Below are 288358 nucleotides of genomic sequence, written 5' to 3' on the forward strand. Positions count from 1 at the left end.
TTCAATCCCCGGCATCTCCAACTAAAAAGGGTCCAGGCAAATAGGTGTGAAAAACCTCCGCTGGAGACCCTGGAGAGCTGCTGCCAGTCTGAGTAGACAATACTGGCTTTGCTGGACCGAGGGTCTGATTCAGTATAAGGCAGCTTCATATGTCCATATGTGCTAAGTGACCATTCCTGCCATGTGTGAAGCAGGGAAAAAATGGTAGATTTGCTTTCCCAATGCTGTTTGCACTCTTATTGCTGATGTCACATGAATTCTCCACCAAAGATAAAACAGTTATGAGAAGTTATTCAAAATGAGTGCACTTTTATTATTTCCTGAAAAGATTTTTTTTTAACTACACAGCACAAGGTTTCATGTTCCCAGCTGCCTCAACAATTTTATCAAGCATTTTTGGTAACACTAATAAAACGTAGTCATGCACATTTTGACATCAATGTCATATGCACAAAATCAGAAGGCTATTATGATTTTAGTAGTGTCTCAGATTTAACAAACAAGCATGCTCTTAATGAACTTTTTCTTTTTCAAAAAAAAAAAAATCACATCTAAAAGCACATTAATGTGTCAGTAAATCTCTCAATGTCACAGATTTCAACAAGAGCAACTGAAGCAGCCCCACTGAATGGAATAGGACTTTGAAAGCAATTAATTCTTGCTGGAGTTCTGTCCACAGATTTTAAGTAGCACATCTTCCAAGCGAGTTTAAGGTCATGATCTTCGTGCTTGCTAGAAAAGAAAGGCCTTATTTTCAATCTGAAAAGAAGAAAAAACTACAAGGCAAAGTAAGTGCCTCAGACAAAGGTCTTGGCAAGGAGCTCTTCCTGCTGTCTTTGGTGCAGGATCCCGATCCCCACCGCAGGGGTTGGTAAGGGTGGTCTGCTTACAAGATGAAGCTGTAATTAAGTCAGAAGAGAAGAAAGGAATTAGTGTTAGAAACCGGCATGATATGATGAGGATTAAGGCTGCAGTCCTATGGACCCTTATGCAGATGAGTAAGCTTCCTTGCACATCACATCATTTACTTTGGAGCAAGCATACACAGGACCAAACTATAAATTGATTGGATTAATCATTTAGAGTACAATCCTACTAACAGACTGCTTAAATCCTACTGGACCCCATGGGATTAAACATTCAAATGTGAACATGCTTGCAATTTTTAATCTGTAATCTTCAGTGTTGTAGAAAACCTCAAGTGAAACCACATCCCACAAATCTCATGGTGCATAATTAGTGTGTTGTGTGTACCTGTTCCCTCGCTGTCTAATAGTTCCATTCTGGGTTTTCCACATGACGAAGGGGGCAAAGTATTATAGGCTCCCTCCAATTTGCAAATCTGTCTCTTGTGGCCAGTAGCAGCTGACAGACCACTAGGCACATTTCAGAATTAATTAGGACTCCAAGGCAGACAAAAATTGCATCTAGACTTCTCTCTGTTTAGAGACAGCAGCTTGGAAGCATTTAGTTCCCTCAACAGCCAAGTTCTGGCACTGCCCATAATATGCTGAGAGCCAGTATGGTGTTGTGGTTAGGAGTGCAGACTTTAATCTGGGAGGACTGGGTTTGATTCCCCACTCAACCACATGCACCTGCTGATGTGACCTTGAGTCAGTCACAAGTCCTTTCAGAGTTGTTCTCTCAAGACAAGTTTGTCAGAGCTCTCTCAGCTCCACCTACCTCACAGGGTGCATGTTGTGGGGAGGTGAAAGGAAAGGAGATTGTAAACCACTCTGAGACTCCAAGTGAAGGGCAGGGTATAAATCCAATCTCCTCCTCTTCTCTACTAACCCATCAAAGGAACAAGAATGGGAAAAACGGATTTCATGCATATTGCTTCAGCTAAATCAGGGGTAGGGAACCTTTTTTCTGCCAAGGGCCATTTGGATATTTACAGGGCTTTTTCTGAGCCGGAATGCACTGGGACGCCATTCCAGTTGGCCTGGGTCAGCGTTCTGGCTCAGCCCTGGCAGCTTCCCCAGCTGGCTGGCAGGGTTCAGGGAGACCAGCCGCACTTGCACGGGGCCCTCCCTGCTGTCCCACTGGGTTTGGGGAGGCCAGCCACACTTGCGCAGGGCCTCCCGACTTCCCACGAGGCTCCAGGCCAAGCTGCAGAGCGTGGGCTTCCGAAGAGTCAGCAGTTTTACAGGTGAGTTGCTCCCATCCCTTTTTTTCTTCCCATTTCTTTATTTCTTTTCCATTTCCATTCTTTTCTCTTCCTTCCTTCCTTTTTTTCACTCCTTCCCTTCCTTTTCCTTCCTTCCTTCCTTCCCAACTGTCTTCCCCCTCTCCCTTTCATTCATTCATTATTTCTTTCTTCCTGTCAGTCTTTTTTTTGCTTTCTATTTCCTTTTACTCCCTCCTCCTCTGTCAGACGGTATTTATTTCTCTCTCTCTTTCTCTCTCCCTTTCCCTTACCCCATTAAAATAAAGCTAATCCTCTGGTTAACAGATTTCAAATGAACCTATCCAAAGCCTACAGAATTCTATCAACATTAAGAATTATGTTTCCTCCTGCAGTCTCAAAGCTCTAGCATCTCATCTCTTGGAGGAGGGAACTGATGGGCTCCAGTAAAGATGCAGGTCAGGACTGGCAGTCTTTTGCTATGCTGGGGAGTTGCCTTGCCTCCCCTGGTTTTGTTCTCTCTTGCTCTTCTTAAGTCAACAAAGCTGACTGAATTGGAATTGAATGCTCTCTTCATATCATGGCGTAGCTGGTGTTAAGTACAAATGTCTGTTAATTATACTTAATACCATTTGGTGGTTTTTATATTTTATTGTGTCTATTTGCTGTTATTTTATTGTGTCTATTTGCTGTATCCTTGGAGAATTCTGAAAAGAATTGGTCAGTTGAGCAGGTGCTTGTTTATTTTGCCAAACTGTGGTCAACTTTGTATAGGACACCTATGACTAGATAGTTAGTTGCTCAGTGGCTGAATGGTGAAATTCATTCTGGATTTTGTAGAAGAAATAACACTTTGCATAAGCTAAGCAATTTGCCTTCTTGCCACAAGTTTACTGTGTGGCTTATTGAATAACACAGAACAGATTTATTTGTTCTGGGCCTGGCGTGACTTTGTCCATGGGGTCGCGGAGAGTCAGACTCGACTGTGCGACTGAACAACAACAGCTCACAAAGTAGAATTTTTGCTCACAAAACTCCACAGCTTATAGGGAGTATTGGTTACAGGGGGTGATGAATAGACTTTGAGATTGTGTTTGTCTGTTACTGTGCAAATGGCATTACAGGAACTGAATGTTTGTGCTTAGGACAGTGAGTGCAAACCAGAAGATAAGTGTGTTTATTTATCTCCATTTATATCTCACTTTTCTCCCCATTGGGGCCTCAAAGGAGCTTACATTTTCCCCTTCCATTTTATCCTCACAACAACCTGTCAAGTAGCGTGTGTCATTGTGTCATCCAGCAGGCCTCCATTGGACATTAAACCTGGGTCCTCAAATACTAATCTGACACACTTAACCACGATACTTTCTGTCTAGTACCCCTGTGAGGCAGAGAGAAGAATCTGGTTCATCCAGCAGGCCTCCATTGGACATCCAGCAGGCCTCCATTGGACATTAAACCTGGGTCCTCAAATACACTTAACCACTCTACTTTCTGTCTAGTACCCCTGTGAGGCAGAGAGAAGAATCTGGTACATCCAGCAGGCCTCCATTGGGCATTAAACCTGGGTCCTCAAATACTAATCTGACACACTTAACCACGATACTTTCTGTCTCGTACCCCTGTGAGGCAGAGAGAAGAATCTGGTTCTTGGGCAGCCTATTTGTGAATGGCTGGTTTGCACATGAGCATGCTGCTTGGTGACGGATGAGCACGTCCCCAAGGTGTAGGACAAGAGTTTGCCACCATTCATTAGTGCATCTGATTTGCCAGCAATAACACCTGAGCACTGAACAAAATGTCAGAATCTGTCCAGAGCGCAGAGGAACCAAGGGTTGGCACCAGCCTGATGAACCTGTTGCACATGTGCTATTCTTTACATGCTTCAAAGCTGGGATTGCTTAGTATGCAAATGATGGTGATGTCAGAGGTGTGCTCCGATTCAGAGAACGATTCAGGCTGGCAAAATTAATGCAACTAATTCTTTTCTATTTGAAGTATGGGAATAATGGGAAATAAAGAAATGGGGGAGAAATGGAAAGAAAGGGAAATAAAGAAAGGGTAATTAAGGGAAACAAAGAAATGGGGGGAAGAAATAGAAAGAAAAGGAAATAAAGAAATGAACACTTACCTGAATCATGACAGTGACTTTTCCAGGCCTAGCCAGCCAGGCCCCAGGAAGACAGCTGCACAGTGCAGCTGGGTCCTGCGATCCCTGCAAGCCAGCCAGGCCCTGGGGAGGCCTCAATGTGGCTTGGCCCAGCAATCCCTGAGGGCCAGACCAAGTGATCTTGAGGGCCGTAAATAGCCCTCGGGCCAAACGTTCCCCACCCCTGAACTAAATGGTCATGATCCTAGGCCCAGTGAGGCCTACAAGCTCCAGAGAAGCCTGTGTAGGAGTGGCTAGTGGGCCTACATCTCCAAGGATCCCTTCTGTCCCTCTGACTGGGTGAAAGCAGCTTTGGAGGGAAAACTGGCCCAGAGGGAGGTGGGACCTCAGAGGACAGCATAAAAGGCCAAGCGACAGACCAGGTGGGTTCTCTCTGGAAGAGGCTGCAGGGAGAAAGGTTCTCTCTGAAGAGAAGGCAGCTGGGGGGTTCCTTCAACCAAGGAGGTGAGTCTGTTCGGTATTAGGAAGGGCACACCTAGTTACATGCATCAGGGTTTTTATTTTTTTGTACCAACCTTTATTGTTTCTTATTTCACCGTTACATTAAATGTTTTACTACCCACTTGTTCTAGAGAACGTAGGTATATTAAACTTCTTGTTGTTAAACTGCCCGGCTCCTTGCATCTCTTTCGTCACAGTTAAAAGGTACTTGCTAATAGGAAAGATACAGGGGTTGGGTGGGTGCTCTGGGCCCTCTCATACAGACCCTTCCCAGAGTGCTGGCAACCCGTAGAAGGTCCGTCTTGGTCCCCTGCTACGTGACGCGCCCCACTGACAACTTCACGGAATACAGAAGTGTTACCTTACAAGCCAGCTGTTTCTCAAATCTCGGCGACACAAATGTCCAGGGCCCCATGTTCTGTGGCTCTTCCTGACTCCAGATAAACACTGCAGAAGAAATGGAAGGTATTGCTCTAACTTCAGCATCTATACCGTTTCTTGAATACATGTTCAGTTCTCAGCAGTCTGGACCAAACACGGAGATATACTGGCAGCTTTCAATCAGATTTCAAGATTCCATCAGCCAGTCATTTATATATTCAATTGAACCTCACTATCCGTAAGAGTAGCCTATCCAAAGCAGATATTGCAGTCACTGTTAAGAAAATGGCAGCATTAGAGGAAGGGGTTGGACTAAATGTCTTCCGTGCAGCCTTCTACAACTACTGTTTTGCCGGGGGGGGGGGGGAGGTGTCCTTGATGCCAGAGACAAACCTGCAACTTGAACAGCTGAAGAGCCAACACCCCCCCCCCAAACTGTACCATGCACAGATCTGTGCCATGCGCTAGAACAGTCATGCAAGATATATTTATGACGTGTTGTGATACCTCATGGGTGACGTTTCCTAACAAAGGGCTTGCAACAACCAATGTTTGGGCTGCAAAACCTCTATAGATTATTAATCCCCCGTAAAAGTCCCATGCCGACTTTTGGGGCATCACTTCTGTGACATCCCTCCAACAGCCAGACTCAAGAGTTGCCGCAGAGAGACGATCTGCAAGCCCCTCTGAAGCCAAGATGATGGATCCTGGAAGCCCCCAACTTTTCTTTGCAAACAGAGGGGGTGAGGAGGAAGATCAGCTCTCATGCAGCCTGGTTGCCAACAGACCTGGGGTTGGGGACCCCAGTCATAGCAGGGCATCCTAACATGACCTAACATGGCTCCAGTTGGAAGAATGGGTGTGAAATGGGACTCTCTAGTCCAACTTCAGCTCGGCAAATTCTAACAAGGTTCTTTCTGCCATCTTACAATCAATGTATTCAGAGATTTTATGAAGCTCTAAGGAAGACTTCTCTTCTGGCTGCTGCAATTGCCAGATGTCATCTTCTGATTTTTAAGAAGTCTCTCAAGACAAGTCAGGTCAAGAAAAAGTACGACCAGCCCTGAGATGGGGCTCTCTTTTTTTGATGGACGTACTTGATTGCGTTTGTGCAAAACCTCTCTCACTTCCCAACCCCGGAGTGAGACTTTCCTTTAGAGGGCCAAATAAAATCAACCCATCTGTCTCCTTTAGAGAATAGGTTGCTGTTTCAATTTGCAGAAGAAACTTTTAAAAAGAAAAAAGCTTCCCTGTCATCACCATTGTTTTCATACTGGTTTCAGGAACCATAAGAATGTTCAACAGGACCATAGATGGAAATCCAAGAGCCAATTACCTGAAAAGACTGGTATCTGCTCCACATTTGAGACCCTGGATACCACATGTGGCAGAGCATGCCCACCCTGACCTGCAAGTCCCATTCTGCCCTGCCTTCCTAAGGGGTTCCCCACTCCCAACTGGAAGGGCTTTTCCACTCTAGAGTAGTCCACCACCTACCCTTTTTGCAAGAAAATGCCAACTGGGAGGGACAGGATTCCCAGCTTAAGAACATAAGAGAAGCCATGTTAGATCAGGCCAATGGCCCATCCAGTCCAACACTCTGTGTCACACAGTGGCAAAAAATTTTTTGTGGCTAATAGCCACTGATGGACCTTTGCTCCATATTTTTATCTAAACCCCTCTTGAAGGTGGCTATGCTTGTGGCCGCCACCACCTCCTGTGGCAGTGAATTCCACATGTTAATCACCCTTTGGGTGAAGAAGTACTTCCTTTTATCCGTTTTAACCTGTCTGCTCAGCAATTTCAGACAGGTTAAAATGGATAAAAGGAAGTACTTCTTCACCCAAAGGGTGATTAACATGTGGAATTCACTGCCACAGGAGGTGGCGGCGGCCACAAGCATGGCCACCTTCAAGAGGGGTTTAGATAAAAATATGGAGCAGAGGTCCATCAATGGCTATTAGCCACAGTTTGTGTGTGTGTGTGTGTGTATATATATATATATATATATAATTTTTTGCCACTGTGTGATACAGAGTGTTGGACTGGATGGGCCATTGGCCTGATCCAACATGGCTTCTCTTATGTTCTTAAGCTGGGAATCCTGTCCCTTCCCAGTTGGAAGCTTCCCTTCCAAGATCCAGAGGCCTTGCCTCTATGTCTCCACTAACCCAGTGCCTGGCTACCATGGGGATAGATTAATGCCTTGTGTGCCCCATAAGGAACAGCCAGTTGCCAACTGCTTCCCCTTCCCCCTCCTGGAGCTCCCTTTTAAAAACAACATGTCCAAAACAGTGGGGGTCTATGTGGTACAGAGAGCCACTTCCAGAATCAAGCGTTTAAAGTATTTATTGAAAAGAAAATGTTCGCAAGTATATTTTTAGCACCACACCATACCTGAAGCAAGACAGAACACAAGAAATTGGTAAAATGCAAATCCTCTGTCCCCCTGCTATACATTTCCTAACTGAGGGAAAAATAGGACAGGCTCTTTCATTTCACTTTTCTAATTCTCTAAAGGTTTTCCATTACATTGAGGGTTGGTCCAGCTCTCTGGGCCAGCTGCAAGGTCCAAAATGGAGGCCTGCTCCCAACCTCAGACAAGCACAATCTGTTCAGTTCAGAATCCCAAGGAAAAGAGAGACCACCTTCCCCTTACAACGCAGTTTTAACAAACCTGTGTCTCCTCCCTCATGACACCGGTCAGCCCAGGTCAAGGCTTCTTTTCCTGTTGTCTCCAGGAAGTTCCATCTAAATTTGACATCCTGCCCCCCCCCCCCACTCTCTGCTCCCTGCCAGAAGAAGGGGGAGAAGTGGGGGAATCTGAGCATCCCATTATCTCTAGTGAGACCTATTAGGATTTCTTAAGAGATGCATGTGGAAGGTCATAGGCTAATGTCCTTCTCCCTCCTGTTTGTTCTTCGTTGCCCACCTAACAGGAGACAAGGCATTTCTCCACACCACGGTATTAGTATTTGCATATTAGCCAAACAAGCCCAAACTTGATTAACAGGGTCTGGTCAAGTCTTGTATGGAACATTAGCCTTCTGACCTTTGGCATTTGTAAATTTGTTCATCTCCTGCTGAAGAGCTTCCAGTGGGAAAGGGCACAGCTCCTCTACTCTGATGATCGCAGTATCCTGTTTATTTTCTTCCAGCTTCTCCCTCTGTTTTGCCAGAGCATAATAATGTTTGCCGGAACAAAGAACCACTTTGCTGACGCTATGGGACAGAGAAATTGAAGAAATATCAAGTATGTTGGGGTAAACAGAACAGTATTAAAACCTTGGAAAGATTTAATGTATATAGTTTTTTTACATTTTACGATGCATTTCCCCCCTCTAAAGCATGCTGTGTAACCGTCTGATCAGGAAACTTCGATTCCAAAAGACAGCCAGTATGGAGTACTGGCCAGCCCACAACCAAGGTAGCCTAAATGGGACCAGGGCCAGCGCTTGTGTAGCACGCTCCTTGTGAGGAGCATGCTATGCAAGCGTTGCAGCACCCCCTGACCTCACTCAGGTTCCTGCGACATGGGAAACCTGAGCAGGGCTGGGGCCAGCATTCGCATAGCGTGCTCCTTGCGAGAAGTACACCATGCAAGCGTCGTAGTGCCCCACCCCGACCCAGCTCAGGCTTCCTGGGAAGCTTGAGTGGGGTCTGCAGGGTGCTGTGGTGGCGGGTGAGTTTGGAGCCAGGCTCTGAGTGCACCCACTGCCGCATCACCGTCTGACTGGAAGTTGAGGGCAGGGCCTTGCCTGGGGAGGCAAAAGCCCCAGTGCTGGCCCTGCATAATAATGAGGTGTTCAGGCATACCACAGAGTACCTTGTGAGGAGGGCAGAATGTCAATGTTACAAATAGTAAGGAAGTGATTCTGTCTGTAAACTGAGCTTACTGGTGCAGACTAGGGATTCATTGGTTAAGAACATAAGAGAAGCCCTGTTGGATCAGGCCAACGGTCCATCCAGTCCAACACTCTGTGTCACACAGTGGCCAAAAAAATTATATATATACACACACACTGTGGCTAATAGCCACTGATGGACCTCTGCTCCATATTTTTATCGAAACCCCTCTTAAAGGTGGCTATGCTTGTGGCCGCCACCACCTCCTGTGGCAGTGAATTCCACATGTTAATCACCCTTTGGGTGAAGAAGTACCTCCTTTTATCTGTTCTAACCCAACTGCTCAGCAATTCCATTGAATGCCTTCAAGTTCTTGTATTGTGAGAAAGGGAGAAAAGTACTTCTTTCTCTACTTTCTCCATCCCATGCATTATCTTGTAAACCTCTATCATGTCACCCCGCAGTCGACGTTTCTCCAAGCTAAAGAGTCCCAAGCATTTCAACCTTTCTTCATAGGGAAAGTTTTCCAGCCCTTTAATCATTGTAGTTGCCCTTTTCTGGACTTTCTCCAATGCTATAATAATCTTTTTGAGGTGCGGCGACCAGAACTGCACACAGTATCCAAATGAGACCACACAATCGATTTATACAGGGGCATTATGATACTGGCTGATTTGTTTTCAATTCCCTTCCTAATAATTCCCAGCATGGCGTTGGCCTTTTTTATTGCAAACGCACACTGTCTTGACATTTTCAGTGAGTTATCTACCACGACCCCAAGATCTCTCTCTTGGTCAGTCTCTGCCAGTTCACACCCCATCAACTTGTATTTGTAGCTGGGATTCTTGGCCTCAATGTGCATTACTTTGCACTTGGCCACATTGAACTGCATCTGCCATGTTGACGCCCACTCACCCAGCCTCAACAGATCCCTTTGGAGTTCCTCACAATCCTCTCTGGTTCTCACCACCCTGAACAATTTAGTGTCATCCGCAAACTTGGCCACTTCACTGCTCACTCCCAACTCTAAATCATTTATGGTTCATCGCAATTCATACCTAAAATAGCCAATTCATGGTTTCTTCTGAGTTGGTTCAGGTATTCATGCTATACACAACTTGCAAAATGAAGCAGCTTGTTTTTTAAGAGATTAATCTGTGTCGTTACCAGCAGGGGATCCTCACACGTCATGACATGCCCAGTGTGATGACATCACCCGGAAGTGTCGCTACGGCACCAGGAACATCCCCCTGGCAAAGGTGCCTGGTGTGACAGTGTCACTTCTGGGTGTCATCGTGCCAGCCACATTCATGGGGTGCCAGCACTTTCTAACACTCCTGAACCAAATGAACCAACGAACCGCAATTTGTTCAGAAAATTAAAAAAAACCACAAACCAAACTGAACCACCAAATCGGGCAAACCAATGAACCGTGAAGAGAAATGAACCACCATTTTCATAATTTGAGCCCATCCCTGGTGCAGACAACTCAAGCAAGTCCCTTTTTACAGCTGCAAAACACTTTAAGAGGTGATTCACAGCCTGCAGGGCACAGAGGCCTCCATTCTCAAAGAGATCTCCTAAGGGGAACACACAAGAACTGCCACCTGAATCCTACTTCTGGGGACAATATGTATGTATCCTGCCCCTTCCAGTGACTACACCAGGTGCATACTTTTATAACAGACTTATAATATGGTAATGTCAGGTCCATCTGTGGCTTCCAGCTAGGAATTCAGCCACATCCAACACTACACTGCCTATAAGAAGAAGATGATGATGATATTGGATTTATATCCCACCCTCCACTCCGAAGAGTCTCAGAGCGGCTCACAATCTCCTTTATCTTCCTCCCCCACAACAGACACCCTGTGAGGTGGGTGGGGCTGAGAGGGCTCTCACAGCAACTGCCCTTTCAAGGACAACCTCTGCCAGACCTATGGCTGACCCAAGGCCATTCCAGCAGGTGCAAGTGGAGGAGAGGGGAATCAAACCCCGTTCTCCCAGATAAGGGAGCTCTGGCTGACCCAAGGCCATTCCAGCAGGTGCAAGTGGAGGAGTGGGGAATCAAACCCGGTTCTCCCAGATAAGAGTCCGCACACTTCACCACTACACCAAACTGGCTCTCCTGTCCCTTCAGGTATGTCTTTCTTCTTCACTTTTACTGACATCAGGGCAGTTTTCTATGTCAATGAAGAATATCTTTGACATTAGGCAACTGAATTCTTACTGTAAATCTAATAACTACTGCTCGAGCTTAAATTTTTCTCTTCCTTATAACTCAGGATTTGCCTTTTAAAAATGACACACTACTTGGAATGCTGAATATTAAAATTGAAAATGGACTTTCAAGTTACTTTTTAGGATCCACTGATGAATCACCAATGATTGGTTTAAAAGTTGTTCCTGGGGCCATTTCCAGAAGACTTGACACAGCAGCCTACATAATGGGAAAGAAAGTCAACATAGTATACATAAGAACGTATGAAGAGCCCTGCTGGATTAGACCAGTGGTCCATCTAATCCAGCATCCTGTCTCACACCGTGGCCAGCCAGTTCCTGAAAACTGGCCAGCCAGTTATCTGAAAACCTTGACCAATATCCAATAACAGTAAAAAAATGCAACAAAACTGATCTCACGAAAAATACTTTCATGTTAAAACTTCAGAAGGAATTTTGACTTTGAAATAGCATATTACTGTGGAGGAAAGGAGACTGAGGAGAGAATCATGTGATCTTTTTCATTCTTCTGGTGGTGAAACTGTTGGCAAGGTAACAAGCGGGAGCCAGGAGGTGAAGCTGCAAATGGAGTTGATGTCCATTGCCAAAATCCTAAGCATACTTGTGTGCAGGTAAACCCTACCAATGTCCACTTATTTATCAACATTATAATGAAAATTAAAACAAGAAAGCCTATGTATAAAATATTAGATTATGAACTGGGGGGGGGGGCACAAGGATTTGTCCTAGGGTACAATTCACCTGACTTTTACGTCTTACTGTTTTTACAACCTAAGTTATAAACAGCAAAAGGGGTTCAACTTGAAAATGCCCAAAAATCTTCCCCTCCAGGTCTTAAGTTCGCAGAAGCAAGTCAATTTCCTCTCCTCTTTTTTCCCCCTTTGACTTTCAGTCGTTTTCTATGTCCTGCACTTCCCATCTCAAGTTCAGCATTCCTCAAACAATTTCATTGGTATGGGGAATTTTCTTATCAGTAATCTGCAAACACAGAGTCTCCCAAGTATGTAGAAACCCCTAGACTGTATATGGATAGTCTAGCACCATAATGTTAATTTTAATATAATTTGTAAACTGTTTTAATGATGATTTTATAAGTATAACTGTTGATGTATATTGTATTTTTATGTTGTAAGCCGCCCTGAGCCTGCCCTGGCGGGGAGGGCGGGATATAAATAAAAAGTATTATTATTATTATTAGTTTTACTACGTTTGTGATCATTAAATACGACCAGCCTAATTGTTACGTTAACAATTAAAAAGATGGATTTTTCATAAAGCAGAGGGCAAAAGATATATACATATGAAAATAAATAATGCTTTTAAATAACATGCGTTACGCATTTCCTATATCACAGGCCTCCATAAAAGGAGTTCTAGGTGAATGCCCTGTCCTTTGGCTTTCTTGTGAGGCTTCTCCCATATAATATGGGTACAGACATCATGCGAACCCATCCAGTAACAAAGGAACATTGCCCTCTCAGAACAGGAAGTAGGATTTGTTGAGGAATGAACCATATTACTAGCTTTACCCGTAAGATCCCTTCACTCATAGGAAAATGATTTATCTGTTGCGGTAAGGAATAATTAAAATACCTTAGAACAAAAACTACAGAAGGAAGTAGGCAACAACCAAAACAGGAAGTCTTTCTACATACAGGTAACCTGAGCAGAATCTTTGGAGAGGCCACAATTAGTGGCTTCCGGAAATTTCGGACCATCTGTCTACGGAGTAAGTGGAAATACTGTGCTGGGGTTGTAGGATGTACAACAGACATGTTGACATTGTCGCCATCAACTCCCTCCTCAGAGCTGCTACACATCTATGAAGGAATAGTAAACATTATTAAGCAAACTGTAAGCCAAGCCAGAATGACACCACCATATCACAAGCAGACAAATGCAGAAACATTGTCTTTTTTCTTTTTTTAACTCAGAAACATTGTCAGGGTGCTGGCAGAATAGAAGAATTTTTCCAAAATGCAGGTTATAACTTGGAAGCATGTAAACATGAATTATGAATGAGAACTGTATAGATGTTAGGCAAGCTTAGCATCTCGGCTTTGCTTGGTACTTGCAGGCTTATCCACTTTTACAAGATTTACGGGGGTAAATGAGGCCGACTCTCTGGTGGAACGACATCAGCTGCTTTAATATGAATAGCCAAACCAGAGCATAGTGACCACAGGCGACAGTGAGGCTAGGAGCAGGAAGGCTCCTGGGCATGGCGCTATCATACAATCAGCCCTGCAGGCTTGCCCGTCTTCTCATTGTGCTGCTACTTGCTCCCTGGCTCAGCCAACTAAAGGCAAAGCCACACAGGGCACTGGGAGGGGGCTGCAAATGGAGTGCAGTGTTGCACTCCACTTAGCTTCCTTCTGGCTTCCCTGCAGAACATCTTGCCATTGAGAATATAGTCACAAATCTATTGTCTGGAAGTCATTACAAATTACCCACACTTTAAACAACTGAGATTAGTTGACTGCTAAGGTAGGGGGGGAAAGTTACAGTGAACTTCATTCAAAATGTGTACAGCCTGTATATCTACGGCCCACATTAGAAGACGCAGAACAATTTTTTTTAAAAAAATACCTTTATATTGCCACTGATAATTAGAATAAATGATGTCGTTGTTGTTTTGAAATATATTCATGGTGATTTATGCCCTGGTCTAAGTAACACTATACTTGGGACAGAACTGCGGTTTCTATCATTCCATTAGATACCAGCATATGTTGTTTCCTTCCTTCATCAAATTAGTTTGGTTGCATAGTATGAACAAGACAATCGTGGTCTGCAACTTCTCTAGCGAGTATCAAATTCCAACAAACCTAATCTATGAAGCTACTACTAGATTCCTTTCCCTTCCAATAAACATGAATTGTAGCATGGAACAAGACATAATCCTTGAAATGGACATTCCCAATAAGTTCTTGTAGAGCATGCTGACGCTTCCAGCTACCTGCAAGAAACGCTCTATTCGACAAGAGGAGTGCTCCGGTCCTGCACCATCATAACCATGTGGAAGAAGAATAACTATTCCACACTGTAACAGCCACTTCGCTTCCCCTGGTGGGATTGGGGAAAGGAAGAGAGAAAAAGGTACATTTTAGATCCTGCAGTTTATTGACCTTTCTGCCATTCCTTCTGGGCCACTACACGTTTTATAATTTCACCCAGCTGATGTTGCTAGCCCCCCACATCTATTTGCACACCCCTCCCAGCCAGAATGTGTCAAGCACCGATATTTCCCAATAACAGAGTCCTTTTGTTTTGAATCAAAAGATAGGCTTATTGCAAGAAACTCAGGAGCTTTACCAAGGACATAAGCCTTGGGAGTAATGGAGTATCAACAGTTACACAGTTGCTATATAGGATATCATCAAAGGTCCATTACAGATGCATACTTGAGTCATGGGTTCAAAGGTTTACTAAGCAACCATCTATTTTATTACTAAGAGAGAAGGAAGGAAGGAAGGAAGGAAGGAAGGAAGGAAGGAAGGAAGGAAGGAAGGAAGGAAGGAAGGAAGGAAGGAAGGAAGGAAGGAAGGAAGATAGATGGGAGGAGGGAGAGAGAGATGGAAAGAAAGCACACATGTAGCTACCAAGTCACAGTTTGGGCATTCCTGGCACACATGTAGCTACCAAGTCACAGTTTGGGCATTCCTGGCATTAGATCCATCACTTGATAACAATACCAAGTGATTACCTGAATGTCTGAAAGATCCACACAGAACTCACATGCCACAGACTTCTTAGCACTTCAGCCCACTTCAAAGGATTTACATTCAACTGTGAATCACTAAATGATTTTTATTCAATTACTATGATTTAAATTCCAATTTTCAGACATATATTCAAAAGAGGCTTGCAGAGATTGAACACATTAAATGAAAAACTAACCAAACACGACAACAGCATTTTTTAAAAAGCCTGACATGATGAGACATTAAGGGAGCAAGTCTAAGCAGGTATACTCAGAAGCAAATCTCATTTCATTCATTGTGGCTTACTCCTAAGAAAGTGTTCTTAAGAGAAAGCCACAATGAATGAAATGAGACTTACTTCTGAATACTGTATAACTGCTTAGGATTGCTCCCTTAATGTCAGTCTAAGTGCTATGGATTCATGCCTAAGTAAGTAAAAAACAAACCAATGTATTTCTTTTTTAAAAATTTACACACACACACTCTTAGCTCCATACCTCCAGAGATAAATGTATCAAATATTATCTGTGCTCCATTGAAGAAATCGCCAAACTGAGCTTCCCAAATAGGTAACAATTTGGGGCTTTCAATACTCATTCCATACTCAAAGCCAAGCACAGCCTCTTCAGAAAGGGGGCTGTTGCTCACCTAACGAAGGAAGAGAGAGCAATGGAAAACGCTAGTCATGGTATTTGTCAGAAAGAATGAAAAAATATATTCAGTGATTTTGCACTGCTGCAGTTTCTTTTCACGTATTCAAAAAAGCTATTGTTTCAGATCCAAGTTAACATTTATTAAAATTTTTGTATCCCGTCTCTTTGATCAAAAGTACTCTCCGGGGCAGTCCAGGCTCACAATCATAAGCAACACCCTACATTAAAAATATAATGCACTATAACACACACACACAAATAGAAATGAGTATCAATATCATAATTAAACTAGAAGTAAACCCTCCCACTCAGAAAAAGCCCCAGAAGTACATTTAAAATGTCAAGCATAATCCCAAACAATACTCCATTTGCTTGGCATCTCAAGCTTAACATGGAAGGGTGTTATAATTTTGGTGCCCATAGCTACACAGCCACCTGTTGTATCTCAAACATACAGCAGGGCCTCCAAGGAAAATCTTAAACAATGATAGATTTGGCTGGGAAAAAGCAGTCCTTGAATATCCTAAGACCATTTAGTGCTTTAAAAAGTATTTAGCTATTTAGAAGAAGAAGAAGAAGAAGAAGAAGAAGATATTGGATTTATATCCCGCCCTCCACTCCGAAGAGTCTCAGAGCGGCTCACAATCTCCTTTACCTTCCTCCCCCACAACAGACACCCTGTGAGGTGGGTGGGGCTGGAGAGGGCTCTCACAGCAGCTGCCCTTTCAAGGGCAACCTCTGCCAGAGCTATGGCTGACCCAAGGCCATGCTAGCAGGTGCAAGTGGAGAAGTGGGGAATCAAACCCGGTTCTCCCAGGTAAGAGTCCGCACACTTAACCACTACACCAAACCGGCTCTCCGGACCCAGAAAATTGCTGGAAGCTAGTGAAATGGCTGCAAAAATGGCACAATGAGTTCACTGCAGCTCCCTCCAGTCAATAATCTGGTGGGCACATTTTGAACCTAGTGGAGTGTAAGGAAAGGAGGGAACTGGAAGCATCCAAGCAGCAGAGTAAGCCCTGGGTTGAACATTTCATAGAATCATAGAGTTGGAAGGGGCCATTCAGCAGCAGAGTAAGCCCTGGGTTGAGCATTTCATAGAATCATAGAGTTGGAAGGGGCCATTCAGCAGCAGAGTAAGCCCTGGGTTGAGCATTTCATAGAATCATAGAGTTGGAAGGGGCCATTCAGGCCATCTAGTCCAGCTCCCTACTCAATATAGGATCAGCCTAAGTATCCCTGACAAGTGTTCATCCAGCCGCTGCTTGGAGATTGCCAGTGAGGGGGAGCTCACCACCTTCTTAAGCAACTGATTCCACTACTGAATTACTCTTACTGTAAAAAAGAATCTTAATATCCATCTGGTACCTTTCCACCCATAATTTAACTGTTTTTAAGCTAAACCTATGTAAGTTTTATATGTTGTAAGCCGCCCTGAGCCACCTCGGTGGGAAGGGCGGGATATAAATTTAAAAATAAATAAATAAATAAATTAAATCCATCATTATGAGTCCTATCCTCTGCTGCCAATAGGAACAGCTCCCTGTCCTCCTCTATGACAGCTTTTTCAAATACTTGATTATTATTATTACTAGGAATAAGTCCCATTGTGAAGAAAAATACAACAGACTCTAGAAAGAGGCTCTGGTTGAGTGCCCCACCCGCCCTTGTCTTCCCACCCACCCAAGTGAAGGCATTCACTCCCCACCCCCAACCTCAAGGGGAGCTGCACCATCTGAAGAGCAGTTGTAATTCTGAGTGATCTCCAGCTCTCACCTGGAAATTGGCAAGTGTTCCCCAGGAGGAAGTGGCTGGTTTGGAGAGTAGAATGTATGGCGTTGTACCTGTCTGAGGTACCACCCCTCCTCAAACCCCACCCTCTCCAGGCTCCACTCCTTAAATCTCCAGGAATTTCCTAACCTGGAGTTGCCAACCCTATCTCCTTCCCTTTATCTGGCCCTCTGACTTCAACTTCCCATTGTCTTCCCCCTCCTTGCAGCCTCTACCTAGGAAAAGGACAGTCTTTTTCCACAGTGGGGGGCCCAAAGCAACTTACATCATTCTCTTCCCCCCGCCCTGTGATTTGCACAACAACCCTGAGAGGCAGGATAGGCTGAAAGTATGTGACTGGTCTGAAACCCCAGTCAGCTTCCACAGCAAGAAGCTGGGTATGGCAGATTGAGAGACAGGCAGCTCAGCCAGTGGCTGGAGGGTCAGGGTTGCTCTCCATTGAGATTGAGTGACAGCCAGCTCAAGCACTGGGAGATTAGGTCCGCCTGGAGAATTATATTATAGGGGAGATTATCATTTATTGGACTTGCTTCATCGCCCATCCCGGCCAAGGCCAGGCTCTGGGCGATGTACAACAGATAAAACTATATACAATCAAAATTCCAGGTAAAACATTTCGAAAAAGTTAAATTAAGCCAATAAAACTCTAAAACCCATGATGGCGTCCCACTAATTTAGTTCTCCTTCTGAACTATCAGAGCATATGGGGGGCAGGGAGGAAGACTGCTGAAGGGGGGTAAACAAAAAGGAAAGAAAGGTGCCAGCCACCGCTGTTCTAAATCGAAAGTCTGACGGAACATCTCTGCCTTACAGGCCATGCGGAATTGCATGAAGTCCCGCCGAGCTTGGGTATAATCTGGCAGCTCCACCAGGTGCCCTGGTTGGCCTTTAGGCCAGGGATTACCAGCAGATTACTACCAGACGAGCATAACGCTCTACCAGGGACATAATGGAAGAGACAGTCCCACAGATACGTTAGTCCCAGGCTGCTCAAGGCCTTGACTCTGACTTGGCGCTCAGCTGGAAGCCAGTGCAACTGGTGCAGCACAGGTTGTATATGCGTTGTCTGTGGCATTTCTGACAGGACTTGCGGCACTGCATTCTGGGCCCATTGGAGTTCTGGGTCAGTTTCAAGAGTAAGTCAGTGTAGAGTGAGTTACAGTAGTCTAGTCTGGAGGTGATGGTCACATGGATTACAGTGGCCAGGTTTGAACAGGACAGGAGGGGATCTAATTGCCAAACTTGGCATAGAGAGCCAGTTTGGTGTAGTGATTGTGTGGGGACTCTTATCTGGGAGAACCAGGTTTGATTCTCCACTCCTCCACTTGCAACTGCTGGAATGGCCTTGGGTCAGCCATAGCTCTCGTAAGAGTTGTCCTTGAAATGGCAGCTTCTGGGACAACTCTCTCAGCCCCACCCACCTCATAGGGTGGGGGGGGAGGAGATAAAGGAGGAAGGAGATAAAGGAGATTGTGAGCTGCTCTGAGACTCTGATTCAGAGAGAAGGGTGGGGTATAAATCTGCGGTCTTCTTAGATTAAAAAATGCCATCTTAGCAATATGCATAACTTGGGCCTCCATTGAGAGAGAGGCATTCAGTGTCTTGTGAGGCTTGGTCTCCTGGCCCCTGACCATCTTCGTTGTTTTCTTCTGCACCCACTCCATTCTGTCCACATCGTTTTTGAAGTCAGGCCTCCAGAACAGCACACAGGTGTGACCTGACAATGCAGTGTACAACAGGACTATGTCATCTTGCGATTTGGGTGTTATGCCTCTGTTGACCCCAAGACTGCATTAACCTTTTTTTGGCTATAGCATCACATTGACATCATATTTTGCTTATGGTCCTCCAAGATCTTGTTCGCACACATTCCTACTCAGAAGTATATCCCCCATATAGTATACATGCTTCTCATTTTTGTTACCCAGGTACAGAACTCCATATTCATCCTTGTTGAATTGCGTCTTGTTCACATTCACCCACTTTTCCATTGTGCTCAGATCTTGTTCAATTCTCTATCTTCTGGGATGTTCTCTATTCCTCTCCATTTGGTGTCATCTGCAAATTTAATAAGTAGTCCCTCCAGCCCCTCATCCAGATCGTTATAAAAATATTGAAAACTACCAAGCCCTGTGGCACCCCACTGGACACCTCTTTCCAATTAGATGACATGTCACTGACAACTACATCTCCAACCAGTTCCCTATTTACCCAACTATCCGAGAGTCCAGTCTGAAGTTTTCCAGTTTACCCACCAGAACATCATGGAGAACTCTGTCAAATGATTTACTGAAAGTTGTCCTTCCCCCTCATTCTGCAGGCTATTTAAAGCCTAGGCATGGCCAAAGACATCAAGCCAATGGCTCTTAGCCTTTGGTTCACAGCCATGAACCTGTGAGAGCTGTGGTGGTAGATTTAGCATCAATACAATATGTCCTTGTAGCCTGCTGTCTGCTTCAAGGTGATGTTGGGAGGGGGGGGGGCTGCTGGGCTGTGTTTTTGTTTAAATTGCATTTCATTTTGTAAGCCACTTTGAGTCCCCAGAGGGGGAGGGGAAATACGGAATAAAAATATTTAATTGAATAGATAAGGGCAATTTTTTTCAGTCTTGGACAGTACCAATTCTTCTCAAAACAAGATTACATTAACACCATGCACAATAACGCAGCAATCCTAAACACACTTAGCAAATGAGTCAGTTGAACTCTGCTCTTCAGAATTTACTTCTGAGTAAACATGCTTAGGATAGTGCTACACTGTACCTCAAGGAAGCCTTTCTGATCCGGTGTCATGTGATTCAAAGGGATGTTGGTTTCACCGGTCTCTTGGCAAACCAGCATGGCGTGCCTCTGGCTGAATGTCCCTCTGCCGACATCTTGCCCACTCAGACGAACATTAAAACCTTTATATGCAGCAAAAATACAAAGTAACTTGATAAAACAACAGATCAGGAAGCATCAAGATTTTCTTGTTCTTCACCCACTCCTTGAAATGACTTTAATGCTGAAACAATGGAGCAGACGAGGGATTTTTATTGCTGAACAAATATGTAAGCTGTGACCAAGCCCTAAGCAAGTCAGAAACTTCCTATCAGTTCAGCAATGGAAACTGGTTGAGGAGACTGTCCCTTCGAGAGCCAGTTTGGTGTAGTGGTTAAGTGTGCAGACTCTTATCTGGGAGAACCGGATTTGATTCCCCACTCCTCCACTTGCATCTGCTGGAATGACCTTGGGTCAGCCATAGCTCTAATAGAGAGCCAATTTGGTGTAGTGGTTAAGTGTGTGGACTCTTATCTGGGAGAACCGGATTTGATTCCCCACTCCTCCAATTGCAGCTGCTGGAATGGCCTTCGGTCAGCCATAGTTCTCGCAGAGTTGTCCTTGAAAGGGCAGCTTCTGGAAGAGCTCTCTCAGCCCTGCCTACCTCACAGGGTGTTCGTTGGGGGGAGGAAGGTAAAGGAGATTGTGAGCCGCTCTGAGATTTGGAGTGGAGGGCGGGATATAAATCCAATATCTTCTTCCCTGAGGATTTAAAATTAAATGGGACTCTTCTCATAACATGATGATAATCAGCCCTGTATGCCCAAATTAATGGCACACCAAACACTTCCCCAATAATTCAGGAACTATGTAGTCAGTCCAAGTTGCATGTGGCCAGAACCAATACATTTGCTCATGCAGTGGAACACAATGTATTTTTAGTGGCACCCAGAGGGTTAACGCCTACCTTGACTGAGTAAAGAACCAAAAGCCAACGCTTCAGCGGTTGCCCAATCTAATTTCATTCCTTCCTCCAACCTCAGTATTCTGGCCTGGATGTTCAGAACCCAAAACAATCAATGTTGTTATTTCAACAACCCAGCATTTATCAGCATCAAAGGTCATATTTTTGGACTGCAATCACAGTGGATAGAAATAGGTGCGTTTCAAAAAAGAGAATGTGGATTCTGCATGACTAGTGATCATGTATTTATTACTAATTTTAAACTGTAGTAAGTTAACCTGGAAAGCTCAGATCGGCTTGTGCGGAATGGCCAAGCAGCTATCAACTTGTTCCAAAGAAATCAAATACAAAATGGAGAATCAGAATAGATAATGGATGCGGCCACAGACTACAGGTGCAAACCTTCACTTTGATTAACCTGACAAGGAGAGCCATTGGAAACACCACGGTCAAGAGGCATCTAAACTATTTTACACAAATTTCCAAGTGAATTCAGACAAATAAATCACATAAAAAATCACATTAAAAAGTAAGCTGTGTGAACTGACTCAGCATAAGGTGGTTACAGGCTTCAAACTCTTTATGTGATTTACTCATGGGTATCAATTTTACTTTGCAAGAACAAGATTTCAGGTGCTGGCACTGCCCGCTAAGCACATGCCCTTTTTAAAAAGAGGATTTTACAAGCAGTGTGTTACTATCATAAAGAAGACAAAATATTCTTTTACAAGTTAGTTTAATAAAGTGTAAGTTATCACAAAAATGCATCTGAATGGAAATTTTGAGCTATTCACATGCAAGTAATCCTGTTTTAAAATGCGGCAGGCTTGATTAAGATTTGCATTGGGGAGTTATTTTCTTTCTCAGGTACGTGCAGCAGCAAAGCAAAGCAGGAATTAAGATCACAGCACCTGATTTGCTCATTTCTATTTTCTAAATTGTTTTTATTGTTTTATGTTCATCATGCGTCTAAACTCCTGTATAGTCATGAGCATGTGAGCTGCCCTGAGCCTGCCTCGGCAGGGAGGGCGGGATATAAATTGAATTAAATAAATAAAATAATAAATAAATAAATAAGGAAGGAAGGAAGGTATAAAGGGCAGGTACACTTTAGTTGGGCCTGCCTGCACCACAAACCCAATACTATATGGTCTAACGTAATCTTTAAAATAAAGACTTTTTCCATGATGCAGAGGGTTCCAATATGAGGTAACATATTTGGGGAGGGACGGTGGCTCAGTGGTAGAGCATCTGCTTGAGAAGCAGAAGGTCCCAGGTTCAATCCCTGGCATCTCCAACTAAAAGGGTCCAGGCAAACAGGCGTGAAAAACCTCAGCTTGAGACCCTGGAGAGCCGCTGCCAGTCTGAGAAGACAATACTAACTTTGATGGACCAAGGGTCTGATTCAGTATAAGGCAGCTTCATATGTTTGGGGAGGGATGGTGGCTCAGTGGCAGAGCATCTGCTTGGGAAGCAGAAGGTCCCAGGTTCAATCCCTGGCATCTCCAAAAAAGGGTCCAGGCAAATAGGTGTGAAAAACCTCAGCTGGAGACCCTGGAGAGCCGCTGCCAGTCTGAGAAGACAATACTAACTTTGCTGGACCCAGGGTCTGATTCAGTATAAGGCAGCTTCATATGTTTGGGGAGGGACGGTGGCTCAGTGGTAGAGCATCTGCTTGGGAAGCAGAAGGTCCCAGGTTCAATCCCCGGCATCTCCAACTAAAAAGGGTCCAGGCAAATAGGTGTGAAAAACCTCAGCTGGAGACCCTGGAGAGCCGCTGCCAGTCTGAGAAGACAATACTGACTTTGATGGACCCAGGGTCTGATTCAGTAGAAGGCAGCTTCATATGCAGGAGGGATGGTGGCTCAGTGGTAGAGCATCTGCTTGGGAAGCAGAAGGTCCCAGGTTCAATCCCTGGCATCTCCAAAAAAGAGTCCAGGCAAATAGGTGTGAAAAACCTCAGCTTGAGACCCTGGCGAGCCGCTGCCAGTCTGAGAAGAGAATACTGACTTTGATGGACCAAAGGTCTGATTCAGTATAAGGCAGCTTCATATGCAGGAGGGATGGTGGCTCAGTGGTAGAGCATCTACTTGGGAAGCAGAAGGTCCCAGGTTCAATCCCCGGCACCCCCAACTCAAAAGGGTCCAGGCAGTGGGTGATGGAGATGGAGGGACGGTGGCTCAGTGGTAGAGCATCTGCTTGGTAAGCAGAAGGTCTCAGGTTCAATCCCCGGCATCTCCAACCAAAAAGGGTCCAGGCAATTAGGTGTGAAAAACCTCAGCTTGAGACCCTGGAGAGCCGCTGCCAGTCTGAGAAGACAATACTGACTTTGATGGACCAAAGGTCTCATTCAATATAAGGCAGCTTCATATGTTCATATGTTCAACAAGAGGTGGAGGTGTCAAATTTGTAATGAGCTCTGAGAAATTATGTTGAGGAATTAGGCCTTGACATATACGCTTTCAGCTATCACAAAATTACATTTTTTGGAAAATGAGGTATATGTCTAACGATTTGAATGTCAGACTAAGATCTGGGAGAGTCAGGCTAAACTCCCTACTCTGCCATGGAAACTTGGCTGGGTGACCTTGAGGCAATCACACGCTCTCAAACTAACCTTACCTCGCAGGGTCGTCGTTGTTGTAAGGATAAAATGGGAGAGAAAAGAACTGCTTTGGGTTCTTACTAGGGAGAAAGGTGGGACATAAATAAAGCAAGTAAATAGCTAAAGCACCTGGGCATGTGTCTTCAGGATGTGGCTATGCAGCTGGAGTTCCCCTAGCACCTCCACAGACCGGACCCCAATAAACTGAAGGAGTGGAATAGGCATGCCTGTGTCCCACATGGTGATCCTTTCCGATGGCTCCACTATGTTACTCCAGTGAGCCTGAAGATTGGTGGATGGAGGTGTATACGAAGTCACGTTGGCAAGGTGCTCATTCATTTTAAAATAATAGGACTTCTTCATCTCAGACACTTCATCCTCGGTCACGAGTCTCTGGCTGACCAGACTGTCTGTGTAAGTGTCTGGAATACTTTTACGGGACCTTGGAGGGAAAGCAAAGGCACTGAAATGCATGAAGTTCTCTTCAGATCACTATCTTTAGATTGAATTTAAATTAGCTCAATACATTAGAGCAGGGGTCCTCAAACTACGGCCCGCGGGCCAGATGCGGCCCGCTGAGGACGTTTATGCGGCCCGCCGGGTTATGGCAAAATCAGACCGGAAGTGACGTTCGACCTAAACTCGCGTTAGCAACGCACACTTCCGGCACTGGGCTGAGGCGGCGGAGACAGAGTGTGAGGTGATACCGAGGTGAGGTGAGTTCCCAGGCCGGGCTGTGTGGTGTGGGGAAGGGAGAGAGATGCGGAAGACGGAGAACTGACGGCCCGCGGCCTTGTACAGTAACGGCAGTCCGGCCCTCCAACAGTCTGAGGGACAGTGAACTGGCCCCCTATTTAAAAAGTTTGAGGACCCCTGCATTAGAGTGTCCTAAGAAAATAGTTTGGAAGCTTCAGTTAAGAACACAGATGTCTTATTATCAAAAGCAAGTCAGTGGGGAAGAACAGATTTCTCCAGTCCTAATGGCTTGAACAAACACAGCCAAGTAGAAAGCTTTTTTTAAAAAAAAATGTGCTGCTGAAGAGGAGCATGAAACCCCAACAAGGTTGTGTCCTCTCACCTGTCACACTAAGCCATACCTGATTATTTTATACATGGTGGGGTTAGTGAAGAATGGCTCATCGAGTTCATTGTGGCCCCACTGGCGGTAGCACAGCAAATCCACTATTACATCCTTACGAAAATGACGCTGGTATTCAACAGCCAATCGTGCCGCTCGGATGACTTCTTCAGGGTCGTCTCCATTCACATGGATAATTGCACAGCCAACCATCTTCCCTAAAAAATTTGAGAGAACATCACAGGCCACACACAGTTTGAGAATTACCCATGAAATATGCCATTCAATACATCCTGCCCTACCCTGGATAGCCCAGACAAGCCCAATCTCACCAGATCTCAGAAGTTAAGCGGGGCTCGCCCTGGCAAGTATTTGGATGGGAGACCTCCAAGGAATACCACGGCTGGGACACAGAGGCAGGCAATGGCAATATATTGTATAATGGGACACGAAGGCAGGCAATGGCAATATATTGTATAATTTTATTGAATTTGTTGTTAGCCGCCCTGAGCCTGCCTAGGTGGGGAGGGCGGGATATAAATAAAATTTATTATTATATATTATTATAGCTCTGAACATCCCTCTGCCCTCAAGCCCCACTAGGGGTTGCCAGAAGTCAGCTTGACCTGATGGCAAAAAGACAAATAATAAAAAAAAAAAACACCATGCTCTGGTTTTGATGACTATCTTGAACTACAAAATGAGAATGATTGCCAAACACCAGGGATGGGAGCCAATGAGATACTGGACTATTTTTCAACTCCACACACTCTCTGGTAATTAGTTTCAAAACTATTAATTAAATATTCACATATTCTTATGCATACCTGGAACATTCCAGATCTTTTAAAATGTACAGTGTAAACCATTTTCTCGGGACGTACCAATATCACTACAGTACAAAGAAGACCTTCCTCGCTCAGCTGGAGTGGTATAACCCAGCTGGTTGTTCACAATGAGATGGATGCTGCCACCTACTCTAAAATGCGGCACGTTGGAAAGTGTAAATGTTTCAGGAACAATTCCCTGACCGGAAAAAGAAGCATCACCATGAACCTATATCACAGAAAGAAACAGAGAGGATAATGTCAGCGATCACTGTCAATGGTTTTTTAAGGAGATGCACAGCGAGAGAGAGAGCACGAGAGAGCAACAGTGCACAAGAGAAAACGCAAGAGCCCCACCACCAAAAATTTTATCCCTTGGCCCCCCCTCCCAATTTTTTTTCTGGCTACGGGCCCAGAGATGCAGGTCACATTATTGAGATCTGTGTTCAGTATCAACCTGTTATATCACAGTATTTATTCTAAAAGCCAATAGTTCAATATTCAGTGAAATCTGAATATTTATTTACTTCATTTATACTTGACATTTCTCCTCCATGGGTACACAAAACAGGTTACACCATTCTCATCTCCTCCATTTTACCCTTACGACAATCCTGTGAAGTAGATCTGGCTGACAGAAAGTGTGACTGGCCCTAGAGTTACCCAGCAAGCTTGCATGGCAGAGTGATATTTGAACCATGGTCTCCCATAGCCTAGACCAGTGTTTCCCAACCTTTTCAAGGTAGCAGTATCCTTGACCTCACTCTTCATATCTCACAATACCTTGAGGAAAACACCTATTTTGAAAAAATTGATTTACTTGGTAGTTATGTGAGAGACATAATAGTTTATTGCTGTTAAGTTTCTGTTTATTCATTAATTAATGATGTGAAAATGAACATAATTTAAACAAATTAAGACAGAATAGTGTGATATTTTAAATTCTTCGAAGCACACAACAGATGCAAGTCCCAACAGTAATGTTATGAATGCACTTTATAAACGTCCACCAAACTGCAACACAAAAATTTTCAGTGTCAAAACTGATGTTAGCCTGGAATGTGCAACTTGTGAATGAAGTCCAAATCCAAAGTGAGACTATATATGTGCAATTTATATTTCACAGAGAAAATTTATCTTTGTCTGTCTGTTTTGACCATCAGTCATGGAATTCCCTCCCTACGGAGAATCACCTCACATCAAATCTGTATTCTCAGTTACCAGGAAAAGAAATTTTTATTCTCTCAAGCTACGTTAACTCTCGGTTTTAGCTATCCACCCATTATTGGTTTGGAATGATGTTTTCTATTTAATGATGTTTTAAAAGGTTCTTTTAATGCTATTTTCCACATATCTTAGCCTATTTAATATGTGTTGCTTTTGTTGATAGCCTTATACTTGAGGTTTTATTATTTATATATCGTAAGCTGCCACAAACATAGATAAGTGAGATTTAGATAAACCTTTTCATTACAGTCTTCAGACCAACACAGCAGCCCACCTGGAACTACAGTCTTCTGTTTGCCACTTTTTAAGTTTTTCCCCACCATTAGTGGCCTGCTTGGCATTTTCTAGAGCCCATTTTTTTCCTACAATGTGCAACAGATGTAAGCTGGGAACCCACTTTAGACATTTTTAGGAAGCACTATAAGGCGATTTTAATAATGAGGGTGTTTAATGGGATTTATTTTATTTTTCAGATTCCTATCCCACCCTTCCCACAAGTGGGCTCAGGGCAGGTAACAATAATCAAGCAATTTAAGCAACAGGTGTTTTTTGGGGGGAGAGGGATAAATGGGGTTTCATTGTACTTTGTATGTCTTCAATTTCTACAATTGTAAGCCACCATGAACAACATATACATCAAATTTTAGAACACCCCATCTTAAAATAATGGGTGTTGTGTGCAGGTTTCCTAATCTTCTAAACATAGAGTCTGCAAGAAAAAGCACCAGCTGAGTATAGTTGTTTATTGTTACTTAGATTGTTTGAGTGGCACTGTTTCTTACTCATCAAATTCATTTTATTCAGGTTTTAAAAGCAGCCGTTTTATGGGGGAGGAAAACCACCAAAATTATTGCAACCACTAGAGATAGTCAACACCCCTGGTCTATTATCATGATGGATTTCATTACGGATTTACCGAATAAGTAAGGTAAAGACAGTCATTTTGGTGGTAGTGGAAACTTTCTCTAAACAAGCACATATCATCCCTTGCCCTTAATTTAAAAAGGTAGTCCCCTGTGCAAGCACCGGTCGTTTCCGACTCTGGGGTGACGTTGCTTTCACAACGTTTTCACAGCAGACTTTTTATGGGGTGGTTTGGCATTGCCTTTCCAGTCATGTACACTTTCCCCCCAGTAAGCTGGGGACTCATGTTACCGGCCTTGGAAGGATGGAAGGCTGAGTCAACCTTGAGCCGGCTACCTGAACCCAGCTTCTACCGGGATCGAACTCAGGTCGTGAGCAGAGCTTAGGACTGCAGTACTGCATCTTTACCACTCTGCGCCACGGGGCTCTCAGGTTTAGAACATACAACAACAAAAGCATTTAATTAAATACAATAGCAAAGAATAATTTTTCCACACCAATCATACAGGTTTTATAAACAATGAACAACTCAGAAATAATATCAATTTAATATTAATTTATGGCTATCAGAAGCAGTGGAATATTTTAACCATTTTGCATGAATTTTTTCCCTGGCAACAGTATGTTTGGAACAATATACAAAAATATTGAATAATGAATCAACCATTTACAAAATCTAATCTTAGAGGTTTTAAAAGACAGTACAGAAATAAAAACAGTAGACCAGAAGATCAGGAGAAGGACAGAACCAGAAAAGTGGCCTATTCCAGGGTTTTCTTCCAAGAAGCCTTCCTCAACCTGACTTTTCCCAGCTTAATAACTATTCAGAATTCATACCAAGCAAAGCTTTTGGTTCCCACACTGCTAAGATTTTCTTTTTCTGTCCATCTGTGATGTTGAATATTTGAACTACCTCTGGCTGAGAACATACATATTTATATATGCAGAACTGTTTTTATGTTAGGAGGAGGTGTTACTTCCCCACCAAGACCAAATGCTACTCCATCCCAGCGTACACTTTGAAAAGAATGGGAACTAGGAGAAAAATCTGAAATATGTAGTTTTTATCCTTTTCCTACCCAAAGAGGTAGCAGTGTCCTTGGAAACACAAACATCTATTCATACTGGAAGAAAATATTTCATTTTGCAGCTTTCTGGCAGCCTCTGTCTCATCGTTTTCAACTAGGCTTTGAACAAAAAGTGTATATATTTCTTAGAATCATAGAGTTGGAAGGGACCTACAGGGTCATCTGGTCCAACCCCCTGCACAATGCAGGAAATTCACAAATACCTCCCCCTAAATTCATAGGATCTGCATTGCTGTCAGATGGCTATTTAGCCTCTGTTTAGGATTGTGGAGAAACACCATCTTAGAGTGTTGGTGCTTCATTGGCAGGGATCAGTAAATTCCCCAGCAGGCTTTGTAGCCTCCCTCCAACCCCCCCCTCCCTTCCAGAGCCAAACCAACAACGCTAGGGGGAAAGTCTCCTAGAGAGGCAGGAAGTTCTTTTGTTCTTGGCATGTGCTAGGAGGAGGAGTTGGGCAGTTCTCAGCTGGAGCTCGAAGGGAGAGGTTGCCAGTGGGAGAGCTCCTGCCTGTGCATGCGGCCTATTCAAAAGAGAATGAGGCCTCCAGGCAGTAAGACAAAGTAAGTCATCCAAAAGGGCAGGGCATGTTTAGACCAGGGCCAGCAGGATGCGTTTATAATCAACTTTTCTTTGTTATACTGGTTGCTGTACGGGTGCTGTGCTGTGCTAATTTTGTAAATGCAACTGTTTTTGTTTTGTTTTTCTTTTCCTATCTTTTTCTCTTGTAAATAAATAGCTTTTCTGTTTTAAATGCTGGCAGTCAATCTCTGTACCACATAGATCCCCAAACTGCTTTAGACCACGCTGTGTTGAGAAGGGGGCCCCGGGGAAGGGGGAAGGCATGCAGTTGGATAAGGTGCCAATCCTCCAGGGGTGCCCCAAAGAAGCGCTGAGGTCTCTGTGAAACCCAAGTGCAGGGTGGCAGAGGACCTGGAGGCCTAGCCTCATAGCGTAAGGAGGGGGATTGGGAGTCCTGTTCCTCTCAATCTGAACCCCGGGACTGAGCAGGTGGTGGCAGCGCGCCCAAGGGGCAGGAGGAGAAATAGCTCCCTCCAGCAGTTGGCGACCCCATAGGGAGCTGACGGGACCGGGTCTGAAGGCAGAATCGGGCCGGTTCCGCCACAAGGATCATCATGTCTTCACAGAACATTGGGCTAGAATGATTTTAATAATGTTATGTTTTGATGGGTCTTTTGGGGGGGATGTATTTATAGCTCCACGTGCATGTGTGTGTATATGTGCACCTGGAAGTCATGGTGACCTCTGACCCCTACTGGAGGCCTGGAGGATATTCCGGGAGGTGGCTGAATAAAGCCTGCCCCACCTCCTGACTCCTGGTATTCCAAGGAGGTCTCCCATCCAAGTACTTGCCAGAGTTGACCCTGTTTTTAACCTCTGTTGTAAATCACCCAAAGCCCTGTACACTCAGGGATTGGGTGATTCATCAATTTAAAGTATAAATAAATATAATAAACAGCAATCAATCAAAAATATGTTCTGAAGGTATCTCAGCAAACTGCCCCTTCATCTGTGCTGTAGGTAGTGCATTTCACCATGCAAGCATATATGGGTATCATCAGCATATAAAGATAGGATGAGAATTCAAATTCGGCTAAATATCTGATTCCCAAATAAGAGTGGGGAACATTTCCATTTGACACCTTGAATTAATTAATAGGTTCCAGTCTTGTTTTAATAGCTTAATAATTAAAACTCTTTCTTTTCCACCAAAGAGGTTAAAGAAGCCAGTTGTATGATTTTAAAATCCACAATTTTATTCCACTAGGACCAGTAGTGTTCTTGAGCTGCTAATCAAGTAAACACTGGAAGGTTCTCTGTATTAAGTATCCTATATTTAAAATGGATGATGGCTTTATTTTTAAATGGGTTTTATTAAGGTTTTTTTAATGAAAAGATAAAACAAACAAAAAACTATTACAGAGTACACAAGCAACAAAGCAACAATAAGTAACAGGAAAAAAAGAAAGATGAAAGAAAAGAAATAGAATACTCCATAGTTATATATGGGGGGGAGAGCGAGAAATTTCTCCCCCCCCCCCATTATCTGTTATTTCTCCTTAATAATCAAATCCACAAATTATCAAATCATTATTTTTCATGCCATGCAAAAGGGTTTCCGGTTATCAATAAAAGCAGAAATTGTCTTTTCTCTAATAAAAATGATGGCTTTCCAAATCAAAATAAAATTTTTGGGAGACCCTGTTCCATGAGCGTAACTAAAGGTGCTATACATGGATGTAAGGCAAGAATTTTACAGGAGCAAAAAGAAACCTGAAGCTTGTGCAAATAATTCAACTGGACCTCAGAACTAGAGTTCAGCATCATATTGGTCTAATTATATTTGTTTAGCCCTCATAGCAGCTTACACAGACTCCTCAAACAGTCCAGAAACTGATCAGGATGTGACCTGGTTAAGTTTAACATTCTAATGCTCTCCTATGCCTGGAGATCAGAGAATATCGCCCAGCCATGTCATTATGCCACATCTAGTGTCCACCCCATCGGAGAATTACCCTTTAAAATACCTGTAGGCAGATGACTTTGTCTCCAGGCTGAGCAGAAGAGTCTAGGGAATAATCTCCGTCCAAGAGTGACTGCTGCCTCCCTCGGGTCTTGCCGACAGCCACAGGGTTAACGGCTTCCAGATGGGAAGGATTTGGTAACAAGATGACATGAATAGGCTGATGAGACCCAAAGTCTAGATAGACTGAAGCAGTCAAGTGTGAGAGAACATCTCCAATTGCTGTTGAATTCTCTGGAAATTCGCTCAGGCCTCGCATTTTACGGAAGATCAGCTTTGCGGGTGGATAATATAATATGTTCAAATACTTTTGCACATTATGTTAAATGCAGATGAATAAAACTTGTATGTTTCAAAGGTCCCTAGACTTCCCTTTGCCAAATCCCAGCCTCCTTTTTAACACATTGTCCACAGAACCTGGAGCCTTCTAAACTACAAATTTCAGCCAGAAATCCTTCTGTGCAAGCCACTGGACTCAACATTATCAGCAGCTGTCCATGTAGCGTGGGCTGGAAATGCTTCAGTATGGCAGTGTTTTCCCTAAGAGAGTAACACACTGAAAGCTAGTTACCAGACAAATCAACTGAACATTTTGCAGATTTAATACACCTGTGTCACTCTCATTCTTCAGGGAGCTCAAAGCTATTCCACTTGGCAGGAGGCAACAACCCTGCCAGGTGGACTTATTAAGGGTAGCTACAATGGCCTAAAGCAAAATTTTATTGAGCTTATTTATAGCCCTTTTTTCTTGCTAAGACTCAAGGGGCGTTTTCGCACTGACCTTAATCGGCAGCGACGCCCCTCTTCACCGCACAGGATCTGCGCGGATTTCGCACTAATTGCTGCAGAGCACCCGGAAGAGCCGGAAAGTCCCATGGCTTTTGCGGCGCAAACGGAAACCGCCAAAACCCAGTTTCCATTTGCGCCACAAAAGCCGCGGGACTTTCCGGCTCTTCCGGGTGCTCCGCGGCAATTAGTGCGAAATCCGCGCAGATCCTGCGCGGTGAAAAGGGGCGTTGCTGTCGATTAAGGTCAGTGCGAAAACGCCCAAGGCGAATTGCAGAGTAGAAAAGGGGGAAATGCAATCATTTTGTTTGCTATTGCCTTCTTCTGCATAGCAGCCCGAGTCTTCCTTGGTGGTCTCCCATACAAGTACCGACTTTGCTTAACATCTGAGCTCTGATGAGATCCAGCTAGCCTGAATTATTGTGGCTACAAGAAAGAGTGACTGGCCCAAGCCTGGCCCAAGTAAGTATTACAATTTAAGGCAGAGGTTTAGAACTCATTTGTTATGAAGGCTAGATCTGGCATAAATGTCACTTTGTTGAGTCAAGCCATGTGAGCCATAAAAGGTAATGCCAGGTACTGGAGATTTAATTGTTATAAAGGATAGCAGCTGCTAAGCTCCAAGTAGGTGTGTCCTAACAGTGAGGCCCCATGGGCTGGTGGGGGGAGGGGAGAACCTGCATGGGTGGACTGGAGAGCCAGCCAGGCAGTGCGGGCAAATGCTCTCATGCTGCTTGGAGGGGAGGGATCACTTCTCCAGTCCACTCCTGCTGTCAATGCTGTGAGCCTAGGTTCCAGAGGAAAAACATGAAGCAGCTGAGCACTGCTTGCAGTTCCAGATAAGAGCCCTGGGATGGGCCAGTGCTGGCCCCCAGGTTGTATATTTGACACCCCTGGTTTAAGCATTTTAATCCAGGGCTATAACTCTACCCGCCAGGAATTAGCAGTGCTGGAATAGCTGTGTCAAGTCATGTAAATGGCTCTCAGACATTACGATTGCTGACACACAGAAGCATTTCCAGTGGTCCTCATATGCCAGCAATATAGTAGATCTTATGTATCTACATTACTTTAACTACTTTGAACATTATGCTACTTTTTCTATTTAACACTTATTCAAAAAAAGTTCACAGTGTACTGTAGTAGGTGATTGACTAGAACCAAAAAGCAGCAGAACCTGGGGAGGGATGGTGGCTCAGTGGTAGAGCATCTGCTTGGTAAGCAGAAGGTCCCAAGTTCAATCCCCGGCATCTCCAACTAAAAATGGTTCAGGCAAGTAGGTGTGAAAAACCTCAGCTTGAGACCCTGGAGAGCCGCTGACAATTTGAGTAGACAATACTGACTTTGATAGACTGAGGGTCTGATTCAGTAGAAGGCAGCTTTATATGTTCATATATTCATCCAGTTGCATAGAAAAAGAGAATTTTAATTCCTGCACACTGGGTCTGCTATGTAGTCTTCTATCATGTATATTCCTAAGACTCTTACCAAGGTAATACAAAAACATCAAAAATATTGTGCAAGACACACACTCTTGAATAGTTTATACAAAATTAACTATATTGTATTGTGTCATATAATGAACAGCATACAAAAGTAGGCATACATTCATACAATCAGAAAATAAAGCCAAACAAGAGTCTCAAATACAGTATTTCAGGGAGGACCCCTCACAGTCTCTTAATTTTCCAAATAGAGTACTAAGACTCAATAATAAAGTTCCACAGGAGTCCCTCCGTTGCTTTTTGGCTTCTGAAGGAAAAATTCTTGCCTTCACGCAAACTCCGGCTTTGATTGCGTTCCGCTGCTCCTGCAGCTTCCTCATAAGCCAACTGTAAACAACAGACGTGACCGATAAAAACCGCCTTTACGAAAAGCAATATTGACAAAAACATACAAAAACAGTTGATACAACAACCTGAAAATTCCAGCCAAGTTCTCTCTCAAACGCCCATTTCGGTATCTTAATTAGCGGCTTAATCCAACTGAGCACACGGACTTTTTTAAAAAGATGGTCACAGCTGTTGTTAATCAACCATTTAAAAGAGACATAACCCAAACAGACATAACCCAAACAGACATATGAAGACATATTGTTTTTGTTAGGTTTGTAGATGACATCTTTGTGGTGATGAAACATGCAGAAAGAATGGAAAAATTAGTGGAATGGATGGACTCCTGTCACCCTAGCATCAAGTTTTCGTTTAATAAAGATCCTGATACTATCGTGTTGAACATATGAACATATGAAGCTGCCTTATACTGAATCAGACCTTTGGTCCATCAAAGTCAATATTGTCTTCTCAGACTGGCAGCGGCTCTCCAGGGTCTCAAGCTGAGGTTTTTCACACCTATTTGCCTGGACCCTTTTTTGGAGATGCCAGGGATTGAACCTGGGACCTTCTGCTTCCCAAGCAGATGCTCTACCACTGAGCCACCGTCCCTCCCGTGTTTTTGGACACGGTGGTGTATCGCACCGCTAGTAATACTTTAGCTATTAAGAATCATAGAAAGGCGGTGGCTAAGAATGGGTATCTACATTATGCTTCATTCCATCCTCCTTTTTTGCGTAATAATATACCTTATGGGCAATTCTTACGCATGAAACGAAACAGCACCTCAGTTACCGAGTATAGAAAATCTTGTAATCAACTGACAGTGCAATTTAAGGAACGGGGTTATCCAGAAACAGTCATTAAAGGGGCGGAAATTAGGGCTGCGAAACAAGAACGTTCCCTTATGTTACAGCGTAGGAGTAAATATAACGGAGAGGCTAGGAAACTCAAAGATTATTTTGTTCACTACAATATACTCCTAAGTCATTAGCGATTAAAAACATCATTTTGCGCCATTGGGGTCTTGTTTCCAGCATTGCAGGATGTGCCTCTCCACCTATAGTTGGTTTCCGTAGATCTCGGAATTTAAGGGACTATTTGGTGCATACTGATTTGAAGACTGCACAAACGTCTTCTCGATTGCCCCCTGGCCATTTTTGTTGCAAGGGTTGCAAAGCGTATAAGTACTCACTACAAACAAAAGAGTATGTGGATCCTAGATCCCAAATGACTATTAAATTAACAGGGTTCACTAACTGTGACTCTAAGGGTGTCATTTACGCCCTGGTTTGTGGAGATTGTTCAAAAATGTACATAGGATGTTCCCGCAGGGCAATTAAGACACGTATCTTGGAACATATTTCAAGGGTTCGCCATCAAGTTCCTGGTGTTCCTCCCCTTCAACATTTTATTGAGACTGATCATGACTTAGAATCCTTAAAATTCTTTGTGATACAAAAAATTGGTGAAATTGGTGAAAGTCGAGGGGGTGATTTTCAAAGGACTATGTTACAAAAAGAGGCAAGGTGGATACATTGTTTAAACACTATTGAACCCTTTGGTCTTAATCAATACAATGATCTTTCCTGTTATATATAGTGTGTGTTGTTTCTGGGGTATGTCGTTATATTTTGGGTTATGTCTCTTCTAAATGGTTGATTAACAACAGCTGTGACCGTCTTTTTAAAAAAATCCGTGTGCTCAGTTGGATTAAGCCGCTAATTAAGATACCGAAATGGGCGTTTGAGAGAGAACTTGGCTGGAATTTTCAGGTTGTTGTATCAACTGTTTTTGTATGTTTTTGTCAATATTGCTTTTTGTAAAGGTGGTTTTTATCGGTCACGTCTGTTGTTTACAGTTGGCTTATGAGGAAGCTGCAGGAGCAGCGGAACGCAATCAAAGCCGGAGTTTGCGTGAAGGCAAGAATTTTTCCTTCAGAAGCCAACAAGCAACGGAGGGACTCCTGTGGAACTTTATTATTGAGTCTTAGTACTCTATTTGGAAAATTAAGAGACTGTGAGGGGTCCTCCCTGAAATACTGTATTTGAGACTCTTGTTTGGCTTTATTTTCTGATTGTATGAATGTATACCTACTTTTGTATGCTGTTCATTATATGACACAATACAATATACTTAATTTTGTATAAACTATTCAAGAGTGTGTGTCTTGCACAATATTTTTGTATTCCATATATTGTGCTGCCATTGTTCTTTTGCATTGTCTTACCAAGGTAAGGCAGTATAACTTCTCAAAGAGACTACAGAGCTTGTAGACTGATTAAAATAGGGCGCCATATACTGATGGGTTTTCTTATCTATTTGAGCTGATTTAATCCATAAAAAGAATCACTGGGATGGAATGGATGAAATGAATAATCAGAAAATTCCCTCCCCAGGTCCAGTCTCTCCCTGTATAAATTCTCAGGGATTTCAGCAGGCAAATTTACAAATTTCCTTTATCCCCTTTGACTCTCAACAGTCCAAGAGTAATGAACATGATTAGTTCTCACCAGCCTCTTTTGTGATGAAGGGGTCTTCTTTTCTAAAAATTAATAAAGCAGCATTTTTCTACACACTTGCAAATCAACCAAGAACACACAAACTCCCGTCTTGCTTGTGGGAGGCCCTATTTCATGGCCTTACTACTGTTAGACACAACCATTAAGTTTGCTATTATTGTTATACACAAATGATAGAAAATATACTCATGACGGGATGAGACAATCTGTTGTCTTACTTAGCCATAGCACCATTGCTCTTGAGACAGGTTGGTAATCAAGATGTGCTGTGGATTCAGGATAATTTTTTTTTAAACAAATAACTAATTCAGTATTTTTCTTGTATTTTCCACAGCAATCAGATCCTTTGTGTTCCTTCTGATACTATTTTACATCCAGTGCTTTGAATTCATAGTATATGAAAAGAAGCACAGATATCGTCACGCAACTTCCACTACAAAATTAGCTAAAGCATGTAATGAATGGTGCTGAAATATTTGGAAAAAAGTTCTAAGCATGTCTAAGAGAGCAACACTAGACCAAACAGAGACACGGCAGTGCACTCACAAACCATGCTTGAGAGGAAAATTAATCCCTTACCTCAGGGGGAAGATGAAGAAGCCCTGTGAGGAGATTCAGTCTGCCCCGATGAGGCATTCCAAGAACAATGTCTGTCACCCCACTGTAAGAGGACATCTTTAACAACTCATGAAAGAATCCAATCATGCTCTCTGCTCCTTCACCGCCATATCTTTTCACTGTGGCAAACTTTGTAGCCAAGAAATTATCAAACTCCTGTGAAATATAGCAGAAGATATTACAGATAAGGTGTATCCTTCCAAGGAACATCAACCGTCTTCTAAATGGAAGCACAGCAGTGTGTTGGCACTGCTCTTCCCCACTCCAACTCATTCTCCCTACCAAGGTATTTATTATATCCCAATTCTTAGCTACCCTGGCTCCCCAAACAGCTTACAATTCAAATCAATAGCACAAAATTTTAAAAAGGACTATAGCAGACTAGAGGCTCAGGTTCTCTCCTGCCTCAATCTCTTTGTCTTCCTGAGAGTCACAAAGAGGTTTTGGGAAGACAAGAAATGATCCAGCAGCTATGATTACCATACCAGGCCTTTCTATTTCACTTCTGATGTTGACAGTTTCAACAGATTTCCCCAAGCTATGATGTGGCATTCATTCTTTGGCTTTCTAGGCTGCCCTCAGGGCTCAGGGCACTGCCCTCAGGGCTCAAGGCAGCTTACATCAAGATAAAACAATCTGGATCAATTATGTAACATTAAAATACAGTTTAAAATGCAATTAATACTGAATCTTGTTTTAAAACAATACAGATGGTACATAAAGGAAGTGTTACTGCTCCCCAACTTCTGAAGGAAACTAAGGGATAGAGGAACCTGGGGCTGCCTCTTCCCACCCCCCGACTGTCATCTGCCACGGCATCTGGCCAATCCGGGGGGCCTGGGCTGGCCCTCCCATCCTGTGTCCACCTCGCTTGCACGCTCCAGCGGGGTTGCCATTTCGACCGTCCGACCTGCAGCCGCCTTACTCCTCTTGTCTCCCCCCCCCCCGCCCCTACGCCTGAGCGTGCCAATCCCCTTAGGAACTCCACAAGTGGCACCAGACTTACGCCATGGCCAGCCACCATGTATGTTAGGATTCGGCTGCCCGTTTCTCTAATTTCAGGCCCATATCCCATTCATTTACTTAACAGTTTCTTATTTCTACTTTCTTGTAACATAGTTTATTCCACTTTTCTACTGCTATTTGTTGTTATTTCCCATTCAACAGGGCTGTCAATATATCCAACTCTGCAACATTCAAAAGCTTGTCTAAGAGTTCATCCATACTTGGAGTTTTCTTTTGTCTCCAACTCTTAGCATACTTTTCCTCATGTATCCAAGGAAATTATATGACGACGATCTTTAGTCCAATGTTTAGTATATGTAGGCGAAATATCAGATATCTTATAAAGCAAGGAGATGAATTTACAATACGATGAATGTGGTTTTTTAATAAATATTTCACACGCTATTCGTTTATCTGTTAAACAAGTTTTAACAACCAGATCTTGTATTAGGTGCCCCAACTGCAAATATTGAAATCATTGGACCTTAAAATTACCTTCTGTTTGTAATATTAGCTTACTCTTTAGTTTACCATTTTGGGCGACATCTATGAGTCTGTTAACATTGTGCATCCTTTTGCAGTGATATGAAGTGTCCTTGTAAGCTGGTAATAACCAGGTTTGGCCTGTAAACAGAGCTATCAGTGAGATATCTGGTGCTAACTTTCTTCCCTGGGGGTCCCTTCCAATGCTATGATTCTATTACTGTCCCAAACTTTCAATTTACAAATTTAAAAAGGGTTAGTTATGGATTTTGGTCTGTGTATTGGTGTGTTCTATATTATTTCATGTAAAGGTCTACGATTTGAGAAAGACTGCTCAATGAGAGCCCAATCTGGCATAGTGTCTGTGTGCATCATTTTAACAAGATTTTGAGAGTTGAGCTGCATCATAGTAAAGACATAGATCAGGGAAGGCCAGACCACCACTATTAACAGGTTTACAAAGAGTTCTAAATGTGAATCTAGGTTTCTTGGCTTCCCAAAGGAATTTTAGCAGAGCATTTTGCAAAGTTTAAAGAGTTTTCCTAGGTATCACAATAGGTAAGAATTGAAACAAAAATACGTATTGTGGTAACAGAAAAGCTCGAACCAGATCTATCTGTTCCATCCATGTCCATTTTAACTTTTGCCATTTCTTTTCCACAATAGTTTTTTTGGGTAGGTTCAAAGTTATAATAGTAAAGCTTTTCAAGACATATGGGTACTTTAATCCCAAAATGACACCAGGAATCTGTAACCCATTTGTAATCGTACTTGGTTCTGATTTCTGAGGATAACTGCAGATTTAGGAATATTGGGTATTGTCAGACTTGGAACTTCAAAGTAAACGGACCATCATTTGTAGCAAAGTTAATCCATTTATTTGAGAACTAGTGATCTGGGTTAGAAGCAAGTTGAGATTGATACAATTCAAAGCAAAGCATACTATTTTAACCTCTAACATCAAAGCTAAACAATAAAACTATTCTCACACTTTTGGGCGGCAATTGCCGGTTCCCATACCTTCTTATCTCTTCCCCAAGGAAGGAACCCTGCTGGTTACCTTGAGGCTTGCTATCTTCAAAGTCCTGCTACATTTGTTAGTACTATGCAAGGAATTTCTATGAGACTTAGTAACTGTTACAAAAGTGTTTGAAATGCAAACCTTTATTCACAAGGTTAGTGGAGTCATTCAAAATGGAATTAGTTAGGGCAAGGGGACATGAGTGGTTTAAAGCACATTTAAACAGTCGAGTTACAATGTCTGACAGGTATAGCTTGGTTTTTGTTTCATTAAGGTGTAGTTCCGATATATTACTGAAGTTATAGATTTCCTCATTAATTGCTAACATAGAGTCAAGTGGATTAGTGAGATACAAGACAGCATCATCAGTAAAAAGTTAAAGTTTAAAAATGTTAGCTTGAACCCTTACACTGATATGTACAAATTGGACTGAATTGCTTCAGTTAAGGGTTCTAGTGCTATAACAAACAGAAGATGGGACAGGAGACAACATAGTCTAGTACCTCTAGTTGGGGGGAAATAGTCTGAAAAAAGTCCGTTGAGTTTAATTCTAGTTCTTGGTGCTTTGTAAATAGCATTTATAGCCGTTAAAAATTTACTTGGCCACCAGACAAATAGGACAAGAGGCCACATTTTCTGAAATGTCTTTTTTCATGTGTGGCCACCAGAATCTCCATTGAACTAAATACAATGTCTTAATGTAGCCAAAGTGACCTTACATTTTATTGTCATGGCAATGTTGTAAAATGTCCCTCCATAATGCTTCTGGAACACAGTGCTTGTCATAACTTTTCTCCCCACTGTGCCTGCTCTTGCGAGCAGGCTTTCTGACTGCTTACTGGGAGGGAGTAAACATAGAGTCCAATACCTCCTCCCTTTTGCTTTCATGTTGGGGTAGGTGGGACAGGATGTTTGCCAGGAAATTATGTTTACCCGGGAGGTGTTGTAACACAAAGTTGAACTTGGAAAAGAACTGTGCTCAGCAGGTCTTTGCTCAATGGCAAGTGGGAGGCATTTGTCATCAATATGGCATCAATACCCCTATAGTCAGTGCACAGCCTCAGCCCCCCAACTTTCTTTTCCTGAACAGCATCGGGACCGTGTGCGGGGAAGTAGCCAGTTTGATGAAACCCCTGGCCAATTTTTTCTCTAATTTTTTTTCTTCAATTCTTCTAGTTTATCCCTTCTTATGGAATACACTTTAGCTTTGGGGACTGGTTACCCTAAGATTAGTTCAATGACACAGTCAGTGCTCCTGTAGGGGGGGTGTAATTCGTCCACTTCCTTCTCCTCAAAAACTGCTTTTAAGTCTCTGTATTCTGGTGGTATGCTATACACCTCTTCTACTGTTAAAACCAAATTTTCATTAACGGGGGGAGGGTTAGGCCCCCACTCAGGGTTCCATACATGGGCATCACATCGTTTGTCAATAAAACGTATGGCTTGTCCACTCCATCGGACATAGGCTTCATGTTTGGCTAACTATGACACCCCCAGCACCACCTCAAACAAGGCAGAGGGGGCAATTACGAAAGTTCCCTAGACTCACCAGTGTGGACTCAGTCTCATGGATGCATGGGTTCTCCTGCATCAGGGTTAAGTCCATTTGTTCAAATTGGATGGGGTTGGGTAGAGGCATGGAGGACAAGCCTAGTGCCTCCAATACAAGATAATGCATGGGATGGAGAAAGTAGAGAAAGAAATACTTTTCTCCCTTTCTCACAATACAAGAACTCGTGGGCATTCCATGAAATTGCTGAGCAGAAAGGTTAAAACGGATAAAAGGAAGTACTTCTTCACCCAAAGGGTGATTAACATGTGGCATTCACTGCCACAGGAGGTGGTGGCGGCCACAAGCATAGCCACCTTCAAGAGGAGGTTAGATAAAAATATGGAGCAGAGGTCCATCAGTGGCTATTAGCCACAGTGTGTGTGTGTGTGTGTATATATATATATTTGGCCGCTGTGTGACACAGAATGTTGGACTGGATGGGCCATTGGCCTGATCTAACATGGCTTCTCTTATGTTCTTAATACTGTGGGAGTCATTAAGTCTTTCATGCAGCCAGAGTCTACGAAGGCCCGCGTGTGCATAAAATGTTTCAATTTGGGATTTAATAGAGTCAGTGATACAAAAAACAGGTCCCCATAATTCTCACCCTCAGTGGCACGGACGTCTCCTTGACCTGCTGGATTGTGCCACTCACAGCAGGTCGCTGTTGTTTCCTGCCACCTGGTTGCTCTCGGTGACCACCGCTATCTCAGGTGAAATAGATCTCGATTCCATCAGGAGGGTCATGTTGGGGCAATGAGCACCAGCCACTGTGGCTCCATTTCCTTTCCAGTGGCTGCTCTTCTTCTCAGCTGTGTGACCCTTCTTAGGTTTGGGCCCTCCAGTGGTCTTTGGAGTAAGGGGGGGCTCGAGGTCTGTCAGGGCATTCATTAGCTAGATGGCCCAGGGAATCACACTGATAGCAGCACCTCTGGGGGCCCAACAAACTGTCGTCATCACTGCGGGTAATTTTCTTGGCCCCGGACTTGGCCCCTGACCAAGACTCACATCCTCCCTGGCCCAATGTTGTTGGCTTTGGAACGCAACTCTCTGCAATCAGGTTTCCACCTCAAAGGTTAGCTGGATCCATCCTTCCAGGTTCAGCTTACATCAGCGCATGATCCAGGAGGGTGGTGTTTAAGCCCTTTTAGAACTGGGTGACTTTCATGGGCTCATCCTATCCTCTCAACTTCACTACATTAGTCTGGAACTCAGCAGCATATTCCTTCACCGACCTGGATCCCTGTTGTAGGTTTTGCAGAGTGGTAGTCGCCTCATTTCTTGCAGAGGGTCCTCAAATTGCACCATCAGGGCATGCAGGAAGTCTCGAACTGAGTTCAGGTGCTCTGGTCTCAGGGAGGGTAACATACCAGCTGGCGACTGGCCCCTCCAATTTGGAGCCCGAGTAGTTAACCTGGTTAGCTTCCATGGGGAAGGTGTTCCCTCATTGTTACAGGTAGCTGTTACTTTGAATCACGAAGTATTCCAGCTTCTCAGGGTCACCATTAAACTTGGCTGAGAACTCATTGTGAGTAGGGACATTGTGTTGGCATTGTAGGTTCCTTGGGATCACAGCTCCATCTGCCACTGCTGCTGCGATGTTGTTGAATCTCTTGGAACATGTAATCGGTAATGGTGGATAGCTCTTGCCAGAGATTGTCTGCTAGGACTCCCATCTTGAACCTGAGAGCCCTACTGGGTCTCCCTGGTCGGGAGGGCCTTCGGCGATTCCTGTGGCTCCCTCTTCTTCCTATTGTCCACCTCCTGTTCCTCGTTGTCTTCGTCTGGTATTGCAGCTCCAGCACAAATGGTGGCAGTGGTTTCTCCCAGTAGAGCCAGTCTCTGGACCTGTCTGGCTTCCATGACCTCCGTGGATTTTTGGAGATTCCAGGCCCGAGAAGTGATGAACAGTCACTCCTCCCTCACTGGTGTTCCCCTCCCGTAGCTTCGGCATTTGTCCAGAATGTGCCACGGTGCTCTAGGCATGGCTCCCAAATCGTGTGGTCATTTGGGAGTCTCCTTTTCAGGGGACTTTGGAACATTGTCAGGTGCCAATTCAGCCATGTGGAGGTCGGTCCAAATTCAGGTATGTTAAAGAAGAAGAAGAAGATAGAAGATATTGGATTTATATCCCGCCCTCCACTCCGAAGAGTCTCAGAGCGGCTCACAATTGCCTTTCCCTTCCTCCCCCACGACAGACACCCTGTGAGGTAGATGAAGATATTGGATTTATATCCCGCCCTCCTCTCCGAAGAGTCTCAGAGCGGCTCACAATCTCCTTTCCCTTCCTCCCCCACAGCAGACACCCTGTGAGGTAGATGAAGATATTGGATTTATATCCCGCCCTCCACTCCGAAGAGTCTCAGAGCAGCTCACAATCTCCTTTCCCTTCCTCCCCCACAACAGACACCCTGTGAGGTAGATGAAGATACTGGATTTATATCTCGCCCTCCACTCCGAAGAGTCTCAGAGCGGCTCACAATTGCCTTTCCCTTCCTCCCCCACAACAGACACCCTGTGAGGTAGATGAAGATATTGGATTTATATCCCGCCCTCCACTCCGAAGAGTCTCAGAGCGGCTCACAATTGCCTTTCCCTTCCTCCCCACAACAGACACCCTGTGAGGTAGATGAAGATATTGGATTTATATCCATCCCGCCCTCCACTCCGAAGAGTCTCAGAGCGGGTCACAATCTCCTTCGCCTTCCTCCCCCACAACAGACACCCTGTGAGGTGGGTGGGGCTGAGAGGACTCTCACAGCAGCTGCTCTTTCAAGGACAACCTCTGCCAGAGCTCTGGCTGACCCAAGGCCATTCCAGCAGGTGCAAGTGGAGGAGTGGGGAATCAAACCCGGTTCTCCCAGATAAGAGTCCGCGCACTTAACCACTACACCAAACTGGCTCTTGACAGTTCCATTGTGGGCTAAGGCCCTGCCTTGTCCCTGAGAACCAGAGCTCCTTGATGCTGAGCCTGACAGACTTTCGCTTACAACTGGTAGCTTTGAACTTTGCTTACTGTTAGTTAAGCTGGACATGCCTAGACTTTGTTGTTTTATCTCCTTCACAGTCTCGTCCTTTTAAAATATGTTTGCACTTTAATAAATCAATTATATTTTTAAACTGTTGTGGATTCTTGTCTCTAATAACCTAAGAAACCTAAGTCCAGAAGCCTTGGACCAGACTATCTACTAGATAACACTTTAGTTTTTGGAAAGTCAGACAGCAATCCCACCTTGCAGGGCTGACTTTCTTGTTAATTCCCTGAGAGGCCAGGAGGCTTGTCTTTTCACTCCTGTGTCATTGGGAATAGAAAAGACTGGTGGCAGATACCTCCGCGGACTTTTGGAGGCTAGAGTGACAATTAGCCTCTCTGGTATTTTGCAACTTCATTTGCCTCGCCTTTCTAACCAAGTGGTTCTCATCCCAGGCCTGGGGTGAGCAAATCCTTGACACTGTCCCCTTCTTTCCAATCAACTTGGAGCACAGTCTTTTATGGCCTAACAGAGGTTATCCAAATAGCCATCCATCTTGCTCTTTCCTGACAGGTGGGTAAATTTAAGCAGTTAAAAGGCCCATTCCCAGGAGAGAACTCTTATTTCCTTGAGACTGGAGTTCTCCTGAGTATAAATCAGAGCAACTCCACTGTCACAACACTTCAAAGACGCCCTGGCCAGTGAGGTAACTGAAGCTGGCTCCACATACTTTTTACCCCAAGATTTTCGCATTCTTTGGAAATAGCTGCAGAGCTTGGAGACTCCATCTTCTACTAATCAGAGAGTATACCAGTATACAAGTAAGTATATTCCTCTCCTCCAATGGATTCCTCTCCTCCAAACTAAGAAAAAAGAAGCTTGTATGTTTTTATTTAATTCATGTTCCAAGCCCTGTAACTGAGATCACAATCTACCCCATAGTGCATGTTTTCTGCTTATGGTTCTCTAGAAGCCTCCTGTTCTTTGCACATACGACATGCTTCTCTTCTTTGGATCTTTACTGAGACTGCCACCTGGATTGCTGTCTCGGGACCTAACAATGCGCATGGGGTTAGATCCAAGAGGGCAGCCGTGTTGGTCTGAAGCAGTAGAACAAAGTAGAAGTCAAGTGCACCTTTAAGACCAACAAAGTTTTATTCAGAACGTAAGCTTTCGTGTGCTCCAAGCACACTTCATCAGATGAAGAATCAGGTACGGTGAGCAGGGCTATATATAGCTGGTAGGCAGTGGTTTAGAATGCAAAATGGTACAAATTTAAGATCCAAAGAGAGAGAACAGTAAAATTAACAAACTGAGCAAACCTTTGATCTGGGTAGCATGCGCAAGCAATAAAACAGTAATATGTCAAAATGTGAGAATGTCTATCAATCACTCTAATATATAAGCCTGGGGCAAAAAGAAGGTATTACTTTCTTAGTAGTTTTTCCCCATCCAACTAATTTACCTTTTAACGTGTAACACACATACAATTTGCCATTAGAAGAAAAATACATTAAAATATAGTGGAAGATGGGTTTAGTACATACCATTCTGTGCTATAGTGGAAGATGGGTTTAGTATATTACTATTGTGTCACTGGATCTTAAATTTGTACCATTTTGCATTCTAAGCAACTGCCTACCAGATATATATAGACCCGCTCACCGTACCTGATTCCTCGTCTGATGAAGTGTGCTTGGGGCACACGAAAGCTTACGTTCTGAATAAAACTTTGTTGGTCTTAAAGGAGCACGTGACTCCGACTTTGTTCAATGTGCGAAGGGCTTTCTTTCTTTCTGTTTTTGTATTTATATGTGAATGTGTGTGGAAGTCATGGCAACTTTTGGTGACTGACCCCTGGTGGCTTGGAGGCTATTCAGAGAGGTGGCTGAATATCAGGGTGGCTGCCCTGATATATTGGAAGCTGCAAGAAAAAACAGCTACACAACCCAGTCATCTCTCATGCTCCCGCTCTCTTTCTACTTTTCTCCTCCTCCTCTCCTTGAGTGGTATACATTGCACAGTGAGTCCAGGCGTTTGCCCATGTTAAGATGTAAATATTCCATTACAGATGTCAGTATAACTGTATGTTAGATATTATCAGGATTTCTTCAATGCCAATAATTCCTTTAAATAAAACTACCTCTGATTTCACGTCATCCTAGCTTTCAATGCTTCTTTCACGCTTACTTAGGAGTCTTGTTACTTAATCATCCTCTCTAGTCAGGGTAAAACAAATAGCTCTTTTTAGCACAGAAATGATAGACAGAGAAAGACCCAGCGGTTGGATTCAGGCAGAACTGGGAAAACTGCCTCTTTGTCATCAACATGAATTTCTTCTCAACCACATAAAATAACAATACCACTCATCAGAATGTGCTACATACTATTCTACCGACAAAAAAAAAAATCTCATTTATGCCATTCAAGCAGTACAAGTTTCCCTTGCAATTAAGATTTCCAAACCAGGGCAACTATTAATCCTTTAATCTACTAACAGTCTTTTTGAACCATTAGGGATTTTCTGTCTCTTTTTGTAAAGCACTTCAGGGGAAAGGGCCTGGACTGGACTAGGCTCAATGCACTGGAAGAAGACAGTTTTTAACAAAACTTTTCCCCATGCATCATCTTCCTGATCTCTATCCCCTCCCCCCTCAGTTGCTATTTGCCCAGTAAGGAAACAGACAGGTAAAACACCAATTAGCATTTTTGTCCTTTAAACAAGTCCATGCTATCCTAACCAGTGATCTCCTGGGACACATTTAATTTTGCCCCTCAGATGTGCAAGTATACAACATACCTGAGATTCCAGCATGAGCCGGGACAAGTGTTTTTTCTCCTCAGTAGTGACTGCCTCTTGCTTCAGCTCTTCAAATCTTTTCACAATCCATTCTCTTTCTTGCATGCTCGACAGCTGGCTAGTCTCTATAGATATATGCCCACAATATATATCATCCAAGAAAGATAGTACATCCTCGAGAGATGCTTCCTCCTTCCCTATATCCAAAAGTCCTGGGGGGGGGGGGGGGGGAGATGTGCAATAGATTAGATTCATTCTAGGCAAATGGCAACACAGTGCTGGATTCTCAATTACATACTCCATTCTGTTCCTCAATGAAGTGGAACATTTTCCTTGCTGAAAATAAAAGTGGGCATCTTAAAATTTCTGAAGTGTTCTACATTCGAAAGTCACAGTAAGGAAACCAATATATAACAATTGAACACATATACATGAAGCTGCCTTTTTCTGATCGGACCATCAGTCCATCAAGATCAGGACTCTCTATTCAGTCTCGCAGCAGTTCTCCAGGGTCTCAGGAAGAGGTCCTTCGCATAACCTGCCTGATCCTTTTCAATGGAGATGCTGGGAATTGAACCTGGGATCTTCTGCCTGCCAAGCAGATGCTCTACACCTGAGCCACAGCTTCACATCTTCACTTTACATACCACTTGCCAGGTCCAACAACTAACCAGCCCTCCACAATAATACCTTATTTGCTGCCATATAAGACTACTTTTTTGCCCTGAAAAACATGCCTCCAAGTGGGGGGGTCGCCTTATACGCCGGGTGCACTTCAGTTGGGATAGACATAGCTGCCCATAGTGGCCTCCCGATGCCCGCCCACCTCATTCTACATACCCATCCAGTATCGCGTGGTATCCAGCGCGGCCACGGCGGGTCATCAGCGTGGCTGCGGCGAGCATCAGCAGCGAGACGGGTGTCAGCCTTTTCGGAGTGACCGGCCCGTTCTGCTCGGCGGGAAGCAGCGGCGCTCCGGCCCGCCCCTTGTCTACGCAGAGCTCGCACATGCGCACTAGTGCCGGTCACAAGGAGATGCAGGGGCGGGCCGGATGTTCTTTTACCTTTTATTTGGTGTGTGGAAGGTGTGCGGAAGAGGGGGTAGTCTTATACGGCGAGTATATAACAAACTCTATATTTTGAGTGGAAATGTTGGGGGGGGTCGTCTTATATGCCCAGTGGTCTTATAAGCTGGCCAAATATATATTTCACTGCTGTGGCACAGAAGATACTTCCAGGTAATCAGGTAAAAAGTGAATTGATATTTAGCTGCCATATCAGTTCTTGCCCTTCTTTGCTGACCAGAGATTGGTTTGTAAGGGAGCTGTCAGTTACCCAAGCGTACTTGGTTCCCCTCTTATACAGGTTACTGGGGTAAAGTGTTCCATACACTGCAGAACTGATTTCCACATTGCAATGGTTGCATATTAACTGGGCCATAGATTCTTGCATTGCCTCACCCCCCCCCCTACTAAGGGCATGCTGGTTAACTTAACTGTAAAGCACTTCTGATCTCCTCCATGGATGCCTAAGCCCCCAGTTCAGAACCACTGTACCACTTAAGTGCCTACAAATGTCTTTGCATCCAAATGGATCATTGTAACGATGACAGAAGATAACAAGGAACCATGTACAAACTATGAGGTTTGCATAGCAATAAAAACAATGAAGAGGGCAGAGGGAGCTAGACATTATGAGTTTTCATTTTGAATGCTTTAGGCTGCAGCCCTATGTGTGTTCATCTGGGTGTGTCCCAGCACACAATAATATCACGTTTTAGTAAAACACATATAGGTCAGGCTGCATACTAGTGAACTCTCCTGCTGCAATAATTGGACGCAATTCCTTACTGTGTTCTCCGGGGTCATCCAGAACAATACTGAGGCCTGGGTCCAACTGAGTCTGTCGATTGATGGAAGGATTTCCATCCAGGGAGTGTGACTTTCCTCACCTCCACCCTCCTACTATAGCCAAAATGTAAGGGATGCTACCAGTTGTAAAACTCCGCGAGAACTTTCCGGTTGAAATAATTGTACTGGTGTCCCCGTTAATGAGAAATATGATGATTTAGGAGGAGCCATGAAGCATTAGCAGTGTGGCAGGCACCCTTTGTTCCCTACCACCACCCGCACACTACTAGGGACTTTATTTTAAAAATGTAAAAACCATTTTTATCTGATTTCTGTTTGTTGTACCCAATATCCTTTGGATATCAGTTGGATTGTTTGAGGGAAGGGAGGGAGGGAACTGCAGACTTCAGTAAAGGAGAGTGATTTGCCCCTGCAAGAAGCCAGAAGGCGCTGAAAGTGAGGAGTTCCTTTGTGGTTATTCATGACTGGTGCCTATTTCCTGTTCTGCACACTAGATATTCAGTCCACAGAGTACTTGACATCACTTAGTTGGGGAACGTGGGTTTAGATTAGTCACTCACTCAAATATGTCCCCCTTTCCTAGGGTGTGACTAGGGGCAATTATTCTGAAATTTTAGTTGGTCTTCGTTCTGTCTGAGGCTTTTCTCCGGTGACTGACGCTCTGTGAGGACTACCTTGCAAGATTACGTTTGGAACTTTAGAGACTTATGTTCAAGGACTTGAGTAGTAACATTTGTTATCAGTGAATCTTTGTCTGGTTGATATGTATTGTATCTTTAATGGTCGCTGATAAATTGTTCTGATACCTCTAATACAAATGATTTGTTACTGTGTTACACAGTGATTCTTACTTGTGCTGTTTTTTTACTGCGTATCCTCTAGTTTATATCTAATATTGTAGTAGCCCAAAATGTAACAGAAAAAGAAACAACTCACCTCACTGTATCTATAGGTATCAATAAGAAAAATATTTTTATAGAAGAAGAAGATATTGGATTTATATCCCGCCCTCCACTCCGAAGAGTCTCAGAGCGGCTCACAATCTCCTTTCCCTTCCTCCCCCACAAGAGACACCCTGTGAGGTGGGTGGGGCTGGAGAGGGCTCTCACAGCAGCTGCCCTTTCAAGGACAACCTCTGCCAGAGCTATGGCTGACCCAAGGCCATGCTAGCAGGTGCAAGTGGAGGAGTGGGGAATCAAACCCGGCTCTCCCAGGTAAGAGTCCGCACACTTAACCACTACACCAAACTGGCTCTCAGGGGAACCTTGATTAATAATATTAAGAAAACTCTGGGAACTCATTAATATGAAACATATATATATGAAGCATATGAACATATGAAGCTGCCTTATACTGAATCAGACCTTTGGTCCATCAAAGTCAGTATTGTCTTCTCAGACTGGCAGCGGCTCTCCAGGGTCTCAAGCTGAGGTTTTTCACACCTATTTGCCTAGGCCCTTTTTAGTTGGAGATGCCGGGGATTGAACCTGGGACCTTCTGTTTCCCAAGCAGATGCTCTACCACTGAGCCACCGTCCTCCCCAAATAATAATAATAATAATAGCAGCAACCTACCGTAACCCAATGGATAATCAGTCACTATATATACTGTAAAAAAAATATTTATACTGTAAAGAAATATATTTAATTACTATTAAACTCCGTTTTTTGTGTGTCTCAATAAATATCAAATCACAATCCCACCTTGTTAAGACAACAATGTGTAACATAAGCACATAAGAAGCACATAAGCTCCAAATTCGTACTGTCTCCACTTCAGTCACACAAGCGATAAATGATGATATTGGGTTTAGACCCCACCCTATACTCTGAATCTCAGAGTGGCTTACAATCTCCTTTACCCCCCGCCCCACACACACACACAACAGACACCTTGTGAGGTAGGTAGGGCTGAGAGAGCTCTCACAGAAGCTGCCCTTCCAAGAACAGATCTGTGATAGCTATGGCTGACCCAAAGCCATTCCAGCAGCTGCAAGTGGAGGAGTGGGGAATCAAACCCGGTTGTCCCAGATAAGAGTCCATACACTTAACCACTACACCAAACTGGCTCTCAGGGGAACCTTGATTAATAATAATAAGAAAACTCTGAGAACCCATCAATAATAATAATAATAATAATAATAATAATAATAATAATAATAATAATAATAATAGCAACCTACCGTAACCCAATGGATAATCAGTCACTATATAGTCCATTCTTCCCCCAAACCCATAACAATAAATTCCAACCTCCCAGCAGGAGGGGGGCAAAAAAAAAGCCAAACAAAAAAGTCTTAGTAGCAGCGTTTCATGATGTAAATGCATGGGTAAAAATGATAGAAACCATGGTGAAAATGGTATGTTTTGAACTCTATGTAATTTCTTCATACTGAAGAAACTCCATACAATTGGAGCAGGAAAAATATTCAAGAATCAGCACAGGCAGTATAGCGGCAAGTTGGGGAGGGACGGTGGCTCAGTGGTAGAGCCTCTGCTTGGTAAGCAGAAGGTCCCAGGTTCAATCCCCGGCATCTCCAACTAAAAAGGGTCCAGGCATATAGGTGTGAAAATCCTCCGCTTGAGACCCTGGAGAGCCGCTGCCAGTCTGAGTAGACAATACTGACTTTGATGGACCGAGGGTCTGATTCAGTATAAGGCAGCTTCATATGTACACTGTTCAATATGGTTACAAAGCAGACCCTCGATAAAAGACTTTTGCTGGAAATGGACTATATAGTGACTGAATATCCATTGGGTAGTACACTATTATCATTATACACGATGGGTCATGATTTATTGCTTGTGCGACGGCAGTGGAGACAGTGCAAATATGGAGTTTTAATGCTTATGTGCTTGCGTGTTACACATTGTTGTCTTAAGGAGATGGGATTGTGATTTGACATTTATTGAGGCACACAAAAATTAGTTTAATATTTATTTACAGTATTATAAAATATTTTTTTCCTATTGAAACATATAGATACAGTGAGGTGAGGTTATTTCTGTTTGATTTTTTCCTCCACAGTCCCATTTTTGGGTAGCCCAAAATGTCCCTTGAATTGCTGCTTATGGGGATAACAGCAACAGCAAGGGGTGCATCTGGGGCTGCAGCACAGGAGGAAAAGGTGAGACATTCGCAGTCCCTGAAATTCACTGCCTTAGACAAAAAATGCTCCACTGGGCCCAAGCCTAGGCTAGAAAGAAATACGTGTAGCCTGGAAGTGCAGGATTTCAATAACACTGTGCATTTTGATGCCCAGCAAAAGAAATGCCTGTAGATTTGTTTAATCACAAATGGGATGGGGTCATGGCTCTATGGCAGAGCGTCTGCTTAGCATGCAGAAGTTCCCAGCATCTGCAGAAAAAAAAGATCTGGTAGTAGGTGATATAAAAGACCGCTTCCTGATATCTTGAAGAGCAGCTGCCAGTCAGAGTTGGCAGTCAATAGACCTCAATGGACCAACAGTCTAATTTGGTATATGTTTGAATAGCAGATGTAATACTTTCTGTACTGAGATCCACAGAAGTCCTTGCCAAGTTACTGGGAAAGAGAACCAGCAATTTCTATTAGTTTGATCCTGGCCTTCTTCCAAGGGGGTCAGTGCAGCATACGTGGAATCAGCCCATTTGAGAGCGCCCTGCCTAAAACCAACCAGTGAGCAAGAATTTCGATCCAGAGCATATTCAACAACTCCACACTGGCTCTTGTGAAACTAATGAGGTATTATCAAAGATTTCAGGTTTTCACGGCTGGCAACATCATTAGGGTTTGCAGAATCTTTCGGGCTCAAGTGCCGTGTTCTACTGGAGAAAGTTTTTCTTCCAGACGTTTCGTTCTCAGCTGCGGAGAACATCCTCAGTGGCGCTGCAGCCGGAGCAGGCGCTCTGACCTTCTTTGCTGCTGTGCATTGAGTGAGGCCAGGGCTGCTGGACAGCTGCTATTTCTAGGCTGGAGGCGGTGTGTTGAGAGGGCAATTGGTTTGTGGAAGTGCCCATTGTTTGGTGGGGCTTCCTGGAAGGGAAGTGATAAGGAAACTGGCTGTTGAATGTGACCATTGTTCTGTGTTAATTGCTCGGAGGGTTGGAAGGGGTGTGAGAACTGAGAGAACGAAACGTCTGAAGAATGCAACGTCTGGAAGAAAAATTTTCTCCAGTAGAACACGGCACTTGAGCCCGAAAGATTCTACAAACCCTAATAATGAGGCATTCCTTAGAAAGTCATTGCAGGAAGCACTGAGGCTTCTTCAGAGAACCACTAAGCTGTCCACTCATAGCCAGGTACTTTGAAAACATGCTGCTCAGCTTCACTCACCCTACCTGTGGTATCAAAGGGTCCTGGTAGTGCCTCTGTCAGAGCTTGAATTTCAGGTACCACATCCAAAACAGCTCGGCCAGCACACAAAGGGTTGATTTTGGCTGCTTTGTGGCCATGCTGACGGTAGGCTGACAACAAGCTAGCCAGGCCATGGTCCACTAAAGGAAAGGGGGAAACGGGGATTTTAAAACCAGTGTGCAAAACAAGGAATTGATTAACGAAGAGCCCATGTCTTCCCTGTGCCCCAGTGTTCTCGTTGTACTGATTTGACATGGTTAAAAACACTCCCCCATTTCCCCTTCTATGACCCAGCTTGGGATCAAAACTCTCCATTCACCCAAGGGGAGGGACGGTGGCTCAGTGGTAGAGCATCTGCTTGGGAAGCAGAAGGTCCCAGCTTCAATCTCTGGCATCTCCAAAAAAGGGTCCAGGCAAATAGGTGTGAAAAGCCGCAGCTTGAGACCCTGGAGAGCCGCTGCCAGTCTGAGAAGACAAGACTGACTTTGATGGACCGAGGGTCTGATTCAGTATAAGGCAGCTTCATATGTTCATATGTTTGGGGAGGGACGGTGGCTCAGTGGTAGAGCCTCTGCTTGGGAAGCAGAAGGTCCCAGGTTCAATCCCCGGCATCTCCAAAAAAGGGTCCAGGCAAATAGGTGTGAAAAACCTCAGCTTGAGACCCTGGAGAGCAGGGGAGGGATGGTGCCTCAGTGGTAGAGCATCTGCTTGGGAAGCAGAAGGTCCCAGGTTCAATCTCTGGCATCTCCAAAAAGGGTCCAGGCAAACAGGTGTGAAAAACCTCAGCTTGAGACCCTGGAGAGCAGGGGAGGGACGGTGGCTCAGTGGTAGAGCATCTGCTTGGGAAGCAGAAGGTCCCAGGTTCAATCCCTGGCATCTCCACAAAAGGGTCCAGGCAAACAGGTGTGAAAAACCTCAGCTTGAGACCCTGGAGAGCCGCTGCCAGTCTGAGAAGACAATACTGACTTTGATGGACCAAAGGTCTGATTCAGTATAAGGCAGCTTCATATGTTCAAGGTGGAGCTCCAGCAACACCCACTGGGCTTGTTCCTTTCAAAAAGGGGGGGGGGGAGATGAGCAGCCCCCAGAGGTGCTGCATGCAACTGCCAGGGAGGTCCCATTGCAGGCAGAAGTCGCCCAGGACGCCCAAAGGTGGGGGAAGAAGCCAGAGGGCAGCCGGCGCTGTGCCAGTGGCCAGGTTCAGTTGCCCGACGGGCAGCGCACGTGCGCCCTGCACGCTGAGTAGGCCGGCTCCCTTTCCTCTCCTAGCGCCCCCTCTCCGCTCTTCCCCGGGGAGCCCCGCAGGAACCATCCCCGAGCGCGCCTCCACCGCCCGCCCGCCCGCCCACCTGCTCTGGGGCCGGACTCCCGCAGCGCCGCTTCCCCGCTCTCGGCCCGGCGGCTCGGCCTGTAGCCATAGACGGCCTGCTCCGTGCGATAGCCCCGCTGCTGCAAGGCCCAAGCGCCCGGCGCCAGCAGGCGTGCAAGAGCCCGGGAAGCCATCGCTCGCAAGCGCCGCTGGCCACGGGGCCGGGGAAGCCGTCGGGGGGGCGGGTTGCAGCGACCTCCTCCTCCGGCCCGGGTTGGCTGAAGCGGGGGAGGCGTTGGAGCGGGGCCCGCCTACCCTGGCAAGAGGGCTTCTTTCGCCTTCCCGCAGAAGGGAAGGGAAGGGAAGGTGCCTTGTGCAAGCTGGCCTTGGTCTCGCCGCGCTTGCAGGCAGACTTTTGACGGGCGCGTTGCCATTGCCTCCCCCAGAACTGCAGAACTGGTCTGCAGCCTGCAGGGGCTCAAGAGAAGAGTCCAAGAGCGCCCTCGAGACCAACGAAGTTTGATTCGGGCTGGGAGCTTTCACGTGCACGCGCACTTTCCCAAACGGGACTTGCCTGTCCGCATATATGTAACGCGGAGGTTGAGCAGCGAATGGGCATACGAGCATACAATGAATGTGCTTAAATGTTTTAATAGATGCTAAAGGAAACAAGAAGATCAGTTCATTAGCCCTGCCCCTAAACTGACATTCTGCACTAAAATCATAGAATCACAAAGTCACTGAGTTGGTTATTCCGATTCTCTGATTCTAGTGCAGAATGTCAGCTTGGGGACGCGGCTAAACCAGGATTAAAGGTCTAGTGCGAAATGGGTCACTGTCATTATAGTTTAGATTCAGTTCTGGGAGAAAACAGGCAAACAGATGTATCAGTGTTAAGAGTGATTATATGACCCGGTTGTCACTTCCCTCTCAAATGTGGAGGCTGAGCCGGTGGGTCCATTAGGCAACATTCAGCAGCTGCCTAGTGCGCCGGCTCTTCGGGGGCGCGTTGTTTCTGCTTCCTGAGGGGTTGGAGAAATCTTCCAGCCCCTCAGCAAGCAGAAACAACGTGGCGCTTAACTTTCAGTCCCGGGTGCTCTCGAGCGCTCAGGACTGAACGTGCCGCCTCGTTTCTCCTTGCTGGGGGTTGGAGAAATCTTCCAGCCCCTCAGCAAGCAGAAACATGCGCCGGGCGCTCAAGAGCGCGGTGTTTTAAATGCTGCAAGAGCCTAAGCAGAGGCACACTTACAAATATTAATGGGGCTTATTCAGTTTTTTTTTAAAAATGAAATTGCACATTAATATTTGAGTGTAGATACATTACTACTGGCAGGGCTTTTTTTGTAGCAGGAACTCCTTTGCATATTAGGCCACACACCCGTGATGTAGCCAGTCCTCCTAGAGCATTACATTGCTCTTACTACAGGGCCTATTTGCAAGCCCCAGGAGGATTGGATACATCAGGGTGTATGGCCTGATATGCAAAGGAGTTCCCGCTACAAAAAAAACCCCCTGACTACTGGGAATACCATCGCATTGACTATACAGACTTGTTGGCAAGGGGATGTCTCTGCTTTTTATTATACCGCCTAGGTTTGCCATAGCTGTCCTCTCAAGGGCAAACGTCTTTTAACTTCATGGCTACAGTCACTATCTGCAGTGATCTTGGATCCCAGAAATGTGAAGTCTGTCACTACTTCCATGTCTTCCCCTTCTATTTGCCAAGGAGTGATGGGGCTGGATGAATGCACATCACTATCCTAATTAAAGCATGTTGCCAGCTTCACATGACTTGTCAGCAAAGGGGTCTGCAAATTCAGAAACAGGCGATTTCTAACTTGGAATATTGTTGAAAGCTCTGTGCAGAGTAGGCTTGCCAATTCCCAGGTCCCAGCGGGGGTTCTTCCACTTTCCCAGGCTCTTTCCCGCCCCCAGTCAGCTGGCCGGCGGGGGGAAGCCCCGCCCCCAGAGGGCCATGTGCCTTTCCACCTCCGGAGGCTTTAGTCTCTGATTGAAAGGCTTCCTCTTGGAATGGTGTGTCTGTGTTACGTTGAAGAAGTTGGCAGCAACTCGTGAGTAGAGAGGCCAATCTCTCACTTCAGAGTCGCCAGAAACGTGGTGCGGGGGGAGGGAAACATCTGCTGAGCACTTCATTATTCCCTATGTGGAGATCGATTCTCATAGGGTATAACAGGGAATTGATCTGGAGGTTTTGGGGGCTCTGGGGGAGCTGTTTTTTGACGTAGAGGCTCCAAATTTTCAGTATACTATCTAGTGCCTTTCTCCAAAGTACCCCCCCAAGTTTCAAAACGATTGGACCAGGGGGTCCAATTCTATGAGCCCCAAAAGAAGGTGCCCCTAACCTTCATTATTTCCTATGGAAGGAAGACATTTAAAAAGGTATGCTGTCTCTTTAAATGTGATGGCCAGAACTCCCTTGGAGTTCAATTATGCTTGTCACACCTTGTTCCTGGCTCCGCCCCCAATGTCTCCTGGCTCCACCCCCAAAGTCCCCAGATATTTCTTGAATTGGACGTGGCAACCCTAGTGCAGAGTAAAACTGGAGTCTGCTGCAGCAGGAGTGGTGGTGTGGGAAACGGTTATGCTTGTGGAAGTCTTGGGTTCTAGAGTCACTTGGATGGGTCAACCCACTGTGAACTGTTTGAAAGGGAATGCATTTCCTCAGGGCTCCGGAGTTCCGGTGTTCTGCGGGGTCTGGGGAGGCCAACCGCACATGCGCGGGGGCCTCCGGAGTTGTGGGTGTCCGGTGGGCTGTGCGGAGGCCAGCTGCGCATGTGCGGGGGCCTCTGGAGTTCTAGGTGTCCAGTGGGGTTCAGAGAGGCCGGTCGTGCTTGCTGAGAGACTGCAGTTTTACAGGTGAGTTGCTCCCATCCCCTTTCTTTCTTTCTTTCTTTCTTTCTTTCTTTCTTTCTTTCTTTCTTTCTTTCTTTCTTTCTTTCTTTCTTTCTTTCTTTCTTTCTTTCTTTCTTTCTTCCTTCCTTCCTTCCTTCCTTCCTTCCTTCCTTCTGCTTTTATTTCCCCCTGTCAATCAGACAGTATTTTTTTTCTTTCTCTCTGTCAGACTTTTTTTCTTTCCTTCCAACTGTCTCCCCTCTCTTCCTTTCATTCATTCATTCATTATTTTCTTTCTTCCTGTCAGTCTTTCTATTTCCTTTCCCCCTACTCTCTCTGTCAATCAGACAGTATTTTCTCTTTCTCTCTCTCATCAGTGGTTTTCTCTCTCTCTCTCTCTGTCAGTCAGTCTTTTTCCCTGTCTATTTGCTTTATTTCTCTTTCTTCCTTTTTTCAAGCATTACACCACGCTGGCTCTTGTGATCGAGTAGTGTGTTGGAATTTGATTTTTTTTGCTGGGATGGCTATATATTTTTGGACTTTTTTCAATGCTAGAATATTTTTTTTGAGGTGTGGTGACCACCTCAAAAAAGATATAAAAGCACCTTTGGGGATGTCAGAGGTGTGGCCTGGTATGCAAATGATGGTGCTGTCAGAGGTGTGGCCTAATGTGCAAATGATGGTGCTGTCAGAGGTGTGGCCTAATATGCAAACAATGGTACTGTCATAGGTGTGGCCTAATATGCAAATGATGGTACCGTCAGAGGTGTGGTCTAATATGCAAATGATGGTAGTCAGTGTGGCCTAATATGCAAATGATGGTGCTGTCAGAGGTGTGGCCTAATGTGCAAATGATGGTACTGTCAGAGGTGTGGCCTAATGTGCAAATGATGGCGCTGTCAGAGGTGTGGCCTAATATGCAAATGATGGTACTGTCAGAGGTGTGGCCTGATGTGCAAATGATGGCGCTGTCAGAGGTGTGGCCTAATGTGCAAATGATGGTGCTGTCAGAGGTGTGGCCTAATATGCAAATGATGGTACTGTCAGAGGTGTGGCCTAATATGCAAATGATGGTAGTCAGAGGTGTGGCCTAATGTGCAAATGATGGTGCTGTCAGAGGTGTGGCCTAATATGCAAATGATGGTAGTCAGAGGTGTGGCCTCATATGCAAATGATGGTACTGTCAGAGGTGTGGCCTAATGTGCAAATGATGGTGCTGTCAGAGGTGTGGCCTAATAGGCAAATGATGGTGCTGTCAGAGGTGTGGCCTAATAGGCAAATGATGGTGCTGCCAGAGGTGTGGCCTAATAGGCAAATGATGGTACTGTCAGAGGTGTGGCCTAATATGCAAATGAAGGTGCTGTCAGAGGTGTGGCCTAATAGGCAAATGATGGTGCTGTCAGAGGTACTAATATAATAAGAGGTGCTAACCTCACATACCAATAAGTTCCTGCTGGGCTTTTTCTATTAAAAAAGCCCTCCATTTCCTCCCACCCCGGAAGCGCTCATCCTAGTATTCTAAATTGCACATTAAAAAGCCCCCAAACCTCTGGTTACTTGGCATATATTTGGGACTGGGACTTTATGCGCGCTTCTCCCTGAAGTAAACCCCGCTAAGATTAACGGAAGTAGCGTGTATGGGGCATTACGGGTAGCCGTTTAACAGGTTAGTGCCCGCAGCAAAAGCAATTCCAACGCGGCGGATTTAAAGGCCCGGGCGGAAAGGCCCTCCTCGCACCCCGTAGAGGCCCCGCCCTGCGGCCCCTTCCGCCTCCCTTGGCAACCGCAGCATTGGGTCGCCCCTCGTTAGGACCCCGCGCGCCACGTGGGGCTGTCCCCGGCAACGCCTGACGACAGTGCTTCCCGTACGCCTCAGAACGCGGCCCAAGCGGGCGGTCAAACCGTCGCCCGCTGAACCCGAACCTTTGCGGCCTCTCCGCGCCTTCGTCCCCAGCAGAGCGGCGAGGCCCCGCGGGGGGGCTGCGGGCGCTTCCGAGCAGGCGTCGTCGAGGGCAGCTTGGGGGGCGGGGTCCTCGTCCTGAGGGGCGGGGCGGGGGGGAGGAGAGGAGAGGCTGGCTGAGCCGGGACCGTTGTGGATGGCAGGCCGAGGTAACCCTCCTCTCCCGCGGCCGGGGCTGGGGCTGGGGCGGGCCTAGTCGGGGCGGAGGCCTCGGGGCGCCTCCGAGGGGACCGGGGGAGGGAGGGAGGGAGGCGCCACCTGTTGCCCCCCCCCCGCGAGGCCTACCTGGGAGGAGCAGCTGGGAGGGGCCGGGGGCTCCTCCGTGGGGACTCCCGAGTGTGGCTCTGCAGGGGCGCTGGTGTGGCTGCTGTTTGGGGGCAGCGTTGCTTCTCTGTACGTGGGCCTCCACTCAAAAGCGGGCTGTGTGACCTGTGGAAGGCAATCCCAGGCGCTTCTGTTGTGTTGCTTCGTGTATGTTGCTCTCTTTTTTAAGGGTCCCCCCCTCATGTAAAGTAAACTTGGACTTGGGGAGGGAGGGTGCCTCAGTGGCAGAGCATCTGCTTGGGAAGCAGAAGGTCCCAGGTTCAATCCCCAGCATCTCCAAAAAAGGGTCCGGGCAAAGAGGCGTGAAAAACCTCAGCTGGAGAGCCATGAATGGGGCTGTGGCTCAGTGGTAGAGCATCTGCTTGGGAAGCAGAAGGTCCCAGGTTCAATCCCTGGCATCTCCAAAAAAGGGTCCAGGCAAAGAGGTGTGAAACACCTCAGCTGGAGACCCTGGAGAGCAGGGGAGGGACAGTGGCTCCAGTGGTAGAGCATCTGCTTGGGAAGCTGAAGGTCCCAGGTTCAATCCCTGGCATCTCCCACTAAAAAGGGTCCAGGCAAAGAGGTGTGAAAAACCTCAGCTTGAGACCCTGGAGAGCCATGAAGGGGGCTGTGGCTCAATGGTAAAGCATGTGCTTGGGAAGCAGAAGGTCCCAGGTTCAATCCCTGGCATCTCCAACTAAAAAGGGTCCAGGCAAATAGGTGTGAAAAACCTCAGCTTGAGACTCTGAAGAGCTGCTGCCAGTCTGAGAAGACAATCCTGACTTTGATGGACCAAGTGTTTGATTCAGTATAAGGCAGCTTCATATGTTCATATGTTTGGGGAGGGATGGTAGAGCAGTGGCTCAGTGGTAGAGCATTTACTTGGGAAGCAGAAGGTCCCAGGTTCAATCCCCGGCATCGCCAACCAAAAAGGGTCCAGGCAAATAGGTGTGAAAAACCTCTGCTTGAGACCCTGGAGAGCGGTTGCCAGTCTGAGAAGACAATACTGACTTTGATGGAGCAAGGGTCTGATTCAGTATAAGGCAGCTTCATATGTTCATATGTTTGGGGAGGGATGGTGGCTCAGTGGTAGAGCATCTGCTTGGTAAGCAGAAGGTCCCAGGTTCAAACCCCGGCATCTCCCACTAAAAAGGGTCCAGGCAAGTAGGTGTGAAAAACCTCAGCTTGAGACCCTGGAGAGCCATGAATGGGGCTGTGGCTGAGCAGCAGAGCATCTGCTTGGGAAGCTGAAGGTCCCAGGTTCAATCCCCGGCATCTCCCACTAAAAAGGGTCCAGGCAAGTAGGCGTGAAAAACCTCAGCTTGAGACCCTGGAGAGCCATGAATGGGGCTGTGGCTCAGTGGTAGAGCATCTGCTTGGTAAGCAGGAGGTCCCAGGTTCAATCCCCGGTATCCAACTAAAAAGTGTCCAGGCAAGCAGGCGTGAAAAACCTCAGCTGGAGACCCTGGAGAGCCGCTGCCAGTCTGAGTAGACAAGGCTGACTTTGATGGACCCAGGAGGGTCTGATTCAGTAGAAGGCAGCTTCATATGTTTGGGGAGGGACGGTGGCTCAGTGGTAGAGCATCTGCTTGGGAAGCAGAAGGTCCCAGGTTCAATCCCCGGCATCTCCAACTCAAAAGGATCCAGGCAAATAGGTGTGAAAAACCTCAGCTGGAGACCCTGGAGAGCCGCTGCCAGTCTGAGTAGACAATACTGACTTTGATGGACCCAGGAGGGTCTGATTCAGTAGAAGGCAGCTTCATATGTCCATATGAACTTGCGGGTCTTGATAACAAAAATGATGGGTGTCGCCACATTGGCTCCGTAACTGCATGGTTTTTCTTTTTTAGATTTTTCTTATCTCAGAGAAGGTGACCTTTCTGTAGCTGTGGAGGAACGTACTTTTTTTTATTTTGGTTTTCCCTGTAGTTCTTGACGATGCTGATCCTTCTGTGTGTTCTCTGTCTGTGCTGCTGTGCTCATTAAGGCTCTCGAGCTTCCTGATTCTTGCTTTCTTCAAGCTTGGTGAGTTGTCAGTGGCCTCCTCTTTTAGGAATGACTGGAGTGCTTTATTTTACAGCGACGGCTTGCTTGAGAGTAATTTTCATTCAGCATTACAGGGTCGATGGTTTTCAGTGAAGCAGCATCAGTAGTATTGAGTTACAAAAGGTTTTGGGTGTTTTTTTGTGTGTTAGGCTTGCATAGAACAATTGTGTCAGTTTTCTTATGCCAGTAGCAGCCAACTTTTTGTCAAATGCCACACAGGAATTCAGATGACTTGATAATGGCCTTCTAGTATTCGTTATACTTTATGAAGTTGCATTGCTTGGGATGATTTTGCCTTTAGTTCGCTGAGCTATGGAGCAGTGTGTGAAAAGCAGACAGGCTTGGACTGATCTTGCAGTTAGGCTTACAGACTTTCTGCTCCAGACCAGAGGTGGCACAGATTCTGTTGTCTTTAGCCATTTATTTATTTAAATACTTCATTTATACCCCACCTTTTCTCCCCAATAGAGCTCCGAAGTGACTTACATCATTCTTCCTCTTAGCTTATGCAGTAAAAACACACACTATGTCAGGGGTGTCAAACATGCAACTCAGGGGGCAAATCAGGCCCCCAGAGGGCTCCTGTCAGCCCCCCCCCGAGTAACTGGCTGTCATCTGCTTCCTTCTCCTTATCTCTTGCTTCCTTCTGTATAACAGCCTGCTTTGCAAGGCTTGCTCAATTGCACAGGAGCTACAGAACAAAACCTCTGTTTTCTCCATTGACTGAGGTTCTTCCCTTGGGGAGGAAGGGGGGGGGAGGCAGAGCTTATTTTTCCAGGCTCTCTCAATCACACAGCAGAGCTACTGAGCCAAGCCTCTCTTCCTTCTATTAGCTGAGGCTCCTCCCCCACCAGTCCCCTGGGGAAGGAAGGAAAAAGCTAGAGCTTCCTTTGCCAAGTTCCCTCGATCCCATAGGAAAAATACAAAGAAAGAACCTTTAAAACCAACGAGTGCTAATGTTTCAAGCATGTTTTAAATTTTTTTTTTTTTAAAAAAACCCATTTAATTGTGTTTTTCTGTGTCCTTTATAAAGTTTATATCTCTGCTACCTAATCTAAAATAGGAACACACATGGCCCAGCACAACCCGATATGGTCCGGCCCAACGAGGTCTCATTTATGTCAGATCCAGCCCTCATAACAAATGAGTTCGACACCCCTGCACTACATATTTAGAGTGCTTCAGATTAAATTTTCAAATGGCAGGGTACTGAAAATCGTGTTAGGTTACTGCAATGTGAATTGTTAAGAGTTCCGCACTGCAGTGGTAGCACCTAAATGTGTGATGTTATGATGTGAAAGAAGGATCTTCGTGGGACTCGGGCTTTGGCACGTTTTCTTCAGTTTTATGAGCTGCCCCAAAAATTCAGGAGCTTGACTTATTTTTAGCCTTTAGAGTTTTATATTTCAATGACTACACTTCCTTATTATCGCTACAAACCCCAATCTTAAACTCTTTACAGTTTTTTGTCTTTTTAAAAAGTTACATTGAAAGTATTGTTGCATATGAATTATTACAGGGAAATCTGATAGTCGTGACAAAAAGCTAACCTTTTTACTTAAGAACTTAAGAGAAGCCATGTTGGATGAAGCCAGTGGCCTATCCAGTCCAAGACTCTGTGTCACACAGTGGCCAAAAAAAAAAAATTATACACACACACACACATGCATACACATACTATGGCTAATAGCCAGTGATGGACCTCTGCTCCATATTTTTATCCAATCCCCTCTTGTTCCAAACCTTTAATCATTCTAGTTGCCCTTTTCTGCACTTTTTCCAGTGCTATAATATCCTTTTTGAGGTGGGGTGACCAGAACTGCACACAGTATTCCAAATGAGACCACACCATCGATTTATACAGGGGCATTATGATACTGGCTGATTTGTTGTCAGTTCCCTTCCTAATAATTCCCAGCATGGCGTTGACCTTTTTTATTGCAATCGCACACTGGGTGTTTTCGCACAGGGCTTACCCCGGAGCGACGTCCCTCTTCACCGCGCAGCGTCTGCGCGGATTTCGCACCAACTGCTCCGCAGAACCCGGAAGAGCCGCAAAGTCCCGCAGCTTTTGCGTCGCAAATGTAAACTGGTTTTTGGCGGTTTACATTTGCGACGCAAAAGCCGCGGGACTTTGCGGCTCTTCCGGGTTCTGCGGAGCAGTTGGTGCGAAATCCGCGCAGACGCTGCGCGGTGAAGAGGGACGTCGCTCCGGGGTAAGCCCTGTGCGAAAACGCCCATTGTCTTGACATTTTCAGTGAGTTATCTACCACGACCCCAAGATCTCTCTCTCGGTCAGTCTCTGCCAGTTCACAGTTTGGAACACTTTCCCTATGAAGAAAGATTAAAACGCTTGGGGCTCTTTAGCTTGGAGAAATGTCGACTGCGGGGTGACATGATATAGGTTTACAAGATTATGCACAGGATGGAGAAAGTAGAGAAAGAAGTACTTTTCTCCCTTTCTCACAATACAAGAACTTGTGGGCATTCGATGAAATTGCTGAGCAGTCGGGTTAAAATGGATAAAAGGAAGTACTTCTTCACCCAAAGGGTGATTTACATGTGGAATTCACTGCCACAGGAGGTGGTGGCAGCTACAAGCATAGCCAGCTTCAAGAGGGGGTTAGATAAAAATATGGAGCAGAGGTCCATCAGTGGCTATTAGCCACAGTGTGTATATATATGTATATGTGTATATACATGTATATGTGTGTGTGTGTGTGTGTGTATATAATTTTTTTGGCCACTGTGTGACACAGAGTGTTGGACTGGATGGGCCATTGGCCTGATCCAACAGGGCTTCTCTTATGTTCTTATGTGACACAGAGTGTTGGACTGGAGGGACCATTGGCCTGATCCAACAGGGCTTCTCTTATGTTCTTATGTGACACAGAGTGTTGGACTGGAGGGGCCATTGGCCTGATCCAACAGGGCTTCTCTCATGTTCTTATGTGACACAGAGTGTTGGACTGGATGGGCCACTGGCCTGATCCAACAGGGTTTCTCTGATGTTCTTATGTGACACAGAGTGTTGGACTGGATGGGCCATTGGCCTGATCCAACAGGGCTTCTCTTATGTTCTTATGTGACACAGAGTGTTGGACTGGAGGGGCCATTGGCCTGATCCAACAGGGCTTCTCTCATGTTCTTATGTGACACAGAGTGTTGGACTGGATGGGCCACTGGCCTGATCCAACAGGGTTTCTCTGATGTTCTTATGTGACACAGAGTGTTGGACTGGATGGGCCATTGGCCTGATGCAACATGGCTTCTCTTAAGTTCTTATGTTTTTTTGTAAGAGCAGACATGGTTTTAAATGGTTTTTCCTCAGCTGTTCCTCAGGTAGCTTCTGTACGGTTGAACCTGATTTTACACCATTAATGCTAGGTAATTTCTGTTTTAAAATTCAGAACTCATTACAAGCATATATATTTTATCGGCATAGGATGAAGTCATAATGTCTATACATAACTTGTTCATAATGTGAAAAGGAATTTATATTGACATCTGTGAAATTGAACAAGAGTATTGAAATACGGTAGGCAAAAGTAGTTTTTACCCTAAAAGGGAGATTATACAAAGAGATTTACTGACATTTCCTTAAATGTTTGTGTGTTTTCTTCAGTTATATCAATACTTGAGTATCCTTGAAGATAATGATTATATAAATATATATACGTGTGCGTGTGTGTGTGTGTATTTGATAGTTATATATGTAATTCTCATGAATATTATGGATAAAAGGCTGTAAGTATTCAGCATTACTGTAAGGTTTTGTCCAGGTTCAATCCCAAGGCTCCTTAGGATGGTTCAAAAGCAGCTTTAATGATGAGGCTCAAAGTAAATATTAACGGCATGCAGGTCTTGCCAGACTCAAGTGAATTGGCAGATGCTTAACACTTATAGGCTGCAACATAACAGCTCTACTTTTCTCACACTTGCTAAAAGCCTTTTAAATTCATATAATGTCTTTCCCCATGCCTCTGTTTTGTTTCTTGTCAAGGTCACAGTCCACATACCTTTCCCCATTTCAGTTGGTTCTTACCCAGGGAGACAAGATTAGCATTGTCTTCCCGTGCTCTTCTTCCACCTGCAGGCCTGGAACATCCCACAGCACCCAAAATACTAAATAGCTAGAAAGATCAATGGGGTTAGTATTCATGGATACAGTCATAGTATGGAGTTCGTAAATCATATAAATGCATGATAATAATGGATCATCAGCGAGCAAGGATAATAATGCCAGCAAAGCAGTGGTGTCATCTCAAGCTATCACTGTTCCTGACAATTACTCTTGTTTACAAATTATTTTCAACACTATGTTTGTCATTCTTTAAATGTCTCTGTAACAATATTTAAGCAAGATGTCAGCAACTATTAATTCATGTTACTCTTTGCCCCCACAGATGGAAGAAAGAGACAGACACAAAAGGTTGGGTAAACTATAAGAGCCCCGTGGCGCGGAGTGTTAAAGCTGCAGTACTGCAGTCCTAAGCTCTGCTCACGACCTGAGTTCGATCCCCGGCGGAAGCTGGGTTTTCAGGTAGCCTGCTCGAGGTTGGCTCAGCCTTCCATCCTTCCGAGATCAGTAAAATGAGTACCCAGCTTACTGGGGGGAAAGTGTAGATGACTGGGGAAGGCAATGGCAAACCACCCCGTAAAAAGTCTGCCGTGAAAACGTTGTGAAAGCAAGTCACCCCAGAGTCGGAAACGACTGGTGCTTGCACAGGGGACCTTTCCTTTTCAAACTAAGGGCCACTTTATTTAGTTAACTAATTAAACAGCAAGGGCAATAACCAGGGCCAGCCCTTGGGTGCATGGCACCCTAGGCAGACTGACTGCCCGCCACTCCCCTCCATGGCACTGTGAAGAAGAAGAAGAAGATGATGATATTGGATTTATATCCCGCCCTCCACTCCGAAGAGTCTCAGAGCGGCTCACAATCTCCTTTACCTTCCTCCCCCACAACAGACACCCTGTGAGGTGGGTGGGGCTGGAGAGGGCTCTCACAGCACCTGCCCTGTCAAGGACAACCTCTGCCAGAGCTATGGCTGACCCAAGGCCATGCTAGCAGGTGCAAGTGGAGTGGGGAATCAAACCCAGTTCTCCCAGATAAGAGTCCGCACACTTAACCACTACACCAAACTGGCTCTCCAAACTGTGCCCTGCCACCCCCCTCCACGAAGCCTCCTCTTCCTCCCTCCGTTCCCAGGAAGGGGCAGTGGAGTGCCACGCTTCCCAGGCTCTTTAAAGGCCCCCCTGCTGATCAGCTGATTGGCGGGTAAAATGCTGCCCCATTTTCTCCCTCCCTTCCCTTCTGTGGTACCGTGCCACACACTGCTAGGATTTGCCCTACCTGCTAAGACGTGGCCCGGGCATCTCAGCGTCTTCTTTGAAGATAGCACTGGATGACACTTCTCTCCCTCTCCTTTCCAGAACCGGAAGTGAGGGGGGAGCGAAGCCTCGTCCAGCGCTCTCTTAAAACGTTGATATGCCCAGGCTGCGTCTAAGTGGGTAGGGCAGATTCTAGCGGCACTCCTCTGAGTGTGCAGGGTGGGCGGCGGAGCGGGCCCACAGAACAGGAGGGGGGAGGTGACGGTGAAGCGAGGCAATGACCATGGTATCGTCGGCGTGGGGGGAGGTAAACTAGGCATTTGTCTTGGGTGCAGGGAGCGGGGAGAGCACAATTCAGCACCCCCCTCCCACCACCCTAGGTAAGTGCCTAGTTTGTCTAGTGGGCGAGCCAGCCCTGGCAATAACATAACAAGGGCCAGGGTCAAAACATGCTCTCCCCTGCTCCATGATGGATGAGCCACCTCTGCCCTTAGGTGGAGCCATCCGTAAATGGTTCATACCCACCAGGCACAGCAAAGTGGGAATGCCCTGGAGTTCCAACCCCCGGCTGCATGGCTGAAGGGGAGGGTCGATCCAGTCAATCCCCAGGCAGTCTGCCACCTGACTCAACCAGTAATTCATGTTACTCTTTCTGTCCTTAACTATTTTTGCTCAGTATTTTGATGTTTATGCTGGTAATCAGAAAGATTGTGACAAAATCCTTTTTTTTTTGTCTGTCCTTTAAAAAAAAAAGCCATTAAGATTTTTCTAGCCTAAGACGAAACCTTTACTTCCTATATTTCTGATAAGATTTTGTTCCCCTTCCATTAAACATAGATGAGTAGGCAAGGGAGAGTAGGCAAGGTCATGGAGGATAGGTCTATTAGCAGTTACTAGACACGATGACGAAAGCAGCTTTCACATTCAGAGGCATTAAACTTCTCAATACCATTGCCAGAAGGTAACTTCAGAGAAATGCCTTTACCTCTACAGCCTTTTGCTGGCCATCCAGAGATCAGGGGTGGCCAAACTGTGGCTCTCAAAGCCCCAACTACCCTGTCAGTCAGCTTGGAGAATGTATTTAAGGTTGCTTTCTTTCCACCTCTCCCTCCTTCCTCCATCTATTTTCCTTCCTTCCTTCTTTCAGACATCTGCCGTTTATTCTATGTGGCTCTTACGTTAAGCAAGCTTGGCCACCCCTGGGCTAGATAGAACACCGGTCCTGCTGCAGCAGGGCTCCTTTTATGTTCTCTTGTACTTGGAAACCTTTTCTGTCTAAAACAGGGTATGAGGGCCAGATCTGACATGAGACCTTGTCGGGCCAGGCCATATGTGTCATAAAATGTAATGCCATTTAGTGGAGATGTAAGCTTTATCAAGGACACAGACAAACACAATAAAAGATTTAAAAGCGCTTTAAATAAAACACGCTTAAAAGATTAGCACTCTTGCAGTATTTTACTTAGTCTCTAACTGACATCTCTTGGTCTGAATTATTGCATCAAAATCTGGAGACAATGTCTGTGCCATAGCAATCTTGAGTATGCTGTTCAGGTGTGTATCTGTTAGTTGCAAGCCTACTTTTGATTTGTTGACATTCAGTGCAGAAATCTGATGGTCAATGCTTTGAGCCTAAGACCCAGAGGTAAACATGAAATGGCTGGGCATTGTGAGCCTTTGTACATAAGTTGGTTCATGTGCTGGTCAAGAATATGTGAAGGCACCATGACACAGACTGAGGGCTATGTTTTTGTCTACAAAACGATGGTCTTCCCTAGATAAATAACTACAATTCCTATGAGGCAGTGCAAGAATACAGACATCAATGTATAGTGGTCAGTATCAACCCACTTGAATGGGAAGCCTAGGTTAAAAATCCCCAGTCTGCAAAGGAAATGTGCCGGGTGAACTTAGTCTGGACATGCACTCAGCCTAATCTATATCACTGGCTTGTTATTCCTCATCTAAATAGTTCATAATGCTTTCCTACTAAAAAAAGACTGGCTCACAAAGGCATGAATACAGTGAAAAGGGGGAGGCAAACCCAAGTGCACTGAGGACAGCCCTGGCATAAGTAGCTCTATCTGTAACAAGGCAAAAAGCTCATATCTTGAATAAAACTTTGTTGGCCTTAGAGGTGCTTTGTATTTCTCCTGTGTGATCAAGGAAACTGGGCAAAGGAAGCTCTGATTCTTTCCCTCCCTTCCCAGGGGACAAGGAGAAGGAGGAGCCTCAGCCAACAGATGGAAGAGTGGCTTGGCTCAGTAGCTCTGCTGGGTGACCAGCTAAGCAAGCTTTGCCTCCCCACCTTCCTCCCCAAGGGAGGAGGCTCATCCAATGGAGGAGATAGAGGCTTTGCTCTGTAGCTGCTGTGTGATTGAGCAAGCCTGGCAAAGCAAGCTGTGATGCAGAAGGACAGGTAGAGAAAAACAACTGCGCCCAAAGAAAAAGAAAACAATACTCATAAATACGTAGAAAATATCAAAAATTTCTTAGTGGTGTCTAACCAATCACAGTAACAACCATTAAAGTAAATACATCCAAATAAGCACAGTGTTACTTAAAGCAACAATCAGTTCTTCTGTGTGACTCCTCAGTTTTCCTTCTGCTTTCAGAAAGTCATGGAAGATCCAATCTTATAAGCTTTATCAAGGACACAGGCAAACACAATACGAACTATTTAGATGAGGAACAACAAGTATTTATGAGTATTGTTTTCTTTTTCTTTGGGTGCAGTTGCTTTTCTCCCCCTGTTCTTCACTGTGCCGCCACTGTTTCTCTGTGATGCAGAAGGAGGCAGAAGTCTCGAGAACCGCAGGAGGAACTGATGGCCAGAAATACAAGAACCTCTCCATGTATAAAATGTAATGGTCAACCACCATTACATTTCAATAATTGCATGGCTAAACAATTAACTCCACGATTGACTCTTGTGTATATTATCATAATATCTCCCATACAAAATTCTAATCACCAGTACAAACACCATACATTACAATAATGTCCATCCATTACAATAATGTCCACAACTATTATAATGGTCCAATGTACACAATTTGCCTTGTCATACTGCTTCAAAAGTCATAATTTACAGAGTCACTTGTAAGCACAGCTAAGTTGTATATTAAGGATGCAAAGGACTTAACATATAAATTGGAAGGTTTGACAGTTCCACCAGAAGCTACTTTTGTAACTTGACATAGAGGCTCTGTATAGTAACACATCACACGAAGAAGCAAAGGAAGTAATAGAAGAGGCTCTTACCAGCAGGGAGGATCATAATATACCAACATACTTTTTAATGGAATGGAGTGATTTGATTTTGGAGAACAATTTCTTTAGATATAAAGAAAAATTTTATTTCCAAACAAAAGGCATTGCCATAGCGAAAATGTTTATGAAAAAACTAGAGGAGAGTACTACCTTGAATGCAGGTGCTGATCCATATTTTCACAATCTAATATGCTTCAGGCATTTTATTGATGATATTTTATTGATTTATGCAGATAAGGAACAATTACCAGCGTTTCTAGAACGGATGAAGACTTTACACCCTCATATCGGGTTCACAGTGAATATACAAACTGAGTCTATTCCATATTTGGATACTTATATATATAGAAACAGAGAGAATAAATTGGCATTTAAGGTTTTTAGAAAACAAACAGATAAGAACTCATATTTAAATGTTGCATCTTTTCATTGATGGGCATTAAGATGAAATTTGCCCTATTGGCAATTCCTCCGATTGAGGAGAAATTCAACTGTACCTAAGAATTTTGTTGAGGAAGCAGATTTTTTAGAGAGACGGTTCCACCAAAGAAGATACCCAAGAGATGTTGTTACAAAAAAATCCATTGGGAAGAATATCAATTTGAGATACAAACTATGTGGTGCACTGACTCTGTAATGCACTGACTCTGTAAATTATGAATTTTGAAGCTGTATGTCAAGGTAAATTGGGTACACTGTACCGTTATAATAGTTGCTGAATGGATGGACATTATTGTAATTTATGGTTTTTGTACAAGTGATTAGAATTTTGTACAGGATATAATAATATGCACAAGAGTCAATAGTGGAGTTAATTGTTTATTCATACAATTACTGAAATAGTAGTTGACCATTACATTTTATACATGGAGAGGTTGTTCTTGTATTTCTGGTGATGCAGAAGGAAGCAGCAAAGAGGGAAAAGGATGCAGATTTGCTCACGGGCCTGATAGGAGCCCTCCGGGGGCCTTATTTGGTCCCTAGGCCACACCTTTGACACCCATGGTCTAAAATAATGCCTTTTTGTTTTGTTGCATGTAAGCTTGTCTATAATTATACATTTTAGAAAATTTGCTTCGCTGTCAGTATTTCAGTTATGATTCAATGACTTCAGATCTGAACGGCCTAAGTAGTAGCCAGAATGGCAATCTGTAGTGTCCATAGTTGAAGGTGGAATTAAGTATTACAGGAGATACATGGCTTCCACTGAAAATAGCATCAGCATGTCAAGATCTCCTACTTTCCAGTTTGTAGTAACATCTTGGGCCATGGTATCGTGTGTTTGCTCTCCAGCAGTGCCCAGTGGTGTGTAGGTATATCACGTCATGGTATTGCATACTGGTGAAGGGAGAGATGAGGATACTTCCTAGTATCACCCTGTGTCCCCCATAATACTGGTCATTGTTTTGGTCTTATAATCAGAAGCTGTCTAGCCCTAAGGTAAGGCGAGATCGCACCCCTGTGCAATGAATGTTGTGGTGTTAAAAGCAGTAGTGTGGGAGGTGGATGCAAACTAACTAGGATTCACTTACATAGGTCCTTTTTCTAAAGTGTGGGGCTTGTGCAGATACTTCCAACTGATTATATTGCACGTTAATCAGCAAAAGCAGCGCTGTCATTTGGATTTTTTGCTTCAGTTTACCAAATGATGTAGTCTGATAGCAATTGTCTTATATTTGGAACAATCCTATGCAAAAAAAAAATGCCCATTGATTGGACATGCATTACAAAAAGAGTCTTGAGCTCTTGATTAATATCTGTGGAATGTAATAACGATGTGATGCTAATCTTTCAGATTCGCCTGTGTAACATAATGCCAGCTGAGCGCAAGAAGTCAGCAAGCATGGAAGAAAAAGAAACATCGTTAGGTAATAAAGATAAGGAATTCGGTGACAGGCGGGTGGTGAATAGCAGAGATAAGCCCAAAGAGGATGTTAGGCTTGGCATGAAGAGAGAGACGTTAAAGCCACCTGAAGACAAAAAGAAAAAGCTGGAAGAGGAGAAGCGGAAAAAAGAAGATAAGGAACGGAAGAAAAAAGATGAGGAAAAAGTAAAATCTGAAGAAGAGCAGAAGAGAAAAGAGGAGGAGGAAAAGCAGAAACTTGAAGAGGAAGAGAGAAAAAAACAAGAAGAGGAAGTAAAGAGGCAACAAGAAGAGGCAGCTGCTCAACTGAAGTAAGGTTTATTGTTGCTGTTTTGCCAATCCCCTAATTCTTGGTGGGCAGGGGAGTATGAGAGGAACTTTGATGGTAGAGCATGGTTCCAGGAAGGGAGAAGGTGCTGAGGCAGGTAGTCGTTCTTCCTTCTTACCTGCACAGGAGTTGTAAGGCAAACAAACTATTTCGGGGAGAGAACTTGAGAAGAGTTATTTTTTGTTGTAGTGAAGCTTTGCTCTCCACTACTATGCTCCCCCCACTTTTTTTTTTAATAGCCAGTGTTGGATTACTTCAACAATCAACAGGTTCTGCAAAAATGCTATGACCTTAGCGTATTTGTCTAATGGTTGCTGCTGCAGTGGGAGGCCAAGACGGTGGAGTGAGTTGAGGAGGCAGTACTGAATTTGAAAAGACTGAGATACAAAGGGCAGCATACAGATAGCCCCATGTAACTAGATCAGTGTTTATTTATTCAACTTATGAACTGCCTGTTCCCTACGATGTAAAGATCTGGGCAGTGTACAACAAGGGAAAACAAAAAAGTGCGGCTACATTATTACAGATGGCGTCAGATATTTCTTTGCTACCGCGCTCAGGACTGTTCCATATACTCACAGGCTTGTGAGGAGAGGGATGAAGCAAAGATGGAAGAGAAAAGAAAGAAAGGAGGAGGGGGGTGCTGGCTATGATGGAACTGTTGCTGTCCTCCGCCAAAGGCCCTTACGGGCCCTGTGGAATTGCATAAAGTCCCTCAGGGCCATGGTGGTGTTTGGCAGAGAGTTTCAGCATGTCAGAGCCAAGACCAAAAAAGCTCTGGCTTTAGTTGAGGACAGCTAGATATCTTAAGGGCCAGGGACTAGCAGTAGATGGTTCTCAGCAGAGTGTAACACTCTTCCATGGGCATACTGGAGGAGGCAGAGATGCATTGCTCCCAGACCACTAAACGCCTTAAAGGCCAGAACCAAAATCTTTAACCTGACTCGTATTCATCTGGGAGCCAGTGTAGCTGGCACAGCACAAGTTGTATAATGTGCTGTCTGTGGCATTCCTCTCAGGACTTGTGCTGCTGCATTCTGGACCAGCTGGAGCTTCTAGGTCAGTCTCAAGGGCAGGCCTGCGTAGAGCGAGTTACAGTAATCTAGCCTGGAGGTGTCCATTGCATGGGTTACAGTGGCTAGATCAGGGTGCAACAGGAAAGGGGCCGGTTGCCGAGCTTGCCATAGATGGAAAAATGCCAGCCTGGCAATATTTGTGACCTGGACCTCCATACTCAAGTCAGAGTCATGCTCAAACTCCTGACAAATGGCACTGGTAGCAGTGTTCCTAGGAAAGTGGTTCTTGAATAGAACTTGACATTCCTGTAGCAAACTACTCTTGAAGCTGAAGGGACTTTCAAAAGCAGTCAGGTTGTGACTTTGTTTGTATATGCATGCTATGAGAAAATTAAAAATCCCACTGGAATACCAAAGACCTTGGGTATGCCTAAAGGAATGTTTTGGATTTTGATCAGTTAGTAGAAAGTACTTGTGCAGTATTTTCCATCACTAAATTTCAGTGATACAGGGTTTCCAGAAACATTTGAGCTAGAAAAAAAATTCCACTGCCCTAAACAGACTGTGATCTGATACAGCGTGTTTATTTTGGCTTATTTAGTAAATAAATTCTGAAAGTGCACAGTAGCAGCAAAAACATGTACTGAAACGTTTGATTAAGTAAGTGAGTCACGCGTGGCTTAAATGTTATATTCAAGTGAATTCAAATCCTTATGTGAAAATTATTTCAATTAAAATAATACTTACAAAAATGTAAAGACAATAAAGGAGGCCCTGACAAATTTTCTTTGGGTCTAGGAGCTAATCCAGAAGTTTAGGAACCATACTGAGTTGTCACCATCTAGAGTTTTGTATTTTAATAGCAATAATTAGGAAATACGGTAATTGCAAAACAGAATTTAACGTTCTTCATAGTTCTCCGTAATTTTTTAAAAGCTTTAACAACAGTGTTTTACAATCTAAGAAAATGTCGGGTAACCTTGGCTGTAGAACTTCATGTACATGCATAAGAACATAAGAGAAGCCATGTTGGATCAGGCAATTGGCAGTGGCAATTGTTCCTTTCTCTGAATGTATAAAGCAATGAAGTTTTTCTGTTCTAAAGAAGCCCATGTAAAAATGAAGCACCTCTCTGCAACAGTTTCAAAGCACAATTTTGGCCAGGCCTGTGGCTTTATAATGAAGATCCTGTAGTTTTTTAATGAAAGAATGTGGGCAATATAAATGGCGGGGAAAACCCAAACATGATGACTGCAGAAATTAGGGTTTGTAGAATCTTTCGGGCTCAAGTGCCGTGTTCTACTGGAGAAAGTTTTTCTTCCAGACGTTTCGTTCTCAGCTGCGGAGAACATCCTCAGTGGCATTGCAGCCGGAGCAGGCGCTCTGACCTTCTTGAGACTCAATGCACAGCAGCCAAGAAGGTCAGAGCGCCTGCTCCGGCTGCAACGCCACTGAGGATGTTCTCCGCAGCTGAGAACGAAACGTCTGGAAGAAAAACTTTCTCCAGTAGAACATGGCACTTGAGCCCGAAAGATTCTACAAACCCTAATGTTGATGCCAGCCGTGAAAACCTGAAATCTTTGATAACTGCAGAAATTGTTTGTTCATGAATGATTCACTTACTTGGTAGTTCCACAAGTGGTGTCAGCCTTGTTCAAAAGAAATAAAAAACAACTCCTGACTGTTTGTGTTCTCTTTAGAGAGAAAGAGGAGGCACATCAGCTTCACCAAGAAGCATGGGAGCGCCACCAAGCAAGAAAGGAGCTCAGAAGCAAAAACCAGAATGCATTAGACAACCGGCCTGAAGAAAACTTCTTTAGCAGGCTAGATTCAAGTCTCAAGAAAAACACTGCTTTTGTTAAGAAGTTAAAAACTATTACAGAGCAGCAGAGAGACTCCTTATCCCATGATTTTAATGGTCTCAATTTAAGCAAGTACATTGCAGAAGCTGTCGCTTCTATAGTGGAAGCAAAATTGAAAATCTCAGATGTAAACTGTGCTGTGCATCTTTGTTCACTGTTTCATCAGCGCTATGCTGACTTTGCTCCTTCACTTCTTCAAGTCTGGAAAAAGCATTTTGAAGCAAGGAAAGAAGAGAAAACACCCAACATTACTAAACTAAGAACAGACTTGCGGTTCATTGCAGAACTGACAATAGTTGGGATTTTCACCGACAAAGAAGGCTTATCGTTAATCTACGAACAACTCAAAAATATTATTAATGCTGATAGGGAATCCCATACTCACGTTTCTGTGGTCATTAGCTTTTGCCGACACTGCGGAGATGACATTGCTGGTTTGATACCAAGGAAAGTAAAAAGTGCAGCGGATAGATTTAACTTGAGTTTTCCTCCTAGTGAAATTATTAGCCCAGAAAAACAGCAGCCTTTCCAAAATCTGCTGAAAGAGTACTTCACATCTTTGACCAAACATCTGAAAAGGGACCACAGGGAACTGCAAAATATTGAAAGACAGAACAGGTGAAATTTTAAAAGCTCTTAATGCGTTGCAATATTGTTAATAACGTCGTACCAAAATATATTAAATAAGAATGTCTAAATATCCATGCTGCTGTTACGCTCATTGTTTTTGATAGGAAATGAGTTATTTCTTATGCTTATTTGCCGGTCTGTCATCTGGCTTTGGTATGGGATTGTTGATATAGTAAACTGAAGAAGGTTTAGCTTTAATTCCGCCCCCCCCCCCCCCGGCCCCATTCCTCAAGTGCTGTATATGTGCACAGGAGCAAGAACAATGTAGTAAACCATGTTTACCTCTGTTTTCCCATAGTGAATTTCTGCTCTTCTTTGAAAGTACAGTTGATTAGTGAGTTGTGAATGGCACAGTTTATGGTTGGATCCAAGTGCGCAGCCGTGTTGGTTTGAAGTAGTAGAACAAAATAGGAGTCAAGTTGTACCTTTAAGACCAACTTAGTTTTATTCAGAACGTAAGCTTTCGTGTGCTTCTAAGCACACTTCATCAGACGAGGAATCCGGCACAGGGAGCAGAGCCACACGTAGCTGGTAGGCGGTGGCTCAGAATGCAAAATGGTACAAATTTATGCTCCAATGACAGAATAGTAAAATTATCTGGTAGATAGTGGTTTGGAATGCAAAATGGTACAAATTTAAGATCCAATGACAGAATAGTAAATTAGCAAATTGAGCAAACCTTTGATCTGAGCAGCATGATCATGCAAAAGCAATAAAACACTAATATGTCAAAATGTGAGAATGTCTGTTAATTAGTCTATTGTTATAAGCCTGGGCCAAAAGAAAGACATTTCTATCTCAGAAGTTTTCCCATCCAACTAATTTACCTTTTAACATGTAATATACATATAGTTTGCCATGAGGAGAAAAATACATTAAAATATAGTGGGAGATGGGTTCAGTATATGTAATGGGATAAACAACCAGTATCCCTATTTGAGCATGTCTATACAGCTAAAAGAGAAATACATTGGATAGTGATGTTCTTGTCCACCTAATTTACTTTTTAGCATGTAAACATCATTCTAGTTTGCCATAAAAAGGGGGGGGGGGAGAAAATATAGTGAAAATGGGTAAAATATATGTAATGAGATAAACAGCCAATATCCCTATTTTGAGTATGTCAGTATGGTTAAGTAAGCTAGTGTGAGTCAAATGGAGAAAAGAATCACGGTGCACTGCATTTGATTCTTAAGGGGTTTATACAGAAGAATGGTGTGTGGAATGGGATTGGAACGGGGGAAGTCATGTGACCCAAGAGGTTAGGAAATGGGGGTGGAGGAAAGAAAGGATGAATATGCTATGGATGGACAATGAAATTGGAAGACAGAAAGTATACCTAATTAAAGCAAAAACTTTCAAAAGAAACAATGATCAGGGCTCTGAATCTGGAATGTCTTACTCTGCATTTGCATAAATGCTCAGTAGGTAAGATGGCTCCTAAGAGCAGCCCAAAGTGTGGGCTACTGGTGATGTTTGTTTGGGTCTCCACTTGTCAGTGAAGCGTTTGGTGATCATCAGAGCCAAAATAGGTGTCTTTCTTCCCTGGTAGTGATCTTGATAATGAAACATGAGTGTAATTCTTCGCATAGCTGGGCTCCACTGTGTCTCTGTCAAAGTCCTACATGTTTTGTCTCATTTCTCTTGCATATATTGTGCCTTGTTGATAGTACACACATGCTTTGCTTGCAGCGGATGGACTGTTCTGTGCTTTTTGAGGTACACTTACGTAGTTTTCTTTAAAATTATGCGTGGGCAGGCATGTACCTAACGTAAAAGAACAACAGTCACCACAATGTAATCACAGCTACATCCAGTAATCAGAGTCAGTTCATAAGGGATCCAGCAACCTGACAATGTAACCGCAAATGTCCTCCCCTTACAATACCTTCTTTTCAAGAATTGCTGTAATCTTTCAAAACTAATTTTTTTAAAAAAAAGCTTCACAGGAAACTATTGAAAAGCCTCTTTCTGACAAGAACAAACCTTTCTTCTCTCTGTAGATTCTTAGGTTTGGTTTATCATTCTTACTAATGTTTTACCAGAAGCTTCACAAGAAACGGTTAAGGAGTCTCTGTCTCATCGGAACAAACCCTTCTCCTTTCTGTTGATTTTGAAATAGGGTTTGATGCTCTCTTTGTCAGTGAAATTTTAAAAATCAACAGAAAAGAAAAGGGTTTGTTCTGATGAGAAAGAAGCTCCTTAACAGTTCCTTGTGAAGCTAATTATTGACTATAGCTGTGGTACATAGAAGTTTTTCAGATAATTCCTTGCTATTGAGAATTCATTCTCAAGAAGATTGTGTACAATTTAATAGAGAATAATCACTGTGTACAAGGTCATAAGAACATCTTATGTGTGTGTAAGACAAATGTAAGAGCCTTTAAAATATATTAGATTTTATTTATTATGGTTACTGTTGTTCTTTTGCAGTTTATTCCACTGCCAATCTAACCTTGTTAATTTCAATGTACCTACATGAGACAAGTGAGAAAACATGCTTTCAGATATGCAGTTAAACTGTGTTGAGTAAAAATGTGCACAGACCACACTTGTTCTAGGCTCATGTTGGAGCCTTCCTCCCACGACATAATAATATTAGTTTGCTGCACAACTAAAATTCCATCCCCCGAAATGTTCCATTTCCGCCTTGCAAATGAGGATACTTTAACAGGTTTAATTTTAGTTTAGGATCTCAATTTATGGAAGAAACTGTAATTCTGGTGAAGCTGTATGTCATAGAAAACTGGGGTTAGTCTCACACTGCCCTTCCTGCCCTTCTGTACAAGAAGGGGAGGGGAGTCAGGTCATGTTTTGTGGCCCACTCTTACAGTACAGTGCTATCCACCATTACTACAGTATAAACCCCATTGATTTCAGTGGACAGACTAAAATAACAGTGCATCTGATTGCACTGCCAGTGTCTTAACTGTGATGCGGTTTAGATGTGGTTAGAAATTTTGTGTCCCCTGCCCCCTAGGATACAGAACAGCAACTGGAAATATGCATCATAGTGGCACAGTAGTATTGTTGATGCTAGTCAATTCCTGTGTAGAGGGAATCTAGGAAATTATATGCCTATTGACCTAACTGTTCTAGGTAAACTAGTAGATACTGACTTTGATGGACAGATGGCCTGATGCATTGTAGTTTGCCGCTACTGTATTTTGCAGTTCATAAAAATACAGATGATCCTTTCATCTCACACAGATAACAGAAAAATCTCACAACTAATAAAAATTAGAAAAGTCCCATCCTTGTGACAGTATAGGACAGCTTTGGTAGTAAATTAACAGGCATCTAGTTGTAAGCCCATTTCGTAGTAGATCTTCCTCAGACAGTATTCACAGTAGATCTTCAGAAATTCTCTCCCTCTTATTTACAACTCAGCTTTTACATAAGAAGTAAGCCAATCCATTAACATTTCTGTAATCAGGCACAAAGCCTTCTGCTCTAATACTTGCCGGCAAAACACTCTCTAAACATGCTGGCAACGTGTTTTGCTGGCACGTATTAGAGCGGAAGGTTTTGTGCCCTATTACGGAAACATGAATGGGCTGGCTTGCTTCTTGGTAAAAGCTGAGTTGTAAATCAGAGGGAGAGAATTCTGGGGAGCTAAAAACTTGCAGACTGTTTGGGTTGGTCTTAGTAAAAATGTAATATAATGTTGTGTTGAGCATTTTTCTGTGTCGCTCACACATATTGAACAAAGTCACCATTCACCCGGTTGACTGTGCCATATATTTCGAATTTCTTCAGTACCCCTACTTTGTTCCCATTTACTCTGTCACAAAGTCCTGTTGCTTCTCCTTAACACTGCAAGAACAGTCTGTTCCTGTGCTCACTTTTCTTAGCTAAAATACTTAGCTAAAATACTTGTTCGTACTGTGGCCATTTCTTGCATTTACTGTAACTTTGAGTCTTTGCTTTCCACTGTACTATCCCATTAATCTTTACTCCATTACAGGGCTCTGCTGCCAGCATCCTTTCTCTCTTGATCAGATCATGCCATGTTCTATCTTAAATCTCTGAACTGGCTGCAACCCCTTGCCGTATTCAGTATGGATTCCTTGTCCTTGCTTTCAGAGCTATCCATGAGTTTGTACTACCTTGTCTTTCTGCCCTTTCATACTCAGATGTTCTTCCCACTTTCCTCCTTCAACTCCACCATCCTTAGCAATGTCTTGAACCTGTGGTCTTCTGCCCACTAGTCAGGATCTTCATGTGGGTCGTGAGCCACTATAAAACTGCCTTTTGGGGGGGGGGTTTGCACACAAGCAGCAAGTGTGTTGCACCTCCTGTGACTTTGCACATGTGCTCAGAGTAGCCGCAGGATGGTGGGGTAGGTCATTTGGTGGTTTTGACCCTAGGGTTGTCCATTATATGGTACATCCCCTGGCACTTGGCTTATTTTTCTTGCTCCTGACTTTCTTGCTGTGCTGACCTTTGACCCAATGAGGTTATAACTCTATCTCATATTCCAGCTCAGTGGGTCCCTTTCTCAGCAGGTCCTGGAATGTGGAAAGACTGAAGTCTTAAACACTCGGTTCATTCTTTCTTGCTTTCCCTTAGGCAGAAAACTTCCCGATGCTGTCTTTTTCCATGGAAAATTTTCCACACCACATGTGTAAATATAGTATGTCTGCCTATAGGTTTCCGAACTGTTCTGCTGTAAATCAGTAGTGCTAGGTGATATCGGATATGAAATATGAATAAACCCCGCTGCTTGTACGTGGTCTGGACTTACACATGGTGTATTTGCCTTTTGCTAATGGTATTTAAATTTTGTTAATATTATTTAAATATTTAAGTTAGAATTGGAGAAAAAAAAAATTCTGGAAAACCTTCTGAATCAGATTTTTCCGGAGAACCAATAGCATAGCATATGTCTGGAAAGCTTTATTTAGAACATGTCTATAATGTTCATTTCTCCTTTTCTGTGAAGCCTTAGCTTTATCTCTTAATTTGTGTTCCCAACTAAAACCCATGTACAATCAGCAGCAGCAATACTCTTTGCTATTCTTGCCTCTCCTATTCTTCCAGTCCCTCAGTTGTCGACAGGTAGACTGTCCGCTCTTCAGAGCAGAGTCTTTGTATATTATAGAAACAACGTGGTTTTCTAGGCAGGAAGAACAGTGTACATTCTTTAAAAGTCACCATATACATAAGTAGTACTGGAACTAGAATTGAGTCCAGTACAACCTTAGAGACCAATAAGATTTTCAGAGTGTAAGCTTTCCTGAGTCAAAACTCCCTTCATCAAATATGAAGTAGTACTAATTATTAGAGAAGCAAATGTTCTTGGTTTGAAAAAAAGATTAACTTTGTTCTAAATGTTTTGTAGACAAATATTTATTGATGTGTAAAATTCTCCATTCCTTTTAGCTTGAAATCATGTGATTCTTAGAGATGTTTAAAAAAACCCCTAGAGCTTTAATAGCTGACTTAATTAGAAAAGTTATTAGATTGGATTAAATAGAAAATGTTTTTGTATTTCCCACCCTCTTTCCCTTGGTTCCCTGCACTTTTCCCAGACGTATTCTGCACTCTAAAGGGGAGCTGAGTGAAGACCGGCACAAGCAGTATGAAGAATTTGCCCTGTCGTATCAGAAGTTGCTGGCAAACTCTCAGTCTTTAGCTGATCTCCTGGATGAAAATATGCCTGATCTTCCCCAGGACAAACCTGTACCAGAAGGTATGGAATCGTCTAAGACTGGCAAGCAGAGGCAGGGTTTTCGGTTTGAAAGCCATTGGCGAATTTTATTTGTTTAGAGGACTTACGCGTGACCTTTTGCATTTACTTCTAGATCAGAACAAAGTAAGAACAAATAAAGGCAATCAAGTCAGTAATAAAACCATTCTAGCAGCCAAAACCCAACAGCACAGCTGAACAGTCCAAACCAGAATAATCACAAAATACAACAGAATATTTGCCATGATATCTATACTGAGCTAAGCAACTAAAAAGTATAGAATTCTCATTTGAAAGCCTGGGCAAATGAGTCTTTTGACCTGGCTTCTGGCAGCAACAATGTAGGCTCCATGCAGGGTGCCACCACCAAAAAAGTCTTTAGTAACTGCCTGCTTTGTCCTTATGGGTGAGAGCTCCCAGGGCAGGGCTTGAGCTAAATATCTTAATTAATGAGCAGGACTGTTTGAGAAGAACTGTTCTTTCTGATGCCTTGGTCCGAGGTCCACTAGCGCTTTAAAGATCAGCACCAGCACTTTCCCAGTCTGCTTCTAGGTATAGTTCAGCTGGTGCCAATCTTTCGGGCAGGGGTAATAGGGGTTCTGTTGCCAACCACCAGCTTTGTTTGACCTAATCCAAGTTTCTGGTCATGTCTCAGAACACACTGAAGATTCATGTTCATTTAGGATTTCAAATGCCCTGCAGAAAAAATATCCTGTCCCTTTATATTAAGCCATATTTCTCCAAGCCATTTGGCAACGTTGTATTCACTAGATGTTAAGACAAGGTAAGCAACTCTTTCTTTGGATGGAGTTTTATTTCTCCCTATCTCTCAATTCCTGCTGACGAATACATTCTCCCTTCATCCGGCAAGCCATCTTGAAGTTGGTCCGTGTTCTACTTAGTAGCAACTGGGGGCTTAGGCTTGAGAGAAAGTTGTGGATGATGAAAAACATGCTAACAACTTATTAAGTTGATGATCTATTTTTTTTTATATCTTATGATTCCAGAACACGGGCCTGGTATTGACATTTTTACTCCCGGCAAGCCTGGTGAATATGACTTAGAGGGGGGCATCTGGGAGGATGAAGATGCTCGAAACTTCTATGAGAACCTTATTGATTTAAAGGCGTTTGTACCAGCTATCTTGTTCAAAGATAATGAAAGATGTTCACAGAATAAGGATACCAGTAAAGATGACTCTAGAGGTAAGATATTGTGGCATTTCTTCTCTTAAAACTTGGGGTAGAGAGAGCAGAGGGTTTACTTGTATGCAAGCTCTGTATCATGAATACATTTTTAAAACAGTGGCACGAGCCCTATGTAGAATAAACAGGCTGTGTTTGATGTAAATGTGCTGTTCTCATCGAGTTTATTAAAGCTGGCTAAGTGAGAAGTCTTTAAACATGTAAAAATCCATTTTCCCCATTTTAAATCCAGCTTACTTTGACTTGAAATTTACAGTGCAGTCCCTCAGGGAGATAAATTAGATTGCGAAGTGGAGGCACTTGCTGAAGGTAAACGCTGTCCTGGTTGTGGTTCAAAATGAGCATTTGGTTAAGTATGAAGATCTGATCATGTGTGATACTACCAGTTGTCACCCTTGCCTTAAAAATCCATTGCCTAGTATAGGTTCACTAGTAGTTTAACATTGTAGTCCTATGTACACTTACTCGTAGGAAATCTCCATTATATAATGGGACTTACTGCTGAGTAAACATTATTTGTGCTGTTTACCAAAACTGTATTTCCACATTTGGAGAGCTACATGTCCTCTAATGCACCCCCACTAAAAAATTCTGTATGTAGAAATCTGTATAGGAGGAAATAAATGGTTTCAGATGGTTTTGGTGGATGCTGAATCATTCTGTAAGAAAATAAATGGAGACTCAAAGCTTTTAGTGCAGCTGGTTGTCCGTGCACAATATTATTGTCCTTTCTGCTGTCGTCTCAGATTACCGTTCAGTTATTATTAGGGATGGGCACGAACTGGGAAAATGGAGGTTTGTGGGGTCTCAGGAACCTTTCGGTTTAATAAACTATTTAACAAACTAAACTGTGGCATGGCATGGCTGGCAAAAGCCATTTAAAGGGTTCCCTTTAAATGGCTTTCATAAGCCATTCTGCTGCCGGCGGTGTAATTCACTAGTGAATTCAGAAGGCGTTAAATGCCTTCTGAGTTCACTTGTGAGTTGCAGCGGGGGTGGCTTGCAAAAAACCATTTAAAGGGATCCTTTTAAATGGTTTTTGCAAGCCGTCACCACTGCGGTGCTACTGACTACAGCGCTGAGTCATGCTGCCACTGCAGCATGGCTTGGAGAAGATTTAAAGGGATTGCAGTCTCCTTAAATGTCTTCTCCGAGTCCCACTGCCAGCGCCAGCATGTTTGCTCACACAAACCTCCCAAAGCCACCAGGGAGGTTCATGGAGGCAGGATGGCATGAACTGAGGTTTGCGAACCATAAATGGGGCCCAGTTTGTGATGGGTTTTGGTTTGTGCCTGTCCTTGGTTCTTACTTCCCCCCTTCCTGTTGTCTCTGCCTTCCTCAGTTTTCTCTGCTCACTGAGCCTCAAACCTCTTGTTTCCTTCCTCATACCTTCACCTGCTTTTGTATCTGCTTCAGTTACTCTGTGAGGAAGTGGCTGCTCTTTGCAGCACATTGGGCAGCTTTCTCTTAAGTAAATCTCCCAGTGAGTGAGGAAGCCAGCCTGCTATAGGATAGATATATTGGAAAATAATCCAGAAACTCAAGAGTGTTTCTTCTCTACATTCTCTTTGAAAACATCATGCTTCAAGTTGTTCCCAGTTCCTGGAAAATATAATAATAATAATAATAATTAATAAATAATAATAATATTTTATTTATATCCCGCCCTCCCCGCCAAAGCAGGCTTAGGGTGGCTAACAACATAATCAGTTTGTACAATGAGTTATACAACAAATTTTAAAATCAACATTCAACTTAAAACATTCCAATTTAAAATTAACATTTCTGGTGCTATTCTATTAGATGCAAGTATGTATGATGGCGGAATCACTTAGGACGAGTCCATCAGTCATTCAGTCAGGTAAAGGCCATCCTAAAGAGGAAGGTCTTGCAGGCCCTGCGGAACTGTTCAAGGCTTCGCAGGGCCCGCACTTCTTCCGGGAGCGGGTTCCATAGGTGTGGAGCTGCAATGGAGAACTGGGAGATGGGGTTATGTTGAACAAGTTCAGTCATAGATTCAGGTGGGTTAGTCATGCAGGTCTGAAGCATAGAACGAAGTTTGAAACCATTGGCACCTTTAAGACCAACTTTAAGACCAGCCGGGACTCTGACAGCCTCCCCCCCCCGCCCCCCCGGACCTCCCTGTGTCCTGGAGCCACCCCACAGCACAAACTCAGGCTGGCTCACCAGACGTTCCCAGGAGGCCCGGCGGAAGATGCCAGATGTGGCAGCGACATTGATTAGACCCCACTAACCGTGGGGCAGCCCACCAACGCAGGAGATGTCCGGAAGGAGGGGCGGGCCTGGCCAAGCACCTGGGGAACATGTCCAAGCACCACTGCGGGGGGAGTTGGCAGGAGTCTGGGCCTGAGTGAAGCGATACCATCACTTCACATGACCTGGACACTAAACTTCTGTTGATACGGCCCAGAATTGCATTTGCTGTTCTAGCTACTGCATTACACTGCTGACTCATGTTCAGTGTATGGCTCACTAAGACTCCTAGATCCTTTTTGCACATACTACTGCCAAGTCTCCCACATCCTATAATGATGCAATGGATTTTCCTACCTAAATGCAAAACTTTATGTTTATTGCCATTAAAATTCATTTTAGTTGTTTTAGCCCAGTTTTCCAGCCAGTCAGGATCATCTTGTATCCTGACTCTGTCTTCTACTGTATTTGCTACCCCTCCCAATTTAGTATCATCTGCAAATTTAATAAGCATTCCCTCTATTCCTTCATCTGAATAATTTATAAAGATATTGAAAAAAACAGGTCCCAGGATAGATCCTCGAGGCATGCCTAAAGCGAGGGGGAAGGCACTCCACCCACCCAGTTTCTTCTTTACTGCCGTTCGGGATATACCTAACTCATTGCGTCTGCTCAACTTTATTGCGATCTTCTCCGTTTTTCGACTTTTCCTCGACTTTTCGTCTCCTTCTCTTCGCCGACTGGTATTGTTACAAAAAAAAAGACTTTATTTTCTCTACTATTTCCCTCCCCCACCCCCCCTCCCCAGGCGTATGGAAGGGAAAGACTCCAAAACAACATTCAAAAAGTGTACCCGGTGTGGGACCAAAATTCCCTCGACCGACGGGCATTCTTTGTGTCTATTTTGTCTGGGGGAGGCCCACAGAATCTATACCTGTGTCCATTGCAGCTAGTTTGGGAAACAGGCCAGAAAAAATTGTGCAGCCAGACTGAAAAGCCACCTATTAGAGTCTTCGCTGCGGCCTGTAATGTCCCACGCTTCTGGATGCCAGAATTCTGCACCTTCCTTAACTCTGCAAAGGGACGTGGCTCAACCGGCAGCTTTCATGGCATCAGCTCCCAGTAAGCATAAGTCCAGAAAACACTCTAAGAAATCCGACGATTCCAAGAAGAAACATCGACTTGAATTGTCCTCCAAAAAGACCTCGGATTCAACATCTTCGACATCGAAACAGAAAACAGATCGTCAATCCCCGGACTCCAGGCCCTCCAACCATACCATGACTTCGACCTCGCATCTGGCATCCACCTTGACTTCGATGTCGAAGGCACCTACTGCTCCGGCGGAGCCCTCGACTCCCATCGAAGTCATAAATGGGGAGGGATGGTGGCTCAGTGGTAGAGCATCTGTTTGGTAAGCAGAAGTTCCCAGGTTCAATCCCTGGCATCTCCAACTAAAAGGGTCCAGGCAAATAGGCGTGAAAAACCTCAGCTTGAGACCCCGGGGAGCCACTGCCAGTCTGAGTAGACAATACTGACTTTGATGGACCGAGGGTCTGATTCAGTATAAGGCAGCTTCATATGTTCATATATATGTTCACATGACGAGGTCGTCCACATCCGATCCAGATCTCCTTCGGTCCATGAATCCCTACCAGAAAACATTCTGGACACTGAATCCTTGCACCTTCAAAGTCAGCGAGCTAATCTACTTGGAGCACACTCGTTCTGGGAGGTCTCAATGCTTCGCATTTTCCAGGACCTGACTGTCTCTCCACTGCACAGAGAGCCTTCCACACCCAAGGATCCGGCCACTCAAATTTATGTTGAATGGTCCCCACGCCAACGTAGGGATCGTTATTACTACTATAGTCCAACACACTCCAGGTCACCGTCTCCACGTAGACACCACCAATACTATAGATCACCATCTTGTGAAACCCATTGACCCCGGACCGTGAAGAACCATACCATCCTTGGTACCGTGATGTCATTTATCAACCCGGATACCGTGAGTCTTGATACCATGAGGAATCCTATTGACCTCTGTACCATGAGGACGTTTCATACTCTCGATTTCACGAAAGTATACCTCCTCACCGGCATTACAGTCAGGAGACAAAACCATTATCACCGGCCCGGTCTACATCGGCCTTTTCGGCCACTTCGAAGCAACAGATAACTCAACCTGACCAACCTACCATTCCGAGTAAGCCTATATCGATACCCACCAAGCCCACATACATGACTCCCATGGGTGCGCCAGAAGATTCCGAGGCTGAGCATTCAGACTCTTCTCAATCACCGGCGTCTGCACCAGCATCACCTGTCTCTGACATTACCAAACCAGCCGATCTCTCACCATCTGAAGGATCCAAAGCTTATTTAGACCTACTTACCAATATGGCTAATACGCTTAACATAAAACTCACTACTGACCTGCCAAGAGTATCAGACGTAGTCCATGATTTAGTCCATGCGGATCTACCTGCAGGCTCCTTCCTTCCAGTGCTCCCTCTTCACCTAGAAGGTTTAAAAGATGCTTGGGATAAGCCCACATCAGTTCCACCTACGTCAAAAAGGATCGAGTCCTTATATAAAATTCATGCTCCAGATTCTAAATTTCTATTTAATCATCCCGCACCTAACTCCATGATTGTGCATTCTTCATCCAAGTCCAAGCAAACATGTCACCCTGTTCCACCTGAGGAGGAAAAGAAGTTAGACACCTTAGGGAGAAAAATTTACTCCCTTTCTACTGCTACCTCCAAAAGTCATAATTATTTAGCATATTTTTCTGCTTACACCTTTAATCTGACATCCCAGCTTACTACAATGGTCCCTTCTCTACCTGACTGCACAGAAACAAGCATCACATATTATACAAGAGCTTTCCCGAGTCAGCAAGCAGTAAATTAATTCTGTTCATCATGCTGTTGCTTGCTCATCCAGAACCATGACCACATCCATCGCCTTACGACGTCATGCCTGGCTCCGTTCCTCCTCATTGCAGCCAGACATCAAATTTGAAATTGAAGGTTTGCCCTTCGACGGTCAGGGTCTGTTCAATACCACAACTGACGACATCTTGACCACTGTTGACGACAGTAGAAAAAGGGCTAGGAGGTTGGGAGTCAATCAACAACAGTCTCAGTCTGGAAGCCATCTTATTACAAACGTCCTTGCTTTCCTCGACAAGCTGATTTCTGGAAACGCAAGGCTCCACCAGCTAAACAACCCTTCCATCAAAGGCCGCATGCACAAACCACAAAAAAGACAACTCCGGCTTCAAAACAGTCTCTTTGACTCCCTAATATCACCTATCCGCCTACCACAACACCCACCGACACCACCAGATTGCGTCCATTCTACCCCATGTGGGAGGCAATAACATCGGACTCCTGGGTCCTGGCGATCATTTAGAGGTTACACCATAGAGTTCGATTCGCCCCCAAGGCTCCATCGATTCATACGTACTCCCCCTTCCCTTCCTCTTCAGAAGAGATCTCCACCTTGCTGGACAAGGCAGCCATAGAACCAGTTCCACCGAAATTCCATCACACAGGGTTCTACTCTCGATACTTCCTGGTTCTAAAGAGAGACGAGGGACAACACCCAATCCTGGATCTTCGCAAGCTCAATCGCCATATTCTATACAAGAAATTCCACATGATCACCCCACAGTTTATTCTACCACTGATTCCGAAAGATGCTTGGATGGCGTTGATAGACCTTCAAGACGCCTATTTCTACCTTACCATCAACCATCACCACAGAAGATTCTTGAGGTTTGCCGTCGGGGACCAACACTACCAGTTCTGCTCCTTCCCCTTCGGCTTGTCGACTGCACCAAGCATCTTCACAAAATGCATGGCAGTGGTAGCAGTGACATTCCGTCAACAAAAAATTTCCGTATACCCTTACATAGATGACTGGCTCGTTGTGGCTCAATCCAGAGAGCAACTCCAAAAAGCCATCTCTACCACTCTGGATCTCCTATCTTCGCCGGGTCTTCAGGTCAACCTGACAAAGTCCAATCTGACCTCTACACAGGACATTCAGGTTCATAGGGGCACACTTATCAACACTATCGCATAAGACCTACCTCCCTGCAGACAGGGTTCACCACATTCAGTCTCTGGCAGCTGCCATCGTAATGCACCCTACCCAAACAGCCTTCATCTTCCAATGCATGTTGGGTCTCATGGCGGCCACAACTTCTGTCCTGTGCTTTGCAAGACTCTGCATGCGTCCTCTGCAACTATGGTTCGTCTGGACATTCCACCTGCATCGACAACACCAAATGACCCTACTCACTGTTCCAAACCACATTCTTCTAACTCTAAAATGGTGGAAGATGGAATGTCATCTTCTAACTGGAATGCCGTTCATATGGTCACCCCCGTCAGCCATCGTCACAACCGATGCCTCGAGGTGGGTTTGGGGAGCTCACCTTTGGACACTAACGGTACAAGGGCAGTGGACAGCCTATGAGAAATCCCTTCACATCAACTGTCTGGAACTCTTGGTGGTTCACAGAGCTCTCAAGTCATTCCTGACATCCCTTCAGGGTCAGAATATCCAGGTCACTTCAGACAATGTAGCGACCGTATTTTATATCAATCGTCAGGGAGGCACCGCTTCTGTCTGCCTTTTCAGGAGAGCCTTGTCCCTATAGCATTGGAGCATTGCTCACAACATATTCCTTACAGCCGTACATCTGCCGGTAATCCAAAATGTTCAAGCAGAGGCACTAAGCCGCCACCTTGTGAACGACCACAAGTGGTCCCTCAACCGTCGTTATCTTGGGACAGTCTTTGGGATGTTCCGACCATAGATGTCTTTGCCTCTCCGGAAAATGCTCAATGCCCTCGTTTTTACACTTGGGGCCCTCCATCCATGCTATCCGCGGGAGATGCTTTTCTCCACTCATGGTCGGGCCCACTACACTACCTGTTCCCTCCTATTCCACTGATAATGAGAACACTACAGAAAATCCAACTGGATCAGACCAACTGTATCCTTATAACTCCCTGGTGGCCCTGTCAACCATGGTTCACTACCCTCCTCCTTCTTTCAAACAGTGTATTCCATCGTTTTCCTCAAGTTTGAGACCTAATCTCTCAACAGGACGGCAAAGTCCTGCATCATGACCCGGGACTTCTGCGACTGACTGCCTAGAGAATCAGTTTCTGAATTTCCCTTCAGAGGTCAGACATGTTCTGCTTAATGTCAGAAAACCTTCCACTAGAAGATCCTACTCTCGAAAGTGGAAACGTTTCTCAGCGTACGCTGCCCTGCACAATTTTCTCCCTGAACCATCATCTATAGCTCAGATTCTGACTTACACTTTATCTCTTTCTAACTCAGGCCTAACCTATTCTTCTTTAAAAGTTCATTTGGTTGCCATCTCAGCCTTCCATTCACACATTGAATGATGCACCGTCTTCTCTCACTCCACAACAAAAGCCTTTCTAAAAGGCATTTTACATCTTCAACCTCCAGTTCGTCAACTACATCCCACATGGAGCTTGTCTCTGGTGCTGAGCCAGTTAATGAAACCTCCCTTTGAACCGATGGCGTCCATTTCACTGCATCTCTTGTCACGGAAGATGGCATTGTTGGTCACACTCACATCTGGCAAAAGAGTCAGTGACATTTGTGCTTTTCGGACAGATCCTCCATACACTATTTTCCACCATGATAGAGTAATCTTACGCCCTGACCCTGCTTTTCTGCCAAAAGTTGTCTCGCCGTATCACCTGGGGAAGTCAACCACTCTCCCTTCCTTCTTTCAAAAACCTAGTGACGCCGGTCAACGGGCCCTACACAACCTTGACGTACGTAGAGCCCTCGCTTTCTGCATTGAAAGGACACATCCCTTCCGTAACGGCCCTAGACTTTTTGTGGCATACGGAACTCATAAGCAGGGACATAAAATCTCAACACAGAGGCTTTCAAAATGGATTGTGGCTGCCATTACCTTATGCTACCAATTAGCTAAACAGCCCGTACCTGAACGATTACGAGCTCACTCCACTTGAGCCGTCTCCACGTTATCAGCCTTCTGTAGAGGTGTACCGATAGAGAACATCTGTGTCGCTGCGTTCTGGTCTTCTCCATCTACATTTGCCACACACTATGCATTAGACGTTCATGCTCGGCATGATGTATCCTTTGGGCAGGCCGTACTTCGTTCCATTTTTGACTGATGCCTCTAGTCTTCTGCCCTGTAAGTACAATACTTCTCTTTCTTATATGCATGTTTAACATATATTCTATTACAGAACCAGCACCCGCCTCCGTGCACGTCAGCTTACCAGTCACTCATGTGTGGGACTGCACAGAGACCACGATGAAGATAAACAAGTTGCTTACCTGTAACTGATGATCTTCGAGTGGTCATCTGTGCAGTCACACACGCCCACCCAGTCTTCCCCACTGCTGGTTTATGCTCTACTTTATTTATCTTTCTCTATACAGCGGCTAGAAGAAACTGGGTGGGTGGAGCACCTTCCCCCTCGCTCTAGTCATGCACAGTGGATGCCTGCTCCGTGGGCGAAGAGGGAATGTGCGCCAAAATAAACGCCTAAGCTAGCTTTGAATTCTCTGAGGTCGGGTTCGTTCCAGGCGGAAAACCCATGTGTGTGACTGCACAGATGACCACTCAAAGATCATCAGTTACAGGTAAGCAACCTGTTTTTGTCACTTCTCTCCAAGAGGTTGAGGAACCTCTGCTTTCAGTGCGATACACCTAACAGTAACAGGATCCAACCCACATTTTACCAATTTGTTAACAAGTGTATTATGTGGAAACTTATCAAAAGCCTTTGTGAAATCAAGATAAATTACGTCTACATTGCTGCTTTTCTATTCCTTCTGTGAAAAACAAAGAATACCCACACTTTATTTTTCTTATAGAAGTGGGGAGTGCATGAGACATCCTGGAATATGAGGAAGTTTAAAAGCTGCAAAGAGCAATCAAATTAAATACCAGATACAGTGAACTGCTTTTGAATAAGTAAAATCTATAGAGGCTGAAGGGCAAGCAATAGAAGAAATTATGAATTCTGTTGTTTTGAAACAGAGTTGAAAGAAATTAAAGATAACAAAGATGTGTCTGCTAGTGAAGATTTGGAGTTGGACCTTGAAAATCTGGATATTAATGATGATCCCCTTGAGTTGGAGTGTGGAGATGAAGCAGAAGATCTTGCAAAGAAGCTTCTCGACGAGCAAGGTAAAAATAGAAATATATATATATATATAGTCTGTTTTGAGTTTATTGCTAATCTGAATCTTGACGGCATGCATAATCTTTCACAATGCGTACTGCACTGTTGCATGTGCTGCTGGTAACACTAACTCATTTGGGGAGTGCACATACAGTAGTTGTTCTAGCTGCTCTGTTGCACAGTCTCTGCAGTTAGCGTCTCCCTATGCCATATGCCACTGGTAGGAAAGGAGTGGTGTTCACTACTGTTGCCATATGCTTTCAGGGATACTTTTTTCTGTAACTTGATTGCACCCCTCCCCCCCTGAAAGCAGAAACACTGCTGCCAAGGGTTCACTGATAATAATAACATGAAGGTAATGTGCGCTTACTCCTTCCTCTGCTACTATTTGGTTGTGCATGTGAGACTGGAAGACAGTGGCATAACTTATTTTCTCAATTCTGTTAAATTGATATAAGGTTTTCCATTGAGAAGATAAAAGCGTTCTTATTGCCAAATGTATGGTGATATATTGGGGTGTTTGCAGTAATACCTATTTTTGATATTAAAAAAGCTTTGGGTGTCTTTGAACTGACCCCACGTTTTGCTGTTGAGGTAACCATCTGGTGGTAACAACGGAGTTTCAAAGTTCAGCAGTCTGTACGTGTGATCCAGGTGGGCAGCTGTGTTGGTCTGAAGCAGTAGAACAGATGTTGAGTTCAGTTGCACCTTTAAGACCAACATAAGTTTATTCGAGGTATGCAAAACATGTATCTGAGGAAGTATGGCTGCACACGAAAGCTCAAACTTTTGTGGATCTTAAAGGTGCCACTGGAGTCAAAATTTAGTCTCCTTGTGTGTGAGAGCAGGACCCTTCATACCCCAACCCATGATGTAATGTTTGCCTTGAATGAAGTCGGGCATTTCAGTCACTGCCGATTATTCTCAAACCCACTGTTAAGGTTTCTGGTGTTCATACATAGTTGGAGGATAGCGTCCAAATGACAGTCAAGCTAGATGAGTCCATGGGAGACGCCTGATTTTGAAAAATTTGCCAGATTACCTTGACTGCACATTTTCTTTCGCTCTGACTTACCTCACAAGGTTATACGTGTGGGAATAAAATGGAGGAAGGGAGAACAGCGTTGTAAGCTTCTCTGGGACCCTTGCTGGGGAGGAAAATGGGGTATAAATGAAACAAAACAATACAAAAAATTTCTGATTTTTAAATGCCTCTGCTTGAGATGAGTCTATTCACCACTTTGGTTCCTCCCGGGGTTGCTTCCTGTTTGAACGGTCTCATTTCAGTTATCTGGCCACTGTGTGGACTCACTCATTTGCAGTGGCATTTCTAATGTTACAAAATGTCGCCTTTGTGAGGCATGAGGAGAACCCTGTACTACTGGCCTTTTGCAAGAAATGCAAAGCTGTCCGTTTTAGGTGGGTATTTGGAAGCTATTGGTTTGATTTACTGGTGGATGAGGGCTTTTTGTAAACTGCTGTGATTGATGAGAAAGGTAGCATATAAATATTTTCATAAAAGATGGGGCGAGCACTACAGGGGAGAAACATCTAGGTACACTGTTGTATCTATCCAAAATTGCAAACAGATACCAAAAATGTTGTGGAACGTGTATATTTAGGCTGTTCTTTAAAAAGTGTACATTATGAGAAATGACTTAGATGTTCATTTCTCTGCTTCTCTCTCCAGTGTGAGAGTAAACTAAACTAAATGTTGTACAGGATTTCCCTGAGGCATATGTTGTTTTTTTACACAGCCTATTGATAATAGTTAGCATCAGGGCTCTTTTTCTAGCAGGAGCTCCTTTGCATATTAGGCCACGCCCCCTGATGTAGCCAATCCTCCTGGAGCTTACAGTATTAAGAGCTCTCTAAACTCTTGGAGGATTGGCCACATCAGGGAGGCGTGGCTTAATATGCAGAGGAGCTCCTGCTAGAAAAAGAGCCCTGGTTATCATAGAATATTATAAATATGTTTAATGCCAAATTTGTAGTATGAGAGGGAGAGTGATTGGTCTCAGGGAAGAAATTGAATATAAAGGGAAAAAGCAATTTTTACCAGGTTTTTTCATTTAAAAAAGGGTTTGTTTCTGTGCCATGTTTTCTTATGGGTATATTTAAATCTTTTCATTTTATTTTTAATGTGATCAGGCAAGAAACAGGGAGCAGATAGCACCGGAGCTGACAATAGTGACGGAAAGCAAGCTGCAAGAAGTGAGTTTTGAGGTGATGTCTTGAAGGAATTCAGGATGTATGACATAGATAAGCTCTCAAGTGGTAGAGAGTAGTTAGTTCCAGGAAGAACTAGTGTCAAATGATCAAAAAGTGGAGGGAAATATTTGTTTTCTATACAATTTAACATAGGATCAAAATACTTAAGATTAGGGATGGGCATAAATTGGCTGACGAACCAAAGTTCATCACGAATTTTGGCCTGTTTAGGGTTTGCAAACCAGAGTTCGTGAACTGAAGAACTGGAATGAACTACTGTGAATTTTGGTGCAATTCATGGTGCTTCATGACGGTTCATTCACAAGAAAAAATGTGATTTAGCAGTGACCTTAATCAATTCACAAAAAACAGCTGAGCATTTGGGAGCTCCCTGCCATCCAGCTGTTTGGCTTAAATGATACATAGCCATTTAAATTAAGCTGCTCACAGCAGCTTTCTGGGAGCAGAAAAGGGGTTTATAAGCCACAGGGAGCAGAAAGTGTGTAAATGGGTGAAATGCCTTCCTGGGGGGACTTCATCACCATCGCTGACAGCCAGCAGAAAGGTGGAAGGGAAATCCCTTCCCGTGAGATCCCCCGTCCCTTTCTGCTGCCCATGGCCAGGAGAAAATTGGAAGGAGAAGCCATTTTGGGGAGATTCCCTCCCTTTCGACTGGCAGCGGCTCACCACAACCAGGAGAAAAGCATAAGGGAAAAGCATAAGGCTGTGGTTCATAATAACAGGAAAGGTGGAATGGAAGTCCAGGGGATTCCCCGGTTTCTGATGGCCTTGGCTTGCTGCATCCTGAAGAAAGGTGGAAGAGATTCCCCCCTCCCAGGATTTGCAGGGCCACAAACTGAACAAACTGGTTCGATTCGTAAATAAGCTTTTCGTTTTGGGATTCGGTAAGCAGTTCAGCCATGAACTGAATCACATTTTCCCAGTTTGTGCCCATCCATACTTATGACCATGTGTTTTCACACTTAGTTTTCCTCTTGAAGTGGACGATTAAAGAAAATTACTTGGGTGCTGTAATTAATGAAAAGTGTGATTTAGCTGTGACCTCAATCAGTTCTGTAGGTGACATTGCAGAATTTGAGAGTGCCAGATGTATATTTGAATTAATACTTCTTGAGTTGCATTTAGAAACCAGTACAGTCGCTAAGTAAAACAAGGCATGTGAAAGTTTTAGTACTTCTGGGGGGAGGAGACCTATTGTCTGCACAGTGCTTTCAGTTTCACCTATTGGACCACAAAACTCTGCATGCTTTTAAACCTCCCAAAGCTCATCTGACAGAAACCCGGGTGGTGGTGACTGCCTTAAAATTCTGGTAGCTTATTATTGGGTTACAAACCGTCCAGGAATTCAAAGATGGTAAAGGCTTTCTGTTGACACTGTGATATTGTTGCTAATGTCTCAGCCAGTGAGGAATTTGAAAATAATTTGATCACAATGTTCGTTGGATTCTTTTTCTTGCATTATATTTAACACATTAAGTGATTCTGAATTGTGACTGCAAAATGTTGCTGGAGTCGAGCACAATACCAGGAACAAGACTGTGCTCTTTGGTGGAGACGGACGCTGTTGGTGATGATAATAAATTTTGGCTGGCTGTAGAACTTATGTCCTATCCCAAAACTTGTGTTTTAAATAGGTGAATTCCGCATTTAGATTTTCATCTATTTAGTAATTATTTGAAGAATTTCTGTCGTGTTCTTAGTCTGAATAGACTGTGTTGATTTTCACAATAAGATAACTTTGTGAATAAGAGAGTTAGTTCTTTCTGAGGATACGATAACACTGTTGTTTGTTTTTTTGATTTGTATATCCTGCCCTCCCAACAAGTAGGTTCAGGGCGGGTCACAACACTACAAAACCTTTAGAACAGTTATAATAATAAATGATTAACACAATAATTAACACTAACACATGCAATAAAACTAGCCGCCCTTCCCTTTTTCTTGTACAGTAGGAAACCTGGCTGATATGAACATTTCTGTAGATGAAAGGATTGGCTGTTGCACAAACTTGTCATAAGGGCAGATTGCCGTACCTGAGTGATTTCTGCATTCTCTTCCTTCCTCACCATTGGGCAGCACGAGACTAAATTTGGAAGCCTTTACTCTGACTGGACAGTACTGCTTCTGTTAGTGTAGAAGTAAACAGATGCTTATAAAACTTTACTTGGACTGAACTGTTCACAATGTGTTCCAGAATATACACTATGCACAGTTGAGGAATGCTTAATTGAGTTTCCCTGGCGGCAAGGAGAACCTAACGTGGTATCTGTGGGGAGGCCAACCTAAAAGGACACCAGCTGTTTCGTTATCTGACAAAGAGAGCTTTGGCTCTTGAAAACGTTTGCCCCAAATGTCTTGTTGGTCTCTAAGGTGCTACTGGACATGAATCTAGCACTTCTCTCCTTTTCAGCCAGCTTTAATTTGTACTCTGCCCTTTCCCATGAGTAGGCTCAGGGTGGTTTACAGTATATAAACCCATCTAACAATAAATGCAATAAAATGAATAAAGGTAAAGGTAGTCCCCTGTGCAAGCACCAGTCGTTTCCTATTCTGGGGTGACGTTGCTTTCACAACGTTTTCACTGCAGACTTTTTAGGGGGTGGTCTGCAGTGCCAAAACGAATAGACAATAAAAAAATAACAGAGAAAAATAAGTACCCTTGGAAAATCCCATGTTCATAGGGTTGCCAATCCCCAGGTGGGGGCAGGGGATTCCCCGGTTTGGAGGCCCTCCCCCTGCTTCAGGGTCGTCAGAAAGCGGGGGGAGGGGAGGGAAATGTCTGCTGGGAACTCTATTATTCCCTATGGAGATTTATTGCCATAGAAAATCATGGAGAATTGATCTGCGGGTATCTGGGGCTCCGGGGGGGGGCGCTGTTTTGGGGGGTAGAGGCACCAAATTTTCAGTATAGCATCTAGTGCCTCTCCCCAAAATACCCCCCAAGTTTCAAAAAGATTGGACCAGGGGGTCCAATTCTATGAGCCCCAAAAGAAGGTGCCCCTATCCTTCATTATTTCCTATGGAAGGAACGCATTGAAAAGGTGTGCCGCCACTTTAAATGTGATGGCCAGAACTCCCTTTGGAGTTCAGTTATGCTTGTCACAGCCTTGATCTTGGCTCCACCCCTAATATCTCCTGGCTCCATCCCCCAAAGTCCCCAGATATTTCTTGAATTGGACTTGGCAACCCTTCATGTTCAGATAGTTTCTTAAACAGCAGGGCACGGGAAAAGGGCCATGAGCAGGTGAAGCCAGAATATTTGGATATTTGAATGTCCACCACCTCAGCCAAAAGCCTGGCAGAATAGCTCTGTTTTACAGGTCCCACAGAACTGTGGAAAGGTTCTGCAGGGCCCTGACCTTGAATGGGAGCATGTTCTGCCAGGCTGGGGCAAGAGCTGAAAAGGCCGTTGCCCTGGTTGAGGCTGCGCGGACATCCCTCGGCCAGAGATCACCAGGAGATGTTGATTAGAAGAGCAGAAAGCTCTCCAGAGTTCATGCGGGGAGAGGTAGCCCCTCAGGTATGATGGTCCCAGGCTGCATAGGGCTTTGAAGGTCAAAACCATAACCTTGAACCAGATCTGGGATTCAGTTAGCAGCCAATTCAGCTGGCACAGCAGTGGCTGAATGCACGCCTGTGTCCTCATCAGAAGACGTGCTGCTGCATTCTGCAGATATAATAATATAATAATAATAAATTTTATTTCTATCCCGCCCTCCCTGCCTAGGCGGCTCAGGGCGGCTAACAACATTTAAAACAATTAACATAGATAGATAAAACATTAAATTTAACAATTAAAATTTTTAAACATAAAAACCAGTCAATTAAATTAAATACATAATTCAAATTGCATGGCAGCAATAAAATTATTTTGGCGCTGGTTCTGCCAGTTTAAATGGTTCCATAATCGTATTATGGATGGCGGCTCTTTATTCAGGCTGAAGGGTAGCCCCACGTAGAGCGAGTTACAGTAATCCAGCCTGGAAGTGACCATTGCATGTAGCCAAGTCCCAAGAGGTGAAATAAGGAACCAATCGCAGGACAAGCTGAAGATGATAAAAGACTGATTGGGCAATCAAAGTGACATGGGCCTCCATAAAAAGAGAGGAGTCCAGCATCACCCTGAGACTCTTTGGTGTAGGTATGAGTGGTGCCCCACTGAACAACAACAACAACAACAACAAAATTTTATTTATATCCCGCCCTCCCCGCCGGGGCAGGCTCAGGGCGGCTAACAACACAATTCAAGTTTAGCTATACAGATAGATAAAATTACAGTTAAACAACATGAACATTTAATTAAAAATCTGCTTAAGTTTTAAAATTAAATTAAATTAAATTAATAAAAGTGCTAATGCTATGTTTACTTTATGTTTGCTTTTATGATGGCGGTTTCCTTAGCAATTTCCATTTTCATCAGCGAAAGCCAGTCGGAAGAGGAAGGTCTTGCAGGCCCTGCGGAACTGTTCAAGGTCCCGCAGGGCTCGCATTTCCTCTGGAAGTTGGTTCCATAGGCTCGGAGCTATAGAGGAGAAGGCCCGATTGCGGGTACATTGCAACTTCGCCTCTCTCGGTCCGGGAATAGTCAACAGGTTTTTCCCGGCTGACCTCAGTGCTCTCTGGGGTTCATATGGGGAGAGACGGTCCCTAAGGTAGACAGGTCCTCGACCATATAGGGCTTTAAAGGTAATGACCAGCACTTTGTAACGGACCCGGTATATAACTGGCAGCCTGAAGACTAGAAGCCTGATTCCTGTTCCCAGTCCCCCATGACTCAGGTACAGGACCTCCATCTTCATTGGATTCAATGTCAGCTGACTCTGCTGTATCCAGCCGTGGCCCCCAATTCCTGTCCAAAATACTCGAAGCAGAGTCTGTCTGTCCATCAACAGATAGAGTTGGGTGTCATCTGCATATTGATAGCAATCCAACCCAAACCAACCCAGACCAGCTGGGTGAGGCGATGCATGTAGATGTAAATAACGTCGGAGAGAGGATTGCCCCCTGTGGCACTTCTGTGTAGTTCTTCTGTGTAAAAGTCATTATAAAGCTTACTGCTAATAGGGAGTGATCATAGGTGATGAGTTACATTTTATTCAGTGAAGCTTACTCTCAGGAGAGTGTCCTTAGGACTGCAGTCATAATCACCTTATGCAAGGTGAGTAATGGGCTTCACGGTGTGACCTTTATTGTGGTGTTCAAGGGGCTGTCTCGAAGAGCAGCCTGAACAGGTGATAAGCGATGATACTGAGGCCACTAACATTGGAACAGAAAGATCCACAAGCATCATATCCTGCCCAGGTGCCTGTAGTACCGTCATTCCCTAAAACATATATGCTAACACCTTGACTTCCTCTGGAAGTAAATGACAAAATCCAGGTTCTTTTTTACTTCTTCATGGTTCACCTCTTTATTTCTCTTGTCTGTGTGCCTGTGGGTCTGTTTTTTGTTATTAAACAGAGTAGCCTTGGATTTCGCTAGCTTTTCAGTCTGCTTCTCTGTGCCTATACCGCCCCCCCTCTCCCCGCCCCCCCTCTCCCCGCCCCCCCCCTGTCTGTTAAAGACTGGGATTGGGACATTAAAGCAGTCTTGGAGCAAGGAGGCCTCTGTGGAGCCACTGCTGCACGATCCACTTTGACCTGGGCCACAGCGATGATGACAGCGAGATCTAGTTAACCCCTTCTCTCCAGTAGTTATCATCACCTTCACTGTGGCCCAGGTCAGAGCTCTGTAAACCCTGTGGCGCTTTCAGCACTGCAGTGGCCCATTGACTTAACTTGCTCCTGGCTACCAGTGGCCCTCCAGGAACTTTCCCAGTAAAGTAAAGGGCCAGTCCGCTTCTGTAGTAGCAGTTTAGAGCAGGGGTGTCAAACGCATTCGCTAGGAGGGCCGGGTCTGACATAAATAGGATGGAGAGCCCACCACCTCCAGAGGAAACCTGTTCAACTGAGGAACTGCTCTGTCAGGAAGTTCTTCCTAATGTTTAGCTGGAAATTCTTGATTTGATTTGTTTCCTCTTTGAATAAATGTGATTCGACTCTCTAAGGTGAGTGTTTATTCGGGATTTGGGAACAGACTTGGAAAACTCAATATATTTAACAGACTGTATGTTTCTGTTTGTTTGTTTTTTCCATTTTTAAACACTTGAACAGAGCAAGAAGATGAAGAGGCCAGTACCGGGTCACACCTGAAGCTTATTGTAGATGCCTTTCTTCAGCAGCTCCCAAACTGTGTAAATAGAGACCTAATAGACAAGGTGCAGTAAGTTCTTCTTTTTTTATCATGTCAAAGATTCACATGAAGTGCAGTGGTATGCTGATTTTTAGGCTATTAATAATGTAGTGAGATGCATACATATTCTGGAGTTTGGTTAATGCCAGTATGAATTTTGATAGTCTCAGATAAATGCTGTGAATGCCCAGAATCTCAGATAATGCCAGTAAATGCTGATTATCACTTCCATGAGATTCTCTGTTGGTATTTACTGCTGTAATAAGAGAACACTTCTCAACGCTTTAAAAGCTGCCCTGAGCCACTTGTGGGAAGGGCGGGATATAAATCACGAATAAATAAATAAATAAAAATAAAAGAATAAGACTACAACAAAGAGTATGCAGTATATTTGTTGCTAAAACCTATTTACCTTGCTTTTAATATTCTCTCTGAAAACGACGTCATTCCACAGAATCGATATTATAGGAAGTTAATTTATTTTTGACAGTCCTGTTGCTTACGTATATTATGCAACCAATTGTTAGACGTCGGTTAGTTTTATGTAACATGCGATGAAGGTCAGACTTTGAAGGATTAGCTATAGCAAGGTATCTATTTATGTTCCCATTGGTCTTCTGTTTGATTTTTAAATGTAATAGTTAGATTAAAAATTATTAAATTAAAAAAAAAAGATTTAAAAGGAAGTTTTTCTCTTGCTCAGGCAGCAATGGACTTCTGCATGAATATGAACACTAAAGCCAACAGGAGAAAGTTGGTTCGGGCTCTCTTCATCGTTCCACGACAAAGGTAAAAAGGAATTTACATGTCTTATTAAAGGTGATGGTGTGATCCAAATGGTGTGATCCAAATAGTGCTTGGCTATGGCATGTATTGTGTGTCCTTCTTTGTTATTCACTCCGAAAGACACACCTACTCATCCCCCTCAGTTTCAAAAGCAGTTGAAGTGGCATCGGCTATGGGAAAGACAAGTTTCAGAGCCTTCTCTCCTCTGCAGGTCTAAGTGGTTTCTTTGGATTCTGGCCCGCACCTTTAAGCTCATGTTAATTTTTTAAAATAAAAAAAGTTTTACATTAACTCTTCCTGCAGATTTTAGGGAAGTATTTAATAACGGCTTATTAAAGGTGAGTACTGGCCGCTGTTCTTAAGCTCTTTCGTTTTCAATCCATTCAAGCATAGGCTGGTAAGACTATGGATGAAATGAAAACAGCAAATCAATAAAGCAATAAAAATGAAGATCATTTTTAAATGTATGCAAGAAATCTAGTAGCAGCTTCTAGCCAGCGCACACAATTTGAAAACAGCAGTTTCAGAATACTATAATTACTAGAGTACTGAACATCAGAGTTCATAGGATATCCCAATTAGGGATGGACATGAACTGGCTGATTGAACTAAAGTTCATCATGACTGTTGGCAACGATTTGTGGTGGCTTGCGACAGTTCTTCCCCAGAAAGAGCTGAGTAGCTGGGAGCCATTTAAACAGCTGAGTAGCTGTTAAATGGAGCCATTTAAACTGTCTTCAGTTCCCCACAGCTTTTCATGGGGAGCAGAAAGGGTTTAAATTGCTCAGAACCGTTTAAACCACTCCTGCTTTCTCCTCCCTGTGGCTTTCCAGGGGAGCAGAATACAGAGGTTTAAATTGCCTTGCTTTCTGCTTCCTGCAAAAAGCTGCAGGAAGCTAAAAGGGTTTAAAGGGAAGAGATGTAGTATCTTTTAGGTTAGTACTTCACCCCCACTTTGGGCTCTTTGGCACAGCCCTTTTATAAACAAGTTGCATGAGGGAGCCTGAGACAGCTGGGCTGTCATGGAGAAGGCTGTCCCCGCCAGTGGGGAGATCCTTTTTTGTCCAGGAGATTACCCACACTGGGTGAAGTGAGTGGAGAGGAGTGCTTTCCAGGGAGATCCCTCCCACTTTCTCCTGGCTATGGCTTGTTTGGCCAGGAGAAAGATTGAAGGGAATTCCATCTAGGGAGGTTTCCTCCCCCCCACTTTCTTCAGGCTATGGCCTTCCCAGTGGCACTTTACTCCCATCTCAGTGCAACTGTAGAGAAGTGTAGAGAAGTCTCTCCCCTCCAGCTCAGCTGCTTTGGGGTGTCTGGTGCTATGTGGATGAGTCCGAGACAGTTGGCCGGGAGTGAAATCTCTCCCTGCTGGCTCAGCTGCTTCAGGTGCCTGGCACAGCCCCTTTTAAAGGGTTGCACAAGGGGGCCAAGAAAGGAAGGGATGTGCCTTCCTGAGGGCACTTCACCCCCCACTTTTTTGATGGCCATGGCTTGTCACAAACACCAGATAAGAAGGGGTAAAGTGCCTTCCTCCTTTTTTCTTTTTCTTTTTTTTGCTGGGGAAAGCTGCAGCTAGCTGGAAGAAGGGGTGAAATGCCCCAAGGAGGTACTTCACCCCAGATTTAATCCTTGGGTTTAACACCCCCACACACACACACGCACACTTGGAAGTAGCAGGATTGCCGCTCACCTGTTTTGTATACAGCACCAGCTTTTTAGCAGTCTTGGGGATCGCTGGGAGTGGGGGGAGATAAGGATGTGCACTGGCATGTGCCTCGTTGTATCTAACCTTTACTTTGTGATGTAATGTATGTGATCTTCTTACTTGCAGGCTGGATTTGCTACCCTTTTATGCAAGGCTGGTAGCCACGCTGCATCCCTGCATGTCTGACGTAGCAGAGGATCTCTGCTCCATGCTGAAAGGCGACTTCAGGTTTCACGTATGTCCATGCTGACTGTATTGCTTATAGGCTGGCAGTTTAAAAAAAAAAACACTACAGTTAAAGTATAAAGCTTTTCCCTAATAGTGACAGAGAAAACGGCTACCCTTGTTCTTACTTAAGATATTGGATTTCTGGAAGTGTTGGAAATATGGCCTGGATCATGGAAAGTGTTCATGGTGAATATAAATATAACAGAAATAGGAAAATTGCTGAATCTAAACAGAGTTTATACGAGGATTTCAGGTTTTCACGGCTGGCAACATCATTAGGGTTTGTAGAATCTTTCGGGCTCAAGTGCCGTGTTCTACTGGAGAAAGTTTTTCTTCCAGACGTTTCGTTCTCAGCTGCGGAGAACATCCTCAGTGGCGTTGCAGCCGGAGCAGCGTTCTGTCCTTCTTGGCTGCTGTACATACTTTCTCCAGTAGAACACGGCACTTGAGCCCGAAAGATTCTACAAACCCTAAAGAGTTTATACAGAAACAATAAAATTAGAGATAGTAATGCACTTTTGTGTATTTTTCCTTGTTTAGTAAACACAAGTTAAAATTTGCTCACATGTTCTTAACCTTAATCTATTCTTGTGTATAGTTCTCATTTATGTTTGTTAATCCACCATACTATTCCTTCTTAAGGCATACTTGGTAGTCTCTTCAGGTTAAAGAAAGAGAAACCTCAAGTGGCTTCAGTAGTCTTGCAGATACTGTCCTGTGACACGAATCTGTCTGGAGGTGCTGCCAATCCTTTGTCCCTCTGATGAAAGAGAGGGTGGGGGACGTTGCCTTTCCTTTCTTGGAAATTCCCTGAGACGAAGGGTTCCTTGGAAATAACCTGGTAATGATTGCCACCACTCATGGTATCCCCTAAGAACATGTAGACTGACCTTCTAGTGCAGTATGAAATCAATATAGAAATAATGGGGACGGTGGCTCAGTGGTAGAGCATCTGCTTGGGAAGCAGGAGGTTCCAGGTTCTTTCCCTGGCATCTCCAACTAAAACGGGTCCAGGCAAGTAGGCATGAAGAACCTCAGCTTGAGACCCTGGAGAGCCGCTGCCAATCAGGGGAGGGACAGTGGCTCAGTGGTAGAGCATCTGCTTGGGAAGCAGAAGGTCCCAGGTTCAATCCCTGGCATCTCCAAAAAAGGGTCCAGGCAAGTAGGCGTGAAAAACCTCAGCTTGAGACCCTGGAGAGCTGCTGCCAGTCTGAGTAGACGATACTGACTTTGATGGACCCAGGGTCTGATTCAGTAGAAGGCAGCTTCATATGTTCATATGTTCAACCCTGGAGAATTCCTTATGTGAAACTTTGTTGTGTCCATGCAGTCTAGTTTGTGGGGAAGAAGTTAAATGAAACATCCCAAAGAAAATATATTGTACTGAAAGAAAGCTGAAAAATCTTCACAAAAAAGAGTTTATTATGAAAAGGAAAAAAGGGAAATGGTGGTTGAATTCATAAAGGAATAGAACAAAACATACAGGGAAATACACAATATAGCATACAGATTTTCAAATGAAAGCCATAAAATTGGCCTGTCTCAGCTATGTACACATTACCTAGGTTTCTCAGAGCATGTACTTTGCAGCACCAACTTGATGGAGGAATCTTTAACCCCTGCAATACAAATGGAAACAAAGATCCAGAACTTCTGTATTTTATGGGCAATAGAATCTGACCTAAGACTGCCTGATCTGTAAGACTGACCAATTGGCTGAGCCAATCTGATGTAAATCTCCATCTCTGATGTCAGAAGCTAACCTTTCCAATTAGAAAGTTACTAAAATGGTAATCCCACCCCCAGCATCTCTTAATGGCTCTGAACTTCCGCAATGAACAGGTGGTCTGGCCTAAACCTGTTTGTCCAGAGAGGTTTGGCAGGCTGGCCCAATGTGGCATGGAAACAAATGGATTGTTCTAACGTAACACCCAGGGAGCTGAGATCCAAGATGCTCTAGGTAACACTCAGGTCCCAATACGCTTTTAGGGTTTCTCTAACAACCCCAAAGGGTGCTTTTAAGTTTATTATGGGAAATATTAATGTAGCATAGATAACTAATTCAGGTTATGGGTTTATTAAGACTTTAAATAACAGGACAAATTTCAACTTAAAAATGGTTCTTGGGGTAATGGTTCTTAAACTTTGGTCCAGGGGCTACTGGTGATTTGTGATTATTCTGGAGGACAATACTGAAGAAATTGTTTTCTGTGGCCCCAGATGGTAGGACCAGAACCAACAGGTTGAAATTAAATCTCAGAGCTCAGCATTACGAAGAACTTCCTGACAGAGCGGTTCCTCAGTGGAACAGGCTTCCTTAGGAGGTGGTGGGCTCTCCTTCCTTGGAGGTTTTTAAACAGAGGCTGGATGGCCATCTGGCAGCAATGCGGAGCCTGTGAATTTGTGGTGGGCGGGGGCAGCAGTATTTGTGAATTTCCTACGTTTTGCAGGAGGTTAGACTAGATGACCCTGGAGGTCCCTTCCAACTTTATGATTCTGTGATCCAGAGCATTCTTTTCTTCATTGGTTTTTCTGAGAAAATCTCTGCCTTGGAAAGACCTAGTAGGAATGGCATTATTTACAACATTTGGGGAGTCTGGGTCTAAAATGGCCCAGAACAGTGAGCACTCCTTGTACTTACTGTGTCTCAGGGAAGGCTACAGCACCACCATGCTGCTGTTTAACTCTCAAAGCCCACAAGGGAAGAGTAACTAGAGAAGGGAAGAGGACTTGGGGTGCCTCCCCACACTAAAAAAAATGGGCTTGTTTTGAAAAAAAAAATATCAAGGCCCCTTCCATGGCCTTGTTTCCAAACACCATTGGTGTCCGAAGCTGTGGAAAAATTGCCCGTGAGACAAAGATCAGTGTCAGAAGAAGGTGGAAAAGGAAGGCTAAACGAGCACATCAAACCCCCTCCTGCCACCAGTTGACGCCCATGGCACTGACAATCTCCCATTGCCTTGACCCCGAGATACTGCGTCCCCTTGAAGTCAGAGATCACCATTTCTTCGGTATCAACTGGAGTCTCCTTGGAGTAGACTTCTGACATCAGCGCATCGGTTATCAGTATTCCCGCCCTTACATCAATCATCTGGAGATATTGCAGCTGAATTGCTCCCATGTCCTTGGACATCATCCCATTCAGGTCATACACAGTGTTCTCTCAGGTCCTTGAAAGGCTGATTTATTTTTGAGGTTCCAGCACCTCTACCTGGTTCTGAACAACCTCAGCACCAACAGATGGCATCATCTGAGGCATCAAAAAGGCTCATGGTTTCCTTTTCTCATTATGTGCTCCCCCCCATGGGTTCCTGGGATCCCAACAAACTTTTTCCACCTTATGGGTCTCAGATAATTTCAGAACATCGAAAATACAGCCCACCTCACGAGAGGCAGCACCACTTAGTAGAATCAGAAGGACCATAGTCATCTGAGTCTAATAGAGGCCTAGAAGGACCACAGGTGTGAGTCTGATGAAAGCTTAGATCAATGGTCAGAGGCTGATTCAGATAGTACATCTGTACTTCCCTGCATGAAGCAGTAGGGGAGCCATCAACAGCCTCCTTAACAGAAGACCTCAAGCTCTATTCAGAGCAACTAATCCAAAGGCACTGGACTTAGATTACCTTTCCTTTGCACCACAGCCTGGCCTAATGTCCTTACGTATGCTGCAGGGGATCCTGGATATCGCTTCTAGCATATGGACCAAGCCTGCTTCAGTATCAGCTTGTGAGAGGAAATTAGAAAATTCATACAGACTCGAGGAGGAAGACTGTACTTACCTGTTCCAGCACCCTTAGGCCAACTCAGTGGTCTCAGAAGTGCTGCCATCTCGACACAGGGCAGGATCTCATTCTTCCCCCATGGAGAAGGAGGGCTGGAAGTTAGATTCCTTACATATCTGGAGGAATATGTAGGGGAGGGACGATGGCTCAGTGGTAGAGCATCCGTTTGGAAAGCAGAAGGTCCCAGGTTCAATCCCCAGCATCTCCAACTAAAAAGGGTCCAGGCAAGTAGGCGTGAAAAACCTCAGCTTGAGACCCTGGAGAGCCATGAATGGGGCTGTGGCTCAGTGGCAGAGCATCTGCTTGGGAAGCAGAAGGTCCCAGGTTCAATCCCCGGCATCTCCAGCTAAAAAGGGTCCAGGCAAATAGGTGTGAAAAACCTCAGCTGGATACCTTGGAGAGCCGCTGCCAGTCTGAGAAGACAATACTGACTTTGATGGACCAAAGGTCTGATTCAGTATAAGGCAGCTTCATATATATGTTCATATGAATGAGACTGAAAGCCTTGAATTTCACAGCTATTGGGGCATTATGAAATGCTGTTGTGCGACCACATGTCCCAGTATGTGGAGTTGCTACTGGATGATAAGAAAGCCCTCGTGAGTCCTACGTGCTCAAACTAGGGAAGCAGCCGCTGTATGCTCCAAGACATGTGGCCAATTTTAGTACTAGGGCCATGGCCTCCCGTATAGTGCTAGGACGGCACTCCTGGCTCAGATCTTCAGTACATCCCCTAGAAACCAGGGTGAGAATTGAGGACCTATCTTTTGAGGGAAAAGAACTGTTCAGTGTAAAAAAATAAGATTACTACAAAGTTGTTAGTAATTACCCTTATACCAGTACTGTCATACAAGCAGAGATACTTCGCTAGGCATTCCTGTAGATTCAGCAAAAGTCCCCAGCCTTTGCAGCAGCAGCATAAGCCTTGTTAGGGTCAGCAATCCCAAAATAAGAGACAAGGGAAACAAAGAGGAAAGCAACCTCCACAACCTCCCCTGGAAACAGCACCCCAAGGGCAGCCTCATTGCCTGACTAGTGCAGGATAGGGTGGTCTTAAACAGGTTGGCCAGTTTTCCCTTTGGGTAGTCATTTATTACTCAGGACACCTGGGTTTTCTTGATAATAGAGAGGTTATTTCTGAAATTTGATTCAGTCTTCTGTTTCAGCCTCCCATCGCACCCAAACCTGTCCCCTCCATGTTTCTCTCACAAGTGGTATCCATCCTTTTAGAGAAAGGCGCTGTACAAGAATGTCTTCCCTCACAGACTTATACTGGTTTCTTCAGTAGGTATTTTGTCATAGGGAAAAAAGGAGGCGGGAAAAGACCCATTCTGGTCTTTAGGTCTCTGTGAGTATGCAGTCCTACATTTTGTGCTGGCTGCTGCCCCACGGATGTTTAGGAAATGCATCTCAGTGGTAGTGACACGCTTGAGACTGCGTGGCTGTACAGTTTATCCATAATTTGTTGAGTGGTTATTCATTCCAGATGGGTAGCCATGCTAGTCTGTCTGTAGCAGTAGAAAAGAGTAAGACCTCTAATATCACCTTAAAGACTAATAAAATTTGTGGCAGGATATGCGCTTTCATGAGTCACTAACTGTTCACTTCATTAGGTTCAGCTAGAACTCGAGTCCATCTGTCCTATATATTGGAAGGTGGAGTGATTTCAGGTGCCTAATGACATTAGCAGGCAAATGGCAATAGCAGGTATGACTGGGTTAGGTGTAATATGCCGAGAGATAGTAGGTGTGGACAAATCAGCATTGGTAATGAGACAGGAAACCTAGGTCTCATTTCAATCCAGTGACTCTTTCTCTGAGCAGTTACAGGAACACTCCACAACCTAAGTGTATTGGGTTTACTTATCAACTGGGAGATAACCCACCTTTCTCCCTCCCAGCACATTGAATATATAGGAGTGCAAACTGACTCTTCCACAGAAAAAGAATATTTTCTAATCCAGAGAGCTATCAGAACCTTGGTTAAGTATAACAGATTCTGGACAGCTCTGTGAATCCAAAAACATTTTGGGTTTCTAGCATTTAAACACCTGGGGTTTCTGGCATCTAAACACTAGTTTATACATGAGTCCTTTACAGAATTGGATTATTCATGCATTTAACACCCTAAAAGATCCACAACGGAAGAAAGTATCCACACCTCATCCAAGCTGGCGACCAGTTCAGAGCACTAAAGTGAAGCTCCTGGCTGTGGATTAAATAATGCAGTTATTTTGTCCCGGAAATCAGCAGAGAGTCTCACCTTTGGAGAACTACAAAACTGGTTTTGCAGCTTGTCAGTCAACAAGTCAGTTGAAGAGACCAAATGTGGGGTCAAGAAGAGGGAGGCCTTACAGACCAGCCTGAGCCTTGGCTTTTATGTGGCAGTGTTTTCCAGCCCAGCTGCAGTGTCTGCCATAGCATCTGTTACTCTCACCATGGTGCATGCACATTATTCTCGCGGGACCTGCCTTTGCTGTCTCTGCCACTGTTGGCGATGGTCTTGAGTGACTGAGGGAGGAGAATTCGACAGGTCAGTCTGACCATTGGAGCTGTCACTGTGGCGTTTCCCAGTTCAACCTGCGAGGTCGAGAGAGGAAAGTTCGGCAGGTTGCTTTGACCATCAATGCCGTCACTGTGGTGTCTTCCAGCTCAGCCACGACGCCTGTTATCCCCACCATGGTGTTTTTCAATGTCACCGCATCCACTTTTGCAGTAGGCAAGTAGGCCAGGACATTCTTCAAGACAGTCATGTAGTCATCTGCTCTCATTGCGGCGGTCATCGTCTGCACTGTAATGCCCTCCATCCACGCTTTGGCTCTACTGACCCTGGAAGAACTGCTAGGGCTTCCAGAAAGGCTTGTCTAGTAGATCAGGGGATTCAGGGGGGACAACAGGAAAGCTGGACTGGAACCAGGAGAACCTGGATTACTACAGGCCCTTCCAGCTAGTTTTTGAAGAGCAGAGGAAGAACAAACTGTTTGTAACGCTCCCAGTTTTCCAGACTATTCGATCCACCATAGATGGCTTGGTTGGTCCCTCGATGAGTTGCTACCCCAGGAGTATCTCTTGCTACTATCTTTTAGATTTTCTTTGTTTTAGGTCTACTTAGGTAGAGTTGCAGGGTATTTGTCCCACCCATAATAATGTTCAGTTAGACTTAAATCAATTTTTCTTACTCATTGGTAAAGGGAATGGAAGTAAGATGGGAGGTTTGGGCGATGGATTTCCTCTTTAGCCTTTTAGAGCTATTCCTGCTTCAATAGCTTTAAACAGTATCTCTTTCCCTTGCTGTATTCCTAACCTGGGACAAAAATTCAAATTAATACTGTGAAATCTTTTTTGTTGTTGTAGTCACTTCTTAGATTCTGGCAGTTAACTGTTTCTGCATTTCCTGTTAATAGGTGAGAAAGAAGGACCAGATCAACATTGAAACAAAGAACAAGACGGTGCGATTCATTGGCGAGCTTACAAAGTTCAAAATGTTTTCCAAAAGTGACACTCTGCATTGCTTAAAGGTTAGTGCTCAGGTTCCACTGAGGATGGGTTCACATCCATTTTCTTTTTCTTGTATATTCAGAGGTACATTATATGTAGTTTAATTATTTAAAGAGTTTGTATGCTGCCTTTCCATCCAGATAGGCCCTTCAAGTGGTAAACAATTAAAAAGACATTAAAAATCCATGTTTAAAAGTAAGTGTGTGCGTGTGTGTGTGAATCAAAAACAAGGAGGTTCAGTGAGGGGGTGCCTGCTGACCAAAGATCATGTTCATGGTTGTGCCTGGATGCATTACTTAAATAATTAATTGATAATTACTTGGATGGGAGACCAGCTCAGTCGCTGCTCCGCTCACCAACTGTTTTATTGTTTTTAAACCCTTACTTTTTAAAGCTTAGTTGTTATTTTAAGATTAACTACTTAGGAGTTCTGGCTGAGAAGAGTAAAGGTGGAATCTGAATTTTCTTTCACGACCGACAACTTGAAGCAGAGACAAGGTTCCCTCCTGCGCCACCTTTGCTAACGAGTAGGAATTTGCTGCTGTTACAGCTAAGTGTTTGATTGCTGACCTTGCTCACTTTTTTCTGGAGGAAAAAAAAAAGCCTCTCACTGCTGGTTACATTTTGCAGCTGGTCTTTGAGCTCCCTAAAGTTTGGGGGCTCATTAACTTTTAACAATGAAAACATCTAAACGCCGGAGAGAGGAAGAGGACCGTGCCGCACCCTCTTCCAAACAACTGAAGATTAACGATTTCTATTCATGTCAGATTCCTACCTGCAACCAATTTGCAGTGTTGGAAAATTTAGCAGACCTCATGGAAATTGCTGCTGAATTAAATGTATCACTCCCTGAGCTGGAAGCTGAAGCTGGGAACTCTGCTGTGGGTGAGAGCCCGCCAGACCATCTTAAAGGTACCGAGAATGTGGGTGTTGGGGCTGGGCTCTCTGAGATTTTACAAATGACTGCTAGAACTATTGACCACCTTTGTAAAATGATCCACTTGCTGCACCATAAAATGGATTCTAGGAGCAGCATCCTAACAAATATGTCTGATAGGAAGACTGAAGTTTTTAAGGATGGAGTGACAAAGGTGCTTATACAGCGGTCTCCTCTTCTTCCGGAGAACATTTCTACCAGAGATAAGGAGCTAATAGCTACAACTGATTCACAACGGCTAGTGCTGTTACAAGGTTAATTTGACTCTCTGTAAATTAATTTGACTCTCTGCAACAGTGATCCATGCAACGGTCACCTCAAGACTAGACTACTGTAATGCCCTCTACTTGGGGCTACCTCTGTGCCGGACCCGGAGATTGCAGCTAGTGCAGAACGCGGTGGCCAGGCTGTTGTTGGGACTCCCGAAACAGGAACATATACGGCCGGGGCTACGTGAACTGCACTGGCTGCCGATTATATACCGGGTCCAGTACAAAGTGTTGGTCGTTACCTTTAAAGCCTTATATGGCCGAGGACCTGCCTACCTGAGGGACCGTCTTTCCCCATATGAACCCCAGAGAGCACTGAGGTCAACGGGGAAAAACCTAATGATTATCCCTGGGCCGAAGGAAATTAAATATCAGAGTACCAGAGCACGGGCCTTTTCGATCGCGGCCCCTACCCTTTGGAACCGACTCCCCGAGGAGGTGCGGGCCCTGCGGAACCTTGAACAGTTCCGCAGGGCCTGCAAGACCACCCTTTTTAAATTAGCATATTCGGACTGCTAAGAAAAACGGTAATCAAAGGTCCGCCAATGCGGTCTAAAGATCTATACCGCACCATAACTGTATTTATTGGATTGGTTTTAATTTAATGTTTTAATGTCTTATTGTTCTATATTGTAAATTTAAGGTTTTATTTATTACTGTATGTTTTATGGAATGTTGTTAGCCGCCCTGAGCCTGCCAAGGTGGGGGAGGGCGGGATATAAATGAAATAAATAAATAAATAAAATGGAAGCATCCCCCCTTGGAACTCAAAAATGCTGGTTAAAAAGCGCTTAAAGGCCTTAATTGGGCAACCAGTTAAAGACATTTGACTTAAAAGAGCTAGAACTGCTGCCCAGAGTGCATCAGACACAGAGAGTTATACTATCCTTCTGTACTTCGGGAGTCCCCTCAGTCCTTCTTAGAAACAAAGGACACTTGATGTCCAAAGGGATTTTTCCAAAGGGATTTTTCCAACCCGTGTTTACATGAACACTGTATTGGCTCCTCTCTACCCAGAAGTGAGATATGAAGAAGTCACCGGCTCAGATCACGCATGAGCCCTAAGAAGAACATAAGGGCAGCAGTGAGCGTTGTCAGCCAGAAAGACTCTGCTGTTCGCCAAGTCCTTGCAAACAATAAATCTGCAACGCCACTGAGGATGTTCTCCGCAGCTGAGAACGAAACGTCTGGAAGGAAAACTTTCTCCAGTAGAACATGGCACTTGAGCCCGAAAGATTCTACAAACCCTAATGAAGTTACCAGCCGTGAAAACCTGAAAACTTTGATAATAAATCTGTGCCTTACTTATCAGATCTGCTATCAGATGTGACTCCAATGGAAGCGGGTATCCAAGATGCGTTTGTGGAACTCCCCAAGAGAGAACAGCAATGGATCATAGACAGAGCTATTGAAAACCCAGTTGCTCAAGTGCAGATCAGAGCAGCACCGACGTGCTAGTTTTGCAGATGTTACGCTGCATGAGAGCCTGGAGGCAGACCGTGCTATCCCTACTGCAGTCCTTTCTAACCAGGAGCCAGGTGGAGGGCTGCTTAAGGGGTTTGCAACGCAAGCAAGTCTGCACCAGAACTGCGACCCGGCCCTGCAGGACAGTTCTCGGATTGCAGTGAATGGCAATTGTACACTGACTTCCGAGCCCAGCTCAACTTTGATCTCACTGGACCCCCGTATGGAAGCACAAGTTAAATCCCCATGTCGTGACGTTGGAAACTACCCATCCTCCCACGATACTGATTACACTTCACAATCCTCAATAGAGCCCCAAATCATCTCCAATTCTGATGATTTATTACATCTACCCACAGAGGCTCCTCTCCCAATAATGACATTCAAAAACTCCACCAAAAATGGCAGTGTATTTCTTGACCAGGGGAGAGTTCTGGATAAGATATTGGAGTTCAACTGACTATTCAAAAGTGCCTGAGAACCAGCCCTAAAGATTTTATCCTGGAATATTGCAGGTTGGAAGAAAAAGGTGGCTAGCACAGATTTTCGGACTTTCCTCAAAACAATTTGAAGGTTATAAATCCTATTCCACGCCAGCAATTAAGCTTAAGCAAATGGGCCGCTGTGGAGCAGGCCTGTGTTGTTTAATTAAAGCGGAAACCACCTTTCTGCCCCCTTGCTCTTCACTGGCCCAGGCACTTTTGCTTAAGCTATCAGCCCTAACATTAATAATGGTTAATGTATATTTACCCCCTTGTCTAAAGAGAGGAGACCTTTCAGCACAATGGAACAGTTTTTGCGTGTATATTGAGAACCTGGAGCAGGAGTACCCCTCTGCTGAATTTATAATTGTGGGTGATTTTAACGCTAGAATAGGTAAAGATAATTATGCATTATGTAAATCTTGGGAGACCCCCGTCCTCCTGAGTGAAGGCCTGTCATCTGGATCACCCAGAGATGGTTGCTCATCTTGGATCACTTCACAAGATTGTGGAGAGAGAGAAGAAACAAAGCGAGAGACAGATGGTAGCTGTGCTCGGCTGCTGAGGCTGGTTTTTGGGGGGTGGGGTGGGGTGGGGGGGGTTGCTGAAAAATTCTTTATCTACTTGCAAGGAAGATGACTCTTCTCCTAAAGTTGTTATATATACAAAAAGTGACTAAGTTGTATGGAAATGTAAGATAATCTCCCCATTTATGTTATCCCTTGGGGAAAAAACCTAGTCTTGCATATGCTTAAATACATTTATTGGGCCTTTTGTGGATTCCTCAGTAAATCAGTTGCTTTTGCTCCTAGGAATAAATTGCTTTTGTTTGTACTTTGAGTAAAAAAAATAATACTGCTTATTGGGTTTGCCAGTGTCGTTTAGAGTTTGTATCTCTGGTACCTGGCTTTATGTTTTATGACACGCATGGCCTGACAAAATAACATTTATGTCAGATCCGGCCCTCATAACAAACGAGTTTGACACCTCTGCCCTACGGATCGCTATAAGTTAGCTACGTCTTGGAGGCACTTTCCATATACGTGCAAGCTGGGATGGCTTCATGTTTCTGCTGAATTTTACTTGTGGTCCAAAGTTTACTTGATTTGGATCCTGTCAAAGATTTTAAGTTTGAAATACAAAGTTTGAACTGATAAAAATGAGTTTTCTAACAAGAAGAAGGCTGAGAATGTGATGCGCTTCTCCACAGATGCTGCTGTCTGATTTCTCTCACCACCATATTGAAATGGCATGCACTCTCTTGGAAACCTGTGGGAGATTCCTCTTTAGATCACCAGAATCCCATTTAAGAACCAGTGTCCTTTTGGTAAGAACTGTGTGTATTTTTTTTTTATATATATATAGAGAGAGAGCTGTTTCCAAAACATAGTTACACGAAAGTGCACAAAGGGTCTGGTTCAAACACTCTCATCAAGCAGTGAGTTAGTTCTTGTGGTGGAGGAACAAGTGTTTTATTTCTTTATTTATAGTTCACCTTTCTCACTTGGACTCAAGGCAGATTACACAGAGTGAGTCACTAGAATTAACAAGATGGAACATTCAGTAAACAATTAAATAGAATCTGGGTTGAAGATCCAACCAGAAACAAACAAACAAAACCCCTAAAAAAACAAAGTGAAGCAAAGCCTAAGTGTTAACATGACACATTAAAACTATACAAAGTCGTACAGTCCACAGTCCCCAGTAATTTATCCAAGTAACTTTGTGAAGCCATTTGTAACAGTGCTATCCTGTTGCCTGCTTAGAAAAGCCCGCTTAAATAATTCAGTTTTGCATAGTTGTGCCACAAGATGAGGGCCACAGTGGAGAAGGCATGTGTACCAGCAGTTGGCAACTTTACCCAATTGCAGGTTAATACCTGCAGAAGGTATTTGCTCAGATGAGCAAAGCTGTTGCGGTAGAGCATAGAAGGGGAGAGATGGTCTTGCAGATATGAGGGTCCCAAGCCATAAAGGGTAGCCAGTACTTTAAAATGAGCCTTGTAACTGATGGGCAGCCAATGGAGTGGCTGTAGGATGGGAATAATGTGCATGCTCCATCTAGCTCCTGATAATAGCTGAGCTGTGGCATTCTGCACCAACTGGAGTTTCTGTGTTGATTTTGAGGAGGGGCAAGTGTACGGCACATTACAGTAGTCTAGTCTCATTGATCACGTTTTCCATTCAGAGGGAATCCCATTGGTTGGGTCATACAAGCCTCCTGATGGAATGTCCAGATCAGGGGCAGCCAAACTTGCTTAATGTAAAGAGCCATGTAGAATAAGCATCAGATGTTTGAGAGCTGCAAGACATGAACATCAGATGAGGAAGGAAGGAAGGAAGGAAGGAAGGAAGGAAGGAAGGAAGGAAGGAAGGAAGGAAGGAAGGAAAAAAATAGATGGGGGGAGGGAGAGATGGAATGAAAACAACTATAATTTTAAATGCATTCTCCAAGCCGCTGGCTGGCTTCGCTTGGAGAAGTGATTTAAAGAGAGAAGTGCCTTCTCCAAGCCAGCTGATGGGGTGGTGGGAGCTTTGAGAGCTACACAATCTGTGTGAAAGAGCCACATGTGGCTTCCGAACTGCAGTTTGGCCACCGCTGGTCCAGACCATGTATTACATTGCATAGAGGTTTGTTTGTTGCAGGAAGGCTTGTTTTCTGATAAGCCATACCATACCAAACCTTTAATGGCGTAACAGTTGTAAATGAGAATACACAGAATATAAAAAAAATTAAACATTGGAGATAAAATCAGAAAGAAACCGAGATTACAAATGCATTCATACATGGTCAGGTTTAAATTTAAGGATGCCAGCCAAGAATTTTGCCACAGCCTCGCTAACCTCCCCCTCAGTATCGTTCAATAAATAATGACAGGGTGGCAGAATAGACAGATCTGGGGAGAAGGAAAGCTTGCAAAATAGATCTTTACGGAGGTTATGATATATGGAACCATCAAGCAATGTATGCTGAATTGAGTTGAGAATATTCACTCCACAGGAACAGAGTCTATCACATAAAGGGACTTGATGATATCTCCCTTGTAAAACTTTGGAGGGAGATGCATGTAGTCTAGCCAACATAAATGCCCTGCAATGACTTGGAATGCTTCTGACTGATAAATAATGGGTCATTTTACCACAAAAAACATTGAGACCTAAGGATGCTGGGGAGCAGGTGTAAGGGTCTGTTGGGCATAGTTTCATTTCCTCCAGCTCCAACAATCTCAGTTTAATACATCTGAGGATATATGACTCATCAGATGTAAGAACTGTCAACTGCTATCCCCAACTGGTTAAGTTTGGACATAAGAGCTGCTGACCAGGATGAGCTATATGGGTCACTTTTCAGACAATCAAGAAGGCTGTCAGGATCCGTTCTAAAATGAATTTTGAGTCAGAATTGAAACGTTGCAATCCAGGCTTTTGTCTCCGCCAAAGACTGACCCACCTCAGATCAGAGAGCCAAGTAGGACACACATTTTGGCATACCAAGAATTTGTCTAAAGAATGAGGCTTGAATGCTCTCCACTTCCCTAGTAAATGCTGAGATTCATATAGGGATACCATCGAGAATTTGGGCTAGCCTTTCAGCTTTGAACGCTTTAATTGGTGCCAGGATTCTGATAAGCATGTTGATTGGGCTCAGTTGAAAGCGAAGAAATAGTCAGCTGGGGAGAGGGGAGCTCCAGTAGGGATATGTCAGAGGGAAATGGTAGGAGTTCTACTTTCCTATAGTACCAGAATATAGTTGAAAACATACTGTGATGCATTCAGTGGTAGTAGAGAGGTGAAGTAGAACCCTGAATAGATCCTAGCTTGGAGTGCAGAATGTAGCATGAGGCACATATTTACGTTTTCTTGTCACAGCTAAATGAGGAATTGTCAAAATACTGTCTCGCATTCTTTGTCTACTTGGAAGTTGGTATGTCAGCAGAGGTGCTTTTCACAATGTTTCCAGGAGCAAATGATGAGAAAGAAGCAAGCAATGCATCTTGATGCACGCTACGTCACTATGGTGGAAAACGCCTATTACTACTGTAACCCTCCTCCGGCTGAGAAGGCAGTGAAAAAGAAACGGCCTCCTCTCCAAGAGTACATTCGGAAGCTGCTTTACAAGGATCTTTCCAAAGTCACTACTGAGAAGGTAATGCTCCTTTCTCCTTCCATCTACTCTCCTTGCATCTCTCTTGCCCAGACTATTGAAGAGAAGGGGTTTGCCTCATAATATTTACTTGTATAGGTTCTCTCCATCCTCTTGTATTTTATATTTCTCATATATTTTTCATAAGTCATGATCTTTTACCTTGGTAAATAAAATTGGTAAAAAAAATTTGCCAGCTGGCTAGGTCCTTCGATGTGAGATACGGGGAATGTTTGAAAGAAATAATTTAATTTTGGGAGCACCATCATTTTTGTGGTGCTAATTCTACTCATGGTCGTCAAGTATATCTGGGACCATCTTTTAATATATTTTATTATATTTTCTTATTTATAGGTTAGCCAGATGAAATTTAGTTGCTGTAATTTATTTAGATTCTTTGGGATAACTCCCAGAAATTTAAATGATTTATGAAATATGGAGAACTCTTAACTCAGGGGTGGCCAATGGTAGCTCTCCAGATGTTTTTTGCCTACAACTCCCATCAGCCCAAGCCAGCATGGCCAATGGCTGGGGTTGGTGGGAGTTGCAGGCAGAAAACATCCGGAGAGCTGCCGTTGGCCACCCCTGCTCTGACTCCTTTCAAATTTCATATTGCGTTCTTGTGTTGATATTGAAATATAATATTCTAGATTTTTTTTTATAATTAATACATCATCCTGCAATCACTCCACAGTGGCAAATCTCACTCATTAGTTCAGGTGGCGCTTCTTTGGGATTCACTGTTAGCACTGCTATATCATCTGCAAGCATATTGATTGTATGCACTGATCCATTTATTACAAAGCCTTTAATATGTTTATTGCAGACGCCAGAAGTTCTAACAAAAGAATAAAAAGCAGGGGTGACAAGGGGCAGCCCTGTTTGGTTCCTCCCGTCAGGTGGAAGCTAGCAAAATCAAAGCCATTTATTTACACTCTAGCTTTGGACTTTTGATATGCTGAGTATATTGTGTTCATGAAGTATTGCCCAATATTTAATTTTTGTAAAAGTAAAAGTCCAATAATAAAATTCCACTCCAAGGGATCAAAGGCCTTCTGTGCATCAAGAGATGCAATGGCAAATAGACTTCCTGTTTTAGCGAGACGAGTTGGTTGCATCTCGAAGCGTCGGCTCAGGGATGGGCCGAACTGAACGGTTTTGGGGGGGCCCTTTGGACCCAGCAGAGCTCTTGTTGGGAAATACTGCAAGCAAAAGCTGCTTTGGGGGGGAGGCATTGGGGAACTTACAGCTTTCCCAGCTTCTCAGCCCTTGCCCCATCCGTGTCAGGCGCCATTTCGGTGAGAAAGTCACAGCTACTGGAGACCGGAGGAGAGAAGATGGAATGCGTCTTGGAAAAAAAAAACTTTAAAGGAACCTGAAACTGAGAGAAACAAAGGAATTGTGATACTGATATTATATACCTGAAACTCACCTTAATTTTAAATTACATTTTTTGATATTTGATTAAACAAGCTGGAAGCGATCTGGGATATATTAGAATAAGTAGAATAAGAAGAAGGAAATTTGGATGGACTTTTTGTCTGGAATTTGGCCTAGTCTCCCGGAGCTTTGATTGTGGGGGAACCCTGGAACTTTATAATCACAACCCCTTTATTATAGGGGCAGGTTTGGCGGTTATTGAGTTGTGCTGGACTGTACTGCTAATTGTTATAGAAAGCCAAAAAGACTGAGGAGGGGGGGAAAACGCATTGCTGATTGGAGGACTTTGTCCCTATGATCTCGGTGGATTACAATTTATTTATTTAATTTATATCCCACCCTCCCCACCAAAGGCAGGCTCAGGGCGGCTCACAAACTGAGGGTTGACACAAACACATTAGTGTGACAGATATAATAAAACAACAATAAAAACAAAACATAAAAACAATTTAAAGCAATTGCATGTGCTACAATCATAATTTCATGCAGCGATTAAATTCTGGTGGTTAGCTATACTCAGAGGTCTCAGGATCGCCATAGCGCAGTGAAGTAGGCCATTGAAAGAGGCTTTGGTCCGACCCCTCTTGAAAAAAAGTACAGCAGACCCGGCCGAATTGGCAAACTACCGACCGGTCTCTAATTTACCGTTTTTAGGTAAAATGATAGAGAGGGCAGTGGCGTCGCAGTTGCAGAGCTTTCTGGATGACGCTTCCATCCTAGACCCTTGCCAGTCCGGCTTTCGCCCGGGTCATGGGACGGAGACAGTACTGGTCGCCCTGGTAGATGATCTCCAACGGCATCTGGATCGGGGCGGTGTGGCAGTGCTGATGCTGTTAGATCTGTCGGCCGCGTTCGACACGGTCGACCATCGGCTACTGACCCGCCGCCTCGCCGATATAGGGGTGAGGGGGTCTGCCTTACAATGGCTCTCCTCCTTCCTCGAGGATCGGGGACAAAGGGTGGCAATTGGTGGCGAGCGGTCCCGGAGGCGCACACTGGATTGTGGAGTGCCTCAAGGGGCAGTCCTCTCACCAATGTTATTCAATATCTATATGCGCCCTCTTGCCCAGATTGCCAGGAGATATGGACTTGGGTGCCACCAATATGCAGATGACACCCAACTCTATCTGCTGATGGACGGCCGGCCTGGCTGCGTCCCTGAAAATTTAGACCGGGCCTTGCAGGATATGGCAATGTGGTTGAGGGGGAGCGGGCTGAAATTGAATCCAGCGAAGACAGAAGTCCTTTGTCTGGGTCGGGGCGCTCGGGAAGGGGAAATACCTCTTCCGGTCTTCGACGGGGCGCCGCTGAAAGCGGCGCACCGGGTTAGGAGTCTGGGAGTCTTACTGGAGCCTTCTTTATCAATGGAGGCCCAGATTGCAGCCACTTCCAAGTCAGCCTTTTTTCACCTGTTGCCAAGTCGTCACGTTCAAGAAAGGGGATCAATTGCCTTGCCATCCGCAGATGGTAAAAGGCCGACCTGGCGGTGGCAGCTACTTGGGCCTCCATTGTTAAAGAAGGATCCAAGAGCACCCCTAGGCTTTTAACTTTGGGTGCCAGCATGACCTCTGGTCCCAAACTGCGGCGACTCAGATACTGGACATCCATCTTCATCGGATTTAATTTCAGTCCACTCAGCCTGAGCCACCCTGCCACAGCTTGCAATGCTGCAGATAGATCTTCTAGGGTGGAGTCAGACTGGCTGCCCATCAGCAGATAGAGCTGGGTGTCATCTGCATACTGGTGACAACCCAGACCTTACCTCTGGGCAAGGGGGCGCATGTAGATGTTGAATAACATCTGCAAAAGAACCGCTCCCTGCAGCACACCACAAATAAGTTGGTGTTGTTGAGATAGTTCGTCTCCTAGCACCACCCTCTGTCCCCAACCCTGGAGAAAGGAGGAGAGCCATTTCAAGGCCAACCCCTGGATCTCAGTGCCGGCGAGGCAACAGGTCAGTAGCTTATGGTCGATCGTGTCGAGCACCGCCGACAGGTCTAACAACATCAGCACTGCTGAGCCACCTCTATCCAGATGCCTCTGGAGGTCATCTATGAGAGCAACCAGAACTGTCTCTGTCCCATGACAGAGAGAGCAACTGTCTCCTCATCTCATGCCCAGGTCTCAGTCACGCAAGCCAGGTCCATATTCTATTCTACAAGAAATCTCACAATTTGGTGGGAGAACTGAACTAAGAATTCGAAAAAGGTATCAAAGGACTATAATCAACTAATATAAGTAATTTTGAAGAAGGAACTTAAAGAGAAAAGGAAGAAAGAAGAGAGAAGAAGGAAGTGGGAGAGGCCTTTTACATTTCTAACACAAGGTTACTTGCATATCCTGAAGTGGGGAGATATATTATGCATCTAGTAAAAGAAAGGGAGGATGAAGAGAGGGGGGGAAGGAATGGAGAATGATAAAGTAGGAGTAAAGCGACACTTAGAAATAGCATGCTTGACATACTGCCCCCCCTAAGATCTTCTTCTGGGCTTTGAGGGATGAGCATTATAAAACTTTTTTATTAGGTCCCTTGCTTGGACATGTGAACACTCAACCCATTCATCGTGAGCTGCTGAGAAATCCTTCCATCGAATTAAAAAATACAGCACCCCCCTTTTTACTTTAGCATCTAGTAATTCCTTGACTTCATGGTGACTCTGACCCCCAATCTGGATAGATTGTGGAGCTTGGGGTCGAGGGTGCCAAGGCATAGCTCCTGGATCTCGACGGAGTAGACTGCAATGAAAAACGGTGTATTTTACTAAACATTTTAGGTAAATCGAATTCTACTGTCACTTTGTTGATCACCCTTTTCATCCGAAACAGTCCCAGGAATTTGTAAGCCAATTTTTTAGAAGGTTGAGGCAGAGGCAAATTCTTGGTAAATAAGAAGACAGTCTCTCCTACTTCAAAGTACCACACAGGGGTATGACTTTTATTGTGTTTTTTGTAGGTGTCTTTCGTTAGTTCCAAGTTTTCTTAAATAGTTTTTCAAACCTTCCCCAGGCTACCCCACCATTGTTCGTATGAAGAAGGCACTTCCAGGATTGATCCACCCGGTAATAAGGGGAAAGGCTTCCCTTCATAACAATTCACTATCAGAAATGGTGAAGTCTTTGTGGAGCTATGCATGCTGTTATTATATCCATATTCAGCGAAAGGCAGAAGTTCTACCCAGTTAGATTGTTGGTAGTTCACAAAGCACCTCAAATATTGCTCAGGCAACACGTTCACCCTCTCCATCTGTCCATCGTTCTGTGGGTGATACGCTGAACTTAAATCCTTGTTCAATCCATGTCAGTTTACAAAACTCCCGCCAGAAGTTGGCAACGAACTGCGGGCCCCGGTCACTACCTTATCCAGGAAATTAGTGTAGTTTCACCACGTGTTGGAAAAATAAGTGGGCTAGCTTTTTAGCAGTTGGCAGTTGAGTACAAGGGATGAAGTGGGCTTGTTTGGAAGAAGTGTCCACTATTACTAGAATTACGGTTTTCCCTTGTGACATAGGCAATTCCGTAATAAAGACCATGGAGACTACCGACTATGGTCGGTGAGCTGTTTCTAAGGGCTGCAATAGTCCTGGGGGTTTCCCTCCCCGTTTCTTGGCCATTATACATATTGGGCATGAAGATACATAATTGGAAATGTCTTTTTTAATAAATGGCCACCAAAATTGTTGATTCACCGAGTGCAGTGTTTTCACATATCCAAAGTGTCCTGAAAGTTGGCTCTATGGCAAAATTGCAGTACTTCTTTTCTAAGGCTTTCTGGTACATAAAGTTTACCATCTCTGTACCAGAATCCCCCTTCTCCATTAGTGACTCCCTCTGGCTTGCGGTCTTCTTTCTCTACCTCTGCAATTAATCTCTCACCCCCCCCCCCCCACTTTTCTTCGAGTGGCGCCTTAGTGCACCATAGGACAAGTGGCATGGAGAAAGAAGGTAAACCATTGCAGGGCAGTCCCGCTAACTCCTATGTCGGTGAGGTGATGGGTTAATAGATCATAATCAACCATGTCAATCACTGGCACCAGATCCAAAACCAACAGCAGTGCCAACCTGCCCCAGTCCAACTGTCTCTGGAGGTCATCTATGAAGATGAACATCGCCATCTCCATCACATGACCAGGGCGGAAACTGTACCAGAATGGGTCCAGGATAGATGCTTCATCCAGGAAAACCTGGAGTTACTCAACGGTTTTCCCTTGTGACATAGGCAATTCCACAATAAAGACCATGGAGACTACCGACCATGGTCGGTGAGCTGTTTCTAAGGGCTGCAATAGCCCTCTCAACTACCTTATCCAGGGGCAGCAGGTTCGACACTAGGCAGTATTTGTCTAGGACCACAGGGTCCAATGATGGCTTCTTTAAGAGCGTATGTACCACAGCCTCCTTCATCCCCACTGGAAAAGTCCCTGTGAAAAGAGACAAGTTGATAATCTCCAGGGGCCCCCATACACCATCCCTGCAGGCCTTGATCAACCAGGACAGGCATGGGTCAAGGAGGCAAGTGGTGGGCCTCACCAGAATCGACATCTTCCAGGGAGAGTTGGCTGAAGTGTCCAGAAAAGGACCAGAAGATGGGAAAGGGGCTTCCAGTTTCCTTACAGTTTTTAATTGTGGTTGAGAGGTCCTGGTGGAGTGACATGACTTTATCTGTGAGACAGCTTGCAAATGCCTCACAGCCAATAGCTAATTGCCTAGTTGTTTTGTTTGCCTTTTGACAGTGTCATTAATGATTGAATGTCCTAAGCAGTTGGACTGGGCAAGAGCTCGCAGATGTAACGGAGGCCATGTACAAAGCTTTCTTCACAGTCTTCACTGCCATCTCAAAAGCTTTTATAAACATCCTGTAAGTCAGATGTTCTTGCTGTTTCGACACAAGTATGCCACCACCTTCGCTCTCGCTGTCTCAGCTCTCATTTCATCCTCTAGCTCCAGGGTATACCATGGGGCAAGTTTGGCTCAAAGGCACCAGGGTGTGATCTTATTGATGGCTTTGAGAACCAGCAATGCCAGTCCATCCACCAGGACATCTAAACAAGCCACTAGGGAGCATTGGATCCCACAGAGCATAATGAAACTGCTTCGGGTACTTTAGACTGCACACAGATGCCTAATGTAGAAGCCTAAAATTCTAATTATTTATTCTTATTTTCACATATTTATTGCCTTTGAATACAGTCATTTTTTTTTCATAGAAATCGATGTTGGCATTGATTCTTGACATCATGATTTTCTTCTTTATTTTGTTCAAGGCAACCAGCTTCAGCGTTCCGCATTTAAGATAAATTTCTTTTAAAATCTTGTTCAGGTCCTGCGACAGATGCGCAAATTGCCCTGGCATGATGCTGAAATGAAAGACTATGTTATATGTTGTATGATCAACATCTGGAATGTGAAATATAATAGCATTCACTGTGTAGCCAACCTTTTAGCGGGACTGGTTCTTTACCAAGAAGATGTTGGTATTCATGTCGTGGATGGTGTCCTGGAGGATATTCGACTAGGAATGGAGGTAAAGAGGAATATTTTAAAACTTTAAAATGCTTAACTACTTGAAGTAAGAAAGCTAAAGCAAACCTTTCAAAATGGTGACCCTCTGTTTTGATAGTAAATTATTAGCTATAGCTTTTTTGGAAAGGAGACCATTATCTTACGTAAGTCTGTTACTGATGTAAAACAATGAATAAAAAGGTACAAAATATCACTCTGTGATAGTTACCACGATTGTAGTGTAGTGCTGTTTACACCAAACATGAATTACTAGCTGTTATTATTGGCTTTCAGAACAGATTTTTATTGATTAGCTGATAGTTGCTACAGAGAGAGATATCTGAACACAGGCTAAGCATTGGAGGTTATGCCGTCTGAGGCAGAACGCCCCCCCCCCCAACTTGCAGCGGGAGGGTGGGGGAGGGAGTCATGGCATCAGGCTGCTCGGAGCTTGACTCCGAGTGTGCTTGCTGCCACACCTCCCCCTAACATCACCCACGCTTCCCAAGGCTCAGGGAGCCTTGGCAGTGTCGGGAGAGGGTAGCAGGTGTGCTCAGAGCCGGGCTCAGAGCATGCTCGCTGCCACGTCTCCCCGCAACGTCACTCAGGCTTCCTTCAGGGGAGGGCAGCGGGTGTGCTCAGAGGCGACTCTGACTGCACTCACTGCAACGGCTCCCCCCAACATTGCCTAGGCTTCCCGAGCCTTGGGAAGCCTGGGCGACATCGGGGGATGGCAGCAGGTGTGATCAGAGCCAGGCTTTGAGTGCACTGCCTGCCGTGCCTCCCCGAGAAGCCTGGGCAACGTTGGGGGGACATCAGGCATGCTCAGAGCCAGGCTGTAAGCATGCTCACTGCCATGACTCCCCTTGACATCGCCCAGGCTTCTTGAGGTTCAGGAAGCTTGGATGACGTCAGGGGAGGGGGGGCAGCGGTAGTGCACCGTAGGACAAGTGGCGCCTTAGGCTGCCACCTACTGAGCCTACTCCCAACCGCCAGCCACGTCTGAACCGTCCTACCAGTTCTGATGTTCTGTGTACACTCTACTGTACTGTGGCTGTTGATGAACAGTCCCACCACAGTCTACACTTCTGCTGGTTGTTACCTCATGAGGCCTTCATATAGTATGTTTATTTTTACCTAATGTGTATGAAGGATAACATGGAGGAGGGGAGAATGATTGTAGTGGCTTTGGGTCCTAACTGGGGAAAAAGACAGGGCATAAATGTAGTAATAAAGATGAAGAAATATATTCTGTCTTCACTAATAGCATTTTTGTTTGCTGAAGGTTAATCAGCCGAAATTTAACCAGCGGAGAATCAGCAGTGCAAAGTTCCTGGGTGAGCTGTACAATTACAGAATGGTGGAGTCTGCAGTAATATTTCGAACTCTATATTCATTCACATCATTTGGTGTGAACTCTGATGGAACTCCAAGCCCACTTGATCCTCCAGAACATCTTTTCCGAATTAGACTGGTCTGCACCATCCTTGACACTTGTGGGCAATACTTTGACAGAGGATCTAGCAAACGGAAACTGGACTGCTTTTTGGTCTATTTTCAGGTAGGAACAAGTTTTCATTGTTGGAAATGTTATCCATGTGCTTAATCATGATGCATTTTTATTTATCATGCTCAAAATAAGTTATTTTTATTGAGTACCTGAATTGTTATACAAAAATAGTTTATCTTTTAAACAATTGAGGGATAGGAAAGGAAAAGAAAAGATGGAGAGAAGGTCAATAATGTAGTGTGGCATTTCCCAAAGGCAGGATCACGACCCCTCACCAGGCCGCGGAGCCTCCAGTCCCATGGCCGCCCCTCCCCCTGCATTGCGCCTCTCTCCCCCGGGTTTCGTGCCTCCTTCTCCCACTATTCCCCACCGCAGACAAGTCAGTCTAATCCTGTGCAAAGCCCTCCCCCCACACACACACCGATCACCCGATCGGTGGGAAATGGATGCTGAGCTCATTCCGTGCTGGGCCAAGCCGGCCGCAGGTTTAACAGACATGGCTGAAAAGGGCACATGGCTCCTCCCTCCCCAGCACTTCCTTCCCATCCAGGAAGTGCCGGGGAGGGAGGAGCCATGCGCCCTTTTCGGCCACGGTCTGTTCAACCTGCGGCCGGCTTGGCCCAGCATGGAATGAGCTCAGCGTCCATTTCCCACTGATTGAGTGATCAGTCGCCTCCCCCACCACAGCGTCGCGCCCCCTTCTCCTCCTCCCTCTCTCCCTTCCCCATAGGGAACATAAAGTGAAAGTACAATATAAAGGTAAAGGGAGACAGAGCAGGGTGTGAAAAATGTGGTCCAACCAAGCTGGCTGACAATGGCTGCTCAGCTCCACCCTCTCTTGTCCTTGAAGCCCAAAAACATGCTTATGCCTCTCAGCTGAAGTGACATCAGATGTTGTTTTTCAAATTAAAAGCAGCTTGCGTAAAGAGCCAAATGTGACCAGTTTCCTTATATCAGTAAGTAACCGACAAGAGATGTTTTAAACAAGAACATACGGGCTTTCATGTTTTAATCCATAACCAAAAGCAAATCTGTTGACATTCAGATCTTCTTCAAAATGGATGCATATTCACTTCAGGATTCTTTTTTTTTTCTCCTTGCAGAGGTATGTTTGGTGGAAGAAAAGCCTAGATGTTTGGACAAAAGATCATCCATTTCCTATTGACATTGACTATATGATTAGTGATACTCTAGAACTGCTGAGACCAAAGATGAAACTCTGCAATTCACTGGAAGAATCTGTTAGGCAGGTACAAGACCTGGAAAGGGAATTCCTGATCAAACTAGGTAAGATTACTACCATAGGAATTGTGGGAGCTTCAGTTGTTGCCCATTCCCTGGGCATTTTCTGACTTTATGTACCTTAAGTCATCTTTGCTGTAATTCAGGAATCACAAAAAACAGTTACGTGACATGAGAACAGCCCTCCTGTATCAGACTAATGATCTGTCTAGTTCAGCCAGTTCCTCTGTTGTTAACTATGCTGGTGGTGATGATGATGATGGAGGGAAAGGAAACAAACATCTAACAAAGAAATATGCCATACAGATAATTAGTGATGGGCATGAACTGGAATAATGGAGGTTTGTGCTTCAGAGTTTTTCAGGAATCCTGAAGCATGAACTTCCACAAACTTCTCCATGCACAAACCTGTTAATGCTTTGGGAAGTTCGTGGAGGCCACATGGAAGTGAGTCCTGAAGGCATTTAAATGCCATTGGAGCCCACCGCCCTTTGGAGTCCACTTCTGGGTTAGACCACCCAACTGGAAATGAGCCCCAAAGGCATTTAAATGCCTTTGGAGCTCACCTCTGTATCAGGCCAGCCTGAGCTCTAAAAGTGAGTTCTGAAGGCCTTTAAAGGCTATTCAGAGCTCACTCAAGTCAGGCACCCCAACTCAACTGGACTCTCAGAGTGAGCTCTGAATGCTTTTATAGGTCTGCAGAGCCCACTTCCAGGTGGGACCCGCCCATATAAGTTCCAAAGACAAAATATGCATGATTAATCAGCCACCTGCTACTACAAGCACAACAGCCTTAGAGAATCTGAACCAACATGGAAGGGCTCATGGCAACGGAAACCCTTGACATATAAGCTTAATTACATAATTTCCTCTTACTCTGTACATATAGTGAAAAGTTCTATTTTTCTGTCTATGTTTCTTATTCCTGAAAACTGCAAATAATCAAATCTTTATGACCTCTTTCTTGCAAAAAGTCAATAAGGGGTTTCCAGTCAGTAATAAACAAATTCTCTTCCCTCTAATCAATGCAGTAAGTTTAGCCATTGCAAGGGGAGGGACGGTAGCTCAGTGGTAGAGCATCTGCTTGGTAAGCAGAAGGTCTCAGGTTCAATCCCTGGCATCTCCAAAAAAAGGGTCCAGGCAAATTGGTGTGAAAAACCTCAGCTTGAGACCCTGGAGAGCCGCTGCCAGTCTGAGTAGACAATACTGACTTTGATGGACCGAGGGTCTGATTCAGTATAAGGCAGCTTCATATGTTCATATGTTCATATAAGTTCCAGCATCTTCTCCAACCATTCTTCTACTGTAGGCACTGTAGGCCTCTTCCATTTTGTGTGTATAGTGGTCTCACTGCCATAGTCATATATAGAAACAAAGATCCATGTTTTTCCCCCAGCTTTTTGTTGTTATTCAGTCGCACAGTCGAGTCCGACTCTTTGCGACCCCATGGACCAAGTCACGCCAGGCCCTCCTGTCCTCCACCATCCTCTGAAGTCTGCTCAAATTTGTGTTGGTTACATCAGTAATGCTGTCCAGCCATCTCATCTTTTGCCGTCCCCTTCTTTTGCCTTTTTTCCCCCCACAATAATAAAGTTTATTTATCCTTTACATAAAATAATTACAAAGTGTCAACAATTTAGCATACCTCAAATCTGACATATGAAAATCACAGTAAACAAGGACAAAACAAAAATTAAATACAGATCAATAATAGATCAGTTTTTTGTAGAATGAATTGTTAGGTACAATGTCACATTCAGTTACTTTACCAGAGGAAACCAGACAGCTACCACACGATGGTCATATTGCTCAATGGAAAAATAAAAAAAATTGCATATAGTTTTATTCAGAACAAACAATTCCCACAGCCTATGAGACCATTGATCTAATAAAGGTGGAGAAGAGTTTACCCAGTTTGCAGCTATCGTCATTCTAGCTGCTGCAATCAAAATATTAATTAATTCAGCAGTACCTTTGTTAAGCGCATGATCTTTCCAATTGTGTAAAAGACATGCATCAAGTTTTAGAGGGAGAAAGTAGCCTGTAATAAGTTTGATCAGAAATTGGATTTGTTTTCAAAATTTTGAAATATGCTTACATGTCCACCATCCATGTATAAATGAAGCAACCTCACCACAATTTTTAATGCAACTAGGTGCAATAGAAGGGACAAATTTATGTAACCTAGCTGCAGATCAATACCACCTCATAAGAATTTTTACAGATTGTAATTTAATATTACAAATATTAGATTTGTTACCATATGAGGACCAAATTCTGTTCCACTGAAAGCTATCGATATGTTTATTAATGTCTTTGACCCAACTAGCCTGATAGTTTAGAGGTTTAGTTTCAGATGTATTAAGCAGAACTTTGTATAATTTGGATAACATACCTTTAGAATGACCCTTCAAGTCCTTGAGCAAAGCCTCAAAAGCTGTTAAGGGGCGAGTACGCATTACTTGAATTTGAGGGGAGAAAAACATGTGCTTAATTTGCAGGTATTGAAACCAGTGAATTTCCAAACCTATCTTCTTCTGCAAAAAAATTGCTTGTCTAAAATCTCATTTTTGTGCAGCAAATTGATAAGACGGTTACAACCTGTCGCTCTCCAATGTTTGATAAAATTATGGTCCTCGTCTAATGAGAACCAATCCTAGTTTAAGAATGAAGTATATACTGATATATCCGACACCAGCCTATCTTTATATCTTTGCCAGATCGTGAAAAAGGAATTCAGGAACAGATTTTTCAGTCCACTTAGTCTGTGCTTTAAGTTTTGCATTCCATAACAAATCTTCTTTATCATACAGGGTTAAATATGAGGATTCTGTTTGTTCCCAATTGAAGTTATCCCTATGAAGTAATATAGCAGTAGTTTGTGTAAGGATTGTAGCAACATAGTAATTTTGTAAATCCTGAAAATCCATACCACCTCAAGCCAACTGTTGGATCAATGTTCTATGAGATATTCTAGCCTTTTTGTTGGACTATAAAAATTTGTTAAGCGTCTTTTCCATTTCCTAATAGAAGAATTAGGAATAAGAATAGGGAGAGCTTGAAAGAGGAACAAAAATTTGGGAGAATGAAGTTTTTAATTAAGAAATACCTATCAGGCAATGAAAAATTCTGTTTATCCCATCTTTTTAGTTGAGTAATTTGCATCAAGTAATTTATCAAAATTATAATGAATCAAATTAGAAAGATTCAGAGGAATCTGGATTCCTAGGAGTCTCCAAGAAGTGGTCGTCCATTTATTATATCCCAAAGACTTTAGAATGTGTTGGTGAATTCGAATTGGGTATAGTTCAGATTTATCTCTATTGAAACGGATACCAGATATAGAGGAAAAGGTGGAAGACAAATCTTGCAAAGCAGAGATAGATTGTATTGGGTTGGCTAAAAAAAACTGTTAGGTCATCAGCATAAATAGCAGTTTGTATTGTTTGTCACCTATCAAGATTCCAGCAATTTCAGGGTCTTGACGAATAGCTTCCGCTAGCGGTTCCAGTGCCAATATAAAGAGAAGAGGGGATAAGGGACAGTCCTGCCTAGTTCCTTTCTGAATATGTAGAGGTTGAGAAGAAAGACCGTTAATTTTTAGTGTGGCTGTGGGATTCTTGTACAAAGCTTCTATTGCATTTCTTAAATTAGGGCCAAAGTTCATAAGGTCTATGACTTGGAGGAGGTAAGGGATTTCCACACTGTCAAAAGCTTTTTCTGTGTCTAGTGACAAAACTAGTGATTCTTCTTTTTGTAATTTACCATATTGAATAATATCAGTAGTCTTATGAATAGTATCAGTGAAATTTCGATTAGGGAGAAAACCAGTTTGATCCACATTAATATACGAAGGAAGAATTGTTTTTAACCTATTCGCAAGAACTTTACTGATGATTTTATTGTCTGAGTTCAGAAGAGAAATTGGGCAATATGAAGATGGATATAATGGATCCATTACATTTCCCCCCATACCTCTAATTACCAAAACCACTACAAAGGTTGTTCACGACCAGACCAACTGCATTCTGATAACACCATGGTGGCCTCGCCAACTGTGGTTCACCAAACTGATGCTCCTGTTGGACAACATTCATTTCCAGTTTCCCCTATGGAAAGACTTGCTCTCCCAACAGATTGGGAAAATACTTCGTGACCCAGCCATGCTCAGGCTGACAGCATGGAGGATCCACTTATAGCACTTCCTTCACCAGTTAGAGATGTTATTACCAGTGCTAGAAACCTGTCTACCCACCGTTCATACCATTGTAAATGGAAACATTTTTCTATTTACGCGACTTAGCATCATTTCCTGCCCATCTCTGCTTCCATTTCAGATATCCTAACATATATTTTAACTCTCTGTGACTCTGGCCTCAGTTTCTCTTCACTGAAAGTCTATCTGTCGGCCATAACAGCTTCTCATTTGCCAATTGATGGACGGTGTTTTCGCATTCCATCACCAAGTCCTTCCTAAAAGGATTATTACACATGAATTCAACTGTAATAAATCTCCTACCATCTTGGAATTTGTCTTTGGTCCTTTCACAACTCATGCAACCTCCATTTGAACCAATGGCCTCGATTCCCCTTCAACTACTGACATGGAAAACAACACTTCTAGTAGCCCTGACATCTGGAAAGCGGGCTAGTGATATTTGCACTTTCCGAGCAGATCCATCTTTTACTGTTTTTCATTGGGACAAAGTCGTTTTGCGTCCTGATCCCTCTTTCCTCCCGAAAGTTGTTTCAGCATTTCATGTGTCATGTTCCACAGTTCTTACTTCTTTTTTCCAAAATCCCAAAGACGATGGCCAGAAGGCCCTCCACAACTTGGATGTTGTGAACATGTTCTTTCTGTAAGGACCAGCCTCTTTGTTGTCTACAGAAAGCCTAAACAAGGCTTGAAAATATCAACACAAAGACTTTCAAAAGGGGTTTCACCTGCAATTTCATTATGTTACGAACTGACCAAGCAACCCTTAGCTGCACCACCAAGAGCTCACTCCACGAGGGCTGTGGCCACGTCGTCAGCTCTTTTCCAGGATGCATCCTTAGAGGATGTCTGTGCAGCTGCTGTGTGGTCCTCTCCTTCCACGTTCATCTTGCACTACACACTGGATGTCCGTGCAAGACAAGATGCTTCCTTTGGCCAGGCAGTTCTCCGCTCAATCTTCCATTGAGAATTCCTCCAGTTAGGTCCCTGCAGGTACAGTATACTTAATGTTGCTCATACCAGCACCCTCCATCCTACTACAGTACACTGCTTGCTAGTCACCCATGTGTGGGACTGCACAGAGACCGCGATGAAGATAAACAAGTTGCTTACCTGTAACTTATGATCTTCAAGTGGTCATCTGTGCAGTCACACACACACACCCAACCTTCCCCGCTGCTGGCAGTTTTTCCTTATTACCTATGCTGCAATTCCATAAGTATTTTGTCAGTTGCAGCTGGAAGAAACTGAGTGGGTGGGTTGCTCCTCCCCCGCTTTGGGCATGTGCACAGGGTGTCCGTTTCCTGGGGCAGGAAGAGGAGTGTGCCTAAACGCCTTAGGCGAGCTTTTGAATTCTCTGAGGAAGGAGTCGTGGCTCGGCACACAACCCATGTGTGTGACTGCACAGATGACCACTCGAAGATCATAAGTTACAGGTAAGCAACCTGTTTTTTTGTTGCTCTTAATTGCTTTTAAGGACGATTTTTAATGCTTTGTTGGCAACTTTTGTGCCCGTTAGGGCAGTAAGGCAGGGATCTTTATTGTAAATTTAAAATAAATAAAAGAAATAATAGATTGCTATGTTATAGTGGCTTGTATAATGTGAGGCTTCTTGTGCTTGTATTTGCCCAGGAGCAGGTCTGCTTGATTTCAGTGGAACTTATTCCCAAATAAGCATGCGTTGGAATTGATGCTTTTGAATACTCTTAACATATTAATTAATAATTCTTTTGTTTCCTTGTTTAGGCCTTGTGAATGACAAGGACTCTAAAGGTTCAATGGCAGAAGGGGAGAACCTAGAGGAGGATGAGGAAGAGGAAGAAGGTGGAGTAGAGATAGAAGAACAATCTGGAAATGAAAGTGAAATAAATGACCCAGAGGAGGAGGTGATTCTTTCTTTCATTTGTTTCTTTGGCTATGGAGGTGGTTGTCCAGAGATCATAACGAGCAGTTAACTTGCTGGGCCGTTAAATTTCAGAGATGTCATAGGCCTAGTAGCTGCCATACTCAAGGTTCTAGTCTCAGGTATGTATTCTTATTCTGGAAATAATCAGTCTGTGGCTGTTGTTTTACTTTAAAATGTTTTCTTCATTTATTTTTAGCAGAACAAGTCACTTTTAAAGTTCCATAGGAATAAATCGGTCAGGTTTGTTCTGGCTTGGTGAAATATGAGTTTCCTTGCTACAGTACCAAGAACTCAGAGATGACTCTGAGCAAACTCCTTTATGGCTTTAGTCATTTGTTAGATTTGGCATTCACTTGCTGCCTCTGTGATTGGCATAGAACAAGCATCCCCTCACAGTTCTGACCGTATGCTGAAGAATGACCTAAGAAGACACAGTTGATGTCCTCTTTTCCTGTTCTCGTCTCCCATGACTGTTGAGAGAAGGAGAATTTATCTCTGATGAAGAGAAAGAGGATGTCAGTGGACTTGAGCCCTCTGTGCATTTTTTCAACTCAGAGGACTACCATTCTTTTCTAACCAAGGCAATAGCAGCATTGGACCTATATTACACTTCGATGAGTAGGAAGTATCTAGCTCTCTCACTGATCCTAAGTATAAGCCTAAGGGAAACATAGAATTTTGCATGTTACCATACCTCAGATAAGCTTTTTTTCTTTCCTGAGTTTTCTGAGTGCCTGTTAAAGACTCACTCATTACATAATTGTAACCGTCAGTTTCCTAATTTTGTTTAAAAAAACTTTATGCCTTAGCATCTTTTGCTACTGAGATGTTACAAATGCCGCTGGTTGGTGCTCTGATAGCTGTTCTCCAATTCTCCAGTGGTCCCAGGAGTGGGTCAGTCCTTACTCCTGGGGTCTAGCTCCTCCTTTCCTTAGGGAGGGCCAGCAAACTTTTAGTCAGGGGGGCGGGGCTTGCTCCCTTGATCCTCAGTTTTGCTCGGCCCTGCCTCCAGAGCAGGATGTGCCAGCTGAGCTCTTGAGCTCACCACAAAAAAAAGACATGAGGATAAAGAGGAGGAAGACAAGTCCTCTTGGTCTCCAAAGAAGAAAAGAAGGCAGATGGAGACATCAAACTAACAAGGGCAGAGACGGAGGTTTGACTTCCTCCCCCCGCCCTCCCTTTCTGACAAACTGTGCAGATGCAAGGCCTGCAGCTTCAAGCCTGTTGGAGTGAGGTTGGTGCTTCGCCTGATTCCTGCACCTTCCTTCAGATGTTCCTGTCACCAAGCCCGAGTTCCATTGGCTTGCCCGCGGCCATGTCTGGCCATGGCTGTGTTCTCCATTCTCCTGGAAGCCTTGGGGTAAGAGGGGAGATTCAGAAAACCGCCACGCCTTTTTCCAAACCAACTTGAACTATCGTGGGTGTTTTTTAAGCATTGGTAGAGTTGGTGACATCTGTCAGCACTGCTAGCCCTCTGTTACGAACCCAGTGTTGTGCTCAGGGCAAACTATTCCCTCAACAGTACAGGCAGGGATGACGACGGGTCCCTTGGGAATAGGCTTGAGGGCTGTTTGCATGGTAGCCTTTACTTCAGATGGTACTGACAGCTGCTGATGCCTGAAGAGGGGCTTTTTAAAAAAAGAGAGATTGATTTTTTTTTAAAATCTACTGTTCTCTCAGCCCCCCTGCTGTCTTTCTGAGCTTAGCCCTTACTGGTGGGGTTATATGCTGACAGAAAACAGTTGGGCAGTGGTCACAGGACCAAGGAGTTGGGCTCCCTAATGGATCTTGTGGTCCTAGCCTGAGAGGAGTGGAACTAGACGGGCCAAAACCTAGCGACAGAAGACAAGGCAGGGAAAGCAGGAGGTTTCAGATCTAATGCCCATTCTCCAGTCTTTGAACGATTCAGGCATAAGCAGGAAGGGATCCTCTTGGCCTGAGAGCCTGGAGAACTGCTGATCACTTGAACAGTCAGCTGTATAGGGGGCTGTTGGCTGGAATAGACATTGACCTTCTGATAAAGTCCTTCTCAAGGGAGAAATCTTTAAGAGATATCCAACATACCATCAGCTGTCTCAGATAACACTTTTTAAAATCAACCTAGCCAAAAGCCACCTCCAGCCGACTCAGAGGTTGGAACACCTGGATGTGATTATTGATATCAGTCTGAATGCTCGTTTCCTGCCTGAGGACAAGATGCAGAAGACTAAGCAGTTGACCCAGATGGTCATTCAGGGAAAATTGTCATCTCTCAACCCTGGCAAATCTGATGGAAGTTCTAATCTTGAACCTTGATGTGATCCAATGGAGCCATCTACACACCAGAGCTCTTCAGTTCTTCCTGTGACCTTACCAGCTACAGATCATGGAAAAGCACAGCTTATTGCTCACAGTGCCCCTGATGGTTCGGAAAAGTCTGATGTGGTGGACCAAAGACTCCAGTCTACATCAGGGAAAATTATTCTACATAGATAAGGAGTTGTGGCTGGTTTTGGATGCCAGCTTCTTTTGGATGGGGAGCAACTCTAAATACAAGACTACAAAATGTCAGTGGTCTCAGACCGAGACGCAACTTCCAGCCAACACACTGGAACTGAAGGCCATTTGCTTAGCGCTGTTACACTTTAAAGAATAGTTGCTCAATCAACATGCATTAATCTGTATGGACAGTGTGGCAGCCAAGCCAATCAGGAGGATCCAAATAATGCACATTATACAAGAAAGTGATGCAGCTGTTCAGCTAGGTAGAACTCCATCTGAAGTCCATCAGACTGGAGCACATCAAAAGGTCCTTCAACATCAAGAACAGACTGGCTCAGCTGAGAGAACATTCAACCAGGGGAGTGGGTCTCTGAACAGGAAACTATTTCAACAGGTTGTAGAACACTTCAGTCCTCCAATAGTGGACCTGTTTGTGTCTCCTCAGAATTATCAGTTACCACGGTTTTTCACCAGATACTTTCATCATCAAGTGGAAACCAAAGATGCTCTGTCATCCCCTTGGCCACAAAGACTAATGTATGCCTTTCCTCCCATTCAGAACATTCTGAGACTGCTCAGATGGATCATCCAACAGAGAGCAGAAACTCTTCTTGTAGCACCATGGTGGTCATGATGTCCTTAGTTTTCCTCTCTCCAGTGCATGACAGTGTCCAACCTGCTCTGCCTACTGATATGACCCATCACGTTCCTGCTGACTGCAGCTGAGGGTATGGAAGTAGAACAGAGATCTTTCATAGACTTAGGGTATTCGGCAGATGTGATAGACACCATTTTGGCTTCCAGGAAAGCATCTACTACCAGAATTTATAATGCTTTTTGGAAAACTTTCCACAGATGATGTCGGAGGAAAGGCATGGATCCATTACAGCCTTCTACTCAAGGGATCCTTCAGTTTCTTCAAGATGACCAAGAACAGTCTGAAGCCATCTACGCTCAGAAGACAAGTGGTAGCTTTAGCCTCTGTACTCCAGCAAATAGACAGAGTGAATCCAACTGTTCATCTGCATATTCGTAGGTTTCTCCAGGGGGCCACACTGTGTTGGCCTCACAGACCCATAGATTCCCAACTTAATGTCTCCATCCAGTTCTTACAACATTGACTAAGCCACCTTTTGAACTTCTCAGGGCAGTCTCCCTGAGGTGGTTATGCACGAGGACCATCTTTTTGGTCACAGTGACATTGGCTAGGAGAGTCTCTGAACTTGGAGCCTTGTCAGTGAAATGAGACCTCTGTGTATTTTACGAGGACAAGGTGGTGCTTTGTGTGGATTCTACCTTTCAGTCAAAGATCTCTTCAAAGTTTCATGGATTACAAGAAATTTTTCTTCTTTCCTTCTGTCCTGAAGGAATGCACATCCTTGGAACATCACAAGGAACGCACATGGCATACTCTAGGCATACATCAAGCTCTCAAGCTTTATCTTAATAGGATGGAGTTAATCTGTAAAACCAACTCTATGTTCATGAACATCACTGCCCCGAATCTAGGGATGCAGATGTCAAAGTCAGCAGTTAGTTATGCCATCAGACAATGTATTGCAGAAGCATACAGGTCTCTCAACCTTATGGTACCTCCCACGGATTACCACTGAATGAGTCTGAAGTTCTGCAACCAACACAGCATTTGACAAGACTAGGTCAGTTGAAGAAGTCTGTAGAGCTGCCACCTGGACTTTGATTTCCACCTTTGTATGCAATTACAAGTTGAATGTGTATGCTTCTGCAGCCGCAGCATTTGGAAGATGAGTACTGCAACATGTAATCTCTGAATAGGGGAATCCCACCCTATCTGATCTACGGCTCTGGGAGCACCCAAGATGTCCTCCACCATTCAGGGAAAATGACCCCTGGCCCTTACCGTGAGGGGTTCTTCTCAGAGGAAAGGAGGACATCTTGCTCTCCCATCTATCACACTATTACCTTTGCGTTTAAAACAATTTTTATTATTCTGCAATATATTGTAATAATACTCATCTGTTATTAAAAACTTAGAACCAATACACATTTTTCTCCTCCCCCCCCTTTTCGTGACCTCTGACGGTGCATTTTAATTAAAATAATAAAAAAGTAAAAGGTAATTTTATCCAATTAAGAATCTTCATAAAAAGTCTTATGTCCAAAGTAAAATAAAAATAAGGAAAAAAACCATATACTGTAATTATAATCCATTTTCATTATGATCCTTTAATCCTTATCATAAAAATAAAGTTGAAGGGATAATATATTCCCGTAGTCTCATTTTTAACTATAATCCTTGTCAAAATAAATTGAAAACAAAAAAATATAATCATATAGTCCCCTTTTTTAGCGTTCAGCTATTGTCAAAAATCCAAATAACCTTTTACCTTCCATTGTTTTTCAACGTATTTTTGAAATTTTCCCCATTCATTTTAAAACTTCTCTAGATCATGTTCTTTTAAGATTCTTATAAGCTTGTCCATTTCACTCCAATGCATAACTTTTATAATCCAGTCCCATTTTTCTGGTATTTTGTCTTGCTTCCACATCTGCGCATATAATGTCCGTGCAGCTGAAAGCACGTACCAAATTATCGTTCTATCTTGTTCGGAAATTTTTCCATTTGTAATCCTAACAAAGAGATGTCTGGTGCCTTCTTAATATTGTAACCCAAAATTTTTGAAATCTCTTGCTGAATCGTTTGCCAAAATTGTTTTGCCTTTTCACAAGTCCACCACATATGGTAGAAAGATCCTTCAAGTTTTTTCATTTTCAGCATCTATCTGACATCTGATTGTTCATTTTTGACAGTTTTTGTAGACTGTTTGACAGTCAAAGAATAAACAGAAAGAACTACAAAGTTTAACAGAGTGTGAAGTGACTCAAAAAGTAAAATAAATAGGGGTAGAAATTACAACAAAAACATTGACTTGTATAAAAACAATTATGAGAAACTTTGGCAAAAAATTTATGGAGACTTATTTAAATGGAATAAGTTGAACCTGTCTATATTGGGCAGAATTTTTTCAATCAAAATGAATGTTTTGCCAAGAGTTATGTTCTTGTTTCAAACAATTCCAATAGTGAAAGACAATAAACAATTTAATAAATGGCAAAAGAAACTTTCAGAATTTGGTGTGGGCTGGAAAGAAACCAAGAATTAAAATGAAAATTCTGACCGATGCAAAAGAAAGGGGAGGCTTTCAGCTGCCAGATTTAAAGTTGTGCCATGATGCAGTTTGTTTGGTGTGGATCAAGAAATGGATAACGTTATTAAATTGAAAACTATTGGCACTAGAAGGTCATGGAAATGTTTTTGATTGGCATGCTTATTTGCGTTATGGGAAAAGTTAGATGGACGGCTTCTTCTTACATCATTATATAAGAAGTAACTTGTTAAATACCTGGCTGAAATACAAAAGATATGGGGATGAGAGGAAACCGCTTTGGATTATGCCAATAGAAGTAATAAAGTTATACTCAGATATTAATGAAGAGAAATGGTTATCGTACAAACAATAGTTAAAATACATGGAGGCAAGGTAGAATTAAAATCAGCGGAAGAATTAGAATATAAGTATAATTGGTTTCAGTTGCAACAAATCAAGAGTTTGCTTGAACAGGATATTAAAAATGATGGAGTGAGACAAGAACAAACAGATTTGGAAAGAATGCTGTTTGGCGACAACGAAAAATTGATTTCAAGAATTTATAAATAATTATTGAAATGGTCTACAGAAGATGAAGTAGTTAAATCTCAAATGATAAAATGGGCGATAAATATAAATAAAGAAATACAGATGGAACAATGGGAGTATCTATGGAAGAACTCTATGAAGATATCGACATGTAATAATATTAAAGAAAACTGTTTTAAAATGTTATATAGGTGGTATATGACATGACACCTAAAAAATTGTCAGAAATGAACAATCAGATGTCAGATAGATTTTTGATTTCTCTTTATTTATATAAGAGCCTGCCAATTCTCCATATTTTGTATCTTACATAGCAACAGTGGTGTCACATGAGTGGGATTTTCATTTGTAAACATTACATCATCTGCAAACGCTCAATTTCAGTCCCTCTATCTCTTTATCTTCTTGGATTTATATAAGCAATACCTCTAAAGTCATTATATCAATGGAGATAGAGGGCAACCTTGTCTTGTTCCTTTACTAATTATCATTTTTTTCCATCAAATCTGCATTTATACAGAGCCTTGCTTGTTGTTCAGTATATATCGCCTTCACCATTATAAAATCTTCTCCCAATCTCAGTTTCTCCATCACTGTAAACATAAAGTCCCAATGCACATTATCAAATGCTTTTTCTGCATCTGCAAAAAATAATGCTACCTCTTTTTCAGGGTGTTTTTCGTAATATTCAATGTCTATAACCGTTCTGATATTGTCTCTAATTTTCCTCCTGGGAAGAAATCCTGCTTGCTCTTCTTTAATAAAGTTATTCAAATGCTGTTTAAGGCGTTCTGCTAATAATCTAGCATATATTTTGTAATCATTACTGAGTAATGAAATTAGTCTGTAATTTTTTACATTCGTGGTGTCTCTATCTTCTTTTGGTATCAGCAAAATTACTGCTTCTTTCCAAGTATTTTTTCATTATAAGTCCCAAGTTTTTTGTAATCCATAACATATCAGTTCTTGAGAAAGAATTATGTCTTGCTGAGAAGAAAGTATAGTCACATTCTTTGGGATTAAATTCCCTCCATATATTCTCCAGAATTTCTTGTTTTAGCAGTTCAAAAAATGACTTCGGTAGTTTTCCTTCATTATTTTTTTCCCCAGATCTATCCAGAATATTTTTAACCGTTTCATTAAAATTTTCCATTAACATAATTTGCTCATATGTCACTTGATCTAATTGTTGCATAATACCTTTAAAGAAACAGTCTTTTGCTCCGTTATTGGGCATACAATCCCAATAACAAAGTTCTTTCATTATTCAACATCACTTCCACCACAATAAATCTACAATCATCGTCCTTAAAAATAATTTTTGGGTCTAATTATTGTTTCACATAAAAAACCACTCCCCTTTTTTTCTCCTTAGCCAATGAACAAAATTCCACACCAAGTTGTTTATTCCGTAAAAATTTATAATCCATTTGTTTGATGTGAACTTCTTGTAGGCAAATTATATTACATTTTTGTTTCCCAATCCAATGAAAAGTTGCCCTTCTTTTTTGAGGTGAATTTAGTCCATTTACATTCCAAGAAATTAATTTGTAATCCATCATGGTTTTTTATTTTTAATCTGTACCCCCAAACTCCAAAAACTTTGATGTTTCTTGAGTACTTGTAATTGTAAATCTCTTTTCTTTGTATTCAAAACTTAGACCCTCTGGAAGTATCCATCTGTATCTCATTTCATTTTCTCTCAGCTTGTCAGTCAGTTTTTTGTACAATCTTCTGTCATTTATAATTTTCCTTGGCAATTCTTTCATGATTCTTACACTACTGCCATCCACCTCCAATGTATTTTCAAATTGTTTACTTAGAATCCTTCCCACCATATCTCTTGTCACCAATCTCACTACCACATCCCTTGGTAGTTTATTTTTCCTAGCATAGTCTGAATTAACCCTGTAGATATAATCATAAAAATAACTGGTTTCATCAGTGTCATCTCCCAGAAATTCAGCAATGATTTTTATTATATATGTCTTTAAATCAGTCTCAGCAGATTCAGGCACCCCTCTCAAACGTATCTGATTTTCCATTAATTTACAGTCTTGTAGTACGCTTTCTCCTGCATTTTTGTAATAGTGGAATCTATTGTTTCAATTCTTGCATCATGGTCTTTCACCTTTTCTTCTACCTCCTGCACTTTCTTCAACACTGCTTGGGAATCTTTTCTGAGCTCTTCAGTGTCTTTTTTTAATTCCATCTTACACTCAGTTACTGAATCTTTTATCACTTTAACCAATCTTGCCTCCATGGCTTCTATTTGTTCCTGCATTTTAGACATTTTTGCTTCCTCAAGTGACCTAGCCCTCGTATGAATCTGCTTTGCTCCTGATTTATGGATAGACATCACTGCCTGCCCATTGTAAAAATAGGCTTCAAAGTTGACCTCACCAAATCAGTTTTTGAATGTACAGTCTTAAAGATTGAAGCATGCCCTTTCAAATGAGCCCGAAATCGGCATTCCCAGAAGTTCCTACGTTAGAACATAAGAACAGCCATGTTGGATCAGGCCAATGGCCCATCCAGTCCAACACTCTGTGTCACATAGTGGCCCAAAAAATTATACACACACACACACACACACACACACTTTGGCTAATAGCCACTGATGGACCTCTGCTCCATATTTTTATCTAACCCCCTCTTGAAGGTGGCCATGCTTGTGGCCGCCACCACCTCCTGTGGCAGTGAATTCCACATGTTAATCACCCTTTGGGTGAAGAAGTACTTCCTTTTATCCGTTTTAACCTGTCTGCTCAGCAATTTCATCGAATGCCCAGGAGTTCTTGTATTGTGAGAAAAGTACCTCATTCTCTATTTTCTCCATCCCATGCAATATCTTGTAAACCTCTATCATGTCATCTACGTTGAGATATTAATTTTTTAAATTTTTATTTTCTTCAAAATGGCGTCCGCAGCTTTTCTGCCCCTTTTAAAAAATGTTTTCCTTTTTCTTCTAGAATGCTCCAAAACTGATTCAAAGTATATAGTCCAACAAATCTTGCCTTCTAATGATGATATTTGCCGGCTCTGCTAATTTTTAAAGTCCCGTTGTCTTTTAAATTTTTTTAAAACTTTTGACCTTTCAATGGCCGCTGGTGTTTTTCTATGATTGTAATCCTAGAGAGGGCTAGGAGGCTTGCAGTTTTCCCTTCTCTTAATGGCCATTTCCTTCCTTTCTTGCCACGAAGTCTCATTTTCTATGGTTGAGAAGTCTCACGTTATTTCTATGCTGCCACTTCCTGTGACGTCCTTCTGATCAGCAGTTCTGTTTCGGAGGGGGTTGTCTAGCCCTACCACAGGTATGCATAACAATAGTTTTTCCTCTTTTAACCTTGTTTCTCTGATTTCATTAGTCCCAAATTTACCCCCTCCTTTATCTTCTTTACTTTAAACTAATATAGATGAGTCCAGACCTTTATTTTTACTTCAAATAAGTCTTGTTTTAGTCCCGGAGTGATAGATAAAGATCTTTTATCTTTAGATCACGATCCTTTCAAGTACCATTCTCTTCAAGAGTAGACGTTAATTAGTTCCAAAGAAGCTTTGAATCATGATGAATTTAAGTTGATTTAACGACCCCAGTAATCCTTTGTAGACATTGGAATGCAATCCTTCTCTGGGGACTCTTCAAAGCCAAAAAGGAACCCCACTGGGATCCCTCGTCAGCCAAAGTAAATCCCCTCAGAATTTAATAAGCATGTCTTGGCCTTCTCCTTGCCTAGGAGAAGTAGGCAGCAGGCGTTAGGATCACCTTCTCTGCCCAGAACAGAGGCTCTGGTCTGCTCCTCTTGTGAGAAGCAGTTCAATCCTCCATGACTCAACCCCGGAAGTCTTCTATTGCACTATTACCTTTGTTTGCTGATTTGTATCTTCTGCCTACCATAGCATTTCTCTAGATCTGTTGTTTGTCAGATTTTTCCTCCTGTTGGCCTGACCAGTGACTTTGTTTAAAGTTTAGTGTTCTTGTTTAGTTGTCTTAGAGATAAAGTGAACTGCTTCTCAGAATCACCCAAGCTGAGCAATGGGTGTTCCCACGTCACACATGAAGGGTTTGAATTTCCTGCCTCCCTGACAGGATGGTGGCAAACACCCAAGATGTCCTTCCAATGGACTTAGAAGGGTGTAATTCTGTTTAGGATGGCATTTAGATATGATGCCCACCTATGCTTTTGTTGCTTCAGAAAAACAGAAGATCTTGTGTGTTCTTTAAGTGCCGTATCCATGCTTGAACAAGAAATATTAGTTGTTCAAGAATAATGACTGACCACCTTTTCAAATAACGTTTTATTAGTAAAAAATGTCATGGAGCATCACTCACCAGCAGCTGTGCCGTGGCTCTCTCTCAATCTCAATACGGTGTGTATGAGTTTTGTGTTGTGTGGTTGTTCTAATGACAACTAATTTTGGATGGATGGCTCTGTGTACACAGTAACTTTTAAGATATGGGTCATGTTTTATTTATCAGGCATTCTAGTCTGACTTAGAGGTAATACAGAAAGGAAATTCATCTGAAAATTTCCTTGCATCCTTCTAAGTTTTTTCCTTCTGTTTCACAGTAAAATTACTAGATAACATTTGTGAAAGCATTTATAGGGAAATTCATCAGGTTCTGATTAACTGCACAGACAAAATTAAGATGATAGTGTATTTCAAAGTACTGGTTTTAGTAAAAATGGAAAGAGCAGCATATATTTTTAAATACACAAAATATACAAAAATTGTTAGCTTTGCAAGTGTCAGAAAAGTTATATCAGCTGCAATAAAATACCATTTGTGATTACACCTTTATACCTCCTAAAATTTCAGGAGGGCTCTGAAAATGAGGATGAAGAGGAGGGAGAAGAAGAAGAAGAGAATACAGATTATCTCACAGATTCAAATAAGGAAAATGAAACTGATGAAGAGAATACTGTATGTATTGCTATTTTAAAACATTAGTGATGAATTGCCTTTGGTAATATTTTAAATAGTAGCTGCTTAATATTAGTGATTTTGTTTCATTTTATTGATTCATACAAATGCCAAGTTTAAACGCTATGGTAAATTAAGGGCATGATCAATTCAGTGTTGGTGCAGGTTTGACATCAATGCGTGGAATTGGAATAGAGCTCAATATATTGGAAGTTCAGGTCACTTGCACCAGGCTGGAAGGGCTGGATGGGGATGAAAGAGGCTGGTGTTCAACTTCCTGTTCCAGTAGAGACCTGGGGGTGGGGGGCATGTTCTGACATTGCCTTACATGCTGAGAGGGAACGAGGGCTCTGTTGAACCCTGTGTTGCTCTGCAGCAGTCTGTGCCCATGTTAAATTGGACTTGCTAATTAGTTACTTTTTCTGGTGAGCAGTTTCTAACACAGTGCCTTTGCACACAGGCTGTACAGCCAAAGGATGAGCTACACTAGAATCCTTGGACTGGGAAAAGAGTGTACGAAATTGAATAAGTGCAGTTTGTGATATTGCACTAGGAAGAAATACAGGGCGTGACTGTTTGTGAAGGAGAGGGCCTTCCGTGCTCAGGATCAGAGACTTTTCTGAGAACAGATACATGGTTCAGATCCTCCATAGTTTAAAAGACCACGGCATGTTAAGAAACTGGCATATGTATATGAAGCGGGAGGCAGGATAATTTATCAATGGAGCTGAATTGATGGTTTACCTTTAGCTGTCATGCCAAAGCTCTGGATGCTCTGGGGCTGATGCTGGCTGAAGACTGGGTGCACGAACCCAGTTGAGAACTATTTTGTCCTGTACGGATGTGTAGTTTTCTGCGCAGTTTTAAAGGCTGAGAGACACAATGAAACAGGCATGTTGTGTAGCATAGCCGAGACCTCTGTCAGTATTGAATTTGTAGAGAACTTCCTTCGTATAATAATAGCTTACCAGCCATTATTAAATTTAAAGGTATATCAGAATAAAAGTCTGGCACAATACTGCTTTTTCTCTGCCTCCCCTCTTCTTTTTTGGAGGAGGGAAGAAACTACAGCTAACATGTCACGTTTAAGTATGGTTTAAGTAATTGTTAGATCAAGTAAGCAGACTACGCTGTGGGTCATAGTTGTACCCCTTGAATTTTTATATTACTACATTACTATATATATATTACTAAATCGAGCAGAAGATTTACAGTGTTTCAGGATGAAGAAAATTATCCACACAGATTACAGTGCTTGGAGCCAATTGGCAAGAACTGTACCTCTACTTCTATTATGTATGCATTTTATTACTTTCCAGCCCAGATATCATACACCAGAGATGGTAAGCTTTATGGGTTGGATCCAGCCAGTTTTTTTCTGGGGGGCGGACTATATCTTGCTCATTTCTTCTCTTCATTTTAGCACTCATATTATGTGGCTTCTGTTCGTTCAGGTCCCACGATTCTCCGTGTAGCTTTTCAGGTGGCCCGAGAGGAGTTCTGGTTTTGTGTATTGCAAACAAATGCCAAAATGTTAAATCAGTTCTTTGAAAATGATTCATGTTGGTTAAAACAGATAACGATCTTTCACTGATTAAAATTTATCTGGCCCCCTAAGGCCAAATCTAGCCTGTGAGACCTTAGCCGGAGCCATCCCTAACAGAAATACAACTAGATAGTCAAGTTTATCCCCCTCCCCCCTTTTATCAGGAAGTAATGATCAAAGGAGGTGGACTGAAACGTGTCCCCTGTGCTGAAGATGAAGACTTTATTCAAGCACTGGACAAAATGATGCTGGAAAATTTACAGGTATTGTTTGGATTATTGTAACTTGATTTGGCTAGCTTGCTTTTCTGTGGCCACAACACACACGACAAACTTCTTTATTTTAGTGATTTCCTCCTTGTTTTGTGCTGCTGTAAACAACATGCAGATAATTTTGAAACTCAGTAGTGCATTTTTTTCTTTTGAAGCGCTCTTTTTTTCTTGCCACATTAGCAAGCCAGTGTGGTGTAGATTCAAATCCCTACTCCGCCCCAGAAGTTTGCTGGGTGACCTTGGGCCAGCGTAATTTACTACCTTACAGGATTGCTGTGAGACGAAAATGGAAACTATAAGCAGTTTTGGGTCCCTATTGAGAAGAAAAGTTGGGTCTAAATGAAGAAAATAAAATCCTCTTGAATTTTATGAAGCAAGTCCATCTGTTAGTGAGTCGGTGGCCTCATGTCCATGTTGTTTGCTTGACAAGGCAAGTGTACAAATACGTTGCTGATGCAGTATTAATATTAATGCATTGCATCTTTACGTAGTCATCTAGAGAGGATAATATGTGAAGCCCCCAGGAATTAGATTGTGGAGCATAAACCCTGTTTATTTTTTTACATGGAAACCTCTTTGTAAACCTTGGCTTTGGAATCTCGTCTTGGACTGTGACACTTACACAGTATGTTAACATTTTTAGCAAAGGAGTGGTGAATCCGTGAAAGTACATCAGTTAGATGTGGCAATTCCCCTTCATCTCAAGAGCCAGCTAAAAAAAGGCCCTCCTCTGTGTAGTGGGGAAGGAGAATCAGAGTCTGATGACACAATGCCTTTCGTCATGCTAACCCGAAAAGGCAATAAGCAGCAGGTGAGGATAAATGAATTCTTGTTTTGAAAACTGCTCGTCTTGTCTTTGTTACTGGATCGCTTCTCCTTTCTTAAGAGAAGTCATATATTATCAGAACATGGCCATGTTTAAGGCTACCGCTTTTGACTTTTGCACAAAAATGTTGCAGGCTGCACCAGTTGCATTTTGAACATATGAACATATGAAGCTGCCTTATACTGAATCAGACCCTCTTTGGTCCATCAAAGTCAGTCTTGTCTTCTCAGACTGGCAGCGGCTCTCCAGGGTCTCAAGCTGAGGTTTTTCACACCTATTTGCCTGGACCCTTTTTTTGGAGATGCCGGGGATTGAACCTGGGACCTTCTGCTTCCCAAGCAGATGCTCCACCACTGAGCCACTGTCCCTCATCAAACATATGAACATATGAAGCTGCCTTCTACTGAATCAGACCCTCCTGGGTCCATCAAAGTCAGTATTGTCTACTCAGACTGGCAGCGGCTCTCCAGGGTCTCCAGCTGAGGTTTTTCACACCTACTTGCCTGGACCCTTTTGAGTTGGAGATGCCGGGGATTGAACCTGGGACCTTCTGCTTCCCAAGCAGATGCTCTAGCACTGAGCCACCGTCCCTCCCCGGTCTGTTTATGGTCTGTTAACCTGCTGAACAGGGTTGCACTTCATTCGTCAAATGAAGAGGGGTTTCAGGCCACAGTTATACATCAGTAAATGTCTTCGCATTTTAGGGTGTCCCAGTGTTCCTTTTCTGTCTGCTGTAACAGACTAACATGGCTACTCCAGTTGTTGAAAATACCTTCTAAACTAATGAACACTAATATAGTCTTGTGTTGGTATCCATGATTTTTAGTTATTTAAAAAGATGTCTCAAAATGGTGGTGTGGCCGCACTTCCTGGGAATTTACATTCTAACAGGGAGATCATTTGCTGTCAGTTGTATTTAGGGCTCTAACTGCAAGCACTCTTACTGTTACTGAAACTGTTGGAGGTGTATTGAAATCATTCTTCTGGCATTTTTAACCTAACTAATATTCCACATTCACTCCCCTTTACTCAGATTGCCCTTTGAGAAAAAAGCAAGCCCTCCTTCTGTTGTCAACACTGGTACAGATAACAGAACGGCAGCACCAATGCCAGCTTCCTCTGCATGCACATTCCCCCCCCCCCCTGCGAAGCCCCTGCAGCAAAGGGGAGCATCCTGATGACATCATGCCCAATTTGGGCATGTCTGGCTCATAGTTTTTAGGGGTGAAGCTAAGTTCAACTTACAGAATGGCATGCAGCAGCTCATCACCACCACCACCCCCCCTTTAAAGGTGTTTTCCTTTTCCCTGCTGAAGCGTGTTGGGAAAGGAGCGGAGTGGAGGTGGCGGTAGTGAATGGCACCGGAATGAGCAGCGTGGGCACCAGTCCCATGCTGCTTGCTGCTCTCTGGAAGTAGCCGCTCTTTCCTTGAGTTCAAAACGGTATTTAGTTCTGCCTTTGTTTGTTTTGTTCTTTGGGCTCTTAGAGAAATGTTCTGTGTCCTTTTTTTTAAGTTCAAGATCCTCAACGTGCCAATGTCTTCCCAACTGGCTGCGAACCATTGGAACCAGCAGCAGGCTGAGCAAGAAGAGAGGCTGAGAATGAAGAAGCTGACGCTGGACATCAACGAACGGCAGGAGCAAGAGGACTATCAGGGTAGGAGGATCCTCTCGGGGAACTTCGTATAGCTAAGAGTTAGCACACACCCCTTAGGTTTGTCTTACAAAGACACAGAGCAGATTTTGCCCCATGTATATTCTTGATTATCCCACGTGGAGGACCACTGCAGAGTTCCTGTACAGGAAGAGACAGCAGCCATCATGCATATCGGCCCAGTACAAACTTGTAATATGCTTCCTATCCCCAAACTTACAAAAGAAAAAAACCCTCTTTTTTAAATGGACATAAATCCTATATCATGGTATGGGACTAGGGTTGCCAAGTCCAATTTAAGAAATATCTTTGGACTTTGGGGGTGGAGCCAGGAGACTTTGGGGGGAGCCAGGAGACATTAGGGGTGGAGCCAGGAGACATTAGGGGTGGAGCCCGGAGACTTTGGGGGGAGCCAGGAGACTTTGGGGGGAGCCAGGAGACATTAGGGGTGGAGCCAAGATCAAGGCTATGATGAGCATAATTGAACTCCAAAGGGAGTTCTGGCCATCACTTTTAAAGGGACGGCACACCTCTTCAATGCCTTCCTTCCATAGGAAATAATGAAGGATAGGGGCACCTTCTTTGGGGGCTCATAGAATTGGACCCCCTGGTCCAATCCTTTTAAAACTTGGGGGGGGGGGGTTTGGGGAGAGGCACTAGATGCTATTCTGAAAATTTGGTGCTTCTACTTCAAAAAACAGCCCCCCCAGAGGCCCAGATACCCGCAGATCAATTCTCCATGATTTTCTATGGGAATAAATCTCCATAGGGAATAATAGAGTTCCCAGCAGACATTTCCCTCCCCTCCCCCCGCTTTCTGACGACCCTGAAGCGGGGGGAGGGCCTCCAAACCGGGAGATCTCCTGCCCCCACCTGGGGATTGGCAACCCGATATGGGACTTGCAGTCTAGGGTACTGCTTATTTGATGACAGGTCTAGTAAAACGAACCTGCACCCGTCTTTCCTTTCCCCCAATGCTTAAGCATTGCAGCCAGATCGTGACCCCTCTTTTTGCCTACCAGTTGCACATTCCACATTATTTGAGGAAAACAACATCTGAGAATCAGTGCAGTCAAAAGGTGCAGTCTTCAAAGTATGAGCCTGTTTGTTATCACTTGTAATGGCTGTTGATGACCCTCTTACTGGTGACTTCTTTAACTTATTAAAAGGCACTACTACTTGTTGCTCAGATACACAGTCAGGCCCATAGCTATAGGGAGACCAGTGGGGGCCCTGCCCACAACTCTCAAGTGGGGCCCTCCGACCTGCCACCTACCCGCTCTGCTGCTTGAGGGCCACCCCTCCCTTCCCCCCCACAATTCAAATCACATGGAAGGGGGTATGCAGAAGCAGCTGCTGGTCTCTCTGCACCATTTAAAAGGCTTGCCAATCAGGTGATCGGTGGGGCCTTTAAATTGAGTGGGGAGACCAGCGGTTGTTTCTGCACACCCCCTCCCTCACAATTTGAGTCATGGGGGGGAGGGGGCAGCTCTCAAGCTGCTTGGAGGTAGAGGAGGGACCTACAAATCCCCAGCAGCAGGCCAGAGCTTCCTCCTAGCAGCTGACCTGCCCAGAGTCAGCCAGCTTCCGGATTCCCTGCTCAACTTGCGCTGTGCACTTCATCCAGGCACGCACCCCTTCATTCCCCCTTCCAACTAGACTACAGCCTGATCGTGGGGCCACTGTGTGAGCTGGCAGCGCCTTGGCAGAGGACGCAGTGGCGCCATGTCCGAGAACTTCTTCCGGGTTCAGGAGCAGAGGTCAAGGAGGCTGAGCTACCCAGGGCTCCTGGAGGCAGCCAGATGGGTTGGATTCTGCCAAGCAGAGGGGAAAGGGGCTCCGGCTGGGCTCCTTGGGGTCCCTCCAGGAGAGTGCAGCCACTGCCCGATATACTGCCACCCCTGCTGTTGCCAGGCCAGCTGCCAAGAGCTGTGCTGGCTGCCTCAGCAGTTTCTGTCCTGGCTCCTCCCAAGGGAGGCTGGCACAGGGGAGAGCTGAGGTCCTGCAGCTGTTCCAGGGGTGCTGCCTGCAGGAAGCTGCATGGATGTGTGCCGCCTTTGCACGCCAGAGAACCAGTGCCCCCCCCCCCCAAGAATTTAAAAGCACCCCAACTTAAAAAGTTCTAGCTATGGGCTTGTACACAGTTGTAACTGAAAACCTTCCAGCATGTACTGTGGGAATAAATTTTGTTGATTCAAATGATCGCTTTCCCAAGCTACAAGAAATACTTATCCTGAAATACGTTGCAGATCAAAAATTCTGAATGTGTGTGTGTTTCCAGTATTGCTAATTGTTAGATTGAAGCTAGTTTTGTAGCTGTGGCTTGTTCCGCTGGAGGCTGGGATTTATGTTTTGGTAGTGGGTTCTCGATCAAATCAAGCCTAGAAGTACTCCCTAGAAGCTAAAATGACTAAACTGAGGCAGTCATACTTTGGTTGCATTATGGAAAGACAAGAGTCACTGAAAATGACAACAACGCTAGGAGAGGTTGAAGGCAACATGGGATGAATTGACTCGACCAAGGAAGCCACGGTTCTCCGTTTGCAAGGACTGAGCAAGACTGTTAACAGTAGGATGTATTGGAGGCCATTCATTCATACGGGGAACACTGGGGAACACGGGGAACAACTTCCAGGTTGCTTCTGACTTACAGCAACTTGACAATGCTTAACACACACACACACACAGTAACCTGGATGTTAATGACTTCTTTGCTGAAGGATCTAATCCTTTCCCAGAACTGCACTTTTCAGGATTGAGAGCTATGGCATTTTAATTGAACAGGAATCTGGGACATCTCAAAAGCAGAAACGAATTATTCTGGTATAAGGTGTCCTGAGAGAGCTTGTGCCAAGCAGGTGCTAAGAATGTCCTCTGCATGCATCTGAAGATATGAGTTGCGTTCAAAGCTTATGCTGGAATAAATTAGGTAGACTTCACGGTGCTCCCGGACTTGCACAGCTGTCCCTTTGAAATTATGACATTTGAATATTCCGTCTTTCCTTTGATTTTGTAATTTGCCATCCACCTCTTAATCTCCTTCTCTTAACAAAAAAAACCTACAGAGATGATGCAATCCCTCGCCCAGCGGCCAGCTCCAGCAAACACCAATCGAGAACGGAGGCCCCGGTATCAGCATCCCAAGGGAGCACCTAATGCTGATCTAATCTTTAAAACTGGTGGGAGGTAAGAGAACCTTTTGTGCTCTGGAGGCAGAGCAGTACGTGCAAGATTCTTACTTTTCCAGAGTTTTTTGGGTTTAGTGATTAGAAGCTGGTGGGAGTTAGGGGAAGCCCCTTTCACTTAAAGGTAATTGTATTCTAGAACAAGAAGAAACGCTAACATGAGCCATAGTCACCATGTCTGTGCTTAAAAATGCATCACTAATGACAGCTTAAACATTTTTAGGGTACGGTCTGTTGAATAGTTTTCTAGAGGAAGCTCACCAGGAATGAATGGGACATGTGCAATACCCATAAGAGGAAAAAAAAAACATATTTGAACATAAGAAAATCCTTACTGGATCAGACAGTTGGTCCATCTAGTCCAGCATCCTGTTTCACACAGTGGCCTACCAGATCCTCCGGACAGTTAACAGGACATAGAGGCTACCATCAGATCAATGGAAACTAATTTGGAGATCTTCAACATTTAGAATTCATAATATTTCAGTTAGGACAGTAGTCCCCAACCTTTTTGGCTCCAGGGACCAATTATGTGGAAGACAATTTTGCCATGGACCAGGGGTGGGGGAGGGGGGGTGGGATGGTTTCGGGATGATACAATTGTGCATTTTATTTCTAAAGTGTTCGGTGGCAGTTAAGTGTGCGGACTCTTTAACTGGGAGAACCAGGTTTAATTCCCAACTCCTCCACTTGCAGCTGCTGGAATGGCTTTGGGTCAGCCATAGCTCTCACAGAGCTTGCCCTTGAAAGGGCAGCTTCTGAGAGAGCTTCTCAGCCCCACTCACTTCACAGGGTGTCTGTTGTGGGGGAGGAAGGCAAAGGACATTGTGAGCCGATCTGAGATTTGGAGCAGAGGGCAGGATATAAATCCAGTGTCATTGCCTTATTATTATTATTATTACTACTACTACTGCATTGTAATATATAATGAAATAATTATACAACTCACGGCCCAATTGTTAACAGGCCACGGACCAGTTCTGGTCCACGGACCGGGGGTTGGGAACCCCTGAGTTAGGACACAATTATAAAATATTAACATGATGGTATCTTAACCCACAAAAACTGCATTATATGCACAAAAAATTGCCTCCTTTATGCTGGAAGGGCTGTAAAGTCACAGGAAGTTTTACTCAGTGTTGGTGGGATTGTGCTGTGGTAAAATTGTTTTGGAAACTAATAGTAAAACAAAGCTATGATATTACTCATTTTAATATTCCTTTTAAAATGAAAATTCTGCTCCTGAACATGTGTCGTGTATACATTCCATGACCAACTTAATAAATGATGTTATTTATTTATTTTTATAACTAAACATTTATTTGTTTATTTAAGTAAATACAAGTAAATATGTATTTATTTATTAGACTTCTATCCCACTGAAGCAACTTATTGTGCAGCAGCTAGGGCAATAATTGCAAAATTTTGGAAAGCCTCTGAAAACCTCACAATTGGGGATTGGCTTCAGAAAGTTCTAGAATTTTGTATTTTAGACAAAATTTCAGATTATCTTACCCAACAAGGATATATATTTAATTCTAAATTTGTGACAGTCTGGTTTCCAGTTGCAGAATATTTAGCATCTAAAGAAGGATATAGCAATATGTTGGAAGTTATTAACACTATTAAGATGCTGTATTTTTTTAAAAAAATATATAGATCAACTTGTTTATGTTTGTAATGCACGTTTATGTATACGTTTATTTTCCCAAGTGTAATTTTTTGTGATTTTTTTTTCTTTCAACTAATTTGTATGCTTATTAATACTAGGGTTGCCAAGTCCAATTCAAGAAATATCTGGGGACTTTGGGGGTAGAGCCAGGAGACTATGGGGGTGGAGCCAGGAGACATTAAGGGTGGAGCCAAGGCTGTAACAAGCATAATTGAACTGCAAAAGGGGTTCTGACCATCACATTTAAAGGGACGGCACACCTTTTCAGTTCCTTCCTTCCATAGGAAATAATGAAGGATAGGGCCACCTTCTTTTGGGGCTCATAGAATTGGACCCCCTGGTTCAATCTTTTTGAAACTTGGGGGGTATTTTGGGGAGAGGCCCTAGATGCTATACTGAAAATATGGTGCCTCTACCCCCCAAAACAGCCCCCCCCCAGATACTTGCAGATCAATTCTCCATGATTTTCTATGGGAATAAATCTCCATAGGGAATAACAGAGTTCCCAGCAGACATTTCCCTCCCCTCCCCCCGCTTTCTGACGACCCTGAAGCGGGGGGAGGGCCTCCAAACCGGGGGATCCCCTGCCCCCACCTGGGGATTGGCAACCCTAATTAATACTCAATAAAAAATGGGGCCGGGGGGGGGGGGAGGGTGGAACAGGACATAGAGACTGAGGCCTTTTTTTGATGTGGCCTCCTGGCTCTGGCATTCAGAGGCTTAGTGCCTTTGAATGTGGAGGTTCGCCTCAGTCACCATGGCTAGTGGCCACTGATAGACTTATTCTCCATGAATCTATCTAACCCCCTTTTAAAGCTGTTTACTCCCGTGGCCATCATTGCATTCTCTGGCAGTGAATTCCACAGCTTAATCACTTTTTATTTTTGAAAGAAAAAGGCAATGTTAAGCAGCTGAGGAACTTTTGCTGGGGGGCATGTTTCGTTTGTTATTGTTGCACTTCTTAAATACTGCTGTGTAAGCTCTTTGGTTTTTTATGGATTTCGCTGGGAGGGGGAAGTTGTGCTTAGAAGAATAGGGGCAAAGAACCTCTGGGAGAAACTAGACCTGCACATTCTGCTTTTCTAGAGTTGAATGTACTTCCCATATGTAGACTACGGTAATCCTGGCAAGATCTCTGGACTGTTAATACTGGAAAATGGTCTTAGAAGAGGCTCTTTATCTACTTTCCAGTGAAGACCTTCCCCAATCTGTATTAAAATGCTTTTAAAATATTGTGTCACCACTGCCCTTCTATTTGTTTATTTAATGCCGAAAAATCAGAATTTCCTCCCTTTCTATGAATGATTCTGCCTGAGGGCTCCTTGCAGTGTTTCCAATCGATCCCTAGTAATGCCTCAACAGCTTAAAACAGACAGCAAGCACCAAAACAATTTAAAGCTGATCCAGTGAATGGCTGCTTGAAGAAAAGTAGAAAATTCCTTAAATTGTTTTTAAACTATCAACTTTAAAGGGCTTTAAAGGAAAATAGATGCTTAGTGGGCTAAACCGAAGCATGGAATTTACAGACTTTCAACAGAGAGCCTCAAAAGATCAGGCAGAACGCTGATTTTCTTTTCATGCCTAGTAAGAGGGTAGGAGATTAGCAGCTAAACCAAGAGAACCCAAGTAATCCTTTCATGTGTGGACAGTTGATAAGTTACCAGCTATGGACAAAAACACCCAGTGAGAACCGGACTTACGTGGCTTAAATGGGACAAAAAGTGTCCATTCTAATTCTTGTCCCCAGCAAAGGCTCCAGAGAAAGGGAGTGACTAAATTGGATAGTTTGTTTTTGGAATAGTAACCCTCACATGTCTGATAGCAGGGAAGATTTGCAGAGATATCATCTTTGTCTTCCCAAAGATTCCCCTTCCTGAAAAAAAGTACAATGTTCCCTCTAAGCTGCAGAGTCTTGTGAGCTACTGGCATTAAAGTTGTGAGCTCCTGCATAAGTTATTCTGCTCTGCGGTTATCCTTCCTGAGCTAAGACAAAAAATATGCGAGCTGGAAGTTAATAATCTGTGAGCTAGCTCATGCTAACTCAGTTTAGAGGGAAAACTGGTACTGGCCAACACCGTATGCTAACCAATTAACTAGGTTAGCTGAAAGTGTCCTTTAGGCCGTTGTCTGAGGAAAGGTACAAGAATTGATAGTCAGGTCACTTAAGCTATTCTCCAGACTAGCTGAGACAATTTTTACTTGCTTTTTTTCTACAGTAGCGTTTCTGTAATTGAAGTTAAGAAAGCCAATGGTTGTCTGCCTAAGCTTGCACTAGAGCAGGGATGTCAAACTCATTTGTTTCGAGGGCTGGATCTGACATAAATGAGACCTTGTCAGGCCGGGACATGTCGGGTTGGGCTGAGCCATGTCGGGCTGCCCCATGTGTGTTCCTATTTAAGATTAGGTAGCAGAGATATAAATGTTATAAAGAACACAGACAAACACAAATATATATTTTTGTAAAACTTAAAACATGCTTTTAATGTTAGCACTCATTGGTCTTAAAGATGCTTTCTTTGTATTTCTCCCACGGGATCCAGGGAAGTGGGCAAATGAAGTTCTGGCGCTTTCCTTCCTTCCCCAGGGGACTGGTGGGGGGGGGAGCCTCAGCCAATAGAAGGCTTGGCTCAGTAGCTCTGCTGTGCAATTGAGCAAGCCTTGTAAAGCAAGCTGTTATGCAGACGGAAGCAAGATATAGGGAGAAGAAAGCAGATGACAGCCAGTTGTTCAGGGGCCTGATAGGAGCCTTCTGGGGGCCTGATTCGGCCCTCAAACTGCATGTTCGACACCCCTGCACTAGAGGCATTCTGATTCATATAGTAGTAAGTAAGTAGGTAAATTTTTATTTATACCCCACCCTCCCCGCCAAAGCAGGCTCAGGGCGGCTTACAGAACATGATACGAAATCATGATATCACAATAACAGATAAAATCAGTCAACAATAAAAATACAAATATAAACTAATTTTAAAAAGTTAAAACAATACAGTGGTGCTACAGTCTCTATTTATCCGGCAGCGTAATATTTATTCTGGTTACATCTTAAAGGCTTCTTGGAAGAGGGCAGTTTTGCAGGCCCTACGGAACTGGTTGAGGTCCCGCAGGGCCCGCACCTCCTCTGGCAGCTGATTCCACCATTGGGGGGCTTTTATAGAGAAGGCCAGCTCCCTAGTTGTTTTAAGTTTGGCCTCCTTAGGCCCAGGGATTTCCAAGAGATTTTGTGTGCTGGAACGCAGTGCTCTCTGGGGAACATATGGGGAGAGGTGGTCCCTGAGGTAGGCAGGTCCTCGGCCATATAGGGCTTTATAGGTGATAACGAGCACCTTGTAACGAACCCGGTATACAATTGGCAGCCAGTGCAGTTCCCGCAGCCTAGGCCACACGTGTTCCCGCAGTTCCCGCAGCCTAGGCCACTATACTCAGTTATAGTGCTTCCTTCCTTTTGTTGACTTTAGTGCTGTCTCTTGCATTGGTCCCTTTGTCCAGTAACTGTTGCTCCTCTAAACCAGGGCTCCTCAACCTCCAGGTCACAGACCGGTACCAGCCCATGACCTGTTAGCAACCAGGCCATGAGACAGAGGTGCCACACCACCCCTTTTACCCACCCTGGACCTGGCAGAGCAGCCCTGTCGCTCCTTCCACCTGCCGGGGACCTGAATGAAAGAGGCAGCACAGCCTCGCTACAAAGCTGCAGGGTGAGGCAGAGCAGCCCTACTGCCCTTTCTGCCTGCCCAGGACCAGGACAGACGAAAGAGGAAGTGTGGCCTGCTCCGAGGCTGACTCTCCTTGTAGGAGAGGCAGCCTCAGAGCAAGGCCAGAGCAAGGCTGCTTCTTTTGTTCACCCAGATCCCAGCTGGGCAGAAGGGGCAGCACTGCTACAACCTTCGCCTACCCTCAGTTATAGATCCCTGCCAACCAGCCGATTGGCGGGGGTCTTTAATTGGGAGGGGTAGGCAGATTGGCCACTTCTGCTGCCTGGCCGCCTAGCGGGGAGGTGGCAAAAGCAGCCCCAGTCTCCTTCCTTATTTAAAGACCCCCCCCCCCCATGGGCAGGGACAGGGTGCAGGCGGGGGGAAGCCTGGGGTGGCAGAAACCCCAGCACCTCCCCCCTAGTCCATGGAAAAATTGTCTTAGTACAGGGTATAAAGTGAGCTTGTTTGGAGAACGTGTCTACCACCACTAGTATTACCGTCCTCCCCTGGGAGGGAGGCAGTTCTACAATAAAATCTATGGAAATCACTGACCAGGGGTGCCCTGCAGTTTCTAGCGGTTGCAGGAGCCTCGTTGGTTTCCCTCCCCTTCTCTTAGCCATAAAGCAAACTGGGCATGAGGCTACATATTCCGAAATGTCTTTCTTCATATGCGGCCACCAGAATTGTCTGTTGACTAAGTGCAATGTCTTTACGTAGCCAGAATGTCCCACTGTTTTGTTATCATGGCACTGTTGCAGCACATCCTTGCGTAAACTTTTGGGGACGTAAAGTTTATCGTCTTTGTACCAGTAGCCATCTTCCCCCCCATGGGACCTTCTTGGGCGCATGATCATCAAATCTGATTTCGTATGATGGCAAATCAGACTTAAATAAGTTGAAAAGGGTAGACACGAGGGGGCACCCCTGTTTTACTCTTTTTGTAATGGAGATCTTTTCAGTCAAGTGGCCTTTATAATTTAAACGCACCTGACAACTATTGGAATAGTTTTTGCGAATCAAGAATAGCAATCGTGGGTCCATTCCCATGTCAGCTAATTTATTCCATAAAAGAGATCTATTGATGGAGTCAAGTGAACCCCATAGATCTATAAAGGCTGCATATAGTTTGTCTTTTAAGTGCATACAATATTTGTCAGCCAAAAAAGCGAGTCCGAGGGAGTGGTCAAGAGTAGAATGTTCTGGATGAAAGCCCACTTGCTCTTTGCCTGGAAGATTGTTTTTGGACATCCAGTCAGAGAGGCAGTTCAAAAGGTGTTTGGAGTATAATTTCCCTAATACTGAAAGTACACATTTAGGATGGTGTTGCAGAAAAATTTTGTTTGGTTCTCTTATGAAAATAGTCCATGAGGGATTTAAACCATTTCATAGAATCATAGAGTTGGAAATGACTTCTAGGGTCATCTAGTCCAACCCCTTTCACAATGCAGGAAACTCACAAACACTTCCCCCTTATATTGCTTATAGCATTTAGAAATTGCAGGAAGCCAAAGTTTGTAGAGCTAACTCCTAGAAGGAAAGTAGGTCAGTACTAGAGAGTTATCTGAGAACAATTTTAGCCTTAAAAATGATTCTGGCTGAAAAGATGTTTTGATTAAGCTGATGGGAACGGATCAGATAAAGAGTAGGTTCTCACCAGATCTCAGCTGATCCCAGCATCGGATGTAAAGATAGCTGGACATTGGCAAATGTGAGAGACCATCTGCGAGTGCAGCTGGTGAGAAAAGGTCTTGGGAGTGAAATAAGATTAGAGATAAGTGAGAAAGTTTCTCAGGAAAAGCCTTTATAAACCCTAGAATTTTCTCATGAGTTGCTTGCTGCATCAGAGAGCCAAGAGGCTATCTCTGTGCAGGTCAAGTCAATATTAGAGTTAGAAATCTCTAACAAAAGATGTGGGCTGATAGAATTTAAGAAAGAGGAGAGACGTTGGGAATTCTTAGAGAATTTAACAGATATTAGACTATATAAGAGCAATGGATTAATTAAGAAATAGAATAAGTTTTAACTACCTCTACTGGAAAAGTGTTTAACTGGATTCTAACTATAACTGTGTAAGAATGTATTTGAGTCTAACTGTGAGCATGATGTAATAATGTTATCTAACTGTTTTGCTTTCCTATATATATTTTAAGAGCATTGTCCTGAGAAGAAGACTGGAGTAAAATAAAGCTTATCTGTGGTTTTGAAAACTACGAGGTCTCATGTATTAGGCTTCTGAGAACTACAGGTTGTTTGGGTAACTGGGAGTACGAAAAGTGTTTATGAAATATATAAAAAGAAAATCCCACCTCAGACGGTAATTGTTGGGAATTTTTGGGTTGCCTTTTTAAAAGACTGGAACAATTATGGAAGTTAGCTAAGAGTCCAGTAATATCCCAAATTTGTTGCCCAAAGTAAGCAAGGAGACTAACAATTCAGTCTGGGTTGTTTTTTTATTAAGGTTGGCAGGAATACCGTCAGGGCCTGGGGCCTTGCCCAATTTCATAGAGGCAATGAGTTCAGAGATTTCTTCTTTGGAGGCCAGAGGTCAAATGGGCACCTCAGTTGGGATTTGCAAGTCATCAGGAAGATCAGGCAACGCCAGATACGAAAGTGAATTAAAATAGTATACAATCCATTCAAAGGCAGGGATCAAAGGCGAATGAATTGTATTAGATGAGGAATTTGAGATTAGGTCAATGGAGACTAGAATGTAGTCCACGACACTTGGGCCTCTAGTACAAAAGTAAAGTTTCCAGGGCTATCGCCAGGAATAGAACTATTTAAAATCTTGAGATTATGGCTAGCACAAAGGTCAACCAGATGGGAGCCTGCTTGGTTGATGACTAGACCTTCAGAAGTCCTGTAGACCAAGAACGATAGAGGAATCATGTCATCGCTACCCCATTGCATGTGGGTCATAAAGCTATAATTGACTGGGCCCGGTCTAGCATTCATATCACCCACTATTTTGAGAGAAGAGGATGGATACCCGGTGATTAAAAGATCTAGGTGGTTCCTCGGAATAGACCGAGCAGAAGTTGAAGACTTAGTCGGGGGAGAAGGAGGGATATACACATTTAACATGAGTAATTGTCTGGTGCTGCATGTGAGCAGGGAGGCTTGGAGATATGGAGGTTTAGCTGGCAGCTGATAAACTGCAGAATTAAAATCCGAGTTCACCAGTCAGCGAAGGTGTGCCTTATGACCCCCTTGTTATTGGAATTAAAGGTGGGGAATGGGTAGGAGGCACAGTTGAGCTCTGAGAGAGAGCAGGAAAGGTGTGCTGCTGCAAGGGTGAGTGTTTGGCTTTCTAAACAGCTGGGGGAAGTTGCTGAGAGTCTGAGTTTGTAGGTTTGTGTGGTTACTGGGGAACTGTTGTTTGTTTGTTTTGAGTGGACTGTACGTGATCGTTGCTGATTGTAGGTGATTGGGAGTGTATGTGTTGCCTGGGGCAGATTGCGGGCCCCACCATCTTTGCATTTATTAGGCTGCACCTTGCCAGAGGCACAAGCCAAAGCATGAGAACTAAAGGGCTCTTGGTCTGGGGACTCTGTAAGAAGCCCAGGAAGGCCCAGGAGCCAGGATCCCTATTTTCCTTGTGTTCCCAATAAGATAAGTTGATTTTCCAGAAGGAGAGCCACATACATACAAAAGAATTTAAAGGGGGGGTGTATTTATAAAGCTATTATGAACGTAGAATGCCATCAAGGGGATGGGGGCTTTCCAGTGTTTTGTACTGAGTGTCACATGTGTGACTACCCGCTCGCTGGACAGAAGTCTTGGGTGTGTGCTCGATGCAAGGAGCTCCTGGTCCTCAGGGAATGAATTTGAATCCTTGAGGCCGAGGTGGCTGACCTGGAGAAGCAGAGACAGGCACTCAGAGAAGACTCTCGGGGACTTGTTAGATGAGCCCCACTCTGAACATGGCAGCCCCGTTACTGCCAGGGAGCATGAGGGTCGAGAGGGAACAGGGCACCATGCTGAGGATAAGGCGAATGCACCCTCAGATGGGACCTCTTCTTCAGATGGTGAGCAGGTATCCTTTTGCACCAAGGAACCATCCCTGGGCAGGGCGGGAAGGGGGGTCTTGTTAGTTGATGATTCGATCCTTAGACAAGTAGATAGCTGGGTGGCAAAACCGCATACTGACTGTATGGTGACTTGCCTGCCTGGTGCAAAGGTGGCGGACATTACCTGTGCTGTAGATAGGCTGATAGTGCTGGGGAGGAGCCAGTGGTCATGATGCATGTTGGTACCAACGATGTGGGGAAATGCTGTCGTGAGGTCCTGGAGGAAAAATTTAGGCTGCTAGGCAGGAGACTCAAGGCCAGGACCTCCAAGGTAGCCTTTTCAGAAGTGCTACCTGTTCCATGTGCAGGGCTGGAGAGACATGCACAAATTAGAAGTCTCAATGCGTGGATGAGATGATGGTGTAGGGAGGAAGGGTTTAAGTTTGTTAGGCACTGAGATGCTTTTTAGAACAAGCGGGAGCTGTACAAAAGAGACGGACTCCGCTTGTCCCCAGATGGAACCAGGCTGCTGGCACTTAAAATCAAAAAGGTGGCAGAGCAGTTTTTAAGCTGAATCTTGGGGAAAAGCTGACAGGAGATGAAATGTCTCTGGTTCAAGATGAGAGCCAGTTTGGTGTAGTGGTTAAGTGTGCGGACTCTTATCTGGGAGAACCGGGTTTGATTCCCCACTCCTCCACTTGCACCTGCTGGAATGGCCTTGGGTCAGCCATAGCTCTGGCAGAGGTTGTCCTTGAAAGGGCAGCTGCTGTGAGAGCCCTCTCCAGCCCCACCCACCTCACAGGGTGTCTGTTGTGGGGGAGGAAGGTAAAGGAGATTGTGAGCCGCTCTGAGACTCTTCGGAGTGGAGGGCGGGATATAAATCCAATATCATCATCATCATCTTCTTCTTCTTCTTCTTCATTTCAAAGAGATGAAGGGTTGGCTGTTACTTTTCTACAGGACAATGGATTAGAGTTGTCCACTGAGATGGTGACTAACAGTGTGGACTGTCTGCCAAAGTCTTGAGGCAGCAGGAGGAAGGTTGTAGGCCTAATTTGCCTTGGGAATTATAGATGTTTGTATACAAATGCTAGAAGTGTCTGAGGTAAAATTGGTGAGTTGGAATGCTTAGTGTTGGGGGGAAATATAGACATTGTGGGTATTCAGAAACTTGGTAGAATGAGGAGAATCAGTGGGACACAGTGATTCCTGGATATAAAGTATATCAGAAGGATAGGGAGGGAAGGGTTGGAGGTGGGGTGGCTCTGTATGTCAGAGAGGGTATACAGTCCAGTAAGACTGAGAAGGTCAGAGAATTAGATTCCTTTCTAGAAATGCTTTGGGTCGAAATAGTGGGCCCAAAAGGAAATTTAACTATAGGAGTTTGTTATCACCCACCGGATCCAAAGATAGATTATAATATGGTGAAAGAATTAAAGATAGCGGCCAACGTTAAAACTGTGTCATAATAGGTGATTTTAATTACCCACAGATTGATTGGGTCAATATGTGTTTTGGTCAGGAGAAAGAGATTGAGTTTCTAGACACTCTCAATGACTGTGCTATGGAGCAGATGGTCACAGAAACTACCTGGGGTGGGGTGATCCTGTATTTGGTCCTAAGTAATGCCCAAGACTTGGTGAGAGATGTAAAAGTCATTGCACCGCTTGGGAGCAGTGACCATAATGTTATTGAGTTCACCATTTGTATAAATAGGGAGTTGCTCCAAAAGACCAACACAACCACTTTTAACTTTAAAAGGGGCAAATTCTCTGAGATGACGAGGCATGTGAAGAGGAAACTGAAAGGAAAGATAGAGTCAAAACCCTTGGGGAAGCTTGGAGGGCTTTTTAAAACTACAATCCTAGAAGCTCAGGTAAAATATATACCACAAGTTAGGAAAGGCACAAATAGGTATAAAAAAAGCCTGCATGGTTAACAAACAAAGTGATGGAAGCTGTATAGGGTAAGAAGGATTCCTTTAAGCGATGGAAAGCTAGTCCAAGTGAGGTTAATAAAAGGGAACACAGGCTGTGGCAAATCAAGTGCAAGACTGTGATCAGGCAGGCAAAAAGGGACTATGAGGAGCATATTTCAAAAAACATAGACCAACAATAAAAATTTCTTCAACTCCATTAGAAGCAGGAAACCAGCAAGGGAGGCAGTGGGACCCTTGGATGACCAAGGGGTAAAAGGATTACTGAAGGAGGATAAGGAAATGACTGAGAAGCTGAATGCATTTTTTGCCTCCGTCCTCACTGTGGAAGATGAGAAGTGTTTGCCCACGCCAGAACCGATAATTTTGGGAGGGGTGTTGAAGGACCTGAGTCAGATTGAGGTGACGAGAGTAGAGGTAGACAAATTAAAAACTGGTAAGTCACCAGGATCAGATGGCATACATCCAAGAGCTCTGAAAGAACTCAAAGTTGAACTTGTGGATCTCCTGACAAAAATATGTAATCTTTCATCGAAACCTGTCTCTGTTCCTGAGAACTGGAAGGTAGCAAATGTCATTGTGTGTTTTTGCAGACTTGCATCACGTACTAAACTACAGTTGATTGATTGAGAGGATTCAGAGGATTCATTCTTGGCAGATTCTTTCTTGCTAAGGAGGAGGGTTCTCTGCTATAAATGCTCATCTGCAGAGAGTTAAGAATTTAAAAAGATAAAGGTAGTCCCTTGTGCAAGCACTGAGTCGTTACCGACCCATGGGGTGATGTCACATCATGGCAGACTTTCTATGGGGTGGTTTCCACACTTTACCCTCAGCGAGCTGGGTACTCATTTTATCGACCTTGGAAGGATGGAAGGCTGAGTCAACCTTGAGCTGGCTACCTGAACCCAGCTTCCACTGGGATCGAACTCAGGTCATGAGCAGAGTTTGGACTGCAGTACTGCAGCTTAACTGTATTTGGTACACAGCACAGTTATGCAACTTGGTTCACCATTCATGTTCTCTTTTTTGCTCTTTTTTTAGGAGACGTTGATCCAGCAAGCAAGTGTCATTTCATTATGTCCTCTATCTCCAATGTTATGGATTAGTGGAGTTCTCCAGCAATTACGTGAGAGCAGTGGACACATCTGAGCACATCAGTCTAGAGAGTTCAGAATCAAAAGCCTGAGACAAGCTGGGGCCATAGAACAGATACACACCAGCCTCCACTAAAACAGAAATAGCAGACACTTCTAGTCATGGCGTACCAAAAAAAAAAAAAAAGCATTTTGTTATGGCACAGTGTGAGGGTTAATCTTCTCATGAGAATGAAAGAAAATTAATGAGATGGTTAACTTTACTAAGTGAACAGTTCAGTTACAGCAAAGAACAATGGATTATGGCAGTACAAAGACAGTTGTAATGGTTGAAGTGTGTGTGTGGGGGGTGGAAATCAGAACTGATAAAGAGTGGCATTTCTTTGGAACTGAACATGTTGTGTCAGGAGAATATTCATTTGGGGAGCTCCAGGTATGCAGTACAAAAGGGATGGAGCAAAAGGTAAATATCATGTAGTAAACCCCAACAGGTAAGGCAAGCAAAACCAAAGTTCCAGATGTTCCACAAGAAAACACGTCTAAGAGGAAGAAATCCTGCTTTCTGAGCAGGCGGAAGGAGAGCGAAGTTTGGAAGAAGGCAAGGGAGGGGACCAGAAAGATCCCTGGACCAGGCATGAGTTCCTCGGGGTCAGTGAAGATGATGGAAAAGCCAACAACACTGATCTCCAGTTGCCTAGAACAGCCTGAGAGCAGCCTAAGAACAGGAGTGTAGTGGCGGTCATTGGAAGCATCGTTGAAAACCAAAATGTGCCAGTCAGCATGATAAACAGATGCTGTGAAGTGGAACTGAATGTTCTGTTGACTTACATGCTTTGTGAAGCCTCTGTCTATATATTTTAAAAGGGGGGGGGGGGAGTTGGCAACAAGTAGAATTTTTATTTTTCTAAAGGGAAATGAGGTTTCTCGGTCAGTTTCTGACAATTTTGTTTATTAGTATAGTTGTGGAGGGATTATTTTTGATTGCTTCTACGTAGATTGTAGTACATTCAGTTAACAAGCACATCTGTATGCTACTGATTTTTTCTAGCTATTTAAAAAATGTTTTTACAACTGTTGAGTTCTGCATGTAGAATTGTAAATGAGACTTGTATGCACTTATAACATTTCTCTCACGCACTCACGCGCAATCAGAAATGCCACCTGATCTTCACCAGCTTCAGAAATCTGATCTTTGCCAATGCTGCAATAAAGTGTTGTAATTTAGAGTTGTTCTCGTCTCTCAGTGTCCCATTTTAGCTCAGGGGCTTCAGAGGAAGGTTTCTCAATAAAGACTTTCTTTAGAAAGCTGGGCTCCAGAGAACTCATTTAAACACAGGAATCTACCACATCACCCTCTGTTATGACCATCGCCTGCCCTCCAGGCTATGCAGATTCCATCTAGCTGGACAGACTGATAAGTGACCCTGAACTTCCCTGTATGCAAAGCACAGACTCCACCACCCAGTTAGGCTTACAGGTACAGCCACTGGAATTTTTTGCTTTTACCTTTAAGCGAGAGATGACACCCCTCAATCATATCACAAGCTGACAATAGTGGTCAGTGTGTGTAACACATGTATCACTTTTCAGGAAATGAACTCTGGTCTCTCATCTGTGAGTCTCAAGTTGCATGGCTTCTTTGCAGTCTCGTCCCATATGAGACCAAATGTGTGCAGACCAGGCGCAGAGAATTTTTTGTAGATTCCTGGCTCTTTCTAAAAGCTTTCCAAGTGCTCCCCGCTCCCCTCCGGCACATGCCAGCATTTCCCACCCAAACCGAAATGTGACAGAGGCAGGGAGAGCATTCCTTCCTCAGTCCTCTCTCCACCAGTGTGGGAAAAGGATCTTTCCAATCTAATTTTCCCCCCCAGCTTTTTTCTTCATTTTCTACCAGGGGTGTGCACTTGGCTAAATCCAAGACAAAAAAAACCCGCCGACAAATACCTTATTGCATTTTCTAGATATTCTTTCAGGTGGGTATACGTTTTGATATTTTTTCAGCTCTCTGTAAGGGCCAAACTCTGAAAATCCCACAAATATTCAGGATTTTTGGATAGTTGAGTTTAAAGGGCTCACAGTGCCTTTAAGCAGCTCCCGGGTGAACTCGCCACTTGGCGAAGGTGTTTTTAGGGACTGCAAGCCCTTTAAATGCCTTTAGAGTTCACTCGCAGAGTTGTGGCTTGGAGAAGGCTTTTTTTTTCATGTTTAAATTTCTATTATTTCAGTTATGTTTCCAACTATTTACAATTATTAACTTAAAAAAAATTCAAAATATCAACATAACCACAAAACTTATCCTACAGTTCACCCTAGAAGAGGTTGAATTGTGAAAACATCCTCAAATTTTAAGTAACTTTAAATATACAACTAAATTATACAATCAGTACAGTCAGTACATTATTAAGTCATCACACCTATGTCTAAATTTTCTAAACCCAATGATCTAGTTTTTAACCAAGCATAAAATTTTGCCCAATTGTTTTTCAGCTTCTATTTTTGCCATCCCTTTCATGAGATTGGATAAAATATCCATCTCTGCGGCTTGTAGGATCTTTTCCACCACTTCATCCTGTTCCGGGCATCTCTCCTGTCTCCAATATTTAGCAAATACAATTCTTGCCGCTGTAAGAGTATATACCGTTAAGTATTCATCCTCCTGTGGAATTTCATTTCTAACTAAGGACAATAGAACTATCTCAGGTTTAAATTGCAATTCTGCGTTTAGTATCTCCTTTAACATTCTATGTATTTTTACCCAAAATTTCTTTGATGTTTTACACGTCCACCATATGTGGAAGAAGGTGCCTGGAACTAATCCTCACTTCCAATATTTGGGAGATATTGTTGGGTTAATTTTATTCAGTTGCACCAGATTAATATGCCATCTGTGAAAGAGTTTAAAAAAAAATTTCTCTAAAATTGACTGGTTTAATGATCTTATAGTTTATTTTCCAAAAAAGATCCCATTGTTCTAAATTTCAAGGTATTGAAATAATAAAAGAACAACATAAATTTTTATTGGTTAATATATACGCACCCAATGACAAACAAGGACTTTATTATAAGGATTTATATAAAGAAGTTAGTAAACATGAATATGAAAATCTCTGCGTAATAGGAGACTTTAACACGGTAAACTGCCCGAAACTAGACAGAAGTGGTAGAAATAATCAAAAACATATGGCGACGGGAAGTAATATCCTCCCAGAGAATTTTTATAGAATGGTGAATGAATATGTTTTAGTGGACGTGTGGCGCACAATAAATCCGAATAAAAGAGACTTCACGTTTTTTTCAAATAGACATAACTCTTGGTCCCGTATTGATATGGTTTGGACATCCTTGGGATGGTTGAAATCAGTTGAAGAGGTAGAAATTCTCCCGCGCACAATAGCTGATCATAATCCTATTATGTTATACATGAGAGGAGGCAGGAAAAAAACGGGTTGGAGAATGAATCCTAAACTAAAGGAAAATAAGAAATTTATTGAGTACGCAGAAGAGGGGATGAAGTTTTTTTTTTCAAGCTAATGTTCAGGAGGAGACACCTTGCAATATTGTTTGGGATGCTAGTAAAGCCTTTTTCAGAGGCTTAGTTATAAACTTTAATACTCATAAGAGACGCGAAGAAAATAGAGTTTTAGTAGAACTGACAGAATCAATAGAACGAAAAGAAAGACAAGGAAAAATCCAACGCTTCAAGAAATTAAAAATGAAATTAGAGTTTTGCAACATAAGATTCATTTATTATTTTTGGAGGAAATGGGAAAAAAAACATGAATGGCCAAACAAATTTTTTTTGAGAGTGCGAATAAACCAGGAAAGTGGCTAGCATATAAGGTTAGGAAAGAACGGGAAAGGAAAACAATAAAGGTACTGAAAGACAAAGATGGGACTCCCAGAGCGCTTTTAGAGGAAATGAAAATTGTTATACAAGACTTTTATACGAAGCTCTACAGTGCGACTGATATAAATAGGACAGAACAAGAAGAATATCTACTCAATAAGGTATCTCAAAAATTAACGGAAGAACAGAAAACATTGTTGAACAGCCATGTTACGATGTTTGAATTAGAAGAAGCTTGGGCTAATTTAAAGAAGAATAAAGCGGCCGGCCCAGACGGTATTCCGGCAGAATATTATATTGTTTTTAAAGTTTATATTATAAATCAGTTTAAAGGTTTAATTGATGAGGTGTGGCGGCTAGCTAAGGTGCCAGACTCATGGAAGCAGGCGAATGTAGTTCTTATTCCAAAAACAGAGAAAGAATCGGATGAGATTAGGAATTACCGACCGATATCACTACTTAATGTGGATTACAAGATATATACTATGATTTTGGCAAATAGGTTAAAGAAAATTTTGAATATGCTCATTCACCCAGACCAAACAGGCTTTCTGCCCAAGAGGTATATGAGAACTAATATTCGTATTCTCTCTAATATATTAGAATATTATGAAACAAACAAAGACAAACAAGTGGCGCTTTTTTTTTAGATGCAGAAAAAGCATTTGATAATTTAAGTTGGGAATTTATGTTTAAAGTTTTAAGTGTGATGGATTTTGGAGAAGACTTTATTAAAAACATTCAAGCAATTTATTATGACCAAGTAGCCAGAATAATTATTAATGGCGACTTGACAGAGGAGATTAAGATAGGTAAAGGTACTAGACAAGGTTGCCCTCTATCGCCGTTATTATTTATTTTATCATTGGAGATTTTAAATAATTCAGTAATAATAAAATTAGAGGTTTGAGGGTTAAGGGTGAAACATATAAGATTTTAACGTATGCCGACGATATGGTTTTGATTCTACAAAGCCCACTAGAGTCGGTAGAAGAGGTATTAAAAGAAATAAATCAATATGGAAATGTTGCGGGATTAAGAATAAACAAGCAGAAATCGAGAATTATAACTAAAAATATGACAATACGGGAAATGCAGGATTTAGAAAGAAGAACGGAGTTCAAAATAGAGAAGAAAGTTAAATATTTGGGGATAACAATGACAAACAGATGCAGCAACATATATGACGACAATTTTGTTCCTATTTTAAAAGAGATCGAAGGCGATCTAAAAAAATGGAGTAATTTGAGGTTATCTTTAATGGGCAGGATTGCATTGGTAAAAATGAATATCCTTCCAAAAGTGATGTTTTTGTTACAGATGATCAATTTCGCTATTAGGAAACCTTTTTTTATCAAATTAAATCAGTTAATAAAAGCTTCTGTTTGGCAAAGCAAGAGACCAAGGGTAAAGTGGAAAATTTTAATAGATAAAAAAATGGCGGGTTAGGTATACCGGACTGGGAAAGCTATTATATAGCATATACTGTGGATAAAAGACTGGATAATTCTAGAAAATAAGCGAATATTAGCTCTAGAGGGATTTGATTTGCGGGCTGGTTGGCATGCAAATCTATGGTACGTTGTGAAAGCCCAAAAGTATTTTAGAAATCGCTTTATTCAGAAAACACTTTTTTGATGTATGGATAAATATCAAAAAGAAAATATACAATAAAACACCGAGGTGGTTGTCACCAGAAGAAGCGTCAATTCAGCCACAACTATGGAATTATGGAAAGGTGATAAGATATCAAGACTTACTAGATGAGAAAGATAAATTAAAGAAGGAGGAAGAACTGGAATCTCTAGGAATAAAATTAGATTGGTGGGTAAGAACACAGATTGTTACAAAATATAATAAAGACAAAGTTCTGGGTTTTACAAAACACAATTTTGATTTTGATAAAATAATATCCGCAAAAGAAGATAAAGTGATCAAAAAGGTTTATAATTACCTAACTCAAATAAAATTAGAGGACGAAACAGTGAAAGGATGATCAAATGGTCAAAAAATATGGAGGAGAAGGCTTTTAAAGGGACTGTGAGCCCTTTTAAACACTCCCTCCCATTGAAAACAATGGAAAATGGGGGCACCTTCTTTGGGAGTCCATAGAATTAGACCCCTTGGTCCATTCTTTTTGAAAGGGGGGTGGGTGGGTTGAGCAGCTATACTGCAGATTTGTTGCCTCTACTTCAAAAAACAGAACCCTTCCTTAAGCCCCAGATATCCCTGGATCCATTCTCCATTATACCCTATCAGGATCATTAACTATAATGGTTCCCCATAGGGTATAATGAAGCTGCAGGGGGCGGGGGGGGGGGAGATATGCAAATTCTGAATATTTACCGAATCCAAATAACATACCAGTATTAGAATTTGGAAATATTGGGAAATACCATTTTTTTTTAGTCTAATATACCCAAAACCCAAAATACCATTTTTTGCATACTCCTTATTTCTACCATTTGAAGGTTTTTTTGCAAGTTTTGTGTGCTTTTCCTGATGGTGTTATTTTAAAAAGTGCAAGGAGTGTGGAAAGTGCAAAGATTGTTGTCCAGTTTCTGTTCAGTCACACAGTCCTGTTTCTAGCCAAGTGCCTTCTAATGAAATTATAGCCCATAGGTAATGGGGGCGTAATGCATTGCCTCAATGTAAAAGTAACTGACAAATTTTGATTAAATGGGTAAAATTAAAAGAATATGAAACTATGAGTAAAAATTGTGAGCAGCGGGGGGCGGATTTAATTCTGGAATTGTGTATGCACTCAGTATCACATAACTTGGACAGGGAAAGAGTTGTTTTAATATGCTTTATAAAGAGCTAGTGTTATTTCTGTCTAATATATTATTCATGACATGGTTAAAGGCCCCTCTAAAGGTAACATCTCCAGCAGCAAAAGAGGTGTTTCTTGGAATTTCCTAAAGAAGGTAGGTTGTTTTATATTTGAGGCATTTACATTCCCAATAGTAACTAATTCTTTTTAAAAATATTCCCTTAAGTAATAAATATCTACCTTATGGGTCAGAAAAAAAATCAGTTATTTTAATATTTGAATTTTTAAATGTATATTGCTACACTTTATGCATACCAGATGCAACAAAGTCCCCACCTTTAGTTGTAATAATAGAGCCTGAACATATAATATGGGTTTCTAGCGGAAAAATAATACTTGCTTGTTCTCTTTTTGACTTATAATTTTCTATGCTTGCAAGATTCATTGAGGCCATTAGTATTTACTGGAAAAAAATCTGTTGCATGCATTAGTAACAAGAACACTCTTGATTAAAAATCTGTGAAGAGAAAAGTTATCTCATTTCTTTTGCATCATTCACTGTCTTTACATTATAATTTCTGCCTTTATATTTGAAACATAATTCTCTTCTGGTTTTGGCGACCCACTCTTAAGACCAACTGCAGGTTTGCTCCTGACGGCCGATAGTTAATTGGGCAACTGGGGGGGGGGTCCTCTTGTCGGGGGACCCAAGTCTAGGATTCGGGAAGGGTCCTGGCAGGCAGGCAGCTTGTCAGCTGCGGGCTTGGGATATTGGTGGCAGCCGATTGCTGGACCTGCTGACGTTGCGGTGCTCCATTGCTCCAATCGCCATTTTTAAATGGCATTTGGGTTGAACACTGGCACTTCTTCTTTACTTCTTAACTGAACTCTGCATGATTCAAGCGGATTGGAAGATTTACACAGTGATTGTAAGTTCCTTTTTCTCTTTGGCTAAAGTTTGGAAGCTTGAAGTTGGGACAGAAACCAACTCACAAGGGAAGAACCCCCCCTTATGCTTCAAGGCTTCAGACAGACTGCAATAGGGCAAAGGCTTTTAACTTTTAAAAGAATTTGCGTTCCAGAAATTATTGATTCACACAAGCCTCTAATAACAAATTTTTAATGAGAGTGTATCGAACTGAGCTCTAAAGAAGAAAAATCTCCCAATTTATAAAGCATACTGGTAGGAGATTACCAGTTAAAAGAACTAACTGAAATGTAGTGGTCTGTAGTGGTCTAGTAGCGGATCTGAACAGAGGTGAAGTTTGGAATAAAGTCTAGAAGGAAACTCAAAAGGAAATCCTGATTTTTAGTAGCTGAGAACTATTTTATTGATTTTAAATAGACATAGGAGCTTGGTTTGAATATTGGATTGCAAGAGGGAGCTATATTGCTGATTGCAGAAAGAATATCTGTGAAGTTTTTAAAGATCCTGCTCTTACTCTCTTCTGGTGGATTACAAAATTATTGACAGGATATATAACCTTTTATTGGATTACAGATACCTCAGGTTTTGATTTTTTCTTATTGCCAATGGATTAGAAAATTTTTGATGGAATATATAACCTTTAAATGGATTACAGAGATGTGGATGACTTTAAATGTACTGTTGGATTATAATTAGGACTTTTATTTTTTAATTTTCATTCTTTGGTGGTTGTTTTTTTGTGGCTCTGTGTGGTTTTTAAATTCTTTTTTGGAACATAAAGGCCTGTGGGAAGAGGACATACACACTGGACATTCTTGTTTTGGATTACAAATTAGAAACTTTTGATTTTGGAATACATTGATCACTTGGACTACTTCTTGGACTACTACTTCACTGGTTGGACTTGACTAATCTGTGTTGGTCAAGAGACACGCATCTTGGAATTCTTTTATAAATTTTCAGTTTTAACCATAACCATGTATGGTAGAGATTTCCGTAGCCAGTGGTTTTTAAAGTAAGAATGTCCTTCTAGTCTTTTGATACCACAAATACACGTGCCAGCCCTGGTTAAGTTCATGTCCCTCCAGAAACAACTGTCTTCTGTCTTGCAGTAATACCCAGTCTCTCAGCAAGGTCAGCATCGAAGCTTTATAATACAGTTGCCAATCTGGCACGCTCAGACCCGCTCTCGTTTTACAATCTTGAAATGCTTTTAGTTTAATTATTGCCTTTTCTTCCGCCAGATATATACAGATACCAACTTATTCAACTCTTGAAAAAATGCATTTGTTAAGAGTACTGGAATAGTTTGAAATAAAAATAGTAATCTTGGCAATATGTTCATTTTTATCGAAGCTATTCTTCCCGTTAGTGATATATTCAAGTCCTGCCATATTTCCAAATCTCTTTTGATCTCTTTAAGCAGTTTGTCATAATTATCTGCCTTTAGAGTACTACATTTATTTGAGACATAAATACCCAAATATTTCACTTTCTTCTCATAAGAAAATCTGGACTTTTCTTGGAAAAGTCTTGGGTGTCTCCTGTTGAAGCATTTACACCACCAAATTTTATAAAACCAAATCAATGCTATAAATACGAGGAAATACTGGAACAAGATAATCAATTGAAAACCAAGGAAGAATTGGAGAGTAAGAACATTAACATGAATTGGTGGCTTAGAATGCAAATAGAGTCCAGATATGCTAAAGGTAAGACAATAGGGTCAATATTGATCAATACCCGTTTGATAAAATCTTCCTGGGTCCTCAGGAAAAACTGATCTCGAAAATATACTCTTACCTATTACAGATGGAGATTGTATAAGACTGTATGGTGCAATGGGCTAAGAATATAAGGCGTAGTATTATATTAGATGAATGGGAGTCCTTATGGAAATCTAATATCAAATTAACCAAATCAGTATCTTTTAAGGAAATTCTGTATAAGATGTTTTATAGATGGTATGTAACTCCCCCAAAACTTTCTAAAATGTATCCTAATATGTCTAAGAAATGTTGGAAATGTACAGGTTGGGTCATTTTATCATATGTGGTGGACCTGTGAGATGGCAAAAGACTACTGGAAGATGTTGCATGAACTATTACAGAAAATGTTGAAGGTGCAGATTCAATTTAAACCAGAACTGTTTTTGCTGCATATATACCCTAGTGACTATACAAAAGAGACAAGATATCTAATGGCACATATTAATACAGCAGCTAAGATTTTGTTTGCTCAGAAATGGAAGCTTCAAGAACTACCTACGAAACAGGAACTGATCAGGAAAACATTGGAAGCAGCAGAAATGGACTACTTATCTTTATTGTTTTCTGGGAAATCCAAGGAAGAAGCAAGAAAATACTGAGAAAAGTTATATATATGGTTAGACACTTAAAATGTTCTGGGTGTGAACTTTTTTAATATTCTTCAAGTTATATGGTTGAAATACAAGCTAAATTGACAACTTACAATATAATTTTATATGACTTATTGTGATGAGAGATTAAACGTGTAATAATATGATGAAATTTTCTTTTACCTGAATGATATAATGACATGCAGAATCGATTCTATTTTTTCCTGATAGATGTATTATTACTTTTCTAGTCCCATTTTCCTTTTTCCCTTTGTTTTCTTGAAAATAAAAATTTCAAATACTATATTTGAAACATAATTCAAAGAGATGATCACATAAGAATTTGACCCCCTTAGACAATCAGTTACGAATTTTAAGATCTTCGTCATGGTCTTTGTGTACTCACGCCCTTGGAATTAGGCGCTCACACCAACCAGTGGGTAGTCCCTAAGCTCCTAGTCTAGGATTTTCGTGCTGCTGCTTCTGGGCATGGCTCAGAGCTCCACCACGCATGCACAAGAGGTGGAACACTGAGATCCAGCCAGTTTCTTTCTTACCACCCTGCATATGGGAGCTCTCTCCTTGTCTCTCTGGTCAGTAGAAATTACCCCCCAAAATTCATTCCCTTTTTTCCTCCAGTCTTAATTTTTTCCTCTTCAATTTTTTTAAAAAGAGTTTGGACTTTTCCTCCTTGTTTTTTCTTAACCCCCTCCATCCCTGGCTGCCAGGCTATGTGGAGGTGCTTCAAGTGCTGTTCCCAGTATGGGAGCAAACTCACTCCATGTGATGGTTACTCCTTGTGCTTGTCAGGGTGAAACCCATCAGATGGACTCATTTCACCACTGTCTTGAGTTCTCCAAACAAACCCACAAAAACTGCACAGCAAAGACTCCAAGCAGCCCTTTGGTGCTAACACCAAAGATGGATGCCATGTCCACTGCCTCTGGCACATATGCCACTTCCACCTTGGCACCTAACTCCACGCCAACAAAGCCTTCCACTCCAACCCAACTCACGGTCAACTCTGCTGCTTCTACCTCAAAGAAATCAGTGTTTGCCTCAAAATCCTCCTCATGGTCCCTGATTGGGAAAATGCAATAGGGACTAGGAGCATACTTCAGATAAGCACTCTGCCATGGAATTCTTCCAAGGACTCTTTAACTATGGCTCGGCACCTTATTGATGAGGTGCTACTGAACCCAACTCTAAGTTGGTACCAACAAAAATCCTGGCAAAGTCCATGTCGGGTGAGCTCCTCGGTAGATACCCAAACACAGCAAGAGAGCATAACATCCCATCTTCCAGAATCAGATGTCGAACAGATCGATCTGACTCAGCATAGCTCCCCGCACTCATCTGGAACAAATTCTCGGGGCAGACCTCTTTCCCTGCATTGAAAACTGGCAGGGGTCAACACCAGCTATCAACCCAGAGACAATCACACACACCCAACCCTGACCAATATGGATTGCCAATAGGATCGGCACCCTGATGATCATTCCTGCCCGTGGTACTCCAGGATGTCACCATGGGACCAGAGCCAGTTTCACTACCCATATGGTGCTTATTTTCCGCCATACCCTTGGCTCCACACCAGAGAACCACCTGACAGGGATCAACGCTCTGTCTACTCCAAAGTAGATCCTGAAAAGTCGGAACACCTTGCACCTGTGAAATGAAAGTCACCATCAACAGAACCCTGGGCATCCACTCCATCGATGGATCCATCTGGGCAGACCTGGAGGAACACCCACCCACAGCAGTCTCCTTCATACTCACTCTGAGATTGTCTCTTCTTACAGCCCAAGAAACACTGGCTCTGAGGATGTTGACTCCGACCATAATCAATCTAACCCGTCTCCTCCAACACCGATCACTGAGGGACCTCCCTATCTCTCCTTTGGGGGACCTGAAATCACATGTAGACCTTATATAATGCATGGCTTCTACCCTGGGCTCCTCAGTGTCTCAATCACAGCAAGAGATTGACAATTTGATCTTCTATATTGTTCAAAGGGACACGTCTATTGCCGTAGTGCTACCCTTCATGAATGTCCTCCTCTGAGCAATAAAAGCCCTATGGGCCCTGTGTTCAACTACTGTGTCCTCCAAATGCCTGGACAACATTTATAAGGTCCTGGAAACTGGTGTGGAGTTCCTATTCTGCTGCACCAAACCCACTTATCTAGTAGTCTCCTCTTTGTCCAAGAAAAAACATACCTAATCCACCTCCTCAATAAGGAAGGCAAAAAGATGAATTCTGCTCCCTTGGGGCATTGGGGATTAAGAATGCCAACTATCTAGTGTGTCTCAGGAGCTAACAGTTTGCCCTCTGGGAGCAACTTTCTGCTATTTTTCAATCTCTTCCTGAGGACAAGAAGTCGGCCATACTTAAAAGCCAATGTGAAGAAATGTTGGTTGCAAAACAGCAAGTGAACTCTATGAAACACAATGGAGGACCTTTGTCAAAACTAGAATGATTAAAGGGCTGGAGCACTTTCCCTATGAAGAAAGGTTGAAACGCTTGGGACTCTTTAGCTTGGAGAAACGTCGACTGCGGGGTGACATAGAGGTTTACAAGATAATGCATGGGATGGAGAAAGTAGAGAAAGAAGTACTTTTCTCCCTTTCTCACAATACAAGAACTCGTGGGCATTCGATGAAATTGCTGAGCAGAACGGTTACAACGGATAAAAGGAAGTACTTCTTCACCCAAAGGGTGATTAACATGTGGAATTCACTGCCACAGGAGGTGGTGGCGGCCACAAGCATAGCCACCTTCAAGAGGGGTTTAGATAAAAATATGGAGCAGAGGTCCATCAGTGGCTATTAGCCACAGTGTGTGTGTATGTATAATTTTTTTTGCCATTGTGTGACACAGAGTGTTGGACTTGATGGGCCGTTGGCCTGATCCAACATGGCTTCTCTTATGTTCTTATGTTTCTTATGTTCTAATGGCAACAGATCTGGTAAGGGCCCGGTTCTCCATGGGGATCTGATTCCACCAGGCCAGTGCTGGGGCCGAAAAAGCCGTGGCCCTGGTTGGGGCAAGACGGATGTCCTTTGGGCCAGTGATGGCCAGAAGATGTTGATTGGCAGATAGCAGCAGTCTTCGGGGCTCATATGGTGAGAGGCAGTCCCTCAGGTATGTTGGTCCCAGGCCACGTAAGGCTTTAAATGTCAGCACTAGAACTTTGAAGTGGATCTGGTACTCAATTGGTAACCAGTGAAACTTGCACAGCAACAGCCGACTGCTTGCCCATACAGGCAATCCAGTTAACAGCCATGCTGCCACATTTTGCACCAGTTGGAGTTTCCGGATCAACCCCATGGGCAAGCCTGTGTAGAGCGAGTTACAGTAGTCCATCCTGGAAGTGACCATTGCATGGATCGCTGTAGCTAAGTCTTGGGGGGTCAGATAGGGCACTAGTTGTTTGGCCTGCTGAAGTTAGTAAAAAGGCAGATCACACAACTGCTGTGATCTGGGCCTCCATGGAAAGGGAAGCATCCAGTATCACACCTGAACTTCTCACCCTCTGAGCTGGCACCAAAGGAGCACCATCTAGGGTGGGAAACTGGATGCCCCATCTTAACTCCCCCCCCCAAAAAAAACTCAGGTACAAGACCTCAATCTTAGTTGGATTAAGTTTAAAACCAGCTTAGTTGCAACCATCCAGCCACAGCTTCTAGTGCCCTGATCAGATAGTCTGGGACAGTGTCTGGATGGCCATCCATCAATAGATAGAGCTGGGTGTCATTTGCATACTGGTGACAACCCAGCCCAAAACCTCGAGCAATCTGGGCAAAGGGGCGCATGTAGATGTTAAAACATCATTGGCAAGAGAATGGCTCCCTGCGGTACACCACATTCAAGGAATTCTGGTCACCAATCGCCACCCTTTGTCCCCGACCACGGAGAAAAGGAAGAGAAGCTACTGTAAGGCTACCCCCTGAACTCCAATGTCAGCAAGGCGGTGGGTCATTAGATCATAGCTGACCATGTCAAACACTGCTGAAAAATCTAACAGCAATAGCTAGTGTTGACCCACCTTGAGCCAGATGCCTCTAAGGTCATCTGTGAGGGCAACCAAAGCAGTCTCCGCCCCATGACCAGGACGGAAGCCGGACTGGAAGGGATCAAGAATAGAGGCATCCTCCAGAAAACCTCCAGAAAGCAACCGCTTTCTCAATTACCTTACCCAGGAAACGGTAAGTTCTAAACTGGGCAGTAATTGGCCAAGACCATCGGGTCTAAAGATGGCTTTTTAAAAAGCGGACAGACCACTGCCTCTTTAAGCTTAGCTGGAAAAAGTCCTGGTTACCAGGGACAGATTAACAATGTCAACTAAGGAGCCTTGGATGCCCTCAGCCACCTGCTTTAAGAAGCCAAGATGGACATGGGTTCAGTGGGCAGGTGCTTGGTTTCATGGCAGTTCTTGTTTTTGCCAAGCTACACATGCAGCCCCTACAGACATGGTTTCTACGTCACTTCAAAACGGCAATTCATCACCGATCCAAGGTTTTCAATCTGCCACAGCCTGTCCTTGCCTCCCTTACTTGGTGGGGAAGCAAACTCCAGCCTTCTCCAGAGTGCACCTTTCAGAACTCCACAACCCTCAGAGACACTAATCACGGAAACTTCTTTTTTGGGTTGGGGTGCCAGTCTAAGGGGATTCACGGTTGGTGCACGGTTGTGCACACAGACACCGCCACATCAACTTTCTCAAACTGTTAGTCATACTCTTTGCCCTACAGCCCATCCTACCTTTTGTCTGAGGGAAAGTAGTCTCCATCCTTACAGACAACAGCATAGCCCTCAGCTACATCTATTAATGGGTGGGGACAGTCTCAAGGTCACTCTGTCAGCTTGCTCTAGATCTCTAGACCTGGTGCATAAAGAACAACATTTTCCTCATTGCGATGCATCTCCTGGGGTGGAGAACTTCCAGGCAGACTAGCTGAATGAAGGAGGTGCTTCTCCCCAAATGGGAGATCAACAACCTCTACCTTGATCCCCACTTCAACAAGTGGGGCAGACCACTCATCTACGTTTTTGCCACAATGAGCAACAGAAAATGTCCTCTCTTTTGCTCTCGGGGGAGGGGGTGTGACCCAACCGCTGGGCAATGGCCTCTTAATCCTGTGGAACTGCCAATTTCTCTTCCTGTTTCCTCCAGTTCCCCTGATCACAAGGGTTGTTTCAAAGCTACTACAAGAATAATGTTGGGGCTCCCCATTCTTCTGCAGCTCTCCCAGAACCAAACCAACTTTTTCCCACTTGTGGAAGGCTTGCTACTATCTCAAGATGGCTTGGTTCTCCACCATGACATTCCTCACCTCAAACTGACAGTGTAGAAAATAGACTGACTGCTTTCATGCCCTGAGTACAGGTGGTGATGGAGAACTTCAGACGTTCATCTACTAGAAAACCTTATACCTACAAATGGACTAGATTTCAAGCCTTTGCAGCTAGGATCTCAGTACTACCAGGGAAGACAGGACTCTTGACCATTTTTCTTATTTGCTACAGTTGACTGACTCCAGACTTGCCTACTCTTCTATCAGGGTTCACTTGGCCGCAATAGCATCATACCACTCCAGGATGGATGTATTTCTCTGTATTTGCACACCCAAATTCCAGATTTTTTCTTAAGGGCCTACTATGCCTTCATCCCCCAGTTCAGGACTTCCAACTGGTGTTATAGAGCCTTACAAGGAAGCCATTTGAACCCATGGCTAGGTGTCCTTTAAACTTTCTTTCTTGAAAAATGGCCTTCTTAGTGGCCATCACTTCTGCAAAGTGAGAGAGTGAACTCACAGCACTGCATTGTGACCCTCCTTACCTGCATTTCCACAGTGAGGGGGGTTGCTCTTCAGACATTAAATTCTTGCCCAAAATTATATCCACACAGAAACAACACTTCCCACCTTTCTTTCTTTCTTTCTTTCTTTTAATAAGTATATATTTTTATTATTTTATATAGTACATAGCATCATCAACAGAAAAAAAATGTAACCAAACAATACATTCCTTAACGTTAATTTTACACAGGAAGAGAGAAAAGGTTACTTTATACAACTTTATCTGTATCCGTACGGAAGTAGAGACTGAGCAGTCTCCTTATTTTTAACTGCTTAGTGAATAACCCTCATCTCCAATACTAAGTATTAGCTTATACAGGAAATATAATTATAACAACTCACAAATACTCACAATTATTTATAATCTGGATAACTAATTATATAGTTTCCTCCATTTCATAGAAGCCTCTTGCTTAGATTTACTGTTTATTAGCCATGCTAATATATCTAACTCTGCAATCTTTTTTTTTAACTATCAGTTCATCTATTGTAGGTACTCTGGTTTGTTTCCAATAAAGTGCATAAAGAATTCTGGCTGCAGTTATAATATGAATCACAATATGCCAGTTCTCTTTTTCTATACCTTATTGTATCATACTAAGTAAAAATAACTGAGGAGGAAAGGGAATTATTGTTTTCAACACTTTTTGAATCCATTCATGTACCTTCTCCCAAAACTTACTAGCTCTCTTACATGGCCACCACACATGAAAAAAGTGCCTGGTTTTTCTTGACATTTCCAACATGAATTTGAAGTTTTGGGATAGATTTTTGATAGTCTGCATGATGTCAAATGCCAACGGTGAAACATTTTCAATAAATTTTCCTTAAGCATCAATGATTTTGTTACCTTGCTGTTTGTTTTCCATATTTGAGCCCATTGATCTAAATTTATTTCCACACTCTGATTTTGTGACCATTTAATCATGGTTTCTTTAATCGTTTCATCTTCTAGTTTCATCTGTAACAGGTAACCATTCATTTTTTTTTACTAGCTTTCCCTCTGATTCTAATAGTAATTTTTCTAATAGGCATTTTTGGTGATAAAACTCTGTTAACTTATCTTTATTGTGCCTTGATTTTAGCTGAATAGAAGGCCACCAATCCAAAATCAGATCTTGTTCTTTTAAATCTGACTCTTAAGAACATAAGAGAAGCCATGTTGGATCAGGCCAATGGCCCATCCAGTCCAACACTCTGTATCATACAGTGGCCAAAAATTTATATATATATTGCTGAGCAGTTGGGTTAGAACGGATAAAAGGAGGAACTTCTTCACCCAAAGGGTGATTAACATGTGGAATTCACTGCCACAGGATATATGGCAGTGATAAATATATACATTTATCTATATATATATACATATTTTTATCTAACCCCCTCTTGAAGCTGGCTATGCTTGTAGCCTCCACCACCTCCTGTGGCAGTGAATTCCACATGTTAATCACCCTTTGGGTGAAGAAGTACCTCCTTTTATCCGTTCTAACCCGACTGCTCAGCAATTTCATTGAATGCCCACGAGTTCTTGTATTGTGAGAAAGGGAGAAAAGTACTTCTTTTTCTACCTGCACTGTACTTCTTTTTCTTCAGCACGGGACTGTTTAATGCCACCTTTGACTATAAAGCAGAGGTTCCCATGTGACATCCACCAACACCTCCCCCGGCACCTGCCAAGTATTTTGAGGAAGTAGGTGGAGTTTTTGCTCAGCAGGGCTTTTGATTGGCCATTGGTCATCTGATTGGCTGTGCAGGTTTTTTACGAGTTGCCTTGGCATCAGCTGCCAGTTTGGTGTAGTGGTTAAGTGTGCGGACTCTTATCTGGGAGAACCGGGTTTGATTCCCCACTCCTCCACTTGCACCTGCTGGCATGGTCTTGGGTCAGCCATAGCTGTGGCAGAGATTGTCCTTGAAAGGGCAGCTGCTGTGAGAGCCCTCTCCAGCCCCACCCACCTCACAGGGTGTCTGTTGTGGGGGAGGAAGGTAAAGGAGATTGTGAGCCGCTCTGAGACTCTTCGGAGTGGAGGGCGGGATATAAATCCAATATCTTCTATCTTCTTCTTCTTCTGCAAGCACAACACAAGGATCTTCACTGCATGTCTGAAGGTGCTGTGTATATGTAGGAGCATTCTTTTAAAAAATGCGTTCATTTTAAAAGGCATCTTGTTATCAGAGCTTCCGCTTGAAAAGTTGAAGATTAGAGTCACGTATGGCCTGACTCCCTGGCATTTTGTGGTTGGCTCTGCATCCCATAATGGTCATTTTCTGATGGACTCTGTCTCATTTGGGAGTCATTTTGTGTTGCACCAAATCATCCTGTATCGAAATTCTACAGATGTCCACAGAGTCCAAAAGATTGGGGATTTGGACCCCTGCTCTAACGTTTTGTGCCACAGACAGCAGTACTTTCTGGAAGCTTTCACTCCTTCCCTTTCTCATTCCATCCATGAGTAATGTACACACATGAGCCACCCTGTCCTCTGCCTAAAAGTGTACTCATTGAGGCAAAGGTTAGGGTATCAAACCTGAGGACTATCAAATTTCTGAGCTTCAGTCCCAAATGTAGGGATGCTTGGAGCACATCTTTTAAATGTTGGGTGACAATCTCTCAACCTCTAGTAGACTGCCAGTATGTCTTTGCTTCCAAGGCCAATGCACACATACAAGATAGCATCAAAAGTGTATGTGTAAATTGGTCCTCACAGATAACTCTCTTTCAAGCACAGATGTGGAGAGAGAGATGTTCTCCTTCCTCTTTCAAGCACGAGACTTTTCAAGCGAGTCAGTGCAGGTGTTCTGATTTGAAATTAGAAATTATGCCTTCTCATGGATATGCGAACCAGTCAGTTTGCAAAATGTGTTGCACCACTTTGTTTTCTATTGATTGAATTATATATTTATAGGGTTTGTAGAATCTTTCGGGATCAAGTGCCATGTTCTACTGGAGAAAGTTTTCCTTCCAGACGTTTCATTCTCAGCTGCGGAGAACATCCTCAGTTGCAGCCGGAGCAGGCGCTTTGACCTTCTTGGCTGCTGCGCATTGAGTGAGGCCAGGGGTCCTCACTCTCCAGCAGCCCTGGCCTCACTCAATGCACAGCAGCCAAGAAGGTCAGAGCGCCTGCTCCGGCTGCAACGCCACTGAGGATGTTCTCCGCAGCTGAGAACGAAACGTCTGGAAGGAAAACTTTCTCCAGTAGAACACGGTACTTGAGCCCGAAAGATTCTACAAACCCTAATGATGTTACCAGCCGTGAAAACCTGAAATCTTTGATATATATTTATACTTATATAATTATATATTTAAATGTAATTATATAAGTATAAATATATAATTCAATCAATAGAAAACAGAATGGTGCAACACATTTTGCAAATTGACTGGTTTATTTATTCAATTATATTTAAATTATATAATTATATTTAAAGGAATAAAGCCATTAGAATAGGAAAACAGAATTAACTATTACCTTTACTGTCATGATCTGCCAGATGCCAAGAGACTTGAAATGAACCAGTGTTTTCCACTAGATAATTTGCAAAGAATGAACAGTCTTGTTAATGTGTATTACTGACCCCATAGCTGCTGAAGAGTAAATGTCTGACCCAGAATGGTACATTTTGCAAACTTCAGTCTCTATTATTTTAAAACATTTTTATACCACCAAACTGCTTATCTGTGCATGTTCTCAGAAAAGATGACTGAAGACTCAGCTTGGGGCTTCTCACTGTTCATTAGATTACGTAGTTCTTCCTCCACCTAAAGAAAAATAAAATGTCAGCACAACTGTAATTCATGGAGAAGTGGTCTGAATAAGAGAAAAGCAGGCAAAGCTGGGACTTTAAGGCAAAAATGCACTCATAACTTATTGAAAAGCAATGTCAGAGCATATGGTGCCTTTCACACTGCCAGATTCACACTACCAATCCACCTTGCTTGTGCACTCCCATGGCCAGTTGCTACAAAACCCAAGAGGAGTGTGGCAGTTTGGTATAGTGCTTAAGTGTGGTATAGTGGTTAAGAGAGCCAGTTTGGTATAGTGGTTAAGTGTGCGGACTCTTATATGGGAGAACCAGGTTTGATCCCCCACTCCTCCACTTACAGCTGCTGGCATGGCCTTGGGTTAGCCAGAGCTCTGGCAGAGGTTGTCCTTGAAAGGGCAGCTGCTGTGAGAGCCCTCTCAGCCCACCTACCTCACAGGGTGTCTGTTGTGGGGGGGGAGAAGATATAGGCGATTGTAAGTTGCTCTGAGTCTCTGATTAAGAGAGAAGGGCAGGGTATAAAACTGCAGTCTTCTTCTTCAGTCTTACAAATAATGACATGCCTCAGTACCTGCTGTGGTTGTCCTCAAGAGGCGTGAACATCCCCTTGTTTTTTTCTGGCATCACCTGTGGATTCATGGTCCTGAACCATGCTGTGACAATGTCTCTAATGGGGGCAGCAGTCCAACCTTACTGTTGAAGTGGAAGTCACAAATGTAACTGAGGACAACATGGGGACACTCTTAGGCTGGATACAGATGGGCAGCTCGGTGCACTCAGGAGGTGTTGCAAATCATGCTGCCCCAAAATGGACTGGACAAATCCCAATCACACATTCTTCAGTGAGGTGCCCATATATTATGCAGGGGTCCATTGGCGCATTCACATGGTTGTTGCGCACCATCCTTTTGTTTTTTTCCTTACATTTTTAGTGGCCATGCACACATACACTCATCCGCTCTGTGACAGTGATTTTTAAAAAAGAATACTGGTGAGCACCTAGAGTGGACTGGCAGATTCACACTGCCAATCCGCCTTGCTCGTGCGCTTCCATGGTCAGTCGCCACGAAACGCAGGAGGAGTGTGACAGAAGACTTTGCTACCACTTCCAAACTGGTAGCTATTTGATGCATCTCAGAGATATCAGAAAATGGGGCGGATGCGAGGATGGAATGGGGCGCAGCTGTGCCTGTCTGACCTTGACTTTTTGAACCACCTGGGGGAAGTTCCTATAGTATATCAGCTCAAATTGGCTGTCTGAATCCAACCATACTGTTCCAGATGATGTCTAAATGGGGCCCTTCACCGCCTCCTCGACAAGAAGGCAGAGACAGTCAGGCACTCGGAGAAGACTCTCGAGGATATGTTAGATGTGTCTCACTCTGAAAATGGCAGCCCGGCTCCTGCCAGGGAGCATGTTGGTCGAGAAGGTACAGGGCACCGTGCTGAGGATAAGGGAAATGCGCCCTTAGAAGGGACCTCTTCTTCAGTTGGTGAAGGAACCATCTCTGGGCAGCAAGGGAAGGGGGTCTTGGTAGTTGGTGATTCAATCCTTAGGCTGGTTGGCAAAACTGCATACTGACTGTATGGTAACTTGCCTGCCTGGTGTGAAGGTAGCGGACATTACACATGTAGTAGATAGGCTGATAGACAGTACTGGAGAGGAGCCAGTGGTCATGGTGCATGTTGGCACCAATGATGTGGGGAAATCCAGTTGTGAGGTCCTGGAGGAAAAATTTCAACTGCTAGGCAGGAAACACAAAGCCAGGACCTTCAAGGTAGCCTTCTCAGAAGTGCTACTTATTCCACGCTCGAGGCAGGAGAGACAGGCACAAGTGAGGAGTCTCAGGCAATTTCTATTCCACCCTTTCCCAAAATGGGCTCAGGGCAGATCGCAACATTCCAAAAACAATATAAAACAGTTAAAACCAAATCAATGTAACAAGACAATTCAATAGATCACATATGTTATAAATAGCAGCTCAGTTGGGCACATGTTATATAAACCGAGAGTCTAAAACAGTAGAGTACCATTCATATGACAGCAGAGATGGTACCATAGCATGGAGCCAGCCAATGGAGTAGGATGGATAAAAGGAAGTACTTCTTCACCCAAAGGGTGACATGTGGAATTCACTGCCACAGGAGGTGGTGGCGGCCACAAGCATAGCCACCTTCAAGAGGGGTTTAGATAAAAATATGGAGCAGAAGTCCATCAGTGGCTATTAGCCACAGTGTGTGTGTATGTATAAAATTTTTTGCCACTGTGTGACACAGAGTGTTGGACTGGATGGGCCATTGGCCTGATCCAACATGGCTTCTCTTATGTTCTCTTATGTTCTTAGGACGCCTGCTGCCTCAACCAAAGGCCTGTCAGAATAGCTCCATCTTGCAGGCCCTATGGAAAGGTAATAATTCAGTGAGGGCCGGGATCTCTAAAGGGAGCTGATTCCACCACTGAAAAAGCCCTGCCCCTGGTTGAGGCAAGTCAGATGTCCTTTGGGCCAGGGACAGTCAACAGATCTTGTATACTGGTGCTGCAAGCCGTGGTATCATGGCTCAGGCTGAGCCGGCTAAAGCTGAATCCTGTGAAGACAGAGATTTTCTATCTAAGTCGCAGTGGCCCAGGAAGGGTGATCCCTCTATCAGCCTTTGATGGGGCGCCATTGACGCCAGCGTCGAGGGTTAAGAGCTTGGGAGTGCTTCTGGAGGCCTCCTTTACTATGGAGGCCCAAGTAGCAGCCACTGCCGGAGCTGCTTTTTTTCACCTTATGATTATGGAGCGCCCTATAGACAGACAGACAGACAGATTGATCTTTATTGGCATGTCAATGATAAAAAAATACATTAAAGGAGTGCCCTATGTCTAATGAGTTGAGGGCTGATTTGTTCACTCTTTTACTTAAAAAAATATGGAATTGCTGAGTTCTTGGCCAAAGACTGTGTTTTTCAACAAACCCCATGTTTGCACTGGACTCTTATGGACTATATATGAATTGGCAGCTGCACCTTTCCAGTTATGGGTGACACACCTACATGGACTGTCAGTATGCTGAGTCATGCCAGGTTCAGAGCACTTGTGCTTGGAATGTTATACAATTAGCAGCTTTTGTCTATCCAGCTACGACTACTCCAGATCACGCTTCACCTTCTTGACTGCTTATCCCACACAGACCAACAACTGCAATCCCAGTTCCTGTAAACACGGGCAGCTACAGACCAAGGGGAAGCCATGCTCCTGGAGAATTTTAAAAAGGAAAACATATTTTCCTGCCAGCCTCCATGAAGACGTTTCAGAGGTCTCACCGCATTCCAGCAAGATCGCATAAGCTTTATCTATGTGAATGCAACTGCCTTGCTACTGACAAAGGACTGTTGCAACTAGCAATAGACTCCGCCTGCCACCTGGCCAGGAAATCATCTTCTATCATGAGACCATAGTTAGAGCCATTGCCAGATCCTGTCACACATCTCATTTCCTCTCAATTCTTTTGTCTTTTTCAACATCTTTCCAGAGGTGTTACGAAAGGCAAACATCAGGCTCCAAATTGATACATATAGCTTTCTTTATTTTAACATATGATCCGTTCAGAGAACTATTATTACTCTCTGGGTATCTTTTGTCTAAAACTTCCTGGGAACCACTACTGGGCAGAAACATCCCATCATGGGATCCCACCTCAGGATATGAAATTGGCTATTTAAGGCTACCTTTTTGGCCAATTGGGTGTGACTCTGATGGTACTGCTACCTTGCTGCCAGAGCCACCCCCATCCCTGATCAGTTTGGGTCCATCATTGAGGGTGATGCTGGTCATCTCATGCTACCCCTTCCCTTTCCTTTCATCTTCTCTATGAAACTCTCTCTCTCTTCTTGCTGGACAGGTACATTATAGCCCTCAACAATGTGATTTTATTATGTTGTGCTCCGCCATGAGCCCCCACGAGGGAATGGGCGGAATATAAATAAACTATTAATAATAATCCACCTCTGCTGTAATATAAATTTATTTTATTTACTATCTTCGGTTCATATAATATGTGACCAACCGAGCTGCCATTTGAAACTCTGTTGTGATTTGTCAAATCGTTTACATCACTCTGGTTTTAACTGTTGTTTTTATACTGTTTTTAGAATGTTGTGATCCGCCCTGAGCCCTTCCCTGGGATAGGGCGGACTATAAATCGCCTTAGATAAATAAATAAACAAACAAATCTTTCAGTGACGGACTAAACCACCAGGAGCTAAGAACATTTTAATTGTTAGAATTAAATTACCATTGTCAGCCTCTGTTCTTGCATTAAAATCACTCAATAGGAGGAATTAAATGTTTGGATAGTTGCTTTTTAGTTTTATTGAATATTTCACTCAACAAGGCCCAGTTTTCATTTAATTCATGTGAAGTTGCAGGTGGCATATATACTATGAATACTATTATGGAATGGGACCCCAGTGTTAACGACTAAAACAAAATCCTGCGCCAAAATCATTTCAGAATCATGGAAGGGCAGTGTTGTAGAAACTGGACATGCTACCCCTCCTTGAGAATGGTCCAAAGGGGCTTTTGATATACTGTGCAGGAAAGCTAAATAGCAAGGATAATATATCTCTTTCACTACCCAGGTCACCTGGGTAAATATAATAGCAAAAGTAGGTAAGAATTTCCCAGTGTCCTCACAGGAAACCTTGGAAGACCAGTTTGCCACATTCCAGCTTAACATTCTTGTGGAAAGAGATAGTCAAGCTGAGGGCTGGGTAATTTGGTCATCACTGGGGTTAACAAAATGAATTATGATGGTGGGTTCCAGGGGAACAGAATGAGTTCCCACTGTCTTCCCAGACAAGGCATGTGTGGATAACTCTTTATCTGGGGGTATTTCACAGGAGGATTTTTTAGCTGAGTAGGAATTAGTCTCACTTATAGGATTAGACTGGGGCTGGGTTTCCAAGTTTAACAAATCATTGTTAATGTTCTTCTCTATAGGAATGAAGTGAAGTGAACTACCCATACCATCACTAGCCTGATTCTTGGTAATCAGCTTCAAATTTTCTTTCTTTCTAGCCTGTCAATGATGTTAATCTGTTGCACTTTTGGTAAGACACAAAAAGACTGCATTAGGTTAGAGTCTCCCCTTTCCGATGGCTCATCCTTTAATAAGTTTGAAAATGTGGAAGAGTTCTTTAGGGTCACAGGCAGTATCTTATCATTCATGCATGCATTCCTAGTTGTTGGGATAATGTTTAAACATTATTTTTTTTTAACAGGGGAAAAGATCAATTAAAGTTTGTGTATAATGTGTAGGGGTGATCCCCCCAACCTGGATCTAAAAGCTAAGTAGTTAATTGATAATTAAATCAGATAATAGCCTAGCCAAGTGTTGTTAATTAGTACTACTGAGACAAAACTAGTTTAATTAGATTAATAATAATTCTAAAACTTAATGAAAAGTGTGGAGCATATGGCTCATATAAAATACAACCCCCCCAAAAAAACCCAAATGAACATGTCTCCCCCTCCCCTCCGCCCCAAAAATGAGTAAATATGGGCATAAGCTCAACAGGCATACACCATACACTCAGAAAACATTTTTAACTTTCCTCACAGCCAAAAGCAGCATTATTAGTTCCTCAAAGGAGGAAAATGGTAGAGAAGAAAGAGTGAGAGAGATAAGGAATAATAAAGTAAGAAAAGGAGAAGTCAGTGTGAGAAACCCTTTGATCTGTTTTTCCAGCTACTCCTTCCCTGCTTATCCACCACAGGAGAGAGAAGGGAGACTTCAGCACTGAACCTATGAAACAGAGATTCTAAAAAGCCAAAATAAAAGATAAATAAAGTGGAGCAAAGATAAATATTAGAACTTAGAATTAAAAGAAGAATTAAAATAAACAGACAATGCTAATGACTTAAAAAATAAAAATAAAAGTTCCAGAGAAAGACCACTGCCTCTTAACGTCCTGCAACAATGCTCCGGAATCAGAAGTCAATTCCACACTGCTTTTAAGGCTAATGTTGCTGCTCAGTTATTATATGCAGTTCCAAACTGGATTGAAACAGTTAATAAAGATTTGGATAATTCCTATGATTGATCTCTGGACAGTACTGAGAGTTGCATTGTGGGCTGAATTCAGCTTGAAGTCCCTTGAAGCTCAAGCTTGGATCAGAGCTCTCAAATGGAAACTCAAAACGTAAAGAATGATTCCTGTATAAGATAGGATAAATCTTATACTTCCTAGGACAAATAACTACATTATCTCAAGGTCCCTCTGAATATGATCTATTACTGGGACATCAAAGAACTTTCCAATATAGTGAAAGAACACATAGAGAAGCTTATTTAAGCACTGCCCTGAGGTCCAAATATACTTGCTCCTCAGCTGCAGTTGGAATTCTACCTCCTGAAAAAGATGCAAGATTATGTGAAAAATCTAACTGTTCCAAAATATGGAAGAGTTTTTACCCTTAGAAATCTAAATGTACTACTCTCAGCAGGCACTACCAAAAGCAACCATATTTAGAAAAGTTATGCTCACATGGCAGTGGGAAAATAGAGGCTATAGATCATATCCTACTTGATCACTGTATGCACTCAGAGTACAGAAATTAGTTCATTATCATTCTTGAAGGTTTGCCGTTCGTGCCACCCCCTGCTAGGATAATGTGGCTTCTGAGAGACAAAAAAAAAAAAATCACTTTGGTTGTTGCCAGATTTCTCTCAGTTGTGCCTCATTGTACAGTTGTTCAGAATTGATAGGTTGATAGAAGAGTAATTTTATCATCGTCATAATTATTGATAATGGTGTGGAAATGAGGCCCTTAGAAATCCCCCTGTTCTCATTTTTGCTAAATTCCTACATAATGCCAGATTTTTTTTTTAAAGGAAATGTTATTTAACTTACCAGAATCTGGATCAGGTCGTGCCAACTGAAATCTGCATAACCTGCTACCATCATTGCCCATAACCAAATGTCTTTCCAGCGAGTAATGTGGATGTGTAGGAGAGTTCGGACTTCGACACCAAGAACTTTGCACTGGATACAATGGAGGTGGTGTCTTTTCTTCTCTGTAGAAACAAATACAAAAGGATCTCTTCTGGTTATTTTAAATAACCATTATTGTGCACAGACAGGACTGTGATTTTTAGAAATCGAAGCAAAACAGATTTCTGCAACAATTCTTCAATAGCTAAATTATGCCGCTTCTACAAGTAACTCCAGATTAAACGTATTTGCATGGCCTTAGTTTGCATGATTTGTTCTGCGGTGGTCACTGTTTTACAGGATTCGTTCTATTTCTCCTTAAGAACAGAAGCAAGGAGCTATAGTGGGCACAGCAACTCATGTCCACAAGCACACTAACAGCTCACTCCAGTGAACATGATTCTTATTCAGATTCGTCAGATTTTGAGGTTCCGACAAGTAATACACACTTTTGAGAATATCTTTGTAACCTAAAGGTTGGGAAGTTGTTTTTAAATGAAAGCTGAGAATGTAGCATCTCAGAACTTTCCTCTTCTTGGTTCTTCCTCCTTGCAAAGCAGAGAAAATAATGCACAAACTGCTATCTGAACACAGGCTCCTCCAAGCCCAGATAATTCATTACTTTTTCTGCACTAAAGCTCCACTTCCATCAAAGTCCTACAAGTCATCTCTTTCTCTGTCTATTGATTTAACCTATAGATCTGTCACCCATGAATCTGCAGTTCCCTTTGGGAAGGCTTCTCAGTGGCTCATGGTCCCATGAACAATGAATGTGAAGAAGGAAGGAAGACCCAATTTGGGGAAAGGAAAATGACCACAGCTTTATTGTATACTACCAAAGGAGCATTAGTGCAACATAGGGGCCAATCCAGCACTGGACAACCTGACTGAAGGGGGACATCGTAGAGGTTTATAAAATTATACATGGGGTGGTAAGAGTTAACAAAGAGGAATCCCCCCCTCCCAAAATACTAGAGCTCGAGGGCATCCAATGAAGCTGATGGGCTGTAGGTTCAGGATGGACAAAAGGAAGTACTACTTTACACAGAGAGTGTTAAAAAGTGGAATTCACTGCCCGAGGATGTAGTGATGGCTAGGGATTGGCACAAAATGAGAAAAATGCAGTGCGGTTCATGGCATGCCCAGTTGTTGAACTACAGACTGTCACAAACTTTGAGGTGTCAAATGAACTGATTAATTTTGTGAGGTTAGTGACCTGGTAGAATGACCCCCAGTGTGCTAGAGGCACCAAACTCACAGGGGATCTCCAGCTGACTCTCCTCTGCCTGCCCTCCAAGTTTATGAGAATTAGACTTATGGGATTCAAGTTACATCCCCCCCCCCCCCCGCTGAAGGTGCACCCAGAAAAGTGTTTTTGACAGCCACCGATTCAGAAGGTCCTACCCCCTCACCACTTCTCAGGGTTTCTCCACTGCTCCTCAGTTTCAGAGGTTCCCCCCTCTGTGCCCATGCTCCATTGTGTTCCCATTTTCTTGCACAGAACTTGCAAAATCCCTACCCCAGCTTGAATTTCTTGTGACACGATGTTTTGAGATTTATCAATTCTTTCAGCTTGCATTGTCACAGTGGTACAGGATTCTGCTGCTCATTTGGTACACTGAATTGTTTGTTCTGGGCTTGAAAACTGTCCCCCAACCTTCTGTTTGTACTACAGGGATTCTACAGTCCTCTTTTGCTCGCATTGCTGTAGTTACAGGAGTCTATGAAATGGCTCAGGGACAAGCCAGTGACAAACTCACAAGGAAACTTCTGCCCCCCCCCCCCACCTTTGTTTTGAAGTTTGCTTTGACATTTAGTAAACGTCTTGACTGTATAGTGACTGTCTGGAAATGCATCCATTCACTGTTGAAAGAGAAGGGCTTGGTACTGTCCTTTTTGGCTTCAGAATGGGGATTACAAGAGAGTCAGATAGTCGGACACACTATGGGTTTCCTTCCTGCTTACTCTTCTGTCTCTATCCCTTTTGATGTGTGGACTGATCATTCTTAGGGAGCAATTTCCTCTCTGCTGACCACATCCTTCCTCTCATTCACACACAAAAGTGCTACTGGACTCCTATTTTGCTCTATCGCACTTTAACCTTCCAGAACTGTTGTGTCCTAGGTTCAAATGGAGAACTGTTACTTTTGGAGGGAACTGTTACTTTTGGAGGGAAGCTGAACAAGCCAAGCTTGTACTCCACACCAGGGTTCCAGAGAAGGCCTAAGCATGCCCAATCAGGGGAAGGATTGAAACATAAGTAGCCAATCAACATCTAGGCTCATACTGTACCCTGATAGGCCCTTAGGCCTCTGTAAATAGCCAATCCATGTACATAGTTAAGGTCCAATCAGAAGGGGGCAAGAATTGTATAAAGGAGCAGGAGGTTTGAATAGAGCTCAGTTTGTGTTGGTGTTCCTGAAGTAAAGCTTGCTGAAATCACTCTCCGACTCTGGTCTCTTACTGCGCCGACCCCAGTACTTTACACTGGCTACGAAGGTGGGATGCCAGTAAGAACCAGCAACAGAACCAGGAACATGGAAAGGTGGCTAAATCCAAGCCATCTGGGTCCGCACCTCCGCTCTGCGCACACCCCATCTCTCAAGCCGCCCAGACACGCTGCCAAGAATGGAGGCTTCAGCTAACCTCCTGCAGCCCTTTAGCATCGATCGCCCCGAGCTGTGGGACTCGTGGGTCGAAGGCTTCCAGTCATACCTGACCTTCCGGAAGATTACAGAGACTACCATGCAGAGAGCTCTGCTTATCAGTATGTGTGGCACGGAGACCGTGGACTTAGCCAGGGCTCTTCTCCAACCCAGGAAGCTCTCAGAGACGCCGGTGGACGACATCATCAGCGCTCTGGAGAAGTATTTCCAACCCCAGCCAACCAAGCTCACCCGGCACTGGGACTTCCGACAAAGGACACAGAAGGCAGGCGAAACCACGATGGCGTTCTTGACAAGCCTGCGCCGGGTGGCAAGCCGATGCAGTTTCGCAGACCTCAATGAAGCCCTTCTTGACCAGTTTGTATGGGGCTTGAGGGACGAAAAACTAGTACAGAAACTCCTGTCCCTCTCCGAGTGCGACCTAACAAAGGCAATCGATGTGGCCACCAGCTGGGAGAAGGGCAGATCAGCAGAGCCACGGCTGACAAGACAGGCTGCGGCACACCAGATCAACCCTGAACCATCTACAGAGGACTCAGACAAGGACAAAGCTCTACAAACCGGCTATCGTTCAGCAGGAAGGAAGACCACCGATGCCCCACAGGGCATGAGACACAAGACACCACCTGCATGTGCAAGCTGCGGGGGCCAGCACGAGCGAAAGACCTGCCGATTCCGGAATGCCACCTGTCGACTCTGCAACAAGGCAGGCCACATCGCCTGTGCCTGCAGATCCACATCCCGAGCACGCGTCCCGCAAAGATCTGCGCACTCCGAGGGCCAGCCAGACTTCGAGACCGACGCTTTCCACACCCACCCATACCCGGTACAGTACCTACCCTCGCCAGTCAGGCCCTCCAAAATCTGGGTCAGTGTAGGGATCGGGGGGGTGCCCTGCCAAATGGAGGTGGACTCTGGGTCAGCATCATCTATTATAGCGGCAGAGACATTTTTTAAAATCCCCACCAGGCTGAGGCCTCGTCTCAGGGACCCGGGGTTTACCTTAGTGGACTTCCAGAAGAATAAGGTGCCTATCTTGGGAGTGGGCCCGGTCCCAGTCCAATACAAGGGGTTCAAGGGCCAGCTACAAGTGCTAGTGGTCAAGAACCACCTTACAAACCTTTTGGGTCTCGACTGGTTCAAGCCCCTGGGAATAGAGATCAGGGGGGTCAATAAGACTGTCGGAGTGGACTTGAACAAGGTTTGTGAAGAGTTCCCGGCCGTTTTCGATGGCACCTTGGGCTGCTACACGGGTCCCCTGGTTACACTACACCTCGACCCCACAGTGCGGCCTATTAGGCTTAAAGCGCGGCGAGTTCCATTCGCGCTCAAGCCTAAAATTGAGGAGGAACTGGATAAACTGATTGCACAGGGAATACTAGAGCCTGTCACCCACGCAACCTGGGAAACTCCCATCGTGACTCCAGTCAAGCCCAGTGGGGAAGTGCGGATTTGTGCAGACTATAAGTGCACCCTCAACAAGGCTCTTCAGGCCCACGCATACCCTGTGCCCATCGTCAGCCACGTTCTAGCCACCCTAGCCGGCGCAAAATTTTTTGGCAAGTTGGACTTGGCCCAAGCTTACCAACAGCTGCCGGTGGATGAGGCCACGGCCAACGTCCAAACAATTGTGACCCACCGGGGGGCCTTTAGAGTAAAGCGGTTGCAATTTGGCGTGAGTGTGGCTCCGGGGTTGTTCCAGGAACTCATGGACTCTCTTTTAAAAGGACTTCCCGGAGTCACTCCATTCTTCGATGATGTGCTGATCGCGGCAGCCTCGCCTGAAGAATTCGCCGCCCGCCTTAGAGGGGTCCTACAACGTTTTGAAACAGCCGGCCTCAAGGTCAAACGGGAGAAGTGCCTCCTGGGCGTGGATCGGGTGGAATTCCTGGGGTTCTCCATCGATGCCCAGGGGGTCCATCCCTCCGACGCCAAGCTGCGTGCCATCAGAGATGCTCCAGCGCCCACCAACAAGCAAGAACTCCAGTCCTTCCTCGGCCTCCTAAACTTTTATCATGCTTTTCTCCCCCACAAGGCAGCGGTGGCCGAACCCCTGCACCGGCTTCTAGACAAGAACCGACCCTGGGCGTGGGGCCGCCAGCACGCTAAAGCCTTCCAAGATATCAAGGGCCTCCTGATGTCCAACTCCGTCCTTGCCCATTTCGACGAGACCCTGCCCTTGGTCCTGGCATGCGACGCATCCCCTTATGGCGTGGGGGCAGTTCTGGGCCACCGACTCCCTGATGGGACCGAAGTCCCTATCGCGTACTACTCGCGGACCCTCTCATCGGCGGAGCGGAACTACGCCCAAATAGACAAAGAAGGGTTGGCAGTTGTGGCCGGTGTCAAAAAATTTCATGATTACATCTACGGCCGGCCCTTTACCCTCTATACGGACCACAAACCCCTCTTGGGCCTCTTTGCATCAGATCGGCAGACCCCTCAGGTGTTGTCCCCACGGGTCCTCCGTTGGTCCATTTTTCTAGCCGGCTACACTTACACCCTAGTGCATCGCCCGGGCAAGGCAATGGGCCATGCTGACGCCCTGAGCCGCTTGCCCTTGCCTGACGTGGATCCCGATCCAGCCCCGGCTCATCAGATCCTACTGATGGACATGCTTCCGGACAGGCCATTGCTCGCCCGCGACGTTGCTGCCCGCTCCGCTCGTGATCCAGTCCTCTCCCGTGTCTTGGACTGGGTGGGGAGGGGGTGGCCCAAGGGCTCGACTGGGCCGGAATTTACTCCGTTTGCAGCCCGGAAAGACGAACTATCCACCCACAAAGGCTGCCTACTATGGGGCAACAGAGTCGTCATCCCCAAACCCTTGCAAGACCAAGTGCTTAGAGCCCTGCACGAGGCACACCCGGGCATAGTCCGCATGAAGGCTCTCGCACGGAGCTATGTCTGGTGGCCCGGCCTCGATGCAGAAATTGAGGCTTGGGTTAAAAGGTGCCCGACATGCCAGGTGTCAAGGCCTGACCCCCCACGTGGCCCAGTGCAACCATGGCAATCCACCAAAAACCCCTGGTCAAGACTGCATATGGACTTTGCTGGCCCCTTCCATGGGCGGACTCTACTCATACTAGTGGATTCATACTCCAAGTGGTTGGAGGTGGTCCAGGTGCCCTCACCATCATCGCAGGCGACCATCACGGCTCTGAGGGCCATCTTTGCAACCCACGGGTTGCCGGAGACCATCGTCACCGACAACGGCACAGCATTCACGTCCGCAGTGTTCCAGGACTTCTTATCCAGGAACCTCATCAGGCACATTCGCTCTGCCCCGTTTCATCCAGCCACCAATGGCCAGGCAGAGCGGATGGTGCGCACGGCAAAGGAGGCCTTGAACCGTCTGGGCCCCTCAGACTGGCCAAAAGACTTGGCGTGTTTCCTAATGGCCTACCGGACCACACCCACCGCCTCCACAGGTCACAGTCCAGCCGAACTCCTCATGGGCCGCCGCATCACCACCCTGCTGGACAAGCTGCACCCTGACCGAGCCCCAGACAGGCGACCGGCGCCGGAACACCTTAAAGCCCCCAGAGGGTTCTACCCAGGTGAGACAGTGTGGGCACGGAACTATGCCACCACTGGCCCCACCTGGCTCCCTGGAAAGGTGGACCACGTCACCGGACCGGTCTCCTATGCAGTGACTTTGGAGGGTGGACATCTCCTGAGGCGACACATCGACCAACTCCGTGGTCGCCTGCCTGCCGGGGAGCCAAGGTCAGAGGCTCCAGATCCGGACAACGTAAGTCCCCGTGAGCCTGACACAGAACAGGGTTCCGTGGAGCCCGCTTCGGCCCAGCAGGAGGAGACCCCCGACCGCGCAGCTGAACCCAGGTCTCCCGGGGCCGCCGTCCCAGATGTCTCCAGCTCTGCAGCCGCGGAACCACCAACCGAGTCGGAACGCCCAGTCCCCTTGGAGCTCCGACGCTCGACATGAGACCGCCGCCCTCCAGCATATCTCCAGGACTATGTCACCTGATAGCTGGAACTATGGGGGGAGGGGTGTTGTGTCCTAGGTTCAAATGGAGAACTGTTACTTTTGGAGGGAACTGTTACTTTTGGAGGGAAGCTGAACAAGCCAAGCTTGTACTCCACACCAGGGTTCCAGAGAAGGCCTAAGCATGCCCAATCAGGGGAAGGATTGAAACATAAGTAGCCAATCAACATCTAGGCTCATACTGTACCCTGATAGGCCCTTAGGCCTCTGTAAATAGCCAATCCATGTACATAGTTAAGGTCCAATCAGAAGGGGGCAAGAATTGTATAAAGGAGCAGGAGGTTTGAATAGAGCTCAGTTTGTGTTGGTGTTCCTGAAGTAAAGCTTGCTGAAATCACTCTCCGACTCTGGTCTCTTACTGCGCCGACCCCAGTACTTTACAAGAACATTCAATGGGTGACCTCAAATTTGCTGTTTTAATGCAAAGGAACTTCAAGAACAGAATGGAGAAGGAAATTCACAGAAATAAAATTGCTGAATTACAAATTATTATTGAACTTGGAACAAACGCCTCCCCAGGACTGAACAGGGATATTGGTTTCTTATCTCATTACATATGCTAAACCCACTTTCACCAAGTATAGCTATATCTCCACAGTATTCCAATGTATTTCTCATTTAGAATATTGTATCAGAATAATTTTTTTTGTATTGATTTACTTAAATAAGGGATACTGGCTGTTTGTATAATTACATGTGCTAAACCCATCTTCCACTATATTTTTCTGCATTTTTTTCTAATGGCAAACTGGAATGATGTTTATATGTATGTTACATATTAAAAGGTAAATTAGTTGGAAGGGAAAAAGTCTGAGAAAGAAATGCCCTCATTTTGACCTAGGCTTACTAGCAATAGAATAATTAACAGATATTTTCATATTCTGTCATGTTGCTATTTTATTGGTTTCCCATGCTAATGCTACCCAGATCAGAAGTTTTCTCAATGTGTTAATTTTGCTATTTCTCAATGTGTTAATTTTGCTATTGGAGTTTAACTTTGTACCACTTTGCATTCTAAACCACTGCCCACCAGCTATATGAAGCTCTGCTCACTGTACCTCATTCCTCCTCTGAGGAAGTGTGCATGCACACAAAAGCTTACATTCTGAGTAAAACTTTGTCCGTCTTAAAGGTACTACTGGGCTCTTACTTTGTTCTATTGCTTCAGACCAACATGGCTGTCCAGCTGGATCTGTTTACAAAGAAGGTACCTGTTTTATCCCCACCTTGCACCATGGAGGCTGGACATGTGTCCAGCATCCAGCAGCATTCAGTTAGCTAGAATAGGCAATCTATTTCTATGTCTCACCTGCACTATCAAGAATGTAGTTCCCTTAATTAACATTTCTTATTAGCCTGAAATTGACAAAAGGCGCTGTGTAACCAGCACCAATGCTTCACTGTGTGTACCCTGCTATTTAAGGTAATGTACCCTGCTACTTAAGTACCCTGCTACTTAAGGTAATGATTCTTGGCTATACCAAAACCAGTGCATCCAAAATTCACAAATTGCAACACACCTCCATGAATAGCTTCAAGGTTTATTGACAGTATATGTCACTTTAAGGCTCCATAATACTGTGTAAAGATTATGTAACTCCCACTATACAGCTGTAACTTGAAGCATGTGGTAAAACATGTGAAACTCATTAGCTAATTGAGCAAAGGGATTGGCTAATGGAAGTATAACAACAGTGGCCACACTTCTAACTCTTGTGGGTGAATATTGGAGGAGAGATGTGGAGAGGAGTTGGAGAGTGGCTTGTTATTCTGTTGGATTGATTGACTGTATTGGATTGATGGACTGGTAAATGACTATTCTTCTGGACTGTGATATTGTACCATTGAACTGGCTGGACTGAATGTGAGTGACCTGACCATTGGACTGACTTTGACTTATGCTTATTGCCTGAACCCTAATATCTGTTGTTGATATTGAAACTTGATATTGAAAGTTGAACTGGCTGTTGTTGAGTTTGTCTCCACTAGAACTATAGCTGGGGCTGGGCTGACCAGAGTGCTCTACACAAGGAACTTCCTACACTCTGACATTTATGGAAAGTTTGTGCCAGCTGACCTGTCACAAACTTGACTTTGTGAAACACGGACCAGCCAAATTTTGTGAGCTGGTTCGTGTCAATTCCTAGTGAAGGCCACAAGAATAAACAGCTTTAGAAGGGGATTAGATAGATCCATGGAGGATATGTCAAGCATTGATATTTCAAAATAACCAAGCTTTTGTTTTAAATCAAAGACTTGTTTTGTTGAAACTCCATGACTTGTTCCAAGGACTCAAACCTTGGAAGTGATACAGATTGTCATAGTGCAAAGTATCTTAAAGGTTACTTCAAAGACAGGGTTACAGATAACTTCAAAAGCATAACATAAAGATGCAAATTGCATTGAAGGTTCAAAGGCTACTAAACCGATCTCTTTGGTTACTGAGGAATGTAGACATCACCTTTTCTCACATATTCTCTACTTGCTGATAAGTCCTTTTGGTGAGAATCTGTGGGAGAGGCATTTTACATTTCTAATACAAGGTTACTTACACAGGATGGAGCATGGAGATTTATTATGCATCTACTCAAAGAAAGGAAAGAGGAAGAGGGGGCGGGGAGAGGGAGACTGAGAAACTAGGAATAAAACAATACTTAGAAATAGCATATTGTCAATCTGGCTTCTCTATTTTATCCAATTCCTTTGAATCAACTAATATTGACCCATTCCTATATGTATAAGCAGGAACTATATTGGGGCTCTCAACAGAGCCAGCAGGGAGAGGGCCAGTCGTGCCAATCCCATGCTCCTCTAAAAAGCGATTAAAATGTTCCCCAATTACAAGGTCAGATTTAATTTGGTGTTGGAGTGGGGTATAATCTGTATCTAGAATTAACAGATCACTACTCAGTGGGACATCCGATAGTTTACCAGGCCCTACTTCTAGATGCATTTGGTGCATTTCTTCCATAACAACCGGCTTAACAATTGGGGGGGGGGCAGGGACTGGCTTCTGGGGGAGCTCATCTAGGTTCACATGCTTGACAGGATAAGTCTATCAATGGCTACTAGCCATGGTGACTGAGTGGAACCTCGACATTCAAAGGTACTAAACTTATGAATTCCAGAACCAGGAGGTAACATCAGGGGTAGGTTTTGGCCTCTGTGTCCTGTTGTTGGCCATCCAGAGGAACTGGTTGGCCAATGTGTGAGACAGGATGCTAGACTGAATGGACTATTGGTCTGATCCAGCAGGGTTGTTTTTATTTTCTCTTTTCCAGCCTCAGAACTGGAACTCCTATGGATCTTTACATTAACCAACTTATTCAGGAATGGCACCTTATAATAAATTCTGGTTCTTTTTTCTTCTCTGCAGGATTTTGGAGGGCTGTGACCTGTGCAGTATCATGTGCTTTAAGCTCCCATCTGCCTCTTGGCTTGTGAATTCGCAAAGAGCATGGCCTGAGGTTGTCAAAGGGCCCAACACTCTCTTCCCCTTCCAAAGTTTGCTTTCGGCTTCGGTTTATTGGAGTGTACCAAGCAACAGCCTAAATTGGAAAGAAAGAAAATGTTTAAGGTTGAGACAAACTATTTATAGGGATGCCATATTCATATGCTTGTAAACTCCCTCTAAAATGGAAGACATTTTGAGTTTCAGTTAACAAATTGCTATGTCCTTGTGGCTGCCTCCAAGACTTTGGATCACATATGCACTGGTGGTTCTGTGCTTCCTAGGCTCCCAATTCAGATCAGGACAGTGATGTGCATGAGGGAAGGGCTTCAGCCTTTTTTTCTGAACTGAAACAGCTCTTGGGAGGCTTTCTTATGATGATGGTGGAAGGACGGTGGCTCAGTGGTAGAGCATCTGCTTGGGAAGCAGAAGGTCCCAAGTTCAATCCCTGGCATCTCCAAAAAAGGGGTCTAGGCAAATAGGTGTGAAAAACCTCAGCTTGAGACCCTGGAGAGCCATGAATGGTGCTGTGGCTGAGCAGCAGAGCATCTGCTTGGGAAGCAGAAGGTCCCAGGTTCAATCCCTGGCATCTCCAAAAAAGGGTCCAGGCAAATAGGTGTGAAAAACCTCAGCTTGAGACCCTGGAGAGCCGCTGCCAGTCTGGGAAGACAATACTGACTTTGATGAACCAAGGGTCTGATTCAGTATAAGGCAGCTTCATATGTTCATATGGTATGACAAAGGGGAGGGGATTTTTAATCCTGACTGCTGCCATCAATTATGAGATGGGCATGACCGATGGAGCTAGCACTCACTTAAAATCAATCACCCTGTTACTATTTCTGTTTTAAAAATTTACCCCTCAGAAAATGACACAGTAGGAAGGATTAAACAAAAGTTGTTTTATTAAAATGAACTGTCAGGAAAGGGGGTTAATATGTACATAGGCGTTTGGACTTGAGCAGATGTAAACAGACATTTAAAACTGCACACAGAACACATCCAAGGTGACTGACTACACACGATACAGTGTTTCCCTGAAAGTTGCTTCACTTTCTCTCAAGGTTTAACAAATGGCACTGGTTTAATGTTTTATTACTGGACTATTATAATATACTGAGCTCTAGGCATTGAAGAGGCGAGGTGGAAGTGATAACAAGCTCTTTATTGCGTACAGCATGGTAGGGGGCTGCACTAACTTGACTGATGAACGGGCCCTGCTGGGCCAACTATATACAACACTGGGTTCCCGCCCTAGCCTGTAACTGGGTCATTCAAACCAGCAGGGGGCGTGTGATTGAAGCCGGGTAGTTTAGATTTGGATCGTACTGCCTATTGTGTCAAGCATGGAAGTTTCAAAAGAACCAAGCGATGATTTGGAAACAAAGTCTTAGTTTATTGATAATCCATTGTGCTCTTGGATGGAACACCTTGAAAGTGATACATTACAATGGATGGCATCTGGCTTTAAGGGGTACATCAAAGGGAATAATGCAGATAACACAAAATTCTAACATAAGTGTGTGAATTGCTACAACCAGGCATTTCACTATCTATTGCGGTTAGAAACATCCTGAGTCCCAGGCTAGAGCTTGGGAATTGTCTCGGAAGGCACTATCTTCAAAGCAGACATTCCTGCATTTGTTACAGAAGGTGAGAACTAAGGAAGGCTTTGATATAGCTTTGATATGCAGCAGCGAGAAAGTAGCAATCTAACTAATACAGCTTTATATTAAAAATGTATGCTTGACACATTGTTCCTAAGTCCCAAGGTCGGTCCTTCTGGCTCCCATAAGCCAGGCAGGGAACCCATTGGTAACCCATATATTCATATAAACATCCCCCTCTCTCCCAGTTCGCAAGCCCTAGCAATCATAGTCTTGCAGATAGGCAGGCTTGTGATGCTCTCGTGTTGACCTCCAGGGAACAAGAGTGGGCAGTGGGTCAGTCGCGACTTCCGGTGCAGCTGGCTGCAGTTCTGATGCTGCTGGCCCTTCAGATGGTAGTTCTGGGACATCGGAGGTGTTGGGTGTATAAGGTGGCTCCGGTATCCCAGAAGTTTCTGGTGCTGATGAGGATGCGGAAACTTGGGCCTTGGCTTTGGTAGGTTCCGGGCCATTTGGCACTGATGTGACTGGTGGGTTGCTACCACCCCTTGGCCCCTCACATGATTGCAATTGGTCTATGTGCTGCCTCCATGTAAACCCGTCCTCTAAGGTGACCTCATACATGACTGTCCCTGGCACCCTGGAAACCCGAACTGGTACCCACGCTGGCCCCCTCCCCAAAGTTCTTAGTGTACACCAAATCCCATGTCGAAACCTCAGGGAGCCTGAACCGCCTTTGGGAACCTCCTGTAGGTCTGGGGCATGGTCCAGGTGCATGCAGTTAAGCCCATGAGGAGCTCAGCTGGGCTATGGCTGGTGGCTGTACTGGGAATGGAATGCTGTGCCAGTAGACGCTCTTCAAGGCAGGCCTCCCTATCCCTGTAGATGATGCGGCAGAGTGTTTCCTTAGTCGCCTGCACCACCTGCTCAGCTTGGCCGTTGGTGGCTGGGTGGAAAGGGGCCGACCTCATGTGTTCTATTAGATTTTGGCTGCAGAAATTCTGGAACTCAACCAAGATGAAGGTCATTCCATCAGCAGATACCAGTGTGCCTGGCAGGCTATGGCTGGCAAAAACCCTGCGGAGGGCCTCTAACATGGTCCGGGAGGATGTGGATGCTACAGGTATGACCTCGAGCCACTTCGAGTAGGAGTTCACTATGAGAAAAAATATTTGCCCCTGGAAGGGCCCCGTGAAGTCGAGGTGCAGGCAGGACCAGGGGTTGCGTGTGGACTCCCACTGTTGGGCTGGGGCTCAAGGAAGAGCCAGATGGATCTCCTGACATGGTTGGCATCGGGCAACCCAGGACTCAATAGCATCATCTATTCCCGGCCACCATACATAGCTGCGGGCCAGCGTCTTCATGCGCACGATCCCCGGATGGGTTTCATGCAGTGCTGTGAGAACTTGCTGTTGCAGCACCAGGGGCACCACCACCCTGTTTCCCCACAATAGACACCCTTTATGAACAATTTGTCCCTGCAGGATGCAAAAGCCACAAATTCTGACCCCATCCGGCCCATGGGCCATCCCCTCCACACCCAGTCCAAAATGCGGGGGAGGATTTTGTCCTTCCTGGAGCAATGGGCAACGTCCTTGGCATGCACTGTGCACCTGGTAGGGAGTCCAATGTCATGATCTGGTACACAGGGGCCAGATCAGCATCCATTGAAGGCAGCGACAGGCAACTAAGGGCATCGGTGTGGCCCATGGCCTTCCCTGGGTGGTACTGGATGTCATACTAGTACCCCACGAGGAAAATGGACCACCGCAAGACCCACAGGGTGAGCATTTGCGGAGTTTGGCAGTCAGGAACAAACAGGCCTACAAGGGGCTTGTGGTTCATCTGGCTGGTGAAGGGCCAGCCAGACAAATAGTTATGAATTTTTTTTACCCCTGCCACAATGGCCAGGCCCTCCTTATCAATCTGCACATAATTGTGCTCTGGTTTTTGCAATGTTCATGAATAATAGGCTACCAGAACCTCCTTGCCAGCTGGTAGCACATGGGCCAAGACAGCACCCACCCAGTATGGGGAAGCATCGCAGGCCAGAGCGATGGGCAGCCGCTTGTTGAAGTGTGCCAGCAAGCTGTTTGATGTCAATATGTCCGTAACCGCCTGAAAAGCGGCAGCTTGCTGCCATCCCCAAACCCACAGAGCCCTTTTGTCTAGAAGCCTGTGCACAGGCTCTGCTACTGCCGCCTTGTGGGGAAGGAAGACATGGTAGAAATTCAAAAGGCCTAAGAATGCCTGTAATTTTGCCTTGGTTGTGGGAGCAGGCGCCTCGCAAATAGCCCTAATTTTGTCCTTCGCTGGGTGAATTCCATCTGCGTCCACCGTGTAACCCAAGAAATTGATAGTGGAAACCACCAACACACACTTCTCCCTCTTGACTTTTAGATCCGCTCCATCGAAATGCTGTAGCATGGCCCAGAGGCAAAGGGCAAACCCCTCCTCGGTGACTGCGGCTATCAGCACATTGTCGAAGAATGGCTGGATCCCAGGGATATCTTTAAGGAGAGAGTTCATTAAGTTCTGGAACATCCCCAGGGCCACACTGACCCCAAACTGCAGCTGCATGACCCTCAAAGCTCATTGAAGGCATTGAAGAGGTGAGGTGGAAGTGATAACAAGCTCTTTATTGTGTACAGCATGGTAGGGGGCTGCACTAACTTGACTGACGAGTGGGCCCTGCTGGGCCAACTATATACAGCACTGGGTTCCCGTGCTAGCCTGTAATTGGGTCATTCAAGCCAGCAGGGGGCCTGTGATTGGAGCCAGGCAGTTTGGATTTGGATCCTACTGCCCATTGTTCCTAAGTCCCAAGCTTGGTCCTTCAGGCTTCCATGAGCCAGGCAGGGAACCCATTGGTAACCCATATATTCACATACATAACAACTATATTTCTAGTTAACGTTTTCACTTCACTTCACAATTACACATAAACCTGAGTGCCCTATGCTTTGTTTCAATGGGTAAAACATATGAACATATGAAGCTGCCTTATACTGAATCAGACACTTGGTCCATCAAAATCAGTATTGTCTTCTCAGACTGGCAGCGGCTCTCCAGGGTCTCAAGCTGAGGTTTTTCACACCTATTTGCCTGGACCCTTTTTTGGAGATGCCAGGGATTGAACCTGGGATCTTCTACTTACCAAGCAGATGCTCCACCACTGAGCCACCGTCCCTCCCCTGCTCTCCAGGGTCTCCAGCTGAGGTTTTTCACACCTATTTGCCTGGAGCCTTTTTTGGAGATGCCGGGGATTGAACCTGGGACCTTCTGCTTCCCAAGCAGATGCTCTACCACTGAACCACCATCCCTCCCCTGCTCTCCAGGGTCTCCAGCTGAGGTTTTTCACACCTATTTGCCTGGAGCCTTTTTTGGAGATGCTGGGGATTGAACCTGGGACCTTCTGCTTCCCAAGCAGATGCTCTACCACTGAACCACCATCCCTCCCCTGCTCTCCAGGGTCTCCAGCTGAGGTTTTTCACACCTATTTGCCTGGAGCCTTTTTTGGAGATGCCGGGGATTGAACCTGGGACCTTCTGCTTCCCAAGCAGATGCTCTACCACTGAGCCACCGTCCCTCCCAAGCTGCACTAGACCTTCTCCTGGTGGCACAACCGTTACTATCTGCCCATTCAGATTAGTAACCTGGGTGTTCGGCTCCTTTTGAGGACCTTGTACTGTTGCCTCAAAATCCCTTTTCCAAAGCCTGATCTGCCAGCCTTTCAATCTTCCCCCCCTCTTTGGACACTAAGCTTCATGAAGGGACTGTTTTCTCTCTCAAGATGTGCTTCTTTGATTGACAGATACAGAAACTGTTCTTCACTTCTGAGAAGAAGACTGATGAGTCTCTATGATTTAAAACCCCACTTCATGGGCTCTTCATTAGACTCTGCCTTGTGACTTTTGTCACACTCGCGAGAGCATCTCCAATAACACCTTTGGCAGTGAGAAATTTTAGGGGGAGAGTGGATAGAAATACCTATTTGAATTATTCGTCCTTTCATTCTCCTTTTTTAAAAATAGTCTTCCTAGAAGCCAGGTCATTAGAATTAAAAGAAACAGTACCACCTACCAGGATTTTATTAAGGAGAGCAGGCTTCTTACTGAACAACTGAGAGACAGAAGATACCCTGACAAAATTATTCATAGAGCTAAGAACACTGGGCATAATGAAGACAGTCAGAATGTTCTGCAGGCAAGAAATATGCACCTTATCTGTTCATTAGAATACTCTCCTTGAACTCTGACCATCAAAAAGAGTTATAGAATGTTATTGGCATATTGTGGCAGATATTCCGGGATGCTCTATGCCTCCAAGGACTGGCTTTAAAAGAACAACCAGCCTTAAAGATAAGTTGGTTAGGGCAGATAGCCTGAGAAATAAAATTCCCTCTGGAGGATTACAGGGGCACTATTTCTGTGGAAATTGCCAAGCATGCCAATATGCCTCATGAATCACTGACTATTATGATAAATGGTATGATCAAAAAATAGTATTAAAATCATTCAGCAATTGTGGATCCAAAAATTCTATGCAATCATCTGTGACTGTCAGAGAATTTACATAGGGCGGTCAGTACATCCCATAAAGGTCTGTATTTTGGAGCATATCTCCTGTCTACATCACAAAAACCCAGGAGCACCTCTGGCTTGATCACTATAATTCATACAATCATAGTGCCAAATCTCTCATATATTTTGTGATTCAGAAATTGGAGAACCATCCCTATAAGTCTAGAGATGTGCAGATTTTGCTCCAAAAAGAAGCCCAGTGGATTTTCCATCTGCAAACTATTCAACCCAACGGTCTCAATTCTGCCTATGATCTATCTTGCTTTGTAGAAATTGATGCATTGGTCTTTGAATGAATAGGTGTGTGATGGCATCTTTAAGTGTCTAATGAGATGCATCTGGTTGTTCCCTTAAAATGTGTACATAACAAGGTTGAGTGAGCATGTGCCGGAAAGAGGTGTGAAATTTACACTGAATAGAAAAGAACTTGTGAGTGAAATTTTTAAAGGTACGTATGCATCGTATATTTCCTTGAGGGACAACTGTTGTGTATATATGATGATTTATTAGGCATATTTGTTGTATTTTATTTTTTAGTCCACTGAAGAATGACTCTTGAGGAAGCCTCCATTGTGAAACACTGCCGATAAGCTAGCAGGAGCATTGAGCAGTTTGTTGAAGCAGCTGAACAATTCATTGGAGCAACTTGCAGGGCTGATTTTCTATTGGGACTCCACCATAGATATCAGTAACAAGGACTCTTGAACTTTGAGATTTTAATTTTAGAAGAGTTACTGAGAGAATTATGGAATCCCTGGGAAGTTACAATTTATTATACAGAGTATATAGCATCTTAGTTTCACAATGGTGCTTATCTTTGTTGGTGAATTATATGAAAATATGTATTGTAAATGATGAGTATGAAGTGCATTCTATATTCATTGGTTTTGCATTTGGATTACAGCATATACAGAATTCGTATTTAGCTGTTTTGCACAGTTGTTTTGGTTCTTGCTACAGTCTCTACTGTGAGTTCCTTGCTCAGACATGATCAGATCAGAAAAACAGCACGAGAAGGAATATTGAAGCCCCTCCTCTGTGCATTCCCCTCTGAATCAGGTCTGCATGCGCGTGAGAAGCACGGAAATTAAAGTACATATGTGGTCCTAGGTCTTTGTGGCAGCCATGATGTAAGTCTTGCAAGTAATGCCCATGCAAAGTTCTCTGGTTTAGAATAAGCTTTTATTATGATTCATTACAGGCAATCTGATCCCCATTGGGGTATTTGCCAGGAATGCCCTACTGAAGACAAGGCACATTATGACCAATCGTGGTCATAAAACTCTACTTCTATTTTTAGCTAAAACAGAATACATATCAAAAAAATAAGGATTAGCAAGGAAGTCCAGGTCTGACAGCTAGATTAAAGGAAAGCTAACATATGAGTAAGTGTATAGTTCTGGACTCCCGCTGTTCACACCGGAGCACAATTCCTGTTGCTGTTGTCATTTCCCCAAGACATGAGAGAGATTCCAAATGTTTGAGCAAGGGGTGGAGGGGGGAGGAAAAGGGCGTAGGGGAAAACAAAAGAACATTCAAATGGAAAAACCAAATAGCTAACCTTCAAAAGCAACAGCAGAGAATGCCTTCAATGGCAGAAGCCTGAGGGGGCTTCTGATATACGTCCCTCCCCGGGGGGGGGGGGGGGGACAACTTGCCCGGGGTTTGTCAGGATAATGCAAATGGAACTTACAAACTGGGGCAGACACATGACTTGCTTTCATCCATTCATGATTCCATTTAATGAGATAAAACAAAATTCCATGCTGAATTACAGAATTTCGCACTCACCTTACTTTGCCCCCACGTACATCTTCTCGCTGCGGCGTCCTCCCAATTTCCCACTATTTGCGTTGGGGCTGCGGCAAACATTGTGTTTTTAGTGCAGCAAATGGAAACCGCTAAAAACCAGTTTCTGTTTGCTGCACAAACCCTGTGATGTTTGCTGCAGCCCCGACGCAAATATTGAGAAATTGGGAGGACGCTGCGTGGAGAAGACGGACGTGAGGGTGGAGTAAGGTGAATGCAAAATCGGTCTTAGAGTCCATAATCTATTGCACTTCTTGGTGTGGTTGATCATGCACCATAATAGGGGGTGGAACAGGTTGTTCCAGATGTCATGTGTTGAGGGCTGAGTTTTCCTTGAGTAAACTAAAGGGAAAGATGGGGTGAAATGCTTTCAAGTTTTTTGGTAAGTCCAGCTCAACAGTCACATGATTGATTAGTCTCTTAACCTAGAATGGTCCTAGATACTTCCAGCCTAATTTCTTGCATGGCTGGTTCCCCTGTAAGTGTTTGGTAGACACATACACTGAGTTCCCCTCCTTTAGGTCCCACTGCAGTCTGAAATTTTTTTACAGTCTTCCCACTTTAGGTCCCACTGCAGTCTGCAATTTTTTTTACAGTCTTCTTTGGCCTTTTTTCAGTGCTTCTTCCACCACCAGTCACCATGACGCCAGGTTAATCCACCACTCCTGCAGGACTCCTACAGGGGTTGTCCGCATCCCCCCACCCTGGGTAGTGGTTTGCCTTCAAAGCCATGCACTATCTAATAGGAACAGGCTCCCATGGAGATCTAGAGGCTATTATAATAAGAATATTCTGAAAATGCTAAAAGATCCACACAGTCATCCCGGTGGTGACTTATGTAGCATCTTAAGAATTGCTCCAAAATCTGATTAGTCTGTTTTTGTTTCAAACAATTTTATTAGTAACATATGGTAATAAAATTCAATTTCTTACATCATTAATAATTACTTTTTTTATCTATCCCATATATTACTTTCTACCCACCCCTCCCCCCGTTACTTGACCCCCGCTGGTGTTATATACTTAAAATCTTCAGAGGATCTCTGAAGAACTTCTGCAAGACTGGCATCAGGGTGTATGTACATCCCTGGCACTGCAGAGCTGCACACCTGTAGTAGTATCCTACTTACATATTTGAAGCCGCTGACTCGGCTTCCATCTGCAAGACTTCCATGGAGAAGTTTACAAAAAGAGTTGTAAGTTTAACAGGTTTTTTTCCCCTCTAAAATGAATCTGGCAGTGGCAAGGAAACTGCTGCATGGCTCTCTGAGTTCCTTGGAAGGTGGCAGGGTACAAATGTGATAAATCTCATTCATAATTCATTTATGTAATGATGATCAGCACTAATAGCCATTGAGCAAGAAACCGGGTTGCTTTGGGTTCTGGTTTAAAAGGCATAGATAAAAAACAGCTCCATAGTTCAGAATATTTTTGGCAGCTATCACAGTGCGAAGTGGTGAAAGAGACTTTAGGCAAAGCTAAAATGGACTACAAAAAGTATGCTGGCAGAAAAAGATCTCCCCCATGGGACACTAAACCAGGTGACTATGTATATCTCCACAAAGAACTTAAGGGGAGAACTGCCAAACAAAAAGCTGGACTGGAAATATTTGGGACCCTTAAAAGTGTTACAACTTATTGCCAATGTAACTATTGAATTATAACTGCCTAAAAACCTAAGGGGTATATACCCTGTTTTTCATTTCAGCCCGCTCAAGAAAGACCCAGGACCTGACAAGTGACACCCAAATCCAGCTACTCTCCCGCCCATCACAGTGAATGGCCAATCTCATCATGAAGTCCAACAAATATTGGATTCCAAATTAAATAGAAGAGTCCTGTATTACCTAATTAGGTGGAAGCATTTTTCACGAGGGCATAATGAATGGGTTAAAGCTTCTAATGTCCACGCCAAAAGCTTAATACAGCAATATCCTGTTAAACCAGTGGGAAGTTAATATGGCGGGGGGGGGGCAGAATGTCAGGATCTATGCCATGTCTCCTGTCATGTTTTTTTCCAATTGCTAGCTTCTGTAGGTTACTGAGCTATGGGAGTGGGGTTGTATTGTACGCAGTGTCCATGGGACGGTTGGTGAGAGGCCTATGAACTCTCCTCCCCCCTCCCCCGGTACCATATGGACCTGAAGGAGGAGAGTGGCCTTTGAGATAGGATTGCATGATCTTCTGGCTATTTAGGGGTGCCTGTATTGTGTGTCTTCACTTCTAGCAATTCCTCCCTAAGGAGAGGTTCTGTACTAATAGCAAGTCAATAAAGCTTCACCTGTGTTCATATAGCAGAAGTATATCTGAGTGTTACTTGGCAAACCTCACACAATTCTCCATGCAAACAGGCGATACCCATATATCGCCTGAGATACCCATATATAGCTGCTCTGAGCCTGCTTCGGCAGGGAGGGCGGGATATAAATCTGAGAAATAAATAAATTCTGCCCTCTCCTCCAAGTAGTGTCTACACATTGATTTGGAAACTGCAAATACAACTGGGGACAATAACTCTTAATAACAAAGACTTTTGGAAATATAGTCAACTGCATCACAACCAGAACGTTGATCTTAGGACAATTACCTGCCCAGAAGGGTTGCAAAGGATTGTGGTACAGTGTGGGCCTAATATAAACTTGTCAAGCTTTTCCCATAGAAAACGTATTGGAGGTTTATGAGTCATTTTAGAACTTGCTGTCCAAACCTGCAGCAACAAAACAGGAAACAGTCAGACTTTGCACAAATATGACACAGAGAAAAACAAGAAAGAACAAATACATTCTTTGAATGCATTCTACACCATGCTGGGTACTGAGGTTTCATGAGGCAGTGGAGTTAACTGGACCTGGGAACATACAAAAATCATCTTTGTTACATTTGCTCTGTTTATTCTCTTTTTATACTCTGATACTGGTTGTGTGTAAGATATACTGCAATCTGATAAAAAAATATAGTGCAAGTAAAACAATAGACTTTTGCAGCATAACTTATTGTTGTAATTGGGTGTCACGTGCAGACCTGCTTGCAATGTTTATCATTTCAGATTTCAAGCTGAAATTTAAAAACAAGCTACAGAAATTCAAACTAGCTTCATTGATCTATACTGTTCCAGTTTTAAATTTCTAGATTCTTTATCCCTTCAGTGCAGGATGCAGGCCAGATTATATGTGAAAGAGATCCCTTCCTTAATCAGAGGTTTATTGAGAGTCACAATGTGTCAGCTCTCAAGGACTAAAAGTATGCATAGAAAGCAGGGGTGTCGAACTCATGAGGGCCAGATCTGACATAAATGAGACTTTGCTGGGCCTATTTAAGATTAGGTAACAAAGGTATAAACTTTATAAAGGGCACAGGCAAACACAAATTAAAGATTTTTTTAAAACGCTTAAAATAAAACCTGCGTAAAGCATTAGCGCTCTTTGGTCTTAAAAGTGCTTTTTTTGTATCTCTCCCATGGGATCCAGGGAGCTGGGCAGAGGAAGCTCTGGCTCTTTCCTTCCTTCCCCAGGGGACCAGGAGGGGGAGGAGCCTCAGCCAATAGAAGGAAGAGAGACTTGGCTCAGTAGCTCTGCTGTGTGATTGAGATAGCCTAGCAAAGCAAGCTCTCCCTTCCCACTTCCTCCCCCAGGGAGGGACTTCAGCCAATGGAGAAAACAGAGTCTTTGCTCTGTAGATCCTGTGCAATTGAGCAAGTCTTGCAAAGCAAGCTGTTATGCAGAAGGAAGCAAGAGAGAGGGAGAAGAAAGCAGATGACAGCCAGTTGAGCCTGATAGGAGCTCTCCAGGGGCCTGATTCATCCCCCAGGCCACATGTTTGACACCCCGGCATAGATTTTTAATAAGAAGGGCATAGATAAGGCCATACCATGCAAATATGGTAGTGGTTAAGATTTAGTTCAAAGCTTCTCAACTTTCAAATGTAAGATTATGCTGCAGAACTATTTTTTTTTTTAAAAAAAAACATTGCTGACATATTTGAAAGACAAATATTTCCTTGATACTAGGCTAGCTATTTCATTCATAGGCAGCTGAAGAAAGGAGCAAGATTTTTCCACGGACGGGTCAGTGTAAAAACTGGGGTCAAGAAGGGTATTTCAAAAGCAATTTAACCAGGGATACTAGCTGTGCCAGAGGGCGGGCCAGAATAGCCACAGAGTAGCAGGCTTTCAGCCTCTAACTATAAATTAGAAGCAGCTGGAAGGGGCAGGGCAATAATGCTAACACCCAAGCAGAACTGGTTGAAAATCAGTCAGGAACACTGGAAGTGGTGAAGAAGTTTGTCAGTCATAGCTAATGGTGCAGACCCCCAGACTGGGAAGAGATTTAACACAAATGAACAAACAACTTGGTTTAGAAGGCAAGGAGTGTCTTGATCCTGATGTGGGATGAGGTGTGGTGAAGGCAGGACAGGTCTGGGGAGCCCTGAATTCTTTATGACAGCAAAAGAACAGGCCAACGCCATGCTGGGAATTATTAGGAAGGGAACTGAAAACAAATCAGCCAGTATCATAATGCCCCTGTATAAATCGATGGTGCGGTCTCATTTGGAGTACTGTGTGCAGTTCTGGTCGCCGCACCTCAAAAAGGATATTATAGCATTGGAGAAAGTCCAGAGAAGGGCAACTAGAATGATTAAAGGGCTGGAGCACTTTCCCTATGAAGAAAGGTTGAAACGCTTGGGACTCTTTAGCTTGGAGAAACGTCGACTGCGGGGTGACATGATAGAGGTTTACAAGATAATGCATGGGATGGAGAAAGTAGAGAAAGAAGTACTTTTCTCCCTTTCTCACAATACAAGAACTCGTGGGCATTCGATGAAATTGCTGAGCAGACAGGTTAAAACGGATAAAAGGAAGTACTTCTTCACCCAAAGGGTGATTAACATGTGGAATTCACTGCCACAGGAGGTGGTGGCGGCCACAAGTATAGCCACCTTCAAGAAGGGTTTAGATAAAAATATGGAGCACAGGTCCATCAGTGGCTATTAGCCACAGTGTATGTGTGTATATAAAAATTTTTGCCACTGTGTGACAGAGTGTTGGACTTGATGGGCCGTTGGCCTGATCCAGCATGGCTTCTCTTATGTTCTCTTATGTTCTTATGCTTTGCCTGGCCTGAGGTGGACAGCTAGGCAGAGCCTTTCAATTCCAAATCCTCCTTTTGCTTTTTTGGCAAGCCTGCAGTGAGGTAGGACTCCTTCATGGGAGGCACTCAAGGGTCCTGACTTGGGTCCCTCTCTTGGGTGTCTCCAGCTTTGCTGAGAGCCCACAAAAATCCACACTACTAAGAGCTGGAGCTTCTTGTTATTGACCCATATTTTACTCTATAGCAGTAGAATCTGAGGCTCTCCTGTATTTCACTCACTTTTATTTCAGAATTAGTTTTCATTCTGATCCTTGGGGGAAATTTGTAAGATGATATTGGGTGTCCATTGACATTTTGCTGGAGTATGTAGTCTCCAATATCCTCTTCTGTGTTAGGAGAACTGTTAATTATCTTCACAAAATGGCCGCTTGGGTGAAGTTCGACAATTTTAAGGTTCCCAATAGCACTAAAATATAATAACAGAAAAATTATTAAGTTTTCACAAGCTGTTTAGAGTTATGTGTACAGTCACTCATGGGTTACTTTGCAAGGATTTTACTTTCCATGAGGGAGTATTTAAATGTGCAGTCTTCCATACAGTTCGTTGGGAAATTCCTGCCAATTTAGAGGCAATGTCAGCAAAGGGTTCATCGAAGTTTCAAAATGATCAGACTTGTCTTTGTTAAAAACTAAGTTTCATTTATTGATTACAACAATGTTACTCTTTACATGGATTCATTGAAACTGATAACAGATGGCTTGAACCATTGGCATTTATGAATACACTTCAAAGGCTTGGGCTTTAAACTACTTCTCATAATAAAACTACAGTTGTCCCTGCAAGTAACACTTTCACACGCCTGCTTATCTTTTACCAGTGATGGTTGCATTCTCCCCCCTGGTGGTGTCCTTGCTTCGCTCGGGAGGCACCAGAGAGGCTAGCTTGGCGCTCTGCACTTCAAAGGCTTCACTGGCCTTTGGAGTCTTGGCAACTTCCATTCCTACCCCTCCTCTTTTGCAGGGCACCGGTATTAGTGGCATAGCATTTTATTCAGCAATGGGGTTAGTAAGCATGGATTAAATATAATCATAAAGCGTAAGTAACTTCAATGAAGCATAGCCTGACAGGCAGTGCCTGGAACTGACAAAATTTAAGACGGGAAGGGGCTCAGCTGGGATGCAATGTAATAAACTTGGTTCTCTTAAACTGTCATTTCCTTCCGAGGAACTGATCTCTCTAGTATGGAGATCAGCTGAAATGCCAGGAAATCTCCAGTCCCCACCTCAAGGTTGGTAACTTTATTCTGCATTGTTGGTGCCACCTAGGAGGGGGCTATTGCGTGCCACAGGGGGTGGTGCTCTCCCCGATGTTGTTCAGCATCTACTTGTGCCCCCTTGCTCAGATTGCCCGGATGTACGGGTTGGGTTGCCACTAGTACGCTGATGACACCCAGCTCTATCTGCTGATGAACGGCTGTGTCCCAGAAAATCTGGACCTGGTGTTGCAAGCTGTGGCAAGATGGCTTAGGGTGGGCTGAGTCGCTGAATCCAATGAAGACAGAGGTCTTTTGCCTGAGTTGCGGTGGTCTGGGCAGGGAAATCCCCTTACCAGCTTTTGACGGTGCGCCACTGACAATGGTGCACAAGGTTAGAAGCTTGGGGGTGCTGCTGGAGCCTGCCTTGACAATGGATAGCAGCCACTGCTAAATCTGCTTTTTTCCATCTTAGGCGGTTGAAGCAGTTGGTCTCCTTCCTTGAACGCGGCGACCTGGCAGTGGCGATCCATGCAATGGTCACCTCGAGGTTGGACTGCTGCAATGCCCTCTACTTGGGGCTGCCCCTGTACTGAACCCGGAAACTACAGCTAGTGCAGAACGTGGCGGCCAGGCTGCTATTGTGGCTTCACAGGTGGGAGCACAAACAAGTGGGACTGCGGGAACTGCACTGGCTGCCAATAGTATACTGGATTCGCTACAATGTGCTGGTGATTACCTTTAAAGCTCTGTATGGCCTAGCACCTGCCTACCTTAGTCTCTTCCCACATGTTCCCCAGAGGGTACTTAGATCTGGATCTCAAAATCTGCTAACAATCCCTGGGCCAAAGGAGGCCAAATTAAAGACCACTAAAGAGAGGGCCTTCTTGACTGCAGCCCCGCACTGGTGGAATCAACTACCAGAGGAAGTGAGGGCCTTGCGGGACCTTTCCAGTTCTGCGAGGCCTTTAAGACCACTCTCATCCAGCTGACTTTCAACAGACGCTAAGCCTGCATCGTAGGGAAATTGAAGAAATACTGTCACCATTGAAATTGAAATTATATGACATCAAAGAGACTAGCACCAAATTATTTTGACTGTTTTAATTATTGAATGTATGATTTTATAATATGTATGGTTTTAATTGTTTGTTGCGGTTTTATACTGTGAGCTGCCCTGAGCCTGCTTCGGTGGGGAGGGCGGGATATAAATCAAATAAATAAATAAATAAAAATTTAAAAGTGTAAGAGAAACTCGAGACCTGGCAGAGGACTGGGCTGCAACTATGGCTGTTCTGTTTGCCAAATTAAAACACAGAAAGGAAGCAGGGAAGGAAAGAATGCCTAATCCTCGCAAAGCCAGAAAACCCCTGTCCCCCCCCCCCCCCCCAGACAGAGCCTGTAGCAACATCAATGCTGAACTTTCAGCACCAGAATTTTAAAAGGAACCAGGTAGAACAACATTCTGCCAACCTAATGCACAATTATTTAGAAAACTCTACAGAGACTGAACTTTTTTGCAATCCTTTGGAAACCTACCATCATTAGAACAGCAAGCAATCATTGAAAGGACGGACTATATGAAACAAAAATTACAGGCATCTAAAAAATCTGAGATAGCTACTTCCTGTTGTACCTCTGTGGAGGAATTGCCCATGGAAGTGGCCAATTAGAGAAGTACAAAATAGTGGATCCTGATGCCTGAGAGCTGCCACAACAGGACAAGAATTCCATCAGCAACCTAAATACTAAGGGGGCACCGAATAACGGCTGTATTTTCCATGACTCTAATGGGGACCTGGAGAAAATCGATAAGGGCATTTGACAACTAAACGTTTTACCTTGGAACGTTGGGGGGTGGGGGAATAAACAATGACCCTAACTTAACTTTCCTATGTAATTTTGATATTATGTGCTTACAGGAAACGTGGGTGCAGGATCCCAGCTCTCCAATTATCCAGGGATACCGGGCCTTTCCCATTCCAGCAATTAAAATTCACTCTAAAGGCCGGGCCAGTGGGGGCCTGGTGACCTATATTACGGTTGATTTGAAAACAGATGTACAAATTCTGGAAAGTAACTGCCCAAGATATAGCCAGGCCCTTTTAATTCAGGGGCAACAAATAGGTCCCCTTTCGTTTATAAATGTTTATAATCCCCCTAAGCTACCAGCACAGAATAAGAACTTTGTGACCCCTCTCCACCCACACTTGGCTGTCATGTGACCCGTGGACCTTGTGAGGGCATGAACAAATGGTGTTGGGGTCTTTGGTCTCCACAATACACCTCACATGTGCTGGCCAATGATTGCCTCCTTCCTCCTGATTGCCGGGGGTGGGGGGGCAATGGATGATTGGCTGGTGTATGACTCTGAGCTTCTCGGGGCAATCTGTTTCGGCTGAGGGGATCAATGCCTCTCTCATAGCTGCCATTGGGTCTTGGGTCATGCTAGGTGGATTGCTGAGTGGAACTGTGTCACATGAATGGTGGACTGATTGGGTACTGGGAGGCTGTGGGTGGGGTGTTCATAGGGACTTCCCATGCGGGAGGGGGGGGTCCCTGCTCCATCACCCACCTAATGTGCCTTTCCCTGGGCTGTCTGGTGTCCCTGGCTCCTCAGTTGCCTCCAATGAGGCTGGGTGGGTGTCCTGGGAGTCTTCTTCAGATGAGATTGGAGCAGGCTGGGATGTGCTGGCCATTGGCTTGGTTCTGATCATGTAGCTATTTCACACCCTCCTGGGCTTGCCGCTGGAATCTCCCATGGAGCTTGTCATAGTATGGGTAGATGACCCTCTCATTGCCAGAGGTACTGTTATGCAGCAGGGTCCAACGGTAGTCTGTATCAGGACCTCGACTCAAGGAACAACTCAGGTCAACAGTTCAGTAGTTTATTCCTGGTATCGTAAGGCAGTACACCAGATCCTTGCTAAGACTGACGTCTTAGCCCAATGCCTCTCTATTTAACCCCTCGCCATAACTGTTACAATTCAAGTGCAAAGCGCAGCAAAGCAACAGCGGCTTTTGGCGGTACCCACTCCCCTAAGTCTTGGAGTCCAGGTGGCTATCTGTACTTCGTTAGCGGCTGACCTTGGTCGGTAGAAACAGCTTCAATAATAAGTTCCTCAGATAAGTATGCAGAAAGCAAGATGAGCTAAGCAGGAATGCATTCAAGCCAAATAATACCGCTACAGCAAAACTATGGCAAGAGGGATACAGAGAGAATAATTCTTGACAGTCTGTGCACAAGTTCTTTGCTTTAGAGTGACATTTCAGGGCCGGCCACTTATGAATGTGACTTGCCATGTCTCTAGCTATCCCGTTATAAAGGTCCATATTCCTGTGGCTCTGTTTAACTGCCTCCTGCTCTCTCTGTTCTCCCCAAAGAGCCAGGAGGTCCAGCACCTCCTGTCTTTTCCAAGTGGGTCCCCTAGTGCCAGACATGTCTGCAGCTCGCTGTAAAGGCTGTCCGCCAGACAGGACACAGACCCCGGTAGTGGAAATGGCTGAGAGATACCAAACACCTGTGGCATGCACTTTCCCACACTTTCTTATTGTGACACAGGGCTAGGGATGCTCTCATGCACTTCCATGCAGGAATGCCACTGGGGGTGCTGTAGCACATCTCACACTGAGTTAAAGGGAAAAAAATACCCCCAGATATGCTGGAAATGGCTTGGTGTAATCACGCCGCTCTTCCATTTCTATGCTGTTCCGAGGCAATCAAACAGCCAATGGAAACTCCACATAGATGCACCTCACCATCTTGGAGGTGCCCTAGGAAGAGGTGAGGATGAGTGCAGTTCGGGGGCCAGATGTGCATGTGTGACCGTGCCGGTTTGATCCATGGATGAAGTGTGGCTAGGTCAGGCCAAAACTCTTGTGTGATCACAAACATAATGTGGGTTTCTCCTATGTTGTTTGGAGCTGATTACATTACCACTTCCTCAGTACATAACCCTACCAAATTATAAGTTGCTTTTTAAATTTTGTTTAATTATGTCTTAGTATGGGAGCAGGGAGATCTGTTGTTTGAAAAAGAGAATTCCAGAGTTGTTTGGATCCCAGCCATTGATCAAGGCATGCAATAGTGGAAGGTTACAAGAACCTAGGACCTACCTTTCAGGCCCACCTAGCCCACATTTCTGCTTCTAACAGCAGCCAGCCAGATGCCTGAGGGAGTTCCTCATCCAGACCTGCCTTCTCCAGCTGTTATTCAGGAGCTCTCTCTGCATGCCACCTATTGAGCTGAAGTAGATGGATAGAATTAGTAAGCCTCTAATGGGGTGCTCCCCTCATGGCGTAGCCATACCTGCATGCTGAGGAACTGATGTATTCTGCAGCAGTAGACTTCTCTTCTGTTTTCCCCACGAGGTCCCACAAAGAAGGAGTTTCTCTGACCTTCGCAAATAAATATGTGATGTAATCCAGACCTTGTCCAAGTATATTAGTTTCATGGCTGGAAGAAGTGCGGCATACAAGTTGTTGGTTTTGTAGTACACAGCTGCAGCTGGGAGCTGTTAAAACAAAAGAGTAGCACAATGGAGAAATATAAGAACTTACTTCTTTAAAAAACAGGTCTAATACCCAGAAACCGTTTTTTTTTTGTCCATCATTACTACAAAATGGTGCTCTTCAAGACAACTATAGCTATGAAATGAGATACAGCTGGCAAAGTGAATATTTTGCTGGTGATATGCAGATTTATTACCTTGCTGAAATTACCTTCAGTAGCTAAACCATAATAAATTGGGCCAAAAGTGGAATTGCTGTTGTCATAAAATTGCTGGGCAGCAAGAGAATGTAGCATCAGTCAGACACAATACAAATCTATTGTGTCTTCTTCCATCTACAGAATGATTGCACTCATATACCCTTAATAAGACAGCCTTCATATTTTTCTTTCACAGTTCTCCCACAATCAGGGACTGAATCTATACCTTGGCAAGCTAGTCAGAATTTTTGAGGAGACAGTTAGTGACTATCTAAGGAATGTATTTCCCTCTACCTTTTGGGTCCTGCAAAATAACTCTGAGGAGAGACAAGTAGACAGAATAGATGGGGAGGGAGGAGGGAGGAAGAGATGGAAAGAAGATACTGATTTGGTTAATTTAATATTAGATTTCCATAAGGTCTCCCATTCATCTAACATAATACTACGCCCTATATTCTTAGCCCATTGTACCATACAGTTTTTTCATGAGATCATCCTGCATCTTCATCTGTAATAAATATTTTTGAGATCAGTTTTTTCTGCAAACTCAGGAAAATTTTATCAAACAGGTATCGATCAGTATTGAATCCTATTGTCTTGTCTTTAGCATACCTGGACTCTATTTGCATTCTAAGCCATCAACTTATTGTTGATGTTCTTACTCTTCTTCCTTGGTTTTCAATTGGTTATCTTATTTCAATAATTCCACATTTTTGTAGCATTGATTTGGTTTTGTAAGATTTGGTGGTGTAAATACTTCTACAGAGACACCCATCTTGGAATTCTTTCATAAATTTTCAGTTTTAACCATGACCATGTATGATAGAGAGACTTCCGTAGCCAGTGATTTTTGAAGTAAGAATGTCCTTCTAGTCTTTGATACCACAAATACGCATGCCAACCCTGGTTAAGTTCATGTCCCTTCAAAGACAACTGTCTTCTGTCTTGCAGTAATACCCAAGCTCTCAACCAGGTCAGCACCGAAGTTCTATAATACAATTGCCAATCTGGGAGGTCCAGACCCATTCTTGTCCTACAGTCTTGCAGCGCTTTTAGCTTAATTCTTGGTTTTTTCTTCTGCCAGATATATACAGATACCATCTTGTTCAACTCTTGAAAAAATGCATTAGTTAGGAGAACTGGGATAGTTTGAAACGAAAATAGTAATCTTGACAATATATTCATTTTTATAGAAGCTATTCTTCCCATTAGTGATATGTTCAAGTCCTGCCATTTTTACAAATCTCTTTTAATCTCTTTAAGCAATTTGTCATAGTTATCTGCTTGGTACATTTATTTGAGGTATAAATACCCAAATATTTCACTTTCTTCTCATAGGAAAATCTGGACTTTTCTTGAAAAGATTGGATTTGTTCTGTTGTCATATTCTTAGCCAGAAATTTGGTTTTACCATAATTTATCTTCAATCCTTCCCAATGACCATACTGATTGATCTTATTTATCAAATGGTCAATTGAGTCAAGCAGTTGTTCTTTTATGAAGACCAGATCATCCACAAAAGCCCTCGGTTTATGTTGTTAACCCTTAACCAGTGAACCGCTGATATTTGGATCTTCTCTTATTTGTTTATTCAAAGTCTCGAAGCATAGAATGAACAGCAGTGGTGATAGTGGATAGCCTTGTCTTGTGCCCTTCTGGATAGCAATTGATTCTGATAGTTCGCCATTCACCATCACCTTTGCACTTTGAGAGGAAATATATCCACTGTATCATTTTCAAAAAGTTCTCACCATACTCCATACCATTCAATTGTTGTATCATAAATTGCCAACGAACATTATCAAAGGCCTTCTCTGCATCTAAACAGATTAAAGCCAGCTGCTTCTCTGGATAATTCTCATAATACTCCAGTATATTACATATTGACCTAACATTGTCTTTCAGGTATCTTCTTGGTAAAAATCCTGCTTGATCCTGATGTATAATAGTCAGCAAAATTTTCTTCTAGCGTTGCGCCAGAATTGAAGCAAAAATTTTATAATCCACATTCAAGAGAGAGATTGGTCTAAATTTTTTTACATCTTTCAAATCTGTATCCTCCTTTGGAATTAGAGATATTGAAGCTTCTTGCCATGAAAGTGGTGTTTCAGCTTCCTTTTGGATTGTTTCTATAAACTGCTTAAATGGAACTGATCTTCAAAAGCTTTATAACATTCTGCCAGTTAGCCATCTGGGCCAGGTGATTTGCCATTTTTTTGAGAGGATATAGCTTCACAGACTTCTCTCATCGTTATTGATTCATTTAAGTTTATTAAGATTCTTCTGCCTAAGATAGTCTTCTAGATCTTCTTTTGAAACCTGTTTGTCTTCATATCGTTTTTTGTAAAATTGTTCCACAATTTGAAGTATCTCCTGCCTTTGAAATTGCTCTTTATTATTTTCATCCCTCAATATTGTTATTACTCTCTTAGCATTTTCTTTTCTCAGTCTATATGCCAACCATCTCCCAGATTATGAATCTTTCTTATCACTATCTTTTTTATCTTTTTTGATCTGTAGCCGTGTTTGATATTTTTTTGTGTCACTTGGGTCTTCTTCCTCTGAGCTTTCTTCTTCCCCATTATCCTTCCTTCTTCTCTCTTCTTTCTTCCCAAATTTCTCCATAAAATTTTCCACCTGGAAGATTGAGTTAATCCTGTATCTTTTTGCCTTCAAACGTGAAAAGTAAACCTCCTGGCATCAGCCATTTATATGGTACTTCTCTCTCCCTTAAAAAGTTTGTCAGGGTGTGATAGTCTCTCCTCTTCTGCCTAACTGGTCAAGGTACCTCTTTCAAAATTCTCACTGTATTCCCTGCTCTCACCACTGGTTTATCTCTTGTCTGTTTCAGAATGTTATCTCTAGTTATTCTTCTTGTAAATTTCACATGTATTACGCTGGGCAATTGGTTCCGTATAGTAAAACTCGATGGTACATGCTTAACCTAGTCAATCTCTTCTTCCATTTTTTCCAGTAGTACTTGTAAAATTTCTGCAAAGGTCTCACTTAACATTTTCTGCAACTCTTCAGACTTGTCTTCTGGAACATTTTGCGGTCTCAACATATAAGCTGCTCTATCCATTTCTAGCTGAAGAAGTCTGCTGTCATACACCTTTTGATTGTTTTCCAACTGTTCAACCTTTTGAGTAATACTCACCACTTGGTCATCTAAGGCTTTCAGTGTCTTATTAGTTTCAACTGTTTGCTTTCTATTTTCTTGGAGTTCTTGCTTGACTTCAGCCATTTGTTCTCCTATATTGTCTACTTTGTCAGTCAGTCATGAAATGACTGTTAGTAAAGTATTTTGCATTTCTTTCATGTCTTCTTGCATATTTGCAGCTGTAAATTTAGTTGGGTCAATTTGGGGGAGGCTAGGCGATGGGGTTGTGCCTCTGTTCTCTCTATTGTCTCGTCTTTTGAGGGCCTCCTTGAATCCTGTTGCCATTTGTATTAAATTCCCTACAATATATATCCCCTCTCAAACCTGAGGAAGTTTAAATGTTTACAACTCACCAACCTGTTTGGGAACATTATGTTCCAGCTTTTGTCAACTGACTCAGTACCAAGCAGGAGAAATCAATATTTTGAATAGATATGAAATTGTTTAGGAACAAAACTTTCCCCTTGTATCAGCGATCTAGCAAATCCAAATAACAATAGTTAAGACTATGAACAATATCAGTTTACCATAACAATGATTCAAATGTGCCAGAAATAAACCTCAAAGAGAAAGGGGGTGAAAATACACTCACTCCAACAGGGTTATAACGTACTCTTGAACAATAGAAATTAGTCCAGTCCAGCCAGCAAGGGAGAACTCCAAGAAGTAGTCCAGGTAATCCAAATATTCCCAGGCAAAAAGTTTATAAATTGTAATCCAAAGGAGAATTACAACCCCCAAAGGGTAAAAATTCAAAATGTAAAAGTCCTAATTATAATCCAACAGTACAGTTAAAGTCATGCATATCTCTGTAATCCATCTATATCCATCTTCATGTTTCCCAGGCTGGGGGCATTTTATATTTTTAGTTTTCTGCTGTGTGATCCTTGTGCCTTTTCTTGATGTTTTATTTTTAAAATTGCATTGCAAAATACCACTATTCTCCTACCTTTCCTAAACAAAATATTGCAAGGGTTTTAAGCTTGTTTGTACATCATTTCCTGTCTCTTGGCTCCACCCCCAAAGTCTCCTGGCTCCACTCCCAAATCTTAGTGGGCCATGAAGAAGTGTAAAAATAACCAGGCCACCGGGGGGGGGGGGCAGAGTTTGGGAAACCCTGGACTAAAGTATTTCCTTTTTTCTGTCCTGAACCTATTTACCAACAACTTTATTTAGTGCCAATGAGTTCTAATATTATGGAAGAGGGAGAAAAAGTTTTATTGATCCAGTTTCTCTAACCCCCTGTATAATGCTCTATCATGTCTCTCCTTGTTCTTTTTTAAAACTGAAAAGTACCACACTCCAGCCTTTTCTCAAAGGAAAGGTGTTCCAACTGCTTAATAATCTTTGCTGCCTTTTACTGTACTTTTTCCAGCTCTGCCATGTCTTTTCTGAAATATGGGGATCAGAATGTGTTCCAAATGATGCTGTATGATAGCTTTCTACAGGAGCATTATAAAATTGCCTGTTTTATTTTCAGTCCCTTTCCTAATAATTCATAGCATGGAGTTTGCATTTTTCACTGCTGCTGCATATTGGGAAAGATAATGAAGTAGGTGAGGCTGAGATGGAGTCCAAGGGCACCCAATGAGTTTCCTGAATGGGGATTTGAACCCAGGCGAGGGCTTCACAATGCAGATACAAAACATAAGAGCATAAGAGAAGCCATGTTGGATCAGGTCGATGGCCCATCCAGTCCAACACTCTGTGTCACACAGTGGCCAAAACTCCCAAGTGCCATCAAGATGTCCACTAGTGGGGCAAGAAGCCCTGCCACTGTGCGCAGGAATAAAGAGCATCACTGCCTTAGATAGAGAGTTCTAACAAAAAGCTGTGGCTAATAGCCACTGATGGACCTCTGCTCCATATGCTTAACCATTCCCCTCTTGAAGCTGTCTATGCTTGTAGCCATCACCACCTCCTGTGGCAGTGAATTCCACATGTTAATCACCCTTTGGGTGACAACAACAAGCCTTTATTGGCATAAAACAGATTTAGCAGTACAAATAACAATGTAAGTAATATAAAATCCTGGAAATAGAGTACGCAGGGGAGCTAATGTACATAAAATGAGTAAAATATATGTAATTTCAAGTTTAACAAGATTAAATGAATAAAACTAATAAGATATGATCATTCCAGAGCCAGTCTCTGTCGGATTTCCATGGCCTGTTGAAGAAATTCGGCAACCGTTAAAGTTAACTCAGAGCAGGTGTCATTTAAAAGCCTGTAGACTTTGCCTGAATCAGCACAGCTCAACATATCTGCTAAAATATATACAACAAATATCATCATAAAGGCGACAATTCAATAATACATGGGAGATAGTTTCGATACATTTGGGATTACAAAGACAATGTCTGGCAGAGTAATCAATCCTGTTAAATCTGCCAAATAAAATAGCAGATGGTAATGCATTGCATCTCGTTAATGAGAAAGCACGCCATTGTTGTGGTGCTTGCAGAGAGGAGAAATATGACGCTAATTTCCCTACAGAAAGAGGAAGTTCAAAATTCAGCGGGGAGCAAGTTTTGTTGGCCAGGCTATATAATGTTTGCATTTCAATATCCAAAATTCTAAGCTTAAGTTTCAAGAATGCATCTTTTAGGGGTAGCATAAAAAGTGAATCTATATCAATGCCCATAGACTTAATTTTCTTCTCAAAAAATACTAACCAATTTGACATATTGGATTCTGAGAGCATTTGATATAGAAGGCTCTCTGAATCAGAGTAGAAATGTAGCTGTAACCAGTATTTAAATAACATTAGCCATGCTTGTGTTTCCACAAGATTCATCCCTGTTTCTAAACATAGAACTGCATATGGTACGCACTTCGGGAATCCCAGGATTTTCCGTAGAAATTTTGATTGGACACCTTCAATGATGTTGTCCAAGGCTGTGATCCAAACTGGGACCCCATATAAGAGCTGTGGTATCACTTTAGCCTTAAAGATTTGTAGTGCAGCTGGGACAAACTGATTGCCTCTACTATAAAAGAAGCGCTGAATAGCTGTAACGTTAACATTGACTGACTTAATTATACAGTTACGCTGATTAGACCAAAATGTGTTATATTGGAAACGAATTTCTAAGTATTTATAGTATTTTACTTGTTCCATCTCTTTGTCACCTATTAACCATTTAGTTGGTTTCCAAGATTTGGAAAATACAACAATTTTAGATTTGTCATAGTTCAAAAGAAGCTTACTGTAGTTAAAGAAAGTGATTCAACAGGCAAGCAAGCGTTTTAATCCAATTCTGGAAAAAGATAGTAAAACTGTATTGTCTGCATATAAAAGTAAGGGAACATGTCTGGCACTGAGTTTAGGACTATGATGATCAATATCTGACAAAAAGGGAGCAAGGTCATTAAGAAAGAGGTTAAACAGAAAAGAGGCCAACAGCCTTGTTTGACCCCTTTGTTTAACAGGATTTTTGACATAAGATTGCCTGATGAAGAGCATTTGACCTGACAAAAGTTAGAAGTATATAATTTTTTAATAAGCATGAGAAGTCTTTTATCAATACTTGTTTGTTCAAATTTAGGCCAAAGCAGGTCCCTGTCAATTGAATCAAATGCTCCCTTTAAGTCTAAAAAGGCTACATACAATTTCATCTTTTTCCTAATAGTGTATTTGTTAATTAGATGAGACAAGGTATTACAATGATCAAGAGTAGTTTTGCCTTTACAAAATCCCAGTTGTTCTGGACCAAGAATTTTTTCTCGTGTCATCCATTGTTCAAGTTTACTCAACAGATGTTTAGAATATAGTTTGCCAATGGTAGATAGGAGACTAATTGGCCTGTAATTATTTGGGATGGCAGGATCTCCTTTTTTATAAATTGGGACCACTATTGAGTTGAGGCAGGCTTTAGGATTTATCCCTGTTCTGTCAATACTTGTAAAGAGGGATGCGAGCAGAGTAGCCCACCAATCTGGATCTAGCTTTAGGATTTCAGAAGGAATAGCATCAGGGCCTGCTGCTTTACCGAATTTCAATTGCGAAATTAGTTCTTTAACTTCATCAGAAGGCACAGAGGGCCACTCTGGAAGATCTAACTGAGATAGTTTGAAAGGTCCAGAAGTGTATAAAGTACTTTGGGAGAACATAGAAAAGAAATATTGGTACCAGACATTGGATGAGATAGCAGACATAGAAGGGGCATCAACTCTCTGGGCACCTGATACAATAGACCAGAATTTTTTTAGAGTTCTTTAAGATTATGGCCTGGAATAGCTCCTCCCATTGAAGCTTAGCACAGTCATTCTTTTTGTTTATGATAACCTGAGACAACTGATTTTGAAGATCAAAGTACTCTGATGGTAAGGACAAAGCACCGGAGTCACGGTAACATCTATAGGTATTGCACAACAGAGTTTTAACGGCTCTACATTCTTTATCAAACCAGGGCTGCAGAGATTTCATGTTTCTTTCCTTTTTTACATTTTTTTGGTCTAGCATTTAATGAACTAAGAATGTTAGATACTAGGGAATCATAGGCTGTTATTAGCACTGAAGGATTAGTTGCGTTAGTTAAAACACTTCTAAGATTCGAAAGGGAATGAGATTTTAAAAGTAACTGAGCTTCTCATTTTGTCTGATTATTCTAGCAGATTTTTGGTAAGAATATAGAATCCACCAAGTGTAGAGAGGGATTAAAGGAAAGGTCAGGGGAAAACTCCTCATGGAGTTACTTATACTACTTTCTACCCACCCCTCCCCCGTTACTTGACCCCCGCCGGTGTTATTTACTTATAATACTAATATTAAAAGGTACCCTTAACTAATAAAAAAAATCACATTCTTCTAAGACTTAATCATTATCAAAAATTGTCCGATGTCCTTTTATTTTCCACTCTTTTTCTACATATCTTCTGAACTTTTCCCACTCCCTCTTAAAAACTTCTAAATTATAGTCTCTTAAAATTCTTGTTAATTTGTCCATTTCACTCCATGTCATAACTTTTACAATCCAATCCCATTTCTCTGGTATTTTTTCTTGCTTCCACAACTGCGCATATAATGTCCTAGCAGCTGAAAGCAAGTACCAAATTATAGTTCTATCTTCTTTTGGAAATTTTTTCATTTGTAATCCCAACAGAAAAGTCTCTGCAACTTTCTTAAATTCATATCCCAAGATCCTAGAAATTTCTTGTTGAATCATCTGCCAATACTTTTTTGCTCTTTCACAAGTCCACCACATATGGTAGAAAGAACCTTCATGTTTTTTTTACATTTCCAACATCTGTCTGGCATCTTATTATTCATCTTTGCCAATTTCTTAGGAGTCATATACCATCTATACATCATTTTAAAACACTTCTCTTTAATACTATGACACGTCGAAAGTTTCATAGAGTTCTTCCACAAATATTCCCAAGTTTCCATCTGTATTTCTTTATTTACATTAATTGCCCACTTAATCATTTGAGATTTCACTACTTCATCTTCCGTAGACCATTTTAAAAGTAATTCATATAATTTTGAAATTAATTTTTCATTGTCTCCAAGCAGAATTTTTTCCATTTCTGTTTGCTCTTTTCTTATTCCTTCAGTTTTAATGTCATTCTCCACCAAGCTCTTTATTTGTTGCATTTGAAACCAATCATATTTATTATTCAGCTCTTCAGCAGTTTTCAATTCTATTTTGCCTCTTTGTATTTTTAATAGTTGATTATATGACAACCACTTTTCTTCACCCGTCTCTTCGACTGGCACTATCCATAACGGTTTTCTCTCATCTCCATATTTCTTATATTTCATCCATGTATTTAGCAAGCTGTTTCTTATATAATGGTGAGAGAAAAAGCCGTCTTTCCCCCCCTATAGTACATATAAGCGTGCCAGCCAAATTTATTTCCATGACCTTCCAATGCTAAGAGTTTTTTGTTTAACAACATTATCCATTCTTTTATCCATACTAAGCAAACTGCTTCATGATATAATTTTAAGTCTGGTAATTGAAATCCGCCTCTCTCTTTTGCATCTGTTAAAATTTTCATTTTAATTCTTGGTTTCTTCCCCGCCCACACAAACTCTGAAATTTTTCTTTGCCATCTATTAAATTGTTTACTATCTTTCACAATCAGAATAGTTTGAAATAAATACATTATTCTTGGTAGAATATTCATTTTAATTGCAGCTATTCTACCCAACAGTGACAAATTACGTCTATTCCACTTTAACATATCTTCATCCATAGCTTCTCATAATTATTTTTGAACAAATCAATATTCTTCATTGTTATCTCCACATCCAAATATTTTACCTTGGAGGTAACTTCACAGCCCGTTAGTCTCTGCAATTCTTGTTGCTTATTTATTTGCATATTTTTACATAGAAATTTTGATTTTTCTTTATTAATACAAAGTCCCGCCAACTCCCCATATTCTTGTATTTTGGCTAACAACAAAGGTGTGACTTGTATGGGGTTTTCATTTATAAACATCATATCATCTGCAAATGCTCTGTATTTGTAAGAAAATCCTTTTACTTTTAATCCTATTTATCTTCTTGAATTTGCACCAGTAATATTTCAAGTCATTATAAACAACAGTGGGGAAAGTGGACAACCTTGTCTTGTACCTTTACTAATTATCATGTCTTCTATAAAATCAGCATTTATACATAGCCTTGCACATTGTTCAGTATATATTGCTTTTATCCAACTGTTCCTATGGCCCTAAGAGCTTTTAATGCGAAATCTAGCCCCCAACTCTTATATGGTGCCCCCATATGGATAAGTGCCTTTGATTACACTACTGAAGGCCTACAATCTTTCTTTCTGAGGAAAATACTGGGATTACCCAACTGTGTTCCTTATGCTGCAATTTGCATGGAAACTGGACTGTTGCTGCTGGAAACTCGCGCCTGGCTTCTGACTTTCAAGTTTTGGCTGTGCCTTTTATTTAACTCTGATCAGAATTCTTTCACCTTTTTGATGCTCATGGACCATCATGCATCAAAATGGTTGACCCTGATCCAAAAGAAAATTACATCCATAGGAATTTCCTTGGATGCATTTTATTTATCTTCTGGTTCTGCGGTATTTCAATCCATTAAATGTAGACTATTAGATATCCAGTTGCAACGTCTGACTGAGGCAGCTTGGAAATCTTGCTCCCCAAGTCACCTGGGTTTATCCCAGACTCCTGGGCTTTTAGCTCCCTATTTCCTCTTTTTAACTGATCCTCACCAAAGAAGAGCATTTATGCTGGCTAGATTTAATGCATTACCATCGGCTATCCTTTTCGGAAGATACTACAGAATCCCCCACAATCTTAGACGATGCCCTTCTAGCCAAGGAGTTATCGAAACGGTCTATCATGTTCTTCTGGACTGCTCTTTCTATAGAAGTCCACGAGCAAGATTCCTAGAAGCATTGCTCTCCGACCATCAAGGCCTTTCTGACAATGCCAAGGTCCGCTTTCTACTCCATGGGAAACACAACCTTTTCACTACTCACGTTGCTTGCTTTTTACAGGTTGCAATCCAAATCAGAGAGGCTTTTACTCTTGCATAGTCCACAGCTATTCTATCTTATTTAACTTTTGTTGGTTTTTAAGGTTTTATTATATTTTATAGTGTTACTGTTGGTTTTAAAGTATACTGTAATCTTATATTAATGCCAATAAAGGTCATCTATGTCTGTATTGCTTTTATCATTCTTATAAAGCTTTCTCCCAGCTCTATTTTCTCCATTACTGCATACATAAAATCCCAATTTAAATTGTCAAATGCTTTCTCTGCATCCACAAAGAATAATGCTACTTCCTTTTCTGGATGTCTTTCATAATATTCTACAATATTTACAACAGTTCTGATATTGTCTCTTATTTGCCTTTTGGGAAGAAACCCTGCTTGATCTTCCTTTATAAAATTTATCAAATATTGTTTAAACCGTTGTTGCAAGATTCTTGTATATATTTTATAGTCATCATTTAATAATGAAATTGGTCTCTAATTTTTTACGTTCGTAACATCTCTATCTTCCTTTGGAATCAACAAAATAACAGCTTCCTTCCACGTATTTGGCATTTTCCCTTTTGTTCTTATCATATTCATCAATTTCTGAAGTTTCGGGATTAACTCCTCTTTGAGGGTTTTAAAAAATTTAGCTGTATATCCATCTGGCCCAGGTGCTTTTCCATTTTTCATTACATTAATTGCTGCTTCAATTTCTATTTTTTCAATTGGATCGTTCAAAACTTTTCACATATTTTCTGCTAAGGGTGCTATTTTTATCTTTTGTAAGTATTCATCCATCTTTTCTTTCCTTATTTTAACACCTTTAAATAACTTGGCATAATAGTTAAAGAATTCTCTTTTTATTCCTTCTTGATCTACCACCTCTCTTCCATCCACCACAATTTTATTAATAATTTTACTTTCTCTCTTTTTCTTCAGTTGCCAGGCCAAATATTTTCCAGGTTTGTTTGCTCCCTCGAAAGATTTCTGCTGCAATCTTTTCAGATTCCATTTACATTCCAAGATAATAATTTGTAATCCATCATGGTGCAAATTCTTTATGTTCTTCATAAAACCTACACAGTTCCTGTGTGCTTGTAATTGTAATCCTTTTTCCTTGCAGCTCAAAGCTCAGACCTTCAGGTATTATCCATCTATATCTCATTTCATTGTCACATAGTTTTTCTGTCAATTTTTTGTATGCTTTTCTGTCATTTATCACTTGTCTTGGCAATTCTTTCATGATTCTTACTCTGCTGCCTCCCACTATCAATGTCTTTTCAAAAATTTTATTCAAGATTTTTCCCACCATTTCTTTTGTCATATATCTTATAACCACATCTCTTGGTAGATTATTTTTCTTGTCATATAGTGAGTTCACTCTATACATATAGTCATACATGCTTCTAGTTCCTTCAGGATCTTCCTCCAAAAATTCTGCAATTATTCTTATTATATATCTTTTCAAATCAGTCTCTTCATCCTCAGGTACTCCTCTCAGATGTATCTGGGTTTCCATCAATTTGCAGTCATGAATTGCCACCTTTTTTTGCATTTTTAGCAAGATGGAATCATGTACTTTCACTCTCTCTTCCTCCTCTTGCACTTTCTTTGATGTTACCACAGTCTCATTTCTGAGATCTTCTATATCTTTCCTTAGCTCTTCAATGTCTTTTCTAATTTCTTTTTTAGAAGCAGTTATCCTGTCTCTCACCCCTTTCATTATCCTGGCTTCCATTGCTTCTAATTGCTCTTGCATTTTCTCCATTGAGGCAGTCCTTGCACGGGTTAACTTATGCTCTGACATTTAAAAAAACATCAAAAATTTTGACCTCTCCAAATTAAATTTAAAATATCAAGTTTGATAGAGTAAAGCTTGCCCTTTTCAATAAGCCTAATTTTGCCATCCTCAGAGCCTCCTGAGCTCAGATAATAATTTTTGAAATTTTTATTTCTTCCAAAATGGCAGTCGCGACTTTCTGCTTCCCTTTAAAAAAATTTTTCCTTCAAAAGGCTTTTAAAATAATTATCAGCGATAATGTCCAATAGTATTTACCTTATAATTGTCACCTCTATCAGCTTCACCAATTTTTAATGTCCCGAACACTTTAAAAACTTTGTTTAAATTTTGACCTCCTAGCAATGGCCGCCGATGTTTTTCTATGATATTATAGTCCTAGAGGAGGCTAGCTGCTTCAATGATTTCCCTTTTCCATCCGACACTTCCTGCTTTTCTTGCCACCAAATCCCGTTTTCAATGGTAAATGATCTCGCAATGTTTGACGTATTTCCTGTGTTGCCTGTGACTCAGCTTCCATTACTTCGTTAACCATGCAGGCTTTTTCTTATACCTATTTGTGCCTTTCTAACTTGTGGCATATATTTTATCTGAGCTTCTAGGATTGTAGTTTTAAATACTAGGATTGTTTTAAACTAGGATTGTAGTTTTAAAGCTTCCCCAAGGGTTTTGACTCTATTTACCTTTCCTTTCAGTTTCCTCACATACCTCCTCATCTCAGAGAATGTATTCCTTTTAAAGTTAAAAGTGGTTGTGTTGGTCTTTTGGGGCAACTCTCTATTTATACAAATGGTGAAATCAATAACATTATGGTCACTGCTCCCAAGCGATGGAATCACTTTTACATCTCTCACCAGGTTTTGGGCATTACTTAAGACCAAATCCAAGATTGTCCCAGCCCTGGTAGGTTCTGTTACCATCTGCTCCATAGCACAGTCATTGAGAGTGTCTAGAAATTCAATCTGCAGGTGGTTAAAATCACCTATTATGACACAGTTTTTACATTAGCTGATATTTTTAATTCTTTCATCATATTATAATCGTCCTCTATCTTTTGATCTGCTGGGCGATAAAGTCCTATAGTTAAATTTCCTTTTGGGTCCACTATTCCGACGCAAAGCTTTTCTAGAAGGGAATCTAATTCTCTGACCTTCTCAGTCTTACTGGACTGTATACCCTCTCTGACATACAGAGCCACCCCACCTCCAACCTTTCGTTCCCTATCCTTCCGATATAACTTACAGTGCATTCACCTTCTTAGCCATTTCCCTATCCTCCTTCAGTAATCTTTTTACCCTTGGTCATCCAAGGGCCCCACTGCCTTCCTGGATGGTTTCCTGCTTCTAATATATTTGAAGAAATTTCATGAAAATTCTTAGCCTGGGGGCTCTGTAATAAGCCCAGGAAGGACCAGGAAACAGGATCTCTATTTTCCTTGTGTTCCCAATAAGGTAAGTAGACGTTCCAGAAGTCACAGTTTCCCAGTGATTCTCCTCATTCCACCAAGTTTCTGAAATACCCAGAATGTCTGTTTTTCCCCAACACTAAGGATTCCAACTCCCCGATTTTACCTCAGACATTTCTAGCATTTCCATACAAACATCTATAATTTCCCAGGCAAGTTAGGTCTGCAACCTTTCCCTTGCTGCCTTGAGACTTTGGCAGACAGTCCATACTGTTTGTCACTGTCTCATAGACAACTCTAATCCATTGCCTGGGAGAAAAGTAACAGCTAACCCTTCATCTCTTTGTGATGAGTCCTCCCGAACCAGAGACATTTCATCTCCTGTCAGCTTTCCCCCAAGATTCAGTTTAAAAAATGTTCTGCCACCCTTTTGATTTTAAGCACCAGGAGCCTGGTTCCTTCTGGGGACAAGTGGAGACCGTATCTTTTGTACAGCTCCCGTTTGTTCCACAAAGCATCTTAGTGCCTAACAAACTTAAACCCTTCCTCCCTACACCATCATCTCATCCACGCATTGAGACTTCTAATTTGTGTCTGTCTCTCCAGCCCTGCATGTGGAACAGGTAGCACTTCCGAGAAGGCTACCTTGGAGGTCCTGGCCTTGAGACTGCTGCCTACAGCCTAAATTTTTCCTCCAGGACCTCACGACTGCATTTCCCCACATTGTTGGTGTCAACATACACCACGACCACTGCTCCTCCCTAGCACTGTCTATCAGCCCATCTACAACACGTGTAATGTCTGCTGCCTTTGCACCAGGCAGGCAAGTCACCATACAGTCAGTATCCGGTTTTGCCACCCAGCTGTCTACTTGCCTAAGGATTGAATTACCAACTACCAAGACCCCAAAACTACCAAGTTTTGGCTGTGCCTTTTATTTAATTCTGATCAGAATTCTTTCACCTTTTTGATGCTCATGGACCATCATGCATCCAAATGGTTGACTCTGATCCAAAAGAAAATCACATCCATAGGAATTTCCTTGGATGCATTTTATCTATCCTCTGCTTCTGCGGTATTTCAATCCATCAAATGTAGACTACTTGATATCCAGTTGCAACGTCTAACTGAGGCAGCTTGGAAAACTTGCTCCCCAAGCTATCTGGGTTTATCCCAGATTCCTGGGCTTTTAGCTCCCTATTTCCTCTTTTTAACTGATCCTCACCAAAGAAGAGCATTCATGCTGGCTAGATTTAATGCATTACCATCAGCCATCCTTTTCGGAAGATACCACAGAATCCCCCGCAATCTTAGACGATGCCCTTGTAGTCAAGGAGTCATCGAAACGGTCCCTCATGTTCTTTTGGACTGCCCTTTTTATAGCAGTCCACGTGCAAGATATCTAGATGCACTGTTTTCTGACCATCAAGACCTTTCTGACAATGCCAAGGTTCACTTTTTACTCCACGGGAAACACAACTTTGTCACTACTCACGTTGCTTGCTTTTTACAGGTTGTGATCCAAATCAGAGAGGCTTTTACTCATGCATAGCCTACTGCTATTTTATGTCATTTAACTTTTGCTGTTTTTTTAAGGTTTTATTATATTCTATAGTGTCACTGTTGGTTTTAAAGTATACTATATTCTTGTATTAATGCCAATAAAGGTCTATGGTATGGATACCTGCCCAGGGATGGTTCCTTGATGTGAAAGGATACTTGCTCAGCAATTGAAGAAGAGGTCCCTTCTGAGGGCACACTCCCCTTATCCTCAGCATGGTGCCCTGTTCCCTCTCGACCCTCATACTCCCTGGCAGCAATGGGGCTGCCATGTTCAGAGGGAGGCTCATCTAACAAGTCCCTGAATGTGCCTAACTAACTGTGTCTGCTTCTCCAGGTCAGCCATCTCGGCCTCAAGGGTTCAAATTCTACCTTCATAATAGCTTTTTAAATATGCAGTCCCCCCCCTTTAAAATCTTTTGTGTTTATGTGGCTCTCCTTCTGGAAAGTCTACTTACCTTATTGAGAACACAAGGAAAATAGGGATCCTGGATCCTGGTCCTTCCTGGGCTTATTGCAGAGCCCCCATGCTAAGAGCCACAGGCCAAGATCCCTTTAGCTCTCGCCCTTCGGCTCATGCCTCTGGCAAGGTGCAGCCTAATAAATGCAAAGAGGGTGAGGCCTCTGCCCCAGGCAACACAGACACTCCCAATGAGCAACAATCACCTACAATCACCTGAACGAAAAGCTACAAGCTCCCTGGTAGCTTCTCAACACTTACTCAGATGACATTTCAAGCCCACCTTTATATATGAAATGGTATTTTGTTATTTTAGTGAAAGGTTTTCTTGTAAGGGCAGTCTTCTAAAGGCTTTCAACTACTCTCTGAAAGGGGGGGGGGGAGATCTACCTACAGCTTACCAAACATTTTATCTAGTGCAGAAAGTGATTTTTCAGGAAATCTGATGAGTCCAGATGATAATTCTCCAGGGAACAGGTTGGCTTCTGAATGGGATTCCATGAACAGTGAATAGAGTACATTCTCCGAAGACTTTGATGTGATGGTTGGTTTGCATTCTGAGTTCTGCTGCAACTGGAGTAGAGTAGGGGGCAGTTGACAGTGTGTTGCCTCCATTCTGTATGGACATTAAACACCAAACTGGTGAAATTACATTTACTGACAGTCTAAATTGTTTCCTGGTAGGAGTCATGCATTTTGATTTATTTCCACAGAAACAAAAAACAGGAATGAGAAAACATATTAACAAATCATATTCCTGGGCTGTAGTTACAGTCCTGTGCATACTTAGAATTTTGGGGAAAACGAGTAAACTCAGTTAGCAAATGTCCATTATGTGGCCTGTCATGATCCCAGGCCTAATGCGGCCTACAGGCTTCAGGGAAGCCTGTGTTAGAGTAGCTACTGAAGCAGAGAAATAACGAAGTCCTCACACATTACTGGTATGAAATTAGATTTACTTTGGTACCAAAGCAGAACTTAGTCGGCCAAAAGCCCCCAAAATGACTGTTAAAATTATCCCACATACAGCCAGTTTTATCCACATCTAAAACAAGCAGGCAGGCCCCCCAGGCTTATCTAATTCAACATTCTCCACCCCCCTGTAACTCTTTCTAGTACTTTTCCATACCTCCTGTCTCCATGCGTTATCAGCTCCAGCAAGAAGCTTCTCTGAGGCCCCTTTGTTATCTAATACATATCCAGAGGCCTCAATGAGGTCACTGTCTCTTTATCTAATATAAAACCTTGAATTCACACCCACTTGGGACTGTCTGTGCTTCTAACGAAGGGTTGCATCAGACATCCTCTTTTTGAAGGCATAAGCATGTTTTTGTTCATTATTATAGGGGTATTTATTAATTATTCAGGGGTCCCCCTTCATTCCCCCTTTCAGTCTTCTGAGAGCTTATTTAAGTCTGAAGGAGACTGACCATCATCATCTTCTGTCATATATATGAACATATGAAGCTGCCTTATACTGAATCAGACCTTTGGTCCATCAAAGTCAGTATTGTCTTCTCAGACTGGCAGTGGCTCTCCAGGGTCTCAAGCTGAGGTTTTTCACACCTATATGCCTGGACCCTTTTTTGGAGATGCCAGGGATTGAACCTGGGACCTTCTGCTTCCCAAGCAGATGCTCTACCACTGAGCCGCCGTCCCTCCATCAAACAAATTAATTCTGTATGACCGGGATTCTGCGCAGACTCGGAGGAAGGCAGCCGCTTGTCTCTTCGCTCCTACTAACGCTAAGTTGTTTTAATCTTTTAACTTTTATCTTGCCTTGATGGAAGGAATTGTTTTTAAATAATCTTATCCTATCACCTCACTTTTGATATTTGGTGCCTCTGTTTTGTCTTTCCCAAGCTCTGGTTGTTTAATTAGTCAATAAGCCTCTGCCTTCGTTTTCCTAATCAGAAGCTGCTGCAGCTAATGACCTACAGCTGAAGTTTTATAAAGTTTTATAAAGTTTTACACAGTCTTAGCCTGTCTCTCAAAGACAGGGTTTTGTTTTTTTTGTGTGTTTTTTAGAATCTTTTAATTTGAACTGAAGGTTGAAATTAAGTCAACTCCTGCAAAGCAACAAGGCGGAGTGCAGTCGGCTACAGAGTTGGCTCTGACAAATTTGGCTTTTAAAGATATTTTACTATATTCTTAGCAGATGTTGTGGCTTTTATCTGTAAGTTTTAAGACATTATTTGTTTGGTATTTGTTTTATTTATTTATTTTTTTATTCATTTTTATCAGGACAGGGCTAATTGCCACCCAACAGAACCCTCTTAATGGCATCAGGCAAGCGGCCAAGAGAAGTGGAGGAGGAATCTGCTTCTTTGCCACTTTGCAAACAGTTCAGGATAGAGGACTTTTTTACCTTAAACAATAAGTCCAAATCTGCTCTGCCATCATTTGCTATTGAAACATCGAATCGCTTCTCCCCTTTAGAAGACGAGGTAGAGCCTGCTGAAAAGGAGGAACCGACTAATGAATTGACTAATGAGTCTGATCACGAGGATGGCGTTGACTCTCAACTCCTGTCTGGGGTGGGGGCTTTAAAGGTGCAGCAGAGTCAGCATGATAATGAAGAAAGATCCATGTCTTCTGACGAACTTGCCCCAATTACCCTTATTGCAAGCACAGTGGATTGTATCTTTAAAAAGTTAAAGAGTTTAGAAGACCAAATTCTTGACCTTTCTTTAGAACTAAAGAGACTATCAGTGTCAATGGATAAAGTCTACTTAGCCCAGCTGGATGATACCTCTATTGGAGCTCTAGCCCCTTTAAAGCGATGTCCGTCTGCAACTCAGGAGGTTGATCCCCGGAGCTCCTTTACGGAGTCTAAGGTCAGCGTGGGCCTTAAAAGGAACGTGCAACAATTGGTTCTACAGCCCAATAAGGTTTGCATCACTGTTTGTCCTTATGGCAGGAAGACCCCATGCTGGAGAAGTAAACTTTTAGCTAAATCCCATCTCTGTGAACTTCTTCATCTGAACTATCACAAAATTGACTTGATTACCATTGAATCTCTTAATGATCAGTCTCAAATGCAGAGGATTCTGCTTACCTTTCAATCCTCCAACATTCCTTCACTAATTTTGAGGCGAAAGAATTACCTATGGTCAAAGGGGGTTTTCCCTGTTCGATCTTTTATTAACTCTCAAACTAATGCTCTGCTGCCTAACCTGTCCGCAGGGGTCAGGACACGAAGTAATCCCCATCTCTTGAAGAACGCATCATCTTCAGCGGCAAAATATAAGGCTGCAATGTGTCTTAAGGTATCCAGATCTGGTCAGTCCCAAGCAAACCCCGAGTTGCATAATGAGTCATCAGTGCAGCCCTCTATGGATGTGACGCATAGTCCCCTTAATGTTTCATTAGAAGATGACCTTTTGCAGTCATTTGGGAGTCTTCCAGCAAAAGATCAACAGGCGATACTCATAAGACTTGAAGGTACTAAGCTGCAGCTGCAAAGGTCTTTAGAGCCGGGGAAATCAGTTCCTTCAATCAACCTAGATCCTGCAAGCAACCCCCTGCCCCCTTGTCCCCCATCAGCTGACTTAATTGATCTGTCTATGGAACTCTCTCTAACTGGCTCAAGGGCACCCCAACATAATGGTTGTATTTTCACTGATGACTCCAGGGTTCTAGAAAGGATATCCATTATCGATTGACTACCAGCTAGGGAAGCCACAAGGAAGATCCACATCATCTCCTGGAACATTGCTGGGTGGAAGAGTAAAGCGAATGACTCAGATTTTTTGGACTTTTTGAAATCCTTTGATTGTGTCTTCCTTCAGGAAACATGGGCAGAAGACAGTTTTAGACTGACGGATTTTAAAGTTTTTAATCTCCCCGCTTATAGATCTCACTCTAAAGGTCGCAGTAAAGCAGGCATGGCTGCTTTGGTGAAATCCAGCTTACCATTTAAGGTGATCCTCTTGGATCCTTGCCCGCCAATTGCCCAGGCTTTATTGCTGTCCTCCCCAGCACTGACCCTAATCATGATTAATGTTTATTTAGCCCCTTCTAATGGTGAGCTGGAGTTAGATGCTGTCTGGGAGAAATTTTCTGACTATGTGACGTCTTTGTCTAGGAAATTCCATACTGCTCAGCTCATGATTTTTGGTGATTTTAATGCTCGGATAGGCAGTAACAATCAGAAATGGATCTCTCATTTTGGCTTTGAAGCGGTTGAATCCCCTCCACTACAACTATGTTTACCCCGTTGTTCTAAAGATACTTTAACCAATAAGGCGGGTCTTAGATTAATTGAATTCTGCATAGCGCACAATGTTATAATATTTAATGGTCTCTCCAAATTTCCAGCTGCAAATGACTTTACTTTTTTTTCCACAAGGGGTTGCAGTGTGATAGATTTTTGTGTGGGCTCACCCAACCTTCTGTCATCTATCGATAACTTTTACATCGATCCGCGCACAGAAAGTGACCACCTGCCCCTAACTCTATCCCTACGATTGGATCTGGAGGTTAATATGGTATCACCTTCCCAATCCATGAAGGCCCCTGAGAAAGTTCTAAAAAAAATCAAGTGGTCCCTGGCCCTAGAAAGGGAGTTTTCTTCCCTCTTTGGCTCTGAAGCGCTATGCAGATTAAGGGATTCAATCATAAATTCCAACTCAGATGATTCAATCCTTTCAGGATTTTCATTATTAATTGATTATTGTAGTGCCAAAGCTAAACCGGTGATCTTGTCTAGGTCTAGTTTCTCCAGCTGGTTCGATACAGATTGTTTAGCTTGGAAACAAGAACTGAGAGCTCATTTTAAAGAGGCTTGTCACTCCAAAGACCAATCAAAAATTAAGGCCTACATTGCTTACAAGACAGCCTACCTGGAGCTTACTACATCCAAAAAGAAAGCTTTCTTTCAGAATAAATGGGACCAACTTTACCACTCGATAAAATCTAACGATAATAAGGCCTTCTGGAGAATCATTTCAGGTAATCTAAAAAACAATTCTGTTACTGACCCAAATATCTCTGAGCAAACATGGGTTGATTACTTCTCTAACATTTTTGCTGCCCCATGTGTATCCCCTCCTATCTTAGCAAACCCCTCAGTTACTGATATGCCGGTCTGGCCTCCAGTAACTCTAGAGGAAATCAGTGAGTTATTGAAGGATTTAAAAGCGGGTAAAGCACCTGGCCCTGATGGCCTTCCCGCTGAGGTATTCACAAAGTTTGCCGATTGGTGGCTCTTGCCCCTTGCAAAATTGTTCTCTTTTATCGATCTGCATGGCTCCATCCCTGACTCTTGGCTTGACTCTATAATTATCCCAATATACAAAAAGGGGGGGTTGGAGTTACCAGAAAACTTCCGCCCCATTAGTTTATTATCTATAGTGGGCAAATTGTATGCAAAACATTTAGAACTCCGATTAACTGACTGGATGCGCCTAGGCAACATCATAGGTCCTGAACAGATTGGCTTCTCCAAAGGCAAATCTGCTATGGATCACTGCTGCACTCTGGCCTTCCTTGCTGAAAAATATATGCATACCAGGTCAAAAAAATTATATGCTGCCTTCATCGATTTGAAGGGTGCTTTTGATTCAATAGATAGAGCCCAACTATGGATCAAGCTAGGTTACCTGGGAATGGACCCTCGTTTGCTGTTTCTCTTGAGGAAACTTCATTCTAATACCTTTTGCCAAGTGAAATTTTCTTCTAGCGGTGACTTGACTAGTAAAATCCCAGTGTTAAAGGGGGTAAAACAAGGTTGTGTGCTGGCCCCACATCTTTTTAATTTATTTTTAACTGACCTGGCACAATTTTTGACCCCCATCAATGGTCATCCGCCTAAACTTGCAGGCCGAGCGGTCCCCTTATTACTTTATGCCGATGACACTACCATCCTCTCTTGTACAAGAGTGGGCCTGCAAAGGTATTTGAACGCCTTTTATGACTACTGTAATTGTAATTCACTTACTATCAATTATACCAAATCTAAAGTAGTTGTCTTTTCAAATTGCTGGGGCCCACAGAGATGGTTTATTGGCAATTCAACAATCGAGCAAACAAAAATTTTTAAATACTTGGGGATCACTTTTAACCACAAGTTAAGCTGGGTTTCACATCGTAACAACACCATCAACTTGGCTAAGTGTTCAGCTGCTCAAATTAAACAGTTTTTCTTTGCAAGGGGCAACCAATTAGTTCCAGCAGCTATTAAAGTATTCAAAGCCAAAACGCTTGCCCAAATCCTCTATGGTATCCCTATATGGATCTCAGCTTTTACCAGGAAAGTGGAGGGCATTCAAGCCTCATTCTTTAGACAAATTCTTGGTTTGCCAAAATGTGTGTCCTACTTTGCTCTCTGCTCTGAAGTGGGTCAGTCTTTGGTGGAGACAAAAGCCTGGATTGCAGTGTTTAAATTCTGGCTCAAAATTCATTTTAGAACAGATCCCAACAGCCTTCTTGATTGTATGAAAAGAGACCCATATATTTCGTCCTGGACAGCAGTGCTTCTGTCTAAACTCAATCAATTGGGGTTAGAGGTAGATGATTTTTCTACCTCTGAAGAGTCATATATCTTCAGATGTATTAAACTGAGACTGTGGGAATTGGAGGAAACGAAATTACGGCCAACTCTCCCTTATACTTGCTCTCCAGCTTCCTTAGGTCTTTATGCTTTTTGTGGCAAAATGCCCAATTATCTATCAGACCTAACCACTCCATGTCATCGCAGGGCATTTATGTTGGCCAGACTAAACGCGTTTCCCTCCAAAGTTTTACAAGGGAGATATCAGCGAGTCCCTTTAGCCGACAGACTTTGCTCCTGTGGAGCGAATACCCCTGACTCAATCCAGCATATATTGCTTGATTGTTCTTTTTACCATAACCTCCGTAAAGATTTATTTGGCAAGCTTTCTTTTTCTCCAGATTTGTCTATTCTGCCACCCTGTTATTATTTATTGAGTGATACTGAGGGGGTGGTTAGTGAGGCTGTGGCAAAATTTCTGGCTGACATCCTTAAATTTAATTCTGACCATGTTTGAATGTATCTGTAAGCTCGGTCTTATTTTGATTTTATCTCCAATGTTTAAATTTTTATATTCTGTGTATTTTTATCTGAATCTATTATGCCATTAAAGGTTTGGTATGAGGTATGAGAATTCTGTATGACCACTCAGGAAGGGCAGCTAGGTAACAATTTTGTTTTGACATTCCCAGGAAAGACTGAAATGACACTACAATGGGGTAACAAAATAGTATATTGACAGAGATGGGGTAAAGATAGGTCACAGGAGGAACAGAGACAGTGATGTGATTATCCATTCACACTGGCACATCCCAGTATTTTTCCATCTAGAGAATGTGTGTGTGGAAGGGAAGGTCACTCAGAGGCATGCCTTGGCTATGCAGCCCAGCCTTCCAATATGGAGTTTTCCTGGTCTCCATCATGGGGCCTTTCTGGGCACACAGGCTAGCTTGAGAGGGCCCTCCATGTCTTTTAAGGCTACCCTCTTTATTTGGCAGCACTCTGGTATCAATTTTCCCCCTTTGGCACTGTCCAATCCTTGGAGGGTGTGTGCCACATTTCATGGTGCACTGCCAATCAGACTTCAAATAACCAGGGTTGAGACACAGTTGACATTCCTAAGCTTTGGAGCTTAGGAATGTCAACTACCAAAAATAGGCTATACATGCATTAAAAACATAAAATAATCCATTCATGGTTTATGCATTGAATAATTACATATGTCCAGTCTAAATTTGTGAACATAGATCTTGGAAGGATCCTAGAGAATTTATTTCTTTATCAATAAAACATTACTAGTTATGATGCAAGAATACAAGAACTCATCTCAATTTCTAAAACGCATAAGGGACATATGCAAGTGACATGCTATAAACTGAATCAACTCATGTGCCTTTATGGCAAACACCTTGCTGTAGCCTGGGTGATTTATGATACACACATTCAGACACACTTGGAAACATTACCAGTTGTGGGCAGTCCACATTTGGCCCCATTATTTACAATACAAAAACCATTTCCTGACTAATTCCTTGTTCCCCTCCTCCCTTAGTCTAACAAAAAGGTCTTCTTTCTTGAGTTCATGGAGGGTTTGCATGCTCTATGCATGACAATCTTTTCACAGGGAAATCTGTTTCTATTGCAGCTGAAAGGAATTCCTTTTTTCTGGAAGCACAACTTGGAAGTGGCAGTGGGGTTGCTGCTGTGATCACCTGGGGGCAACCAGCCTTTTGCTAGGCAGAGGAATTTTCCTGGAAATGAGTTTTCTCCACAACTCAGTTTGGATGGGGTTCTGGGGGAAGCCTTTCCAACATCAATGAGGCATGACCAGGCAAATTTCAGAACCTCTGGGTAGATATGGAAGAGCCTGGAAAACATACTTGGAGAAACAAACAAACAAAACAACAGTAATAGGTGCTTTCCCCCTTTAAAGCTTTCCTTGACTGTTCAAAAATTGCCATAACTTGAGTCCAAGCCTGTTGAGATAGGGTTGCACACATTAGCTAGATTACCACACTTGCTTTGGACTGGAGACTTCCTCCTCCTCACATGGAGTTTCAGTTTGACAAGGTCTCTACCCTTCCAATGTTAAAGGTAGATTTCATACACCATACATTATGCAGAACACAAATCCACAATATAAACCTATGCATCACTTCTCTGATTCCTAAGGAAGATAAAGATAGCACAAACGTAAAAAATTATAGACCAATCTCATTGTTGAATAATGACTATAAGATCTATACAAGAATTTTAGCAGAGCGACTGAAACAATACCTGACCAACTTTATAAACAAAGACCAAGCGGGATTTCTTCCTAAAAGACAAATAAGGGACAATGTAAGAGCTGTTATTAATGTTGTGGAATATTATGAAAAGCACCCGGAAAAAGAAGTGGCCTTATTTTTTGTTGACGCAGAGAAAGCCTTCGACAACTTAAATTGGGACTTTATGTTTGCGGTAATGGAAAAAATTAATTTAGGGGAACAATTTATAAAAATGACAAGAGCAATATATACAGATCAGCATGCAAAATTGTGTATAAATGCAGACCTTACCAAAGAATTGAAAGTGAGTAAAGGAACAAGGCAAGGATGCCCGCTATCACCATTGTTGTTTATAATGACTCTTGAAATTTTGTTACAACAAATTCAAAAAGATGAAAAAATAGAAGGTCTAAAAATTAGAAGATTCTCTTATAAATATAAAGCTTTTGCAGATGATATAGTGTTCATAATGGAGAATCCGGTTCAAGTGTCACCACTGCTGTTAGCTAAGATAAAAGAATACGGAGAACTAGCAGGATTATACATAAATAAGGAGAAATCGAAATTCCTCTGTAAAAACATGCAACCAAATAAAACAAACGAACTACAAAAGGTGACAGGTTGTGAAGTCACAACCAAAGTTAGGTACCTTGGAATAGAGATAACAATGAAGAACATTGATTTATACAAAAACAATTATGAAAAACTGTGGTGTAAGATGGACAAAGATTTGATGAAATGGAATAAACTCAACTTGTCCTTACTGGGCAGGATAGCTGCAATCAAAATGAATATTTTGCCAAGGATAATGTATTTGTTTCAAACCATCCCGATTGTAAAAGAAGCAAAACAATTCAACAAATGGCAAAGGAAAATCTCTGATTTCATTTGGGCCGGAAAGAAACCAAGGATAAAGATGAAGATCTTAACGGATGCCAAAGAGAGAGGAGGTTTTCAACTTCCCGATCTAAGACTATACCACGATGCAGTTTGTTTGACATGGATAAAAGATTGGATAATGCTGTTAGATAAAAAACCTTTGTGGTTAGAAGCTCACGGAAATAGATTCGGCTGGCATGCATACATGTACTATGGGAAGAATAAAATGGATGGTTTTTTCTCTCACCACTATGTCAGAAATACATTACTAAATACTTGGATAAAATACAAGAAATACGGGGACGAGAGAAAACCATTATGGATAGTGCCAGCAGAAGTAATAAAAATAACAGCTGATTCTGAAGAAAAAAGAGAAATGTCATATAACCAACTGCTTAAGATTCAAGGAGACAAAATTGAATTAAAAACCTCAGAAGAGCTAAATAACAATTATGATTGGTTTCAAATGCAACAAATTAAAAGTTTGATGGAAAATGACATAAAATCAGAGGGGATTAGACGAGAACAAACAGAACTGGAAAGAGTCCTGTTAGGTGACAATGAAAAATTGATATCAAAAGTATATAAGTTATTATTGAAATGGTCTACAGAAGAAGAAGTAGTAAAGTCTCAAATGGTCAAATGGGCAATTAATGTGAATAGAGAAATACAAATGGAAACATGGGAGCACCTCTGGAAGAACTCAATGAAGATATCAACTTGTCAAAGCATTAAGGAGAACTGTTTTAAAATGATGTATAGGTGGTATATGACTCTGAAAAAATTGGCTAAGATAAGTAAGAAAATGTCGGATAGATGTTGGAAATGTAAAAAACATGAAGGTTCTTTCTTCCATATGTGGTGGACATGTGAAAGAGCGAAAGAATTCTGGAAGATGATACAACAAGAAATCACCAAAATTTTGGGCTATGATTTTAAGAAAATTGCAGAGACGTTTTTACTTGGATTACAATTAGAAAAATACCCAAAAGAAGACAGGACTTTAATTTGGTACCTGTTATCAGCTGCTAGGACTTTGTACGCGCAGCTTTGGAAGCAAGAAAAAATACCAGAGAAATGGGAATGGACCATGAAAGTTTTATCGTGGTGTGAAATGGACAAATTAACCAGAACACTAAGAGACTATGATTTAGAGATATTCAAAAGGGAGTGGAGAAAATTTAAAGGATATATGGAGAAAACTTGGAAAGTAAAGAAATATTGGACATTTTTTTAGTTGTAAGAATATATATACGGAACTTTGAGCAATCAGAAGTGCCTTTAGTATGGATTTGAACTTATAACCTCGGGGAAGTCAACATTGGAGGGAGGGGGGATGGAAATGTCATATGGGTTAATGTGAAAAAAAAAGAAAAAATTAAGAAATAGATAAGCTTTGTAACCATATGCTACCAATAAATTGTTTAAAACTCGAGATAGGGTTGCACACATTAGCTAGATTACCACACTTGCTTTGGACTGGAGACTTCCTCCTCCTCACATGGAGTTTCAGTTTGACAAGGTCTCTACCCTTCCAATGTTAAAGGTAGATTTCATACACCATACATTATGCAGAACACAAATCCACAATATAAACCTATGCATCACTTCTCATGATTCAGGCTAGTGCACATCCATATAGAAAGCGAGCACCTAGAGGTTCATGAGAGGCTTTTTACTTTGTTGCAACAGATATGAATTTTTAAAAAAAGAAACATGAAATTGTGCACAAGATTAGGAGCTCCAAAAAAAGATTACCAGAGTTAGGGTTACCCCTGAATGATGAAAATGGTCACAAAAAGGGAAGAAAAACTTTTGCTATAGCTTTGGAATATATGAAATTGTCAAAAATTAGAAAAACATCAAATACAAACACACAAAACAAAACTGAGGCCTCAATAGAACAATGCCAGCTTTTAACATACATGTATGCAAGGGATCAGACCCAAAATGATTAGAGAACTGGATTAGAGAATTTAAACCATTGGAAATCAGTGGGGTGTTGAAGTCCCACTGAACCCCATTTTCCTCTGTGTCAGCTCATCCAAAATTTGTTCTGTGGGTCTCACATAGATGTGAGAGTAGGTTTCAACAAACTTTTAACAACAAAAATCCTAAAAGCAAATAATAGTTAATCCTTAAACGAACCATTCTTAGCAGACATACCAGCAATTCTTAAAACTACTATATAATAATGAGCATGCACTAAATTTGAATTGCAGATCCGGGTTTCCTTTATATAACAAAACAATCCTGGGAAGCAAATTCTAGTTAATACACCTTGACAAAGAAGATTGAAATAACGGAGAGGCAGAAACTTAAAACAAGCAAATGGAAATATGTTATCCAGTAGCAAGCCTAGCCAGGACTGGAGACTGGATTGAAACACAAAATCAAGCAGAATTGGAGTCCTACCATGGTAAGAACATGAAACATAGAAAGGATTTTCTGAACAAAACACTCAGAAAAGGTCAAACTCTAACAAGATACTATAGATGGAGGCATAAAAAATGATAGATAAGCATGTAGATGCCTCTTTCCACAGGTAAGAGGTTCACCAAATAGCTGAATAGGAAGATTGATATGCACAGTTCACAGATGGAACATAACTATAAATGACATTAAGAGAGCAAATGAAGATATACATTTGAGGAATGCAGAACATTATTAAAGTCCAGATTTCTAATGAAGACCAAGAGTTTTCAGGAATCCTGCCTACTTAATTACCAACAAATCTAGAAAAGGTATTTCTATGGGAAACATGACACTGAGGATAACTGGATCACTGGTAAAACAAAGTATTAGTTTCTCAAGACTTAAGAGAGAAGATGCACAGTGAGAGGGTAGTTTTACCCAAGGAAGGGTACAGATGTTCGTCTATAACACATGCTATAACTTCAAATGAAAAGAGGTCTTGTAGAAACCAAAATTTGTGAGGTAGAATTTTAAAACACTGTTCTTTTCAGAAAATGAAAATTCAGTACCAACAACAAAAGGAATTTTCAGATTTAAATAGAAACCATGTTAGATCAGGCCAGTGGCCCATCCAGTCCAACACTCTGTGGCAAAATTTTATACACACACACACACATACATACATACTGTGGCTAATAGCCACTGATGGACCTCTGCTCCATATTTTTATCTAAACCCCTCTTGAAGAAAATGAATGAAAAATTGGGAAGCAGTTCAAAGTCAGATAGAAAACTGTGTTAGATGTAACAGTTGAAGACCACATGCTTCTGGTATGAGATGTACTTTACAAAAATCACAAGAGAAATAAAATTTCCAAAAGGTTTGATACTATATTGCTTTAGCAGAATAGATGTTCCATATAAACCCCAAAATTCCAAATATAAACTTTTAACCCATTGTCTCAGATTAAAAAAAACTTAACAAAAGATCTGTTAGGTGCACCATTTCTTTAAAACAAAGAAAATCACAAGCTGAATATCTTAAAAGTGTTCCCCTTAAAATTAAAGCTACAAAATCTAAGTACAAGGGAAACTGATAACGGCCACTAGAAAAATATTTACGGACTCAAAAGGTAAAACAAAAATAAATAAATTATCAGAGGAATAGCTTCTAATCTAGAAGAACTCTTAGCCTTAGGGCAGTTTACAGGCAGAGCTTTTTCTCTAGCAGAGATGGATTAGCTGTAAGTGGAACTTTGGGATGCCAGCTCCAGGCTGGAGATTTCTGAATATTTGAATTAAATTTGAAGATTACAAGGCATGCAGTCCATTTTCTTGGACACTTTCTCTCCCATAGGCACTATCCTTAATGTTCTGGGCATTATATTATATTTTTGGGAGTGATCTCCAGGTTCCACCTGGAGATTGGCACCCTTGCAAAACATAGTAGTGTTTTGAGCAAGCCAAGAAGCTTACAAACTGGCTTGCTTCTTTCAACATATGCACATCTTCCCTCCAGGCATCTAGAACTACTCATTATGCTTTGTTCATTCCAGTAAATTACATAAGGCTGTATTTTTTTTAAAATTTTTTAAAAAATCCTGTGACACTGTACCTCCTCCAATCCTCCTGCTGATTGTCAGTGTCTGGCAACCATACCAGTGAAGAGGGTTTGTTTGGATCTGGTCAGGAGTAGCATGGGATGTCCCTTCCTTGGGGCAACGCCATGGTAAGGTTCTACCCACCAAAGGAAAGAGCCTCCCCTAGTAGAATGAAGCCATGGAATCCAACCCAATTGTTCTTATTCCTACCTGGTATACATTTCTTTCTACGCCAGTTTGGTGTAGTGGTTAAGTGTGTGGACTCTTATCTGGGAGAACCGGGTTTGATTCCCCACTCCTCCACTTGCACCTGCTGGAATGGCCTTGGGTCAGCCATAGCTCTGGCAGAAGTTGTCCTTGAAAGGGCAGCTGCTGGGAGAGCCCTCTCCAGCCCCACCCACCTCACAGGTTATTTGTTGTGGGGGAGGAAGGTAAAGGAGATTGTGAGCCACTCTGAGACTCTTGGAGTGGAGGGCGGGGTATAAATCCAATATCTTCTTCTTCTTCTTTTTTGCTTCTCCTTCCAGGTCAAATAGATTTTCAAGCATTTTGAGGACCTGTCAAACATGCTGAACCCGAGACCAAGAATGGGATGGCAAAGACAGCTCTATACACATGTAAACAGGACTGTCAGCATTTGCTTGTGTCTGACACATGTAGAAATTGTTAGGCATTTAGGGTCCTCCACAATATTAATCAGGCAGCATTCATGTTTGAACGCCAACATGCACCTAAGTTTGGAAATTCACTCTAAAGGATATAGTCACAGCATGGGTTGCACTACTGTTCCTCACTCAGGTCTCTGAAAAAGTGCCTGTCTTTGCACATGTCACAAGCAGGGGACAAGGGAGGACCTTCTACTGGCTGCCACCACTTTGGAAAGGGTCTGTCTGGGAGGGACCAGAGCACCCACCTATCCTCAGCAAACACCTTTTATCTACAACCAAGGAGGCATGCAGACCCAGGCAGTATAACAACAATAAGTTTGTTGTGAGTGCTCAAGAACAAACAAGTGGGTTTTACCTTTTAGCACAATAGTGAACATGGAAACAGTAAAGGTGGTACAAAGCAAAATAAAAAGCCCTAATGCAATTAACTATACATCCCCTTCCTCTGATTCCAACTGACTCACCACTCTTTGGATCAGGGAGCTCTCATGACTGCAGCCTTCCTCCAGCCCAGCCTTTTCAGAGAGAGACCCTGCTTCCTCTCCAGCTAGACCTTTTATTATTTCCTTCCAGGTCCCATTCCTCTGTTCTTCACTGGCAAGTTTTCCCTCCTAAACTTCTTTCCACCCAATCAGAGAGACAGAAGGATCCTGGGAAATGTAGGACAGGTAGTGGAGGGGGACCCCTGAATAATTAAGGAGCAGGAAGGGAGACCTCCTTGCATTGAGATTGGAAGAGTGATGAATTTTGCAAGTGTTTATGAACTTACATAGGATCTTCTATCATAAGGACTTTGTATTTATATGTTCATATTGCTATTGTGATTATTAAGAGACTGAATATTTTTGCACACGTTTTGTATTGAAGTTAGTTATTTTTCATAGCTTCTCATGCTGTGTAAAGGGACTGCAGAACAAAGCCCCCAAACAGATGAAACTGGGTTTTGTGACTTTGCTGCTGCTGTTTTTTTTTCTTGTTTTTTTTTTTCTTCTCAGGTCTGTTTCCAAATATCCCAGACCCAAATACTTTACCAGCGTTTGGATCTGGGATTTTTCAGGAATCCTGAAATTTTGGGGGATCCAATAGACTCAAACAAACAAACCGGAGGGTGGGGGTGGGAATTGCATACCCCAGTAGTATGTTTTATGTGCAAACCATGAGTGCAGTAGCTACGTATATCATTCAGGAACATTAGTCTGAACTGGGCATAAGAACATAAGAGAAGCCATGTTGGATCAGGCCAACGGCCCATCAAGTCCAACACTCTGTGTCACATAAGAACATAAGAGAAGCCATGTTGGATCAGGCCAGTGGCCCATCCAGTCCAACACTCTGTGTCACATAAGAACATAAGAGAAGCCCTGTTGGATCAGGCCAGTGGCCCATCCAGTCCAACACTCTGCGTCACATAAGAGAAGCCATGTTGGATCAGGCAGGTGGCCCCTCCAGTCCAACACTCTGTGTCACATAAGAACATAAGAGAAGCCATGTTGGATCAGGCCAGTGGCCCATCCAGTCCAACACTCTGTGTCACATAAGAACATCAGAGAAGCCATGTTGGATCAGGCCAGTGGCCCATCCAGTCCAACACTCTGCGTCACATAAGAACATAAGAGAAGCCATGTTGGATCAGGCAGGTGGCCCATCCAATCCAACACTCTGCGTCACATAAGAACATAAGAGAAGCCATGTTGGATCAGGCCAGTGGCCCATCCAGTCCAACACTCTGTGTAACATAAGAACAGAAGAGAAGCCCTGTTGGATCAGGCCAGTGGCCCATCCAATCCAACACTCTGCGTCACATAAGAACATAAGAGAAGCCATGTTGGATCAGGCCAGTGGCCCATCCAGTCCAACACTCTGTGTCACATAAGAACATCAGAGAAGCCATGTTGGATCAGGCCAGTGGCCCATCCAGTCCAACACTCTGCGTCACATAAGAACATAAGAGAAGCCATGTTGGATCAGGCAGGTGGCCCATCCAATCCAACACTCTGCGTCACATAAGAACATAAGAGAAGCCATGTTGGATCAGGCCAGTGGCCCATCCAGTCCAACACTCTGTGTCACATAAGAACATCAGAGAAGCCATGTTGGATCAGGCCAGTGGCCCATCCAGTCCAACACTCTGCGTCACATAAGAACATAAGAGAAGCCATGTTGGATCAGGCAGGTGGCCCATCCAATCCAACACTCTGCGTCACATAAGAACATAAGAGAAGCCATGTTGGATCAGGCCAACGGCCCATCAAGTCCAACACTCTGAGTCACATAAGAACATAAGAGAAGCCATGTTGGATCAGGCCAACGGCCCATCCAATCCAACACTCTGCGTCACATAAGAACATAAGAGAAGCCATGTTGGATCAGGCCAACGGCCCATCAAGTCCAACACTCTGTGTCGCACAGTGGCAGAGCCACCATTGAAACCAACACTTTATGTGGAAGCCAAGTTTGTGCATGATGGCCTTTAGTGAAGCCAATCGTGTGATGGAAACTTCTCCTGAATGTAGTCCATGAGCTATGTTTCAGAGGCTTAATGAAACTCCTGGTTTTGAGCTATCAAGAGAGGCTACTACGATACAGATGGGGTACAGCCTGAATGGGCCTGCCATTGGAAGCAGGATTGCTGGCTCCTGCTTGGGAAATTCCTGGAGATTTGGGGATGGAACCTGTAAGTGGTGGGGTTTGTGGAGGGGAGGGACATCAGCATAATATAATGCCATACAGTCCATCCTCCAAAGCTGCCATTTTCTCCATGGGAGACCTCTGTGACTTGGAGATCAACTGTAATTCCAGGAGGTCTCCAGATCCGATCTGGAGGATGCCAACCCTAGAAAAGTGAATAGCTTATGATAACTAAAGCTCTGTATCACCACCACACCTCAAATCACTTGAAACCAAAACTGAATCAAGATTTTCAGCTTTGGTTTATGCTAATTATTTTCAGGAATTGTTGCCATGGTATTGCTGCAAGGACAATTGAGAAGGTCAAAAGACAACATCAAAAGTAGCACGGTAAGGTGATAGCCTGTAGATTATGAACTTACCCTTTTATATATCCAAGTGTGCCTTTTAGGGAAGCAATTTCTTGTTGCAGGTTAGCATTTTTTTCCTGAATAGCATCTAGAGCTTTTAACTTGGTTTGAAGCTGATCATGTACTTCCTTAAAAACAAAAAAGAGATGAAGGAAGAGGAAGGAAATTGAGGAGCCAAATTTCTCATCAGAATTGTATATATACATACATGGGGTTAAGACATGTTGCAATTGGATTACAATGTAGAAAACCTTGATATGTCCAGAGTTACTTAGAACTGGGAGCTCCTCACTCCAAAAACGTTCTTTTACATTCCCTCAAAATTCCTTCGCTCTCAACATTCTGGCAGTTTAGGAATGAGATGAGTGGACGCTAAAAAATTGTGCTGGTCTTATCAATACTTTTTATGTATCTTGTGAAATTGCTCAGATGTTTCCCTCCAAATAAACATTAAAATTTTGCTTTAGGTAAAATTAAAGAGATAACACTACTTTGGTTGACTTTCAGGTACATGTGTGCCCACCTATCATCATAGATATAATAAAAGGACATCCCTCAATTTTTATTGGAAGTTGTGGCAACCACAGAAGTGGCCTTGCACTCTCTCTGTCATCACTCTCCACTGTCACTGGGTAGCCTCTCTGTGACCCACCTACTGCCAGCCCTGTCAGGCCAGAACCCCATCAGTCAACTGAGGGAGACAGTTCTCTGCTGAGAGGTTCTCCTGGAGCCTTACTGATCACTACTGCCTCTCCCCCCTCTACCCCAAACAACACTGCCACTTTTTTGCTGCCTCCAACTAACACTCCCTACCAAAGTTGCACTTGCTGAGTACGCCCCCCCCCGCCCCCCGCTCCTACTGTTTGGGAGGTGAGGTATATATATTCTATTTATAAATATGCCAGAAAATCCTCCTTATGGGGCAATATTCCACCTCTTCATTTACAGCACAGTCTGTGATTAAATCCAGTCTGAACTAATATCATGTGGCACACATACTTGCTTAAGTAACATTGGACATCATTTAATAACTATATACACTGAAGCAAAATCTAACATAAAGCAGTTAAATCTCTTCAACTGACAGAATAGGAATGTTCCATCACAACCGGGGGTGGGTGGGTTCAGCAGAGCAGAGTAACAGACTCTCTATATTTTATACTCTCTATACTAGGGGTGGCCAAAGTGTGGTTTGGGAGCCACATGTGGCTCTTTCACACATATTGTGTGGCTCTCAAAGCCTCCACCACCTTCATCAGCCAGCTTGGAGAAGGCATTTGTCTCATTAAATCATTTCTCCAAGTCAAGCCAATCAGCAGCTTGGAGAATGCATTTAAAGTTCAAGTGGCTTTCTTTCCCCCATCTATTGGCCTTTCTTCCTCCCTTTCAGCTCTCAAATATCTGACATTCATGTCTCGTGGCTCTCAAACATCTGACATTCATGACTCGTGGCTCTCAAACATCTGACATTTATTCTATGTGGCTCTTATTTTAAGCAAGATTGCAGCTTCTGAATTTGCGTCAAGGGCAGCCCTATGTAGAGGGCGTTACATTAGTCTAATCTCAAGGTGACCGTCGCATGGATCACTGTTGCCAAGTCGCTGTGCTCCAGGTATGGAACCATCTGCCTTATCTGCCTAAGATGATAAAATGTGGATTTGGCAGTGGCTGCTACTTGGGCCTCTATTGTCAGTGGAGGCTCCAGGAGCACCCCTAAGCTCTTGACCCTAGAAGCTGGTGCTAAAGGCGCCCCATTAAAGATCAGCAAAGGGATCTCTCTCCCCAGTCTGTCATGACTTAGGCACAGAACTTCCGTCTTTGGATTCAATTTCAGTTGACTCTGCCTGAGCCATTTCACCACAGCTTGCAGTGCCAGGTTCAGATTTTCTGGGGCACAGCCAGAATAGACTCCCATCAATAGATACAGCTGGATGTCATCTGCAGCTCGTATCTCCAGACAATCTGGGCAAGGGGGTGCATGTAGATGTTAAATAACATTGGGGAGAGAACCATCCCCCGAGGCATACCACATACAAGTGGGTGCCTCTGGGACGATTGCTCCCCTATAGCCACTCTTTGCCCCCAGCCTTAGAGAAAAGAGGTAAGTCATTGAAGGGCAGACTCCTGAATCCCCATGTTGGCGAAGCAGTGAGACAGTAGTTGGTGGTTGACTGTATCAAATGCAGTCAGCAGATCTAATAGCAACAGCACTGCCGAACCGCCCTGATGCAGATGTCTCAAGAGATCATCCATGACGGCAACCATGTAGGGATTCTTGGACACTTCCATTTCTGTATGTATGATATTCTGGTTGCCATAGTCATGTACCGAAATAGAGTTCCATAACTTCTTTCCAACTTATTGTCCGTAAGAGGGACTGTGGTTTCAATTGTATATTAATCTTTTAAAACTTTTGTATTTAAATTTGTATTTGTGTCCTTTTTTGTTGTTGCTTTCTTACAAGTCCACCACATGTGGTAAAATGTCCCATAATGATTACATTTCCAACATAAACTAAAAGTATATTTGTACATTCTAGAAAATTTCTCCAGAGAAATATACCAATGATATGTTTTGGTTTTTTTTACTCTGAACATAAGAAAAAAACCCTTTTTTGCTGTTTTTAGCATCTTTGGCCAGCCTAAGCGCTTACTGAGCTTTCTATCCTAACTATTTCTCCTAACTATTTCTATCCTAACTATCCTAACTATTTCTCTTCAAGAACTGGTGATTTGTTTATATTCATCCTTGGTTATAATGGCATCCTTCCATTTTCTACATGAGTCTTTTATTTCTCAAGTCTTTAGAGAGCTGTTTATGGAGCCACCTCGGCTTCTTTAGGCTTCTGCCATTTTTTCTTCTCATAGGAATCCTCTGTGATTTTTCTTTCAATATTTCGCTTTTAAGAAACTCCCACCCCTTTTGAGACCCCTTCTTAAGTATTTGTGACCATGGGATTTTTACCCAGCATAGTTTTAAGTTTGTCGGCTTGCTTTTCTGAAGTCTAACATATATGTCTGACTACATACAGTTTTCCCTTCCCTAAGACTGTAAATTCCAAAATCACATGGTCACTACTGCCCAGGGTGCCCACTATTTCCACCTCATCAACCAATTCTTCCTTGTTTGTGAAAATCAAATCCAAAATAGCAGATCCCCTTGTTTCCTTCTCCATTTTCTGGAAAAGGAAGTTTTCATCAACAGAAGTCAGGAATTTATTTGGCCTTTCATTTTTAGCAGGGTTGGACTTCCAACAGATGTCTGGGTAATTGAAATTGCCCATAGTAACTGTGTCCTCTTGGAGAACTTTGCAATCTGTTGAAGGAGTACCTCATCCAAGTTCTCTGCCTGGCTTGATGGTCTATAGCAGACCCCCACAATAATATCACTGTTATTTCTTACTCCTTTTATTTTTACCCAGAGACTCTCAACTGATCGCCCGAGCTCTGATTCACATTGCCATGCTGAGATTCACATGCTCAGATTCACATATTCTGCAAAGCTTTAGTGTTCTTATCCCCAGAGCCCCAAGCGTTTTAACCTTTCTGTTGTGTCCTAGGTTCAAATGGAGAACTGTTACTTTTGGAGGGAACTGTTACTTTTGGAGGGAAGCTGAACAAGCCAAGCTTGTACTCCACACCAGGGTTCCAGAGAAGGCCTAAGCGTGCCCAATCAGGGGAAGGATTGAAACATAAGTACCCAATCAACATCTAGGCTCATATTGTACCCTGATAGGCCCTTAGGCCTCTGTAAATAGCCAATCTATGTACATAGTTAAGGTCCAATCAGAAGGGGGCAAGAATTGTATAAAAGGAGCGGGAGGTTTGAATAGAGCTCAGTCTGTGTTGGTGTTCCTGAAGTAAAGCTTGCTGAAATCACTCTCCGACTCTGGTCTCTTACTGCGCCGACCCCAGTACTTTACACTGGCGACGAAGGTGGGATGCCAGTAAGAACCAGCAAAAGAACCAGGAACATGGAAAGGTGGCTAAATCCAAGCCATCTGGGTCCCCACCTCCGCTCTGCGCACACCCCATCTCGCAAGCCGCCCAGACACGCTGCCAAGAATGGAGGCTCCAGCCAACCTCCTGCAGCCCTTTAGCATCGATCGCCCCGAGCTGTGGGACTCGTGGGTCGAAGGCTTCCAGTCATACCTGACCTTCCGGAAGATTACAGAGTGTGGCACGGAGACCGTGGACTTAGCCAGAGCTCTTCTCCAACCCAGGAAGCTCTCAGAGACGCCGGTGGACGACATCATCAGCGCTCTGGAGAAGTATTTCCAGCCCCAGCCAACCAAGCTCACCCGGCACTGGGACTTCCGACAAAGGACACAGAAGGCAAGCGAAACCACGATGGCGTTCTTGACAAGCCTGCGCCGGGTGGCAAGCCGATGCAGTTTCGCAGACCTCAACGAAGCCCTTCTCGACCAGTTTGTATGGGGCTTGAGGGACGAAAAACTAGTACAGAAACTCCTGTCCCTCTCCGAGTGCGACCTAACAAAGGCAATCGATGTGGCCACCAGCTGGGAGAAGGGCAGATCAGCAGGGCCACGGCTGACAAGACAGGCTGCGGCACACCAGATTAACCCTGAACCATCTACAGAGGACTCAGACAAGGACAAAGCTCTACAAACCGGCTATCGTTCAGCAGGAAGGAAGACCACCCATACCCCACAGGGCATGAGACACAAGACACCACCTGCATGTGCAAGCTGCGGGGGCCAGCACGAGCGAAAGACCTGCCAATTCTGGAATGCCACCTGTCGACTCTGCAGCAAGGAAGGCCACATCGCCTGCACCTGCAGATCCACATCCCGAGCACGCGTCCCGCAAAGATCTGCGCACTCCGAAGGCCAGCCAGACTTCGAGACCGACGCTCTCCACGCCCACCAATACCCGGTACAGTACCTACCCTCGCCAGTCAGGCCCTCCAAAATCCGGGTCAATGTAGAGATCGGGGGGGGGGGTGCCCTGCCAAATGGAGGTGGACTCTGGGTCAGCATCATCTATTATAGCGGCAGAGACATTTTTTAAAATCCCCACCAGGCTGAGGCCTCGTCTCAGGGACCCGGGGTTTACCTTAGTGGACTTCCAGAAGAATAAGGTGCCTATCTTGGGAGTGGGCCCGGTCCCAGTCGAATACAAGGGGTTCAAGGGCCAGCTACAAGTGCTTGTGGTCAAGAACCACCTTACAAACCTTTTGGGTCTCGACTGGTTCAAGCCCCTGGGAATAGAGATCAGGGGGGTCAATAAGACTGTCGGAGTGGACTTTAACAAGGTTTGCGAAGAGTTCCCGGCCGTTTTCGATGGCACCTTGGGCTACTACACGGGTCCCCCGGTTACACTACACCTCGACCCCACAGTGCGGCCTATTAGGCTTAAAGCGCGGCGAGTTCCATTCGCGCTCAAGCCTAAAATTGAGGAGGAACTGGATAAACTGATTGCACAGGGAATACTAGAGCCTGTCACCCACGCAGCCTGGGAAACGCCCATCGTGACTCCAGTCAAGCTCAGTGGGGAAGTGCGGATTTGTGCAGACTATAAGTGCACCCTCAACAAGGCTCTTCAGGCCCACGCATACCCTGTGCCCATCGTCAGCCACGTTTTAGCCACCCTAGCCGGCGCAAAATTTTTTGGCAAGTTGGACTTGGCCCAAGCTTACCAACAGCTGCCGGTGGATGAGGCCACGGCCAACGCCCAAACAATTGTGACCCACCGGGGGGCCTTTAGAGTAAAGCGGTTGCAATTTGGCGTGAGTGTGGCTCCGGGGTTGTTCCAGGAACTCATGGACTCTCTTTTTTTTTTTTTTTAAGTTTTTAATCTGCTTTTATTAAATCCACAAAAAAAAATTAATTACAGAACAAAAAACAACCTATTAGAGGTAGATTATGGTATACCACCATTGTTGTCTTCAAGCAAATAACTTAATTTACTTTACATCAATAGTCATTGATTAATTTCATACAGATCAACCTTTTTCCAGCCAAATATATAGTTTTTCCCATTTCTTTATAGCCTCACATTTTGACATTCCTCTTATCAAATTTGACAGAATATCCATTTCAGCAATATTTAATATCTCACGAATTACATCATCTCGGAGTGGGACAGCTTTCTGTCTCCAATATTTAGCAAAAAGAATCCTGGCCGCTGTCAGGATGTAAACAGAAATGTGCTCGTCTTCCCGCGGTATTTCGTTTCGAATGCACGAAAGCAAAAATATCTCTGGCTTCAGTTGTATATTCACTTTTAACAGTTGTGTTAACAGTCTGTGTATCATAATCCAATTTTTTTTGGTTATTTCACAGTACCACCATAAATGGAAAAACGAACCTATACATTGACCACACTTCCAGCACTTCGGGGAATAGGAGGGATTTATTTTATTCAATTGGGCTGGAGTAATGTACCACCTATGGAAAAGTTTAAAAAAATTTTCTCTAAGCCTAACTGGTTTAATTATACTATAATTATTTTTCCATAGAAGAGTCCATTGTTCTAACGTGATGTTTTTCTCTAAATTCTTGGCCCATTTGATCATTACCGATTTAACCACCTCATCCTCCAGTTTCCTTTGTAAAACATAATTATATACTCTCTTAATCATTTTGCGTGGATGGACTCTCTTTTAAAAGGACTTCCCGGAGTCACTCCATTCTTCGATGATGTGCTGATCGCTGCAGCCTCGCCTGAAGAATTCGCCGCCCGCCTTAGAGGAGTCCTACAACGTTTTGAAACAGCCGGCCTCAAGGTCAAACGGGAGAAGTGCCTCCTGGGCGTGGATCGGGTGGAATTCCTGGGGTTCTCCATCGATGCCCAGGGGGTCCACCCCTCCGACGCCAAGCTGCGTGCCATCAGAGATGCTCCAGCGCCCACCAACAAGCAAGAACTCCAGGCCTTCCTCGGCCTCCTAAACTTTTATCATGCTTTTCTCCCCCACAAGGCAGCGGTGGCCGAACCCCTGCACCGGCTTCTAGACAAGAACCGACCCTGGGCGTGGGGCCGCCAGCACGCTAAAGCCTTCCAGGATATCAAGGGCCTCCTGATGTCCAACTCCATCCTTGCCCATTTCGACGAGACCCTGCCCTTGGTCCTTGCATGCGACGCATCCCCTTATGGCGTGGGGGCAGTTCTGGGCCACCGACTCCCTGATGGGACCGAAGTCCCTATCGCGTACTACTCGCGGACCCTCTCGTCGGCGGAGTGGAACTACGCCCAAATCGACAAAGAAGGGTTGGCAGTTGTGGCCGGCGTCAAAAATTTTCATGATTACATCTACGGCCGGCCCTTTACCCTCTATACGGACCACAAACCCCTCTTGGGCCTCTTTGCATCAGACCGGCAGACCCCTCAGGTGTTGTCCCCACGGGTCCTCCGTTGGTCCATTTTTCTAGCCAGCTACACTTACACCCTAGTGCATCGCCCGGGCAAGGCAATGGGCCATGCTGACGCCCTGAGCCGCTTGCCCTTGCCTGACGTGGATCCCGATCCAGCCCCGGCTCATCAGATCCTACTGATGGACATGCTTCCGGACAGGCCATTGCTCGCCCGTGACGTTGCTGCCCGCTCCGCTCGTGATCCAGTCCTCTCCCGTGTCTTGGACTGGGTGGGGAGGGGGTGGCCCAAGGGCTCGACTGGGCCGGAATTTACTCCGTTTGCAGCCCGGAAAGACGAACTATCCACCCACAAAGGCTGCCTACTATGGGGCAACAGAGTCGTCATCCCCAAACCCTTGCAAGACCAAGTGCTTAGAGCCCTGCACGAGGCACACCCGGGCATAGTCCGCATGAAGGCTCTCGCACGGAGCTATGTCTGGTGGCCCGGCCTCGATGCAGAAATTGAGGCTTGGGTTAAAAGGTGCCCGACATGCCAGGTGTCAAGGCCTGACCCCCCACGTGGCCCAGTGCAACCATGGCAATCCACCAAAAACCCCTGGTCAAGACTGCATATGGACTTTGCTGGCCCCTTCCATGGGCGGACTCTACTCATACTAGTGGATTCATACTCCAAGTGGTTGGAGGTGGTCCAGGTGCCCTCGCCATCATCGCAGGCAACCATCACGGCTCTGAGGGCCATCTTTGCAACCCACGGGTTGCCGGAGACCATCGTCACCGACAACGGCACAGCATTCACGTCCGCAATGTTCCAGGACTTCTTAGCCAGGAACCTCATCAGGCACATTCGCTCTGCCCCGTTTCATCCAGCCACCAACGGCCAGGCAGAGCGGATGGTGCGCACAGCAAAGGAGGCCTTGAACCGTCTGGGCCCCTCAGACTGGCCAAAAGACTTGGCGTGTTTCCTAATGGCCTACCGGACCACACCCACCGCCTCCACAGGTCGCAGTCCAGCTGAACTCCTCATGGGCCGCCGCATCACCACCCTGCTGGACAAGCTGCACCCTGACCGAGCCCCAGACAGGCGACCGGCGCCGGAACACCTTAAAGCCCCCAGAGGGTTCTACCCAGGTGAGACAGTGTGGGCACGGAACTATGCCACCACTGGCCCCGCCTGGCTCCCTGGAAAGGTGGACCACGTCACAGGACCGGTCTCCTATGCAGTGACCTTGGAGGGTGGACATCTCCTGAGGCGACACATCGACCAACTCCGTGGTCGCCTGCCTGCCGGGGAGCCAAGGTCAGAGGCTCCAGATCCGGACAACGTAAGTCCCCGTGAGCCTGACACAGAACAGGGTTCCGTGGAGCCCGCTTCGGCCCAGCAGGAGGAGACCCCCGACCGCGCAGCTGAACCCAGGTCTTCCGGGGCCGCCGTCCCAGATGTCTCCAGCTCTGCAGCCGCGGAACCACCAACCGAGTCAGAACGCCCAGTCCCCTCGGAGCTCCGACGCTCGACACGAGACCGCCGCCCTCCGGCATATCTCCAGGACTATGTCACCTGATAGCTGGAACTATGGGGGGAGGGGTGTTGTGTCCTAGGTTCAAATGGAGAACTGTTACTTTTGGAGGGAACTGTTACTTTTGGAGGGAAGCTGAACAAGCCAAGCTTGTACTCCACACCAGGGTTCCAGAGAAGGCCTAAGCGTGCCCAATCAGGGGAAGGATTGAAACATAAGTAGCCAATCAACATCTAGGCTCATACTGTACCCTGATAGGCCCTTAGGCCTCTGTAAATAGCCAATCTATGTACATAGTTAAGGTCCAATCAGAAGGGGGCAAGAATTGTATAAAAGGAGCGGGAGGTTTGAATAGAGCTCAGTCTGTGTTGGTGTTCCTGAAGTAAAGCTTGCTGAAATCACTCTCCGACTCTGGTCTCTTACTGCGCCGACCCCAGTACTTTACACTTTCTTTATAGGGAAAGTGTTCCAAACCTTTAATCATTCTAGTTGCCCTTTTCTGCACTTTTTCCAATGCTATAATATCCTTTTTTAAGTGCGGTGACCAGAATTGCACACAGTTTTCCAAATGAGACCGCACCATCGATTTATACAGGGGCATTATGATACTGGCTGATTTGTTTTCAATTCCCTTCCTTATAATTCCCAGCATGGCATTGGCCTTTTTTTATTGCAATCACACAATGTCTTGACATTTCCAGTGAGTTATCTACTATGACCCCAAGATCCCACTCTTGGTCAGTCTCTGCCAGTTCACACCCCATCAATTTGTATTTGTAGCTGGGATTTTTGGCCTCAATGTGCATTATTTTGCACTTGGCCACATTGAACCTCATCTGCCATATTGATGCCCACTCACCCAGCCTCAACAGATCCCTTTGGAGTGCCGCACAATCCTCTCTGGTTCTCACCACCCTGAACAATTTAGTGTCATCTGCAAACTTAGCCACTTCACTGCTTACTCCCAACTCCAAATCATCAATGAACAAGTTAAAGAGCATAGGACCCAGTACTGAGCCCTGCGGCACCCCACTACTTACCGTCTTCCACTGCGAAGATTGCTATTTATACTCACTCTCTGTTTCCTATTAATTAGTCAGTTTTTGATCCACAAGAGAACTTGTCCTTTTACTCCATGACTCTCGAGCTTACTAAGGAGCCTTTGATGAGTAACTTTATCTAAAGCTTTCTGGAAGTCAAGGTAAACAACATCTATTGGGTCCCCTTTGTCCACATGTTTGTTCACCCCCTCAAAGAACTCAAACAGGTTAGTGAGGCAAGATCTTCCCTTACAGAACCCATGCTGAGTCTTCCTCAATAACTTGTGTTCATCAATGTGCCTACTCATTCTGTCCTTGATAATGGTTTCTACCAGCTTTCCAGGTATTGAAGTCAGACTGACTGGCCTGTAATTTCCTGGATCTCCTCTGGAACCCTTTTTAAAGATGGGGGTGACATTTGCTACCTTCCAGTCCTCAGGAACAGAGGCAGATTTCAATGAAAGATTACATATTTTTGTCAGGAGATCCACAAGTTCAACTTTGAGTTCTTTCAGAACTCTTGGATGTATGCCATCCGGGCCTGGTGATTTATTAGTTTTTAATTTGTCTGTCAGTTGTACGACCTCCTCTCTTGTCCCCTCAGTCTGACTCAGGTCTTTCAATACCCCTTCCAAAATTAGTGGTTCTGGAGTGGGCAAAAACTTCTCATTTTCCTCAGTGAAGATGGATGCAAAAAAATGCATTCAGCTTAGCCATTTCCCTAACCTCCTTCAGTAATCCTTTTATCCCTTGATCATCCAAGGGCCCCACTGCCTCCCTGGCTGGTTTCCTGCTACTAATATATTTGAAATTTTTTTGGTCTTTATGTTTTTTGCAATATGCTCCTCATAGTCCCTTTTTGCCTGCCTGATTAGTCTTGCATTTGATTTGCAACACCCTGTGTTCCCTTTTATTTATCTCACTTGGATTAGCTTTCCATCGCTTAAAGGAGTCCTTCTTACCTTTTATGGCTTCCATTACTTTGTTTGTTAACCATTCAGGTCTTTTCTTGTACCTATTTGTCCCTTTCCTGACTTGCGGTATATATTTTATCTGACCTTCTAGGATCGTAGTTTTAACTGCCTCCAAGCTTCCCCAAGGCTTTTGACCGTATTTACTTTTCCTTTCAGTTTCCTCTTCACATGCCTCCTCATCTCAGAGAATTTACCCCTTTTAAAGTCAAAAGTGGTTGTGATGGTCTTTTGGGGCAACGCTCTATTTATAGAAATGGTGAAATCAATAACGTTATGGTCACTGCTCCCAAGCGGTGCGATCACTTTTACATCTCTCACCAGGTCTTGGGCATTACTTAGGATCAAATCCAGGATCGCCCCACCCCTGGTAGGTTCTGTGACCATCTGCTCCAGAGCACAGTCATTGAGAGCATCTAGAAACTCGATCTCTTTCTCTCTATCAGAACACATATTGACCCAATCAATCTGCAGGTAGTTAAAATCACCTCTTATGACATAGTTTTTACGTTTAGCCACTACCTTTAATCCTTCCATCATATTATAATCATCCTCTATCTTTTGATTTGGTGGGCGATAACAAACTCCCATAGTTAAATTTCCTTTTGGGCCCACTATTTCGACCCAAAGCATTTCTAGAAGGGAATCTAATTCTCTGACCTCAATCTTACCGGACTGTATACCCTCTCTGACATACAGAGCACTCCACCTCCAACACCTCCACAGTTAGTATGTGTGGGAAGATCCTGGAACCGATTGCTGAGCAGCAGAGGCTCAGAACATCTCCTGATTTTCCTGCTTTATCGGGTTACATTTTTCCATGAACCCTCTTCCTGTGTTGGGTTCTCTTCCAGTTGCTGAGACACGACTTCCTCTTCCTCCTGTTGTCCTTTCAAGAGCGTTTCATGGGTTCTTTAAAGAAAATCCTCACCTTCCTTTAGACACTGTAGTGTGGACAATCATGCCTCCAGTCCCCGTATCTTCTCCTCTAGCAGGGCTACTAATTTGCACTTGCTGCAAGTGTAATTGCTGCTACTCTCAGGTAGAAATACAAACATCCCAGAGACATTACACTTTGCTGCCTTGGCTCCCTCACCAGCCATGCTGCTGCAATCCATTTCAAAATTTGCTCTCTTTATCATGACTTCCCTGTAAATTCCACTACCAACTGCCAGTTGAGACTACTTCTGAGGAACTACCTACCTTCCTACAGAACCCCCAGGATGGACCCCCAGGCTCTCACCCTTCAGCTTGCACCAAAGACTCATGCCTCTGGCAAGAATGAGCCTTGCAATAGAAAGGCTCAAGCTCCCACCCACCTCTCACTCAACAGCCAGAGCAACAGTAGAAGGTAGGGCCAGCAATCAACCCCAGGCAAACAGGCCCTCCTCTTTTAGCAAAAACTACAAAAAAGACACAGAAAAGCAATCAGAAACCCCTCTCCAGCAGGCTCCAAGTACTCACACAGATCTCTCCTGCAGCACCCTCATACACTTCTCTTCCACAGCAACCCTAGGTGATGCTCCCCAGCAGTTTTAAAAAAGCAGAACCAACACTCACCTCATCAGCAGTTCTGTCTCAGCTCCAAGCATGTTCCTTTCATGCCGCTGAGCCACTTCTGCCTCTGGAAAGGAGGAGCCTTGCAATTTGACTCATCAATCAGAGCAACAGCAGAGGGTGGGGCCAGCAATCAACCCCAGGCAAAAAGGCCCTCCTCTATCAGCAACAACTCATCAGCAGTTCTGTCCCAGCTCCAATCACCTTCCTCTAATGCAGCTGAGCCACTTCTGCCTCTGGTAAGTAGGAGCCTTGCAATTTAAAGGCAAAGTTCTCCTTAAGATTAGAGTTTAAATAAATTCCAAACCCTTTGTCCACATACATTCCCTTTGTTCAATATGTATGTCATATCCAAAGCTTTTAGCCCATTTATAAATAAATTCTTTAGCTTGTTCTTCAAATTCTAATAACAGTTTATACAATTCAGGAATAACCTGTTCATCATTTGTGCATAATTCCAGGGTTTTTTTTGTAGCAGGATCTCCTTTGCATATTAAGCCACACATCCCTGATGTAGCCAATCTTCCAAGAGCTTATAGTAGGCCCTGTAATAAGAGCCCTGTAAGCTCTTGGAGGATTGGCTACATCAAGGTTGTGTGGCCTAATATGCAAAGGAATTCCTGCTACAAAAAAAAGCCCTGCATAATTCTACATCAAATTCAGACTGATTGCTCAAAATCATGATAACTTTTATCAGCTAAGTAATGCCCAAGACCTGGTGAGAGATGTAAAAGTGATTGCACCGCTTGGGAGCAGTGACCATAACGTTATTGATTTCACCTCTATAAATAGAGCGTTGCCAGTTTGAGGTAGTGGTTAAGTGCGTGGACTTAACAGAGAGCTAATTTGGTGTAGTGGTTAAGTGTGTGGACTCTTATTTGGGAGAACCGGGTTTGATTCCCCCCTCCTCCACTTGCACCTGCTGGAATGGCCTTGGGTCAGCCATAGCTGCCACAGAGGTTGTTCTTGAAAGGCAGCTGCTGTGAGAGCCCTCTCAGCCCCACCCACCTCACAGGGTGTCTGTTGTGGGGGGAGAAGATAAAGGAGAACATTTCAATGGCCTCTGGTGCAGATGTAAAGACAGGCTGACATCTTCACAGAGAAGAGAAGACACGATGCAGCTCAATACTGGCAAGGAGAAGATTTCTGCTGTCAAAACCTCTCTAAGATTAAAGGGAGATCAAAGAGATGAACCACACATACCTTAAAGGTGGCTCTTTAGGAGTTTTTCTGCAGAAACAGATGTTTTTGCTGTCAGCTTTCCAATCTTGAGCAACCTGGGGTCCAGGAATTTACAGCTTAGCTCACAGCTGTGTTTGAATTCCTGACAAGGATACAAAATCTGACTGTCCCCACTTTTTAAGATTTATGAATATAATTATCTTCAGATAAAAAGAGATTTTCTCAAAGACAAAGATGCAACAATTTGCTATGAGGTAACCTCTTTTGGGGGGATTATAGAAATGTCCAAAGGATTTATGGAATTAATAATGATTCTCAAAAAGCTTAAATAAGAGGGTACTTTTAAACAGGTGGAACGATTATTTTTTTCCATAACTTTCCCTCCTAATTTTACTTTTGATGCATATACGTATGGTGTGAAGTTCATAGCTGTGAAAAGAAATCTGTCATGGGAATGTTTTTTCTATTTATTTTAGAGGACTGTTTGTAATTGGAAAATAAGCCTCTCACACTTTGGTTGCTATGGTGATATGATACAAACGGTGGAGAATTAAAAGTGGAAGTGTTTGTCCTAAAAATATCTCAGAGCTTCCAGGACATTTGTTTATCTGTCTCTATTAGGGATGATCAGAGACCAGAAATATTGAGGTACATATAGGTTCATGGTTTGTGGTTTTCATAGACCACTAATTTCCATGGACTTTTCTGTTTAATGGACTAGTTCATGGTTCTCTTGCTCTCCTGGCCTGGTGGCTGGTCAAACATCAGCCAAAACTTAGGAGTGTACTCTCTGACCACTGTAGTGGTTCAGAGGGTGGGGGAAGCATCCTCCCCTTCCTCACACCAACCCCATGGTAATGCTCTTGCCTTGACTACACCCTTCTGTGGGCTTTCCCAGCCCAGCACCGGAAAGCAGCATTGTCTTCCACTTTCTTCGGTCCCATGGTTCTGTTTGCAGTCTTCTGCCCCCTCCCCAGGGACTCTTGTGTGGCAGAATGCTAAGTGTGCCACCACAATGATGTCTGTAGGGGTGCAAACCCTCAATACCCATCTTCCCCTAGTTTCAGGGGGTGGTCAAAACAACTTCTTGGGGCCCGGGAGTAGGTCACCCACCTCCTCCCCTGGTGAGGGGAACTTGGGCAGTGACCCACTTCACTCCTCCTTGGGCCAGGGCTGGGAGGCAACCCCTACTCATCACTGCATTGGAGTAATGGATTCTGGGAGTGGCCAATGCTTTCCTTGGTCCCAGGTGGGAGGCAGTCACCTGCCAGATTTTGGGGACATGGATTCTGGGGGTGGTCAACTCCTCTCCTTGGGCCCAGCTGGGAAGTAGTCACCTGCCAGATGTTGAAGACACGGATTCTAGGGGTGGTCGACTCTTCTTTTAGAGCCTGACTGGGAGGCAGTGTCAGACTCTACTGTTATGATATGATGCTAATATTATAATGTATGCCTGGCTCAAACTGCTGTGGGCTACTTGACCTGACCTACTCCATTTTCTAACATCTGTTACTAACCCCAATGTAGAAACCTTACAAATCAAAGTAGAATTGAAGTTGTTGTTAACCCTGCTGTGAGTTCCTGTCCTTGGTACTAACACTTGCAACAATCCTTTGAAGATAAAATGCCTCAGGGACAGCTAGAAGCTATTCCTGTGAGAAAGGGAACCACAGCGAGATAAGAAGGACCTAACTTGTGAAATGTATCGCCCTACTGATGGAATGTAGTCTTGTTTAGAAAAGCCTTTGATGTAATCTTAGTTAAAATGTCTATGCACCAAAGGGAGGGCATCAGTTCCAACGAATTTCTGTTCAGAACCTTTGGACTATCAAAATAAAGCCTTAACGTTGTAACCAATGGAAGTCTGCTTACTTTGAATTTCCATCGTCTGACAGGCAGCCACCAAGCAGATGTTGGGGACACATATTCTGGTGGTGGTTGACCCTTTTCTTTGGTCTTGGCTGGGATGCAGTCATCAGCCAGACATTGGGGACAAAGATTCTGGGGGTGATCAATCCTTCTCCTTGGGATAAAAATGATTGGGACTGACCATCCCCTAGATGAAGAATTTCTATCAGTGAATATTAAGAATGAAAGTAGAATTGTGTTGTATATGAAACCTCATCTGAAACCAAAATCGGTACTGAGTGATGACTACGGTAGGTTTGTGGGTATTGAAATAAACTTCTAGGTGGTAAAGACTATGGTGGTAGGATTATATGCCCCAAATGAAAATAATTAAAAAAAAAAAGACCTGGTGGAGACTTTAACAAACCTACCATATGAAGTTGGTGCTTGGTAGCCAGTTTGAGGTAGTGGTTAAGTGCGTGGACTTAACAGAGAGCCAATTTGGTGTAGTGGTTAAGTGCGTGGACTCTTATTTGGGAGAACCAGGTTTGATTCCCCCCTCCTCCACTTGCACCTGCTGGAATGGCCTTGGGTTAACCATAGCTATCGCAGAGGTTGTCCTTGAAAGGCAGCTGCTGTGAGAGCCCTCTCAGCCCCACCCACCTCACAGGGTGTCTGTTGTGGGGGAGGAAGGTAAAGGAGATTGTAAGCCACTCTGAGTCTCTGATGGGACGGAATATAAATCTGCAATTCTTCTTCTTCTTGGTAGGAGACTGGAATGGTGTGATTTCCCCACAAATGGACAGGAGTGCTGAGAAAGATGTAAAAAATTCTCAAGGTAAACTAACAAAAATATGTTTTGATTTGATGGGCAATTTGGGATTGGTTTATTTATGAAATCAAGAAAATGGTTATTCCAGAGAATATACATATTCTCTGACATAGATCTTTTTCAAGGATAGATATGACTTTGACATATAAAGGCTCTTAATGTACAGATTCTACTAAAAGTATTTCAGATCATAACCCCATGATTATGGTCTGCAAAGGGGAACATAAAGTTTTAGATGGAGAATGAATGATGTTTTGCTACAGAATGAATCAGTTGTTAAAAACTGTAAAAAGAAATTGAAAGGATTCCTTGAAATTAGTACGAATAAGGGTACAGATATAAGAGTAGTCTGGGATGCAAGTAAAGCTTTTATCAGAGGTCATTTTATACAATATAACACCCAATTTAAGAGAGAAAAATAAAAGAAGGTGCAAAAATTTTTAGATGATATAAAAAGAAAAGAAGCGTTAAGGAAATCACCAGGAAATAAACTTGCATCCCAGACCACTCTTAATTCTCAACCAATTAAGACATTGCAACAACAATTATCTATGTTAATGGTAAGAGAAATGGAAACAAGATAAATTTTGAATCTGCATATAAACTGGGGAAATGGTTAGCATATAAGAAAGAGAAAATAAAAGAAAGAGAAAATAAAATGGTACTGAAAATATAGTTAGATACTGTGGCCATACAAAAAGTTTTTTCCCCAGTATTATTCAGATTTCTATAAGTCATAATACTTTATTGGGAAAAAAAGATGATTATATTAAAAAACAAACAAACCAATATTTACCCAAGATCACAGAATAACATATGAACATATGAAGCTGCCTTATACTGAATCAGACCTTTGGTCCATCAAAGTCAGTATTGTCTTCTCAGACTGGCAGCTGCTCTCCAGGGTCTCAAGCTGAGGTTTTTTCACACCTATTTGCCTGGACCCTTTTTTGGAGATGCCAGGGATTGAACCTGGGACCTTCTGCTTCCCAAGCAGATGCTCTACCACTGAGCCACCGTCCCTCCCTAACAGGTTGTGAATGTACCTATTACAATAACACAAATGGTAGAAGCCATATAAAAAATTTAAATCAGGCAAGACTCCAGGACCAGATGGTTTTTCAGGTAATTGTTACCGTTGTTTTGAAGATGAATTTTTACACTTTTACAAAAGGCAATTAATTCTGTTTTACAAGAAGGGAGGATGATGGAGACATGGAAGGAGGCTGATATTGCATTGATATCAAAAGAAGAACAGGATGTGATGTTTCTGAGTAATTATAGACCAATTTCCTTGTTAAATAATGACTATAAGCTATTTACAATTATACCACTGCTCACAATGATACACAGGTTGGGTCCCAAAAAAGGTTGCTAAGCCTAGTCCTGACTCACCAGTTAAAGAGCACTGAGCTGCCCTGTTGGGAAGCATCAAGTTAGAGACATACAATATTTGAGGCTTGAAGATGGTACTGGAAACAACACACACTCCACAGGCAACCTGTGCCATGGCATCTTCCACTCTCCGGAGAAAAAAACTACTCACTCCGGAGACTTCCTTTTCTCGATTTATATCCATGTAGTGTTTGAAGTCAGATGTATCCATTTGCTTCATCCCTCTTAAGATGGTGTTTATTGTATTCACCAAGTGAAAACAATAAACACCAAATGAACTCTCAGCTTCTTCCATTTCTACTTACACAAAGTGTATTCTCTGCAAACTGAGAATGCAAAGAAAAGAACACGAGGATTTCTCCAAGGGCCCTGTATTCAGGCAATGTTAATGACAAACATGAGTGTCTTTATCGAATGGACAATTTAACATTCAAGAGCAAGAAATAATAGTGGGGAATTAAATGGAAAGGTCCACCAGTCTCCACAGATTTCCTTGAATAGTGATCAGGAGCGCAATCACCAGCAAACTGGCAGGCACTGACCTTTAGCCTTTCTTCCAAGGCCTTGATGTGCAGTTGTCTGTTCATATGCTCTGTTTGCAGTTTTTCAATGGTCGTGCTTTTTCCAGCCTCCTCCAAGATAACCTGTTCAAGGAAAAGGAAGGTCTTCTTTAGCACTAAGATAGCAGTCCAACAAAAGCTACTTGGCACATAATCTTGACTGCGCTGCCATATCGTGCAGTCATAACATGAGGGTGAAACAGTGGCCTCTATCAAATTACAATGTACAAAGGGTCTTACCTGTTGCTGTTCCTAAATACCAGCAGAAGACCCTTCTTATAATTATAGGGGGAAGTACCAGATGACAAAAAAGCATAGTATCTCAAAGGAAATAGGATGGTGTTGAAAAAGTGGTACTATAAAATTTGAATGCTGCTAGATTATGTATGCCTTCCCTTTCTACTGGTATATATATATACAGAGAGATGTTGCAAAAACTCCTGCAATTCTCCAGAAAAAAATCTGCCCCAAGAAAACTGCCCTGAAAAGTGGTTTTACAGAGGGATGTGTGGGCTTCATAAAGCAGGACCTTCTTCTGAATATGCATTTCCAAGAGCTGTGTCTGAGGGTACAATCTTAAAAACAAAATTATACACTTAATGAAGTAAATTAGCTTTGAGGAGTGTAATTCTGCTCAGGAGAGCACGCTTAATTGAATTTTGTGCATTGTGTGTTGGTATGTCACATGTACCTTATCAGAATCAGAATACAAATCAGAAGTAAAGTACATGTGTGGATTTTTCTTTTCTTTTTTTTTAAAAAAATACAGGATACCAGACATTCATTTCCATTTTGCTGTCTAAGAATTTTTTAAAAGAATGAGAGCCAATAAATATAAGCTGTCCCCATGATCTAATTACATGTATGGTTTTGTACTTAGCTATAAAAATACTAAAACATGCACAGTAATATAATATGTATAATCCAACCAGATAGAAGATATTGCCCACTGTATTCCATTCTGTCCACTCTATTGTCCCATTCGAAATAAATTGCTGAATCAATTTCTCACAAAGTTTAGCTCAGAAGAGGAATGTATAAAATTGCTGAATCAATTTCTCACGAAGTTCAGCTCAGAAGAGGAATGCATAAAATGGTTATTGGCTGATGCCATTCCAGACGTCACTTTTAAGGTGGCTACTTTCAACTTTTTAGCAATAAAAATAAGGAAGAAGTTGATCGCAGCCATCCATCCAAGAATTTGGGCCAAGTTATAGTCTTACTCTGCCATTCTGTTTTATCTTATGTGTTTTAAATTCTGCTCATAATTTTGCATTTTGCTATGTATTTTAATGATTTTTTTTTTTAATGGCTAGAAGCAAATTGTATATTTCGGGGTGTTTGTTGGGTTGTTATGGCCTACAGCTGAAACAATAAACTACTCTGACGAATATATATAATAAAATAGTGTAGAGAGATAGATAAGCTCCACCCAAGTCCCTCCCCTTTGATGTACCATGGTCCAGCCTGCAGCTTAGCTCAAGATACCCCTCCCTTCCTCTCCATCCTGGAGCAGAGGTGCATCCCTTCCTCCTTCAGAGTCTGCATGGCAGTACAGCGCACATCATGCCAGGTATAGGGGCCGTGGGAGCTCAATGTAGGCACTGCCCAAGGAGGTCCTCAACAAGGCCAAGATGAGCAGTCACCATGCTGAGAGTGCCATGGATGTGGTCCTCTGACTTGAACAGTTCCATCTGATCATGCTGGGCAACTTGTTGGTGGGCAAGTCCTGCCTACTGCATCACTTCCCCAAGGGCCACTGCCTGGGGCCCATCAATTCTGACCCCATGATTGGTGGAGATTGAGCCCAGCGAGAGGATGAAGCTGCTGATGAAGCTGCTGGTCTGGGACATGGTGGGGCAGGAGAGAGTCAGATCAATCACTCATTCCTCTTACTGACATTTGGTAGAAGGCTCACTGATGTCTGAGATCACCAGTCTGTCTTTTTTTGACCGCATGGCACAGTTGGCTGGAGGAAGCTAAAATTCATAAGGATCCCTCCCAGCTGGTCTTTATATTGTCTGGTCTTAAATATGACTTGAAGTCCCAGCATCGGGTTCTCAGAGAGGAAACAAGAAGAACTGGCATGAAATACATTGGGCGTTTTCGCACTGACCTTCAAGTGGCGCGACCACCCTCTTCACACCGGAGGATCTGCGCGGATTTCGCACAAGAAGCGCCGGAGCACCCAAAAGAGCCGGCGACTTCCGTCGCGAAACCCGCTCAAACGGAAACCGCCAAAAAGCAGGAAAACGTTTGAGCGGCTTTTGCGACGGAAGTCGCCGGCTCTTTTGGGTGCTCCGGCGCTTCTTGTGCGAAATCCGCGCAGATCCTCCGGTGTGAAGAGGGTGGTCGCGCCACTTGAAGGTCAGTGCGAAAACGCCCAACGAAACCTCAGCCAAAGATGCTACAACTGCAATATAGTCTGTTATGGTCCTGATAACAGATATATATGAACAGGGGTCGTTTCGTAGAAAGATAGGTGATGGAGCTCATCCAGAATTGTTATGCAGCTGCACTTACTATTCAATGGACAAGGTGGGAAGGAGGAGGTGGAACTCTCGGAAAGGTTCGGGAGCTGTGCTCCTGTGAGCTGCTGCTGAATCCGAGTTCTGTATATGAACTTTTGAAGAAAAGAACAATGCAGGACACACCCACACCCACACACAAAAGCCTTTATTGGCATATATCAGATTATAAACAAACAGATACAGAAATAACAAAAACAATCATATGCAGCTATACATTGGACAATTGATCCTTGATTACCAAACTCAAGAATAAAGCAGACCAGACCAGACCAGAGCACTGGTGATGTTCTACATTGGTATATCTCCTCATTACCCCAGCATGAGCCTTATTTGCTATCTTACTGACTGGCCTTTGTTTTATGCATGAAAACACACAGGGGCCGAGGTCAGATGCACATAAACTGACAAGATGGGCATGGATGAAAGCCAGTTGCATATCGGATTTAATGCGGTTGTCCAAACATCAGCATCTGGCAATGGTCGTTGGCTCGTTCATGTCCCGCACTGCCACAACTGGGACGTGGACTTTTTTTGATAGTACATTAAATCCGGACCAAGAATGCTTCCAACGACTCCCGCACGTACTTTCTATGTTTGAACGCTCCATTGTAGCCGACTCGTCGCAAGCACACATCTGCTTCCCTGCGAGAGCCCACTCCAAATGATATCATTGCGCCAGCAATCGTTGACTCAGCCTTCCAACCTTCCGAGGTCGGTAAAATGAGTATCTAGCTTGCTGGGGGGAAAGTGTAATGACCGGGGAAGGCAATGGCAAACCACCCCATAAAAAGTCTGCAGTGAAAACTTTGTGAAAGTAGCATCACCCCAGAGTCAAAAACGACTGGTGCTTGCACAGGGGACCTTTCCTAAATGGGGAGGGGAGGCAGATTGCCCACCTTTGCCGTCTCCCTGCCAGGCAGGGAGATGGCAAAGGCAGTTCCCGGGCTTCCCACCCCCCCCCCCCTTTAAACACCCAGCAGGGGTGTTTAAATGTGAGAAAAAGGCAGATCACCCACCTTTGCCTTCTCCCCGCCAGGCAGAGAGATGGCAAAGAGAGCTCCCGTGCTCCCCCCCCCCATTTAAACACCTCAGTGGGGTGTTTAAATGGAGGGGGAGGAAGATGACCCACCTTTATGGTCTCCCCACCAGGCGAAGAGACGGCAAAGAGAGTTCCTGTGCTCCCCCCCATTTAAACACCCTGGTGGGGTGTTCATTTTTTGTGACAGTCTACGTTGCCCATTCCGGCTTGTTCTGGCCCATTCTGGCTTTTACCCTGTCCCATTTAAATGGAGGGGGAGGAAGATGACCCACCTTTGCCGTCTCCCCTTCAGGCGGAGGCAGCAAAGAGAGTTGCTGTGCTCCCCTCCTCATTTAAACACCCAGGTGGGGTGTTTAAATGGGGGGGGGGAGGAAGATCACCCACCTTTACTGTCTCCCCGCCAGACGGAGAGACAGCAAAGAGAACTTCCAGGCTTCCCCTCCCTGGCCAGGTGTTTAAATGGGGGGACGGGCAGATAGCCCACTTTTGCTGGCACCTTTTTTTTTTTTTAAGTCAAGCAGGATATCCCACGGTACTGCGCTTGCGCGAGTGCGGAATGCCATCTCAAAAAATGAGGTTCGGTTGAGACCTCTGATCAACGGACAACGGGACCAATGCTGCTTAGAACTGAAGGATGGAGGGATGTCTGATTAGGAAATTCGTTGTAAAAAAGCTGCGGGGTATAATAGCGATGAGTTAGGGATGGATTTAATGGTGAGTGTGACTGCGGTCAGGGGAGCCTTTATTAATTTAGCAACATTTGATACCATAATGGACTCCTCCAGGCATCAGAGAGGTATTAAATATTGTAAATTAAGCTTTTCCTCATAAATGAGTAATACAAAATAACCTTTAATTAATCCAGTGCTTTTAAAGTACCACTATTAAGTATCATGTACTTAAAAATAAATTAATTAAGCTGTATTTTAAGAATTTGTTCACTGCGCTTCGTATGAAATGTTAACTAGGGGGTGTGCATTTGGTTTAAACAAGCTGAATAAATACTGGAAAAAGACCTCGTTGGTATCTTTTGGTACTCAGGAAAAAATATTATTTGGGGGTATTATTATTTTTGGGTATTGATGAATTAATAACATCAGTATTTTTCAGGTATTAACCAGAATCTGTATTCAGCTACCAATAGCTGAGCCCCCCCCAAACTGATGTTTTCCAGCTTTTATTTGGGAGACAGCTATACTGCAAGCCAGCCCCAGCCAAGGCATGGAGCTGACAGTTCTGTGCCACCTTGACTGGGGCTGGTTGGCTCCTTTTGCAGCTCAGTTGAAACTGAGCTGCAAAGAGGAGAAAGCCCAGGATCAGAGGAGGCAGGGCGAGCTCCCCCCGCTCTCTGCCACACACAGATCCAGGGGCCAGCTTCTTCTGTCCACTGTGGTTTAAACCGTGGGACAGGAGAAGCCTCCCAGTCAGGTCTGTGTGGGGAGAGATCTCCCTGCCACATGCAGATCTTGGGGCCAGCTTCTCCTGGCCTGGGTTCAAATTGCTGGGCAGGAGAAGACTTCCAGTCAGGGGGCTGGCTGGTTCCTCTTGTATCTCAATTTAAACCAGGGGTGGGGAACATCAGGCCTGAGGGCCATTTACGGCCCTTGAGATCACTTGGTCTGGCCCTCGGGGCTTGCTGGGCCGAGCCCCACTCCTCTCTCTCATGGGCATTGTGAAGGACTGCTGCTGGGATATGTGGGTGCCTTTAAAGGTCTGCTGGGCGCAGCTGAAGGGGGGGGGTTGGCAGGGGTGGGGAGTGGGAGCCAGCTACCACCAGTTCAATTTGGATGTGATTATCTCAGATGGTGTGGCCTAATATGCTAATGAGTGTGTGACCTAATATTAGAGGATGTGGACTAATATGCCTGGACCTAGGCATTTGCCTAGGGTGGCGGGTTGGTGAGTGTGTGTGCTGAATTAGGCTCTCCCCACATGCCTTCAAACAGAAAAACACTTATTTGCATTAATTCTGCCAGCCTGAATCGTGCTCCCTCTGTGGAGCACTGTTGAACATATGAACATATGAAGCTGCCTTATACTGAATCAGACCCTTGGTCCATCAAAGTCAGTATTGTCTTCTCAGACTGGCAGTGGCTCTCCAGGGTCTCAAGCTGAGGTTTTTCACACCTATTTCCCTGGACCCTTTTTTGGAGATGCTGGGGATTGAGCCTGGGACCTTCTGCTTCCCAAGCAGATGCTCTACCACTGAGCCACCATCCCTCCCCAAACATATGAACATATGAAGCTGCCTTATACTGAATCAGACCTTTGGCCCATCAAAGTCAGTATTGTCTTCTCAGACGGGCAGCGGCTCTCCAGGGTCTCAAGCTGAGGTTTTTCACACCTATTTCCCTGGACCCTTTTTTGGAGATGCTGGGGATTGAGCCTGGGACCTTCTGATTCCCAAGCAGATGCTCTGCCACTGAGCCACCGTCCCTCCCCCCTGTTTTTTAAGTTGATAATTTCGTATGGCCTTTGAATATTATAAATATCCAAATGGCCCTTGGCAGAAAAAAGGTTCCCCACCCCTGGTTTAAACCAAGAGGCAAGAGGAGCTAGCCCAGGATCAGCTGGGGTGGCAGGAGTTAACTTGGCATCATCCCATCTGATGGAGGATCAGCAGGGGCTGACTCCTCCTTCTCCTCCTCTGAAGCATTATACTTGCAGCATGAAATGATGACTCTTTGCCCCAAAATAACTACAGCTCCCATAAGGCAGCATGAGAATGTCTGCGCATGAAATCTCTCTCTCGGCTTGGCTTCGCGAACGAAGATTTAAGAAGGGTGCAATAGTCCACGTTTGCTGCAGGCTCGCTGGTGGCTGACAAGACCAATGCGGGACAGGCAGGTCCGGCCACAGTAGCTGCAGGGAAAAGTCTGATTTGGGGTTGGTGCTGTAGCAGTGCGATTCTTCCTCAATCTCCTTTTGTCCTCAAGACCAGCTATGCGTGCGTTCTCAAAGGAAGAGACAGCCTGGTGGATGGTGTGCCTCCATGCTTTGCGATCTGAGGCTAGGTCAGACCACTGGTGATGGTTGATGTGACAGGTGCTAAGGGATTTCTTCAAGAAGTCCTTGTACCTCTTCTTTGGTGCCCCTCTATTTCGATGGCCGGTGGAGAGTTCGCCATACAGGGCAATCTTGGGAAGGCGGTGGTTTTCCATCCTAGAAATATGCCCTGCCCAGCGCAGCTGCGTCTTCAACAGCAGTGCCTCGATGCTGGTAACCTCTGCCCGCTTGAGGACTTCAGTGTTGGTCACAAAGTCACTCCAGTGGATGTTGAGGATGGTGCGAAGGCAGCGCTCAAGGAGTCGCAGGTGATGACGGTATAAAACCCACGATTCGGAGCCATAGATGAGGGTTGTCATCACAACAGCTTTGTAAACATTGATCTTTGTGCCTTTTTTCAGATGCTTGTTGCTCCACACTCTTTTGTGCAGTCGGCCAAATGCACGGTTTGCCTTTGCCAGCCTGTTGTCAATCTCCTTGTTGTCAATGAAATATGCACAATTTAAAAACTTCATTTACCTTTCCCATTTTAAAAAAGGTCATCCAAATGAGATGAGAACCCTACCCATAAAACCCCGATATACCTTTTCTTGATAATGAAAGGATTGCAAGGGTTGTATTTGTTCAAAAGCAGCTTTTACCAGGGTTCCTGGTGATGTGCAAGTCTAGATTTTAATCCATGGTAGTGGCACGATGAAGAAGAACATGGTTTACATGCACACAAAGTCACAAAATGTATGTAAGAACACATAGATCCACAGCGGGTTTATGACAGGGAGTTCCTTGCAAGAAGCTCCCAAAGGGTTTCTGCCCTTTAAAAAACCAAAAAAAAAAAAAAAAAGACTTGCAGGAGACTATTTCCTATTGGATCACCATGCAAGGGGAGGGAGACTTTGCCCTCCCACTCTTTTCCCCACGTCATAAGATTTCCAGAGTTATTATTTGGACTGCTGAGGAAACATAGATGTTGCTATATATTTCCTCAATTAGGTATGGTATTCAGCCAGAAACAGAACAGATAAAGGGAGAAGCCATCTGAAGTTCCCTTGGAAGTTGCCTTGCCAATGTCTAAGCGGGGCCTGGAGTTCTCCCTACCACAGATCACTTCTCCTCCACCAGATTGTAATTCTTATAACTTCCACCGTTCCTCTTCCTCTTTTCTGGGAAATAATGGCTATAAATACGTAGTCCTTGTTGACAAGATGTACTTCAGATATTTAAAGACAGTAATTCTGTGAATATCACTCATTAGTCTGTTACAGTTGCAGACATTGTTGGGGAGACCACTGGAAGAGTTTTGCATTGGCTAGTATGGAGAATGTCAGTTCTTATAAGGAGTGAGCGCATATTAAGCCCAAATTGCACTCATGGCTTCCAACAAGCAAGAAGATTAAAACCAGCCATTGATGGCTGCGAATACTTTGCAGTGGTGACGGCCACACTGGAAATGACAGCAAGTCCATGTTAACACCAATATTAATGGCCATGAGTAGCAAAGCATTCCACTTTTAAATAATGATCTTTTAACACACTTGTCCTTTGAAGGGAAGAGAGTACGGAACTCAGCCTGGAAACTTTGCCTTCATTCAGCAGGCAATTGTGAAAACAAAAATCTATTCATCCCAGAACAGCTGGACTACAAAGCTCCTTGCTATGGGACCAGAATGATTTTTTTGAGGAAGGAAATTAATTTAATGTTGGCTGGATGCCAGAAGCAGTGAGAGCTTCCTCCTGTTCCCTGTTTTAATAGCCTCTCCCTCCCTCCCCCCGCCCCAATTTATATTTCAGGCAGGAGAGAGCTTACACAATGCTCCCAATGAAGCTGGGACTGCATATGAAACCTGTTTCATGTCGATCTCATTTCATTTAGATACTATTGCCATAAAAAAATAGTTGGTAGGGGCAGACAGTGATGCTTTAAAGAACGCGCTCCAACATCAGTGTACCAGTTGGGGAGAAACTCCTTGCATAAGAAGGAAGATTTGTGTGGGCTCATCATCCCAACAAAAGACTCATTCTCCCAGGGAACTGAGGAAGAGCCCAAATTGTCTACTCATACCCTGCTTTTAACCTGATCAGAAGAACATAAAGAGGAGGTGACAAACGGACTGTTTTGACTCTGAATGAAAATTCCATTTTCTGGCCTCCTTGTATTTTTTCTCTCACGTTTTCTTAACTGCCTTGGGACATGATTTCTATGACGGCGATGGTATTGTTTATTCATAAAGCCTCTGTAGAAGAAAAGACTTGAATGATATTTCATCTATTGTTCCATAGATGTCAATAACTTTGGGGAAAGACTTTGGGACTCCTGGAAAGAGCCGACAAAGCTGGAAGATAGAATGCGTCGGGTTTCTCTCATTTTTAATGAGCTGATAAGAAGACCCACAAACAAATTTGCTTATTAGTAAAGAAATGCTTATCTTTTAATAAGATGTCAAAAGAGAAACTGATTAAGATTTACAACTGGAATTTCTGCAAACAGAAAAAAAAATAGTTTGCAAACTGCATTCTTTGTTTAATGATGATTTCTAAAGTAAATTAAAGCTTCCAAGGTTGTTTATAGTCTTTAATATTTTGCTAATAGCTGAAAAATAACTGTTGTTTATAATATGGATCCTTGAAGTTCCTAAAGACTTGTAGAAATAAAATGGCCAAATATATTTTTAAGCAAATTGGCCAGATAAGTTGCAAAAGAACAACCAATAAAAGAGATTCCTGAACAAACAGGCTCTCTTATCCTGTAACAGGAAAGCTTTGCTTGTTACTCAAAGAGGATGACAGATTTATTGATACACAGCTGTGAAATTAAAAGCAAGCTTTTCTCATTTTATGTTTAAAAATGCTTTATGTTTCAAATTGCTTTTAAATGTTTATATTGAATGATTAAGAATCATATTTAGCTAAACATATGTATGACATTTAAACAGTATGATTACTTAAAACTGTCAGGCTGTGTGCTTAATAGAAGGCTATTATGAAGGAATTAAAAACTGCTACAATTAGAATTATTATTTTTAACAAGCAGAGGTAACCCTCATTAACAAAGGTGCCTCATTATCAGGAAGGTGCATCTGTAAGTTCTGCTTTCACAAAATGGTGCCTTTTATGCCACTGAACAAATTATCTGCCCCTCCAAAAAAATCTGGTCACCTCGCTAAGCATTTGCATTATGTTCTTTCACTGGGTGCAATCACATGAGCAGTTTTGCCTGACAGAGGGTGTTTTACATTCAGTTTTGATCCAGAGTTATTGAGTATTCAAATCACCTGCCACTGTTCCGCTTTAATTATTTCCTTTTACATTTGTGGATTTGCTCTGCTCCCTTTGCGTAGCTAAACTTCTGTACTGTACTCATGAACAGACTGCTGATGTCAGTTACAGGAACTGCAGATATATGGTTCTGAGACATCACATTTTATCCTGAAGCCTGATTGCTACATTCTGCAGATCTTTCCATTGTTCACAGTTTCCTTATTACTCCATGTTGTGGATTATTGTGAGCAAAAATTAAACTTTGCGAGCTGCAGTATGAGCTCTGATCATGGCAGCCAGAATACCAGTGCTTAGTACAGGAATGTATACGATGGCTTAGAAATCATGTCACAACTACAGTCACCCTATAAATGTAACTTGAGGCAAGCAATGAGATGTAAAAATTTCAAGTGCTGTCAATTCTCATGCAAATTGGTGGCACCTTGTGGCTTTCGGAGGGACAGGAAGTGGGGGTCTGAAAATACAGAGGAAAACATCTACAACCATTCATTTGATACGCTTCTTGAAAAATGTCCGGATCAAAACTAGTTTCAAGAAAAACGAGGCAACAGCGGAGTCAGAACCCATTTTGCCTAAACAAATGTCGATGTTTCGGGAAGCAATGGTGCAAGACAGTTGTGAGCACGTTCTGTAGTGTAAAAGGTGAGTTTCCAATGTGGAGATAGAGAGCAACAAACTGTTGGTGCAAAGACACCCATAGCCACCCCTCCCCCTGCAGATCAAACAGGCACAAACATGCACATCTAGCTTCTGTGCCCCACTCGTCCCTACCTCGTGGTAAAATGACTCCCACATGGATTAAAGAGCAACCAGCAAATTCCAGTGGCTACCTCACTGAAGCGCTTCTGTGGCAGGTTTCCGGAAATCTGATTACCCAGGCACACCATGGAAACACAGGAGTGGTGTGAACATTTCACTCAATTTGTTCTGGTGCAAGACTAGAGTAGCTTTTAAATCCTGTATACCAGATAGTGGCCAACACACAGTCCAAGACAGTATCTCATTAAAAAAGACTGTTTTATTCCACTGCAAAAAAGTTCAAAGGCTCAAAACTCACATTTCTTCAGTAAACAGAATAACACAGATTAATTTGGACAAGCATGAGAATATTATCCTGAGTCCTGTGGTGGAAAAAGCTACTTTGGTGCATCTTCCTCGCCAGTAAGTAAGTAAAACAAAGACAGGGGAGAACAATAAAATCCAAATCTGCACCTCTGAAAAAACAGAAAATAACTATTTTCTGAGTCTATAAAAAGGCTGCTTTTAAGCACCTGACTAAAAAAAAGTCTCTAGCATGCATAGGGACTAAAAAACTTAAAGGCACACAACAATGTTATGAATTGCTGTTATATATAATTGTCCCATTTTTCTACACCCCACTCTGATGTGCGCTTCAATGTCCCCATAGAACATGGTCAGGAGTGCATATGCTCCTGTCTGCTTCTGCACATGCACACTGGGACTTAGGAAAAAACCCAAGCCAGCCAGGGGTCCATGGTTGTGGTGCGTTAACAATGTGGACAACCAACAACAGTAACCACCCCAAACTCGTGGCTTATTTAAAGCCAAGATACTGCCGTGACAACCAGGCTGTCTGACTGCATCCATTATCTGCTACTTCTGAGCACTACTTTTGGTCTCCTTCTTTGTTCTTACTGTCCACAGATGACTATGACATCTGTGTTTTTTAATGAGTGTCCATGACATTATTGACAAAATTACATGAGTTACACAGTCCATATAAACTGAATCCAGATAAGACAAAGGTTCATTGGCTGGAGGGGAGAGGAGCTGAGTTTGAATTGCCAACTCCTGGCCCTTGATGGCGTCACCCTTACATTGGCTTCTACCATCAAGAGCTTGGGCATGGGGCGTGGCGTCGCCCGCGGAGGAGATGGTCGCCTGAAAACAGAGCTCCGTACTTACCCCCGCTAACCCTGCTCATTAAAGCGCCCAGTGTTGCTTTCACTTCTTCTTTTTTTTCTTAAAGTAGTATGGGAGCAACAGATGGTCAAAAATCCAGACCAAAAAGAAACACAAAGAACTCTGTAAAAGATCATTTCCCGAAAAAATCCAAGGCTAAGGCCTTGAGAAAGACAAACTTCCCAGCAGGCAAGATGGCGGCGGAAGGCGGGAAAACCACAACGGATGAGCTAGCCTCATTTCGTTTGGAGGTAATGGAAGCCTTTTAAAAACTTGAACAAAACATGACTGATAAAATCTCTGCCATGATCCAGCCTTTATCTGCCCAAATGGTGGAATTTAAAACATCTTTGGAGAAGGTGGCAGAGACGGCAGACTCTGCTTTTAATATGGCGATTGTGTCGCAGGAGGATGCACAATATTTTTATAGACGAGATGAATGGGCCACTGATAAGGTCATTGCACTGGAAAATCAACTGAAAATGGGGAACGTTAAAGTTCAGGGTCTCCCTGAGAATTCTGCCTCCCCCTCTGACCTCAAAACCCTTATATCCTCCTGGCCATCAAAAGCAATGGGTTTTTCCGAAACTGACTTTTATGCCTTGGAGGCTGTATATAGAATTGGTCCAGTGCGCAGACAAAAATCGTTGCTGCCTAGGGACATCCTAGTTCAATTTGCATCCAGCTCCGTTAAAGCTAAACTTTTACAAAAAGCCCGGGCTATAAATCCACTTATGCTGGGAGACCACAAAGTGCAACTCCTGCAAGATCTGTCGTCCGAAACCTTGCAAAGGTGAAGGAATTTGAAACCAATCATAGAAATTCTCAACAAGGAAAATATCAGATATCGTTGGTTTGCTTCGTACAAACTGCAAGTTACAGCGCATGATCAGTCGTTTTTGGCTGGGGATCTAGATTCAGGAATGTGTATGCTGCGTCACTTAAATCTTCCTATTTCCAACAGTCTTCTGGAAGCGGCCTCTCAGGTGCAATCATTATTTTCTGACACTAGATGGTGGTGTGTGCCTATGAATCGTCCTGATTGGCCTGTCTCCACTAGAAACTAGATGAAGAAGAAGATATTGGATTTATATCCCACCCTCCACTCCGAAGAGTCTCAGAGCGGCTCACAATCTCCTTTACCTTCCTCCCCCACAACAGACACCCTGTGAGGTGGGTGAGGCTGAGAGGGCTCTCACAGCAGCTGCCCTTTCAAGGACAACCTCTGCCAGGGCTATGGCTGACCCAAGGCCATTCCAGCAGGTGCAAGTGGAGGAGTGGGGAATCAAACCCGGTTCTCCCAGATAAGAGTCCACACACTTAACCACTACACCAAACTGGCTCTAAGCGGCTGGATCTAATTATATGCTGAAAACTATGTTGAGCCCTTTTCTCCGTTTTTTTCTCCAGTTTTTTTTCCAGGCAAAGACTGAACTGCTGCTACACTAGAAGTGCCTAAGTATAATCCTGCCATGTCCTAAATAATGGTGTTGGTTATTTTGTGTTTGTTGCATGGCATGCTTATGTGAGAACGTGTCTTGCTTTTTTGGGGGGGGGGAGTGTAACTATAAATGAGGGGAAAATGCTATTTTTAACCAACTAGCTAAATGAAATTTTCTTGGATACATGTGTATGCTTGGGTTGAAAGATGGTGGGATCTGGAATGCAGGGTTTAATCAGTGGGTGGCATTAAGACTATGATTGGGGAAGTTTGGCTGTGGGTGTGTGTGAATTAGAGAGAGAGGAATGAAAGGTGTGACTGGGATTGTATAACATCATAGTGACCTAATGAACTTCTAGACCCTTATTTAATGCTTTATTAATTATTTACTAATTGTTGGTAGTGAGTGGATGTGTGAGACAGATTAATGGTAGGGTTGGTGTGAGTGAGACAGATTGTGTACTATTCTCTGAATGCCTGGAGATTAGTTTCCCTCATTATTATTTCTGGCTTTATATTTTTACAATTGCTTAAATGAAAGTGTGGAGTTTGTGTAAGTTTGTATTTGAATGTGGTTGCGTTACTGTCAAATGTATTGGAAGGAGATATAGTATTCCCCCTTTTTTTTTTTTGGTCTTAGGGCAGACTTTTAGTAAACCTGATGTTGTAAAGGTATTTCTAAGTTACTTATTATTATGATTTAAGTTGTACTCTATGTCTGCTTTAGCTTCTTAAATTTTACAATAATTCTGAGGGAGAGACTAGAGGATATATAAATTACATTAATCTGCCTATTTATATTTTCCCAAATATCTGTATTTTTGTTGGTAAGAGGAACAGATCATACTGTATGTGGTCTTTTGGTTATTTTAATCTTGATTTGTTCACCTCTAATTGGCCAGTTATTATGAAAAGTTCTTTATGCTAGGCTTTGCGTAATTATGCCTACAAATTTCAATTACGCTGGGTTGAAATTGATATTGTTATTTATAATCACTTTTGGTGGGGTGGGGGGAGAATGGAGTTGTTCGGTTTTATACAGAGCTCCTTTTGGTAGTTGCTGTCAGTTCTGCGGTGTCTTAAGTTGTGATACTTACAGCTTCAAATTCATTTTTCTATGCAAATATTTGTTGTTTTCCCAGTCTTGGGTTAACAGAGTTGGTGGGTGAGTTAGTGGCTAGTGATTGTAAATGCTAGACCACTGGAGTTGGTTGTGGCTGATTTTTGTTTATGTTTTGGGCAGCGTAACTGTACAGTATTACTATGCTTTTGTGTTTAAATTCTTTGACTTGAATTTTGTCCTTAGGACTTTGAAATGTGATCTACAAGGTTTGTCTCTTGTTAACCTTGTGGCGCTCCAGATAAAAGCTATGGATTGTAAGATTTTTGAGATTCATGTATATTTCCTCTTTTAAGTATGGCTGAGTGTCATCTGAAAGTCTTATCTTTAAATTGTAACGGGCTAAACAATTTAATTCAGAAAAAATGGGTTTCCTCTGCTATTTCATGTCAGAAACCAGATATAATTTTTCTGCAAGAAACTTAAGGGTAATCAGCCCAAGGTCTTCCAATCAAAATTTTTTGCTTATCAATTTCAGGCTTACGGGTCCTCCAAAGCAAGAGGAGTGGCCATTTTGATAAGTAAATCAGTCCACTTCACTTTGGAAAGTTCTTCAATTGACCCTAGGGGTCGGTATATTTTTATTAATGGGATCTTTAATGGCAGTTCTTACATCCTGGCATCAATGTACGCACCAAATGATGGGCAAATTGCGTTTATTGAAGACACCCTGTCACAACTTCAAACTTTTCACACTGGTCCCATTATATTGGGAGGAGATCTTAATTATATTGTCAATCCTTCTTTAGACAGATCTCAAACGTGTCCTTCACTTTCCTCTGCCAAAAAAGGCTCTCAGCTTAAAAGTTTGAATGGTCATAAGGACTTAGCTCAAGTTTTTCGTTCTTTCAATCTGTCGGATATTTGGAGAATTAGGCATCCAACTGAAAGGGACTATACTTTTTTCCCCTCTCGTCATCAAACTTATTCCAGAATTGATATTCTTCTAGTTTCGGATTCCATTTCTAACCTTTTCTCTAAAGTAGAAATTGGCCCAATGATTTGGTCTGAGCATGCATGGATGGAAGGTTCTATGTCAGGAAATACTAATAGGACATTTTTTTTAAACTGGAGACTGGATAGTAAATTTCTTTCTATAAAGTCGGTTACTGATTCTATTGAAAAAGACATTAAAGAATTTTTTCAGTTCAATTCAGACTGTGCTGTCCCCCAACACGTAGTTTGGGACTCTTTTAAGGCTGTCATTGATGGAAGATTTTTGGCTATTGCCTGTTTGTATAAAAAAGAAAAGGAACAGATTAGATCTAATTTGGTTGCCAACATTACTAAACTGGAGGAAAAATTTAAGAAATTCGGTAGCAAAAAAATTTATTCAAAACTTCTTATTGAAAGGAAAAAAATAGACTCCATTGAAGTCTCCAGTATTCAAAAACAAATGGCATTTGTCAAGCAAAACTACTGGTTTCGAACTCCTCAATCCCTTAAACTCCTTTCGTGGAAGGTAAAAAAAAGAATATCCTCAATGACTATACCTTCTATTCGTTCCAAATATGGTTCATTGAAGCACTTAACTAAAGACATAGTAAGAGTCTTTAAAAAGTATTACTCGACCCTTTATACTTCTCGGCACCCATCATCAGATCTTATATTATCTTTCCTAGACTCCCATTCAAGCTTTAAACCTATCTCTCCTGAGGTTAAATCCTTTTTGGACCAACCTTTTACAGCACTTGAAATACAGGAGACTATTAAATTTTTGAAATCTAATAAATCTCCAGGCCAGGACGGCTTTATCCAGAATTTTATAATTTTTTTAATGTCTTGCTAGCTCCCAGCTTGGCTGATGCCTGTAATCAGTTTGTACAGTCTGGCTCTTTTCCTAACACCTGGTCACAGGCAAAAATTATAGTCCTTCCAAAGAAAGGTAAGGGATCCTGGTTCTTACAGATCGATATCGCTCCTTAATTGTGATTATAAGGTTTTCACAGCAGCGTTGGTGTCTAGGCTTAATACTTTTATTGGGAAATATATTCACCCCGACCAATCAGGATTTATCCCACATTGGGAGTTAACAGACAACACTAGAAAGGTCCTTAATGTCATTCAATATTGCAGAAAATTCAATATAGAATCTTCTTATCTTATCCATTGATTTTGAAAAAGCCTTTGAC

General features: G+C 43.4%; 3 protein-coding genes and 1 non-coding gene across 7 annotated transcripts; 2 read left to right on the forward strand and 2 right to left on the reverse strand.

The window, feature by feature from the left end:
- Positions 1–289: 289 nt before the first annotated feature.
- On the reverse strand, positions 290–53361 carry DHTKD1 (dehydrogenase E1 and transketolase domain containing 1). The gene is made up of 16 exons (XM_060258531.1): positions 53091–53361; positions 46901–47112; positions 37029–37223; positions 31314–31583; positions 25646–25817; positions 24781–24979; positions 23813–24125; positions 21082–21166; positions 20118–20257; positions 15409–15559; positions 14167–14273; positions 12863–13027; positions 11324–11406; positions 8173–8342; positions 5101–5186; positions 290–899 (listed from the first exon to the last, which is right to left on the reverse strand). Exons 1-16 carry the CDS (start codon positions 53359–53361, stop codon positions 798–800), a joined length of 2721 nt encoding a protein of 906 aa, XP_060114514.1. The 3' UTR covers positions 290–797.
- TRNAL-GAG (transfer RNA leucine (anticodon GAG)) lies at positions 22309–22375 on the forward strand. The gene has a single exon. It is a non-coding gene; the product is annotated as a tRNA-Leu (tRNA).
- A 5639-nt stretch (positions 53362–59000) lies between the features above and the next one.
- On the forward strand, positions 59001–165992 carry UPF2 (UPF2 regulator of nonsense mediated mRNA decay). Of its 4 annotated transcripts, XM_060258258.1 has the most exons (23): positions 59001–59377; positions 71980–72359; positions 75093–75872; positions 81419–81579; positions 82584–82781; positions 92083–92232; positions 94379–94441; positions 100612–100715; positions 101394–101479; positions 103308–103416; positions 110598–110711; positions 115054–115170; positions 117804–117989; positions 124743–124946; positions 126210–126485; positions 127538–127721; positions 133639–133778; positions 144778–144882; positions 146593–146691; positions 147344–147511; positions 149041–149182; positions 152245–152365; positions 164716–165992. In XM_060258258.1, exons 2-23 carry the CDS (start codon positions 71998–72000, stop codon positions 164723–164725), a joined length of 3879 nt encoding a protein of 1292 aa, XP_060114241.1. In that variant the 5' UTR covers positions 59001–59377; positions 71980–71997; the 3' UTR covers positions 164726–165992. The 4 variants fall into 4 exon arrangements, with proteins under 4 accessions (XP_060114241.1, XP_060114243.1, XP_060114242.1 ...); XM_060258260.1 differs by lacking the exon at positions 94379–94441; XM_060258259.1 differs by lacking the exon at positions 164716–165992 and having other exon boundaries at positions 152245–152369.
- Positions 165993–189334: 23342 nt separating this feature from the next.
- On the reverse strand, positions 189335–273743 carry LMNTD1 (lamin tail domain containing 1). Its single transcript, XM_060258532.1, has 10 exons — positions 273675–273743; positions 271873–271974; positions 253671–253786; positions 236700–236914; positions 220043–220247; positions 214760–214946; positions 211981–212100; positions 201283–201491; positions 191191–191354; positions 189335–189381 (listed from the first exon to the last, which is right to left on the reverse strand). Exons 1-10 carry the CDS (start codon positions 273741–273743, stop codon positions 189335–189337), a joined length of 1434 nt encoding a protein of 477 aa, XP_060114515.1.
- Between the last annotated feature and the right edge of the window lie 14615 nt (positions 273744–288358).

Source organism: Heteronotia binoei, chromosome 17 (genome assembly GCF_032191835.1).
Source record: "Heteronotia binoei isolate CCM8104 ecotype False Entrance Well chromosome 17, APGP_CSIRO_Hbin_v1, whole genome shotgun sequence".
Taxonomy (NCBI): Eukaryota; Metazoa; Chordata; class Lepidosauria; order Squamata; family Gekkonidae; genus Heteronotia; species Heteronotia binoei.

Excerpts from the sequence above, each read along its gene's own strand:
- DHTKD1 (XM_060258531.1), bottom strand. The coding sequence starts at position 53,361 with ATGTCAAATCAGTACAACGAGAACACTGGGGCACAGGGAAGACATGGG. Across the intron at positions 37,224-46,900 it reads GGCTCATGCTGGAATCTCAG|GAGTTTGATAATTTCTTGGC; the intron begins GTATGTTGTATA and ends TATATTTCACAG. Across the intron at positions 11,407-12,862 it reads AGATTCTGCTCAGGTTACCT|GCTGCTGTGTCAAGTCTTCT; the intron begins GTATGTAGAAAG and ends CCCATTATGTAG.
- UPF2 (XM_060258258.1), top strand. The coding sequence starts at position 71,998 with ATGCCAGCTGAGCGCAAGAAGTCAGCAAGCATGGAAGAAAAAGAAACA. Across the intron at positions 124,947-126,209 it reads ATATTCGACTAGGAATGGAG|GTTAATCAGCCGAAATTTAA; the intron begins GTAAAGAGGAAT and ends TGTTTGCTGAAG. Across the intron at positions 127,722-133,638 it reads GGAATTCCTGATCAAACTAG|GCCTTGTGAATGACAAGGAC; the intron begins GTAAGATTACTA and ends TTCCTTGTTTAG.
- LMNTD1 (XM_060258532.1), bottom strand. The coding sequence starts at position 273,743 with ATGTCCCAGACCAGCAGCTTCATCAGCAGCTTCATCCTCTCGCTGGGC. Across the intron at positions 271,975-273,674 it reads CAATCTCCACCAATCATGGG|GTTATCTTGGAGGAGGCTGG; the intron begins GTCAGAATTGAT and ends TTCCTTGAACAG. Across the intron at positions 236,915-253,670 it reads ACACTTGGATATATAAAAGG|AATGGAGGCAACACACTGTC; the intron begins GTAAGTTCATAA and ends ATGTCCATACAG.